Source organism: Capra hircus, chromosome 2 (assembly GCF_001704415.2).
Source record: "Capra hircus breed San Clemente chromosome 2, ASM170441v1, whole genome shotgun sequence".
In the NCBI taxonomy this organism is placed as follows: Eukaryota; Metazoa; Chordata; class Mammalia; order Artiodactyla; family Bovidae; genus Capra; species Capra hircus.
Genome location: NC_030809.1, coordinates 6,105,827 through 6,394,184, shown reverse-complemented (window position 1 = coordinate 6,394,184; position 288,358 = coordinate 6,105,827). Strand labels below are relative to the sequence as shown.

At 44.1% G+C, this 288,358-nt stretch overlaps 3 protein-coding genes, 2 long non-coding RNA genes and 1 pseudogene across 10 annotated transcripts in view; 5 read left to right on the top strand and 1 right to left on the bottom strand.

The window, feature by feature from the left end:
- The window catches only part of LOC108637154, a 4,230-nt gene extending 2,164 nt beyond the window's left edge, over positions 1–2,066 (top strand). The window contains exon 2 of the long non-coding RNA XR_001918828.1: positions 331–2,066. This is a non-coding gene — a long non-coding RNA (uncharacterized LOC108637154). The remainder of the gene's footprint in view (positions 1–330) is intronic.
- On the top strand, positions 86,323–89,070 carry HTR1D (5-hydroxytryptamine receptor 1D). The gene has a single exon (XM_018055516.1). The coding sequence runs from the start codon at positions 87,120–87,122 to the stop codon at positions 88,251–88,253; it is 1,134 nt and encodes a 377-aa protein (XP_017911005.1). The 5' UTR covers positions 86,323–87,119; the 3' UTR covers positions 88,254–89,070.
- On the top strand, positions 103,405–103,805 carry LOC102185130 (annotated as a pseudogene).
- LUZP1 lies at positions 107,728–208,809 on the top strand. 5 transcript variants are annotated; one of them, XR_001918824.1, is made up of 5 exons: positions 107,728–107,825; positions 175,835–176,017; positions 178,004–178,109; positions 200,041–203,219; positions 204,859–208,809. It is a non-coding gene; the product is annotated as a leucine zipper protein 1 (long non-coding RNA). The 5 variants fall into 5 exon arrangements; XR_001918826.1 differs by lacking the exon at positions 107,728–107,825 and adding an exon at positions 114,526–114,754 and having other exon boundaries at positions 204,862–208,809; XR_001918822.1 differs by lacking the exon at positions 107,728–107,825 and adding an exon at positions 114,527–114,754.
- Positions 210,203–272,929, bottom strand: KDM1A (lysine demethylase 1A). Of its 2 annotated transcripts, XM_005676879.3 has the most exons (20): positions 272,435–272,920; positions 262,346–262,511; positions 248,306–248,365; positions 242,980–243,113; positions 239,779–239,857; positions 239,046–239,138; positions 237,657–237,763; positions 236,045–236,126; positions 232,873–232,967; positions 223,509–223,651; positions 223,043–223,133; positions 221,883–222,017; positions 221,108–221,181; positions 220,206–220,317; positions 216,585–216,717; positions 214,505–214,692; positions 214,061–214,175; positions 212,339–212,466; positions 211,544–211,690; positions 210,203–210,707 (listed from the first exon to the last, which is right to left on the bottom strand). In XM_005676879.3, exons 1-20 carry the CDS (start codon positions 272,786–272,788, stop codon positions 210,522–210,524), a joined length of 2,622 nt encoding a protein of 873 aa, XP_005676936.3. In that variant the 5' UTR covers positions 272,789–272,920; the 3' UTR covers positions 210,203–210,521. The 2 variants fall into 2 exon arrangements, with proteins under 2 accessions (XP_005676936.3, XP_005676937.3); XM_005676880.3 differs by lacking the exon at positions 248,306–248,365 and having other exon boundaries at positions 272,435–272,929.
- Positions 277,729–280,122, top strand: C2H1orf234 (chromosome 2 C1orf234 homolog). The gene is made up of 2 exons (XM_013972035.1): positions 277,729–277,920; positions 279,925–280,122. Exons 1-2 carry the CDS (start codon positions 277,729–277,731, stop codon positions 280,120–280,122), a joined length of 390 nt encoding a protein of 129 aa, XP_013827489.1.

The window sequence follows — 288,358 nt, the reverse complement described above, 5'->3', positions numbered from 1 at the left end:
AGAATTATTTTTCCTTTACACATTTTATAGTGCAAAATAAATCAGTGGTGCAGACTCATACTAAGTTGATCAACTTGCATTTTGGTCTTCATGGGATTTACACATTTTTTCACTCAACATTTATTAAAGGAATAAACAGAATTTGGGGCTATACCAAACTGATACCTTTAGCTTGACTAAGGGCTGAATTTCATAAAGGAACAAAATATATAATTCATTTTCACATACTTTAAAAGTATGACTCATCCCTGTTAAACTTGTGAGACTCAAAGCTACGCCCATGTCACTTAATTTTATGTCCTTCCCTGTTTACTGTGTCTAACCTTCAAGATTTCGTGACTGATGCTGAAATGGAAGCCAACCATGCAGAAATTTGGGGGAAAATGAATCTGAAGAATGCACGGGGAAGTAGGAATTCATTTCTAGCATTCCCAAACCTGCTTTGTCACGTCAGCTTCACTGCAGTCAGAGGAAAAGAACTGAGTTCATGGAAATTACCAACTAAACCTTACGTCTGTCTGTAATGTTTTTAGGAAATGTACTGAAAGGTAAGTGAGATATCTGGTTTGAAGAAAGACTTTATTAGGTATTTTTAAACCAGCTACGAACATGTTAGTAGAAATGGATGGCTTCTTTATTCTGAGCGTCAGGAATCTTGCCCTCGTTTGGTGTGGTTCTCAGTGGTTGTGGAGACGGTGGAGTTGTTCCAGCCAGCGTGAAGCTTTTCCTCTACTTCCTGGCAGTCACGCTGGAACTGGCACTAAAGTGTAGCGTGCCAGTTTTTGTTGCTTTGTCCTCAACTCCTCTCAAAAAAAATATTTTCAGTTGAATTTTAATTTTACCCCTTAAACTATATGGAAAATTTTTCAAATGCTTCTAAGTTCCTACCAGAACTATATTTGCATTATATATAGTCAAACAAGAATAAAATAATGGGTTTTATAGGTCTCTGTTAACCTTACCTACATTGATTTTTATAGATAATTTTAAAATTACTGAGGTTACATTGTTCCACGTTTAGTAAATCTCTGTGTAATAGGCCTTGTGCCAGACCTGGAGTAAAACAATGGAATAGCACACAGTTCATGTACTCAATAAATTTTTTATTGATAAAATAGTTAGAATTTTAGTTTTGGGAATCCGAATCTGATAAAATTAGACTAATTCCATTTCCCAATCAAAAATCCTCTGTAGCTTGCTATTTAAATATGACATTGTATTTGAGAGATCCAGTGCTTGTGTTTGAGAGAGACATTTACTAAATACTTCCTATGTTCCAGGTACTGTTCTAAGCTCTTTACATATATGTTTTTTAATCCTTATAACTGTCCTGTAAGATGGGTGCTATTACTAAAACCGGTTTTAAGTCATTAAGGCAGAAAAGCTAATTACCTTATTCAGCTTTGTACAGCTATGATCTAAGACCAATATGTGAACCCAGACAGGCTGATTGTGCCTGGACTCTCAATTTGGGCGTGATATTTATATGCAGTACCTGGCTAGGAGTACCTGCAAGATATTCCAGATTCTGAATAAAACTTGAGTAGTTTTAAAAGGGAAAGTTTCAGTAGCATAGAAAGACCATAGATAATAGTTACCAAACTTTTCAGAGAGCCAAAAATTCCCTTTTTTTAACTCTCGGCTCCAGGACAGCCATTTAGCGTGATGACGTCACCGCTGCCCTTTTACCCTCCTGCCACTCCCTGAAGTAGTGCGCATGCGCACACAGCTTCGGGGGCTGCGGAGAAGCAGAGCTTAGCAACGGTTACCTGTTAGGTTCACGACCTATTGTTGCTTCCGTCCAATCCTCTTTCTTTTGGGAATGTGGACATTTTCTTTAGCTGCTAAATCGTGAGAAAATACGACTGCTGAGATTTTTCCATAGGATTCTTTTAAAAAATAGATTAGGCTCTGTACATAGTAAAAAAAAAAAAACTTGTGAGGACTCCAGGTAGGTAATTTACTTCCTATTGTATGTATAGTTTCTTTGAAGTCTCTGCACCTCTATCCTGTTTTATATTTCTGTAAATCTGATTTGACCTTTAATAAACTGTTTTCTGAAGTGAGTGGGTTCTTTTGGTCTCATTTCCCATTTGGAGGTTTATCTCTTTTGGTCACTTTTATGTTATTGCCACCCTTTTCAAAATTGGTGGTTTACTTAAAGTAGGAGTGCCTACTGTATACTGAGTATTGCAGGTTTTAAAAGTATATATGCCAAGGCTTTGCTCTTAGCTCAATAAAGCTGCCACTCAGTACTAAAACTTTGCAAATTTTCAAAGGAAAAACCAAATGTTATAAAAATCACTGTCAGTGGTGGTTGATTGTGTATCCCAAATAATTGTGACAAAAATCTGCCCTGGTGAAATCAAGTTAACTGTCCCATAATAGTTAATGATGAACTGGAGAAACAATTTTGACTGTATTTCTTCTGAATCAGTGCTTCTCAAGCTTGAATGCAGACGAGGATCACCTGGGGATCTTGTTAAAATGCAGATTCTGATTCAGTAGCCTGAGAACCTACAGTTCTTTTTTTTTAAATAACATTGACATACAATTGATATAAAATTATATCCTTAAAAGTGTACGATCCAGTGGGTTTTGTTTGTTTCTAGCATAACAGTTGTGCGTCTATCACCACTGTCTTTCATTCAGGACATTTTTCGTCATGCCAAAAAAGAAACCCTGTGTCCATTCACAGTTACTCCCATTCATCACCTCCACCACTACCCCAAGTCTCCAGCAACCACTAATCTGCTTTCTGTCTCTATGGTCGTGCCTTTTATGGATATTTCATATAAATGGATTCATACGTTATGTGGAATTCTGTAACTGGCTTCTTAGAATATTTTTAGGATTCATTCATGTTGCAAAATATCAAGTCCTTAATTTCTTTTTATGGCCAAATAATATTCCATAGTATGGACATACCACATTTTGTTTATGTATTCATCAGTTGATGGAACGTTTGGGTCATTTATACCTTATATGCCTTTTGGCTTATGAATAATGCTGTGAACATTTTGTGTGCAAGATTTTGTGGACACATTTTCATCTCGGTTAAGACGTGTCTTCATTTCTGTTAAAATAACTAGGAGTGGAATTTCTGGGTCATGATAGCTTTTTAAGAAATTAGAGCAACATGGCGACACCTAGCCTTGTAAATTTTCAAGTATACAGTACAGTATTGTTAACTGTGGGCACACTGTTGTACAGTAGATTTTGGTCATAAGGTCATATTGTGGTTAACTTCCATGTTTTGAGGGACTTCAAAACTTTCTAAAGTGGTTGTACCATTTGAGAGTCTACATTTCTGATAAGCTCCCAGGTGATGATGGGTAACAGGCTCTAGATTATGTTTGGACACCTACAAAATAAACAGGATATGAGCTTTAACTTGATTCAACTGGCAGTGTCCAATCAGCAGCAAACAAGGTGTTTTGCTTTCTCAAGGTCATAGTGCCTCATTTAACACTAGTCTTACTGTGCCTGAGCTTTTTCATCTAGTCTTTAAACTCTTCATGTAACGATGTCTAAAGGAGAAGAGAATATTCATTTTGAGTTGAAAGAGGCAGCTCTAAGTTGAGAATGCTTATGTAAATAGAATGCTAATAGCGATCATTCTTTGGTAGGGTTCTACAAAAATTCTGGGTGACTTTTCAATATGCTGATAATATTTACTGGGGAATAGATGAATGAACATCAGAATGAGAGGATGTAGATATTTTCTTCCAGTTGAGTTAAACATTTTGATCCTTTCTAGGTGTCTTCAGAGAATGAAGGGCATAGTGGTGGAAGTATCTGAGTAAATGATATAATACACCAGTGAACAGTAGGATATAGGATAGACTAAAAGAGAGCAGGCGCACAGGAGACTCGGGAGACTGGGACGCCCAGGCTCGAGTCTTTCATCATCCGATTATGGCCTAATTGTGGGAAACTCGGGTTCTGAGCTTTGGTTCATAGTTTGGTGGAGAGGACTGCCGCTGCCGCTGCAGTCGCTTTAGTCGTGTCCAACTCTGTGCGACCCCATAGATGGCAGCCCACCAGGCTCCCCCGTCCCTGGGATTCTCCAGGCAAGAACACTGGAGTGGGTTGCCATTGCCTTCTCCAATGCACGAAAGTGAAAAGTGAAAGTGAAGTCGCTCAGTCGTGTCCAACTCTTAGTGACCCCATAGACTGCAGCCTACCAGGCTCTTCCATCCGTGGGATTTTCCAGGCAAGAGTACTGGAGTAGGGTGCCATCGCCTTCTCCAGGGGAGGACTAGTTGGGCAGAAAGCAAATATGATATCCTAACATGAGAGGAATATAGCTTAATGATCTGTGAGGTTTCTAATGAATAGCAATTAACCTATCTTGTGTGAGGTCAGGTAACAATTTGCCAGTAGGAAATGGTAAAAAATTAGAAAGGATAGGAGATGATACTTGAAGTAAGCCAGAATTTTAGGAGTAGAGGTGTCTGAGAAGGGTGTATTCCAAAATGATAGAGCAGAAGGCACTAAAATATTTAGGTCGTAAATGGTAGCATGCTTTAGCATTTAAAGTTATCCTTTATGGAACAGCAACCATGTTGTGCTGTGAAAAGGAACAAAACTAGACCTTTACTCATAATTCGCAATCAACAGATTTTGTGTGTACCACACCGTGATCTATATAAAGACTGGTGGAGGTATAATGGCCAGCCCAAGAAGGTATAGTTTCTCTGGACTGGCTATTTTAGCTTCACTCCGTGGTACCTGAAGTGAAAGGAGTAGGAAATAACGAATGTAAAGATAAATTGGGATGTTATTGTTGCCTATTCCTTTGACCAAAGTGGTCTAGAAAACCAAATATGTGGCTAGTACTAGGGGAGAGAGAGACATCAGGAAGTCTGAGTTGGGGTCTTCAGTGCCTGGATGACTCCTCTACAGTCATAAGTTGATGCCTTCAGGGTGCTTGGTCTGGTCGCCAGTTTCTACACTGGAGGACTTCTAACCCCCATAGTTGGAAATCATCAGCTCTCCCACAGGGATTGATTTATGGAGTACTCCTCAAAATAACTTCTTAGGTATTTTCAACCTCTTGGCTGCTCACAACCAAGAGTCTGTTTTCCCTGTTCCAACAGGTAAAGTCGGAGGACAAAATTTTCATGCATAGTTGAGCAGGTTTCCACGTGTCTTGGGAACTCTGTGTGGTATTATCTATTGTGGCATAACAAATTACCCCCAAAGCTTAGTAGTTTGTTTAGTATTTTTTTAAGAATGTGATTTAAGGTTAATTTTAGAGGATAGCTGTAGACATCAAGGTTTGTCTAAAACAAAAAAGACAAATGGAATGAGCTAGTGGCCCAGACTAAGAATGGGATATTGATAAAGTTTATCCTGTACTTCAACAATATTTGTACATTTTGTTCTCAGTATATTTTGTGACCACTCACTGCAAAACTGAGGCTGAGACTTCATCACATTGATCGCATTCCTAGGGTCCCCTCCAGTATGAGTTCTCACGTGTCCGTGAAGACGGGAATCACTGACAGTTTTTCCAGTGCTGATACATTTAGAGATTTTGCATCCGGACAGGGTTTTTGTGTATTTTTTCTAATGTAGGAGACATCGGTAAAGGCTGTCCCTCATTCTTTATGTTCCTTTGCAGTGTGAGTTCTCAAGTTTTCTAAGGCATGTGGAAAAAATGGAAGACTTTCCGATACTGATATCATTCAGTAGAACTTTCTCTCCAGAATGAATTCTCATATCTGTAAAAGTTGAGAGAACTTTCCCATAGTCATTACATTCAGACTGTCTTCATTTGGTCAGTAATGTGAATGCTTGTGCTACAGGGCTTGCCACATTTCTTACATGAGGGTCCAAATGTAGCCATTTAAAGCAAACATTAATCTTCACACAGTTAAATGAGGTCAGGATCTGAAGAGTGGCTTAGTGGTCTGGTGTAAGTCTCAGAAGACTGTGGCCATGAGGACCCTGACTGAGGCTGGGGCATCTGCTTCTGTTACGGCTCACTCACACACCTGGGAGTTGGTGCTGGTGGTTGGCAGGAAGCCTCAGTCCCAGCCAAGTGGACTTCTTCGTTGGACTGACGGGATGTCCTCATGCAGCTAGCTCCCCACCCACCCAGGGTTAATGTAGCAAGACTCCATCATTTCCGTAATATGCCGTTGATTGCTAAAATCAGCCCCGTGCAGTGGGAAGAGACTGCGCAAGAGTAAGACTACCAGGAGGTGAGACAGAAGGGCCACCTTAGGAGCTGGCTGCCACAACTTGGGGTGAATTTGAGCTATTTGTTATCCTATTTTAAGCCAAATTTATAAAAAGCTGGCCCTTGTCAACTTAGAAATGCCTTTTTATGATTCCTGGTACATTTTTAGTATCTACAGTGATTTCTCCAAGTGTTTTGACCTATATGAATAAACTGGTAGGTGTTTAGCATTTTCTAAGATTTGTAGGCTACTTAATTTGTACACTGAGTTCTAATTCATTTTAAGTGCATATGAGGTGCTCAATATTTGCTTAACTGAACTGTCAAGAGAGAATTCTCTTCTCCTTTGAACTTGTTCGATGGGCTACCAGCAGGAAATTAGGAACTTGATTTGGAGGGAGGGGAAAGAAGGGTCAGGTGTGACCACTAGGTTTCTAGTTAGATTATTTGGTAGGTAGCAGAGATTTCCTGAGAATTTAGGAGCAGGCCTGGTATCAAAAGGAGAGACTAAGCAGTTTGAAGACAGACGGGTGTGTTTTTGGAGAAGCCAGAAACTTGAATTTGGAATATGCCTGCCTGCATGTAGTGTGAAGCTCAAGTGAGTGATCACGTCTGCAGAGAAACCTCCAAGAGAACTGGGAGACAGGAGCAGCAATAAGCCCAAGGGAGAGGAGCCTCGAGGAGGGGAATGGTTTGCAGCAAGCAGAGCGGAGTATGAGAAAGATGACCGAGACGTGTCCCCAGAGGTCGGCCGTCCCGTGCCAGAGGAGCGTGGGGATGGAAAGTTGCTAGTGCTTTGAGGATAACTAGGAGGTGAGAAAACGACGTGGGGTAGACGACTCTGAGGCTTCTGAAAAGGTAAAGAGGAACGTGGGTGACTAGAGGGAAAGAAGGGAGGAGGCCCTCCCTGCTTTTTGAAGGTTGGAAAAACGAAAGTTAAAACTGTGAAAGGGGGCCTTCCCTTGTGGTCCAGTGATTAAGAATCCACCTGCCAATACAGGGGACCTGGGTTTGATTCCTGTTTCCTGAAGATCCCACAGGCCAAGAGGCAGCCAAACCTGAGCATCACAGCTCCTGAAACCTGCACACCCTAGGGTCTGTGCTCCGCAACGAGAGAAGCCACCACAATGAGAAGCCCACGCCCTGCAGCTGGAAAGTAGTCCCCACTCTGACTAGAGAGAGCCCTTGTGCAGCCACAAAGACCCAGTGCAGCCAAAAATTAAAAATTTTTAAATGTTTTAAAAAATGTGAAAGGGGATGATGACTGAAACCAAGGCCCCAGAGAAGATGGGAGTGACTGAAATGGTCATCCCTGATGAAGCAGTGGACCTTGGACGAAAATAATCTCACCCCCCGAGGCTGGAAGCAAGAGCTTTGCAAGCTTGCAAAGTGGGAAGGGAGATGTGAGTCTACGTTATTTAACTTTGTTTGCTTCAAATATTGAATTTTTCAGAAATAACAGTTTCACATTGCTTTACAGGTCCGTGAGGAGTGCCGTGTTGATTGTTGGTATCTATCAGGAAGCTTGGTTATAGTTCAGCAGACTAAAGTGAATGCCTTCAGCTCTTCCGAGTGACTGGCTCTGAGGCCCTGGGTGTGCGCTTTGGCATCTCTGGACAGAGTCCTTGCCTCTGAAAAGAGTGTGTGCGCTCAGTGCCTCTGATTTGTGTTAGTGGGACTAATCCATCTAAATCTTGTTTCCCAGTGAGTGTGCTGCAGGCATTCAGTTTGGTTCACTAATATAACTACTTTAAAATAAGCTTTATTGATACCTTTAAATGACTGTAGTTATCGGTTATGCTTTAATGTACCATGTATGTGTTTTGTAAGATACACTAATTTCAATAAACACGAATCTCGACTCTGCTGTGTGAACTAGGCATATTAACCAGTCTGAGCCTCTGGTGTCTCCTGGGTAAAATAAGGTAAGTTTGTAACTTCCTTATCTAATCTTCCCAACAGGTCTATTATGTATGTAAGGCATCTACTTATCCATGGTGCTAGAAATATTGCAGGGATTCAATAAATGGCAGGTCCAGAATCCTATATTTGAGATGTTTGTGTCCAGATGTGTTCAAGAATTCAGAAATTTTCAGATTTTAGGAAGCTGTTCTGGAACATAAGTACTTAACATTATATGTTGTCTCACAGCAGAATATGGACAGCCACCATCAGTTCAGTTCCATAGCTAACTATGAATATTTCTGCAGGAAACGACGAGCAAAAGCTATAATTAGCCTTGTGTCAGTTCAGGTTTTGCCTCCAAATGAACAGTATGCTAAACTAGAAGCCTTGTTTGGTTTTCTTAAGTCTGTGTTTGGGGGCTGCCAGTAGGATCATGTGCTCACCAGTCAGCATGTCTCCTCAGCCCTGCCTGTGGCCAGCTCTGTGCAGCACTCTGAGCATCACAAAGAGTAAGCTCTGGTGCTTGTCTTGCCTCTGCGTGTTGCTGTTGGGACACACCTAGAACCTCTTAGGCACAGTGCGGAATGAGGAGCATGGCATAACTCTGGATGAGACTGGGCATGACGCAAATCACGAATCAACACATCTTAAAGGGCATATTTGGGGGACTTTTCTTATTTGTCCGGAGATTAAGAATCCACCTTGCAATGCAAGGGATGCCAGTTCAGTCCCTGGTTGGGGAACTAATATCCTACACGCTGTTTGGCAACTGAGCCCACGTGCACCGATGAAGATCTCGTGCACCACGACTTAAGACCCAGTGCGGCCAAATAAATAAAGAGGATATTTCTGTGATAGCATGAATAAGTGCTCAACCTCATTAGCAATCAGGGAAGTGTCTGCCAAGGGCAATTAAGGAGATGAAGCGATGAGAACTCTCATTCTGGTGGCGGCAGAGTCCATCAGAAGAACCACTTGATAAATGGTTAGGCTTTACCTAGTAAATCGGAAGATCCATACAGATATACTCGGTGATACAGTATTACCACTCTTTAAAGCTACACCTTAGAGAAACTGAGGTACCCGTGCACCAGGCTTCAGATACAAGAATGTTGTGGAAGAAACACAAGAGACTTCTATTTCTTGCTTTGCATGGGTGTTGGCTTTATAATTAGTCACTAATCTCATTTGTTTAATGCACTTGTCTGTTACTGGTGTCATGTTTCACAATCAAAAAGTTTTAAAAAAAGGTATGGGCTTTGGAGCCAGATCTGTATCTAAATTCATTAACTTTGTAATCTTGAGCAAAACAATTAGCATCCTTGCAGTATTGTTCCTGCCCCAACTCCCTGGTGCTAAAGCTGCTGCTGTACCCTAAAGGCAGTTGAAGCAAGGAAGCAGACACTCCCTCTATCCTCAGGGAAGAAGGGAGGAGAGTCATTCTAGGCCTTGGCTGCTAATCCCAGACATGGATGTTACAAAGAAGACATAGATTTAAGATCCATTAACTCTATGAAGTAGCGTGGGCAAAAGACATCTAAATAAAGCAGACTCGGCCTTCCCTGGTGGTCCACTGGTTAAGAATCCATGTTCTGAAGGCAAGGGGCCCACGTTTGATCCCTGGTCAAAGAACTAGGTACCACATGCTGCAAATAGAAGATCGCACCTGCTGCAGTGAAGAGTGAAGATCCCATGTGCCAGCCCAGTAAGTAAATCATAAGTATCTTTTTAAACAGTGGATTCAAAGGGAGTGATTTCCGCAAACCACACAACTAGTAACCTGACAGCAGATATCAGAACCCAGGCCTTTTCATTTGCAGTGTTATTCTACCCGTGGGCATTCTTAAAACGAGAAATTTCCAGACCCTCAGAAAGGAGTTGTTTAAAGACGGGGTTTTGCATGGCATGACCAAGGTGACGGCAGTCATCTTAAGTATATGAAGATGCATATGGGCTTCCCAGGTGGTGCAGTGGTAAAGAATCCGCCTACCAATGCAGGAGAGCCAGGCTACACCTCTGGGTTGGGAAGATCCCCTGGAGTAGAAAATGGCAATAGCTCATGGGATCGCAAAGAGTCGGACACGACTGAGCGAGCACACGCACCCAGAAGGCAGTCTGATCTCTGGGCTTCCCATTCCCCCACCCTCTGGCCACCAGCTGTTTTGAGATATAATTGATGTATAACATTGTGTAAACTTAAGGTATGCAGTGTCTTGATTGGATACACTAATATATTGTGAAAAGATTATCACCTAGCATTAGCTAATACCTCCATCTCATCATATAAATACCATTTTGTGGGCCTTTTGATAATGAGCAAATCCTTGTGAAATTATAGTCAAAACTAATGCTGGAAACAGCAATATAAGGAAATAGAAATATAGGAACAAGTCATTCTGGTTCCACGTCCTGTGTTCTTTCTAGTATTCCACAGGTTCTTTTTATACCAAATTATATGTGTAATTTGTTGAGCAATTAAGAATAATGGGGGAAAAAAAAGAACTAGTAGATAATCTTGGGCTTCCCTGGTGGCTCAGTGATAAAGAATCAACTTGCCAATGCAGGAGACACAGGTTCAATCCCTGGGTCAGGAAGATAACCTGGAGAAAATGGCAGCCCACTCCAATATTCTTGCTTGAAAAATCTCACGGGCAGAAGAGTCTGGCAGGCTACAATCCATGGGATCGCAAAGAATTGGAGATGACTTGGTGACTAAACAATCTTTCCCTAAAGAAGAAAACTAGTTGGTAAGGACCTAACCTGCCTCTTGAGAAATCTGTATGCAAGTCAGGAAGCAACAGTTAGAACTGGACATGGAACAACAGACTGGTTCCAAATAGGAAAAGGCGTATGTCAAGGCTGTATGTTGTCACCCTGCTTATTTAATTTATATGCAGAGTACATCATGAGAAACGGTGGACTGGAAGAAACAAGCTGGAGTCAAGATGGCCGGGAGAAATATCAATAACCTCAGATATGCAGATGACACCACCTTTATGGCAGAAAGTGAAGAGGAGCTAAAAAGCCTCTTGATGAAAGTGAAAGAGGAGAGCAAAAAAGTTGGCTTAAAGCTCAACATTCAGAAAATGAAGGTCATGGCATCTGGTCCCATCAGTTCATGGGAAATAGATGGGGAAACAGTAGAAACAGTGTCAGACTATTTTTGGGGGCTCCAAAATCACTGCAGATGGTGACTGCAGCCATGAAATTAAAAGACGCTTACTCCTTGGAAGAAAAGTTATGACCAACCTAGATAGTATATTCAAAAGCAGAGACATTACTTTGCTGACTAAGGTCCGCCTAGTCAAGGCTATGGTTTTTCCTGTGGTCATGTATGGATGTGAGAGTTGGACTGTGAAGAAGGCTGAGCGCCGAAGAATTGATGCTTCTGAACTGTGGTGTTGGAGAAGACTCTTGAAGGTCCCTTGGACTGCAAGGAGATCCAACCAGTCCATTTTGAAGGAGATCAACCCTGGGATTTCTTTGGAAGGAATGATGCTAAAGCTGAAGCTCCAGTACTTTGGACACCTCATGAAGTGTCGACTCATTGGAAAAGACTCTGATGCTGGGAGAGATTGGGGGCAGGAGGAGAAGGGGACGACCGAGGATGAGATGGCTGGATGGCATCACTGACTCGATGGACGTGAGTCTGAGTGAACTCCGGGAGATGGTGATAGACAGGGAGGCCTGGCGTGCTGTGATTCATGGGGTCGCAAAGAGTCGACACGACTGAGCTACTGAACTGAACTGAACTGAAGGACATGGTTACACTATTCTCAGTTCTGTCCACTAGGTGGCACTATTTTCACAGGTAATAGGTCTTCATCTACATCCTTTTATGAGTAGAGCATATTTATGAAACTGTCAGCTCACAGAAAAGATTTTTTTAAATGTCAAAGACTTTAAATTTGGTTTTTACCTTGACAGTCACTGTTTTGAGCTCTGTGTATAAAGGAATGAGCATAAGCCTTGAAGAAGTTTTTCCATTGTATATTCCGCTAGCCCTTAGGACTTGAGTGATAAACCCTACATTCAAAACCTGTCAGCTTTAGCTTCTGTTTTGGGGATATTGGACTTCCTGGCTTAAAAAAAAAAAAAACTCTTGTTAAATTCTACCCCACAATAGATTTATTTTATTTTATTTTATTTTGCATAAACATCTCAGAAAAATAGCAGCCAATTTTAAAACATCAAAAGGCAGTAGTGATTTTATGTTTTTCAAAAATTCGTTTGGGTTCCTAGAACTTCCCTGGCAATCCAGCGGTTAAGACTCTGTGCTTCTTACGAAGGGGGATGCAGGTTCAATCCATAGTCAGGGAACTAGGATCCCACATGCTGTGCAGTACACTAAAAAAAAAAAAAAAAAAAAAAAAATCCTTCGGTTTATTTTGACCCCAAAATATATTTCAATAATTTCAGCCCGATTTAACCAAAATCTGCCTCAATAAACTCTCAAGGACAGAAATGGGAAAGGGAATCAGCTTAGGAAGAACACTGAAGATTCTTTCCCTTTTTCTCTTTTCCCAACCATCTTTTCTCTCACACTTTTTTTTTTTTCTTTGCTGGTCTCATGATATACATTTTCATTCCAACGTTTTATTATGAAATTTTCAAACTTAGGGAAAAGTTGAAAGACTACAGTGACTATGCCTATACCAACCACCAGGCTTCTGCAGTTAATTTACTGTGCTCGCTTCTGTCCGTTCCTCCATCAGTCCATCTTATTTCTGTGATCCATTTCAAAGTAAGTTGCAGACATCAGTAAACAACCTCCCAAGTAATTCTGCGTGTGATAGACCTTTCAGTTCATCTGCCAACATGAATCTTCTGGGTTTGCAACAGCTTTTCTATGAAAAACGCTGTGTACTTTTAATGAAGTTTAGTGGAAGTTTTTTTTTTTTTTTACTTGATGGAGCTTAGGTTCTTAACTGTTTGCCTTGGTCGTGCCAAGCATTGTAACATTTCTTGCAATATGAAATAGACACTTTCTCGGCAGACCTCTCCCTGGGCCCCATGGAGAATGGTCAAGGACTGGGTAGTCATTCAGTGGTGACCATGTTAGCTTCATTGTCTTCCGCTGGGCAAAGTCATCAGTAACCGTCCCCACCCTTCACACCCCCATGGCGTGGCTTCTCCCACCTGCTGTGTTTTTTGGGAGAAGCTTTTTGTTCCTTCCCACATGGATTAGGGAACAATGTCAGTTTCCAGAGCAAGAGTGTGTTGCTATGGGAACCTAAAGTTATTTGGAGTTGCAAAATGGCAGCAAGCAATCAGTGACACAACCTGAAACGCTCCATAATTGTCCCTGGGGAATAACAGGGTGAACCGTTTTATTCTTAGAAGAGGGAGCTTCTGTGCTTTTGTCCTTGGGGCTGCTTCTGGAGAAGTGGTGGGTTGTGAGAAGGTCGCTCCAGGTAGCTTAGATAGACTCCCAGTTTCCCTGGTATGTGTCCCTTAGGTAGGATGTCTACTGTGAGCTGCAGTTTTCTGCAGTGTCAGTCTAGAGTTGGGAGGGAGCTTGGCAATAATCGGAAGTTGTTTGATTCTCTGAAACAGAGGATGCATGCACATTTGGGGGAAAACCCTATACTTAAGGGAACAACAGTGAGGGGGATGTCTGCACACACAGTTTTGGATTTCCTGTGCCTGCCTTTTATGTGACTCGCACATTCACATGTTACACGTGGACACACCTTAACATTTTAATCTACATGCAATGCTCAGGATAACCTGTGACTTGTGCTATTACAATGCAGTATAATTATTAACCTACAGTCCAAAAAAGGTGAGGCGTTTCAAAAGATAATGCATTTTCAAGAAGATAGTTTTATTCTAATGTATTAATAGTTTAAAACAAAAACGTTTTATGAACTCAGACCCTTTTTTGGTCCATACCCCGAAGTATACAGGATCTTAGTCCCTGACCAGGGACTGAACCCTCACCCCCTGCAATGAAAGGCAGCGTCTTAACCACTGGACTGCTAGGGAAGTCCCAAAGATGGTTGTGAACTTAGAGGTGGAGTAGGAGATGAAATCAGAAAGATAAGAAGTGTGAAGTCCATCGGCAATATAAGGGGGTTGCAAGAATGTTTGAGAGAAATGGAAAGTCAGGAGGATTTCCAGCAGAAATAGGATCTTACTCCACGGGTTTTCTGTTCCTTGAAAATGAGCAACTTGTGCCAAAAAACAAAATAGGAATTCCCTGGTGGTCAAGTGGAGAGGACTCTGCACTCACTGTTCCTTCCTGGCTTGCTCTTTGCACAGATGCCTGCAAACTGGTCTCTATCAAGCCTGTGCTTCTCCACAATAAGGCCGTTTCTAACCCTTGATGGGTTTCCCAGGTGGCGCTAGTGATAAAGAACCCGCCTTCCAATGCAGGAGACGTAAGAGACACGGGTTCCCTCCCTGGGTTGGGGAGATCCCCTGGAGGAGGGCATGGCAACCCACTTCAGTATTCTTGCCTGGAGGAGCCTATGGACAGAGGAGGCTGATGGAGTCCATAGGGTCACAAACAGTTGGACACAACTGAGCAACTAACATCAGTTCAGTTCAGTTGCTCAGTCATCTCTGACTCTGCCACCGCGTGGACTGCAGTACACCAGGCTTCCCTGTCCATCCCCAACTCCTGGAGCCGGCTGAAACTCTGACACAGGCAACGCTACTTAACACGGCAGCCTGGCCTGACTTGCCGTGCTTTTGTGCTTCTGCTCCCCGATGCCCTGTCTACTCTTTCTGCCTCACTTATCACCACTTAACGGATAAGATATTTACTTCGTAATTATGGACATTGTTTATTGTCTGTCTCCTTCTGCTAGAGCATAAGCTTCCTAAAGGCAGGGATCTTGGTCTCTTTGGCCCACTGAACATCTAGAATGTGTCTGGCACAAAGGTTCCCACATATTTGCTGATAAATATACATTTATTTATTTTTACCTGACTTGAATAAATTTTGATTACATGGAAAATTAGTTTTTTTCTCAGCAATGATGAATAAATGGCTACTGAAGATTTAGGATCTTGAAGAACCTCTGAATTATTTCAGAGTTTCAGTTATGTTCCTTAGAGGTGTTTACCAAGCCAAGAAAGTGGCGTTAGACCCTAGAGATATTTTTAGCACTGTGCAGTGAAATAAAAGGTTTCTGGTCAACTATGCTTGTTATAGTTTATTTTCATATAATTTTGAACTTACAGAAAAATTTCAAGTTAGTACAAGGAACTCCCTGTAGCCTTATCCAGATTTACCAATTTTTACATCTTATCTCATTTGCTTTATCTTTGCCTCTCTCTGAATGTGTGGTTTCTAAAACTTAAGAGTATATTGAATGTTATGCAACAGCCTGGACGGGAGGGTAGTTTGGGAGAGAAGGGATACATATATATGTATGGCTAAGTCCCTTTGCTGTCCACCTGAAACCATAACAACATTGTTAACCAGCTATATTCCAATATAAAATGAAAAGCTTTTTATTTTAAAGAGTTCAGTTTAGTCGCTCAGTTTTGTCCGACTCTTTGCAACCCCATGAACCTCAGCACGCCTGGCCTCCCTGTCCATTACCAACTCCTGGAGTCCACCCAAATCTATGTCCATTGAGTCATCCCCTTCTCCTCCTGCCCTCAATCTTTCCCAGCATCAGGGTCTTTTCCAATGAGTCAGCTCTCTGCATCAGGTGGCCAAAGTATTGGAGTTTCTGTTTCAACATCAGTCCTCCCAATGAACACCAAGGACTGATCTCCTTTAGGAGATTGTTGGCAATTTGATCTCTGGTTCCTCTGCCTTTTCTAAAACCAGCTTGAACATCTGGAAGTTCACAGATCACGTATTGCTGAAGCCTGGCTTGGAGAATTTTAAGCGTTACTTTACTAGCGTGTGAGATGAGTGCAATTGTGCAGTAGTTTGAGCATTCTTTGGCATTGCCTTTCTTTGGGATTGGAATGAAAACTGACCTTTTCCAGTCCTGTGGCCACTGCTGAGTTTTCCAAATTTGCTGGCATATTGCTGGCAATTTTAAAGAGTGAATTGTCACAATATTGTAAAGTAATTATCCTTCAATTAAAATGAATAAATTTTAGAAGAGTAAGTTGTAGGTGTTGTATCTGTATAACCATAACTATTTCATGTGTATCTTTTGAGAGCAGACATTTGCTTGCATAACCACAGCAAAACTGAGAAGTCAAGAAGTTGAACATTGGGACTTCCCTGGCAGTCTGGGTGGTTAAGACTCTGAGCTTCCAATGCTGGGAGTGCATGTTTGATCCCTGGCCAGGAAACTAGGGTCACACATGCCACGCAGTGCATCCCCCACCCCAGAAAAAGGTGAACATTGATAGAATACTATTATTAAATCCACAGCCCATTTTCAGTTTCATCAGCCACTCCAATAATGTCCTATAGCTATTTTCCCCCAATCTTGGATTCAAGCCACTGTCACGTGTTGCGTTATTAGACTGTTTTCATCTGAAATTGTCCCTCAACCTTTCTTTGTGGAGTTTTTGAAGAGTACAAGCCAGTTGTTTTTATAGTTTGTTCCTCAGTTTGAGATGGTCTTAATGTTTCCTTAGGATTGGGTTCGGGTCGTACGTGCCTGCCTTTTTAGCAGAAGTACCACATAAGTGAGCTCAGGTCCTTCATGCATCATATCAGGAGGCATATTTGTGGGTTTGTCTCAGCGTTGCTGTTAGCTTCAATAACTCAGTTAAGATGCTGTCTGCTGGATTCCTCCCTTGTAAAGTTACTATTTTCCACTTTGACATTAATAAGTCGTTTGTGGGGATATTCACTGAGACGAAGTTCCTCATTGACCTTTCATCCACTAGTTTTAGCATTATTGCTTTATATAGTCTGCTATAAGGAAGACTTAGAGGAAGGAAGGAAGTCGACTTCCTTATGGGAAGGACAGAAGTCGACTTCCTTATAGGAAGGAAGTCTGTAGGTAGGCTACTATAAGGAAGAAGTTTTCCATCTCCTCTATTCATTTATCAGTATGGACTCACGGATTCTTATTTTATTCTATGGTTTATAATCCATTACTACCATGCTTTATTTTACTGCTCAAACTATCCCAGACTTCCGACCAGCCATTTGCCTTGAAAACGATTTTACATGAACCATATAGTCTTCAAGCAGGATTTCTTAAGAGGAAATGGGTCCTAATTGAAAAGGTAGAATTTAGGTTACCGGAAGGTAGAAATAGTTAGGTAAGGAAAACCACTTTGGAAAATTTACAATGACAAGAACACCCTATACACTGAAATGTGTCAAAATAGCAAGGAAAATAGCAGTCACCAGCAGCGATCAGAGCAGTTTCAGTACAGCAGGTGAAGATGGGTGTATCTTTATTCTAAAGAAGAAAGAGAAAAATGTTGCTTGAACTAAAGAGTCGTTTCTGCCCTATAGCTGTGGGCAAGGGCAGCCTATGGAAGTGATGGGAGTAGTTCGATGGCTGACCATAAAATCAGAATGTCAATGTTGGAAAGAACCTTAAAGCCATTTAGTTTAGCTGTTCTTAATCTCTTTGAGGATACATCTCAGTATTTGATGAAAGCTGTGAACAATTTCTCTTTCAAAATGCACATACAATATTAGGTACAAATGTATTTACCTAAACATTCAGAAATTATTCTGTCGATTATAAAAAATAATCTTCAGAAAAGGGGGGTTCTGAAATTTATTCATGGATCCTAGGCCTACTCAATTAATTTCACTTTTCCATAAACTTGCAATTTAAAGAAGAAAGTGATTTTTTACACTCTTAGACCAAACAGAAGTGTGATCTCTTTCACTATGAGGGCACCTACAGCTAGATTTTGTTTTACTCTGATGCTTCTCTGAAGGTTCAACTATCAGTGATCAGCCATCAGCCAAGAGTTTATGTATTCAGCCAGGAAGGACCATCTCAGAGTCTTTCCTTTCCCCTCCCAGTGAAAAAGAACTGCGATGCCTACCTCAAATTGTTAACATATTAAAGAATCGTCTTGAACTGCAGGCTTTTGATGTCACTGCTCTCTTTCCCCTCCTCTTTGGCCATGCCACACAGTGTGGAATCTTAGTTCCCCACAACAAGGGATCTAACCTGCGCCTGCTGCATTGGAAACACGGAATCCTAACCACTGGACCACCAGGGAAGTCCCTAGTTACCGCTTTTGATATGACTAACACTTTTAAAGAAACAGAAGTTAATGCTTTCACAGCTCTCCCAGTAAACCCAACGAAGAGCGTTCCCCACCTTATAGGTACATTGGTAAGTTTACTTCCTGGCAAGTCCCAAATCCCAAAGACATTTGGAGGACTCAAGAAGAGAGGAATTTACCTAAACTTAAAGCCCAATCTGAGATTCCTTTTGAAAATTTGAAACAAATTGTAAAGATCTGGTAAATGAGCATTCTCACTGCACCTGTGTACATAATCAAGCCAAACTGAATGAGACCAATTTTATTCTGTGATCAAGAATAATCTTTCTTTTAAATTACATTTTTTAGTAAAGGAGGTATATAAGTTTCCTATTGCTGCTGTAGCAAACTATCACAAACTTGGTATCTTAAAACAACATAGATGTATTACCCTACAGGTCTGGAAGTCAGAAGCTCCAAAATGGGTTTCACGGGGCTAAAATCAGGTTGTCAGTAGAACTGTGTTCCTTCTGGAGGCTCTGGAGGAAAAGTCATTTCCTTGCCTGTTCCAGGTTCCAGAGTCTGCCTGCATTCCTTGGCTCGTGGTCCCCTTCCATCTTCAAAGCCAGCAACGGCTGTCGAGTCTTTCTCATGATGCCAGCTCTGTGTTCTGACTCTTTGGCCTCCTTCTTCCATGTTTAAGAACCCCTTATGGGGACGTCCGTAGTTGTCCAATAGCTCAGACTCGGAGCTCCCAATGCAGACGGCCCAAGTTTGATTCCTTGTCGGGGAACTGTTTTCCATAAACTGAAACTAAAGATTCCACATGCAGCAACTAAGACCTGGGGCAACCAAATAAATAAAAATGCTTTTTCAAAAGAAAAAAGAACACTTGGGATTACACGGGACTCACCCACACAATCCAGGGTAGCCTTCTCATCTCAGAATCATCTGATTAACAACTTTAATTCCCCTCTGCTGTTACACAATATACCTATTCACAGGTTCCAGGGATTAGAACATGCACATGTATGGAGCAGGGGGATTATTCTGCCTATCAAATTGAGAGACTATAGAGAAAAACTTATGCTTCAGTGGAAAACAGTATTGTCTAGAGCAAGCGTTGGCAAAATATTGTATATTGAGCAAATCTGATAACCACCTGCTTTCATATCCCTTGAGTGGATTTTACATTTTCAAAGGGTTGAAAAAAATTAAAAGAATATTTTGTGACATGTGAAAACTATATGCTATTCCAGTTTTACTGCCCTGAATTGGGTTTTATTGGATCACAGCAGGCTTACTGGGGTCTTATCTACAGCTATTTTCACACCTGAAGAACAGAATTGAATAGTTGAAACAAGACCATATGGCCCACAAAGTCTAAAATATTTACTACCTGGCCATTAACAGTAAAAGCTGACGCTGGTCTGGCACACAGCTTTCCATGCTGTCTAGCTGGAAATTCTAGCTTTTTATTGCCTTTGAACTACTTTATAGCTCTGTAAATTGTGGAGAACAGAGAGCAAAGTAAAATAGTTCTGGTCTATCAACATGCAAGTTCTGTCTGGCCAACACTCCGTGGACTTTATTCCTTCCCTGTGGAAGAGGCTGGTTTGTCTTCCATTTGGGCATTTATGTCAATATTCCTGATCAATAAATGTGTCCTTTGGATTCTCCTTTAAACTAGTTGTAACATCTTACCAGTTCCTTCACTGATAATGAGTTAAATGAAATCTCTAACGTTTTCATTTTATACCTAGATGCCCATTATGATTTTACCCTTTTTTGGAAATAACCCTTTAATAATAATCCTTTAACTCTTCAATGAGAGATGCAAAGATGCATGAGACCCAGTCTCAGCCCCTCCAAATCCAGGCTCTGCCTGGCCCCTGCTTTGGCCCTAGAGTTTTCAAAGTTTCCAGAGATTCCACAGAAATCATTCTGCTTTGGGCCTATTTCAGGATATAGCTGGGCTTCCCAGGTGGTGCTAGAGGTAAAGAATCCGTCTGCCCAGGTAGGAGACTTAAGAGATGTGGGTTCGATCCGTGGGTCAGGAAGATCCCCCAGAGAAGGGAATGGCTATCCACTTCAGTATTCTGGCTTGGAGAATCCCATGGACAGAGGAGACTTGTAGGCTATATTACATACAGTCCATGGGGTCTCAAAGAGTGGGATACAGCTGAGCATCTGAGCACGGTGATATAGCCGACACCAGGACTCGAGGGCCTACAGGGGAGGCACACAGGCACGGACAGAGACTATTAATCTTTTGGCTGAGCCGCACGGCACGTGGGATCCATCCTGGCTCCTCGACCATGGAACGAACCCGTGCCCCCGGCATTGGCAGTGCGGCATCTTAACCACCGGACCGTCCGCAAAGTCCCCCAGGAGAGGGTTATTTTGGACGATCTTGAAGATCCTTTTGGACCACTGCAGCCAAACCGGAGTGCTCTCAGACTATTGCCATTTGGGGAAGAAGTCTTCAGCTTGGCACAGCACACTGAGAAACCTCGTGTCTTGTTTAACACACTTCGGTGGTTTCCCATTGCTGCTTAAAACATGTTTGCCTTGACTTATGAAGCCTTGCCTGGCCTGGCTCCTACTTCCCCTTGCTCCAGCCTCTTCTCTTCTGAGCTCCAGTCACTCTGGTCTTTCTCAAGCCTGTGCTCCCCCAGACCCCAGAGTGTTTGCCAGTGCTATTCTTTCTGTCTGAATGATCTTTTTCTCACTCCCATTACAGCCTCCTGGCTCTTTACCTTGTTAATTTCTACTTCTCTTTCAAGCCTTAGCTCTTCCCTGACCTCTTGAGCCTGAGGTGACCATTTCCCCTGTGATATCCTGTGTAACACCTCACGTATGTGCGCTCATTCCGTCGTGTCGGACTCTGTGCGACTCTATGGACTGTAGCCCACCAGGCTCCTCTGTCCATGGGATTTCCCAGGCAAGAATACTGGAGCGGGTCGTCATTTCCTTCTCCAGGGACTCTTCCTGAGCCAGGGATCCAACCCGAGTTTCTTGCAGCTCCTGCACTGGCAGGCGGATTCCTTACCATTGTGCCACCTGGGAATCCCAGGGAAACCCTGGCCTAGCACGAAACTTGGCCCAAAGGAGGGGCTCTCTGGATGTTTGATGAGTGAGTGAATGAGAGCAGGCCATCCAGCTTTCTGAGTGTGTTCCTTTTGAATGCACCCCAAAACGATCCCAAAGATATTATTTGAGGCTTGAGTGTTGAAAAGCGGGGAGAACAAACCTGTAGGACTGGACCTAGATGATTGCCTGGTGTTTCTGGAATGTAAGTAGATGTATTGGGACATACTGGAGAGGGCCTCCCCTGCGTGAGGATTCTGGGGCATGTTCTGACATGTGAAAGCCAGGAAACCCTGTGCCAGCAACACCAGAAGAGAAATCAATCCTCACAGCAACTGTAAAAGTGCCTGGAAAAAGGCCAGAGCCCTGGGGAATTTGGGAAGGGAAGCAGCTGGGGGACACTGAGGGAGAAGAGGCTGGGGGGACTTTGCCTTCCATCCCAGCCCTCAGGAAAGCTCAGCGCCCCAAGGCTACGGCACCACCAAGGGCCCCTCACGCTAGCGCATCTTGACAGCTATCTTACCTTTACCCCCATCCCCTCAACATCTAATCTGCCTCCAGCTCAGATCCTTGCCCTGAAAAACCTTAAATTCCATGTGGTCGTCCCATACTGGGTCTCTTTGTCCCACATACGGTCCCCTCTTTCCCGTGTGACTGCCAAAGGGTGATGTCACATCTCTTTGGCTCAGACCACCCTCTCCCCCTTGCAAACAGAGCTCCACAGCAGACACTGAACGAGCCTCAGGATGATCATGATGGCGGCTCACATCTGTACTCACTTGCGAGTCACCCAGGACCTCATTTTAATTCTTTGAGCCCATTTGGCAGATAAAGGGACAGATTCAGAGAACGAGGGCTGTGGGAGGGTCAAGTAAGTGATAAGGACAGGACTTCATTCTGAATCAAAATTGTATACTCGTAGGACTTCCCCAGTAGCCCAGTGGCTAAGACTTTGCACTCTCAGTGCAGGGGGCCAGGGTTTGATCCCTGGTCAGGGAACTAGATCCTGCATACTGCAACTAAAGATCTTGCACGCCTCAAAAAAGATGGAAGATCCTGAGTGCTGCAACCTAGGCCTGGTGCAGCCAAATTAAAAAAAAAAAAAAGAGTTATGCTGCCTAGCACATAATGTGGACAAGGAGATGGCAACCCACTCCAGTATTCTTGCTTGGAAAATCCCATGGACAGAGGAGCCTTGGCAGGCTACACTCCATGGGGTCACAAAGAGTCAGACACAACTGAGCAACTTCACTAGCACATAATGGGTATGTGTATGGAATAAAATATGAGCACATGGATTAAGATACGATTACTTATACCATCACTCACTTCACAAGTGAGGAAACTGAGGCCTAGAAGGTTAAATTGCCTTGATAGCAAAACTAGGACTTGGATTTGGAACTTCTGGTTCTAGCTCAAAGCTAAGAAAGGCTACAAGACTTCGGATCCTTAAGTCGAAGCCTAAAGGTCTAGAGATTTCCTCTCCATACCAAACTTCTTTCTCGTATAGTAGAGCTGGGACACATGAACTTTTAAAGAGGTTTCTGTCTAAAACGGCAATTGTTTCAAAGAGTTTAATAAAGTTATGTTTGAGAAAGCAACCCAAGTGTCCACTGATAGATGAATGGATAAGCAATATGTAGTGTATACGTACAATGGGATAACGCAGCCCTCTTCTGTGGGAGGACAGAGGTTGGGGCTGGATATATCCTGGAAAGTGGCCTAGAATAGGTTTTCCCCAAATCGATTTTTTTGGGCTCCATACTTCATTCATTCTAAATGCAGCAAAGACTAAACAAAAGCCCCATCATAGTGTTGTGCTTGGGAGAGAAGGTAAGGAATAAAGCAGCATTAAAGGTGAATTCAAGGCTGTATATTGTTATCCTGCTTATTGAACTTCTATGCAGAGTACATCATGAGAAACGCTGGGCTGGAGGAAGCACAAGCTAGAATCAAGATTGCCAGGAGAAATATCAATAACCCCAGATATGCAGATGACACCACCCTTATGGCAGAAAGTGAAGAACTAAAGAGCCTCTTGATGAAAGTGAAAGAGGAGAGTGAAAAAGTTGGCTTAAAGCTCAACATTCAGAAAACTAAGCGAGACAGCAAAAGAGACACAGATGTCAAGAACAGACTTTTGGACTCTGCGGGAGAGGGAAAGGGTGGGATGATTTGGGAGAATGGCATTGAAACATGTATACTATCATGTAAGAAACGAATCGCTAGTCTAGGTTCGATACAGGATATAGGATGCTTGGGGCTGGTGCACTGGGATGACCCAGAGAGATGATATGGGGAGAGTGGTGGGAGGGGGGTTCAGGGTTGGGGACTCATGTAGACCTGTGGTGGATTCATGTCAATGTATGGCAAAACCAATACAGTATTGTAAAGTAAAAAAAAAAACAAAACACACACACACACACACAAAACTAAGATCGTGGCATCTGGTCCCATCACTTCATGGCAAATAAATGGGGAAACAGTGGAAACAATGACTGACTTTATTTTTCTGGGCTCCAAAATCACTGAAGATGGTGATTACAGCCATGAAATTAAAAGATGCTTGTTCCTTGGAAGGAAAGCTATGACCAAACTAGACAGCATATTAAAAAGCAGAGACATTACTTTGCCAATAAAAGTCTGTCTAGTCAAAGCTATGGTTTTTCCAGTAGTCATGTATGGATCTGAGAGTTGGAGTATAAAGAAAGCTGAGCACAGAAGAATTGATGCTTTTGAACTGTGGTGTTGGAGAAGACTCTTGCAAGTCCCTTGGACTGCAAGGAGATCCAACCAGTCCATCCGAAAGGAGATCAGTCCTGGGTGTTCATTGGAAGGACTGATGTTGAAACTGAAACTCCAATACTTTGGCCACCTGATGCAGAGAGCTGACTCATTGGAAAAGACCCTGATGCTAGGAAAGATTGAGGGCAGGAGGAGAAGGGGACGACAGAGGATTAGATGGTTGGATGGCATCACCAACTCAATGGACATGGGTTTGAGTGGACTCTGGGAGTTGGTGATGGACAGGGAGGCCTGGCATGCTGCAGTTCATGGGGTCGCAAAGAGTTGGACACGACTGAGCGACTGAACTGAACTGATACTCCATTTAAAGCTATTATGGGGGGGACTCCCTTGGTGGTCCACTGGCTAAGGCTGCACTCCCAATGCAGGGGCCCCAGGCTTGATCCCTGGTCAGGGAACTAGATCCCACACACCACAGCTAAGACTCAGTGCATTCAAATAAGTAAATAACTTTTTTTAAGTTATTACAGGGAGTTCCCTGGTGGTCCAGTGGTTAGGACTCTGAACTGTCACTGTAGAGGGCCCCGGTCCAATCCCTGATTGAGGGACTAAAATCTCACAAGCCATGTGGGGTGGCTATAAATAAAGAAATAAAGTTCTTATAAAATGTGGCTATATTTCCCTGTGCTACATATTTTTTAAAAATATATCCTTGTTGCTTATTTATTTCCTTTCCTTAAAAATGGTCCCGGGGTGGGGTTCAGGACATACTGCTCCCAACTATGGCACCTTGGCATACTGAATATTTTAAGCTGAAGGATTTGAGAAAATACCGGCAGCAGGAAGGTCATTCTGACCTCCTTCCCTAACCCTTCTTCCCTGAAAGATTCTCCCATAAAACCCTCAATAAGAGTTGCCCTCTCTCTACCCAGAGGAAAGGAGAATCCTTCTCTCTGAAGAAAAAGGGATGCAAAGAAGAATCCTAACAAACTGGCATTGCCAGATATCCCCGGCCGTATTTCTACGCAGGTTTTCCCTGGTGGCTAAGGGGTTAAAAAAAAAATCCCCCTGCTAATGCAGAAGACATGGGTTCGATCCCTAGGCCAGGAAGATCCCCTGGAAAAGGAAATGGCAACCCACTCAAGTATCCTTCCCTGGGAAGTCCCATGAACAGAGGAGCCTCGTGGGCTACAGTCCATGGGGTCGCAAAAAGAGTTGGGCACGACTGAGCGACTAACACACAACAGCAGCAGTTTCTACACAGCCGCCCACTATTTGTCAAGCCTCACATGAATAGACGTAGGTCTCTCCCTACACATATTGCCTCTGCCTCGGGCTCACCTGGTTCTGCTCCTCGGCCTCAGTTTCCACTCATGGAAAATGGGCCTCTCTAGGTTCCCTTCTGCTTTTAACAGTCCATATAAGTCTATGAAAGTCTTTGCCAAACTGAAAAGAACATTAAGAACTTGAGTCTGACAGCCCATCTGAACGCCTCCCCCCTCAGCAGCAAAATGTATTTCTGTCTTGGCATCTAAAATGGAAGCTTAATTGCTGATGAGCAGCTGACAACTGGTAAAGGGGTTGGGGTGGATTAGGAGAGCTCAATCTACAATGGCCATCAGATGTTGCTCTCAAAAGTTGAGAGTGAAGCCGGGGGCCTGCGGGCGGTGAGGAGAACGCCTGCCTGGCCGGGAACCTGCGGGCCCTGGGAACGGCAGCCCCGTCCTCCCCAGCTTCCCGGCAAGAAGTGACAGCAGAGACAACGTGTGCCCCTTAGAGGGCACTTGCTGTGCCCGCTCCCCCCGCACACATTATCTCATGTATTGCTCCTGAGGACCCTATGGTCATACCTAATGACGAATATCATTTATTGAGAAAATAATTGCACCAGCTCGATGCTGAGCTTTTCGTGTAAAATAGCTCATTTCATCTTCTTACCTCTGTGAGGTAGATACTATTATTATACCCAAATTACAGATGGGAAGGGGCTTCCCTGGTGGCTCAGCTGGTAAAGAATCCCCCTGCAATGTAGGAGACTCCGGTTGGATTCCTGGGTTGGGAAGATCCCCTGGAGAAGGGAAAGGCTACCCACTCCAGGATTCTGGCCTGGAGAATTCCACAGACGGTATAGTCCATGGGGTCGCAAAGGGTCAGAGATGACTGAGCGACTTTCACTTATAGATGGGAAACTAAGGCACAGTTGCCCAAGTCGAGTGTAAGTGGACCTGGGGCCTGTATCAATTAATCTGGCTCCAGCATCCATGCTTTTATCTTCTATACACTTAAAAGGTTTTTTTTTTTTGGTCTTGCAGTGAGGCTTGTGGGATCTTAGTTCCCAGACCAGGGATTGAACCTGTGCCCTCAGCAGTGAAAGCTCTGAGTCCTAACCACTGGACTGCCAGGGAATTCCCAACACAGATAGCTTCGATAACAATTATTACAGATTCACTTTATCTTAAAATAACTGATTCTAAAGAGACAGCAAATTCTTAGTTCACAAGAGGACACAGCAATGTAATTGCAAGGATAAATAGTGACAGCTAATATTTTTGAGCATTTCCATCCCACCCACCATTCTAAGCAGGGTATGTGCATTATCACTTTGAATCCTTACAATCACACTGTAAGGTAACTGGTATGATTAAACCCATTTTTCAGCTGAGTTCACTGCTATCCTCTTCACTTCTGTCCTCTGCTCTCTTTCAGGATTGTTCTGAAGGAGGTGCTATCATTATTATTTCCATTTCATGAATGATGAAACTGAGGTCCAGAGAGGTCAAGGACTGAAGGCTGCATAGCATTTAAGTGACTGAACCAGGATTCAGTCCCGGGTTGATGGGTTTTCAAAGCCCACGTGGTTCACCATCACCCGCATTACCTCTCTGGGGAGGTTACCAAGGGGACGTGGTGTTCCCAGCTCTGTGCTGGGAGCAGCTGGGAAAACACAAGCAGGAGAGAGAAGCTGTGGAAGTGCTGTCAGGCAGGACACACCTGTCTTTGCTCTGGAATCATCACTAATTCGCTGTGTGGCCTCAGGCAAGTCAGGGCCCCTCTCTGGGCCCCCAAGTCCCATCTGTAAACGAGAGGCCATGCGTTCTGAGCTGTGGCCAGGACATGTCTGGTGACGTGCGAGAAGGATATGAGGGCCTGACAAGGAGCAAAGGAAGAGATGATCCAGCTGCATCAGACTCCCAAGGAGGACAGAGGACCTCCAGGGTGGAGATGCCCCATGGCTTAAGTCAAGGAAGGCCCCTATCCCCGTCTCCTCACTTCTTCCCAGAGGAGAAAGACCAGGAAAAGGAATGGTGGGAAAGGAGGCATGTGTATTAATGTCCTGTGACCACTGTGAGAGCTCCTCAGGCGGTGCTAGTGGTAAAGAGCCCCCGCCAATGCCAGAGACGCGAAAGATGCAAGTCCAATCCCTGGGTCGGGCAGGTCCCCTGGAGGAGGGCACAGCAACCCATTCCAGCATTTCTGCCTGGAGAAGCCCATGGACAGAGGAACCTGGAAGGCTACAGTCCAAGGTCAAAAGGGTCAGACATAACTCAAGTAACTTAGCACACATCGCTGTAACAAACTCCCACAAATGTGATGAGAGAAATGTCTTTTCTCACAATTCTAGAGGCCAGAAATTTAAATCTTGGTGTGAGGAGTAGTACTGCTTCCTGAGGCTCTAGGGAAAAATATGTTCCCCGTCTGCTCCAGCTTGGGTGGCTGTCAGCATCCTTTGGCTTGTGGCCACATCCCTCTCTGCTGCACTTTCACATGGCCTTCCCTTCTGTGTATCTGTCTTCATCTCCCTCTACCTTCTGCTTCTCTATATAACTATATTTATATATTATATATATATATTTCAAACTGGTGATTTGTGACTTTACTATTAATTCTATTGTTTATGGATACATTTTCCCCATTTTTAATGTCTCTGTATTTTTTATCTTTTACCCACAATGCACAGCATGTGGGATCTTAGTTCCCTAACCAGGGATTGAACCAGCACCCCCTGCATTGGAAGAACAGAGTCTTAACAGCTGGGCCACCAGGGAAGCCCTCTTCCCCATTTTTTATTGTGATAAAATACACATAAAATAAAATTCACTTCCTTAACCATTTTAAGTGTACGATTCAGTACCGTTAAATATATTTATGATGCCCTAAAACCATTACCACCGTCCATCTCCATAACTCTTTTCATCTTGTAAAAAAATATTGTACCCATTAAACAATGACTCCCCAACCTGCCCTCCCTTCCAGCTCCTGGCAACCACTGTTGCCCTTTCTACCCAATGTATCCAACTACTCTAAGTATCTCATTTAAGTGGAACTTCATTTGTGACTGGTTTGTTTCACTTAACATAATAGCCTCAAGTTCTCTCCATGTTGTAGAATGTGTCAGAACTTCCTGCTTTTTTAAGGCTGAATAATACCCCGTTGCATGTTTATATCACATTTTGCTTAGCAATTCAATGCAAGGACACTTGCTTCCACACTTTATCTGTTGTGAGTAACGCTGCTATTCCACTACAAAGTCACTTGTGATTGTATTCAGGGCTCACTGAGACAATCCAGGATGGTCTTCTCAAATGCAAAATCCTTAAATTAATTGTATCTGTAACAACCCACTTTCAAAATCAGGTAACATTTAAGGGTTCTGGGAATTAGGAGATGAACCTATCTTTGTTGGGGACAGGGGGCATTTTCTTTTTCTATTACCTTTTATTATCTTCGTTTTTGGCTTCGCTGGGTCTTCGTCGCTACGCACGGGCTCTTCTCTAGTTGCTGCGATTGGGGGGCTAATCTTCGTTGTGCTTTGAGGGCTTCTCACTGTAGAGGCTTCTCTTGTTGCACAGCCCGGGCTCTAGGGTGCATGGGCTTCAGTAGTTGGAGTGAGCAGGCTCAGCTGCCCCCTGACATGTGGGATCTTCCCAGACCAGGGCAGGGATTAAACCCGTGCCTCCACTGGTGGGCAGATTCTTAACCTCTGGACCACAAGGGAAGTCCTGGAGGGCATTTTTCACATGAGATAAGAGGAACAAGAAAGAAGGACGAGGTAAGAGGAGCCAGAAAGAGGGATGAATGAAAGCGGGTGGGGGTAGTTTACATGAGTGGTGATTTTTCAAGCCCTCGTCTCTGCAGAAGGGCCTAGTAATTGCTCTCGTTGTCCTGTTCCCTTAGTTTGCCTGTGCGGATTTGTATGACCTTCTTGGGTTGTGGCTCAGCTGGTAAAGAATCCGCCTGCAATGTGGGACACCTGGGTTTGACCCCTGGGTTGGGATGATCCCCTGGAGAATGGAAAGGCAACCCACTCCAGTATTCTGGGCCTGGAGAGTTCCATGGACTGTATAGTCCACAATGTTGCAAAGAGTCGGACAAGACTGTGTGACTTTCACTTGGGTGAAGTGAGTAGATTCTGTCCTGAGGCCCAACAGAGCCCAGCAGCAGTGTTACAGCTCTTGCTGGTTTGTCCTGCTGCTGGGAAGCCTCCTGGACTGTGTGCTGAAGGTCTGAGGCCCCGGCCCCGGTTCCAGGTCAGCTGTGCTTGGACCCTCCGTAGGATCTCCAGAAAGATTGCTGCTCCTCTCTGAGCCTCGTTCCGCCTCAGCGCCTTTCTCACTTTATTCCCCCTGCTCGGACCTCCTTTCCACCCTCGCGTATCTCAAATCTCAGCTTACATATATATCTCTTCCAGGGACTTCCCTGGCGGTCCACTGGTTCGGACTTTGCCTTCTCATGCAGCAGGTGCAGGTCTGATTCCTGGCTGAGGAGCTAAGATTCCACATGCCTCATGGCCAAAAGACCAAAACATAAAACAGAAGCAATATGCTACAAATTCAAGGAAGACTTTAAAAATGGTCAGCATCAAAAAAAAAATCTTAAAAAATAGTATCTCTTGCTGAAGGCCTTTTCTTAGCTTGCAGAGTGGGGCTTCTCGGTGCCCCAGAAACAGCATGTTTCCTTGTCTGTTGTCTGCACACGCTCGCCAGACTGCGGCCAACGGCAAGGGCCACTATAGTGACCAAGAGCCTGGAGCCTGACTGCCTGGCGACCAATCCAGGCTCTGCCATTTACTATCTGGGTAGTTACCATTTCTCCAGCAAGTTTTCATTTCTGTGCCTCCACTTCCCTCCTTTGTAAATGGGAATAATAACAATAATATGATTGTGATCACTCAGTGAGCTAGTATCTGTCAAGAGCTTAGAGCAGCGCCTGGCGTGAGGTTGGCACAGGTGCTGATGACTGTCTTATCAGGCTCTGTATCCTGGGGCCGTACACAGAGGGCACTCCTGGAACACTGAGTGGACCCAGGTGTTTTCCAAGTCCTCTCCAGTTCTCCCTCCTTTCCAGTTTTGTGTCCGTGACAAGCATGGATGTGAGAGTTGGACTGTAAAGAAAGCTGAGCACCAAAGAATTGATGCTTTCGAACCGTGATGTTGGAGAAAAACTCTTGAGAGTCCCTTGGACTGCAAGGAGATCCAACTAGTCCGTCCTAAAGGAGATCAGTCCTGAGTGTTCATTGGAAGGACTGATGCTGAGGCTGAAACTCCAATACTTTGGCCACCTGATGCAAAGAGCTGACTCATTGGAAAAGACCCTGATGCTGGGAAAGATTGAGGGCAGGAGGAGAAGGGGACGACAGAGGATGAGATGGTTGGATGGCATCACTGGCTCAATGGAGATGAGTTTAAGTAAATTCTGGGAGTTGGTGATGGATAGGGAGGCCTGGCATGCTGTGGTCCATGGGGTCTCGAAGAGTTGGACACGACTGGGTGACTGAACTGAACTGAGCTGACAAGCTGGAGCAGGAGAGGCCAAGGAAGAGCAGCAGAGAAATGCTCAGTGACCTGAGAGCATCTAGGCTTGGAGTCTGCCTGGAGAATCCCAGGGATGGGGGAGCCTAGTGGGCTGCTGCCTATGAGGTCGCACAGAGTCGGACACGACTGAAGCTACTTAGCAGCAGCAGGCTTGGAGTCTGGGCGGCGCAGGGTGTAGCCATGCTTTTCATCTGTGATAACATTTTCCCCAGAAAGGATTCAGCCTCTCCTGTTTTTCTTTTCAGTCTCAGCTGCCCCGGTGGATGCTCTCCTAGGATCTGCTTGTCTGAAAGCTGTCATGAACTGAGCAGGTCATTGACTGACCAGCCCGAGACAGTCCCGGTCCTCAGTGTCCTCAGGGGACCACAGTGCTGAGTCACTCGGGAGGAGGAGCCTGGGCCAGAGGGGACCTACGGCTCTGCAGGGAGGCCTCGAGTCAGCTGCGAGGGAACAGGCCCCCACCTGCCCACCCGCCCCACACACGTTTGTACCCTGGCTATGCATGCTAAGTTGTGCGACTCTTTGTGGCCCTATGGACTGTAGCCCACCAGGCTCCTCTGTCCGTGGGATTCTCCAGGCAAGAATACGGGGTTGCCATTACATACTGGAGTGGGTTGCCATGCCCTCCTCCGGGGGATCTTCCCAACCTAGGCCATGAAGCCTTGTCTCTTAGTCTCCTGCATTGGCAGGTGGGTTCTTTACCACCAGTGCCACCTGGGAAGCCCACCTATGGGCTATGACCACCCCCCTTTTTTATCTCTTGTCTTGGTGGACCAGTTTTGGAACTTATGACATCAAGGGATGAGGAACTCGTGACTCGGGTGGCCTATAAGATTTATTTATTTTATATACTCTGTTTTCTCCCCAAAATAGATCTGAAGCACCAAGAGGTCTTTCAGGGTGACCTCGCCTGGGTTGGTGCTGAGCAAAGTTGTGATTCCCTCTTCCTGTCCCCAGGACATGCATCTTCCTGCTCCAGGCCCCAAGACTGTGGTCCTTCCCAGCTGCATGTCTCCCAAGCCCAGCTGAAGCTTGACTGGTCAATGACCTTTCCTCAGGATGTTTGCGTTTGAGAAGAACAGGAAGTCCCAGCATCTTACTTCTTCCAGGCCACAGTTAGCAGGAGCCCAGTGTTCTGGGAGATGGTCCTAGATAATTTTACACATTCAATCAACAAACATTCACTGGTGCCGGAGCTGGAGCTACAGTGGAGAAAATGAGGATCCTGCCCTAAGGCCTCACCAATAACTAGGGAGACATTCAAAATAAGATGATTGCAATATTGGAAATGGGAATGAGGTACTATGGGAGGCCAGTCGTCGGAGCTGACATTTACCCAGGGCTTCCTATTGTCAGGAGCTCTGCTACGTACTTCCGTTACACTTTATTACATTGGAACTTCATGCTGATCCTGTGAAATGCCCATTTTACAGATGAACAAATTGAGACTCAGAGAGGAAAAGCAATCTGAAAGGTCCCACAGCTCATGAGTGCTTGAGCCAGATTTACCAGACTCAAGTCTGCCTGAGAAGTCAGGGAGGCTCCACAGAGGAGGCAGGTCTGGGGGGCTTCTCTGGGTCTTTGTTGATATGTGCTGGCTTGTCTGTAGTTGTGGCAAGCAGGAGCTACGCTCCGTGGCAGTGTGCAGTCTCATTCCAGTGGCTTCTCTTACTGTGGAGCTCGAGCTCTAGAGCACAGACTTCTGTCTTTGTGGTCCTCAGGCTGACTTGCTTCGCAGCATGCAGGATCTTCCCTAACCAGGATCAAACCCATGTCACCTGTATTGGGAAGTAGAATCTTTTTTTTTTTTTTTTTAATGTATTTACTTATTTTTGGTTGTGCTGTTTGGTTGTGCTTGTTGCTGTGTGCTTTCTCTGGCTGTGGTGAGTGGAGGCTACTCTCCAGCTGCGGTGCGCGGGCTTCCCATTGCTGCGGCTTCTCCTGTTGCAGAGCCCGCGCTCTGGCAGGTTGCGGGCCTCAGTAGCTGTGGCATGCGGCCTCAGTGTTTGGGGCTCCTGGGCTCCAGAGCACGGGCTCAGTAGTTGCGGCACAGGGCTTAGTCGCTCTGCAGCATGTGGGATCCTCCTAGGTCAGGGAGCAAGCCCGCGTCTCCTGGATTGTCAGGTGGATGCTTAACCACTGGGCCACCAGGGATGTCCAGAGGAGGCAGCTTTTAAATTGAGCCTTGAAGAGGGAGTAGGAGATGGCCAGAAGGAGAAATTGAGGGGGATGGGAGAGGAAGACAGCCTGCCCGTTGGTGGGAACCAGCAAAAGCTCAGCAATTTCATAGAATGGGGAGGAGAGCTTCCTTTCCCTCCCTCCCCACCTCCCATGACCTAGAGTTAGCCACCCCAGTACAGGACTTGCCCAGGATATTCACACCCACCTGGAAGCCTGTGTCTTCCAAGCAGCAATTGTGGTCTCTCCCTTAGCTCTCTGGCTGGCAGCATTTCGAGGAGGGAAAGTGACAAGAGCAAGTGCCTTGGGACTAAACCCGCCTGGGTTCAAATTCCAGCTTGGTAACTTCCTAGCTGTGTGGGCAGGTAGCTTTCCATCCCTGACCCCCTGTTTCCCCACCTGTGATAGGGAGCTAACACCACCTCCGCAGCCTGTACTAATACTGAATAACTGGGAGGATGTGGCCAAACCTCCTGGCACCACCCTGGCACAGTAAGTGGCAGCTGTTATTCTTATTAGGAGGTCCATGGATGACTGCTTCAATTCCAACTAGTTAATTTCAGGGGCTGAGACATTTTCCATGGCAGCAGATGCCCACTGGCTCTAATGACAGTCTGTGGGCAAAAATCTCTGCAGGACGCAAAGAGGATTAAACTAAACGAAGCAATTCATGTGTGCAGAGTGCTCTGTCCAACGGCTAGCACATAGCGGGTGGTGCTCCAGAAATGAGAGCTCTCCCTGATATTTATAATTCAATAAGCTTTCTTATGTAGACTTAAAATGGCTCTAGTGCAAGGTAAATAACCATGACTTACAGAGGATTTTTTCAGGGATTCATCTCATGCCCTCTATCAAGGGACTCCTATCTTGTGCAACGACTTTATCTTTCTTTACAAACCTTGTTAGGTTCTGTCTGTGTACTTTAAGGAAAAATTACTTTCTGGCAAGCTGGAGTCTATAACCAGAAAAGGGATATGATTGCTTTAGAACCTGAGAACCCATGTGTGAGGTTGCCATGGAAACAATTTAATGTAAACTTTATTTCACAGTAAACCCAGCTAGGTAATTGGTCGGGAAGGGGAGGAAGGAGGCTAGAAGCAATTTTCTCCAACATAAAAAAGAGAGAGAGAAATAATAATTAGGGAAAGGCTGATGGGTGAAGAGTAGTGTTTTTCTGCTCAGGGAAAAAGTAGTTAAAATGTTCATGCTGCTGGTGAGGGTAGAGGCCACGTGAGGCAGACCTGGCTTTCTTTTCTTGTGTTTTCTTCTGTCTATGGATTAAGATACAGAGGCAGAAATAGGAGTAGAGAAAAAAGGGAAAACAGAAAAGTTAATTAGCACTGCCAGCTAAAAATATGTAGTCTTTATGGCTATGAGAACACTGCTAGCAAGTAAGAAAAGCCACGTGTACAGCCTTTTGTAGGAGAGGTGTTTTCAAGCCCCACAGAGATATTTAGACATACATCCCAGGAACTTTCAGACTGTTAAGAGATGAAGAATGAATTAAAGATACTTTCTGTTCTGGCCAGAGCCCTAAGTCAAGGTTAAAACTAGCAATAATAAATAATGGTTAAGAATTAGTGATACCTGGCTACTTGTATTAAACTAACTGTTATTCTGATTGCATACATATATATTAATATTTATTTTATTTGGCTACACAGGGTCTTAGTTGTGGCATGCAGGATCTTTAGTTGCACCATGTGGGATCTAGTTCTCTGGCCAAACTGCATGGGGAGCACAGAGTTCCAGCCACTGGATCACCGGGGAAGTCCCATAATAATATAATATATTATTATATAGAATTATTATTATTATTTTAATATAACATGTTATTATATTGGACAGTAACATTTTGCCAGTGCTTCTCTGGTCTTTTTAAAATGCAAAGTTGGGCTTCCCTGGTGGCTCAGTGGTAAAGAATCACCTGCCAATGCAGGAGACATGGGTTCGATCCCTGGCTCAGGAAGATCCCACGTGCCATGGAGTTGCTAAGCCCATGCACCGAAACTACTGAGCCGGTGCTTTAGAACCTGGGAGCCGCAACTACTAAAGCCCTAGAACCCTAGGGCCCATGCTCAGCACCAGGAGAGGCTACTGCAGTGAAAAGCCCCGTACCTCAACTACAGAGCAGCCCCAGAGTGCAGCCATTGCTGGCTGCAACTAAGAAAAGCCCGCCCGGGAGTGAAGATCCAGCACAACCAAAAATAAAAATACAGAAATAAGTACAAATTCGGAAAATAATTTTAAAACCTTAAAAAAAAAAATCAAGGTTCTCTTCACTAACCACCCCGTCTGCTAAGCATTTGAGTCATCAGCCAGTTGACAAATATTAATTGAGGGTCTACTGCTTGTCAGGGCTTCCCTTGTGGCTCAGCTGGTAAAGAATCTGCCCACAATGCAGGAGACCTGGGTTCAATTCCTGGGTTGGGAACATCCTCTGGAGAAGGGAAAGGCTGCCCACTCCAGTATTCTGGCCTGGAGAATTCCATGGACTGTATAGTCCAAGGGGTCACAAAGAGTTGGACACGACTGAGTGACTTTCACTTTCACTTCTCTTCACTACTGTTTGCCAGACCCTAAGCTGGACCTTGCTGATTACTTTGCTGACTAAGGTCCGTCTAGTCAAGGCTCTGGTTTTTCCTGTGGTCATATATGGATGTGAGAGTTGGACTGCGAAGAAGGCTGAGCGCCGAAGAATTGATGCTTTTGAACTGTGGTGTTGGAGAAGACTCTTGAGGGTCCCTTGGACTGCAAAGAGGTCCAACGAGTCCATTCTGAAGGAGATCAGCCCTGGGATTTCTTTGGAAGGAATGATGCTAAAGCTGAAACTCCAGTACTTTGGCCACCTCATGCAAAGAGTTGACTCATTGGAAAAGACTTTGATGCTGGGAGGGATTGGGGGCAGGTGGAGAAGGGGATGACAGAGGATGAGATGGCTGGATGGCATCACTGACTCGATGGTCGTGAGTCTGAGTGAACTCCGGGAGTTGGTGATGGACAGGGAGGCCTGGCGTGCTGCGATTCATGGGGTCGCAAAGAGTCGGACACGACTGAGCGACTGAACTGAACTGAACTGAAGCTGGACCTATGGGTACAGTCAGAGATAATCAAGGTAAGCTGGGTTCCTTCCTTCATGGATTTTATAGTCTAGGAAGGGAGGAAATTCAAGAAAAATTAGATGTCTTATAATTGCAGTAAAAAGGATACGTCTGGAGAAGCACAATTTTGTGCAAAGAGAATATGAGTAGTATGAGTCTAAAATTAAGTGCTAAAATATCACTCAAGTAGAACATGATCCCAGAACTCCAAAGCATGAATTCCAAGAACTAGACTCCTACTGGCCTGCTTTCTGAATTCAGCAAATTTAATTTTTTTTTTTAGTATCCATTATGTGCAAGGTATAAAACAGACGTGATCTTTTTGCTGTACTGGGTCTTCATTGCAACCAGCAGGCTTAGTTGCCCGGCGTGTGGAATCTCAGTTCCCCAACCAGGGATTGAACTCATGTCCTCTACATTGAGAGATAGATTCTTAACCACTGCACCACCAGGAAGTCCCGAAACAGATGTGAACCTTGCCCTCCAAAAGCTTGCACACCACGTCAGGAGGCAGATATGTGGAAATGACCTACTATAGTCCTGTTACTAGCTCACAGTCACTGAGCCCTTCTTATGGACCTGGCAATGAGGCTATGCACTGACGTGTGTTATCTCATTTAGCCTTTGTAACAACATTGCCATGTCGGTATAAGCCTCATTTTTCATATAGTGAAACTGAGTCATGGAGTGCTGAAGCAACTAGCTCAAGGTTGTACAACCAGGAAGCGGCGGAGTGGGAATTTTAACCCAGGCACTGGATTTCCAGGGCTTAGCTCTCTGTACTGTCTGCAGCTAATCAAGTGGCGTGAGCCACTTTTTTAACCTATTTTGGACAGAGACTATTGGTCAGGCATTTGGAAAAGTCATCCAGTAGAATTGGTGGGAATAGCCAGAAATCAGGTCAGAAATCCCCAGGGTTCAGGGGGGCTCCTGGGTAAAAGGAGAATCCCTTCCACTCCCCGGTGTAGGAGCGAATCTGGACCTCCCGCCTCACTCTTCGGGCAAGCCACCACCTGGACCTGCTCCAAAACCCTGAACAGCCAGGGATAGTTAGCAAGTCTAAAGAGCCAGAGAGGAAGGAGGCTACGGGACACCCGGGTTTGCTGGGTACACACCAGGCCTATTTCTAGCATCACCGCTGAAAGAGAGCAGCCATCAAGCACGTGAGGCTCCTAGAAACAGACCTGGAAAAGGAGCGAACCAGGGGAGGCCCCGGGAGACATGGAGGCGACAATCCAGAGGCGGGACCCCTGAGGAGCCCACTCGCCAATGACCACCGGGTGACCTCGGGCAGCCGGCGTACCTCCCTGGGCCTTGGTTTCTTCTTCACGCTATCCCTATTGCTTCCAATGTGATTTCTCCAAATTCCTGACCGATAGCCTAGAGGAAAGGTGTGTGACCTTGTTCAAGGTCATGGCTAAGAAGTGAGAAGCCTGGATACAGACCCTGGCTCTCCTCCCCACGTGTCTCCATCCTTTCCACACTCAAAGGCCGGGCTCCCAGACTGAGTCACCCAATGGAGCAAAGGATCCATTTGCTCTAAGGGGGTTTCCCTAAATTCAGCCCAATCGAACCCCACCTTCTCCCTACCTGTCCTGACCACCCCGGTGGCTCCCTGAGAGCCCAGCCAGGTATATTCCCTCATCCTGCCCAACCCATCCCTGAGCACTCGGTGGAATGGGTCTGTGATTAATGAATGCGACCATTGCCCTGAAAAAATAATTAAAACCCACAGGGCATTTGCAGCCTCAGCTGTTGGGGTGGCAAGTGCTGCCTCGGTTATTTCTGAAATAATTAATGACTGTGCTTGTCTCATCTCACTCGAGGTGTCAGGAGCAGGGAAAGCGAGGGGGGCAGGGGGGTCGCTGCTTCTGCTCACGAGGGACTGGGAGAGTTATTTTTATAAGTTGTGCCTCAGAGCCTTTGCAGAGTCAGTCCTCCTTCCCTGTTGGGTGGCTTGAAGATGGCAGACGGTTCTGTGTGAACCTCCCCTAAGGAGACAGTTCTAGACACGCTTTCCCCATACTCAGGCCACACGCAAGGAGTTGTGCACTGTCCCCATCAGCTATACCCCAGAAGTCACACCGAGGATCACAGCACCATTCAAGCCAGAGGCAGCCGGCACCCCCACAGCATGGCCTCCCCTGGCTGAAACCTCACTGTGCTGAAAGCCAGCGGCTCAGGCATCACCCCTACCATGTGCTAGGCTCACTAGCAGCATATTTCCTCTTGCAACATCTGCCTGGAGAGGAGTTTTATCACTTCACCCCTCATTTTTCAGATGGGGCAACGGGTTTAGAGAGAGTAAACCGCCTGACCAGAATTCTATGCATAGTATATGGCAGACGCGCACCGGAGACCAGATCTGTGGGCCTGGAGCCACGATGACGAATCTGGGAGAGCCAGCGGGCCAGTGGGAACCAAGCCAGGTGGAAATCTCAAACGGGACTGACCACTTGAGCAAAGCCTCTCAGGGGTGAACGAAGCCAGCAACTATCTCTCTGCAAAAATAATGAATCTGCAACTCTTAGGGGTCCAAGCCTGGTGGCTCAAATGGTAAAGAAGCCGCTTGCAATGCCGGAGACCAGGTTCAATCCCTGGGTTGGGAATATCCCCCGGAGAAGGAAGGAAATGGCAACCCACTCCAGTATTCTTGCCTGGAGAATTCCATGGACAGAGGACCTTGGCGGGCTACCATGCATGGGGTCACCAAGAGTCAGACACAACTGAATGACTAACAGTTTCCCTTTCACGGGGATCCAAGCAGCTCTCTGGGGACCATACACCCAGGAAGCCCTGGGCAGCGGGAAGAGCCTCTTCCTGCTCAGCCTGCTTGAGGACAGAGGCCGGCAGGGGGCCCCAGGAGCTCCTCACCCCGCTGGGTCTCCCTGTTCTGCTCCTGAAGCACGCCCCTCAGATCCCACTAAGATACTGGAGAGTCTGCATGGTTCTCTTGCGCAGGGCCAAGGAGGTGCTTGGAGGGCCAACCCGATTGGGTTAGAAACCCAGAACCTGAAACTTCTGAGGAGGAGGAAAACAGCATATGTTTTGCCAGAATAGGCTCAAGAAGCCAGCAGCTGTCTGCACCATGTCTGAAGCACCAAAGGTTTGCGTGAAGGTCTTCCTGACCAGGGTTCTCAGCTCAAAATTAATTAAGCATTGTGACCCAAAAAAACCCCCAGAAAACTCAAAGTAATGGCAGTTTATTTATTTTTTAATTAGAAATGTTATGTGTACATGCGTGCTAAGTTGTGTCCGACTCTTTGCAACCCTGGGGAATGCACCCCACCAGGCTCCTCTGTCCATGGGATTCTCCAGGCAAGAGTACTTGAGTAGGTTGCCATGCCCTCCTCCGGGGGATCTTCCCAACCCAGGGATCAAACCTATGTCTCTTACATCTCCCCTGCATTGGCAGGCAGATTCTTTACCACGAGCACCACCTGAAAAGCCCAAGTTATGCATGGTCATGTGTAAAGAAAAAATTTCTTTTTTTAATGCCTAAACAAGTATGTGTGTGTGTCTGTGTCTATAGTGTTAGGGCTTTTGTTTATTTCTTTTGCTTTCTTCCTCTACCTCCAAAAATCATTTGTATTGTTTTAGAACATACTGGTTTCATTTAATACTATACTGTGGACATCTTTCCAATATTTTTTAGATCTGTGTATTCTTTTAATTAATCTAAAGTTTTAATAAGGGACTTCCCCGGTGGTCCAGGGACTAAGACTTGCTGCTGCCAGTGCGGGGGCCCAGGTTCATTCAGTCTTGGGCAGGGAAATGGATCTCACCCGCCACAGCTAAGACCTGGTGCCGCCCAGTAAATAAATACTAAAAATATAACAGAGAGAGACCATTAATGCCTGGCACATGGTGAGTCCTCAAAAGATATTTTAAAAATAAAGTAAAAATAAATTTAATTTTAATAAGCGACACATTCACCTGGTTCAAAATTCCAAAGGTACACAAGAGTATTCAAAAGAGGAGCTTGCCCCCACCCCTCCCTTTCAGGTGCCTGGCTAGCTCCCAGGAAGCAATGAGGTTTACTTTTCTCGTATATCTTTCCAGGTCTGTTAAGCATGGACAAGCAAATGTGTACATACATTGTCCCTCTCAGCTTACATATCAGCGTACATCATATATATTGTACACATGATACATTCTGTTCTGCACCTTTCCTTCTTTCTTAATATCATGTCCAGAAGTCAGTCATATCCATATGCCACGTGTCATTCTATTTGGTCATTAATAACATTCCACAGGAGGTCTGTAGACTAATTTATTCAGCCCTTCCACGAATGGACCTTTAGGTTGCTTTCCATTTCTTTTGTTCTGCTATTACAAAGAGTGGACAGCAGAATCTATTTCAGTGAATCTCCTGTATGCCTACTCATGTGTGGCCAGGCTTTTATTTCAAACTGACAGATTGCTAGAAGTGGAATGGCTGAGTCAAAAGAGATGCAGGCAGGCTTTAAATTTTAACAAGTGGTGCCAGATTATTCTCCAAAAGGTTGCAGCAATTTGTGAGCTCTGTATTTTGCAAGTTGTTTACATTTTTTGCCAATCTGATGAGAGAAGAAGATAGGATCTCCTGGTTCAGAATGTGCGTTTCCCTGACCTCTCTGTGGGGATGAGCATCTTTTCATTAGCATTTGGCCATTTGCAGTCAATTTCTGCCATTGTCTGTCTTTAGCCCATTTATCACCGGTTCACTCACTAAAACTCTAGTGAGTTCTTTGTCCTCTTCCTATTTACTTCTTAGGACCTTTTTTTGCATTAACCCTTTGTTTTATGTGGAAGTATTTCCCCCTAATTTTTCCTGAGTTTGTGTATACCGTCATGTGCCAAAGAAAAAAGTTTATTTTTGTGTGTTGTCAAATCTGTTCGGGATGATACTATTTTAAGGAAAAGAGATTTATTTTTATCTTACAAGATAAACGTTTTTAATTTAGACAGTGAAATTTCAGCACAACTGTCGATTTTGCTTGATTGTCAGATGCTTTACTATTCTAGGAATTGTGAAAGAGAAAAGGACAGAGGTCATTGGATACAACAAATCTTTTTACCTGCTCTGTACCGGGTCATGCCCCAACCTTCAGATGATGGAGATGATAATGATGATGACGAAGACGACCACAAAAGCACCTGCTCTGCACGGCGTGCTGTGCCTCGCTCTTCATTACGCTCTACTCTACACGCTCTCATTTCACCTTACAACAGCTTTTGGAGGTAGGTAGGGTTTTGTTTTGCATTTTCTCCTTGAAATAGAATTCTCAGATCATAAAATTCACCCTTTTAAAATGTATACTTCACAAAAAGCAGAAAGCATAAAATGTATAATTCAGTGATTTTTGGTCTATTCACAAAGTTGGGTAACCATCACCACTATCTAAATCTAGAACATTTTCATCACCACCACCCCCCTCAAAATAACAAAATATCATGGTAAACTGTTCTCATCTCCAGATGAGGAAACAGACTCAGAGAGGTGATGTAACTTGGCCAAGACCGCACAGCTGGGTCTGGATTTGAACCGAAGCCCCATTGCCTGGGATGGCATCTTCCTAACCGAGATCCAGTATTCTAGACCAGGGATCACCAAACTTTTTCTTTAAAGAGCCAGATGGTAAATAGTTTAGACTCTGTGTCACTCAGTAGGTAAGTATCCTTTTCATTGAATTTAGGGCAAACCAAGAATAACTCTATATGAAGAAGAAATTTCTAAATGCCCAAAAGTGAGTCAAGATTCCAGGGAGATATTCAAGCAGAGAGCAGGAAAGTAAGAAACAGTTTTAAAGGGTTGGGTCCAGAATAGATCTATTGGAGCCAGAGACTGCAGTCGAGAGCACCAGGTCTGTGAGAAATCTCCCCTGTAAGCTCCCACGCCTAAGAGCACTCGTGGCATACAGCAGGCCATTCAGAGGGTGCATTGTAAGGTCCACAGCATCAACGTGCTGCCCTGGCATCTCTGAGTCTCACAGGGCACCAAAGTCTAGCTCCCCTGCTCCAGACTTACTATATTCCAAAATAATATATTCAAAAACAGAGACATTACTTTGCCGACCAAGGTCCGTCTAGTCAAGGCTATGGTTTTTCCAGTAGTCATGTATGGATGTGAGAGTTGGACTGTGAAGAAGGCTGAGCACCGAAGAATTGATGCTTTTGAAGTGTGGTGTTGGAGAAGACTCTTGAGAGTCCCTTGGACTGCAAGGAGATCCAACGAGTCCATTCTGAAGGAGATCAGCCCTGGGATTTCTTTGGAAGGAATGATGCTGAAGCTGAAACTCCAGTACTTTGGCCACCTCATGTGAAGAGTTGACTCATTGGAAAAGACTTTGATGCTGGGAGGGATTGGGGGCAGGAGGAGAAGGGGATCACAGAGGATGAGATGGCTGAATGGCATCACTGACTCAATGGACGCGAGTCTGAGTGAACTCTGGGAGTTGGTGATGGACAGGGAGGCCTGGTGTGCTGCGATTCATGGGGTCGCAAAGAGTTGGACACGACTGAGCGACTGAACTGAACTGAACCCGCAGGGAAAGGCTCCCCATCCTGCTAATCCCCCTACCAGCCAGATCAGCTGCCCAACCTGACCCTCAGCCTGAGAAATTATTCAGACAAGCCAATCACTTCCTCCCAAGGAAACCAGGGGTCATCTCACGCTCTCTTTTACTATAAAGCCCACCCCTCACAGCTCCTGCCGGCTCACTCTGTTCCTGAGTGTAACCCCCACGTGGCCCTCTGTGACCGGCCATATTCTTTACTGGGCTGTGTGTTTGGTTAACATTATCTTCTGTTTGAGCTCATCTGTTCACTGTTAGAAGTCTTGATTCAGCGATCTATACTATTTAGGGCGGAGTTCCTCTCTCAACAGCCTGGCAAACAGGGCAAGCAAAAGATATCCCCTGCCCTTCCCCAGCATCATTTTCTGGTGTTGAAGATCTGATTTTCCACTGGGAATGCCCATCCCCCAACTCAGATCTTGTGGTTCATTTAGGACTGGCTCTGGCCATATAACTCACACCTGGCTAGTTAGCACGTCATGTCCGTTTTGCCACAGTGATTGTTCAGAGACAGACATATGACCCAGCTTGATCCACTGAGAGTCAATTCCAGGACTTTTTTCCTGAAGCTATTCAGAAAAAAGCACTTTCTTTCTGCTAAGGTGGCTAAGCAAGTAAGAAAACCACCAGAATTTACTGGTGACTGCTTTATTGCACTCGTGGGGAGCCTCTTTGAGAATGAAGCTGATGTAGTGGAAAACAGAGCCTGGATCCAGCCACACCTGAAGTGGTGCCATTCTTAGACATTTAAAGTTCTGTGAGCGGATAAGTGGCCTCCCCCTTTCTTCCTTTTGCGTAGCTCAAAAGTGCTGGCTAACAATAAGCTTAGTGCACATAAACTGAATGTATAAATGCATTCTCAGTGCTTGCTGCATCTGGTAGTCATCCATTTAAGAGAGAAGAAACCTTATCTGCTGGAAGCAGATAGAAGAAATCTAAGATGTGTGTGAAATTTGCAGGGGGTCAGGGAGGGGGGGAGTTGTATGTTTTCATTACTCAAGCCACCCACTGAGGACACTGAGAACCAGAAAGGACTGCTCTACCCAGGAGGAGCCTCCCTGTGTCATATTACGTGTCTCCTGGTGGTCCTGTTCCCTTGGATGAATCATTCAAACCAAAGGCTTTTCCTCCCAGGTGTGTACAGTGTGGTTGGAGAGTATCACGTACTTGGCCAAATATTTGGTTTTCCATGAAACAAGCCGTTGACAAGTTACCAAAGCACAAATATGACTGATTCCTAGTATAACTCAATCCAGTGACTGTACTGACAGTCTTCGCAGGCGATGCTAACCTGGGTCTACAGACTCCTGAGTTCCATGGACAGAATTCAGGCAGGGCATGGACTTGAATAGGGGAAAAAATTATACCTTAGTTTTCACTATCTTCTATCCCAAAGTTAGAATGAATCGGGGCAATAGTCATACCTGTGCCTTTGGTTCCAATAAAAATCACAGATATTTTGGTACCATGTGGAGGAGAAGAAAGTGAAAAAGTTGGCTTAAAGCTCAGAAAACTAAGATCATGGCATCCGGTCCCATCACTTCATGGCAAATAGATGGGGAAGCAGTGGAAACAGTAGCTGAGTTTGGTTTTTTTGGCTCCAAATTCACTGCAGATGGTGACTGCAGCCATGAAATTAAAAGATGCTTACTCCTTGGAAGGAAAGTTATGATCAACCTAGACAGCATATTAAAAAGCAGAGACATTACTTTGCCAACAAAGGTCCATCTAGTCAAGGCTATGGTTTTTCCAGTGGTCATGTATGGATGTGAGGGTTGGACTATAAAGAAAGCTGAGCGCAGATGAATTGATGCTTTTGAACTGTGGTGTTGGAGAATACTCTTGAGAGTCCCTTGGACTGCAAGGAGATCCAACTAGTCCATCCTAAAGGAGATCTGTCCTGGGTGTTCATTGGAAGGACTGATGTTGAAGCTGAAACTGCAATACTTTGGCCACCTGATGTAGAGAGCTGACTTATTGGAAAAGACCCTGATGCTGGGAAAATTTAAAGACAGGAGGAGAAGGGGACAACAGAGGATTAGATGGTTGGATGGCATCACCAACTCAGTGGACATGGGTTTGGGTGGACTCCAGGAGTTGGTGATGGACATGGAGGCCTGGCGTGCTGCGGTTCATGGGGTCGCAAAGAGTTGGACACAACCGAGCGACTGAACTGAACTGAACTGATGGTTATTACAGATACCCTGAAATATTGTTTATGTCACTGAAGTGAAGTGAAAGTCGCTTAGTCGTGTCCGACTCTTTGTGACACTGTGGATTGTAGTCTATGGAATTCTCCAGGTCAGAATACTGGAATGGGTAGCCTTTCCTTTTTCGAGGGAATCTTCCCAACCCGGGGATCAAACCCAGGTCTCCCAAATTGCAGGCAGATTCTTTACCAGCTGAGCCACAAGGGAAGCCCAAGAATACTACAGTGGGTAGCCTATCCCCTGTCCAGCGGATCTTCCCGACCCAGAAATCAAACCAGGGTCTTCTGAATTGCAGGTGGGTTCTCTACCAACTGAGCTACCAGGGAAGACGCTTTATGTCACTACAACTTTGAAATAAGCATGCCAGGTCTTGTTATTTAGTGTGTTAATAAGGAAACACTCTTATGATATCACGGGGCTTTTAAAAAGTATTTTGACAACTGTATTTCATTATCATTTGTTTTCTTTGCAACCCTATGTGTTTTATTTTGGGCATTTAAAAACACATTCTGAGGAGGACTCTATAGGTTTCACTAGATTGTCAAAGGGGCCTGAAGCTCAAAAAGAGCCCTTTTGTCTTGTTATTCTCTGAATCCAGTTCTTAGCCTCAGAGAACTTCTGTACACCTACCTATCAACAAGAACAGGAATACCTATATTACAAGGTGATTGTGGGACTTCCCTAGTGGTCCATTGGCTAAGACTTCACATTCCCAATGCAGGGAGTCTGGGTTCAATCCCTAGTCAGAGGACTAGATCCCAAATTGCTCAACTAAGACCCAACACAGCCAAATAAATAAGTATATGTTTTTTAAAAAAATACAAGATAATTATAATGTTTAAATGACATAACAGTATCTAGCCTGCTGCTTTATACACATGAGGACATCTGGGCATGTTTATTCCCCTTTCTTCATTTCCAGCAGTTCCTAGCTGGTGATGCAGTATAAGGCACAGGGAATCAACCCTAGAACTTCCCAGGTTCAAATCCCAGTTTTTCTGTTTTATTAACTGTGTGATCTTAGTTCTCTAAGTCTTCTTCCTCTTTGTTGAACTGGGTCATTTCTTTCCAGTGGTGTTACAAGCATGAAAGATTTTATATATGTAAAATGCCCCACATAGTGCCTGGAGCAGAGGAGATTCTGAAAAATAGAAGCTACAGAGTTCCTTTGTAGTTACAGTGGCCAAGACCCCGTGTTCCCAATGCAGGGGGCCCAGGTTCCATCCCTGGTCAGGAAACTAGATCCCACATGCCAGAACTGAGAGCCAGCACAGCCAAATAAATAAATATTAAAAACAAAAAATAGAAGCTGCTCTCATCACCAACAGTCGCAACAGTTTCTATCCAAAAAAAAGGCCAGACACTGCCTAGCACCTGCCCAAGTTATCCTTGCTTCACCAGAGAACCAGCCTTATCCTTAGCTCACCTCTTAATGGTCTTAGTCAGCTCTTCTAAGTGTTGGGTAAGCATCTGGGGATTTCTCCTCCCTGATTTAGGTTTTCCCCTAGTCACTCCCTCAGGATAATTCTGGAGGCAGCCTGGTAGTGTCCTCATGTATAAAATACTAGGTAGTCAGAGCTGAAATGACCTTTGGACCTTGTGTTATACATGGGGAAACTGAGTTCTGTGAGAATAAAAAGATTTTTTTTTCAAGGTTGTGCAGATTTCCTTCAATAGCATAGATTAAGTTGCTATCCTTTCTAGAAATTGTTTCATCTTTTCTCTGCATCCTTCCTCCCCGAAAAAGAATGAAAGCGTAGGCATTTCAAGAAAGTGTAGGTGAATAATAATGAGAAATAAAATAATAAAATAATAAAAATAAATAATAAATAATAAAATAAAATAAAAGAGCTAACTGTCGCGCATTTAATCATGCCTGGCCTTGTGGTACAAAACGAAGCAGGTCAAAGGCTAGTAGAATTTTGCCAAGAGATTGCACTGGTCATAGCAAACACCCTCTTTCAACAACACAGGAGACAACCCTACACATGGACATCACCAGATGCTCAATACTGAAATCAGATTGATTATTCTTTGCAGCCAAAGATGGAGAAGCTCCATACAGTCAGCGAAAACCAGACTGGGAGCTGACTGGGACTCAGATCATGAACTCCTTATTGCCAAATTTAGACTTAAATTGAAGAAAGCAGGGAAAACCACTAGATCATTCAGGAATGACCTAAATCAAATCCCTTATAATTATACAGTAGAAGTGAAAAATAGATTCAAGGGATTAGATCTGATAGATAGAGTGCCTGAAGAACTATGGACGGAGGTTCATAAACCTGAACAGAAAAAGAAATGCAAAATATACAGAAAAAGAAATGCAAAAAGGCCAAATGGCTGTTTGAGGAGGCCTTACAAATAGCTGAGAAAAGAAGAGAAGAGAAAGGCAAAGGAGAAAAGGAAAGATATATCCATGTGCATGCAGAGTTCCAAAGAATAGCAAGGAGAGATAAGAAAGCCTTCCTCAGCAATCAATGCAAAGAAATAGAGGAAAAGAACAGAATGGGAAAGACTAGAGATCTCTTCGAGAAAATTAGAGATACCAAGGGAACATTTCATGCAAAGATGGGCTCAATAAAGGACAGAAATGGCATGGACCTAACAGAAGCAAAAGATATTAAAAAGAGGTGGCAATAATAGTCAGAAGAACTATACAAAAAAGATCTTCACGACCCAGATAATCACAATAGTGTGATCATTAACCTAGAACCAGACATCCTGGAGTGTGAGGTCAGGTGGGCCTTAGGAAGCATCACTATGAACAAAGCTAGTGGAGGTGATGGAATTCCAGTTGAGCTATTTCAAATCCTAAAAGATGATGCTGTGAAAGTGCTGCACTCAGTATGCCAGCAAATTTGAAAGACTCAGCAGTGGCCACAGGACTGCAAAAGGTCAGTTTTATTCCAATCCCAAAGAAAGGCAATGCCAAAGAAAGTTCAAACTATCACACAATTGCACTCATCTCACATGCTAACAAAGTAATGCTGAAAATTATCCAAGTTAAGCTTCAACAGTATGTGAACAGAGAATTCTAGATATTCAAGCTGGATTTGGAAAAGGCAGAGGAACCAGAGACCAAATTGCCGACATCCATTGGATTATCGGAAAAACAAGAGAATTCCAGAAAACTTCTGATTCACTGACTACATTAAAGCCTTTGACTGTGTGGATCACAACAAACTGGAAAATTCTTAAAGAGGTGGGAATACAAGACCACCTGACCTGCCTCTTGAGGAATCTGTAAGCAGGTCAAGAAGCAATAGTTAGAACTGGGCATGGAACAACGAACTGGTTCCAAATAGGGAAAGGAGTACGTCAAGGCTATATATTATCACCCTGTTTATTTAACTTATATGCAGAGTACACCATGTGAAATGCTGGGATAGATGATCACAAGCTGGAATCAAGATTGCTGGGAGAAATGTCAATAACCTCAGATATGCAGATGGCACCATCCTTATGGCAGAAAGCCAAGAGGAACTAAAGAGCCTTTTGAAGAAAGTGAATGAGAAGAGTGAAAAAGCTGGCTTAAAACTCAACATTAAAAAAATGAAGATCATGGTATCTGGTCCCATCACTTCATGGCAAATAGATGGAAAACAGTGGAAACCGTGACAGACTTTATTTTCTTGGGCTCAAAAATCACTGCAGATGGTGACTGCAGCCATGAAATTAAAAGACGTTTGCTCCTTGAAAGAAAAGTGATGACCAACCTAGACAGCATATTAAAAAGCAGAGATATTACTTTGCCAACAAAGGTCCATCTAGTCAAGGCTATGGTTTTTCCAGTAGTCATGTATGGATGTGAGAGTTGGACTATAAAGAAAGCTGAGTGCCAAAGAATTGATGCTTTTGAACTGTGATGTTGGAGAAGACTCTTGAGAGTTCCTTGGACTACAAGGAGATCCAGCTAGTCCATCCTAAAGGAGATCTGTCCTGAGTGTTCATCAGAAGGACTGATGCTGAAGCTGAAGCTCCTCTACTTTGGCCGCCTGATGTAAAGAACTGACTCATTTGAAAAGACCCTGATGTTGGGAAAGATTGAAGTCAGGAAGAGAAGGGGATGACAGAGGGTGAGATGGTTGGATGGCATCACTGACTGGATGGACATGAGTTTGTTCAAGCCCCAGGAGTTGGTGGTAGACAGAGAGGCCTGGCATGCTGCAGCCCATGGGGTCACAAAGAGTCGGACGTGACTGAGAGAGTGAACTGAACTGAGCCTTGTGTTAAGAGCTGGGCACAGCCCCTCACACCAGCTTGCTCCAACCTAGGAAGCAGGTATTACTGTCCCCATCTTACAGAAGAGGAAGCCCCAGAGAGGGATACCTATCTTGCCCTCAGTCATACAGCGAGTAGGCAAGGGCAGGGATTGAATCCTGAGCTGGCGCAGCACCTGTGCTCTTTCCTGGATGACATTCCAAAGCCTCTTCTGCTTCTCACGCTTACTGAGTTCCAGTGACACTGTGCTTTACACTCATGCTGTTGTCTGGGGTCAGCGCTGTGCCTGGGGGTGGGAGACTCTCACTCCTGAAGTCTCTCACGTGTGCAACCCTGTGCCCTCTACCCCGAACCCCAGAGTCAAGAGCTGGTGCCAGCTGTAGTCCGTGTCTGCTCCAACCGGAACCCAGTTTCAAGGGGAGCCTTGGAGCTGAGTTGACCAGTGGCCTGCCCCATGGGTACCGCTCTGCCTGTCTCTCAGACAGGGCTGCATGGACCTGCTAGGGCTTCCCTGGGGGCTAAGACCTTGAAGAACCTGCCCGCAGTGCAGGAGATCTGGCTCAATCCCTGGGTCAGGAAGAGCCCCTGGAGAAGGGAATGGCTGCCCGCTCCAGTGTTCTTGCCTAGAGAATTCCTTGGACAGAGGAGCCTGGCCGGCTACAGCCCATGGGCTTGTAAAGCGTCAGATGTGACTGAGTGACTGACACATGCTACAATACCTGCTACATGGACCTGTTAATCGTGTTTGCATTGTTGGGGTTGAGTTGTATGTGTGCTCAGCGTGCGTCCACAGCCCCCACCTTGAAAGCAGATGGGCACTCTGTGCCTTTGAAAGAAACATAATTAAGGCAATTTAGCATCTTTCTCAAGGGATGCTCTTTCTCCACATGGGAGGAAATAACTTTGGAGCTGCGTTAAGATGTTTGAAGTTTAATTCTGTGATGCTCACAGCTGGTCTAGTCTAGAGGGGTCGGGGGGAAGCATTTTCCCCCTGGGGCGGGATATGGGGGAGGGGACACAAGAAGACAGGCAGTGGGGCTTCCTCTGTGACTCCGAGAAGGTCTCTTTCCCTTTCTGAGGCTCAGGGACCACATTCGTTTTTTAGGTGATGTAAAAATAAAACAACCACTCAGCAAGAGTTTGAGGAGCAGCCTTACTGATTCAGAATCCCTGGAGACACTTAACAAGCTTCGCAAGAGATCCTGACTCAAGCCAGGCTGGGAACCCTCTGGTTTAGAATTACAGTATCCTGGGAGACTGGTTCTAGGACATCCTATCAATACCAAAATCCATGATGCTCAGTTCAGTTCAGTTCAGTTGCTCAGTTGTGTCCAACTCTTTGCAACCCCATTGACTGCAGCATGCCAGGCCTCCCTGTCCACCACCACCTCCCAGAGTTTGCTCAAACTTATGTCCATTGAGTCAGTGATGCCATCCAACCATCTCATCCTCTGTTGTCCCCTTCTCCTCCTGCCTTCAATCTCTCCCAGCATCAGGGTCTTTTCAAATGAGTCAGTTCTTCGCATCAGGTGGCCAAAGTATTGGAGTTTCAGCCTTAGCATCAGTCTTTCTAATGAATATTCAGGACTGATCTCCTTTAGGATGGACTGGTTGGATCTCCTTGCAGTCTAAGGGATTCTCAAGAGTCTTCTCCAACACCACAGTTCAAAAGCATCAATTCTTTGGCACTCAGCTTTCTTTATAGTCCAACTCTCACATCCGTATGTAACTACTGGAAAAAACATAGCTTTGACTAGACAGGCCTTTATTGGCAAAGTAACGTCTCTGGTTTTTAATATGCTGTCTCAGTTGTTCATAGCTTTTCTTCCAAGGAGTAAGTGTCTTTTAATTTCATGACTGCAATGAAACTCTGAGCCATGTCATGTAGGGCCACCCAAGACAGACGGGTCATTGGTGGAGAGTTCTGACAAAACATGGTCCACTGGAGAAGGGAATGGCAAACCACTTCAGTATTCTAGCCTTGAGAACCCCATGAACAGTATGAAAAGACAGAAAGATAGGACACTGAAAGACGAACTCTCCAGGTGGGTAGGTGCCCAATATGCTGCTAGAGATCAGTAGAGAAATAACTCCAGAAAGAATGAAGAGACAGAACCAAAGCAAAAACAACACCCAGGATGTGACTGGTGATGGAAGTAAAGTCTGATGCTGCAAAGAGCAATATTGCATAGGAATCTGGAATGTTAGGTCCATGAATCAAGGCAAATTGGAAGTAGTCAAACAGGAGATGGCAAGAGTGAACATCAACATTTTAGGAATCAGCGAACTAAAATGGACTGGAATGGGTGAATTTAACTCAGATGACCATTATATCTACTACTGTGGGCAATAATCCCTTAGAAGAAATGGAGTAGCTTATTATAGTCAACAAAAGAGCCCGAAATGCAGTACTTGGATGCAATCTCAAAAACGGCAGAATGATCCCTGTTCATTTCCAAGGCAAACCATTCAATATCACAGTAATCCAAGTCTATGCCCCGACCAGTAATGCTGAAGAAGGGGAAGTTGAACGGTTCTATGAAGACCTATGAGACCTTCTAGCACTAACACCAAAAAATGATGATGCTCAAGTCCCTTACAATTGGCCCTGCATATCCCTGGTGTGGAACCCATTGGATAAGGAGAGTCAACTGTATTCTTTGCTTTATTGAAAATGCTTTTATTTTTTGTGTTTGTAGAATTATAGAGCCAGAATTTTACGTAGCCTCTCTTAAATAGTGTGGAACATGAAGCTTGCTAATGTAATGCAGCTTGCTCAAAAGCCTCATAATTAATTTTTCTTATATATGCATATGTATCTTTTAAAGTTTATTGACAGTTTATTAAAACACACAAAGACATAACAAATCCAAAAAATCCCAAAGTGCAAGTAGTGTGAAACTTCAATTTTTTTTATCATTTTGTATATGTATTTCGAATACACATAAGTTATACACTTGTTAAAAGAAATGCCCGCAATAAGAGGAAAATGCCAGCATATAAGACAGTAAAAGATGAAATTCCTTTGCACTCACTCTGTTCCCCTCCCTCCTCAGCTGACTTTTTAAAAAAATATTTATTTTTATTTATTTTAGCTGTGCCAAGTCTTAGTTGCGGCACATGGGATATAGTTCCCTGTCTAGGAATCAAATTTGGGCCCCCTACATTGGGAGGAAGGGGGCTTAGCCACTGGACCACCAGGGAAGTCCCCAGCTGACTGTTGTTAATAACTTGGTGTGATTCCTTCCAGGTCACTTTGCTAGCAGTTATGTGCATTTTAAAAGTTTTACATATACACAAATGTAGTTTGGGTACATGAGCGGGATCACACCATACACTGTTCTGTAACTTACTTTTTTCACTTTAGCTTTTTTCACTCAGAGAGCTTATCACACCAATACACAGAGATCTGCCTATTTTTAACTGCTTAATGGTAACTCATAAGTAGACATAATTTATTTAGCTAAAGGAATACAAAGGCTTTGAAGTCATCTTCATTTTTTTACAGTGATTAAACATACATTTGTATACACATGGGAGAGTTTATTTTTAGGATGATGCTTAGCAATGGAATTGTCAAAAGCATGCTTACTCAAACTTTTGATAGTTGATGCCAAATTATCTTTCAAAAAGACTACCCTTATTTGCACTTCTCTCAGTAGTGAATAGGGCTTCCCTGAAGGTTCATAACAGTAAAGAATCTGCCTGCAATGCCAGAGACCCAGGTTCAATCCCTGGGTTGGGAAGATCCCCTGAAGAAGGGAATGGCTACCCACTTCAGTATTCTTGCCTGAAGAATTCCATGGAAGTTTGAGAAGCCTGGTGATCTACAGTCCACAGGGCTGGAAAGAGTCAGGTGTGACTGAGTACAGTAGTGAATGAGGGTCCTATTTCCCCACACCCTAGCCAACGTTGGGTATCACCAGTCTTTTAAAACTTCTTCTCTGATAGGTGAAAGTCAGTTCTAATTTTACAAATTGTGTTTCAAATGAAAGTTTATAGCTGCATGGAATTCAGAGGGTTTTTTTTTTTTTAAACATTTTGAAGGGAACACCTGAGATTTTAAAAGGATGCTTGGGAATCTCAGATGGATCTGTCAAGTCATTATCCATGTCAGAAAGTTCCCTTGAATTTCAGAAACTGTCAAACTTTCTCTTTTTTTTGGAGTAATTAGAGCTGATCTTTACCTTACGATTAAATTTGGAAGCATCCATGCATTTTTTTTTTTCTTCCAAACCACTTTGTAGAATTAAATTCTGCCTTTGAGCTTAGTCGAGGCCCAGTGGGTGTGGTATGATGGGGTTATAAAGCAATGAGACTGGTAGATGTGTGGGTTTACAGCATCAGCCCCATTTGTCTCCGCTCAGTCCAACTTTAAGAAAGAATCTGTGGGCTTCCCTGGTGGTCCAGAGGCTAAGCGTTAGAGTTCCTAAAGCAAGGGGCTGGGTTTCAGTCCTTGGTTGGGGAACTAGATCCCACATTAAAATTAAAAGATCCTGTGCAGCCAAATAAATAAATGTGGGCCCAGAGCCAGCTGCCTGCATTGGAATCCTGGCACCGTCATTTACTACCTGTGAGACCTCAGGAAAATTACCACCCTCTCTGCGTTGTTTCCTCATCTGTAGAACTGGAATAATCAAGTACAGACCTCACGATCTGTTGGGAGCTATTATGTGAAAGTGTGCCTCAAGGCGGTGGTTAGCATCCAATGGGCCCTTAGTGGGTGGCTCTTTTTTCCCAGCTCTCCTCAGGGAGCCCCAGAGAGTTATTTCAGCCCTCTGAGCCTCAGATAGTCCATCTGTAAAATGGGAATGACAGGGAGTTCCATGGTGGTCCAATGGCTAAGACTTTGAACTCCCAATGGATCTGAGGTTCAACCCCAGGTCAGGGAACTAGATCCCACATGCTGCAATTAAGACCGAGTGCAGCCAAATAAATAAAATAAATTTTTTAAAAAATGGGACTGAGAGTCCACCCCTCAAACACTGTTGTAAGATTAATTAAGGAATTATTTGAGTGCTGTGCCCAGCGCCTTGACACCCTCCTGGCCTCATCTGTTTCTCTGGCCTCAGCTCTTTCTCTCATCAATGGACACATTGAGAGGAGTAGCGTCCTGGAATTCTCTGGGAATACAAGACTGTGGAGGGTGGCAGGACTGACTGAGGATGCTCTCCGTGTCTCTCCCTGAGTCTAAAATTGGTCCTGTGAACCTACTGGGATTCTCAGAAATAGTCCTGATTTTTCTTCCCTCGTCTTCCCCACAACCACTGCCTGCAATCAGGCCCCGCACTTCCTCCGCCCGGTCTTCCCTTCTGCACATCCTCATCTTCACCCACGCTTTGCCCTAGTTCTGGAGGTTCCTCCACATCACACACCAAGTCTGTGTTACCAAACCAAACTTGGGCCACTCGCCTGGGCAGTAAACCCAGTGAACTGACACTGAGTTGCTGTGAAGGCAAGTGCAGCATTTATTGCAGAGCACCGAGCAAGGAGTCCAGGCAGCCAATGCTCAAAAGACCTGAGCCCCTGATGGTTTTCAGGGAAAGGGTTTTTTTTTTTTTTTTTCTCTATTTCTCTCTTTCTCTCTTCAATATTTATTAATTTATTTGGCTGTGCTGGGAACCCTTACTTGTAGCATGTGGGATGTTGTTCCCTGACCAGGGATTGAACCTGCGCCCCCTGCACTGTGAGTGCAGAGTCTTAGCCACTGGACCACCAGGGAAGTCCGAGGGAAAGGTTTTGAAATACAGAGTGAGGGAGGGAGGTTGTGGAGTGTGTGATCAGCTCATGGACAGTTATTCTGACTGATTGGTGGTGAGGTCATCAGGAGTCATCATCAACCTTCTGGGGTCTACAGGCTTATGGGTAGCACGCAGTTAATCTCTTCCATCTGGTGGAGGTTTTAGTCTCTGCAAGACAGCTCAAAGGATATGGGTCATAATATTATCTATAGCACTTGAGAAGGAACTGAAGGTCCTTGATTTGTTTAATGGCTAAACTGTTATTATTCTGTCTTGCTTGACAGTTTCCCTTTGTTCTGCATTTCCTCACTTCTCTGATTAAATATATTCTTTGGAAACTGGGGAAGGCCTAGGAAACTAAAGTGTCTCTACAAACAAGAGGCAAGTAGAGGGCATTTCTTGGGGGTGGGAGGGTTGAGCGGGTGGGGAGCCATCCCAGGAAGGCTCCATAGGGTCCTGCTTATTTACATTTGGAGTAAACCTTTCAATTCAACTACTACCTGTTCAAATAACTGATTTTTACTGAGCACATACTATGTACCCAACAATGCGTGACTTTATAGGCATCATTTCATGTGCCCCTCACAATAAAGGCAAATACTTTTATTATGCCCATTTAACACATGACCACGGATTTAACTCATCTACAGTCATACAGCTGGTGAGTGGAGGAATGAGGTGAAAACAGGAAAACATCTACCTCTGCTTCATTGACTAAAGCCTTTGACTATGTGGATCACAATAAACTGAAAAATTCTTAAAGAGATGGGAATACCAGACCACCTCACCTATCTCCTGAGAAACCTATATGCAGGCCAATAAGCAATGGTTATAACCGGACATGAAATAACGGAATGCTTCAAAATTGGGAAAGTAGTATGTCAAGACTATGTATTGTCACCCTGCTTATTTAACTTCTATGCAGAGTACACCATGCAAAATGCCAGGCTGGATGAAGCACAAGCTGGAATCAAGATTGCCAGGAGAAATATCAATAACCTCAGATATGCAAATGATACCACCCTTATGGCAGAAAGCACAGAGGAACTAAAGAGTCTCTTGATGAAAGTGAAAGAGGAGAGTGAAATACCTGGCTTATTCAACATTCAAAAAACATCTTACATGGCATCCAGTCCCATCACTTCATGGCAAATAGGTGGGGAAACAGTGGAAACAGTGACTGACTTTATTTTCTTGGGCTCAAAAATCACTGCAGATGGTGACTGCAGCCATAAATTAAAAGATGTTTGCTCCTTGGAAGTAAAGCTATGAACAACCTAGACAGCATATTAAAAAGCAGAGACATTACTTTGCCAACAAAGGTCCATCTAGTCAAAGCTATGGTTTTTCCAGTAGTCATGTATAGATGTGAGAGTTGGACTATAAAGAAAGCTGAGCACCGAAGAATTGATGCTTTTGAACTGTAGTGTTGGAGAAGACTCTTGCGAGTCCCTTGGACTGCAAGGAGATCCAACCTGTTCATCCTAAGGGAAATTAGTCCTGAATATTCATTGGAAGGACTGATGCTGAAGCTGAAACTCCAATACTTTGGCCACCTGATGCGAAGAACTGACTCATTTGAAAAGACCCTGATGCTGGGAAAGATTGAGGGCAGGAGGAGAAGGGGGCGACAGAGGATGAGATGATTGGATGGCATCACCGACTCGATGGACATGAGTTTGAGCAAGCTCTGGGAGTTGGTGATGGACAGGGAGGCCTGGCATGCTACAGTCCATGGGGTCGCAAAGACTTGGACACAACTGAGCGACTGAACTGAACTGAACCAGAAAATCAGCTCCTCTTGGGGGACATACTTCCATCCTTAAATAATTAAACAGTTAGAGCAAGTTGAATTTTGCCGTTTTTCTCCTTTCAACAGAACTGATCAGTAGATTTTGTTAAAATGACTAATCTGGCCCCAGCCCCAAGTCAGCCCTGCTGGAACTGAGGAAAATGCGCCCTCTTTTTTTTGCAAATGACTAACTCTCCAACCCAGGCTGTAGAAGGTTCAGAGAGGTAGGAAATTTCAGAGAGGTAGAAATTTCTTTCCTCCATGAAAAATCCTCAGAACCTGGTGATGATAGAAGGAGTGAAAGGTGTTCAAATTTAACAAACACTCAAGAAGTGCCTGCGGGGCCAGGCTCAGTGGGAGGTATTTCCATATCCATGTCTCATTTTATTTTCACAACAACACAGTGAAGCAGGCACTAACATCCCCAGTTTACAGATGAGAAAACTGTGGCCCAGAGAAGTACCCTACCTGCCCAAGTTCACACTGTAAAAGAATAGCAGCACTGGAATTTTCTCCTGGGCCGAATTCCCAAGTCCATTTTTCTGACACTTGTCTCCCTTCTATTTTCCAGTTTTTGTCTTATCTTTCCCTGTCCCCTAATGACAAGAAAGATGTTGTTATTCTCATTTTATAGGTAGATCAGGTGAATGCATGGGTGAAGTTATTCCCATTTTACAGATGAGGATACTGAGGCTCAGGAAGTTAAAGTATCAGAATTTGAACTCAGGCCCACTGGCTTTCCACTACAGCCCAGCAGCCCCAAGAAAGACAGCTGGAGTGATGTGAATGGGAACAATGAGAAATATCAAACTTTGCCAATTTCTGTGGCTGGTTTAAACTTCCTACAATTTGTATCACAGAATCTAAAACTTCCCAAGATCCTGTAGGAAAAGATTCTTGTCTTGGGCGGTCACACCAAATGTCCTCTGTGAGCTGAACTTCTCTGCTGCAGCTTAACCCCATCATGGGTTGGTCTGAGTCAAAAGAGGCCCTGCCTCCCTCCCTGGCCATCACCAGCCTCAGCGTTCCCTTCCCCTCTGATTTCTATTCCCTGGGCAAAGCAATCAAGCTCTTAATTAAATTCTCTGGTTAGAAGTCAAGCCGGAGGAAAACAAACAGAAAAACCTCTCCTGTGGGACCTGTCTCTTCCTTGCACGGACGTTTGAAGCTGGAGATACGATCTCAGCTGCACTCGGACAACCATCCCTCACTGCTCCCGGGGCATTTCCTGTTGGCTCCTTCCCCAGCGCGGCCCCACCCCGTCTGGCCCAGAGGAAATTGCAAAGGGAGGTGTGGGATATTATCAAGAGTCTCATGCGTGTTCCAGTGAGGAGGGAGTCTCTGGACTCCAGTCAAGCCGGGAGGGTGGGGGCGGGAAGATTTCAAAGGTGGCGAGGAGCAGCGGCAGGAAGTACTGTGACAGGGGCTCAGGGACCTCTGGGCATTTCTCCTCAAGGACAGCAGATACCTGGTCACAGACATCCTTTTTCCCAGGTGACTCCCACTCTCCTCTGACTACTCTCGAATGGACACAGGCAGCCCGGAGAGCTAGAAAGGGCACTGGACTGTGAATCAGGAAGCCCGGGGCCTAGATCAGCTCTGTCACTAACTCAACGCGTGACTGGTTACTCGTAATCAGAGCAAAATGTGTTATGGGGTTACCTGTTAAGTGTCATGCTAAATCCCACACGTGGATAATCTTACTTCATTCTTACAATTTTACCCCTAATTTCCCCCGCTCCAAAGAAACTGAAGCTCAGAGAGGTTAAGTGACCAACCCAAAGTCACACAGCTTGTATGTGGTTAGAGCAGAGAGATTCAAACCAGCCTGTCTCCAGAGCCCAAGCTCCTGACCATATCCTCTAGTTAGTTCCTCCGTCTAGGTCTCAGTTTCTCCATCTGTAAATGAACAGGATTGGTGTTCTTGCACTCCAAAGACCCTCCCAACTGTGACAATCTGTGCCATATTCAATATTCACAGGCAATTCCCTAGGCTGGGAATATAAAGAGAAGTGAGGCTTAACCTCTGTCATCAGGTTATAAACTCTTTGAGAGTAGAAATCACAGCGGAATTATCCTTATTGACCTGCACTTCTTCCGTCAGCCACCCTGCAGAGAAGTTGCTTAAAGTATTTGCTGACTAGACATATGGTTCATGGGGGAGTACGGGCATAGGGACTTAGATACAATTGAAGGACTTCCCTGGTGGTCCAGTGGTTAAGAATCTGCCTGCCAATGCAGGCGACAAGGGTCCCATCCCTGGTCCAGAAAGATCCCACATGCCATGGGGCAGCTAAGCCTTTGCACCACAACTATCAAAGGCCGAGTGCACCAGAGCCTGTGCTCCATGACAAAAGAAGCATTGCAGGAAGAAGCCCCTACGTGCCGAAGCTAGGGAAACCCGAGCTCAGCGATGAGCACCGAGCACAGCCAAAAAATAATAAATAGACAAAACCGAGGTCCCATTCGCTTACTACCCTTGCAAGAGAAAACCCCTAACTTCTGTGTCTGGTTGCTTATCCAGCAGCAATCCGCAATGGTACTTCGTTGCAGGGTTTTGGAGCGGGAATACACATCAGACACTTAGCCTAGTGCTTGGCACATAGGAAAGGAAAGTGAAGTCGCTCAGTCGTGTCCGACTCTTTGCGACACCATGGACTGTAGCCCACCAGGCTCCTCCACCCATGAGATTTTCCAGGCAAGAGTACTGGAGTGGGTTGCCATTTCCTTCTCCAGGAGATCTTCCAGACCCAGGAATCGAACCTGGGTCTCCCGCATTGCAGGCAGACGCTTTACCATCTGAGTCACCAGGGAAGTCCATAAGAACTGCTCAGTAAATATTGGTTCCTTCCCTTGGTGGATTCTCCATCCTTCCCCTGGCTCTTGACACCAGCTGATGAGGGGCCATGCTGTACCCCTCCCCAGGTCAAAGCTAAGAACTGATTTCCACCGCTGGGGACTAGTAGCCAATTTGCTTAGCCAGCTCCTGAGAGATTAGAAAGGAAGAAAACAGGGAGGAGGCTGGTCTTCCGGTTCCCTGAAATTCCCTGGATTCTGATTCCCAGACAGCGCCTGCTCCTCCCTGGTACAGCTGTCTCTGTCTAGACTGCTCTCCCCTGAAGAAATTACAAACCACAGACTGATGACAAAGCTTGCCCCAGACGCTAGTCCCCGGCACACAAATTCATTCAGCCCTCTTCAGAAAAGAGCAAGTCGGGGTGGATTCTAGGGGAGCAGGAGTGTCTGGGTGGCTTCTTTCATTAATTTACCCATCCACCCATCATCTATCCATTCATCCATCCATCTTTGGTTGAGTGCCTACAATGCCCAAAACTCAGTGCTGAACGTGGAGCATGGTTAGATGAACAACCTCTACCCTTGGGGAATTCCTGATATCGAGGGAGGTAGAGGCAACATAATTGTGAAAAGTATGGCATTCCAGTTACAATGACAGCGATAGTGAAAACTCATGGAGGGCTTACTGTGCGCCAGGCACTGGGCTATCATCTTAGCTACATGACTTTAAGTTGGCCCTCATCATAACCCCACAAAGCAGGGACTGTTATTTTGATCCTTTGACACATGAATAAACTGAGGCTCAGAGCATTTAGATGTGCCCCCCAGGTGGCTCAACAGTAAAGAATCCACCTGCCAAGCAGAAGATCTGGGTTCGATTCCTGGGTCAGGAAGCTCCCCTAGAGAAGGAAATGACAACCCACTCCAGTACTCTTGCCTGGGGAATCGCATGGATAGAGGAGCCTGGTGGGCTACAGTCCATGGGGTCACAGAGCCGGATTAAATAGCAGCAGCAGCACAGAATTGAGATAGCTTGTCCGGGGCTGCACAGCTATTGAGCAGTGAGATCAAGATTCACACACTCAATCTGATCACTGAGTCAACACTTTCAACTCCCCACTCGGCCCTTCAAGGAGAGAACCACCATTTCTGTTCAGAAGGAAGGAGAAGGACCTGGCAGACAAGGGGATTTTGGAGCTGGGCCTTGAGGGATGAGTCATGGTGAGCCAAGGAGGCGTGAAAAATTCTGGAATGAGGGGGGGCATTCTGAGCAATGGAAACGAGGGTCAGAACTTTCCACAAGAGAGGAAGAGCATGAGCCGGGTTTGAGAAGGCAGGATACGGAGGGGACAGACTGGGAAGAGTCTGGATGCCGGGACAAGGGAGTCAGGACCATTCAGGAGGGAGCGGGGAGGGACTGAGGCTGTCTGGGCAGCGGGTCCATGAGTTTTAGGAAACCTGCTCTCTTTAAGCACGGAGGATGGCTTGGAGTGGGGAAGAGCCCATCAGAAATTGCCCCGGGTTTTTCCATCATGGTAGCGGAAGTGGGGGTCTGGTCGGAGTTCAGGACACTGTGGGTCGCCAGCCATGCGTTTCCCTTGCTCAGAGCCCTTCCTGGCTCCCACAGCTCTCAGGATAAAACATGGGCACCTCTACCTGGCATTCGAGGCTCTCCGTAAACTGGTCCCTTCCTGCCTCTCCAGCTTCATCTTTTCATTGTTATTATTGTTAGTTTTCATTGGAATGTAGCTGCTTTACAATGTGGTGTTAGTCTCTGCTGCGCAGCAAAGGGAATCAGCTTCATGTTTACACACATCCTCTCTTTTTTGGATTTCCTTCCCATTTAGGTCACCGCACAGCACTGAGTAGAGTTCTCTGCTCTATACAGTAGGTTCTCAGTAGTTATCTATTTTATACATGGTGTCCATGTGTATATACGTCAATCCCAATCTCCCAGTTCACCCCCGACCCCCTTTCCCCTTTGGTATCCATATGTTTGTTCTCTACATCTGTGTCTCTATTTCTGCTTTGCAAATAAGATCATCTATACAATTTTTCAGTGTCAGACTTTATTTTTGGGGGCTCCAAAATCACTGCAGATGGTGACTGCAGCCGTGAAATTAAAAGATGCTTACTCCTTGGAAGAAAAGTTATGACCAACCTAGATAGCATGTTGAAAAGCAGAAACATTACTTTGCCAACGAAGGTCCCTCTAGTCAAGGCTATGGTTTTTCCAGTGGTCATGTATGGATGTGAGAGTTGGACTGTGAAGAAAGCTGAGTGCCGAAGAATTGATGCTTTTAAACTGTGGTGTTGGAGAAGACTCTTGAGAGTCCCTTGGACTGCAAGAAGATCCAACCAGTCCATTCTGAAGGAGATCAGCCCTGGGATTTCTTTGGAAGGAATGATGCTAAAGCTGAAAACTCCAGTACTTTGGCCACCTCATGTGAAGAGTTGACTCATTGGAAAAGACTGATGCTGGGAGGGATTGGGGGCAGGAGGAGAAGGGGACAACAGAGGATGAGATGGCTGAATGGCATCACTGACTCGATGGATGTGAGTCTGAGTGAACTCCAGGAGTTGGTGATGGACAGGGAGGCCTGGAGTGCTTCAATTCATGGGGTTGCAAAGAGTCGGACATGACTGAGCAACTGAATGAAATAAAACGAAACACCATTTTTCTAGATTCCACATATATGCATTTATATACGGTATTTGTTTTCCTCTGACTTACTTCACTCTATGACAGTCTCTGGGTCCATCCGCATCCTGCACATGACATAGTTTTGTTCTCTTTTATGTCCAGCCTCATCCTGACGACTTCTCTCCACTCTAGCAGTATCTGCAGACTTTCAATTTCTGTAACCAAATTCACTCTTTTCACCCCTTTGCACTCCTATGCTGTTCCTTCTACCAGGGAAGGAACAAAGGTCCATCTAGTCAAAGTTATGGATTTTCCAGTAGTCATGTATGGATGTGAGAGTTGGACTATAAAGATAGCTGAGCGCCAAAGAATTGATGCTTTTGAACTGTGGTGTTGGGGAAGATTCTTAAGAGTCCCTTGGACTGCAAAGAGATCCAACCAGTCCATCCTAAAGGAAACCAATCCTGAATATTCATTGGAAGGACTGATGCTGAAGCTGAAACTCCAATACTTTGGCCACCTGATGCGAAGAACTGACTCATTTGAAAAGACCCTGATGCTGGGGAAGACTGAAGGAGGGAGGAGAAGGAGACGACAGAGGATGAGATGGTTGGATGGCATCACCATCTCCATGGACATGAATTTGAGCAAACTCCGGGAGTTGATGATGGACAGGAAAACCTGACATGGTGCAATCCATGGGGCCGCAAAGAGACGGACACAACTGAGCATCTGAACTGAACTACCAGGGAACTTCTCTGCTCTCCTTCCCCCTTCTTTGCTCAGAAGCCTCCTACTCGCCCTTCAAGGCTCAGCACAGGGTTGGCCCTTGTTCACCTCCCAGGTGGGGCATGCAGTCCTCTGAGTTCCTTACCATGCCCTCCCACTTCTCTCCCTCCCCCCACACGGTGCTATGCTTAACTGCCTGTGGGTTTTCTCTCCTGGTCTGTGTGCTTCCTAAGAGCTGGGACTGGGCTTCATACATCCGCTGGCCCTGGGTGAGGGCTGAGAAGCTAAAGTGAACCCTCTCCTGCAGACCCAGCCTTTTGCCTAAACCATCTTTCCAACAGCACTGCGCATCATATTGTTAAATGATGTCAGCTGTCTGCTGAGAGGCTGCAGTCTCGCTCTCTTTGCCCTCTCTGCCGTCCCTTCTGTTTCTCATCCCTGGTCAGAGCCACTTCTAGGGCTGGCAGGGTCTTTTCAGTGAGGACACACACCCCGGGCATGTCTATATTTAGCCTGCTCTGTGATTTCCACCTGCCGATCTCAGGCTGATATTTTGGCAGTACCTACAAATGCTTGAGCTGTGTGGATAGGACCCCTTCCTCTACAAATCTTCAACTTGGGTAATCAGCAGTATACCCATTTTGGGCAATGCCTACATTTGGCATTCATTGGTCTGTCTTCCCACTTCCTTGCTGGGAGAAGAGGCCAGGGCCTGAAAAGAGTGGAGAAGGCTGAGGTGTGGCTGCCAGTAACTTCTATTTGCCGGTGATTTATCTGCCTGGGATTTGCACTAAGACAAAGAGAAGGTTTGCATTATTAATGCTCATCGATCGCAGCCTTCCAAAACAGAGAACGATGGAGAGAGCTGAAGGTTCCAGGCCAACCATTAGATGGTAAACCAGGAGGCTGAGGGGTGGAGGAAGGAGGGGAGGGCCAGGTGGGTAGAGAAAGTGTGGAGCAGAAGGGCGCAGAAGGACACTGGGAAGGAAGTCTGGAGGAGCTGCTGAGTTTGGGGTATACCAGATGTCAAACAGCTGGGGGCGCTGTAAACAAACCAGCCTCTCCTGACAGCCCCTTAAGGAGATGTTACCACAAGAGCTGTTTCCAGGGACAGAGGGTTACTTCACAATGCTAAAAGGATCAGTTCAAGAAGACATGACAATCCTAGCAGCGGGTGCACAGATTGGAAATAATCCAAATAACACAGCCTGGAAATACATAAGCAAGGAGACAGAAGGCTCATAAGGAGACAGAAGGCCAGCTCCCCCTGAAGGCGTGAAACCTGGCCCTAGCCAGGCCTGGACCTCCTCCTGAACCTTTCCCGTGGTTTCTCTTTGTGCTCAAGTCTTCTCTTGACCCTGTTCTCAGAACCAGGCACCCCCGACACCTGCTGGAACCTGAGGGTTGAGAATTTGCTGTTTGAAAGAGGGCGGCAGCTGCCCCTTCCCCTGCCACCCTGACCTCACCTCCTACTCCTTGCTGTCTTCCGGGGCTGCCCTCACGTGGAGTGTGGTGCCCCTTTATTTCTGCAGGGCTCACTCCCTCGCCTCCTGCGTGGATGTCACTTTCCCAGGGAGGCCTCCTCCGACCTCCCCGTTCGAAGCTGCTCTTCACTCTGTCTCCCTTCTCTGCTTCATCGTCCTCCACGCCATTTACCTCTAAAATCACTTCTAACCTTTTACTCACTACCTGCACGTCACCTCCTTTAGGTCAACATCCGTTTCATTCACTGGTCTGTCCTCACTGCCTAGAACGTGCCTGACACACACATCCATCAATATTTGTTAAATGAAGGAAAGGGGCTTCCCTGGTGGCTCAGATGCTAAAGGGTCTGCCTGCAATGCGGGAGACCCGGCTTCGATTCCTAACTAGAGAGAAAGACAGGGCGCAGGGACAGATGGGGGAGGCTAGGCTTTCTCCAAGGGTCTCTGGGCAAGGCCCACCTCTCAACACCCTCCTCTGGACCCAGTCCGCCCTCTTCCCTACAGGTGGGGGCCCCGGGGTACCGGGCTGGGGATTTCGTCAACCCCGCTTCCTTGGCGCCCACCTACCCCTGAAGCTAGGGCTGCGGCGAAGGCGGAGGCGGGGGCCCGGAGCTGGGGCCACGCGTCCGGGATCAGAAGCGGGCCGAGCCTCCCTCGGGCGGGCGACGGGCAGGGTGGGGAGGGAGCCTCGCGGGGGAGGAGCTGGGGGCAGGGAGCGAAGAGCGGCGGCGGGCGCGGGAAGGCGAGCCTAGAGCCGGAGCCGCAGGGCACCGGGAGGTGGGCATCGCGAGGGCGCGGGGCCAGGGGAGGGCCCCCTGGGCGGCGGGGCGGCCGGCGCGCCCCGAGGTCCACTGGGGAGGTCGCGGCGGAGGTGCGGCGGCCGCCGGCGGGGAGACGAAGCGCTGGCCGAAGACCAGGACCCGGGCCGGCGAGCCCGCGGTCCGCACCTGCGTGCCCGGGAGCGGGTAAGCGCTCGGAGCCCGGTGCCGCCCCGGGGAGGGGCGCCGGGGCCCCGGCGGCTCGCAGTCCGGCCACCCAGGTAGAGCTGGCGGGGAGGCGGCGCCCTCCTCGGCGCCCCGCGGGCCCGAGCGTCCCGCCTCCCGGTGACTTCGGACGCGGGGGGCTAGTGCCCGAAGGCCGGAAGGGGGTTCCCGGAGGACCTGCCCGCCCGGGGGGGGCGCGTCGCGGGGGGCGCCGTCCCGAGCCCCCGGAGAGAGGGTGGGTCGAGGCAGCGCCCGGGGCCGGCTGCGGGATGCCCGCCTGGCGCGCGTTCCCGGAGATCTGGCGGGGCGGGAGGCGTTCCCTCCATCCCCCGGGCCGGGGCTGCGACCCCCGACCAACTGGCCTGGGGCGGCGGAGGGTAGCCGAGCGCCGTCCCCTGTCCGCCAGGTCCGGGCGCCGCGGGCCGCTCCTTTCTGGAGTTGGAGGAACGTCTAGCGTGGACAGCGAAACCCGGCGGCCCTAACTTGCTTTGTGACCTTGGGCGGGTCACTCACTGAGTCTCCTCGAGCCTCAGTTTGCACATCTATCAAATGGAGAGGATAATTCTTTCACCCCACAGGGTGCGTGTTAATTACATAACATCAGACATGGAAGAGCACTAAGAAACCTGCTTTAATGCAGATGCAGAGAGCAGGGAATAGATCTCGCCCAAGGTCATACTGCGGAAGAGAAGAGAAGACTTAAGTCCCTTTTCCTCATTAGCTGCGGAAGGCCTAAGGTTAAGAGCAGGGGCTCTCAGTCAGACTGGCTGCCTTAGCACACCGGGCTTGGCTATTTACTAGCTGCGTGACCTTGGGAAAGCCTTTAATTTCTCTGAGCCTTGATTTCCTGCCATGTCAAAAGGGGATTCGAGCGGCCACCTCACAGCATTGCTGTGCAAATCAAATAGGCCATTACTGAGCGCAGCACCTGGCTGCAGACAGCAGCTCAGGCACTTGTGGCTGCCACTGCTCTGGTTGGTAGGAGCATCTTCTCACTGTCTCCCTGGAATCAGCTTCCAGTGCTTTTTAAAAAAATACTCATTGATTTTTATTATTTGGCTCTCCAGGTTTTAGCTGTGGCATGCCAACTCCTAGTTGCAGCATAGAATCTAGCTCCCTGAGCAGGGACTGAACCCGGAGCCCCTGCTTTGGGGGCATGGAGTCCAAGCCACTGGACCACCAAGGAAGCCCCTCCAGTGTTTTCTAATCCCGCGCAGTGTGGGTCTTTGCTCTCCTTCAGGTGGCTCTCCTCCACAGCCCAGGGTCTTGGCCTTCCTCACCAGGGCATCAGGATACTCTTTACCAACAGCCACCAGCAAAAGCCACTGGGGCAACTGGGCCTTTTGCAGTTTTCGGTCCTGTCCAGGTGGTAGGAAGAAGTGGGTGGCCTTTGGCATGAAGGCATTGGGAAGCCAGTACCTCGAGGACAGTATGGGAGGGAGGGGGTGGCCACCTGGATGTGACTGGCAGGGTCTGGGGCCTCTTCATCTCCTAGTGGTGCCCAGGACAGGCTGGGAAATATAGAGATGCTTCCTCAGTTTGTCAGTTGTATGATGGATAAATAATAAGGGTGACCACCCGCTGGTCATCCCTTCTCTCCTAGCCCACAGGCAGATAATTGTTTTTCTTTTCTTTTTTTTTTTTTGGTGAGGGTGATGTGAATGTGAGCAGAAATTCAGATTCTCGGAAATAGGAGTTCCTAGGACCGGAGAGATCCCACTTATTGCACAGATAGCCCTCATGAAGGGGGCATCAGCCTGTCAAGGTCACCCATGGTCTCCAGGAAGCTGAATTCAGCAGCCGCTGTTCAGTCTCTGACATCCTTCCTGATGACCCTCCTGCCTCTGGAAACACTCTCTTCTCCTGGCTCCTGTGGCTTGACCCTGTCATGTTTTCCCTTCATCTGTTCTTTCTGCAGGTTCAACCTCCTTTCTACAGCCATTAGCTGCTCTGCTGTCCCAGGCGCTCCTCTCTCCTCGTAGTAGACACCCTCCCTGGGTGATCTCACCCTTACCATTGGCTCTAGTTCCCACCTCTGTGCACGTGACTCATTAATGCATGTCTCCAGCCCAGATAGCTCTTCAGGCTGTAGATCCACCAATCTATTGCCGGCCTAGCACTGTTCGGGGCTTCCCTGGTGGCTCAGACGGTAAGGTGTCTGCCTACAGTGTGGGAGACCCAGGTTCGATCCCTGGGTCAGGAAGATCCCCTGGAGAAGGAAATGGCAACCCACTCCAGTACTCTTGCCTGGAAAATCCCACGGACGGAGGAGCCTGGTAGGCTACAGTCCATGGGGTGGCAAAGAGTAGGACACGACTGAGCGACTTCACTTTCACTTTCAGCACTGTTCTAGGCCCTGGGGAGAGAGTGGTGAGCTAGAAAGTGCATGGGGGGAGGAGGGGAGACAGGCCATAAACATGCAAGCAAAAAATATCAGATACAATTAACTGCTCAAATGAGCGTGAAGCAAGGTGATACGGTAAAGGATGGGCTACTTTATGCTTGGCTGGTCCAAAGCTTTGCCAAGAAGGTGATATTTAATGGGCCACAGGGAGCAGGGGATGGTAAGAGATGAAGTCAGAGAGGTGGCTGAGGGGGGCGGGGGAATTACCTAGGGCCCTGCAGGCCATGGTGAGGCTTTCAGATTTTATTCTGAGATGGAGGGTTTTAAACAGGAGAAAAAGGGATGCTGTTATTGTTCTTCAGCCCATTTGAGCCTTCCTTATGTGAAGTGTTCCTCTATGTTGATTGTAAGCCTGTTGTGCTCCAGTCGCTGGAGTGGGGAGGAAACAGGTAGATCTTCAAGGAGCTTCCAGCCAGAGGAATAAGGAGCACAAACAAACCTGGAGAGGGACTTCCCTGGTGGTCCAGTGGTTAAGAAACGACCTGGCAATGCAGGGGACTCGGGTTTGATCCCTGGTCAGGGAATGAAATCCCACATGCCGCAGGGCAACTAACCACCTGTGGGGGAGTGAGAGTCAGGCTAGATAGGTGGGGAGTCTAGACAGGCAAGGCCCTGGACCTGGCATTTATTTGCTGTGTGACCTTGAGCCAGTTGCATTACATTTCTGAGCCTCAGCTTCCTAATTCATAGACGGGAAATAACTAGCTAAATGCTGGGAAGAGGGAAGGAGGGAGGTTTCTTTCAAGTGTTGGGGATGGGTGAATAAGAACAGGATAATGCCCACAGAGGAAGAAGCAGGCAAGAGGGGCTGGGGTGGGTGAGGAATGTTGTGGCTCAGTTGAGTTTGGGTTCCCTGAGAGACATTCAGGGGGGATGAACACAAGGTATTTGTAACCAGTTGGCACAAAGCAAGGGGTTGGGGGACAGACATAACATTGTCAGTGTGCTTCTTTCATTCATTCTTTGGGTAAATCCTTCAGTTCAGTTCAGTTCAGTTCAGTTCAGTCGCTCAGTCGTGTCCGACTCTTTGTGACCCCATGAATCGCAGCACACCAGGCCTCCCTGTCCGTCACCAACTCCCAGAGTTCACTCAGACTCGCGTCCATTGAGTCAGTGATGCCATCCAGCCATCTCATCCTCTGTCGTCCCCTTCTCCTCCTGCACCCAATCCTTCCCAGCATCAGAATCTTTTCCAATGAGTCAACTCTTCACATGAGGTGGCCAAAGTATTGGAGTTTCAGCTTCAGCATCGTTCCCTCCAAAGAAATCCCAGGGTTGATCTCCTTCAGAATGGACTGGTTGGATCTTCTTGCAGTCCAAGGGACTCTCAAGAGTCTTCTCCAACACCACAGTTTAAAAGCATCAATTCTTCAGCGTTCAGCTTTCTTCACAGTCCAACTCTCACATCCATACATGACCACAGGAAAAACCATAGCCTTGACTAGACAGACCTTTGTTGGCAAAGTAATGTCTCTGCTTTTCAATATGCTATCTAGGTTGGTCATAACGTTTCTTCCAAGGAGTAAGCATCTTTTAATTTCATGGCTGCAGTCACCATCTGCAGTGATTTTGGAGCCCCCCAAAATAAAGTCTGACACTGTTTCCACATCTATTTCCCATGAAGTGATCTTTGTTTTCTGAATGTTGAGCTTTAAGCCAACTTTTTCGCTCTCCACTTTCACTTTCATCAAGAGGTTTTTTTAGCTCCTCTTCACTTTTTGCCGTAAGGGTGGTGTCATCTGCATATCTGAGGTTACCGATATTTCTCCCAGCAATCTTGATTCCAGCTTGTGCTTCTTCCAGCCCAGCATTTCTCATGGTGTACTCTGCATATAAGTTAAATAAGCAGGGTGACAATATACAGCCTTGACATACTCCTTTTCCTATTTGGAACCAGTCTTTTGTTCCATGTCTACTGAATCATTATTAAGCCCAAACATACAGCTGTGAACAAAACCTGACTCTGCTCCAGGAAGTGACCGTCTTGTGGGGAGAAAGACCCACAAGCATTGGAGGCAGGATGATGAGAATTGTACAGTGTGAATCCTGCCATGAGGCCTCAGCTGGCACCGCTGAGCAGAGACTGACTCCACTCGGGTGGAAGAGGTGAACACATTTCAGCAAAGAGGAGACAGTTGAATTCAGTCCTGAGGGGGACACTGGAGTTAGACAGGTGGGTGAGGGCGGAAGTGTACCCCACACAGAGGTCCCTGGGCTTCGTGTCCCCCATGTCCCCTTCCCTTCCAGACTCAAGTCCAACAGGGAGTCAGGCAGTCAGCATGTGAGCCCCAAGGGTAGGGGAGTCCAGTGTGATGAGTCATAAGAAGGCCAATGGGATGGGGGGAGGGGGGAGCAGTCCATCTAGAGAAACCTCCAGAGAGGGTGGAGGAGTTGGGAGGAGGGCATTCCAGGTAGAGGGACTCGCCATGCAAAGGCTCAGAGGAGAGAGAGAAGCACAGGGTTTTGTAGGAGGAGGTCTCAGCCAGGTTGCAGGTGGGCTCTCTTGCTGGGTGCAGGTCAACAGGAGGATGAGAGGAGAGGACTGGACTGTGCGGTCTCTGGATGGATAAGTAGCAGGAAGTGAAGAAAAAGGATCTGGGACTTCCCTGATGGTCAGGGGTTAAGATTCCACGCTTCCACTACCTGGAACAGGAGTTCGATCCCTGGTCAGGGAAACTAAGATCCCCCATGCCACCATGGTGCAGCGAAAAAAAAGAAAAAGGAAAAGAATTTGGGGTGCAAGGCAGGGAAGATTTTGCCTTCCCTGGAAGGGAAGTCTCAGGTAATAGATGTCATTGGCCCCGGGTCCTCTTCACTCGCTGATTCTATTTGTTGCCAGTGCTTAGCTTCAAAGCCGCCTTTTCTTTCTTATTTATATGTTTATTTATTTTTGGCTCCACTGAGTCTTCCTTGCTCTTTTTAAGGACTTTCTCTAGTTGGTGGCAAGCGGGGGCTACTCTCTGTTGCAATGTGTGGGCTCTAGGCTTCAAGAGCTTCAGTAGCTATGGCTCACGGGCTCAGTTGTTGTGGCGCACAGGCTTAGCTGCCTCACAGCATGTGGAATCTTCCCAGTCCGGGGATCGAACCCATGTCCCCTGCATTGGCAGGTGGATTCTTATCCACTGCACCGACCGCTAAGGAAGTCCCTTCAAAGCCGCTCTCAGCAAGGATCTTTGGGCTGCTGCAGGTGCTTGTCTTTCCCGCTCCATTGCCCTCCTCCATGGTGGCAGGTTCCAGGAGGGTTTCCCCACGGCCGCGGTGTCTTCCTAAGAGCAGGACCCACATCTGTATTGCTCTTGACAACATGTGATAGGCCGTTTTTTTTTTTTTTGGCCACACTGTACAGCTTGTGGAATCTTAGTTGCCCCACCAGGGATTGAACCTGTGCCCCTTGCAATGGGAGCACGGACTCTTAACCACTGGCCTGCCAGGGAATTCCTGTGATAGGCTTTAAGTCATTCACTATTGAAGGGACGATGAGTCAACAGCCTCAGACAGGTGCAGTAGTTTGCCCAAGGTCACAGAGCTAATAAATGGCTGAGCTGGGAAGCAAATTCCCCTAACTCCAAAGCCCTACCTGACTTTAAAGTTTATGTTCTCATCATGGCTTCTATTGTGCTTCCCAGCAGGGAAAGCAGATGGTGAATCCTATAAACACCAACAAATTCAGTGTTTAATTTCTAGGAAATGAATTCCTGTTGTAAGTACCCTGCTCATCCAGTCTGGAGAAGCCAGTCTCTCTCCTGTCCTGAATACAGTGTCACTCCATCTATCAGCTCAAGTGCTTCCTGGGGACCCAGATGTGTAGCATCTGGCGGGGAGGGGCAAGTGGAGCTCCAGGACCAGAGGCTGCGGCCCTGAAGGTTTCTTGCAGAGTGTGGTCTGCCCTGCCAGTCTGCTCCCAGGAGTACTTCCCTCGTGTGGAAGCTCAGATGGGAAGCGGGGAGAGCATGTGACAATGCCAAAAGCATGTGGTGTGGCTTGGCTGTGACGGCATCTGGATACACCTGTCCTAAGTGCTGCCGCCAACTGGGGACGGTGGATGGGACTCCGAAGATGCAGTCTCTGCCTGTAACTCACCGTGTGACCTTTGGCTAGTGTCTTGCCCTTTCTCTCCCTGTCAGCACCACCAGGGAGTTGGAGTGGGTCATTCCTAAGGGTCCTTCTTGCTCTGACACGCTGAGATCCCCCTTAAACCCCAGGGCTGACATTGCCGTTACCCTCACGCAAGTCAGTGGCATCAGCAGAGCTGCAGCATCGCCTGGCAGCCTGTCTGAAAGGCCGCGTCTCAGCTCCTGCTGATTCTCAGAATCAGAATCTGCATTTTTAAGAAGTATTTATTTATTGGGACTTCCCTGGTGACTCAGTGGTAAACAGTCTGCCTGCCAATGCAGGAGACGCGGGTTTGATCCCTGGCCTGGGAAGATCCCACTTGCTGCAGAGCAGCTAAGCCCCTGCACCACAGCTACTGAGCCTGGGCTCTGGAGCCCAGAAACGGCAACGACTGAGCCTGCGGGGCACAGCTTCTGAAGCTCACACGCCTGGAGCCCGTGCTCTGGAACGAGCGAAGCCACCACAATGAGAAGCCCTCACACCGTAACCAGAGAGTCACCCCTGCTCGCCGCAACTACAGAAAAAGCCCGCGCAGCAACAAAGACCCCGCACAGTGAAAAATAAATAAATATTTTTTTTAGAATTAAAAAAATGTTTAATTAATTTATTTGGCTACCTCAGGTCTTAGTTGCAGCAGGTGGGATCTCTTAGCTGCAGCATGTGGGATCTAGTTCCCTGACCAGGGTTCGAACCTGGGCCTCCAATGTTGGGAGTGCAGAGTCTTAGCCATTGGACCAGGAAAGTCCCAGAATCTGCACTTTTAAAAAGATGGTAGGTAACGCATATGTGCATTCAAGTGTGAGAAGCGCTGCTATAATCACCTTCCCGCCCTTCTCTCTGGGCTGTGGTGAAAAAGTAAGCAGAGAATTGTGTGCAGAGTGTGAAAGGAAGGTGTCTGCGCACCCTCCTCTGGACCCGAGTCTCTCCCGCTACCTGGCAGAGAGAGACGCCCTTCAGGCGAGAGTGATGGAGCCCAGAACATATCAGGGACCCAGCGGAGATTTTTTGAATGCGTGGCATCACACGTAGTTTAATAGTTGTGAATGAAGAAGGAAGTGGAACTGACTTGACTCAGTACCTTTTATGAGTGGTGGAGCTTGGAACAGACCAAGCCAGGTTCCAATTTTAGATCTATAATGTCCTAACTCTGGGGCCTTAGACAAAACGTTTCTTTGAACCTCAGCTTCCTTCCCTGGGAAATGGATATAATAATGGCACCAACTTCAGAGCGTTGTGGTCAGACTTCAGTGAGTTGATATAGGGGAAGTGCTTAGCACAGTGCCTGGCACATAGTAAGCTGTTAATAATGTTGCCCATTACTTGACTACTACTGCTATTCCAGCCCCTGCCCACAAGCTCCAGGTACTGTCCTAAACCCCTTCCTGGGACTGCATTGAATTTCCTGAGAGTTGTTATTCACTTGCTAAGTTGTGTCTGACTTTTTGTGACCCCATGAACCGCAGCACACCAGATTTCCGTGTACTTCACTATCTCCCAGAGTCTGCTCACGTAGTAATGCCATCCAACCATCTCATCTTCTGTCGCCCCCTTTTCCTCTTGCCCTCAGTCTTTCTCTGCATCAAGGTCTTTTGCAGTGAGTCGGCTCTTCACACCAGGCCAAAGTATTGGAGCTTCAGCTTCAGTATCAGTCCTTCCATTGAATTTTCAGGGTTGATTTTATTTAGGATCGACTGATTTGATCTCCTTGCTGTCCAAGGGACTCTCAAGAGTCTTCTCCAGCACCATAGTTCAAAAGCAGTAATTCTTTGGTGTTCAGCCTTCTTTATGGTCCAACTCTCACATCTGTACATGACTGCGGGAAAAACCATAGCTTTGACTATAGACCTTTGTTGGCAAAGTGATATCCCTGGTTTTTAATATACTGTCTAGGTTTTTCATAGCATTTCTTCCAAGGAGCAAGGGTCTCTTAATTTCACGGCTACAGTCATTGTCCACAGTGATTTTGAAGCCCAAGAAAATAAAGTCTGTCACTGTTTCCATTGTTTTCCCATCTATTTGCCATGAAGTGCTGAGACTGGATGCCATGATCTTTGTTCTCTGAATGTTGAGTTTTAAGCCAGCTTTTTCACTCTCCTCTTTCACCTTCATCAAGAGGCTCTTTAGATCCCTTTTGCTTTCTGCCATAAGGGTGCTGTCATCTGCATAGCTGAGGTTATTGATATTCCTCCCGGCAATCTTCATTCCAGCTTGTGCTTCATCCAGCCTGGCATTTTGCATGATGTACTCTTCATATAAGTTAAATAATCAGGGTGACAATATATATACAGCCTTGACGTACACCTTTTCCAATTTTGAGCCAGTCCATTGTTCCATATCTGGTTATAGCTGTTGCTTATTGGCCTGCATACAGGTTTCTCAGGAGACAGGTAAGGTGGTCTGGTATTCCTATCTCTTTCAGAATTTTCCACACTGTGTTGTGATCCACACAGTCAAAGGCTTTAGTGCAGTCAATGAAGCAGAAGTAGATGTTTTTTGAAATTCCTTTGCTTTTTCTGTGATCCAAAGGATGTTGGCAATTTGATCTCTGGTTCCTCGGCTTTTTCTAAATCCTGCTTGAACATCTGGAAGCTCTCGGTTCACATACTGTTGAAGCCTAGCTTGAAGGATTTTCAACATTACCTTACTAGCATGTGAAATGAGCACAATTGTATGGTAGTTGAAACATTCTTTGGCATTGCCTTTATTTGGAATTGGAATGAAAACTGACCTTTTTCCAGTTCTGTGGCTACTGTTGAGTTTTCCAAATTGGCTGTCATATTGAGTGCAGCACTTTAACAGCATCGTCTTTTAAGATCTGAAATAGCTCAACTGGAATTCCATCACCTTCACTAGCTTTGTTCGTAGTAATGCTTCCTAAGGTCCTCTTGACTCACCTTCCAGGATGTCTGGCTCTAGGCGAGTGACCACGCCTTGGTGGTTATTTGGATCATTAAATCCTTTTTTGTATAATTCTTCTCTGTATTCTTGCCACCTCTTCTTAATCTCTTCTGCTTCTGTTAGGTCCTTCCTTGCCATTTCTGTCCTTTTTTGTGCTCATCTATGCATGAAATATTCCCACCCCTCCAATTTTCTTGAAGAGATCTCTAATCTTTCCCTTTCTATTGTTTTTCTCTATTTCTTTACATTGTTCACTTAAGAAGGCTTTCTTATCTCTCCTTCCTATTCTTTGGAACTCTGCATTCAGTTGGGTCTATCTTTCCCTTTCATCTTTGCCTTTCACTTCTCTTCTTTTCTCAGCTGTTTAAGGCTTCCTCGGCTGCTGCTGCTGCTGCTGCTAAGTGGCTTCAGTCGTGTCCAACTCTGTGCGACCCCACAGACGGCTGCTCATCAGGCTCCCTGTCCCTGGGATTCTCCAGGCAAGAACACTGGAGTGGGTTGCCATTTCCTTCTCCGATAAATGCATGAAAGTGAAAAGAGAAAGTGAAGTCGCTCAGTCGTGTCTGACTCTTAGCGACCCCATGGACTGCAGCCTACCAGGCTCCTCGCTTGGTCCATGGGATTTTCCAGGCAAGAGTGCTGGAGCAGGGTGCCATTGCCACTTTGCCTACTTGCATTTCTTTTTCGAGACTACAGTCCCAAAATGATCCCTAGGGGGCGATATCACCCCTGTGACATTGCTTTTGTTTTTATGTTTTGGTTTTTTTGGCATATCCCAGACCAGGGATTGAGCCAATTTACCCTGCATTGGAAAGCGAAGTCTTAACCACTGGGCGACCAGGGAAGACCCCACAGATGTGATTGTAGATCTAGAAAATTTAGAGGCAGCCACTTTAAAATAAAAGTGAAATTGATTTTGATTTATATTTTACTTATTCAACATATCCAAAATGTTGTCATGTGACTGATAGAAATAATTATTCTATTAATGGGGTATTTTACATTTGTTTTTGAAGTAAGTCTGAAACCCAGTGTGTTTCACACTTTCAGGCTCTCAGGAGCGACTGCTCCACAGTTTCTCAGGACTGGCTGTGACTTCCAGCTGTTTTACATAGTGCCTGTGTGGCCTTGGGCTAGGCGTTTTACCTCTCTGAACTTCAGCTTCTTCATCTGTACTATGGGGGAATTTCTACCCCAAGAGGTAGTGTGAGAGGTTAATGGCGAGAGTTTAAAACCTTTCTGCCCTCTTTCTCACAAGCATGAGAGCACCCAGTGGGAGTCTTTGTGCAATTTAGTCATTCAAAGTGGTCCCTTCCCTGATGAAGGCTGGCAATTGACAGCGCAAGGCTGAGAGTAAGACAGGTTTGGATTCTCATGCTTCCCTGTAATAAAGGCCTTGGAAACAACCTTTACCTCGTTTCAAGATAACCAGATGGCCAGTGATGAAGATCACCAGAGGTCATCCAGGCCGTGGTTTCCAAACCTGGTCGCACCTTAGAAACACATGAGGGGCTCTGAACAATTACAGCGCCTGGGCTCTAGCCCTCGGAGGTTTAAGCCTGGACATCTGTATTTTCTTGTTGTTTGTAACAGCGTTTGTATTTTTTTTAAAGCTCCCCCAGGTGATTCTGATGCACAGCAAGAGAATCTCTGATCTGACCCAACCCTCTCATTTTCAAGATAAAGACACTGAGGCCCTGAGGAGGAGGAACTGTCTTTTGTAAGGTCGCAGAGAATTCATGGCAGAACCAAGCTAAAGCCCAGGGCCACTGTCTCTCAGTCCAGTACCCTGTTCTCAGGGCCCATCCCTCGGCTCATGGAGCCTTTCATAAACATTTATTGACCTCATGCTGTGGGCCAGGGGTCACGGTTATAGGAGCGAAATAAGATATGATCCCTGCACTCAATGTTCAGTGGTGGAGAGTTTGGTGTGGTAAGAGCCTTGGTGGTGGGCATCCAGAAGAGGGGGACCCAACCCAAGCTGATGGAGGGAGAGCCTTTAGGAAAGGCTTCCCGGGGAGATGCCAGAGTTTAGTCCCGAAGGCTGACTTAGGCAGGGGACACAGCAAAGACAAAGGTGTGGAGCAGGACCCAGCACTGGGACATGGGTATGGCAGGAGGGCGCTGGCAGGAACTCAAGCAGGTCTGTGACGCTAGACGGGGAAGGTCACAGCCTGCGAGGTTCAGAGGCGATGCTGCAGATGTAACTAAAGGTTCATGAAGGTTCTCTTCAAAGAAATGATGGAGCTGAGACTTAATCCCAGGTGCAGGGGGAGCCACTGGAGGATTTAAGAGTGACATGGTCAGACTTTTAGTTAAAAGGAAGATCCCAGGTGTTATGCGGTAAGAGAATGGAAGGAATTGGAGGCAGGGAGACCATTTAAGCCAGAGAGGGACTTCCCTGGTGGTCCAGTGGCTATGACTCCATCCTTCCAGTGCAGGGGGCTCGAGTTCGATCCCTGGTCAGAGAACTAGATCCCACATGCCACAGATAAGAGTTTGCATACCTCAACGAAAGATCTTGCATGCTCCGAAGAAGATTGAAGATCCTGTGTGCTGCAACTAAGACCTGGTACAGCTAAATCAACAGATCGACAAAATAAATTAATAAATAAATGTTGTATTAAGCCAGAGAAAATTTTGGCCCAAAACAGGAAGTGGCAACAGGGGTAGAGAAGAATGAAGACAGCCAAGGCAGAGTTAGGTTTAGACAGTGAAGCTGGTAGGATTCAGTAGTTCAGTACTACTACACTATACTTACTATACCAAGAGGGGACTATACCAGTCAGCTAGAGCTGTGTAACAAGCCACCCCCAAACTCCGTGGATTAAAACAGCAACATTTACTACTGAAATTCATGCTTCTGGAGACTGGCTGATTTAATCTGCAGTGGGCTGGGCATTTTTGCTATTTTAGCTGGGCTCACACGTGTGTCTGCCGGTCAGCTGAGGCACTCTATTCTCCATGGGGATTTGCTGGGGCCGTTGGTATAAGCAGCTCTGTTCCGCACGTCTTTGTCCCCTCCTCCTGGGACCAGTGGTAAGCCCATACACGGTCTTCTCATGGAGATGATGGACCACAGGCAGAAATATGCACAGCATCTTGAGAACTAGCTGTAGAACAAGTTCCCTGCCAGCTTTGCCTGGCCCTGTTGGCCATGGCTGATCCATGCTGAGCCCAGGTCCAGGAAATACATGCCTTCTCTTGACAGGGGAAGATGGGGGCAGCATGGGGTAGTGGAAACACTGAGCTGAGCTGGGAGGGAGGTGGAACTTTCCTCTGTAATCTTGGGCAAGACATCTGTAATCTTTGAGTCTTAGCATCTCAGCTCATTATATTGGTTTATATAATTTTAAAAGTTCCTTCAAGGGACTTCCCTGATGGTCCAGTGGCTAAGAGACCATAATCTTAGTGCAAGGGACCCTGGTTCGATCCTAGTTTTAATAGGAGCGTGTGTCCATCTATCCATCAATCAGTATATCTGTAAACGAATGCAAGTTTTGAAATCTAGTCAGTCAGAAAACTATCTATCTATCTATCCGGTCAGAAAACTAGGTCCCACATGCTGCAAATAAAGATCCCCTGCAACTAGGACCCAATGCAGTCAAATAAATAAATGGTTTTAAAAATAAACCAAAAAAAAAATAAAAGTTCCTTCAAGATCATGTTTGCTAGGGAGGGACTGTTAATTACAACTAACTAAAATGCCCAGAGCATCAGCTGCATGGCGGGTGCTCTTCAGTCAGCTCATTCAAACAAAATAGCCCTGTAGGGTTGGCACTGCTACCATACCCATTTGCCACATGGAGAAACTGAACTCAAGAGGTTAAACGACGAGTTCAAGGTCCCCGCTGAGCACAGAACCGGTACCCCAGGTTCTTAGGCACTCAACCACTAATTTTGGGGGGTAAACATTTTTACAAAAACGAAAGTGCCCCAAACACAAACGCACAGCCCAATGAATATCCACAAAGTGAACACACCTAGTTGAAAAAACAGAATACAGGAAGTTCCCTCCATACAAATGAATTCTGTTCTGAGAGCGCAAGTCCAATTCGTTCGCAAGTCCAATCCCATTAGCCTAGGTACCCAACTAACGCAATCAGGTATGTAATACTGTGTGATAGGTCTCTAATACTTTTCACACAAATAATACATTTTCAAAAACAGAAAATAAAGCATGTTACATGTTATAGTGCAGTACCTAGAGAAGCACAGTAGTAGAGCATAACAGCTGGCATCTCCAAGGGCTGGCATCGAGGGAACAGGCAAGAAGGGTCACTGATGGCAGGCGGGAGGAGAGGCAGGAGATGGTAGACCTGCAGGATCCGTCAGCAACAGGAGACGGAGGGCAAGCTGCAGTTTCACTCACCCCTGAGGTTGATGGCCCAGGTTCTGGTTCCTTGCTGGAACCAGATGCAAGCATCTTTGAAAGTTCTCCACTTGAAAGTTCACATGTAGCGGGCAGACCATATGACCTTCACCCAGCAGCCCCTCTCATATTCCCTCCCCAGCACACTAACATGACTCCCATCACAGCAGATCAGGTTTGCCCCTTCATGAACTTTATGAAGCTTGACTCACACGTGGGGTCATAGCATTGAGTGTCTTCTGTTCCGCGAAGTTCATCCACATGGCTGAGTGGGGCAGGGAGGTGGGGTTCACTCTCACTGACCTGTAGTATTCCGCTGTAGGAATATGCCACAGTGGATTTATCCTTTCGACTGTTGACCTTTGGGCGGCTTCCGGTTTGGGGTTGCTCAATAGTGCTGTTATGAATAATTCTTGCACATGCCTTTTGGTGAACTTTTGTCCATGTTTTTATTGTGTTCATATCTGGGAGCAGAAGTTCTAGCTCAGAGGTTCGGCTGCTTTTGATTTTTCGACATTTGCCAGATTTTTTAAGAGGTCATTTTATTTTGTTATTACTTTATTATGACTCTGCTGAGTCTTTGTTGTGGCACACAAGCTTCTCCAGTTGCAGCAGCTGAGCTTAGCTTCCCGGCAGCATGTGGGATCTTAGTTCCCTGGCCAGGGATCGAACCCATGTCCCCTGCATTGGAAGGAGGATTCTTAGCTACTGGATCACCAAGGAAGTCCCCTTTCTCCAGATTTTATAATTGAGGTGAAATGTTGACTTGCTCAAGAAACGGACTAGATTTCAAAACTTGCATTCGTTTACAGATATACTGATTGATGCATAGATGGACACACGCTCCTATTAAAAATTTTTAATCTTCCTCTCATATTTGTTTCACCCGTGGGAGACAGACTTGATACCCTGATTTTACAGAGATTGAGACTGTGGGAGGTCCCATGCAGTAGAGAGAATAGATGAAATAACAGCTGTGGATGTGCTTTGTAAAATATAAAGCAGTGTTCAGATTTGAGGAGAATGGTTTCCCCGTTCAGGGCTCACTCATCCGTACCGCACAGCTTCCAGAGAAAAAACAGACACGAATTCCTCTGTGGGGCATTGATTCTGCTGCATCAAACCTTTATCACAGCTTGTTGGTGGTTTTTTTTCTCCCCTCCTCCAAAAGGATGGGACAGACTTCTGAGGATACATTAAACCCATACATCCTCTTTGTTTCTGGCAAGGTTTTATGACTCACTAGGTTAAAATAAAGCTCCTTCTGAAAGGGGAGGTGACGATTCTTCTGCAGGCTGGAGGAGTTGAGCCCTGGGTGGGAAGCCTTAGTTAAGAGGGATTAAAAAGGACACCTGCGGTGACTGTGCCTTCCCGGAATTCACATAGCAGTTCTGGGCAAAAGGCGTTAGGACCCCAATTTACAGATGAGAAAGAAAAGCACAGGAGGTGAAGTGACTTGCCTCTGTCCCCAGCAGGGATTGTTTGGTGGGAAGGAGCTGAAAATCTTCTGTCTGATTTCTCTTTCTCCCGGCCTGTTGTGTCCATTTGAACTGGCTCAACAGGAAAAGTGTAAGTTGCTACAAATGAGGTTTCCTTGGTCCAGAGGCTGCTCATAGACATCTAAGGGTAAGGAGAATTCACTGGGCTTGGAAGGCTCCTTCCTTCTCCTCTCCTGGGGCAGGTGGGTCTCCCGTCTCCCTGCTCCCTTCTCCGTGTGCCCTGTCCTCCCGCCTCTCTCTGCGGACCTGTTGGTTGGTTGTTTACTGATGGCTTTTCCCACCCCACCCCCCACCACCACGTGCCCCTTGGTCGCGGCTGTGGCCGAGTTCCTGCCCCAGAATCCTTAGCATTCGAGCTGCTCCCCCTGCATCAGCTCTCCCTCCATCCAGCTGCTCACAGTCTCCAATTTAAATTCCCAAGAGAGCACCTGCTGGCTTGTTTTGGCTCACAAGTCCACCCTGGTCCAGCTAGCTGTGGTCAGAGGTAGCCTGTGACCCAGGCGTTGCTGCTTTTTCCTCTCTACCCCTCTGCAGAGGTGTTGGCGCTGGGAGGCGTATGATATGGCTAGAGTCTGTGTGATGTGGACTCCAGGGAAGATGCTGCTGGGCTCAGGAGAGGCTGCAAGTGAAAGTGAAGTCACTCAGTCATGTCCGACTCTTTGCAGCCCCATGGACTGTAGCCTGCCGTGGGAGGTTCCAGGCAAGAATACTGGAGTGGGTTGTCGTTTCCTTCTCCCAGGAGAGGCTGAGGAAGGTCCTAACTTCTGCTTTGATGGCTGCCAGGACTGTGGTGGGCAGGGGAGAAGCTCCCGGGTACAGCTGGTAGTTCTGACAATGGTGACATCACTCGCTAAAACGGACAAGTGATGCCTTATTCCTAGTGAAGGAAGAGACCTAGCTGCCTGGAGACCTGAACATGGTTGGATCCATCCTGGAGAAACCAGAGAAGTCATCATTTACTATGCTGAACATTAAGATCCATGCTCTAATCAGTTCTCCCTAAATTCCGGTAAGGTGTGAATTATCACATCATCACTGGAACTCGGAGAGTTTAAGTAACTTACCCAATGCTCACAGCAAGAAAGTGGAGCGACGGGGATTGGGACTTGAGCCTGCCTGACCCAAAATGTATGCTTAGAGCCATTCCCCTCCAGCTCTGTTATTATGGTTACATTTGTCCAGGATGCAACAGTTACATCTTATCAGGTATATGATTTTATTGAAACACCCCTTTGGGGCAGCATAGCCATGCTAATGTTCCCATTTTTCACAAGCAAAGAAACTGCGGGTCAAAGAGAAATCATGTCTTGCCCATGGTTACCCTGCTGATCAGTGGCAGAGCTGGGATCAGAACTCAGAAATTTGGGACTAGGATGTATGGATAGATATTAACGTGTCAAAATCAAGGTATCAATGCTGGTTCCAGTACTACCAGTGCTGGTTATATGCTTTTCTTTTTTATAATGTACAAAATTGATTAAGAAAAAATATGAAAATATCAATTCCCTACAAAAGAATATGTGTGTGTGAATGTATTTATAAAACATACTTACAGATTGAAGACTAACAATTAACAACCATGTACTCACTACTGCCTTAAAAAACATCACTGATACCTTTAAAACCCTTCTGTGATGATTACATCCCTGTTTCCTTTCCCCTCTAGTGTTAACCACTAGCTTGAATTTTATTGCTATTTTAATTTTTTTATTTACTACTCCACTTGTGGGATTTTAATTCCCTGACTGGGGATCAAACCCACTCCCCCTCTAATGAGAGCTCTGGACTGCCAGGGAATTCCCCTGAGTTTTATGTTGAATGTTTCCTTGCTTTTCCTTATGGCTTTGCCACATATATTTATATCCTTAAACAGTTTGTTTCTTCTGGCATGTTTTTGTCGTTGGCCCTGTTCTGCACGCGCTTTGATTTACCCAGTCTTGCTGCTCTAGCAGCCAGCACAGGAATATACCACGTTCTGCCATCCTGCTCCTGATGGATGCTTGGGTGGCTTCCAGTTGTTAGCTGTTACTCATTACTGCTGTGATTATTCTTGTTGCTGTCTGCCGGGGAACACACTGAAAAGTTTCTCTGTCTTGTATACCTGGGAGTGGAATTACTGGGTCATGAGGTGGTTATTACATTTTTAGATTTATGACATAAGGCCAAATTGTTTGCTAACAAGTGTCCTCCAAAGTATACCTAACCAGTGGGAGGTGATCATTTCTGTTGCTCCCACCTTTACCAAATGACACGACACAACTAGATTAAAATTTTTTACCTACCTGCTGACTGAAGGCAGGAGCTCTTTGTTTGAATTTCTGTTTTTTTACCTTATAATTTGAAATTACATAAGATTTCTGTTTTTTATCTTATTATTTGATGGGAGGGTTGACTATGGACCTAGAGTCTATATCTCCAAAGGTAGCTGGATTGTGGGAAATTCCCCCAACTTTGTTCAAGTTGGGGAAGAATGGTAGGCAGGAGACAGCCTCTGAATCACGTGACTCCCAAGTGGCAGATATAAACAGTGGAATATTACTCAGCTGTAAAAGGAACAAAATAGTGTTATTTGCAGAGACATGGATAGACCTAGAAGCTGTCATACAGAGTGAAGTAGATCAGAAAGAGAAAAACAGATATTGTATATTAATGCTTCTATATGGAATTTACAAAGATCTGGACAGATGTACCAAATCTTCTGCAAAGCAGAAATAGAGACACAGATGTAGGGAACAAACTTATGGATACCAAAGGGTGAATGGGGAAGGGATGAGCTGGGAGATGGGGATCGACATACATACACTAATATGTATCAAATAGATAGCTAATGAGAACCTACTGTACAGCACAGGGAACTCTGCTCAGTGCCCTGTGGTGAGCTAAATGGGAAGGAAATCCAAAAAAGAGAAGACAGATGTATTCATATACCTGATTCCCTTTGCTGTACAGCAGAAACTAACACAACATTGTAAAGCAGCTATACGCCAATAAAAATTAATTAAAAAAAAAAAAAGGAATCATGTGGCTTCCTACAAAGGTCCAGCCTGGCATTCCTGACCAAGGCAATCCGCACTGTCCTTCTTCCCAAGATGTCACCCACCAGCCTCCGGGCCTTTCTGAGCCCACGCCTTTCACTGGAATGAGGTCATTGGAATGCCTGGAACCCAAGGAGTGACCGCCTGGGTTTGTGGGGCAAGCACACCAGCCTTCCGTGGGAAATGACGCCACCTCGCTCACCCAGACCGTCTGGAGGGAAGAAAACTCCGAACAGTCCAACCTGACTTCACATTTTCCCGTGAACCAAAGGAGAGCTTCAGCCAGAGGCCTTTGGGGGTGGAGGATGGGACAAGGAGTGGGGTGGGGTAGCGTGAAGGAATCACCATTTTCCTTTATCTCCAGGAGATCCCAAACCAGCTTCATGCCTAGAAGCAAACATGCCAGAAGGCTTTTCTTCCTGAACTGAGGCAGTGTGGAGAGTAGAAATGTCAGAGTTGACCCTGGACCCGGTTTTTCCACTTCCACCTGGTGACCTTGGGGCAGATGACATCACCTTTCTGAGCGCTGATTGGTTCATTTGTCAGTTGGGGGCCATGGGTGGAGTGGGTCCCACCCTGGAACATGCCAAGAGCTCCATCAAAGGTGCGATGCTAATATTCCTCAAATTCGGGGAATGTTTCAGAACAAGCAGCTTAAGAAGGGTTTTCTTAACTCAGGCTGTTTTCCCTCCTCTAAGCAGATTTTTTTTTTAAAGACAAAGCACACTTTTGGGGCATGAGGGGGAAACTACCATCTTGTACGTTTAGCTTCTTATTGATTTAAAATCAATCGGTAGGGACTTCCCTGGTGGCTCAACCGTTAAGAATCTGCCTTCCAATGCAAGGAATGTGGGTTCGATCCTGGTCCAGGAACTCAGATCCCACATGTCATGAGGAATAAGTAGGCCTGCGTACTACAGCTACTGTGTGCAGGGGCCACATCAGGAGAATTTCGCGCTGCAACAAAAGAGCCCACACAACACAACCAAGCCCCTGTGTCCCACAGCTATGACCCAACACAGCCAAGTTAGTAATCAAATCAAAAATAAACAGCTCAACAGCCAGAGACTGAACTTCTCCAACAAAGCCCTGAGCCGAGCAGAAGGAGGAAAGTAGGATGACCATGATTCTTGACATCTCGGGCTTTTAGTGGGTTTCAAAGGCTGACCTTGCCAGGAGCAATGAAAGCCCCGCAGCAGTTCTGGTTGGCAGGTGGGGTGGCTCCTGTTTTGGGAAAGAAATCTGAGGCATAAGGACTTGCCCAAGGTCATACAGGACGGCTGGGGTAGAACAAGGATTAGAGCCTAGATTGCCCCAGTCCAAGCGAGACTCTTACCCCGTGCCCTGCTGCCCCTCCAACCCCTGCCGCCCCCCACCCCACCCCGCACGCCTGATCCTCTAATCTCTGCACTCCAGCCTCCAGGCCTCTATTCTTATCTTTCCAGCCACCAGGAATGCCATCCCTCTCGACTTTGACTACTGAGACCCTTCTCCTTAATGTAGTCAACCAACGGAACAATATGCAGTCCTTAAGACTGAAATTGTGAAGACTTCGCTGGGGGTCCAGGGGTTAAGAATCTGCCTTGCAAAACACAGGGGACTCGGGTTTCGAACCCTGGTAGGGGAACTAAGATCCCACCAGCTGCTGATACCACGTTTTTTAGAAAAGCTTGTATATATAATATATATTCTCCCTCGCCAGCTCCATCCCAGGGTCCTTGACACTACATGTCTGCCTCCCTTCCTGGGCTGTGAATGCTCTCAGGGCAAGACCTGTTTGCTAAGTTGAGCTGGGAGAGATAATGATAAATGAATCATAGGGATTCCTAGTGGAGTCGTAGCACTCCACACAAGATGAGGGGAGACACAGTAGGGTTATTGATGGGGCTAAGGGATCTTAGCATTCTTATTGCTGACCCCATACACCCAGGGGCTTCCTGCCAGACCCTGTAGACTTCAGATACCAGGACTTGCCCGTGTCCCAAATACTGAAACCCAGATTCAAGTCCACAGACACAGAAAAGAAAAGAAAATGATTCTTCAAGATTGTTTTGTGACTTAATTTCCAATTCTCATTTGCAAAGCCAATTTTATTTTTGTATTTCAAATTTCACCATGAAAAAAGGCACAGGATTTTTATTTTTGCAGTTAATTTTTTCTTTTTTTGGCCACATGGCTCGTGGAATCTTAGTTCCCCAACCAAGGATCAAACCCAGGCCCACGGTCATGAAAGTGAGGAGTCTTTATCATTGGACCACCAGGGAGTTCCCTGCAGTTCAATTTCTTTGCTTAACGAAAAGGTATTGTATGCACTTTTGATTTTAAGAGTCATACATGCTCACTCTAGGAAATTTGGAAAACTCATATGATATGAAAAAGGTCACCACCCCCTCCCCAATTCCTAGAGAAGTACATGGTAACAATTTGGTATCTTTCCCAATGGCCTCTGTGTGTGTGTGTGTGTGTGTGTGTGTGTGTGTGTACAGTTATTTTTGTTTAGGTTCCATTGTTGCTGAATAAACAGGATGATTTCTGATTCACAATGCACAGAGCTAGTTTCATGTACTTGTAAGAAACCTGTGATACGTCCAACAGCTGTGATACTGTGCCCCCTCTGAGAATTGTGGGGGTGGGGCTCCTTGCCCTCCCCTGTCTTCTCCAGACCTGTGTGAAAATGCCAGTTTGGCTGCACGACTGCCAGCACTAAACAGTATCCTTTTAATCTTACAGTTAATCTCAAACATCTAAACTGTCCTTCTAGAACCTAACTCTGCTTTTTGTCTTTCCTTAACCCCCAGAACTTCTGAACACATGCCCTTCGGGATGAACCCACAGTGATCTCTTTGTTTTGCCTTCTCCCAGCTTAGGCATTCTTCGAGTCTTGGTAACTGGAATGTTTTGTCTGTTCAGGCTCCAGACGTTTAGTGGGACAGGAACCAAAGTTAACTACCTCATGACACATGCAGACGAACCTGGGAAAACTGAGCTGGTGACTGCACTGTCTCTCTGAATCAGCTGGCACTTCTTTTTGTCTCTGGTTAAAAAAAAAAAAAAAAACCCAGGGGTGACCTGAAATCCAGAATCTTCTCAGAATAGAATGGAGGAAATTCTTAAGCTCTCATTAAACACATTTATCTCTCAAGCTTTGGAAGGAGCCAAAATGCCAAAAGCAAGAATTTCAGAGCATTGCTGAGACTGTTTTGATATCCTGGTAAATGTCTAACAAATCCAGCATGTGTCCTCAACGCCTGATCAGTTGCTGGGCAAAGTTCCAGAACAGTGAGACATCTTGGGATTCATCTGATTTAGGAAAGACCTTTAACTACCAGGTGGTAGTCACCTCAGTGTTCTTTTAAGCGGTCCAGTTTTGAGGGCTTTTCGCTGGGTTCTGTTCTGACGGCTGCCTCCCACCAGCGTGAAACAGAAGGATGACCTTATTCTGTGAGCAGGACAAGTGTGAAAGAAGGAGCTGTGTATGTGAAAGTCTGCGGAAAGACACAGCCACCGAGAATGTCCCCCCCAAACCAGTCAGGAGAAGGTCTTCTGCAGGGGGCTCCCAACAGATCCCTGAATGCCACAGAAACTCCAGGCGCTTGGGACCCAGGGACGCTCCAAGCCCTCAAGATTGCTCTCGCGGTGGTCCTTTCCATCGTCACCCTGGCCACAGTCCTTTCCAATGCCTTTGTGCTCACCACCATCTTCCTGACCAGGAAGCTCCGCAGCCCAGCCAACTGCCTCGTTGGCTCCCTGGCGATGATGGACCTGTTGGTTTCCATCTTGGTCATGCCCATCAGCGTCGCCTACACCACCACCCACACCTGGAGCTTCGGCCAACTCCTGTGTGACATCTGGCTGTCTTCTGACGTCACGTGCTGCACGGCCTCCATCCTGCATCTCTGTGTCATTGCTCTGGACAGGTACTGGGCCATCACGGATGCCCTGGAGTACAGTAAACGCCGGACCGTGCGCCACGCGGCCGCCATGATCGCCACGGTCTGGGCCATCTCGATCTGCATCTCCATCCCACCCCTCTTTTGGCGGCAGGCCAAAACTCACGAAGAGATGTCGGACTGCCTGGTGAACACGTCTCAGATCTCCTACACCATCTACTCCACCTGTGGGGCCTTCTACATCCCGTCCGTGTTGCTCATCATCCTCTATGGCCGTATCTACATGGCTGCCCGGAACCGCATCCTGAATCCGCCGTCCCTCTACGGGAAGCGCTTCACCACCGCGCATCTCATCGCAGGCTCTGCAGGGTCCTCGCTGTGCTCCCTCAACCCCAGCCTTCACGAGGGGCATTCTCATTCAGCCGGCTCCCCTCTCTTTTTTAACCACGTGAAAATCAAGCTTGCTGATAGTGTCCTGGAACGCAAGAGGATTTCTGCTGCCCGGGAGAGGAAAGCCACAAAAACCCTGGGCATCATTCTGGGGGCCTTTATCGTCTGCTGGCTGCCCTTCTTTGTAGCGTCTTTGGTCCTTCCCATCTGCAGAGACTCCTGCTGGATCCCCCCAGCACTTTTTGACTTTTTCACCTGGCTAGGCTATCTGAACTCCCTCATCAATCCAATAATCTATACTGTGTTTAACGAAGAGTTTCGGCAAGCGTTTCAGAAAGTTGTCCGTTTCAGGAAAACCTCTTAGTCTTATTTGATGGTGACTCTTGATACCTTTTATGTCCTGAAAACCAACTGGAAGTTATCTTTTTTATTTTTCCTGATAGTTGGGTTAGTTCCGATATCTTGGGGTTTGGTCCAGTTGATAGAATTGTCCAGTGTTCTTTTTTGCTGTTTTGTCTTGACTTCTGAGCCATCAAAAGCTGGGCAGCTGTGTGAAAGAGGGCAAGACTTTACTTAGTGTAATATATTTTCATGGTTCATCCATGTTGGAAAGAATGTGACCTACAGGTTTCCCCATGATGTAATTTGGGCAGAAAGCTGGCTGACTCTGTAGAAAGACCCCAAGTTCAAAACGGGAGGCTTTCTGATCTACCTAAGTTTTGTATGGAGGTCTAAATCACAAGAGTCAGACATGACTTAGCAACTAAACCATCCACCACCACTAAAGAGAGTCAGTGAGATGAATGACCTGAGTTGGAACAGAATTGGAGTTGGATGGAGGGTTTCCATTCCATGCGGTGCCTTAGTTGGAAAATAACACCCAAGTATTTCTTCCACTGAGTCCTTCTTAGATTGAATCTCCTTTAGTTGTTCATGAGGAAGGAGTCAGCATTTGAGGTGCCAGTGATATAGAGTGATGGATACAGAGTGACAGAGAGAGATTCAGAAGCCAGGGGCAGGAGAGTGGATGGCTGGGACCAGATCAGTTACCCATCCTCCTTCTGCACCATCTGAATGTTCTGAAGTTAAAACCCACAATTTACCCCCATGGAAGTGGACTGACAGAATTTGCACCTACCAGGCTTTCAGTGGAACACCATTCTGAACTTTTTTCCTGAATTATTTTTTTACATCCCATTCTCATTAGAGATCTTAAGGTGTTGAGTCTTGTCAAATAAAAAGCATGAGACATCGTTATCAGTAAAGTCTTTGAGTAGTTTTTACTCCCTCCCTGGATGCAGGGACTTTTCAATTCAGTTTAGTCTCTAGTATTTATTGAGCACCTACCACACGCCAGGCCCTGTGCCAGAATCCTGGTATTTACTGTTTGATTGGAGTCTGATAACAACGGTGCATGCTTAGTCACTTCAGTTGTGACCAACTCTGTGAGACCCTATGGACTGTAGCCTGCCAGGCTCCTCTGTCCAAGGGATTCTCCAGGCAAGAATACTGGAGTGGGTTGCCATGCCCTCCTCCAGGGGATCTTCCCAACCGAGGCATCGAACTCCCGTCTCTTTATATCTCCTGCATCGCAGGTGGATTCTTTATCACTAGCACCACCTGGGAAGTCCCATAACAATGGAAGTCAATATAACATGATGATTAGAGCTGAGGACCTGATGCCTCAGTTCAAATCCAAGTACTACCAATTTCTACCTGGATGAATGACCTTGGACAAGTTTCTTGATCTCTCTTTACCTCACATTCCTCAAATGTAAAATGAGGAAAATAATGGGTGGTTATTGTATATTTTAACACAGTGGTTGGCACAAGAGCTCTTATCATTTCAGGGATGCAGAAACTCACCTGCCCGAGATTAAGCAACATAAAAATAATAGCTGTTATGTACTGAGTGCCTGCAACACTCCTCATATACAATTCCTGACTTGCTTTCCGTCCTCGTTTCACAGATGCAATAAAGAAACTTGCCTGTGATTTGGGAAACGGAGAAAGGGGAGGTGTGACGAAGCTTCAGCGGAAGTTGGTTCAGAGCAAAATGAAGGTAGGGAAGGTCATGCCAGGTGGAGAAAAGAGCAAGGACAGGGCCTAGGAGGCCTGTAAGGCTCCATGGGATCCCTGGGAACATGGAGGAGAGTCAGGAATATGGACTATCAGAAAGGGAGAGATGAGCAGGGAGGCCAAGATTGGTGTAGGGGGCGCACCCAGGGAAGTCTTGTGCTGACCCTTAAGTTTCTGCTGGGCATCTCACAATGTGTTTGCTCACCATCTGCATCAGAATCTCCCAGGGATATTCTGTCAACCCTGAATTTCTTGTTCCCAATTCAGACCCACTACATCAGAATCTCTGATAGTTAAACCCAGGAATTGGGTTTTAAATAAACCTCTCTTCACTTCTTGCATTAGGTGAATTCTATCCACTAGGTTGTTCCCAATTTTCTAAAGTTTCTAAACTGATTGCATCCTTGTCTAGGTCACCCCATGGGAGTGCTCCCTGAGCCCAGAGACATGTCTCTGCACCTTCACTCCTCTCCTCTGCTCCCTCATGCCCTTCCTGACTTTCCTTTAAGGCTGCACTCTTCCTCACCAGCTCTGTGTCACCTAGGGCCATCTTTCTGATCTGGGAAAGATTAGGAAACCAAAGACTGGACAGGGATCTATGTAGACACAGTATGTATCAGTGGCTAAGGGCACAGGCTGTGAGGTCAGAAATACCTGGAGTCGGAGCCCAGTTCTGCCATTTATCAGCTCTGTGACCTGGGGGCAAGTCCCTAATCTCTCCATGCTCCTGTTTCTTCATTGGTTAATGGAGTTGTCCGTATCTAAATCATAGGATCTCTGTGAAGATTAGATGAGGCAGTGATTTGCAAAATGCTTCTCACACTGAGCACTATAGCCTGACACTAAGTGCTCAGTGAAATGCTACCTGTTACTATTTGAGAACTCTGAGCCAGCTCCGAAAGAGGCTCAGCCTTCTTCAACTGTCTACGACAAAAGTTTTTATTAATTTCAGTTCAGTTGCTCAGTCATGTCTGACTCTGTGACCCCATGGACTGCAGCACTCCAGGCCTCCCTGTCCATCACCAACTCCTGGAGTTCACTCAGACTCATGTCCATTGAGTCGGTGATGCCACCCAACCATCTCATCCCCTGTTGTCCCCTTCTCCTCCTGCCTTCAATCTTTCCCAGCATCAGGGTCTTTTCAAATGAGTCAACTCTTCCCATCAGGTGGCCAAAGTATTGGAGTTTCAGCCTCAACATCAGTCCTTCCAATGAACACCCAGGACTGATCTCCTTTAGGATGGACTGGTTGGATCTCCTTCCAGTCCAAGGACTCTCAAGAATCTTCTCCAACACCACAGCTCAAAAGCATCAATTCTTTGGCGTTCAGCTTTCTTCACAGTCCAACTCTCACATCCATACATGACCACTGGAAAAACCATAGCCTTGACTAGATGGACGTTTGTTGGCAAAGTAATAGCTCTGCTTTTTTAATATGCTGTCTAGGTTGGTCATAACTTTCCTTCCAAGGAGCAAGCGTCTTTTAATTTCATGGCTGCAGTCACCATCTGCAGTGATTTTGGAGCCCCAAAAAATAAAGTCAGCCACTGTTTCCATTGTTTCCCTATCTATTTGCCATGAAGTGATGGAACCAGATGCCATGATCTAAGTTTTCTGAATGTTGAGCTTTAAGCCAACTTTTCCACTCTCCTCTTTCACTTTCATCAAGAGGCTCTTTAGTTCTTCTTCACTTTCTGCCATAAGGGTGGTGTCATCTGCATATCTGAGGTTATTGATATTTCTCCCGGCAATCTTGATTCCACCTTGTGCTTCATCCAGTCCAGCATTTCTCATGATGTACTCTGCATAGAAGTTAAATAAGCAGGGTGACAATAGACAGCCTTGATGTACTCCTTTTCCTATTTGGAACCGGTCTGTTGTTCCACGTCCAGTCTAACCGTTGCTTCCTCACCTGCATACAGATTTCTCAAGAGGCAGATCAGGTGGTCTGGTATTCCCATCTCTTTCAGAATTTTCCACAGTTTATTGTGATCCACACAGTCAAAGGCTTTGGCATTAGGCTGCAACATATGGGATCTTAGTTCTCTGACCAGAGATCCAACCTGTGCTCCCTGCAGTGGAAGTCCATTCTTAACCACTGGACCACCAGGGAATTTTGGTAAACCTTTTAAAAACAGCCTTATTGAGATATAATTAATATCCCACACAACTCATTCATTTGAAGTGCACGATTCCAGGCCTTTTAGTATTTTCACAGAGTTGTGGAACTATCACACATTCAGTTTTCATCTCCCCAAAAAGAAACCCTTCGCCCTTTAGCCATTGCTGCCCAGTCTCTCCAGTCCTAAGCAATCAGTAGCTTGTTTTTGCTGTAGACGGACTCTTCTGGGTATTTCATAAATGGAATCATACACTATGTCGTTTTGTGACTGGCTGCTTTTACTTAGCATAATGTTTTCACATTTGCCCATATTATAGCCTATATCACTAGTACATTTCTTTTTATCCATTGTATAGCTATACTACTTTTTGCTTATTCATTCATTCATCATTGTCTACTAGGAATAACGCTGCTCTGAAATTTATGGTAAGTTTTTGTGTGGACATATACTTTCATTTCTCTTAGGTATATACGGAGGAGTCGAGCTGCTGGCTCACGTGGTTACTCTGTGTCTCCCCTTTGAGGGACTGCCAGACTGTTTTCAAAGTGGCTGCAGCATTTTGCATTCTCTTTAGGGTGTGAGAGTTCCAGTTTGCTCACATCCTCATCTGTACTCGTCACTGTGTGTCTTTTATGATAGCCATTCTAGTGGGTGTGAAATGGTATCTCCTTGTGATGGCTAACTTTAAGAGCCAGATAGTGAATATTTTCAGCTTCACAGGTCATATAACCTCTGTTGTAATAATTCAACTCTGCCACTGTAGCATGAAAACAGTCATAAACAATACGTAAATCGATGAGCTTGGTTGTATTCCAATAAAATGTTGTTTACTAAAATAGGTAAGAAGACCTCTGATCCAGAAAAGCAGGCACCCCTTTCCTTCATCTACCTGACCATCTCTACCCCGTTCTCTGGTTTTCTCTAGTATATTTATTACTGATGATGATACGTATCAGTTCTTGCTTATTGTCTGTCTGCCATCTCTAGAATGTCGGCTTCGTAAGGGTGAGGATCTTTATGTATCATAATTTGATCTCCAACACACTGCAGTGCCTAAACATAGTAGGTATTCAATAAACGTTTGTTTGTTTGAATGAATAAAATGTCGTTTCCAGGTTTACAAATGACTTATTCTCAAAGTCTTTGTCTTTAAAGTTTTAAGAGGCGGTGACTGGTTCCTGTGGCTGGAACCTCACAAATCATGAGCTTTCGTGTCAGGTAAACATCAGTCAGACTCAGGGTGGTTCTATCCTGAGTGTAGCTAAGGTAAGAGGTGAGGGAGGAGGCTAGGTGACCCCAGTATCCCGCTGGAGCTGGAGCTGGGGCTGACGCCTTAGCTTGCACTCAGCCCAGCCCCTCTGTCCTGCTCAGATGTCCCCTCCTCCACAGTCTCTACCCAGGGACAGTCAAAGGGAAGTCCAGCTTAGGAGAAAAATCAACTGTTTTCTGGGTTTGTTAGTATTACCTGAAAGTTGCCCATTTAGCAATCATGCCTGGAGAATTGCACACTAATTAGGTCAGATTAAAAATAAACTTGTTTTCCATGACCGCAGAGGAAGCCTGTATTTGGGGGCCTTTCTCTTCTCCCCTCCCCCGACATCCTTGTCATGCTCCTAATTCTTTCACACTTAGTCACAAACGCACACACACAGCATGGCGGTGGTGATGCCGGGGAGAGCAGAGCCTAGTCTAGGGCAGGAATTTGCTGGTTTCTGAGGCACACAGTGCGGCAGATACTGCAGATGCCCGTCTAGCAGCCAGTCCCGTGTCCCTGCCCACAGAACCTCCCAGCAGGTCAACTGGCAACATGCCATTTCCCCCAGGAGGTAAATCCTGATTGGTTTAAACCAGTTGGAATACTTCCATTCTCTTTACTAGTGATTGGTCAAGGGATGGACATTGACCCAGTTCTGGCCAATGGGATATATAAGTAGGGACACCCCACTGGTCAGATCTGCTAGGGAGGAGGGGGTTCCCATGAGCTGTGAATTTAGGTAAAAAATGGAAAAGTACCTGGCAAACTGGGACAAACTGGTTATGCAAGGTGTAAGGCGAAACTAACAACACTGTAAATCAACTCTACTTCAATTTTTAGAATTCATAAATAAAAAGACATAAGGGGAAGTTGTTAGTGGCTTTGGGAAAGATACTCCTTACAGGAAAAGAGAGACATGCAAGGGAAAAAGGTTCTTCCTGCTTGAACGCTGTCTGGTGAGGATGGGAAGCTTAGGCCGTCATCCTGCGATCCTGCAGGAAAACGCTGTGGATGCCCTGAACGTGACAGAGGAGAAAGAGCAACACCCTTGACTGAATCACTGCGGTACCAAAGCATCCCTGGGACCCCCTGTCTCAGAGTACTTGTTAAGTGAGTAGTAACCATCCTGTAACAGGAACACTGTTCGCTGGATTTTTCTGTTACTTGCTTCTGATCACATCCAGACAGACGCCAGGAGGACACACGTCTTTCTTGCTATTCGGCCCTCCAGAGGTTGGATGGCAGCAAGGTTGGGCAGCACTCTCAGGTTGGCACGGGGTTGGTGTCTTGAGGAGGGATCTGGGGACAGCCAGAGGATGTTTCTCAGTGTGAGCCAGTCCGTGGGGTAAACAGCTAATGTTCACTAGCTGCTTTGAGAGGCGACCCAGGGATTTCCAGGGCATCACGAGTACTCTCTGAGGTCTACGGGCTCAGAGAGGATGACTCATCTGAGGTCACACTCACATTAACTAGTTTGAATCTAGGTCCGTCCCATCCAAAGTGCATACTCTTTTCTTTCTCTTCACAACACTGTCTTGGTTACATCTCGAAGAAGGGACACCTCCTAGAACATTCTCGGTGACAGGGAGATCAGTGCCCATGAGACGCCCAGGCCGTCTTGGTCAGCACTGACTGTTCTTCCCTCTGGCCCAATTTCTGGTAACTTTCACTTTCCTGTGCCTTTAAAAAATAATAATAATAATTTTATTTATTTATTTTTGGTTGTGCTGGGTTTTCGTTGCTGCTTGAGCAGTTTTCTCTAGTTTTGGCGATGGGGGCTACTTTCTAGTTGAGGTCCATGGGTGTCTCATTGCAGTATTATCTGTTTCAAGCTCTAGGTGTTCGGGCTTCAGCAGTTATGGCACACGGGTTCAGTAGTTTTGGCTCCCAGGCTCTAGAGCAAGGCCTCAACAGATGTGGTACATAGGGTTGGTTGCTCCACAGCATGTGGGATCTTCCTGGACCAGGGATTGAACCCATGTCCCTTGTATTGGCAGTCGGGTTCTTTACCACTGATTCACCAGGGAGGCCCTGCTTGTCCTTATCTTGACTTTCTGAAACCTGGAGGCCAGAAATGTGTCTCCTCAGGCTGATCAGCCTCATATCTCATCATGACTTAACCCAGGGAGGAATCGAAGTTTGACTTCTAGTCAAACTAAAAGTGCCGACTCTTTTAAAAAAATATTTGTGTATTTGACTGCGTTGCATCTTAGTTGTGGCATGCACAAGGGCTTCTCTCTAGCTGTGCACACAGGCTCCATAGTGTGGGCTCAGCAGTCGTGGTGCCCAGGCTCAGGTGCCCTGTGGCATACAGGATCTTAGTTCCTGGACCAGGATTTGAATCTATGTGCCCTACATTGCAAGGTGGATTCTGAACCACTGGGTCACCAGGGAAGTTCCTGAAAGTGCCAAGTGTTATACACACCTAGAGTTTTTCGCCTGCCCGCACTCTCCCACCTCTGACCCCTGACTCTATCTCGGCATATTAGAGCCCAAGGGGAGGACTTTTCGCTGATCCATGTTACATTTCTTCTTGTAGATTCCTACACATTGTTCTGAAGATTAAGTGGGCTTTGAATCCTCATTATTTCAGCCTCTATATTTGCTCTCTCTCCCAGCTTTGTGTGATCCTTGTAGCAAATGCGTCCCAAATCTTAACAAACTGTTACATCTACTGGGGACAGGGTCAAGGCCCTTGGATGACCTTCTTCAGGCTAGGATCGCTAAACATAAGAAGGATCACTCTTCTGACAAAGGTATTGGTACTACCCTTCCTCTTTCAGAATTCTCCAGAGAAATGGAACAAACAGGACATGCAACAAATAGGACATGCATTTATATACAAGGAGGTTTATTTCAGGGAATCGACTTACATAATTGCGGAGGGTTGATGAATCCAAAATCTGATGGGGAGGCCAACAGGCTGGAGATTCAGACAAAAGAGTTCTACCTTGGGGACTTCCCAGATGGTCCAGTGGCTAAGACTCTGTGCTCCCAATGCAGGGGGCTCACGATCAGTCCCTGGTCAGGGAACTAGATCCCACATGCTTCAGCTGAAAGATCTCATGTGCTACAGTGAAAATCGAAGATCCTGTGGGCCACAACTAAACCAATGCAGACAACTAAGTAAATAAATACACATGTTTTTTAATAGAAAGTTCCACCTTGAATTTAAAGGCAGTCTGCTGTAGAAGAGCCAACATTGCTGATGAAGTCCAAGGGCCATCTTCTTGGGACGTCGCTCTTGCTTTTGTTTTATTTGGGCTTTCAACTGATTGGATAAGGTCCACCCGCATTTGGAGGACCGTCTGCTTTACTCAAAGTCCACTGGCTTAAATGTCCATCTCATCTAAAAAGAGCCTCACAGAAACATCCAGAGCAATATTTGACTGAATATCTGAGCACTGTGGTCCTGCCAAGCTGGCATGTAGAGTTAACCACCACCCGCCTTGCTTCCACAGCCAGGCTCCCTGACAGCAGTCACTCTGACCTCTGTTCTCTCATCAGACCTTGAGCCCTACAGGGACTCTCATTGATCTTTGTACTCTCAGTACCTGGCACACAGCCAGTGCTCAACTGATGATAACAATAGCTAGCATTTATTGAGCTCTTACTGTGTACCCAGGTACAGCCCTAAGAGTTTTATGAGCTTTAACTCATTTAACCTGCATGCAGATGGTCCTTTTATTATCCTCCGGATAAAACACCAGAAGTCCCTAGAGGTTAGATAATTTGCCCAGTGTCACACTGCTGGTTAGTGCCAACTGAAGTGCCCGTGTGCTCAGGCGTGTCGACTCTTTGTGACCCCATGGGCTGTAGCCCACCAGGCTCCTCTGTCCATGGAATTTTCCAACAAGAATACTGGAGCGGATTGCCGTTTCCTACTCTAGGGGATCTTCCCAACGCAGGGATCGAACCCACATCTCTTGTATCTCCTGAACTGGCAGGCAGATTCTTTACCAACAGCATCACCTGGGAAGCTGGTTAGTGCTGGAGCCTGAATTCTAGTTCTACAGTTATAACTTAAGAGTTCACACTCAAGCCCAGTGGATGTGTCCAGGGCCAAAATGGCACGTGGTTGTCAGGGGAAAGCACAGGCTTGAGAATCAGACAGACGGGGCTACATAAGCCAGCTCTTCCACGTACTTCTTTAATATCTTTCTGTACCTCAGTTTGCTCTTCTGTATAGCACAGATAACGATAATGCTGGCCTCATAGGGGGGTTGAGACCTGACACGGTGTCCAGGACTGTGGCACTCAAAACCAGGCAGACTATTGGGACTTCCTGGTGGCCCAGTGGCTAAAACTCTCCCAATGCAGGTGGCCCAGGTTGCATCCCTCATCAGGAAAGTAACCCATATTCCACAATAAAGAGTTTGTATACCACAACTAAAGATTACACGTGCCACAACTTAAAAGATTCTGCATGCTGCAACTAAGACCCAGCACAGCCAAATAAATACATATTTAAAACAAAGCAGCAGCAGGGAGAATACTGAATGAGGCTGGGCCATGGTTTACTCATGAGGAATTTTTGTTGAGCACCTGCTATGTTCCAGATGCTTTACATACCTTTTCGTATTTAATCTTCACATCAGCTCTGGGAGGAGTCTGTGTCTTTATCCCCCTTCTTGCAGATGAGGAAATGGAGTTCAGAGCACTCGTGAGTCACATACCAGGCTGGGATTTGTCCCATTGTCTTGAGATATTACAAAGCCAATGCTCTTCCCCAGGGTCCCCTGCAGTCTGCTCCCAGGGTCACAAAGAATCTCAAGGATCATAAACTCAAGGGAATAAGGCTCAAAATGGTTAAGTAATTTGCACAGTCATTACTGAGTGAAGCTGACCGGTGTGATACAACTAGGAGGTATGGGGATTCTAGTGACTGGAGCTCACGTGCCCTGACTAAATGTGGCAGCCACTACTCATCTCCTACGAACTCTCCCAGGCAGAGATATACCAGCTCTATTGACTTTGAAGACAGTAGGGAACTGGGATTTTCTATGCAATTCCCTTATTTTTAAATGTTGACAACTAGTTTAAAAACAAACCACTGTGCAACTATCTAGACCACAAATCAAACCTGAGAGCCCGATCTGGCCCCTGGGCGACCATTTGGCAACCTCCAATCCTTCCCCGGCTGTTGGTTAATTTGTGTACCCTGGACAGCAGTTGGATCACTCACGGGGCTCATGGTTTATCTGGGGACCAAAGTGCATGAGCAGATTAGAAAGCCAGACAGCCTGTTCACCACTGTACTGTCCCATAACCCATCCTGTGTCTGCCCCCTCAGCTTCCTCAGATGCCAAACTCAAACACAGGAAGGGCTGGCTTATGGAGGAGGGGAAGGGACAGTGCCCTGTTTACGTGCCCCTGGCAAGGAGCAGATGCAAGCACTCCTCTGGGAGTCTTCAGTTCAGTTCAGTCACTCACTCAGTCGTGTCCGATTCTCTGCGACCCCATGAACCACAGCACGCCAGGCCTCCCTGTCCATCACCAACTCCCGGAGTCCATCCAAACCCATGTCCATTGAGTCGGTGATGCCATCCAGCCATCTCATCCTCTGTCATCCCCTTCTCCCCCTGCCCTCGATCTTGCCCAGCATCAGGGTCTTTTCAAATGAGTCAACTCTTCCCATCAGGTGGCCAAAGTATTAGAGTTTCAGCCTCAACATCAGTCCTTCCAATGAACACTCAGGACTGATCTCCTTTAGAATGGACTGGTTGGATCTCCTTGCAGTCCAAGGGACTCTCAAGAGTCTTCTGCAACCATAGTTCAAAAGCGTCAGTTCTTCAGCGCTCAGCTTTCTTTATAGTCCAACTCTCGCATCCATACATGACTACTGGAAAACCATAGCCTTGACTAGACGGACCTTTGTTGACAAAGTAATGCCTGTGGAGTCTTAAGATTACATTTACCTCGTTCCCCAGGGTCCCCTGCGTTCTGCTCCCAGGGGCAAGGGCAGAGAATCCAGACCTGGAGAATACCAGATGGGCAGGGACCTTCACGGTCATCCAGGACAACCCGAATCAGACCACTAACATCAAAGCAGCAGTGCACATTTTGATTGCTTTACCTTCTTCATCCCCCAACACCTTGGTGAGGCAGGAACTACTTATCCCCATTCTGTAGCTGGGGAGACTGAGACTCAGAATGGTGATGTGATTTACACAGCAATTCAATGGCAAAGCCAGGATAAACATCTAGTCGGTGTGACCAAGAACCAGTACTACTAACCACCAGCCTACACTGCCTCCCCGAGCCACAGTACTGCTAGGTGCTCGGCTCCTTCCCATTCCTACCAAGTTGTCCTTGAGCCTCTGCTTACACATTCAGTGACAGGGTGCTCACTCCCTCTCTGTGTTTTTAACCACAGCTATACTCACCCAGCACCAACTAGGTACTTGGCCTTGCACTAGCCATTTAAAAACTATTTTGTATTGTTCTCTCCTTGCAACAGTCTTGTACACTCCACATTATACCCATTTTACAGATGAGAGAACCAAGGCTTAACATGATGAACAAGCTTGTCCCAGGTTACAGACAGCTAGTGGGAACCTACTGCATAGCACAGAGAGCTCATCCCGGTGCTCTGCAGTGACCTAGATGGATGAGGAAGGGGCGGCTGGGAGGGAGAAACAACAGCGAGGGGATATAAGTATGCATGTGACTAATTCACCTTGTTGTACAGCAGAGGCTGCCACAACCTTGTAGAGCAACTATACTCTCTTTTTAAAAAATAGCTAGTTAGGGACAGACTGGGACTCAAATTGAGGTCTGTTCATTTTTTTCTAGCTCAGACTGAAAACTTCGTTTGTTTAGGGGAGAGAAATATCTGTCCCCTTGAAATAGCAGCCCTTGTCCCTAGGTCTCCCAGTTCCTTTCCCCAGATGCCCTCTCCAGATATTTGAAGGAAAACACATGTACCCCTTAAGTCTTTTTTAGACCAGAGTCAATATTCTGGTCCCTTCTACTGCTCCCCCATATAATGTGTTTTTTTGGGATCCCTCTTTCAGCTATTATGTTGCTCGTCCTCCCATGAATGAGTTACATTTTCTCCACGTCATTTTCAAAGTTCTGATCCCAAATGGGACCTCAGACATGGGCAGAATGACTTCACCTCCTTCACTGCATATCGTTGTTGCTTAGTTGCTAAGTCCTACCTGACTCTTTCATGTCCCTCTCTTTCATGACCCCATGAACTGAGGGGGTCACCATTTCCTTCTCCAGGGGATCGTCCCGACCCAGGCATCAAACCTGCGTCTCCTGTGGCTCCTGCACTGGTAGGTGGGTTCTTTACCACCGAGCCACCAGGGAGGCCCCACGTCGTATATGCAGTGCTTCTATGAACGCAGCCGCAAACCCAGTAACGCATCTACGTATGAAGCACTGACCGGTGCGCTTGTGATAGAGAGGGAACAAGCCAGCAACTCCCCTGACTTCCTGGAATTTACGTTCTTCCCACTGAGCTAAGGAAGGAGGCAGAGTCACAGGTCACTTAGCGAACTTCAGACATAATCCTAGACCATCAGAGCTGGTAGGGCCCAATCTCTTCAGGCCCATTTTTATAAATGAGGATCCTGAACCCAGAGAGTGGAAGTGACAGGCCCAAGATTCCACAGTGCGATGGAATCAACGTCTGCCTCTCTCCAAATTTCAGGTGCAGGTGAGCCCTGGGTTCTTAGAGGGGAATGTAGACTGAGATGAAAATGCTTTTACCCTGGAGAATTTGTTTAACGCCCTTCCATCCTCAGAGCAGAAATCCCTCTATTCCAGGTATGACCACCAGGGGGCGGAAGGGCACCAGAGAAACGCACAGAAATCGAAGGCGAGTGGGTGCCTTCCTCACTCAGGGCAATTCTCTGGCAGGAGGGGATAATGAGGTGGGAAGACTGCGTGCTCTGGGACAGCGTCAGGCGGCTGTGTACATTAAAGACATACACAGGGGTGAATTCTGCCTCCTCCAAGGAGACCACATAAGGGAGTTGTTAAAAGCTTGGGCACAGGCATCATGGAGAACTTGGAAGGAAATCGCGCTTCCCTTCGCCACTTTATCATGTCACCTCCCAGACAACTAGCCTCAGGCACGGAGCATGGATGCAAGATGATGTCCTCGCTTCCCAGGGCTCTACACAGCGCCTGAGTTGCCGGTGCTGTCTTCCCGACTGGTCCCTTTTCCAGGTCGGTGGTTAGCAATTCCTCCTGGCAAAGATGTCTCGGTCAGAGGGCAGGCAGAAGGTGAGACTGCCAGAACCTGACAGATGCCCAGCTCAGGCTGGCAGCTCGTTCACCGCGCGTCACACAGAACCGCAGGCGCAAAGGCCCCAGGGCTGGAAACCATGAATATTTGGGTCCATGGGGGCCAAGGATGCCTGAGAGCAAAGAGAGGGTTGGAGAGGTAGGCTGGACCTTGAGGACCACAGCAAATAACTGACTTCAAACTTTATCCTGGGAGCAACAGGGAGCTACTGGAGGTTATTTATCAGGGGAATGACTTGCTTAGCTAAGTGTTGAAAACAGTCACCTGAGCTGTGAAAGGAGGAAGGGAGCTGGGGGCGCCTTGAGACTGAAAAGGAGCCCAACCAGGAGGTTGAGAAGATGAGACCAGACATGGTGATGATGTCGGTGGCTGGCTTTCCACCCACTCAGAACTGATGACCAGCTTGAGTCACTCCACTGACACTGTGTGTCTTACCCAAGAGATGGTTCTCACAGGGGAAGGGACTGCCCCGACAGGAGGAATAAGTTGGTTCCTACAGCATATGTTTCCTAGAAGATCCTTGAGAGAAATAAACAGCTTAGGTTCATGAGAGAGAGGGGATCCTGGCCCAGGGTGGAGGGGAGGGGCCGTGTTGCCTCGAGGTTAGAAATACATGCTAGTGTCAGACACATCTGTCTTATGTCCCAGCCTTGCCACTTCTCAGCTGTGTGACCCTGGACAGATCACTCTGCTTCTCTGATCCTCAGTTTGAAAAGAAAGTGAAAAGTGAAAGTGAAGTCGCTCAGTCGTGTCTGACTCTTCGAGACCCCATGGACTGTAGTCTACCAGGCTCCTCCGTCCATGGGATTTTCCAGGCAAGAGTACTGGAGTGGGGTGCCATTTCCTTCTCCAGGAGATCTTCCCGACCCAAGGAGTAAACCCGGATCTCCTGCTTTGTAGGCAGACGCTTTACTGTCTGAGCCCCCAGGGAAGTCCTTCAGTTTACTCATCCATAAAATGTGATTGCCAACACGGCTTACCCTTTGAAGCTGTTGTGGTGGTTAGGCAAGGTAATATGTGAAGCGCCCAACACGTGGAAGCCCAAGGGGGAGCTTTCCGTTCTCGTTTCCCCTCAAAGACAGTCTTTTGCTGTAGCATAGTAGTCATTCTGGGCTTTCCAGGTGACCCAGTGGTAAAGAATCCACCTGCAATGCAGAAGACGTGAGTTCGATCCCTGGGTTGGGAAGACCCCCTGGAGGAGGGCATGGTAACCCACTCCAGTATTCTTGCCTGGAGAATCCCATGGACAGAGGAGCCTGGTGGGCCACAGTCCATGGGGTCACCTGTCCGACCCCATGGGGGTGGGCTACAGTCCATGGGGTCACAAAGAGTCAGATGCAACTGAGCAACTGAGCACACAGTGGTCATTCTGGCTCTGCAGAACCTCACCGGGCAGAGGTGGCTCCAAAAACAGACCAGCCTGTGCTGCACAACAGACTGAATCAGGCCGAGGGAACCCCAGCCAGAAGCAAAAACGAAGTGCTTTGGTCCGCCCCAGGGACATATCCTGGGGGAAATGTACCAATTCTGTTTCAACTTTTTAAAATTTTATATTTATTTATTTATTTTCATCACATGGCATGTGGGATCTTAGTTCCCTGACCAGGGATAGAACCTGAGCCCCCTGTAGTGAAAACTCAGAGTCTTACCTGTTCCCCTTTTTGAAGCATTAAAAACGATTCTCAGGCTTCCTTCGTGGTCCAGTGTTTAAGAAGCTCCTTGAGGCGGTGAGTGCTTAATCTCTGGCCTTGTGGCTTAGTTTTTCTCTTGGTTTGGACGCGATGCCTCTGTTGCAGCCATGCTCCGCCAGATCATCGGTCAGGCCAAGAAGCATGCTAGCTTTATCCCCTTCTTCATATTTATTGGAGGGACTGGAGCAGCACTGTGCCTGGTGTTGTTCAATCCCAGTGTCAGCTGGGACAGAAAGAAGAACCCAGAACCCTGGAACAAACTAGGTCCTAATGATCAGTACCAGTTCTACTCTGTGAATGTAGATTACCGCAAACTGAAGAAAGAAGGTCCAGACTTCTAAGTGAAATATTTCCCTATAAAGCTGTTTAGAATGAAGGTCTTCCAGAAGCCATCTGCACAATTTTCCACTTAACCAGGAAATATTTCCCCTCTAAATGCACGAAATCGTGTTGGTGTATTGTGTTGGGGTTTACACTGATGAATAAATAGTCTGAAACTTGAAAAAAAAAAAAAAAAAAAGAAGCGCCTTGAAATGCAAGGGACACCTGTTTGACCCCTGGTCCGGGAAGATCCCACATGCTGCAGAGCAACTAAACCATGTGTCACAACTACTGAGCCAGCGCTGTGGAGCCCGAGAGCCAAAACTACTGAGCCCACACACCGCAGCTGCTGAAGCCTGTGTGCCTGGAGCCCGTGCTCTGCTACAAGAGCCGTTGCCAGGAGAAGCCTGCGCATAGCAACAGAGAGTGGCCCCTACTCCTCGCAGTCTGAGTGCAGCAACAAAGACCTCCCATAGCCAAAAATAAATAAATAAACCTTAAAAAAAAAAAGATTCTCCTTACTCTAGGGGTCTCAGGTGCGGTTCCCTATTTTAAATTTGGTAGTTTCTTCCCTATTTTGTGAGTTTCAGTGTAGCACAGTCTTCCCATAGTCAGTCATTGTGGCAATGATTTTGTATCTATCCTTTCCCATAGTCTTTGCAGCTCTCTCTTGGGTAGATACTATTTCTTGTTGTCTCCACTCTATAGATAAGAAACTGAGGCTTGAAAAGGTTAACCAACATACCTGAGTCTGTCTGACACCAGCCCTTTTGCTTGTCACCACAACACTTACCTGCCTTGGGGGTGGGTTATCCATAAGACACCTAGGGCACCCCGACAATCTGCCCAGATTACCTAGTGAAGAGAATGCTAAGGCTTGTCTGGACCAAAAGCCAATAAGAGAAATGACCGTGTGATACAGGGCCCAGCTGCTGCTGCTAAGTCGCTTCAGTTGTGTCCGACTCTGTGCGACCCCATAGACGGCAGCCCACCAGGCTCCCCCGTCCCTGGGATTCTCCAGGCAAGAACACTGGAGTGGGTTGCCATTTCCTTCTCCAATGCATGAAAGTGAAAAGTGAAAGTGAAGTCGCTCAGTTGTGTCTGACTCTTCGCGACCCCATGGACTGCGGCCTACCAGGCTCCTCCGTCCATGGGATTTTGGGGTGCCAATGCCTTCTCCGACAGGGCCCAGCAGTTGTTATAAATCTGATTAAGACATAGTTCATTGTATTAGTTGGGGTCCCTTATAGAATATATTCCTCTGAGAGTTTAGTAAAGGGAAAAAAATTGTCTTTTGCAAATCACTGACCTGACTCTTCCAATCAGACTGTAGCAATAGCTAATTCTTATACAGAATTCACCACATGTGATAGGCCTGTTATGAGATCTGAATATGCCTTGGCTCATTTATCATAAGAGCATGGTTTTATTTTATATCATCCCCATTTTTTTAATTAAAAAAAAAAAAGAAGCACAGAGAAGTTAAATAACTGCCTAAGTAAGTGGTAGAGCTGGGCTTCAAAGCAACACAATCTGGTTCTGGGGTTTGTGTGGCTAATCAAACATTTACTGCTTCCTATATAATTTGTAACATCCTTTTTCCCTCTTTGCTTTGACTGCCAGGAAACTTGGAGCTGTGGTTTCTTTTTTTGCTCTGTCACAGTTGCTATTCTTAGAAAACTTGACCTAGCATTTCTGCTATAATTAGTCAATTTTTCATTTTTCTTGCCTCCTTCTCCACTGGCCTTTGGTCCAGGCTTTCATTGCTCCTTGATTCTTGCTCTTTAATTAAGCATCACGTAGGCTTGTGGCTACAATGGAAACCATCTCAAAACCCTTTTGGGAATAGAAAGGATGAAGTGAATCAGTGAGATGAACAGAGACTATTTCTTGCCCGACTGAACCAGCTGGACACAGTCAGTACCAATTGGACGTCTTTAAGCAGCTTTTCTATGACCAACACCTTGCTTTGTGAAGTGGAGGTCATAACAATGAACCCAAGTTGGTCCCAGTGTTTGTTAAAGTGATGCCAACTGCTAAAATAGAGAAATCCTGAAGAGACCAACATCTGACACCAGGTAGAAGTTGGTTCAGGGTGGTACCATCCAGTCAAACGACCTGAGTGAAACCCGGGCTGACCAACGTTCTCCCGTGTTCAACATGTGATTTCCTGAGTTCATCTGTGTTGGCATGCAGTTGGCGTGCAAGTGTGCTAAGTCAGTCGTGTCCAGCTCTTTGAGACCCTTGGACTGTAGCTCATCAGGCTCCTCTGTCCACGAGATTCTCCAGGCAAGAATACTGGAGTGGGTTGCCACACCCTCCTCCGGGGGATCTTCCTGACTCAGGGACCGAACCTGTGTCTCCTGCATTGCAGGCAGTTTCTTTACCAGTAGCGCCACCTGGGAAGCCCATGCCGTTGGCAGACAGAGAGAAAAGACAGAGCTTTGAGACAGCATACATAGTTTTTAACTTGGATTGGGCCTGGACATGGCACACATCGTCCTGCCCATAGCCCATTGTCACATACTTAGTTGCAAGGGGTGCTGGAATATGTAGTCTGGGCTGCTTTTCTCTGAAACAACTCTACACACGGAAGAGGAACGTCTTTGGTGAATAGCTGGTGTTATTTCAGTTCACAAAGACTTACAATTATTGAACCTTTGTAAAATGGCTAAGCATACCATGCGGTGTATACTATGGTTATGAGAAGGGCAATGGTCTTCCTCTGTTTATAAGGAACCATGAGCAAAATGAAGTATTTACATTTTAGACCAAACATATTTGTTCAACAGAGGAAAGGATTACGGTGGGAGAGAGAGAGTTTGTCATGGTAGGAACTATTGAAGCAGAGGCTGAATTTTCCCTATGATGAAGGCTCCAGAAGGAGTCAGATAAGATGCCTCCTACTAGTCCTGATAACTTTGACCTTCTCTACTAGGCTCCAGGGGGCTTCCTGGGTGGTGCAGTGGTAAAGAATGTGCCTGCCAATGCAGGAGAGGCAAGAGATGCAGGTTTGGTCCCTAGGTAGGGAAGATGGCAACCCATTCCAGTATTCTTGCCTGGAAAAATCCCAGGGACAGAAGAGTCTGGCGGGCTCTATAGTCCGTGGGGTTGCAAAGAGTTGGACATGACTGAGCATGTAGGCAACGCACTAGGCCCCAGAGTCACCTCCGAGCACTTATTTTGTGTCAAGTTCCAAGTGGCGTTTGGGGGACCCAGAAAACAAAGGAGACGGGGTTCTGACTCTCAGGTTACTCACTGTCATGAGTTGAAATAGGACATCTGGGAAGCAGGACAGTGGAGTGGCCTGAGCTCCAGAAACACAAGGCTGGCATTTAACTCCTAGCTGTGCGAAATTGCAGAAACCACTTGACCTCTCTGGTTCTCAGTTTCTTCATTTATAACATAGGGACAATAGTTACCTTCATAGATTCTGAGGGCTCAGAGACAGTTACTTTAGCGCATTTGTAGCACAGCACCTGGTAGGTAGTGAGCACTTCTTTTTATCAGCAGCAGTGTTTTTACGATGTCACTTCACTTTTTCAGCCTTCGATTTCTCATCTGTAGAATGAAATTAACCAACTTCCATCACGGGATTGGAGTCTCGCTGGGCTGTGGGGTCTGGGGTCTGCCGTTTCTTCTTGCATCCTACTCATGATGTCAGGACGAGAAGATTATGGACCACAACCGGCATCGTCCTGGGACACAGCAGGAACCTGGGCGAACCAGGACGCGATTTCCTGGCTGCGCTCCCGGGAAGGACGTTTGTGCTGGGTCCCATCCCCCGGCCAGTCCGGCTCAGGAAACGCGGAGAGAAAGCCAGGAACCAGGCCTGCCGGCCCCGCGGCCCCTCCGCGCCTCCCCCACTCGGCTGCCCCCGACTGCAGGAAGCCGGCCGGCGGGAACGCCCTGCCCAGCGGGTGGGAACGGCCTCGCCGGCTTCCCAGGCCCGCGGCGGCGCGGAGCTGTCACTGCGGCAGGCGCGCCGCCTCCCCCGCCGCTCGCGCTCCCGCTGCAGCCGGTCCATCAGGATCGCAGGCAAGCGCCGCAGCCCCGGTCCCGGGCGCCCGAGCCGAGTGGCCTGGGTCCCGCGGACGGCAGCGCCCACCCGGCACGGAGCCCACGCCGCGGGGGGCCGGACTGGGGAGGGAGAGGTGGCCGAGCCTCTCTTTGCGGAGGTGAGACGCTGAGGCCCGAGGGTTTGTAGGTGAGTGGTCCAAGGTCATGGCTAGTAAACTATAGGGCCGGAATTCGACCCATGGGCTGCTTGACTCTAAAGTTTGTGTCTTGAGTCTGTGGACCTTGTCCCGGTTCGTGAGGGGCTCGGGAGGGTCCAGGTTGTATGGAGGCCCGAGAACAGGAGGCCTGATTCTGGGGGTAATTGATGACCTCCTAGAGGTCTGTGAACGCCTGGATTTTGTGCAAAGCCTGTTGTAGGTTGCATTTTTCCCCCCTCAGTTTCAAAGTGTCAGTGACTCCAAAACAGTCTTAGCTTTCCAAGGAGCAGGAGTTGATGCTGGCTTTTTTAGGGCCTGAGCCGCCTCTATAGTCTATAGCATTTAAGAATGTCTCTGCAGGGGAGGGGCTTGGGATCCTTACAGGTTCCCAGGATCTTTCTCCTGGATCTTGAGAATCTTTTTATGGAGTTCCGGGGTCTGTCTCTGAATGTGAGGTCCTCATAGGGCCCTGGTGTCTTGTCTGAGGTTCTGAGAATCTCACTGTAAGGTTCCCGTGGTGTGAGTTCTAAACCTGGGCCTCATGATCCCTATGAACCCCTTGAAACTGCAGGCAAGATTCTGTGGGTCTGTCTGTGTCCATGTAGTTCCTAGGAGAGGTTTCATGGATTTCACCAGATTCTCAAAGAGGGCTCTGACCCCTCAATCTGGGGAAAATATTGCTTTGGAGCATCCTACGTTAGACAGGCCTTGCTCCCTCTCCCTAGTAAGAGTCAGGAAAAAATAGGAGAGAGGAGATAAAAGGTGGTGTTGTCTAGTAGCGGAATATGTGTTTGGGAGTGAGGCCTTCTGGGTTAAAATCCCAGCTTTACCACTTACCAGCTGTGTGACCTTGAGCAAATTTCTTAACCTCTCTGAGCCTCAAGGCCACCTCCTCTAGGAAACCTTCCCTGTGTCCAGAATTCAATTAGGTCCCCACTCCACATTCCCCAAGCTCTCATTGCACCTGGCCTGATACTCTGGGGGATTTAATGCAGTTGTTATGAAGTAATTGATTGTGCTTAATATTTTCTTGTCCCTCCACCCACCAGTCTTTTTTGTTTGTTTTGGTTTTTGAAACTTTTTTTCTTTGAGCACTGCTTTAAAAAAAAACCACAAAAACTTTTTATTTACTTATTTGGCTGCCCTGGGTCTTAGTTGCCATATGGGAGATGTCTGTTGGATCATGCAGGATCTTTCGTTGTGGCTCGTGAATTCTCTAGCTGTGGCCCATGGGCCTCTGTAGTGGTGGCATGGGCCTAGTTGTTCTGTAGCATGTGAGATTGTCGTTCCCAGACCAGGGATTGAACCTGCAGCCCCTGCACTGCAAGGCGGATTCTTAACCACTGCACCACCAGGGAAGTCCCTTCATCAGTCTTAAGGTCCAAGAAGGCAGGGACCTTTGCTGTCTTACACGTTAGGCTCTCAACCATTTGTTATGAAATAAAGAAAAGAATGAAGGAACCAAGGAAACACCAGACCCTGTCCTGGAGGCAGAAAGGGATCAGAAATGAATAAGCATTGTTCCCCTCCTTGAGAAGGTCCCAGGCTAGTGGGGGGACTAATCCATGTTTGTGTGAGGAAGACTGTCCTAAATGTGTTAATGGGGAGTAAAACATTCATGGGGATACACACAAACAGGAATGTGCCAAGCAGAATCATTCCCAGAAGAGCTGATGTAACAACTTCTCTTTGTGATACAACTTCAGTTCAGTTCAGTTGAGTCGCTCTGTCGTGTCCAACTCTTTGCGACTCCATGAATCATAGCGCGCCAGGCCTCCCTGCCCATCCCCAATTCCTGGAGTTCACCCAAAGCCATGTCCATCGAGTCGGTGATGCCATCCAGCCATCTCACCCTCTGTCATCCCCTTCTTCTCCTGCCCTCAATCTTTCCCAGCATCAGGGTCTTTTCCAGTGAGTCAGCTCTTCGCATCAGGTGGCCAAAGTATTGGAGTTTCAGCCTCAGTGTCAGTCCTTACAATGATCACCCAGGGCTGATCTGCTTTAGAATGGACTGGTTGGATCTCCTTGCAGTCCAAGGGAAGCTCAAGAGTCTTCTCCAACACCACAGTTAAAAAGCATCAATTCTTCAGCGCTCAGCTTTCTTTATAGTCCAACTCTCACATCCATACATGACCACTGGAAAAACCATAGCCTTGACTAGACAGACCTTTGTTGGCAAAGTAATGTCTCTGCTTTTTAATATGCTGTCTAGGTTGGTCATAACTTACCTTCCAAGGAGTAAGCATCTTTTAATTTCATGGCTGCAGTCTCCATCTGCACTGATTTTGGAGCCCAGAAAAATAAAGTCAGCCACTGTTTCCACTGTTTCCCCATCTATCTGCCATGAAGTGATGATGGGACCAGATGCCATGATCTTAGTTTCCTGAATGTTGAGCTTTAAGCCAATTTTTTCACTCTCCTCTTTCACTTTCATCAAGAAGCTCTTTAATTCTTCTTCACTTTCTGCCATAAGGGTGGTGTCATCTGCATATCTGAGGTTATTGATATTTCTCCCGGCAATCTTGATTCCAGCTTGTGCTTCCTCTAGCCCAGCGTTTCTCATGATGTACTCTGCATAGAAGTTAAATAAGCAGGGTGACAATATGCAGCCTTGACGTACTCCTTTTCCTATTTGGAACCAGTCTGCTGTTCCATGTCCAGTTCTAATTGTTGCTTCCTGACCTGCATACAGGTTTCTCAAGAGGTAGGTCAGGTGGTCTGATATTCCCATCTCTTTCAGAATTTTCCATGGTTTATTGTGATCCACACAGTCAAAGGCTTTGGCATAGTCAATAAAGCAGAAATAGATGTTTTTCTGGAACTCTTTTGCTTTTTCGATGATCCATTGGGTGTTGGCAAAAGCATTTAACTTACGTAAAATATCCAGGTATGTCCTAACTCCCGAGAGATGGGCAAACTGCTCCTGGAAGAGTTCAGTGACTTGCCTGAAGCCACGCAGGCAGTCACAGTGGCCTGAGTGCACAGCTCACTCACTTTGGAACTCAGTCCTCATACTTTAGGAATTGGGTTTTAATGTTGTGAAGGTCTTCCTTTAGATTCCTCTAGATGTGAGACTTTGGGCAAGTTACTTTACTTTCTTAAGCCTTGTTTTTCTAATCTGCAAGGTGGGAATAATGACTTTCATAACCTGTGTGGTGCTTGGTTTATAGTGAAGGATCTATAGGCGTTTGTTGAGTGAATGTGTTCACTCACCAAATGCGTGTGCGATGCGTGGTCTGAAATGTGAGGAGACTTAAAAGCATGCCATTTGAGGGTTGGAGGAGAAACTGAGGGTGATTTTATCCCTTCCCACTCTCACTTTCTATGATCCTGTGAGACTTAAGCACTGGCCTCAACCACATTGTTCGAATGTATTGTTTGCACACCAACTAAAGTGAACCAACTTGGGCTTGGTTAGCTTTCTATTTACATGTATCTTTACTGCTACTTTTCTGATGACCAAGTGATACATCCTCCTTGTAAAAAATTTAAATTACAGAAAGATATAATGAGAGAAATTAGAATGCAGACAGGTTTAGGCACGGTGGGTATAAGATGCTGACAGATTGTTATTCCTTGGGAGGTGGGAATGGGGCACAGGACAGGGAGCAAAAAAAAAAAATTCTTCCTGCGTAAAGGTCTCTCCTACTGGCCTTGCCATGGTTCCTGGGAATGCTGTTCAGAGTCCTGCTTCTGACTACAGCATTGAAAAGTTCAACTGCAGCTAAGGGCTGGGGAGAAGGAGAAGGTGAGAGTTGTCTAGGTGGGGCTTTCCTTGGAATGCCATGAAGAATGAGATGGAACCTGTAGAATTTTCTATGGCTTATGAAGAGTTGGCCCAGATGTCCATTGCTGGAAACACCTTGTAGCTATGTCTTCATCCTTTTTTCTCTCTCTTAGCATTCAGTAGAGTCTTTTTTGAAAATTCCTGCTATATATATATATATATAGGCACAGAAGAAAGCAAAGCAAAAAGCAAGGAGAAAAGGTGAAGATTTCTTATTTAGTTTTTTATATTCTCCATTAAAAAATTTATTTTTTTCTTCTTTGGCTGTGTCAGGGCTCAGCTGTGGTACCCCAGATCTTCTTTGCCACACAGATTCTCTAGCTGTGGCACACAGACTTCAGTAGTTGTGATGCGTGGGCTTAGTTGCTACTTAGCATGCAAGATCTTAGTTCCGACCAGGGTTCGAACCTGCATCACCTGCATCGGAGGGCAGATTCTTAACCATTGGACCACCAAAGCAGTCCTCAGTACTCTCCATTTTTAATTCAGGTACTAAGTATATAATTATAATTATGAGATCCTGCTACACCTGTAATTCTGCAGCTTTTGTTTGTTTAACAATATCTGGTAGACACGTTTTATTGGTTATTCATGAAAATCTCCTCCATTCCTTTTACCAAATGAGCTTCTCGTGGTCAGGACTGTTACTTCCAGTCCACATGCCAGCACATGAGAGGCCTTCCCGGGAGGTCCTGCTGGAATAGTAATAGCAGCCTCCGTATCCTGCCATGAACTAGATGCCAGGCTCTGAACTCAGCTCTTTCACACGTTATGCCATTTGATCCTCACAGCCCTTGTGCCACTGTATGAAATAGGTACTGTTATTATTCACATTTTTCAGACGAGAAACTGAGATGCAGACACTTGAAAGCCCAAGGTCACACAACTGGTAAGTGGTGGAACTGAGATTTGAATCCTGATCTGTCCTGTGCCAAGGCTCAAATGAATGAATAAGTGGCTGATGGGGTCATGGGTCCCGGAGAGAAAGTTCTATCTTCAGAACCTCCCCTGTATGTCCCGGGTTCTCTCTTCCAAGTGTCTGCAATGCTTGGAATCAGCACATAGGAGGCACTCAGTCAAGGCCCTTTCTTTGCTGGCAGCAATCCTGTGGCTGTGCCTTCCTTTCATGGGAAGTGGCATTTTTGAATCTCTTATTCTAAAAATAAGCTGCAATTTGTTAGGAGCCCTTGAGGACCAGCCCAGGCAATTCAGAACAGCCATTTGCCTGTCAGTCTCACAGGAAATTAATCAGAACCCCAAAGCCTTTTCCCTCTTCCCACAGGCCAGCACTCTGGAAACGCCCAGTGCCTTGCTACAGTTCTGCTAGAAGACTGTCGGGGGTGTCAAGGGCAGTTTAGCACAGATCCATCTCTCTGTAAGGAAAATGAGAGGAGAGAGGCCTGAGGGAGGACCGGGTCAGCTCTGCTGCCAAAGATGAGAACTCGGAGTCCACAACCTGGATGGGTGCTGAGTGACAGAGACACCCCTTGGTATCAGCTGTGACTGTGCAGAATCCACGTGGGGTCTAGAAACTGGAGTTCCTATCCCAATGGCCATGCTGGGCAAGGCCCCTCTCAGAGAGTCTATTTCTTTCTCAGCTCCTTAAAGTCTCCCACTATGAAATGATTGGGTGTATCATTACTAGGGATGCTATCTGGTGTTAGGAACTAGAAACAGTATTGCTGATAATAATAATAAATACAAATGGCAGCTACATCATTTGTGGAGCACCGTGATTGGCGCTTCCCACACAGTGTCTTCTATGATTTTAAAACAAACGCCACAGTGACTGTCTTAATGTGCCCATTTGACAGATGAGGAGAATGGGTTTCAAAGAGTGGTAGTACGGACCAGAACATGGATATATCATCCCAAGGTTTTCTGACATCAGAACCTGAGCTCCACAAACTTATGTGTGGGTTCTGACCTCAAGGAAGTGAGGAAGTGCTAAGAAACAAAGGGGAGGTCAGTTTGACACAAGTTAAAATGTGTTTGTGCCCACGTGAGAGTTAACACAATGCCGTGGGTATTCAGGGAAGGGAGAGTCAGCTTCTGGCTGGGGGAAACTAGGAGGAGTTGTAAACTGAGATGAGACAGTAAGGGCAGAGCATGAGCAATGGGCAGATGTGGGAAAGCAGTGGGTGTGCTAGGGGAAGTTTGGATAAACTCTGTGTGTGTGTGTGTGTGTGTGTGTGTGTATGTGTGTGTGTAAAGGTAGGAAGAGATCAGACCAGGCCAGGCATTTGGCCTTTTTTCCATAGGCAATAAGGAGCTTACACAAGCAATGTCTCAAGAGACCAGCTATGCTGCTGCAGTCGGAGAGGAAGCGGGCCTCCGTGCATCTGTGTCCCGGCTTGTGAATGCAACTCTGTGCCAGTACGTGGGAGGGCACCAGCCAGGAGAGCCTCTAGTGCTGTGTCCTGTACCATGCTGGGGCTGGGTTTTGAACTCCCTTCAAAGGCCCCCCTCCCCACTTCTCTGGGCCCCCAAGGTGCTTTGCACATAGTATAGTTCCACAGGAAAATGTCACAGTATTATTGGAGGGCCCTTTGAGACCATCTGGTCATGGCCCCCTCCCATTTTAAAGACAACAGGAGGGAATGTAGACCGTAAAGGACTTCCCCAGGATCACGCAAGGAATTAATAGCGGAGGTGGGGACTGGAACCCACCATGCCTTCTGAGTTCAAGCTGAGTTCCTTTTCTACATTTTGCTGAGTAATAGAAATAGTATTTGTTGAGAGATTACTCCATACCAGGCTCTGGGCTAAATACCTTTACATGGATTATCTCATTTAATCCCACAATCCTCTGAGAATGCCCCTCTTGAAAACAAGTCTTGTCTTCCATTTCGATTTGCCACCGCGCCTAGCACAGGCGCTGGGCACTCTAGCTAGACCGGCAGTAAAAACTTGGAATAGTTCAAGTCCTAGAGAGGGGGGAAAAGGCAAGACAAAGGGGGCGGGACCGTCGATCAACCCCGCCCCTCAACGAAGACACGCCTCCCAGGACTCGGACGTCACCAGATAGCCCCGCCCCTCATTGTCAGTCCCGGGAGCCGGAGGAGGCGCCGGCCGCCGGGAGCTGAGCGCCGGAGTCCGTGGCGGGCGGGATCGCGGGCTGGAGCCGCTGAGGTGAGGAGTCCGCGGGGAAGTGGCGGGAGGGCGGCGCGGGAGGCCGGGCGGCCGGGCTGTCGGGAGGAGAGAGGAGAGCGCTCAGAGGGGGCGGCCTGCCACGCCGAAGGGGGTCGGGGCACCCAGGGGTGACCGGGCAGAACCGGCGGGCGCACCCCGGCGAGGGCGGGCGGGAGTGAGGTGTGTGAAGTTGAAGGGGGTAGAGTTTGAGCGGCATTTCGGAGAAAGAGCTCCGAAGGGGACATCTCTGGAGCCAGACCTTGAGAATTCTTTTGGAGTTGAGAGATTCTTTTTCTCCTTTGGAGGGTGGGTGGTGGTGGGGGGAGGGAAGGTTCTGAGAGACTTCTTGGTGGGAGAGCGAGAATCTGAGGTTAAAAAAAATGTTCGGGGCCAAGAGCTGAGGGGAACGTGTTTGAGGGGGCAGAGGAGGAGTTTTGGGGTCGAGTTTGGGAGTTGTGTGTGGGGGGGTGGTGGGGGGGGAGACGCGCGGGGCGCAGGGGCCCGGTGGGGGGCGGGGAGCGGCTCGGCCGGGAGGGGTGGTTGGGGGAGCCGGGACCGCCGGGGAGGGGGGCTGCGCGGGGCCCGCGGGCACCCGGAGAGGAAGGAAGTGATCTTACAGGAAGAGCCCGGGAGCTCCCGAGGAGGAGGAGGAGGAGAGGAGGAGGAGGAGGAGAGATTTGGGAGCGCGCGGGCCGGCTTGCGGGCAGGGCTGCTGGGCCCGGCGGCGGGGGCGGGGGCGCGGGCCGGGCGGGGGAAGGGCTCCGCCGCAGCCGTCGGTCGGCCGGCAGCTCCGGCCCCGCGCGCCCCGGCCCGATGCTGCTCTCGCGGCCAGACCGCTGGGCCGGGAAGGAATTCGAGGCATTCGCTTTGTTTAAGTTGCCAGTAGACAGTCCTCAGGACTAATTAATGGTGGAATCTGCTGGGGGACGCGGGCTAGCCGGGCCGGGGCCGCCCCTCGCCCGCCCGCCCGCCGGCCGGCCGCCGCGGTGAACTTTCCGCAGCGCGCGCGGCCCGCCTCTCCGCGCACTGCACCCCCAGCTCCGCGCGGGGCGGGGAAGGAGCCATGGTTTCCCGGAGCGCAGGAATGAAGTGCGGTTTCTGGGGCCGGTGGCCTCGGGCGGCGAAGGCTGCTGAAGGAAGCTCGGCGTCCCCGGGGCGGCCGGGCTGGGGGTGTTCGGAGCCGGGAGTAGAGAGCTCCCTGGGATGCCTGCGGTTTCTGTTAATAACCTTGGAGGAGGCTCTGCAAGCGAGAAAGACCATTTTGCTTTGGAGCATCTGTTTCTTCATCGCGTCAGCCCCTTTCCTTACGCTGCAGAGCTTGTTGTGGCTTGTTTCGGAAATGCCGAGACCAGTGCTCACACTTGAAGGGTGGGAGAGGGGAAGAGAATAGGCAGCGCCCCCCCACCCTCTTCCAAAAAAAAAAAAGGAAAAAAAAATTCCCTGCAGTGTGATCTCCAGAAAGCCAGAGAGACTGCAGATACCCCGTCGCACCTCCACTGACTTGAATGACCTTGAATGAAAGGAATTGTGCCTCTAGTGCGTTATCTGTCGAAGAAGGAGAAAATACTCTCTGGACCTCCCTGCCTTTTAGGGAATATTTCGAGAGGTGGGGTTTGTTCAGGGCATTTTACAGACTGCTGCACTTATGGCCTAAGGAGTTGGACTGGCGTCAGAGCCGGGGGAATTCAGATCGCCTGTTAAGATTTTACTACCTAAGATTAGGGAGGGAGGCGTTTGGTTTTTAGGGGGGTGTTTCCCTTCGGAGGATCTGTACAGTATGTTCCAGACGGTTTTCTGTTACTTTGTGTGCAGCCTTGGTGGCATTCATGTGGTTAAAATGAATAACCCCCATTGAAAAAATTCTTTTCTTGTTAGAAATAATTATTTTGCTCAGAATTCCCCTTGGGGCAGATGAAGGTTTTGCTCAATTTACTCAGAAGAATTTTCCAGGTTTCTAAAATTAAATCACTTCTAAACATAGTAACTGAAGTTTGAAGAACTGGAAATGGTGGGATGGGAAGGAAGTTGATGTGGAGTATGAACAAGGCAGAAAATAGGAATTGTAAATTAACTTTGATTAATAGATATTTTCTTATTCTTAAATAATTGAAGACCAAGAAAAGGAACTAATCATGTCGTGCCCAGTAATTGTACTGGGTGGTATTGGTCTCCTGTAGTCTTCAGAGCAATGCTGTGAGATGGTAGTTGGCATCCCTGTTTCACAGATGAGCAAACTGAAGCTGACTTTGCTAAGTGTATGCATGTAACTAGTAAGAAGTGAGGCTGGAATTCAAACCCAAGTTTGTTTCTAAGGTCCACTGTGCATATTGAGTTGGGAGCCAGGAGGCCTAGTTTCTAGGCCTTTGAGTCAGCTACTGGGTCACCATGGATCCTAGAATGAGTCAATTAAGTCTGTTCCCTGATAATACTGTCTTCTGGTAATGTTGTCAATAAGTTTTGAGATACTTCTTTTTTTTTTTTTTTTTGATAGATAAACATAAGGCTGTGGTGGTGATCTATGCAGTAGGTGCTTAATTTTTTTCTTGTGATCAAAGGGTTTATATTAAAATAAATAGCATAGATTTCACTGATGTGATGGAAGATGATGGATAGCTAATGGTCCCGCTGTAGAGGCCATCATTAAGGTGACATTCATAATAAAAAATGGAACCATTTTTCATGGAACATGACTTTTGAGGACAGTATTAGTTTATGAGTAGAGCATACACATTACATACAGGTAGGACCCAGATAGTCAAGCTGAAAGATGTGATATAAACTCTGATGCACTTAGTAGATGCTCAGTAAATATTTGCTGGATGAGTGAATGCATGCATTCTCTTGTAAAAAAAAATCAGCTTTATTGAGGTATAATTTACATACAATAAGATTCACCAGTTTGAAATGTACAGTTTAATGAGCTTTGATAAACACATGCAGTTGCGTAGTCACCACAACTGCCTTTGTTTGTTTAAACGGTGTGTTATCTCTTAGCTATTGGTTAGCAGAGTGATCATTTGGGAATGCTGTGAAGTTTCTATGTTTAGAATCAATACTGGTGAGATCAGAGTGAATACTAGAGAGTCAGTGTGCCAACTTTGTAGGAAACAGCAGGAACTATAAGTGTTCAATGGTGAGGTGCATGAGAAGAGTGAGGGGTAGACATGGGGACCCTTGTCAGATCAGCAGAAAGATAAATTCATGAGGAACCAGGTTTTCATTACTTTTTAGGACAGGGATACACTGTGGGGAAAATAAAAATTACCTGAAAATTTGTTAATGACATGAACATTTATTTTTGGATCTTTTTGGAAATGGTAGCTCTTGAAATATGAAACTTAGCATCTTTGGCTATACTTCAGGAGTACCTTACACATTATGGTTGTTCAAATAATTCTGAAGGGTGGGGATGCCATAAAATGATTAAAGGCCTTGCCCTTCCACCTGCGATAGAATATCCTTAGTGTTAATCTCTAACTTGCTTTAGCTAATATTCCACAGAGGGAATACATTAGGTAGGAACTGCATCTTGCTGGGGAAACATAGATTGTCTTTTCTTCTCTTAATTTCTCAAGTCACTGCACCTGTCCCAGTCTGCTTTAGGACAAGTCGCTGTCTTAGAAAATGCTTGAAACCACTTTATCTGAACTGCTAGAAGACACATGTTTGTCTTTGACCCCTCATATTATTATTTTTTTTTCCCACTGCACGGCATGGGAATGCAGGGTGTTAGTTCCCCAGCCAGGGATTGAACCTGTGCCCCCTGCAGTGGTAGAGCAGAGTCTTAACCACTGCACTGCCAGGGAAGTTCCTTTCTTGTTTTTCCTTATCCATGCTGTTTCTGTATGTTGACTGTTATATAATTCTCTTCTCCCACCTTTGAATCTTGATAGTGGAAACCGACTTGACCCTCCATATACCAGTACTGCTGCTGCTTAGCCACTCAGCCATATACCATTAGGAGATGATAAATTAAAATACCAGTCTACCAACTCAACATTTTAGGTGGTGATAGAAAATAATAACTATGAGGTAGCCATTATCCTCTTTGTCCATGAGGGAGGTGAGCTCAGAGCAGTTACTGCCAGAGCTGGTGAGGGGCAGACTTGATTTCAGCTCAGATATGATTGATGCTCAAGTTTAGAATCTTTCTGTTTCATCACACTGTTGTTTTGGAGTTGGGACAGCAAGAGAAGAGCTTGAAAATGCCATATAAAAATATAAGTTAAAAGATAACAAGCATTGCTAAACTTTTTAGGCATTGCTATTTTCATCTATTCTTTTTTTAATTTCTAGAGGTACCTCCTTACATTCTAAGGAATTTATAGCTTATCTTTTATTGTATAACTCCCTTTCTAGACCTAACTTATTCTTTATGAACATGGTACTTTGTATTCACTGGTTGCTTGACTCACCCTTTCCTCTATATTCTATGTTTCTGGAAACTTCCACCAGGTTAATTTGTCAGTCAAGTCCTCCCTATTTGCATGTGCTCCTCTGTTGCCATTTTATCTGGACAGAGTAATATTTTTAAAACATGTTACTAAAAACTTGCCAAAAAAATTGAAACATTATTACAAGTTTTTATTGAAGTATGTAGTATTTATATGCAGGAAAGTACATATAAGAGTACAACTTGATATTTTTCACAAACTGAATATTCTCATGTAACCAGCACCCAGATCAAGAAACAATGTTACCGGGACCTGGACCTAGAAGAAGCCCCTGTTGAGTTTCCTTCAGGTTCTTGCAGCCCTTCCACCCACCAAGGGTAATCACCATCCTGACTTCTATTAGATGCATTTTTGTACTTCTGTGAAAATGGAATCATACAGCATATATACCCTTTTGAGTCTGCCTCCTTTTATTCAGCAGTGTGTGAGTATGTAGAAACTTTTATTTATTTGGCTGTTCTGGGTCTTCATTGTTGCTCAAGGGCTTTCTGTAGTTGGGGTGAGCGGGGGTTACTCTCTAGTTGTGGTGTGTGGGTTTCTCATTGCAGTGGTTTCTCTTGTTGCAGACCACAGGCGTTTGAGCACATGGGCTTCAGTAGTTGTGGCACGTGGGCTCAGTAGTTGTGGGGAACAGGCTTAGTTGCCCCTCAGCATGTGAAATCTTCCTGGACTAGGGATCGAACCCATGTCCCCTGTGTTGGCCAGCGGATTCTTAACCACTGGCACACAAGAGAAGTCCTGCAGAAACTTTTAATGGTTTTAACTTTCTTTGAGACTTAAATAAAATCCAAATTCGAACTCTGTCTTGGCCTGTAATGCTTTGTGTAACCTGGCCCCTGAGTACCACTTCATCTTATGTTAGTTTCATGATCCGTTATGCTTCTCTCACACTAACTGCTTATTTATTTTTAAACACAAGTTCTTTTCCTGTCTCAGGGCCTTTGTACATGTGGTTCTTTCTTGAACACTCTCTCCTCTGCACTTTGCCTGGCTGCCTCCTTCCAGCCTCAGCTTATGATTCAGAGATGCTTTTCCTTTATCATCTTATCTTGCTAGTCCTTTCCCGTTATTCCCTGTTACTGGCGTCTGTTGCCTCCCTTTATAACACCTGTTACAATTATAATGATATATCTGCTTGCCTGATTATTATCTGTCTTTCCCAGTAGACTTCACAGGGGCAGGAAACTCATCTGCTTTGATCATCTAGTACGTAACACAGTGACTGACATGTAGTAGGTATTTAATAAATATTTAATGACCATATTCACAATTTAGCACATTTATTTCCACTATCTTTTGTCCTTTTCTCTCTTTTGCTGTTTAATTATTTCATTTTTTCCATCCTTCAGGGCTCAGCTCAGTTCCTCATCTTTGAAGTCTGTCCTGACTTTGCAGTAGTGTTTCTTCTCTAAAATTTTGATGTTTATTGCTGATACTCCTCAAGTTCTTGGTTAAGTCACACTAGCTTGTATCTCCTTAGTCAGGTCAGAAGCTTCTCACTTTCTCAAAAATCTTGTGGCTTGTAATGTTCATACCTTTCGTGTTCTTGGTTAATTTGATTAGTTCGTATCTTAATTAATTAATTTGATCAGAAGGTTCTTGATCAGAAGCTGGGTTTGTCTTAACTGGTACTCACCTCAATTCCTTTCACTGAGTTTTGCACATACTAGACCCTCAGTAGAGTTTTAGATGATTGATCATAGTGATGCTTATGTATAGGTAACAGTTTAATTTCTTAGGCTTATTAACATTTTAATGAGAATTCTGCTTAGTGTTTTCTCTAATCGAAAGGCTGAGATGCCCCAGTTGCTTCAGGTGAGAAGGTACAGGAGTCTGTTCGTGGTGCAGCTACTTCTTTGGAATCTCACTGGCAAAGAACTGTACAGTTTCTTCCTGGAATGACCCTTAATCAAGTGTTTGTCTAATGCTCAGATTAAGCTCTTAACTGAAATGAGATACTGGGTATACACCTCATTTGAATTACTTTGTTGAATAACATTTTATTTTGATATCAACAAAGAAAAATTTAAGTCACTTAAATCTGTTTAAAGCCACCTTCTCTGACTTGCCAATAAGCTCTCTCAGTAGTTATTCTTTTTTATTAAAGGTAGAAAAATGTGGGACTTCCTTGTTGGTCCGGTGGTTAAGATGCTTCCAATTCAAGGGGATCCCACATGCTTCCCAGTGTGGCCAAAAAAAGAAAAGAAAAAAGGTAGAAGAATGTATGTATGCATTTCCTATGTGTTTAAGCCAATTTAAGTGCAAATTTGAATTAGTAGTAACTGGGAGAATTTAACTTAATATAAGTGTAACGCAATTGTGTGATAAATATAAATCTGTTTTAAGAGATACCTACTATGTATTCTGAGTTTCTTTTCTTCTATTTTGGCTGGCTGTGCGGCTTTGGGGATTGACTAGGGATTGAGCTCGGGCCCTCAGCAGTGAAAGCACAGTCCTAAACCTGCTGGACTGCTTGGGAATTCCTGATACTATGTGTTTTAAAGCAGAGAACATTTGACTTTTCTCATGGAACTATATCAGAAGATTATAGGGTAGCTTAATAATTGTTTTTATGGAGTTATTGGACAGAGGTGTTTATGAAGTTTCTGAGGCAATGCAGTAATTTTTTTAGCTTTCATAATCTTCTCACTGTTACATTATTCTTTAGCAATTTAGGAATTTTTTATGAAATCAGTCTATTGGTTTTTAGCTTTTATTCCAATTAGGTCAAGATAATAAGTATAGGTGAAATGCATTTACATTTATCCATACTTCAAAACAGTAGTAAACTTCAGAAGTTTCTTTTGAAGTGTGAAGAAGCAAATGATAAGCTGTGGTGAATTCATGAAAAAAAATTTTTTTTCAGAATATATTACAAAGTTAGTATATATTCAACCTAATCTCCTACACTTTACACATTTACTGTAGAATTGTTTGTAACATTGGCTTCTAAGCATCATGAGATCTTGAAGTACATTTCTGAATCATTAGACTTTATTCAAATAAAGCTTTATTAATGTGGTTTATTGTTTTCTGATTCTTTGACAGATTATTCATTTGTGTCTTATTTTCATACTTTGACTGTTTTGGTTAAATAGCACCTTACCCTATAATAAGATTATGTAAAGCTCTTATGATTCCAGTTCTGTAGCCTCAGAAAGCCTTCATTTCCCCATTTTTAAGATAGAGTGGTTGTGAGGATTAAATAATTTAATGTATAAAAGTCTTTCCTGGTGGCTCAGTGGTAAGGAATCCTCCTGCCAATGCAGGAGACATGGGTTTGATCCAGACCTGTGGGTTGGAAATATCCCTGGAGAAGGAGATAGCAACCCACTCCAGAATTCTTGCCTGGAAAATCCCATGGATAGAGGCTCCTGGTGGGCTGCAGTCCATGGGGTTGCAAAAGAGTTGAACACAGACTTAGTGACTAAACAAAACAAATGGATAAAAACACTTAGATCATAATGTTAGGGTGGGTCCCTGGTGGCTAAGATGGTAAAGAATCTGCCTGCAGTACAGGAGACCTGAGTTTGATCCCTGGGTTGGGAAGATCCCCTGAAGAACGGAATGGCAACCCACTCCAGTATTCTTGCCTGGAGAATTCCGTGGACAGAGGAGCCTGGTGGACTACAGTCCATGGAGTCACAAAGAGTCAGACACCACTGAGGCAACTTAACACGCATGCAGTTTACCCAAACTGGTGTGAACCAAATAAAATTTTCAAGAGAAATGGATGTTAATAACCTTATTAAATGCTGTTCCCTCAGAGGCACTCAAGGGAGCAAATATGGAAGCATGATAGTTTAATGGTTCAAATTGAAAGCCTTTAGTCATTATCCACAGTACTATTTTCCTGCTTTACATAGATTCAGTACTAATTCAGATTTCTAGTTTTGTTACTATGTAGTTTTTTTTTAAATGTTAATTTTTATTTATTTGTTTGGCTGCACTGGGTCTTAGCTGTGGCATGTGGGATCTAGTTCCCTGATCAGAGATTGAACCTGGACTCCCTGCATTGGGAGCATGGAGTCTTAGCCACTGGACCATCAGGAAGTCCGTCTGAAGGGTATGTGTAAGGGAATATGACTGCTTTTTAAAAAACAGCTTCCAAAATGAATATTTTAATGAGATTTCCAAACTGAAATATTTGGTATACTTCTTTTGAACGTATCTATAGAACATATTTCATGTTCTTAATCCTATTAAGTCTTCGTTTGGGGGAATTATACTTAATTTTTGGAGATAAGTCTGGTGAATGAAGTGAGTAATCAACATTATGTTGGTCATAAATGAGATGTAATTCTCAAGGTGGAGACTAGGATTTTTTTGTGTGTATGAGGCTTGTCTTTAAGAATCTTAGAAATGAAGTTTCAAAAAGGTTTTGAGCCTTGGTGGCATTGTTGAAAGCAAAACTTGCTTCCCAAGATAACTTGTATAACACTATTCATTTTTACCCTCTAAAAATAAAAATAATTACATGAACTTATTTAACTTGTATTATGATTGAGTGGAAACTCTCTCTAATGAAAGCATTATCTTGTATTAATATTAACATGGTTTTATTTGTAGCCTTTTAAAAATTAATCTTTTTTTTTTTTTACTAAAAAAGAAAGTTTTTGAAAAGGGGGAAAAGGAACATTTTTTAGTGTGCTGAGAGTCAAATCTATATGGGAACAGATTTGAAATTACTTACAATAAAAAATGAAAGAGATGGGAATACCAGACCACCTGACCTGCCTCTTGAGAAACCTATATGCAGGTCAGGAAGCAACAGTTAGAACTGGACATGGAACAGCAGACTGGTTTCAAATAGGAAAAGGAGTATGTCGAGGCTGTATATTGTCACCCTGCTTATTTAACTTATATGCAGAGTACATCATGAGAAATGCTGGGCTGGAAGAAGCACAAGCTGGAATCAATATTACCATGGGAAATATCAGTAACCTCAGATATGCAGATGACACCACCCTTATGGCAGAAAGTGAAGAGGAACTAAAAAGCCTCTTGATGAATGTGAAAAAGGAGGGTGAAAAAGTTGGCTTAAAGCTCACTATTCAGAAAACGAAGATCATGACATCTGGTCCCATCACTTCATGGGAAATAGATGGGGAAACAGTGGAAACAGTGTCAGACTTTAATTTTTTGGGCTCCAAATCACTGCAGATGGTGATTGCAGCCATGAAATTAAAAGACGCTTACTCTTTGGAAGGAAAGTTATGACCAACCTAGATATCATATTCAAAAGCAGGGACATTACTTTGCCAACAAAGGTCCGTCTAGTCAAGGCTATGGTTTTTCCTGTGGTCATGTATGGATGTGAGAGTTGGACTGTGAAGAAAGCTGAGCGCTGAAGAATTGATGCTTTTGAACTGTGGTGTTGGAGAAGGCTCTTGAGAGTCCCTTGGACTGCAGGGAGATCCAACCAGTCCATTCTGAAGGAGATCAGTCCTGGGTGTTCTTTGGAAGGACTGATGCTGAAGCTGAAACTCCAGTACTTTGGCCACCTCAGGTAAGGAGTTGACTCATTAGAAAAGACTCTGATGCTGGGAGGGATTGGGGTCAGGAGGAGAAGGGGACAACAGAGGATGAGATGGCTGGATGGCATCACCAACTGGATGGACATGAGTTTGGGTGAACTCCGGGAGTTGGTGATGGACAGGGAGGCCTGGCGTGCTGATATTCATGGGGTCGCAAAGAGTCGGACACGACTGAGTGACTGAACTGAAACAATAAAGAGAAAGGTATTTTCCCACTTACCAAGGCATTATTTGTATAGACTTTCTGCAGAGGCTAAAGAGTTCAGATAGAAAAATGACAGCATTTTCCTGTTTTTAAACATGAAATCTCTACTTTCATCCAGTTTCAAGCATTTAACTGGAAAAGTTTAATGCTGAACAAGATAATAGAAGCAGTTTTGGCTCTTTAAACCTTGAAACAGATTTATCACAAATACACTGTCTATTTCTAATTATGTGGGATAATTTATCTGGTGTAGGCAATCTGAGTGATTTATATCTAATATCAATGAATCAGCAGCTATTTAAGTCTTATACTTGAAAATTTTTCTAGGGATTTTTTCTTACTGAGGACTAATAATAAAACCTTGCATTTACTGACTGTGTTCCAGCCACTGTACTTAAGTGCTTTTTATATCTTTATTTAATCTTCCTCTTAACCCTTTGGGGGTAGATACTGTTAATTATCCCCATTTAATAGATGAAAAAGCCTTAAGATATGGGCTCAGTTTGCCCAAAGTCAACACAACTGGTAAATGCCAAGCTAGGTTTTGACTCTGTCTTTGCTCTTGAAAATTACATTACTCAAACGAGAAGACGAGATGATTTTATGAACTGTGTGTATTTAAGATCTTTATTACCTGAGTAAATGAGGTCAGCTTTGGCTTATGTTCCTTAGGATAGGAAGAATACCATTTTTAGGTCTTGATAAACTTAAAGATTACAGTAAGTGTCTTTAACTGTCATAACTTACAGTAAATGTCTTTAACATGAAAGACTGTTACGGAATATATATAAGCTAATTGAAGACAGAAGATATAACAAATGTAGTCGGGCTGTTTGTGTAACAAAGTAATGAACCCTGGTAAGTTTATGTCAGGAATACCAATTTTTAATACTTTCTACCACAGCTATCCTGGAGTGCAGTATGGGATGGTTTTAATATAATTTGATAAAATTATGTACTTCTTAACATTTGCTAAATTTCTTTTGGAGTAGGAACTTGAGGACTGGTGATTATGTTAGACTTTTGTTTTTAAGTCTCCATCCCAAGGATCTTATAGTAGTATGTTGGAAAACTAGATGGGTGGGTAGTGAGGCAGTTAATGGAACAAGGGGAAATAAGAAGGAAACAGGGATAAAATTTCAGATTGTAAAGAGAGGTGAGAGGGGTGGGATCTGAGCAGAAATATTGGAGGATAGTAGTTGTTCACTAAGTAGGTACAATCCCCAGGGATGCAGAGAACCTTTAGAGAAGAGGAATGGAGAGGAGACAAGGAACACAGGTTTCAGTTACATTTTTGGTCAGTTTCACATTAAATTTTAAAGTCAGGAATTTTGTGAATTTTATTCATTTTATAGTTCTGGTGTTATATTTGATCCAGGCCTAATTAATGTGGAGAAAACAAAAAGACAAAGGAAGTGCAGTATATAGCCTGTGTTCTTAAGGAATTTAAAATTCTCATTGGGCAGACAGTACGTAGTTTTTAAAAAATGGTTCTGCAAGTCTTGGAGCATATATAAATGCCAAAATGGGGGTTGTAGACTTGTGGTTCCAAAGCTTGGGTTTCATAAAACCAGTCATATTTCAAAAGAGGTTTTTGTTTTCCAAGTAAGGACATGAAAATGGAAAACAGTTTTCTCATCTAATACCACCATTTTGTATTAGATGAGTTTTTTGTATTGAATAATTTAGCCTCATGAAAAGTTTACTTTGGTGGGTTTTGTGTGTGTGTGTGTCTGTGTGTGAAAATGCCGTTGGATCTGTTGTACAACAGCACTGCTCTAGGAGGTCTGTTATGCTACTAACATATCAAAATGATAGGTCTTAGTTTACTGAGATGAGTCTGGGCTGAAGTGGTCAGTGAGCTTCATGGAAGCAGTTAGACTGGAGTTTACAGTGATGGAAGGGCTTTCCTGATAGCTCAGTTGGTAAAGAATCCTCCTGCAATGCAGGAGACCCTGGTTCCATCCCTTGGTCGTTAAGATCCCCTGAGAAGGGATAGGCTACCCACTCCAGTATTCTGGCCTGGAGAATTCCAGATTGCAGAGTCAGACACGACTGAATGACTTTCACTTACAGTGATGGGTGGATAGGATTTGAATAGGCAGAAAGGAAGGGGATAGGTTTCCAGGCCTCAGCAAAGCAAGAGCAAAGATACTGAGATTGGAACAAACTTGTAATATTTATTGTTTGATCCTGTAATAGAGTTTAGATTATGGACTGGGAGGAGATAAGATTAGTGAGGTAATGCTAAGTCAGATTATAAACAGTCTTGAGAATTATACTGAGTAATGTGGACTTGATCTTGCCAACATTTGGGAATCATTGAAAGTTTTGAGTAGGACCATGACTTGATAAGCTTGGAATTATAGGCTGATTAATCAGGAGTGGCTTCCCTTGTGGCCCAGCTGGTAAAGAATCCGCCTGCAATGCGGGAGACCTGGGTTCAGTCCCTGGGTTGGGAAGATCTCCTGGAGAAGGGAAGGGCTACCCACTCCAGTATTCTGTCCTGGAGATTTCCATGGACCGTACAGTCTTTGGGGTGGAAAAGAGTCAGACACAATTGAGCGACTTTCACTTTCATTATGTAGATTGTTAGAAGGGAGGCCAGTTAAGAATTGTTTTAGAAATTCATCTGTGAACACTATTGAGACCTGAATTTTGGGAGTGAAAACTGAAAGAGGGGGATATGTTGGAGAGAAGTTTTGAAGAAGGAAGAGATAGGACTTACTGATGATGTAGAGAAAGAAATAACTCGAAGATTATAGGACTGGTAAAACTGAGGAACATTTGTGATATTAGTTAACTCTTGATGTTGGGGAAAGGGGCAGTATGTAGCCTTTTGCCTCGAATTCTCTGCGGGCTACTTTACATCTCTGTGATTTTACAACTCCATTTATTTGAGATATGTTGAGAATCTCTGATTCTGCCCTGGGGTTGAATTGGAAGGTTTTCTCTATTATGGAAGTAATAATTACTGAGGCTTGGGGGGAAGGTACGTTTCAAAACACTAAGTTCTTAGTTATGGACATTATACCACAAAAATAATATCATCATTAGATTATCAAGTGTGACAGAATTTTTGGAACACATTTTTCCTTTAGAATTTTTTAAAACAGAATTTGTCCTGTGTACATTAGCAGTGTAGCAATAAACTTGTTCACCTTGGATGGCTTAATTTATAATATTAGTTGAAATAGTCTTCCAGTTTCTGTTGTTGCAACAAGTTTTAGTAGAATGTATTACCTGATATTTCTTTAGCATCTGCTGTGTAACAGATACTTGCTGTCTAATTCTTTACAACTACCTCATGAAATATAGGTACTGTTATTCTACTTTATAGAGGGGGAAGCTGAAACTCATAAGGGCTTGAGAAGTATCCCTGGGAGACTGGTAGTGTTAGGACTCTAGATCACCATGACAAAAAACACGTGTTTGTTCAGTTCAGTTCACTGAACTGTTCACTCAGTTGTGTCCGACTCTTTGTGACCCCATGGGCTGCAGCACACCAGGCCTCCCTGTCCATCACCAACTTCCGGAGTTCACTCAGACTCATGTCCATTTGAGTCAGTGATGCCATCCAGCCATCTCATCTTCTGTCGTCTCCTACTCTCGCTTTCAACCTTTCCCAGCATCAGGGTCTTTTCAGATGAGTCAGTTCTTCGCATCAGGTGGCCAAAGTATTGGAGTTTCAGCATCAGCATCAGTCCTTCCAGTGAATATTCAGGACTGATTTCCTTTAGGATGGACTGGTTGGATCTCTTTGCAGTCCAAGGAACTCTAAGGAGTCTTCTCCAACACCACAGTTCAAAACCATCAATTCTTCAGCACTCAGCTTTCTTCACAGTCCAGCTCTCACATCCATACATGACCGCTGGAAAAACCATAGCTTTGACTTGATGGACCTTTGTTGACAAAGTAATGTCTCTGCTTTTTAATATGCTGTTTGGGTTGGAACTTTTCTTCCAAGGAGCAAGTGTCTTTTAATTTCATGGCTGAAGTCACCGTCTACAGTGATTTTGGAGCCCCCCAAAATAAAGTCTGTCACTGTTTCCACTGTTTCCCCGTCTATTTGCCATGAAGTGATGGGATCAAATGCCAGGATCTTAGTTTTCTGAATGTTGAGCTTTAAGCCAACTTTTTCACTCTCCTCTTTCACTTTCATCAAGAGGCTCTTTAGCTGTTCTTCACTTTCTGCCATAAGTGTGGTGTCATCTGTATATGTGAGGTTATTGATGTTTCTCCTGGCAATCTTAATTCTAGCTTGTGCTTCATCCATTCCAACATCTCTAATGATGTGCTCTGCATATTAGTTAAATAAGCAGGGTGACAGTATACAGCCTTGACATACTCCTTTCCCGATTTGGAACCAGTCTGTTGTTCCATGTCCAGTTCTAGATGTTGCTTCTTGACCTGCATACAGATTTCTCAGGAGGCAGGTCAGGTGGTCTGGTATTCACATCTCTTGAAGAGTTTTCCAGAGTTTGTTGTGGTCCACATAGTGAAAGGCTTTGGCTTAGTCAATAAAGCAGAAGTAGATGTTTTCCTGGAACTCTCTTGCTTTTTCGATGATCCAGTGGATGTTGGCAATTTGATGTCTGGTTCCTCTGCCTTTTCTAAATCCAGCTTGAACATCTGGAAGTTAACGGTTCATATACTGTTGAAGCCTGGCTTGGAGAATTTCGAGCATTACTTTACCAGCATGTGAGATGAGTGCAATTGTACGGTAGTTTGAGCAGTGCCTTTCTTTGGGATTGGAGTGAAAACTAACCTTTTCTAGGCCTGTGGCCACTGCTGAGTTTTCCAAATTTGCTGGCATATTGAGCACAGCAATTTCACAGCATCATCTTTTAGGATTTGAAACGGCTCAACTGGAATTCCATCACCTCCACTAGCTTTGTTCATAGTGATGCTTCCTAAGGCCCACTTGATTTTGCATTTCAGGATGTCTGGCTCTAGGTGAGTGATCATACCATTGTGGGTTGTGAAGATCTTGTTTGTATAGTTTTTCTGACTATTTTTGCCACCTCTTCTTAATATCTTTTGCTTCTGTTAGGTCTTTACCATTTCTGTCCTTTATTGTGCCCATCTTTGCATGAAAAGTTCCGTTGGTGTATCTCATTTTCTTGAAGAGATCTCTAGTCTTTCCCATTCTATTGTTTTCCTCTACATCTTTGCATTGATCACTGAGGAAGGCTTTCTTATTTCTCCTTGCTATTCTTTGGAACTCTGCATTCAGATTCTTCTATTCACAGCTATTTGTAAGGCCTCCGCAGACAACCATTTTGCCTTTTTGCATTTCTTTGTCTTGGGGATGGTCTTGATCCCTGCCTCCTGTACAATGTCACGAACCTCCATCCATAGTTCTTCAGGCACTCTATTAGATCTAATCCCTTGAATCTATTTGTCACTTCCACTCTGTAATCATAAGGGATTTGATTTTTAGGTCATACCTGAATGGTTTAGTGGTTTTCCCTACTTTCTTCAGTTTAAGTCTGAATTTGACAATAAGGAGTTCATGATCTGAGCCACAGTCAGCTCCCCGTCTCGGTTTTGCTGACAGTATAGAGCTTCTCCGTCTTTGGCTATGAGGAATATAATCAATCTGATTTCGGTATTTTGTGTTCTTTATACTGTTCTGTTCTTGAATTAGACCTCTTAAGAATAAAAATAAAGTGTGGGTTGGTTGAGATAATTGATTAGGTGGTAGTTCAGATTAGTGAAGTGCTCCCCAGATTTAACTGTTGTTATCTACCCTTTTCCATCCTGTCTGTGCAGGTGGGGTGGGGTGGAGTCAGCTTAAAAGACCAAATAGGGTCTGTAGCTCTAGTTCTGGTCAATCATACTCACTTATATTTTGGATGATGTTCCTCAGATCCTTTTGTAGAGTGCTTAGCAAATCCTTATTAAGAACAAATGTTCAATTCAGAAAACAAAAAAACCCCAAACTTTTGAGACCGTTCAGCAAATTGCTAATCTTGGCAAATGAAATAAAAGGAAGTTTCAGGGTCCAGCTTCTGGGAAATTGGGGCTGAAGATCATTCTACTTGGAAGTGTAGTTAGTGCCGGAGACACACTGTTGGTGATCCTCAGCTCTTTTTTGGTCTGTTCCTCTCTTCATTCCTCTATCAGCTGCAGCCATAAAATTCTTTAGCTTGCTCTTCTTCATGTTTGCCATTGATAATTACTTCAGAATTCTATTTTTACTGTCTCCTCAACATTATACGTCTAAGTGCTATCCATTTCCACCTCATTTCTGGTGTTCCTTTACGGGCTGCTGCTTCTGGGTCTGGTAAAACCTGTGCACAAATGTGAGCTGAGTCCTAGGCTCTTAATCTTTTCTCCCAGTGTTTCTCCATCTCCTAACCCATAACTGAAAACTCTTCTCTCTGATGAGAAGAGTTACTCCTATTTTTGCTGACTGAATACGGGGATAGGTTAATAGACGTATTTCTGGTTCTTCACTGTCACTTCCAGACCATTGTTTGCCCGTTACTTGTGGCTTTTGAGTTTTCAAAGCCCCTACTGGCTGCCCTCTCCATTTTCGCTGCATCTGTCTGGTAACTTTTAGGGTTGGCATGAGTCGCTTGTCCCCTCCATTCCAGTCCCTAGGGTCCACTTTGTTCAGTACCTCCCTCTTAGCACTTACTCTCTTTTGTATTTTTAGCTTCCCTATTTAAAAACAAACAAACAAACACATGTTTTTTCTGAGTCTTTGCTGCCCTTGGGCTTCCTCTAGCTGTTCGTGGGTGCTCCTCTTCATTGTGGTGTGTGGCCTTCCCACGGCAGAGGCTTCTCCTGTGGAGCATGGGCTCCCGGGCAGGTGTGGGCTCAGTAGTTGTGGCCCATGGTGTACTTGCCCTGTGGCATGTGGAATCTTCCCAGACCAGGGATCAATCCCGTGTCCTCGGCATTGGCAGTTGGATTCTTAACCTCTGGACCACCAGGGAAGTCTGGCTCCACTCTTTATTGAGTCTTTCCTTTCAGATTATAAATACACTGAGGTCTTTGCTATCCTAAAACAAAGAAAAATCTCTTTGCCTGTCTGTCTCTTAGAGTTATTGGGATTTTTTTTCTTTCACTCTGAAACATCTTTAAAAAGGGGGCATTTTGTATGCAGCTTTTTCTTTTATGCTCATTGGCTTATTCTTTAACATCTTTCCTGTCTTGTTTCTGTCCCTAACATTTTATTGTAAAGACCCTTTCAGAAGATCCATGTCCTTGTATTCAGGCATTTTCATAACCTTAATCTCTTGATCCTTAATCTCTCTGCAGTATTTAAGATACTGATCATCTTCCTCCTTGAACCTCTGTTACTTGATTCGGAGTTAAAAAACTGTGTTTGACCCCATCGAGCCTGGTAGGGCAGTTTTACTCAAAACTTGGCCGGTTGTTGAGGACTCTGTTGTTCATCTTGTAGCCTCTACTGACTAGAAGAGAAGAGGTGGAGCAGATTGGCACTGTGCAGCTTACAGAGCTCTGTGCCTCGTGGACTTTTAAATAAATAATTGATTTGACTTGCCAGTCATCCTGTCTCTTTCTCTTTCCCTGATTCTGCTTGCATGTAAAATGGATTCTAGTCTTAACTCTGGTTATACTATAATGCCAGAACAAACATATCTCTTTTAGAGCAGACTTTTTGAAAGAGTGGTATGAATTGAGTTCTCTGGTAAACTCATGTGAGATTTGAAATGCTCCAGAAAATTTGGGAAAATTGAATGAAAATTAATGGAATGAATGAGAAAAATTTTGTCTTCTTTCTTTCTTGAGAATGATTTTCATGAAAAGGTATTTCTAGAAAAACAGATTGGCTTCTATCACAGCAAAAATAACTATACTGAGAATGTCAGTAGAGTTTCTAAGCCCTGCTTACTAAAATTTCCAGGAGCATTTGCTATAGTAACACTGTGCTGTTCTCCGGAGCTTATTAGGATTTTGACCTGACTTTGCCAAGACAGTTTCAGAAAGTTGCAGAAACAGCTGGGAAGGACTAACCTGAGTACCTATGGGTTAGCCTAACACAGTTAGAACTGGACATGGAACAACAGACTGGTTCCAAATAGGAAAAGGAGTACGTCAAGGCTGTATATTGTCACCTTGCTTATTTAACTTCTATGCAGAGTACATCATGAGAAATGCTGGGCTGGAGGAAGCACAAGCTGGAATCAAGATTGCCGGGAGGAAATATCCATAACCTCAGATATGCAGATGACACCACCCTTATGGCAGAAAGTGAAGAGGAACTAAAAAGCCTCTTGATGAAAGTGAAAGAGAAGAGTGATAAAGTTGGCTTAAAGCTCACCATTCAGAAAACGAAGATCATGGCATCTGGTCCCATCACTTCATGGCAAATAGATGGGGAAACAGTGGAAACAGTGTCAGACTTTAATTTTTTGGGATCCAAAATCACTGTAGATGATTGCAGCCATGAAATTAAAAGACGCTTACTCCGTGGAAGGAAAGTTATGATCAACCTAGATAGCATATTCAAAAGCAGGGACATTACTTTGCCAACAAAGGTCCGTCTAGTCAAGGCTATGGTTTTTCCAGTGGTCATGTATGGATATGAGAGTTGGACTGTGAAGAAAGCTGAATGCTGAAGAATTGATGTTTTGAACTGTGGTGTTGGAAAAGACTCTTGAGAGTCCCTTGGACTGCAAGGAGATCCAACCAGTCCATTCTAAAGGAGATCAGTCCTGGGTGTTATTGGAAGGACTGATGCTAAAGCTGAAATTCCAGTACTTTGGCCACCTCATGCGAAGAGTTGACTCGTTGGAAAAGACTCTGATGCTGGGAGGGATTGGGAGGAGGAGGAGAAGGGGGCAACAGAGGATGAGATGGCTGGATGGCATCACCAACTCGATGGACATGAGTTTGGACACATCTGGGAGTTGGTGATGGACAGGGAGGCCTGGCATGCTACAGTTCATGGGGTCACAAAGAGTCAGACACGACTGAGTTACTGAACTGAACTGAACACAAATAGAGTAAATTTTTTGAGATAATATGATTTTTTTTGGGAAGGAAACAGTACTGAGTAATGCCACTTTTTTTTTTTGTTTGTTTTTGCTATATTAAATGAACATTGAAGCCTTGCATCCTGTTTGTTTGTGTTTTTTTACCCTTAGAGGTTTTGAGTCATTCTCTGTTCTCTGATGTTTATCACCTTTTCCTGACAGGAAATGGAATTATTTAGCCCAGAGAGATGATAAAGAACTTTGGACTGGGTCTGGAGGTTTTGGCTGAGTCTTTGTCGTAATCTAGCTCTACAAACTTGAGCAAGTTATAGTTTGGACTTCAGATTTGTCAAATGAGAAGCTGAAGTAATTAATATCTAAGAAGATACTACCATTTAATTTGGGGAGTTTTGCAATATGTTGTTTGACATGTAAGAAATACAGTGTAGCATGAATTGCTTGTGGTAGGTATTACAGCTGTCTTATACGCGAGGACCTTGAGGCACAGTTAAGTAACTTGTCTGTGCTCTTCTTCAGAGTGACATGTTATCTGTGACCAGCTCCTGTGTCCTGCATAGCTGTCTCTGTTACATGTTAATTTTATAATGCTACAGACGATGGCATATGGTGCTGGGAACAAGGTAGAATTGAGATATTTGTTGCATATTTGACTAGGTCATTGAGTTGCTTCCTTAAGCCATGTGTTATAATATTCTAACATATTTTCCATTACATATTACATTAGTATAGAAATATATACTCACAGTTGTTAACCAGTACACCTCGGTTTGTAGTTCTGCCATATTATATTTGCATAAACTTGGAAAAGAACTCCATCTCCTTGTGCCTCAGTTTACTCATCTAAAAAATGAGGTTAATGTTATCTGCCTTGTGACATTGTTGTGAGAAATAAAGGAAGTCTAAGCCCTTCACGTGAAGGGCTTAGACTGACACTAAGTAGACATACAATAAATGCTAGTTATTGTTATTATATTATGCTTTTAACTTTTCCAAGTACTTTAAATAATGTTTCCTTCACACATTCCTATGAAAGGGGTAAACATACAGAGTCAAGCATATTTAGTCCTGTTTTACAAATAAATGCATGAAGAAACTTTTGTAAGAATATGATAACAAAATTAAATGGAATAAAATTTAAAAGTATATTTGACCAAAAAATTGGTTTGAAATGAGTGTCCTAATAGTCGCCTCTTTTATGTAGGTAGGACAAACCTGAGGTGTTCGGAATGGGAAAGAAAGCCATTCCCAGCTACCCTTTCTTCTTCTGGGCCTTGGTTCTCTTCCTGCTGTTAGCAGGGAGCTGAGGGGGATGTTGCTGCGTCATTCCTCTGTCCTAGGCTAGCCATCTAGCAAGCTGAGAACTGCATCCGATTTGCTGCAAGCTGAGGAAACAGCCTACCTTTTCTGTGGGAAAGCAAGGTGGAATGAGTGGGAGTCGCCAGCAGGAGCCCTCGGCTGTGGTGAGCTGCTGTCACGGGCTTAACTCTTGCACTGCTTCGGCTTGGTACCGCGTCGCGCTCTTCCGTCTGTGTCAGTCTCCTGCTCTGGTCTAACTCTTCAGTGCGTCTCTGTTTCCCTCCCCGCCCCTTACACAGCTTTGTTATCTCTCAGCTGTCAGCCCCTGATTTTGCGGCAGTGTGTACCACATCCTCTCTGCATTGCTGTAACCAGATCATGGTCAGGCTTGCCCTTTCCATCTTTTTGATGAAAAGATTTCTTTGCATCTCTCACTCAGGGGTCTGCTGTAGTCTGCTGTAGCTTTGGAGGCTCTTTCCTACCTCTTGGAAAAATCTGAAGAGAAAAGAATTTTCGAGACGTCACCTTGTTTGGTGGTGTCTCCTGGCTAGGATTTCTCCTGTTAACCTTTACTTAGGTATAATACAAAAATTGGAGGCGGGAGGAGAAGGGGATGACAGAGGATCAGATGGCTGGATGGCATCACCGACTCGATGGGCATGAGTTTGAGTGAACTCTGGGAGTTGGTGATGGACAGGGAGGCCTGGCGTGCTGCGATTCATGGGGTCTCAAAGAGTCGGACACGACTGAGCGACTGAACTGAACTGAATACAGAGAAACAGTGCCTTCAGCAGATGTATGTTGTGCTTGTTCATATAAGAGACCACTACTCCTAGTCACTGGAAATAGAGTATAAACGTTGAAGCATATTGAATTAGACGGAATAATGATTAAGGATAGATGAAGCAGATGATCTGTGTATTGGGAAGATCCCCTTGGAGAAGGGCATGGCAACCCACTCCAGTGTTCTTGCCTGGAGAACTCCGTGGACAGAGGAGCCTGGCAGGCTGCAGTCCATAGGGTTGCAAAGAGTTAGACATGACTGAAGTGACTTGGCATGCATACATGCATAGATGAAGCAATATATCTAGAAAAAAAAAAAGCTTCAGGATCAAGCAGGCCTGGACTTAATCCCCAGTCCTGCCTTTCTATTACCAGTGCTACTCCAGGCAAATTGCTTTAACTCCTCGAATCTTAGTTTTCTTATATACAAAACAGAAGTACTGGTAATACGTGGTCCTGGGGGTTTTTTTTGGCTGCACGGGGTCTTAGTTGCGGCACATGGTGTCTTCCATGTTTATTGCGGCGTGCAAGATCTTTAGAGTTGCAGCAGCTGGGATCGAATTCCCTGACCAGAGATCAGACCTGGCTCCCCTGCATTGGAGTGTGGAGTCTTAACCACTGGACCACCACGGAAGTCCCCTTAGGGTTGTTTTCAGGATTAATTGAGAGAATGAATTTATGACACTGAACAGAATGCATAGGTATAGTATTGTGAGCTGTTACTAACTTTCTGAAGTTGAGTTCCTCTTTGAAATCATTAAGACTTAGTTCAAGTTTGTTGTAAAGATTAAATGAGGACAGAAAGATAGATAGCTGACATAGATTTTACATGTGCAAGAAACAACTGAAATACTTACTATAGGCAGTATTTCTTTGGAAGAAACAAATTAAAATGCCCAGGCCATACCAACATGAGCACCTAGTTGTATTTTGCCCTTGATTCATTGTTTCCTCGGTTTGTCTCAAAGTCCAGTCCCTTCTCTTTTATACATAATCATATTCTACTCATTTTCAGAGACCATTAAATTTCACCATGAAACTCTTTTGAATCACTCCAGAGAAATGATTTGCCCCGCTTTTAAATGCCTTTATGACACAGCTTGGACTGATATATATATAAAATTTTTGCTTCCATTATCTGTCTGGAGATAATCTAGTTATCTAGTTTAGTCTTCTATGAAATCTTTCTTGACTCCATAATCATCTTCTGTACTTTTTTCACCTTTTGTTGTGGTTGTATCCTGTTGTGTTGTAATTATTTGCTTACCTTTGTATACTTACAGTCTTACGAATATCCTGAGAACAGAATATTTCTGAATTCCCACCTTTAAAAAAAATGATTTAAAAAATGTATTTATTTTTGGCTGTGCTGGGTCTTTGTTGTTGCCGTGAGTGGGGCTGGTCTTCCTTGTGTTGCTCAGGCTTCCCGTTGCAACGGCTTCTTCTGTTGCGGAGCACAGGCTTGAGGTCACCGAGCTTCAGTAGTTGTGACAAGTAGGCTCAAGAGCTGTGGTTCTTGGGCTCTAGTGCAGAGGCTCAGTAGTTGTGGCCAGTGGGCTGAGTTGCTCTGTGGCATCTGGAATCTTTCTGGATCAGGGATCGAACTCCAGTCTCTGCATTGGTGGGCAGATTCTTTACCACTGACCCACCAGGGAAACCCCTGAATTCCCACTTTTACAACACATGCCTTGCTCAATAACTGCTGAGGCTGATGCGTTAACTTTGTGTTGGTATTCTTCTTTTCACAACCCGAGAGGGGATGAGTGGAGATTTCACTTTGATGTCTCTCTGTGTGTTTTAAAACAAAACAAATAAAAACATATATTGATTTGATTCACATACCATAAAATTCACCATTTGAAGGCATGCAATTCACTTTTCTAAAAAAAGTATATTTACAGAGTTTGTGCAGTCATCATCACTATCTAATTTCAGAATATTTCCATCACTGCAAAAAGAAGCCCCATGCCCATTAGCAGTCACTGTCCACTCTTTTCTGCCTCCAGTCTCTGGCAGCCATAATGTACTTTATAATATCTTTATGGATTTACCTATTCTGGACATGCCACACAAATGAAAACATGCAGTCTGTAGGCTTTGTTTGTCAGGCTTCTTTTCACAGTGTTTTCAAGGCTCATCTGCATTACAGCTCGTATCAGCACTTCCTTCATTTTTAGGGCTGAGTGGTATCCTGTTGTATCATGTACCACATTTTGTTGATCTGTTCATCGGCTAGTAGACATTTGGATTGCTGTAACTCTCGGCTCTGAGAGTTAAGTAAGTTGTCTTTTCTCTTCAGTGGGCGCCTAGTGTAGAATTGCTGGATCGTACGGTGCCAGCAGTCGACTTTCTGCAGGGCTCCGCGTCTGTTTCCACGGCACCTGCACCATTTTGCATTCCCACCGGTAATGCACGAGGCTTCCAGTGTCTCCACGTTCTCGCCAGACTTGTTCTTGTCCTCCTTGTCGATTGCTTATGGCCGTATCAGTGGGTGTGAAGTGGCGTCCGTCGTGACTGTGATTTGCGTTTCCCTGGTGACTGGAGCTGTGGAGCATCTTTTCATGGTTTGTTGGCCATTGGTGTGTCTGCTTTGGAGGCACGCCTGTGCCCATCCTGTGCCTGTTTGAGTTTGTCGCCTTTTAATTGTTGAATTATAAGAGTTCTCTCTAAACTTTGGGTACTAGTGTCGTATCATATTTGCAAGTATCCTCTGGGAGTTTTTGGATTTATTTGCCTAGAATTCTTTGCCCATCTCATACTACATATGATCTAGTGGAACTAGAGGTCCTGGAAGAGCACGTGTTGGTTGAAGTGGTTGCTACTGCAGGTAGCCCTGCAGTTAGGTAGTTCCAGGAGCCTTGGGTTACAGGAAGGATGGCATTTGACTGGGAACTGGGGAAACAGGGTTTCAGTCTTGGCATTACCACACCCAGATAATATCTGTAAAGTGGTTTGGATTAGATGGTAGTTATTAATCAGTCCTGAATACTCATTGGAAGGACTGATGCTGAAGCTGAAACTTCCAATACTTTGGCCACCTGATGCGAAAAGCTGACTCATTTGAAGAGACCCTGATGTTGGGAAAGATTGAGGGCAGGAGGAGAAGGGGATGACAGAGGATGAGATGGTTGGATGGCATCACCGACTCAATGGACATGGGTTTCAGTGAACTCTGGGAGTTGGTTATGGGCAGGGAGGCCTGGCGTGCTGTGGTTTATGGGGTCACGAAGAGTCAGACACAACTGAGCACCTGAACTGAACTGGATTAAGGTCACCATTAAAGTTGTTTGAGTTGATAAGGTCCTTGGGGGCACATGCATTGTAAGTCAAACTATATTCCATCTCACTTGTTCTTAAAAAGATGTACAGGTTTGTACATCCCTTTCCTGTGTTTTATGTTTTTAATGTCATATTTTATATCTTCATGTTTATCGCTTCGCTCTTTATTGTGGTAATAGTTGCTTTCTGCCAGTTAACCAGTGTGTTTTCAGTGAGGCTTGCTCCACAGGTGTATTCTTCATGTTTTCATGGGGGGAGGTGAGCCCCACGTTGCCCTCTCCCACTGTCTCGATCTCCCTCTCTCTCATTTGTTAACACATAACTCTTCTTCATGTTGTTACTTTTGCTGGAAAACATTTTTTCTCTTTGATCAAGGACCCTCTCTTTAAAATTAGTCATAATTAATTCTGACAACCTCCAGTCGTATTAATAAACCTAGGTTTTGTTAAAGAATTTATAGCTTAAAAGAGACCTTCAGAGATTTTTTAATCCAGTGTTCTCTATTACAAATGAATTAGAGGTTCAAAAAAGTTAGGTTTATGGATTTAACATCCCATTTGCTGGGTGTTTACTATGCTCCTGGCTCAGGATGTTTGACTAATTAGTGGCAGAATTGAGATGAGAATTGAGGTGTCCTGGACTCCAGTTCACTACTGTTTCTAGTATACTACTTTGTCATGGATAATTAAATTGGAATTTAGTTGAGATGTAGTATCAGAAATTTGTTAGTATTTCAGCTAAGGGCTACAATAATTTGCCTTCGAATTCTGATTCCTAATTAATTTGGATCTTTCTGACCCAGGGATTGAAACCTGGTCTCCTGCAATGCAGGCCAATTCTTTACCGTCTGAGACACCAGGGGAACCCAAATAATTTGTAGTATCAAATAGAACTGGCATATTTGTTACCTTTCAGATGTACATTGAAGCATAGTTCTGATCTTTAATCATGACTGCTGGAAAAACCATAGCTTTGAATATACAGACCTTTGTCAGTAAAGTGATGTCTCTGCTTTTTAATACACTGTGTAGGTTTGCCATGGCTTTTCTTCCAGGGGGCAAGGGTCTTTTCATTTTATGGCTGCAGTCACCCTCTGCAGTGATTTTGAAGCCCAAGACAATAAAATCTGCCCCTGCTGCCTCTTTCCGCCCTTCTGTTTGCCATGAGTTGATGGGACCAGATGCCATGATCTTCATTTTGTTTCTGTTTTTTGCATTTCGCTCATTCATTTTGGCTGTGCTGGGTCATCCTGTTGCTGCACGGACTTTTCTCTAGTTGTAGTGAGTGGGCTTCCATTGCAGTGCCTTCTCTTGTAGTTTCGGCTCCCGGGCTCTAGAGCACAGGCGTAATGGTTGTGGCATATGGGATCTTCCCAGATCAGGGGTTGGACCTGTGTCTCCTGCGTTAGCAGACAGATTCTTTACCACTGAGCCATCAGGGAAGCCCCATCTTCGTTTTGAATGTTGAGTTTTAAGCCAGTTTTTTCACTCTCTTCTTTCACCCTCGTCAAGAGACTTTTTAGTTCCTCTTTGCTTTCTGGCATTAGAGTGGTATCATCTGCATATCTGAGGTTCTCCTGGCATTCTTGATTCCAGCTTGTGATTTGTCCAGCCTGGCATTTCATATGATATGCTCTGCCTTTAAGTTAAATAAGCAGGATGATAGTATACAGCCTTGACATGCTGCTTTCCCAATTTTGACCCAGTCTCTTGTGACTTTTACATAAGATTATTCCTTATCTGGTTCTAACTGTTGCTTCTTGACCTGCATACAGGTTTCTCAGGAGACAGGTAAGGTGGTCTGGTATTCCCATCACTTTAAGAATTTTCTAATGTAATCCACACAGTCAAAGGCTTTAGTGTAATCCATGAAGCAGAAGTAGATATTTTTCTGGAATTCCCTTGCTCTCTCTGTGATCCGGTGAATGTTGGCAATATGATCTCTGATTCTTTCCTCTGCGTTTTCTGAATCCTTCTTTCACATCTGTAAAGTTCTCGGTTCATGTACTGTTGAAGTCTAGCTTAAAGGATTTTGAGCATTACCTTGCTAGCATGTGAAATAAGTATACAATTGTATGGTAGTTTGAACATTCTTTGGCATTACCCTTCTTTGGGATTGGTATGAAAACTGATCTTTTCAAGGGTTGTGGCCAATCCTGAGTTTTCCAAATTTGCCAACATAATGAGTGCAGCAACAGGATCATCTTTTAGGATTTGAAATAGCTCAGCTGCAATTCATCACCTCCACTAGCTTTGTTCATAGTAATGCTTCCTAAGGCCCACTTGAGTTCACACTCCAGGATGTCTGGCTCTAGGTTAGTGACCACACCATCATGGTTATCCAGGTCATTAAGACCATTTTTTTTTTAATGTTCTTTATATTCTTGCAACCTCTTAATCTCTTCTGTTAGGTCCTTAGTGTTTCTGTTTTTAATCATGCCCATCCTTGCATGAAATATTTCCTTGATATCTCTAATTTTCTTGAGGAGATCTCTAGTCTTTCCCATTCTATTGTTTTCCTCTGTATTGTTCACTTAAGAAGGTTTTCTTATCTCTTCTTGCTATTGTCTGGAACTCTGCATTCAGCTGGGTAGTTAGTATTATGAGTACTCATATATCTTTCCACCTACATTGGTGGTTCTGGAAGGGTTATTCACAGGTTGTCAGGAGGTACCCAAGACCCTTTAAGGGGATTTGCAAAATCAAACTATTTTCATAATACTAAGATATAATTTGCATTTTTCACTGTGGTGACATTTGTGCTGATGATGCAGAAGCAGTCAGTGGTGGATAAAGCTGCTTGTGTATCAGCACAAATCAATGTAGTGGTATCAAATTGTAACAGTAATAATTGTGTTTGTAACATACTTGCTGTAAAACAAAAATGCTGATTTCACTTAAGAATATCCTTGATGAAGCAGTAAAAATGATTAATCTTGAACTTTGAGTAAACATCTTTTTAATATTCTATGTGATGAAATGAGAAGTACTTCCTTGCATATCAAGATAGTGTGATTATTTGAGAAAAAATACTAGTATGAGTGTTTGAGTTGCAAGCTAAACTAACCTCTTTTTTCATGAAACATCGTTTTTACTTGAAATAATGATTGACAGATTAACTGGTTATTCAGATTTGGGTATGTGGCAGACATTTTCTTGGGAATGAATGAAATGATGCTTGTTACTTCAAGGAAAATAACTGACAGTATCTGTTGTCAATGATAAGATTAGAACTTTGAAGGAAAAATTAGAATTGGGGTAACTTATTTGCCATGGTGAGCTTGGCAGCTCCCCAGCACTTAGTCCTTTCTTTCCTTCGGCCCTCTGTCGCTGTGAGTGGGCTTTCTCCAGTTGCACTGAGTGTGGGCTACTCTCTAGGAGCAGTGTGCAGGCTTCTCAGGGAGGTGGCTTCTCTCGTTGCGGGACACAGGCTCTCGGGTGCATGGGCTTCAGCAGTTGTGGCATGCGGCCTCAGTTGTGGCACATGGGCTTAGCTGCCCTGCAGGATGTGGAATCTTCCCAGACCAGGGATGGGGCCTGTGTCCCCTGCACTAGAAGGTGGGTTTGCAACTATTGGACCACCAGAGGAGTCCAGTGTTCAAGTCTTTTCTGATGAGATTGATGGTGATAATAACAAAAGTGGTTTTTTTTTTGATGTTGTACGATGAAATGTGTCAAGAGATCTGCATATCTGTCAACTTAGTGAACCAGTATTTTCCAAATGATCAGTGCATGGCTTTTTAAGATCATGCCTGGGTAAAAGATCCATTCAAACTGCAAGATAGGCCAATGGATTTTAATGTAACACAGTATGAATAGTGGATACATTTGGCTTCAGATTCCACACTGCAACTAATGTGTAAGAAACTACCACTTGTGAAGTCGTGTTATCAAAGAAGAATTATCTCTAATCATCTTAAAAGACTTAAAATACTCAATTTTCGGGTACATATTTTGTGAAATTGGATTTTCTTCATATACTTAAAATACTTTAAGGCTTGAATGCAGAAGCAGATGAGAATGGAACAGACAGTCAAAGAAATTTGCAAAAGTATAAAAGCCAATGTAACCTTTACTAAGTTTTTTGTTTTTGAAAAGTGTAGCTACTTTTCATAAAAATATCTTATTTGTGTTTCGATAGAATGAATGAGCTTGTTGTTACTTTAAAATTGACACATGTTTAAACACTGTCTCTGTTTTCATTTCTTAGACAGCAAGTGTATGTAGATATAACTCATATGAACAAAAGTCTTTTGGGGACTTTGGCAGTCTTTAAGAGTAAATGAGTCCTGAGATAATCAAGTTTGAGAACTACTAACTCAGACTCACAGTTAATATTTTGTTAACATTTGCTTTATTTGCTTTTTTCTGAAACACTTGAAAACAAGTACATCATGACTTACAACACCAAGATACTTCTGCATTCAACATTCAGCAATGTCTGATAATAATTAGTTCATGATCAGATCTCTCCTTTGGTCCATAAATGTTCTTTGTAGCTTTCCCTCCCCTTCAGAATTCACTTTAAGAATTTCTTGTTACATTTATTGTTGTGTCTCTTAGTCTAGAGCAGATTAGCAAACTTCTGTAAAGGACCAGATGGTAAGATATTTTTTTTAATTTGTTTAAAATTTTAAATTTTTTAGTGATTAAGTATTTTTTACTTTGGGGATCATATTGTCTTTTGCAAGAGAAAAACAGCCATAGACAAACGTGTAAATCAATGGGTATGCTCGTTCTCCAATAAAACTTTGGTTTGAAGACCCTTTATTTAGAACAGCCCCACTCTTTTTTTTTTTTCCCCTGTATATGGCTTTAACAATAGTTTTCTTTTTAAGAGTCAGGGCTGGTTATAGTGTCCTGTAAATTGGATTTTTCTTATTGTTTTCTCATGCTTAAATTCAGGGTAAACATTTTTGGTGAGAAATATTACATGGATGATGCTGTCCACTTCCGCTTGTGTCATATTGGGAGGCACATGATATTAGTCTGTCCCACTATTGTTGACGATAAGTGTGATCTCATCATTGTAAAGGGACCTACTTAATCCCCTTTGTAAGTAATCTGTGGGGTGACTTTGAGACAATGTGAATATCTTTTCTTCTACCAAATAGTTTTAGGATCCACTGCTGAGGATTGCCTGAATCAGTGTTTTTGTTTTCATTGTTGTCATTTGTCTGTGCCGTTTGGCTGTGCTATCTTATTTTAGTTCCTTGAACAGGGATTGAACCTGGGTCACAACAGTGAAAGCACTGAGTCCTAACCACTGAACTACCAGGGAATTCCCTGAATCAGTTATTACTATGGTGGTTGTGATTATAGTTCTTAATATCTGCTTAATTAACAACAGCGATAAAGATCAAATTGTATTTTCAAAATTCTCATGAGCTTATTTAGAAAGCCCTATTTGTATATATTGTTCTTGTGGTTCTGTGGTTTAATTTCCCATCATAGACTATGTCTGGGAGAGTGAGGCTGAAAGATTGGGTTTGCATGCATTGTGCTGAACAACTGCCTTCTAGAAACAGGATTTCAAAATACCTTTTTTCTTCCACGGCTGCTTAAGAAGAAGGGACTGGTCTAGTCTAGACTAGAAATTGCCTTTGCTTAGGGTAGTTTTTCCTTTCCCTGACCTCTTTTGTCATCACTTCTTGTATTTTAATGGTCGTGAATCCTGTGGTACTCTCTGGACCAATTATATGTTAAAGCTTGTATTGAAAACCAGCCAGTAGTTATAGCTTAGAGAAATGCACATATTAATATTTTAAGAGAAACATTTTTTTCCCCATCAATTTCTTAGGAAAAAATCTCAAACTTATAGAAAAGCTAGGCTTCTCCGGTGGCTCAGTAGTGAAGAGTCGGCCTGCTAATGCAGGAGACGTGGGTTCCATCCCTGGTCCGGGAAGATCCTACATGCTGCGGAGCAACTAAGCCCGTGCCCCACAGCCGCTGAGCCTGTGCTCTGGAGCCTGGGAGCTGCGGCTGCTGAAGCCCAAGCGCCCTGGAGCCCACGCTTTGCAGCAAGAGAAGCCACCGCCCTGAGAAGCCCTGCGCACCGCAGCGAGGAGTGGCCCTTGCTCGCTGCAGCTGGGGAACAACCCACACAGCAGCGACGACCCAGCACAGCCAAAAAGAGAGAGACAAGTAAAACGACATACATGCAAAAGAAAAGCTAATACGGTAGTCTAAGTAATGCTCGTATGTTTTACTTGGATTCATTAATTAGCTGTTGGCTTTATTATACCTAAGTAGCTGCAAATCTGTATATATATCCATTTTTTGCTTAATTATCTGATAACTGCAGATGTGTAACTCCCTAAAATAAGGACACTTCACTCCATAGTCACCATACCATTATTACACCTAAAAAAATTATGTTTCTAATGTGTAATATCAGTCCAAGTTCAATTATCTCCACATTTCTCAAGGATGTCTCATAGTTTTTTTTAAAATTGAAGTATAGTTGATTTATAATATTGTGTTAATTTCAGGTGTATAGCATAGTGATTCAGTAGTTTTGCAGGTTATATTCCATTATAGATTGTTACAAAATAATGGATATAATTTCCTGTAGTATCCAGTGTATCTTTGTTGCTTATCTTTTTATATACAGTAGTTTGTATTTGTTAATTCCTTACCCCGAATTTGTTCCGCTCTTTCCCTTTCCCCTTTGGTGACCATAAATTTATTTTCTATATCTGTGAGTCTTTTTTCTGTTGTATTATTTTTTAGATTCTACATAGAAATGATATATTATTTGTCTTTATTTGACTGACTTCACTAAGCATAATATCCATGTTGTTGGAAATGGCATTGTTTCATTCTTTTTATGGCCAAGTAATGTTCCATTGGATATATACACACCATATTTTCTTAAACCAGTCGTCTGTTGATGGGTACTTGGGTTGCTTCCATTCTTGCCTGTGGAGTTGCTGGATCATGTGGTCATTTAGTTTTGAAAGGAACCTCCATACTGCTTTCCACAGTGGTCGCACCAGTTTGCATCTCCACCAACACTGTATAAGGATTCCCTTTTCTCTGCATTCTCTCCAACAGTACAGTTGTGTTTTGAGAGAGATTCTCTTGAAGAACAATGAGAGATGAGAGATTGACATATCATTGAACAGTATGTGGTCTCTGATATAGAAAATAACTGCAATTGGCCTTCTGTATCTGTGGATTCAACCTACCACAGTGGAAACTATTTGGGGGGAAAATTTCCTGAGAGTTTTAGAAAGCAAAACTTGAATTTGCTGTGCATGAGACAACTACCTACCTAGCCTTTGCATTGTATTTACATAGCATTTATGCTGTATTAGGGATTATAAGTGGCCTGGAATTGATATGGGAGGATGTGTCTAGGTTATATGAAAATGCTACACCTTTTTATATGAGACTTAGGCATTGACAAATTTTGGTATCCATAGGGTGGGTGGTGATTTTAAGATGACTGTACTAAGTTTTTATGGTGTCTTGCAGGTAGCTGCAATAAGTTACATTTCATTGATCAAAAAAATGAGGTCATCTGAGTGTCAGGGAGGGGATGCATGTCATCTTTAGCTTATGACCAAGTATTGGATCATTCAGAATATCAGTCATGAACATGATAAATTAGGAAAGTAAGAAATTAGGATGATACCTCACCCTAATGCTGGTGCCTGGCTCATAGTCAGTACTTAAGATCTGTGACTTAAAGATATAAATGGAAGGGCGTGTGCGCTCAGTCACTTGTTGAGTGACTCTAGCGCATTCAGTCTGCTAGGTGCTCTGGGAGATAAAGGTGTAGAAAACAGTGTTCACATTCTTGAGAACTACAGTGTTAGCTGAGGGGGCACTCTGGGTTTTTTTTTTTTCCGGTTAATGTTTATTGACTGTTTTCTATGTGCTGGGTAGCTTCTTAGGCACTGGGATACAGTGGTGAACAAGACTGGCAAAGTTCTTGCCCTCATGGAGTTTATATACTAGTTGGGAGAGATAAGCAGCAGACCTGTGTCATCGAGATAATTCAGATAGATATAGAGGAAAAGAAAATAGCCTGATACAATAGGAAGTAATGGGAGGAAGGGAGTATACCTTTAACTAGGGTTGTCAGGAAAGCGTCCGGAGGAAGTGACATTGGAACTGTGACTAGGATTACCAGGAGGCAGCAGCCATGGGGATTTCTGGTAGAAGCAGAGGAAGCTGAGGGTACAAAGAGCCTGAGGTTGTGATGGAGCCACCTTGGTGAGGAGCCAGGGAAGCCAGTGTGTAGGGAGCAGAGGGATCAGAGAGAGTGCTGGAAGAATATGATGGGAGATGAAGGTGATGACCACATTGTGGAGGGTTTTTATTTTAAGTGATAGGAAACCATTGAGAAATACAAATTGTACTGTATAAAATAACTGAAGGATTTAGGTCATTGATAATGGCCTGATTTTAATATTAACGATATATCCTGAGGATACTGCCCTCTACTTTCCTTTATTGAAAACCTCTTACATTTATAACATGGTACCGGTCGAAATGCAAAGAAACAATAAGTCCATACTACATCTTAGTTGGACATTGTACTTACATTGTAGTTGGAGTAATAGGGTGTACATGCAAAAATTATGCCTGTGTGGTGTATCAGAGAACAGTGCGTCCACCATATATAAGCATGTGTGCTAAACGGCAGAAGGCGCTCAGGAAGGGAGGGTTTAAGGTGCAGTGGGTGTGGGAGGGCTGCACTGAAGAGGTGGTATTGGATTGTTTCTTGAATAGTTTTGACCGAGATGGAGGTAATTCCATGCAGGGGAAGTGTCTGAGTAAAGATGTAATGTGAGCAATTGGTCCTTAGGAAATAATGAGTAGGTCACTCTGTCTGGAGAAGGAGAAAGCTAATGGCCAGCATGCTTAGGGCCTGGCATAACAGACTAAGGAATTCAGACTGTGATCTGCTGTTGCAGTGGGCGCTCCTCACAGACCTGACTTGCGCATCAGTCACTCGTATGCTGTTTAGTCAGCTAACATTTATGGTCTTCTGTTTGCACTTGTATTCTGTGAAATTGTAAGAGCCTCGATCACTTGGAGACATAAAATTGAGTTATGATTCTGGTACATAGAGAAACGTGCAGAAAATGAATGAACCAGGAAAAAAATACTTTTAAGAGATCTTATTCCCTTAGGCAGGATTGATGGAGTGGGATTTGTATCACTGGTAGGTGCTGAATAGTTAGTTATAGGATTTTATTGACTGATGGATTGGGGGAAACGTTGAAACTATAAGAAGGCTATGCTGATGTAAAAATATGTTGCAGATTCCAGCTCTCATTGTTATCGTTATGTTCTGGATCTTGATAAGCAATGGTTGTTAACATTTAAGGGGCTGAAAATAAGAGAATGGTGAGCCTAATGATGAGACTTTCTTATCTTGTTTGTTATTTAAAATACAGCCACAGGGGCTTCTCCGGTGGTCCAGTGGTTAAGAATCTGCCTTGCCATCAATGCAAGGGACACAGGCTCAAATCCTGGTTGGGAATTAAGAACCCACATGCAACTAAGTCTACATGACACAACCAGAGAGACAACCAGAGAGTCTGTGCGCCACAATGGAAGATGCCGAATGACACAACGAAGATCCCACAGCCAAATAAATAAACATTTAAAAAAATACAACATGTGTAACAAACATGCGGTCCCAGTAGCTCCTTAACTAATTGATTCCTTCCCTCTCCCTCCCCTTTTCCTTCTCCCTCTCCCCATATCTCCTACCCAAGCCCCACGGGCTTTAAAAAGGCATTTATCATTCCTTACCAATTGCAATGATGTCACTGATAAATGCACTTTATGGCATTAATTAGGACCATTGCTATAAATCTCTTATTTAACATTATTGAGAGTCTTGTGTATTTGCTGTTTAGCTTATGGAGCACTGAGCCAGTATAGGCATATGCTGGTAGTGTTTATTGGCTTTCCTAAGAATTACAGCTTTCATAGCTGGAAGAAATCATTTGGACTCTTTTTTTCACCCCATTTTATAGATCTGACAACTGTTGTTCCTTATCCGGAAGGAGGGGATTATTATTTGGATATAGAGGAGCCTGCCTTTCCCATACCCTCCGTGCATTGTAATGAAGTCGTTGGTTCTTCTCAAAACATAGCAAGATATTGATGTTCACATCCTAATTTTCTGTTATTAAAATGGCAGTTGAAGAGATAAGACTTAGACATAAAAAGATTAATAATGGGTAAGCCATGAAAGAGTTAGTTGCTCAGTCATGTCCTACTCTTTGCAACCCCATGGGCTGTAGCCCACGAGGCTCTTCTGTCCATGGAATTCTGCAGGCAAGAATGCTGGAATGGATAGACATTCCCTTCTCCAGAGGATCTGCCCAACCCAGGGATCAAACCCGGTCTCCTACATTGCAGGCAGATTCTTTACTGTCTGAGCCACCACGGAAGTCCAAGACTTAGACATAAAAAGATTAATAATGGGTAAGCCATATCCTTTTTTTTATTAAGGATAAACTAGTTGGGGTTTAGGACATTTACCTCTTTCCACACTCCAGCTAAAGTGGGACTTTTAATAATGCTGTCCTTATTGGTTAATAGTCTTATTTATATCAGGTGTTTATCCTGTCATCAGGTTCAAATTATACTAGTAATTATCTTTGTATAACACGTTATATACATATATGTATAACATAATATGAAGCAGGGTGAAGGCTAAGAGAGTTTTGCCAAGAGAACGAACTGGTTATTGTAAACACCCTCTTCGAACAACACAAGAGAAGACTCTACACATGGACATCACCAGATGGTCAATACGGAAATCAGATTAATTTTATTCTTTACAGCCAAAGATGGAGAAGTTGTATACAGTCAGCAAAAACAAGACTGGGAGCTGACTGTGTCTCAGACCATGAACTCCTTATTGCTAAATTCAGACTTAAACTGAAGAAAGTAGGGAAAGCCACTAGACCATTCAGGTATGACCTAAATCAAATTCCTTACAATTATACGGTGGAAATGATGAATAGATTCAAGGGATTAGATCTGATCGACAGAGTGCCTGAAGAACTATGGATGGAGGTTCCTGACATTGTACAGGAGGCAGGGATCAAGACCATCCCAAGGAAAAGAAATGCAAAAAGGCCAAATGGTTGTCTGAGGAGGCCTTAGAAATAACTGTGAATAGAAGAGAAGTGAAAGGCAAAGTAGAAAAGGAAAGATATACCCAATTGAATGCAGAGTTCCAAAGAAGAGCAAGGAGAGATAAGAAAGCCTCTCTTAGTAATTAATGCAAAGAAGTAGAGGAAAACATTAGAATGGGAAAGACTAGAGAACTCTTCAAGAAAATTAGAGATACCAAGGGAACTTTTCATGCAACGATGGGTACAGTAAAGGACAGAAATGGTCTGGACCTAACAGAAGCAGAAGATATTAAAAAGAGGTGGCAAGAATAGTCAGAAGAATTATACAAAAAAGATCTTCACGATCCAGATAATCACAATGGTGTGATCACTCACCTAGAGCCAGACATCCTGGAATGTAGTCAAGTGGGCCTTAGGAAGCATCACTATGAACAAAGCTAGTGGAGGTGATGGAATTCCAGTTTTGAGTTATTTCAAATCCTAAAAGATGATGCTGTGAAAGTGCTGCACTCAATATGCTAGCAAATTTGGAAAACTCATTAGTGGCCACTGGACTGGAAAAGGTCAGTTTTCATTCCAATCCCAAAGAAGGGCAATGCCAAAGAATTTTCAAACTACTGCACAATTGCACTCATCTCACACACTAGCAAAATAATGCTCAAAATTCTCTAAGCCAGGCTTCAGCAGTATGTGAACTTCTAGATGTTCAAGCCGAATTTAGAAAAGGCAGAGGAACCAGAGATCAAATTGCCAACATCCACTAGATCATCAAAAAAGCAAGAGAGTTTCAGGAAAACATCTACTTCTGCTTTATTGACTACGCCAAAGCATTTGACTGTGTGGTTCACAACAAACTGTGGTAAATTCTTCAAGAGATGTGAATACCAGACCACCTGACCTGCCTCCTGAGAAATCTGTATTCAGGTCAGGAAGCAACAGAACTGGACATGGAACAACAGACTGGTTCCAAATAGGAAAAGGAGTATATCAAGGCTGTATATTGTCACCCTGCTTATTTAACTTCTATGCAGAGTACGTCATGAGAAACGCTGGGCTGAATGAAGCACAAGCTGGAATTAAGATTGCCAGGAGAAATATCAATAACCTCAGATATGTAGATGACACCACACTTAAGGCAGAAAGCGAAAAAGAACTAAAGAGCCTCTTGATGAAAGTGAAAGAGGAGAGTGAAAAAGTGAAAAAGCTGGCTTAAAACTCAACATTCAGAAAACAAAGGTCATGTATCTGGTCCCATCACTTCATGGCAAATAGATGGGAAAACAGTGACAGACTTTATTTTTGGGGGCTCCAAAATCACTGCAGATGGTGACTGCAGCCATGAAATTAAAAGATGCTTACTCCTTGGAAGAAAAGTTATGACAGACAGCACATTAAAAAGCAGAGACATTACTTTGCTGATAAAAGTCCATCTAGTCAAAACTATGGTTTTTCCAGTGGTCATGTATGGTTGTGAGAGTTGGGCTGTAAAAAATGCTGAGTGCTGAAGAATTGATGCTTTTGAACAGTGGTGTTGGAGAAGACTCTTGAGTCCCTTGGACTGCAAGGAGATCCAACCAGTCCATCCTAAAGGAAATCAGTCCTGAATATTCATTGGAAGGACTGATGCTAAAGCTCCATTACTTTGGCCACCTAACGCGAAGAGCTGACTCATTTGAAAAGACCCTGATGCTGGGAAAGACTGAAGGCAGGAGGAGAAGGGGACGACAGAAGATGAGATGGTTGGATAGCATCACCGACTCAGTGCACATGAGTTTGAGTAAACTCCCGGAGTTGTTGATGAACAGGGAGGCCTGGTGGGCTGCAGTCCATGGGGTCACAAAGAGTCGGACTCGACTGAGCAACTGAGCTGAACGTGTTAGTTACAGTTTTTGAAGTGTTCTATAGGCATTACCATGTTTGCATTTTAGGGCACTATTGTTAGTTGGAGGGGCAAGAGAATTTGGAAAGTGCACTGCTTCTGTGGTTTCATTTGCTTTATATACATTTCTCCATAGTAATGAATCATGTTTTGATAGTTTCCATTTGGGAGTAAATCCAGTATTTCTATTTATTTAAGGTATTTGCTGCATTGGGTCTTACTTGCTGCGCTCGGGATCTCTGATTTTTGTTCCGCATGTTGGCTCTTTTAGCTGTGGTATGCAGAATCTTTAGTAATGGTGTGTGGGATCTAGTTCCTTGACCAAGAATCAAACCGAGGCCCCCTACATTAGGAACCTGAAGTCTTAGCCACTTGGCCACCAGGGAAGCCCCAACGCAATATTTTTTAAACTGAAAAAGCTGTGTTTTCCGTTCCATTTTTAAAAATTATTCAAAGGGAATTGAATGAACTTGATTAATTTGATTTTTAAAAGGTGAAGGACTGAAGAATTTGATCTTAGGTGATTTCTTGAGTTTGAATTAAAATATCCTGTTTAACACTCGTGGATTCAGCAAATGTGTATCGCATGTCTTTTATGTGCCAGGCTTAGTACAGGGCGAGGGAGATAGTGTGTGGGGGGTGTGGGGAGGGGTGTGGTGGGGCTTAAGAGTCAAAGTGTTAGAATGGAAAAAGCAAGAATTTAAAGTCAAGTAGAGGGACTTCCCTTTTTGGTTATGGGTTTCATCCATGGTTCCAAAAGATCCCACATGCCTTTGGGTGGCTAAGCCGGTGGGCCACAACTACTGAGCCTGCGCTCTAGAGCCTGTGAGCCATAACTGGAGAAGCCAGCTCCTTGAGAAGCGCTTGCATGGCAGCGCAGAAGCTACGCTGCCACTTGCTGCAGCTAGAGAAGGCCCACACACAGCAGCAAAGACCCCGCGCAGCCAAAAATAATAAATACAATAAAAAGTTGGGTAGACCTGCATTCAAATCCCAGCCTGCTACTTATTAGTTGCAAGTTGCTTAACTTTTTAGTTGCAAATTTTTTGTAGGGTTTTCTGGATTGGGGCGATGTTTATAGAGCATATAAAGTATGTGCTCTATAGGATATCGTTGCACAGAATGGACGAACGTGTGGTGAGAGCTGAGTTTTGACAGAAAGTGTTTGGCTGACTTAACGTAGAATAGAGTAAGGTGGTTCTGGCTGCCAGCATACTATGTTTTGCTTTGTCAAAACTTGCAGCTTTCACGTTGGTGTTTGCCAGCAGTGTGTTTGACTTCTCGCATGGTAGGAGTCACGTCATTCTCATGGAGTGTAAGTCATTTGGAAATGTCTGTAGCCTAGACCTTTGAAAACTCTATTGTAGTTTAGTTGGAAAAAAATCTCACATTACTATTGGGTAGTGAAAGTCACATGGTGGGGAGCCTCCCTGGGCTGACACCTAGATTCAATTTTCTGAATGATGTCACCATCGAAAGGAAGAATTATCATCACCCAGGCTGTAAAGTCCTGTGACAGTGAGTAAATCGAATAGGACAAAAGACCAAGAACCTGCTTTGTTTTCCGAAATGGTGCTTTATTTATAAACATTTATTGAGTACCTACTATATGCTAGGCACTGTTTTGGTGCAGGGAATACAGTGGAGGAGGGGGACCCCCTTTTCTAATAGAGCTTACCTTCCAATGAGGGAGAGTGTAAATAAATGTTAAATATAAAGTACAATGAATCTTAGGTGATGCTAAGTACTGTCAAGAGAAATAAAGCAGGAGAAACAGGTTGCAGGTTAGAGAAGGGGTGCCTATTTTCAGATAGGATCTCTATTTTTTTTTTTAACTTAGAGACTTTTAAAATTGATTTGTTTATTATTTATTTATTTTGCTAGATCTTAGTTGTGACATGTGGGATATAGTTCCCTGACCAGGGATTGAACCAAGGCCCCCTGCAATGGGATTTCAGAGCCTGGACCGACAGGGAAGTCCCAGGTTTAGATAGGGTGTCATGGAAGACTTCCTGGAGAGGTCTCAGAATGAAGCCAGTGAGTGACCCTCCAAGATGAGGAGCGAGGCTCTTTGATATAAGGAGTGGAAGTAGCACTGACTTGAGAAGTTGGTTTAGGAGGTTGAAGGTAGAATGACCTTAAGTGATTGAAATCAACCCGTATTTATTCTTAAGAACCTATTGAAGGGAAGGAGCAGGTTCAGTTCTATTGAAAATCAGCCTGCATGCTGTCTTTGGAATATATATTGCAGGTTGCACCACTCGAGAAAGTGTGCACTTTGGTGTCTAGGAGACCTAACAATCCCCCCCCCCCCAACCCCTGCAATAGTATTTTTACAAGTATAGTATTTTTATCATCTGAATCAGGATACGAATGGGAACTGACAAATAGAAATTGGACCTCCACAACAGGTCCAGTTAACCAAAATTTATGTGGATGGTCCTTGGGAATTTGCAATTTTCTCAAGTAATTCCATATCCATACTGAAATTTGAAAATTACTGTTCATTACCTCGTTGATAGGAATCAACTTTATTTCTGGCTTAGTGGGTGGGTAGGCAAGTCCTTGCTTAGTTAAGATTCATTACTTTTTATAATTTATGCTGAAGTTTCCGTTTCCTTTTATATTGATTTAATTTTTGTCTTAAATCTCTGATAGACTGTAACTTCCATATGACGATATGTTGATGAGAGAGCAGAAAATGAGACTCTTTTCCTCTTCGCTTACATTTTTTTGCGTTTTCCCCATCAGCCACATCCCTGGGAAGGAGCACCCACTGAGCAAGGAGAACACTGAGTTGGCTATGTAGACTGATATGGTTTAGAACAGAGCTTGCTTACACTCAGTAGTGTTTTCATTTTCTATTAATTGAACATTAGAGTTTTTAACTTGTATTTGGTTGCACTGGGGCTTAGTTGCATCATGTAGGATCCTTCGTTGTGGTGCGTGGACTCTCTAGTTGTGGTACGTGGGCTTAGTTGCTGTGAGGCATGTGGGATCTTAGTTCCCTGTGCAGGGATCAAACCCATGTCCCCTGCGTCACAAAGATTACTCTTAGCCGCTGAACCAGGGGAAGTCCCTCTAGTTATTTATTTGTGATTAAAGTTTTTTTTAAAATTTCTTTCATAGGTCTTTAAATCTCTAATATGCAAAATGCTGAATGAAAGAGAAAAACAAAATGAGGATATTGAGAAAGTGTTTAATATGTCTAATGGTAGACACTCAATAAATAGGGTTTTGCTGGTAGTTCAAACAGTAAGGAATCTGCCTGTGATGTGAGAGACCCAGTTTCTTTCCCTGGGTTAGGAAGATTCCCTGGAGAAGGGAATGGCAACCCACTTCAGTATTTTTTCCTGGAGAATCCCTTGGACAGAGGACCCTGGCTGGCTACAGGCTTTTAGAAGTTGTCTTTTAAAAATGTGCCCTCTTCCCCCAGAGGATTTTATTTTTCTGTTTAAGGGTTCTTGTAGTGTTTCATCCCTGTATTTGGTTGATTTTTAAAAACGTTCGTTTGTTTACTCGGCTGAGCCGGGTCTTGGTTGTGGCGTGTGGAGTCGTCAGTCTCACTGCAGCAGGCACACTCTTTAGCTGTGGCACATGGGATCTAGGTCCCTGACCAGGGGTCGAACCCGGCTCCTCTGCATTGGAGTGTTTAGCCACTGGACCACCAGGGAAGTCCCTTGGTTGACTTTTGGCTTTGCCCATCCAGTGATGAGGAGGCCCTATTAGTGTGTGAATGGCAGTGCGTATCTTGCTTTTAGTAAAAATTCCCCAGTGGCTCAGGGGTAAAGAATCCACCTGATGCTGCAGGAGGTGCAGGAGACGCAGGTTTGATCCCTGGATTGGGAAGATCCCTTGAAAGAGGAAATGGCAATCCACTCCAGGATTCTTGCCTGGGAAATCCCATAGACAGGAGCTTGGTGGGCTACAGTCCAAAGGGTCGCAAAGAGCCGGCTGTGACTGAGCACAGAGCATGGAAATTTAATATTTAAGAGACAAGCTCTTAAAATTAAGGCATTTGGAGGAGCAGTAACTGGCCCTGCGAATTGTCCTGCTCCAGCAGCAGAGGAGAATTCTCAGAGTTGGTCTCTTTGTTTGGCACCTCTTTTTTTTTTTTTCTTTCCTTTCCCATAGCCACTTGACTCCCATAAACTCAGTCTTCAGCGGAGGTATGGTGTGGCGTTAAGAGTCCTGAATTGGAGTCTGGACACCTAGGTCTTAGGTTCAGCTTTGCGCCAAGCCTCCATTTCCTTTCCTCTGGCCTTATTTTTCCTATTTTTAAAATGAAAATCAGGGAATTCCCTGGCAGTCCAGGAGTTAGGACTCTGCAATTCCACTGCAGGGGTCCAGGTTCCATTCCTGGTTGGGGAGCTAAGATCCTGCAAGCCACATAGCCTGGCCAAAAAATAAATAAATAAAGTGAAAATCAGGACTGGATAATTGACCCCCAGAGATCTTTCCAGCTCTGATAATTCTTTGATTTCATGAATCCCAGAAGGGCCACAACTTGTACTTTGTTCTCACAGCATAGGATTCTGCGTTGGAACTTTACCACAGTGAAGGCTTTTTCTTTTTTCAGGAATAATGTTTCTGAGAGTATACATTTTATAGATAAGCCAGTTTTTGTTTTGTTTTAAAGAGATGCGTGCGTGCCAAGTCGCTTAGGTCGTGTTCGATTCTCTTCGACCCCATAGACTTTAGCCCACCAGGCTCGTCTGTCCATGGGATTCTCCAGGCAAGAATACAGGAGTGGGTTGCTGTGCCCTCCTCCAAGGGATCTTGCCAACCCAGGGATCGAACTTGCATCTCTTTAATGTTTATGCCCATTGGCAGGTGGGTTCTTCACCACTAGTGCCACCTGGGAAGAGATAGTAAAAGGTTAAAAATAGGAGTTAGAGGACATCCCTGGTGGTCCAGTGGTTAGGGATCCGCCTGCCAGCGCAGGGGACTTGGGTTCCATCCTTGATCCAGGAGGATCCCACGTGCCGTGGAGCAACTAAGCCCACACGCCACAACTGCTGAGCTTGTGCTCTAGGCCTAGCTACTAAGCCCGTGTGCTGCACCTGCTGAGGCCCACGGGCCTAGAGCAGAGCTCCGCAAGAGAAGCCCCGCAGTGAGAGGCCTGAGCCCTGCGGTGAGGAGCAGCCCCACTTACTACCGCTAGAGAGGGCCCTCTCGCAGCGACAGAGGCCCATCACAACCACAAACAAATGAGTGAAGTAAGAATGGAGAAGACTTGAAAGTTGGGTCTTTGGAAAGGAGCTGTTCTGCAACAGCAGGTGCTTTGTTAGGTCCATAGAGGGTGGCCGAGTATTGTGGCATTCTCTTGATGTTGTTGCAGGGAAAATGGGGCCATGAGGAAGTTCAAAGTCCATGTTAGTTTCCACCTCTGGAAAAGGCTTCCCTGATAGAAGGGCTTCACTGATAGCTCAGTTGGTAAAGAATCCTCCTGCAATGCAGGAGACCCCGGTTTGATTCCTGGGTCAGGAAGATCTGCTGGAGAGGGATAGGCTACCCACTGTAATATTCTTGGGCTCCCCTTGTAGCTCAGCTGGTAAAGAATCTGCCTGCAATGTGGGAGACCTGGGTTTGATCCCTGGTTTGGAAAGATCCCCTGGAGAAGGGAAAGGCAACCCACTCCAGTATTCTGGCCTGGAAAATTCCATGGACTGTATGGCCATGGGGTCACAAAGAGTCTGACACGACTGAGCAACTTTGATTTGGAAAAGGAATGCTGGTTTATCTCCAGGACACGAGAGGAAGAGAGCTCCTGATGATTCGGGCCCCTCTCTCCGCACTCTGTAGTTCCCTGGTCACTCAGTTGGTAAAGATTCTCCCTGCAGTACAGGTGACCCAGGTTTGATTTCTGGGTCGGAAAGCTCCCCTGGAGAAGGAAATGGCAATCCATTCTAGTATTCTTGCCTGGGAAATTCCACGGACAGAGGAGCCTGGTGGGCTACAGCCAGATGTGACTTAGCAACTAAACCACCACCACTCAGCACTTGATGACTAGAAAGTCTGCAATTTAACCCTGACTTGTTTGATTTAGGTTATGGAAGTTTGCTTCCTCTAAAAATGTCATTTCAACCTAGAACAGACTAATGGTTCTTGTGGGATACTCAGGGCTCTTTGGGTATGCATTTGTCCCCAGAGGAGGCTTGATGGCTGTATTGTCAGATGATAAGGTACAGTCTTACTCTGTGCTGGAAACCATTCACCCTTAAGCTTTATTTTTCTAAGCGGGTGGAGTTCCTTCCATTTCTGCCTGAATGAAAAGCATGTACCAACTTCCTGATCATGCCCTGTCTTGTCCTTCATTTTTCCTTTGCTTTTCATTATTAGCTGCAGCTCAGCCCATCGTCCATTTGTGGCTCAACACAGGGCAGGGGCCACAAAGCTTTGTACATGCTTGTTGTTTAAAAGCTTGAGTTGGAAAAAGGGTTTATGTCTCTTGCTGCAGTCACAAGGTTAGGATGAAGAGAGAAGCTGGAGGACATGGGGAGACTTGGATCCAGTAAAACACTCTGGATGAAGGATTTGAGGACATGGAATTTTGGGTTGCTGACAGGGCAGAAATAGTTGAGGAATGCTCCCGATTTGATAAATAGGTTATTTTTAGCTTGCTGAAAAAGAGTAATTTCATCAGTGTAGTGGAATCTTGCAGTTGTGTTTATAATCTAAACTAATCAGCTTAGGTTGTGCCAGAAAAGTGTCAGGTGGCAGGCTCGTTTCCTCCTCACCTTGAGTGCAGCCGGGTTTAACTCCTGCAGCCCTGTGTCTGGACTTCAGGACAGTGGCTGTGGGGTGGAACCGGGGGGAGGGACAGCTACTGCTGTTCTGGCTGCTGGTAGAGGAGAGAGAATTGTGAGGTAGCTTCCTGCCCTAATGCAAGCTCTTGGGCTCTGGAGTCTCTGCTGTGGGTGGTGTGCAGTGCTTAAAACCAGCGATTCCTTGTGAGACCCCCAGCTATGACTTTGGGTGGGACTGACTTAGAATCAGACTTGTTCTTTTTCCAGTTAATTTGGCATTCTGTTTCCATTTCTCCTGGTTCTTGGTGACTTTATCCCGCTTTAATGATTCTTAGTGAATTTTGGGCTCTCAGTTGTCATTCAGTCAGCTCAGTATTACTGAGTTCCCGCTCAGATGTCTGCTTTGTTTTTTAGAGACTCTAGATTTTATATGTTATTATGTTTAGAATGCCAACTTGCTAATTACTTAAAACTGTTTAATATCTTAAGTAATTTTAAAAAGTGTTTACCTTTTTAATTTTGGGAAAGGCCGTTTATGTAAATTACAAGGTCAGAAAAACATGGTCCACTTTTGGTTTGGCTACTGTGTGCTCATTTATAGGAGACAGACCTGCCCAACTGGAATAGGTGACCTTTGCTCTTGAAGAATTTGCTGTGGTGAGGAGAAAACGTAGACAGTGCAAATTGTTGAAGAAAATATAAAAACAAGTACAGCCTAAATCCGCTATGCATAACTGCTTGCCTGCTGCAGGCGTGTTTGGTTAGTAGGCTCACACCTCCATGCTGGAACAAGTCTTGCTCTTACCTCTAGCTTTACACACAAGGACATTAGCAAGAAGCTGTTGAGTATGGATGTTTGTAGACATGAGATTTTTCTCCTTAGACTCAATTTATTTTTTCTTAAAACGTAAAAATAATCCATATGACTGATTCTTATAGGGACAAGGAAAATTTACAAGGTAGTCAGCTCTGTAATCTTGCCTGGAAAATCCCATGGACGGAGGAGCCTGGTAGGCTGCAGTCCGTGGGGTCGCTAAGAGTCGGACACAACTGAGATTCTGAGCTATGTAAGTACATGTATACTTACAAGAACAAAAGTATAGGCACTCATAATTTGCAGCTATTTAACTATTGAACATTTAATGAATTATTATTGTGTGCCAGATTCTATGCATATGCTTTGATTCAGAAACAAAATATATAATCCTGGCCTTTCAAGAGCTCTAGGTTTGGTGGGAGGAGATAAACCCACCAGTAGGTAATTACAGTACAGAATGATAAGTGCTATGCTAGAGATAAACCTAGGGTCCTTCAAAAAGGCTTGTTCTTACTTGATCCCTCTCACCTTCCTCTCCAAACTGTTTAAAAATTTAAGAGATCTTAGCGGGGCCTCGGAGAAGGCAGTGGCAGTCCACTCCCGTACTCTTGCCTGGAAACTCCCATGGATGGAGGAGCCTGGTAGGCTGCTGTCTGTGGGGTCTTGAAGAGTCAGACATGACTGAGTGACTTCGCTTTCACTTTTCATTTTCATGCATTGGAGAAGGAAATGGCAACCCACTGCAGTGTTCTTGTCTGGAGAATCCCAGGGACGGAGGAGCCTGGTGGGCTGCCGTCTATGGGATCTCACAGAGTCGGACACGACTGAAGCAACTCAGCGGCAGCAGCAGCAGCAACGGAGCCTAGAGAAAGGAAGCAGTTTGTGGAAGGCCACGGCCATAGCTAGTCAGAAGTGAAGCTGGAACTAGAATCTGAGTTGTCATGCCCACTGTCTCTTTCAGCTGTATTCCTTTTTTTAGCTCTGTCAGCACTGACTTCGGTTTTTCCCCCCTTGTTCTGAATTCTTACTTTTAAATTTCAAAAAGTACCCCTTGCCCACTCCCTGTACCACCATCTTTCCAAGCTTCAGTTGTATTTTTTAATTGCCTTGTCTCACAGTTACTATTGAAGTAGAATTAGGAAGACCTGGGAGTCTTAAGTTTGAGCCTGTTGAGGTAGATCATGTAGTTGGGGATGGACAGGGAGGCCTGGCGTGCTGCAGTCCATGGAGTCGCAAAGAGCTGGGCATGGCTGAGTGACTGAACTGAACTGTGGAGGCAGACGGATGTTTCTTAGCATTGGTTGCACATTAGGATTGCTTCTAGAGCTTTTATAAAAATACAATACCTAAGATTCTGATTTTTACTCCAATATTTGTTTGTTATTGAACATATCTACGCTGAACTACACAAAAATACTCAATGATTTTTATATGTGTAAGCAGTCATGTGAGGACTGCTCACATCAAGATATGCACTGGATCAAAATACATAAGATTTCAAAACTCCAGAAGGCTCCCCCATGCTTGTTCTTATCAATTACTGGCTGCCTAAGTAATCACTTGGACTTCCCTGGTGGTTCAGATGGTAAAGAATCTGCAACGCAGGAGACCTGGGTTTGATCCTTGGGTCAGGAAGATTCCCTTGAGAAGGAAATGGCTACTCACCTCAGTATTCTTGCCTGGAGAATGCCATGGACAGAGAAGCTTGGTGGGCTACAGTCCATGGGGTTGCAAAACGTAGGACATGACTGAGTGACTAACAGACTTTCAAATAGTCACGTAGTCTGACTTCTGTCATCATTGATTCTTTGCGACCCCATGAACCGCAGCATGCCAGGCCTCCCTGCCCATCACCAACTCCCTGAGCCCACCCAAACCCATGTCCATTGTGTTGGTGATGCCATCCAACTATCTCATCCTCTGTTGTCCCCTTCTCCTCCTGCTCCCAATCTTTCCCAGCATCAGAGTCTTTTCAAATGAGTCAGCTCTTCGTATCAGGTGGCCAGTGGAGTTGGAGTTTCAAGCTTTAGCATCAGTCCTTCCAATGAATATTCAGGACTGATTTCCTTTAGGATGGACTGGTTGGATCTCCTTGCAGTCCAAGGGACTCTCAAGAGTCTTCTCCAACACCACAGTTCAAAAGCATCAATTCTTCAACCCTCAGCTTTCTTCACAGTCCAACTTTCACATCCATACATGACCACTGGAAAAACCGTAGCCTTGGCTAGATGGACCTTTGTTGGCAAAGTAATGTCTCTGCTTTTGAATATGCTGTCTAGGTTGGTCATAACTTTCCTTCCAGGGAGTAAGCGTCTTTTAATTTCATGGCTGCAGTCACCATCTGCAGTGATTTTGGAGCCTAAAGAAATAAAGTCAGCCACTGTTTCAACTGTTTCCCCATCTATTTGCCATGAAGTGATGGGACCAGATGCCATGATCTTAGTTTTCTGAATGTTGAGCTTTAAGCCAACTTTTTCACTGTCCCCTTTCACTTTCATCAAGAGACTCTTTAGTTCTTCACTTTCTGCCATAAGGGTGGTGTCATCTGCATATCTGAGGTTATTGGTATTTCTCCTGGCAATCTTGATTCCAGCTTGTGCTTCTTCCAGCCCAGCGTTTCTCATGATGTACTCTGCATATAAGTTAAATAAGCAGGGTGACAATATACAGCCTTGACGTACTCCTTTTCCTATTTGGAACCAGTCTGTTGTTCCATGTCCAGTTCTAACTGTTGCTTCCTGACCTGCATATAGGTTTCTCAAGAGGCAGGTCATGTGGTCTGGTATTCCCATCTCCTTCAGAATTTTCCAGTTTGTCAAAGGCTTTGGCATAGTCAATAAAGCAGAAATAGATGTTTTTCTGGAACTCTCTTGCTTTTTCAGTGATCCAGCAGATGTTGGCAGTTTGATCTCTGGTTCCTCTGCCTTTTCTACAACCAGCTTGAACATCTGGAAGTTCATGCTTTACGTATTGCTGAAGCCTGGCTTGGAGAATTTTGAGCATTACTTTACTAGCGTCAATATGAACTTCAAAGATTGATTCTCCAACCTAAAAATCAGAGAGACTGACACGAAAAAGCAGATATGATCTCTTCCTTGTTGAAGTTTTTTTCGTGGGGAACTGTCGACCTGAGATTTTCTTTTTTAATTAGCTGAACAAAATTGAAGATTAGAAAATAGGTCATACCAGTTGAGATACTTGAGGTGTAATGAAAGAAAACTGTAAGGGGTTAAAAAATTAAATTTGCACACAGCATAGGGAGCAAACGTTAAAATACTTATACTGGCCAGAGACTGGTGTGCCCTAAGGGTGGCCAAAATAAAGCACAGCAGGTAATGGTTTCCTACATGAGGGAGCCCTAGGGCGGTTCCTCCTAGTTTTGGCCAGGTGGTTCAGTCGCTAAGTTGTGTCTGACTCTCTGTGACCCCATGGACTTGCAGCACACCAGGCATCCCTGTCCGTTCTTTGAGTCAGGGATGCCATCCAACCATCTTATTCTCTCTTGCTCCCTTCTTCTCCAGCCCTTGGTCTTTCATAGCATCAGAGTCTTTTCTGGTGAGTCAGGTCTTTCTCTCAGGTGGCCAAATTATTGGAGCATCAGCTCCAGCATCTGTCCTTCTCATGAATATTCAGGGTTGATTTCCTTTAGTATTGAGTGGTTTGATCTCCTTGTAGTCCAAGGGGCCAAGAGGCTTCTCCAGCACCACAGTTCGAACAATTGTCTCAAGGATCTTCTAGCAATTAGCCATCACATCCCTCCACCCACCAGGGCTGCATTGTTTAAATTATCTTATTTTAACTAACTCATCGGCTGTAGGTGCTCAGTGGAGTTTTTGTGGGAAAATGATAATGTAGGTCACTGGCATGGACTGAAATGTTAAATCCAGTTCACGAAACCTGGGGAAGGTTAGAGCATAGGGTGTGAGGTGCTGTGGGCTCAGATTATTGGAACTAGGAGGACCCTTGGGTCTTGGATTTTACCCATCCCTCCCTTTTTCTTAGGCTTTTTGTTACAGAGAGTTTGAAACTTAAACAAAAGGAAACTTCATAACAAATTCCCATGTACCCACACAGCTGAAGAGTTATAAACTTATGGCCATCTTGTTTCATTTTTATAATTTATACCCTCATCCACTTGACCCCATCCTGTATTATTTTGAAACCCCATCCTGTATTATTTTGAAGCAAATTCCAGACATCATATAATTTCATCTGTAACCATTTCATTGTGTATCTTTAAATAAAAGTTAACTTAAAAAAAAAAAAAGTAATCTGGGAATTCCCTGGCGGTCCAATGGTTAGGACGCCATGCTCTCATTGACAAGGGCCTAATTTCAGTCCCTGGTCCGGGAACTGAGACAACCCCCACCACCCCGCACCCTGCTCCCGCCCCAAACTGCACGGTGCAATCACAAAAGCAAACAAAAAAACCAACCAAGCAAACCCACAATTTTAATTTCATATCAAAAAGTTAATAAGAATTCTTTAATATCATCAGATATCTAGCCATTCAACTTCTAATTACTTCATCAGTGTAATGATTCTGTTTTTTTACAGTTTTAATGTGGTCCATACTTTGTGATTGATATGCCATTTAAGAATCTTTTAATCCATAGCTTCTCTCCATCCACCCACCCTGTTTTGTTTTGTTTTGTTTTTTAATACCAGAGTGTCTCTGTTATATGTTGCCACATAACACAATTTAACAGCATAAAACAATATGCATTTATTATATCACAACTTCTGTGGGTTAGGAGCCTGGGCAGGGCTTAGCTGGGTCCCCTGCTTCAGGATCTCATACCGGGCTGCAGTCACCTCATCATGTGCCAGCTTCAAAGTTCTCTCAGTGGTCATTGGCAGGATTCAATTCTTCTGGGGTGTGGGACTGAGAACCTCAGTTGTTTGTTGGGTGGTGGGTGGTTGTGAGCAATCTGAGTCGCTTCAATTGTGTCTGACTCTTTGTGAGCCTATGAACCATTCTCCACGTGATCTTCCTGACCCAAGAATCAAATCTGGGTCTCTTATATTGCAGGCAGACATTCAGTTCCTTTCCACATGGGCCTCTCCAGGGTAGCAGCTAGCTTCATCAGACAAGAGGTGGAGAGAGAGTGAGTGAAGAGCGAGAAGGAGCGAGAGACAGGCAGCAAGAAAGAATTCAGTCCTTTGTGCCTAACCTCAGAAATGACTCTCATAACTCTTGCCGTTTTCTGTTACTGGAAGCAAATCATTCGGTCCAGCCCACACTCAAGGGGAGGAGCCCCCATGGAACATGGAGAGCAGGAGGTGGAGACCGCTGGGAGCTGATTTGGAAGATCGCTTCCCTTCTAGAGATGAGCTTAGAGTCCAGGCCTGCTGCCTCTGCCTTTTGACCATGTTATTGATGCCACTGGGGAGAAAAAGTGCCTCTAAGCCCTGCATTCCACTTGCTTCTATCCATGTAATAACTCTGTTATATAATTTCCTTCTATGAAGTCTGATAAATGTCATGTTTATTTATGTCAGTAACCATTGGCAGTTGTTAAAAATCACAAGTAGGATAGGTTGATTGGCTCAGAGGTTGATCAATATAAAAAAATCTTAAGAAATGAACTAATCACCAGTTCTTAAGAAAATACTGTGTTTCACATTCTACCAGGCTTAGGGAGCTACAAAAGGAATATGAAAGGATAAGATAGTATATACGTATTGTGTGGAATCGACAGTAAGTGCAGAAAATGAGAAATCAGCATTGAGTCAATTCAGCCAGTACTTTTTGAGTGCTTTCTGTGTGCAGACCTCCATGTTAAGTGCTGTGGGGAATGTTAAACTCAGTAAGACAACCTTCTGCTCTCTCCTTAGGAGATGATATGAGATAAAGCTTCAATGCAGGGTAGACTGGGAATTACTCGAGTAGAGAGAGGAAGTGCTTTGAAAGGTAGGATGGAGAGGCTTAGAATATCCAAACCCAAAGGGCCCTTTAAGATCAAGTCTAACGTCTTTTACTTTTTTGGGGACATGGAGCAATTTAGTCAGAGAAGTTCAAGAAACCTTGCTAAGATAAGGGAATCATGTGGAATTAGAAAGAATATAGATTTTTCAGGTGCCAGGAACAGAGGGACGTGGGTTGGAGATAGGTAGCCTTGGGTCATAGAACAGAGTGCACCAGAACTAGGGACGTTTTCAGTCAAACTTACACCTAAACTGGGGTAAACTCTGTAACTGCTTTGTGGACCTATCATATAACAATAACCGCATGTCATAGTGTGCAAAGTACTTTCACATTATTTCACTTGATACTGTCACTCTTGTAGTCATGGCAGATGGTTATTTCTGTCTTAACAAATGAGGAAACTTTGAGTAAAGTTTTTCTGAGTAAGAGAATTAGAATAATTCTCTTCAAGGGTCCAGAACTAATAAATGGGAGAAAGGCTAGGACCTAGGATCCCTCTGTACATCCCAGTATGTCTGTATGAGTGTTTTGTTTGTTTTTAATACTGAAGACATTGGCTTGACGCTTGTTGGCAGGCATGACTTACTAAAAGAGCATGATACAGAGACACAGCCTCAACTGCAAGAAGGAGCTTGGAGGGGGTCATGGGAGACCCTGGCAGGGAGCCTGACCTGTTTCTTCTCACTCAGGAATCCTCCCTGCCCTTTGAGATGTTGCTTGGTTACACCTCCGGCCCCACCCATCCGCCTTTTTTTTAGCACTGCTTTAAAACTCTATAGGTTGGAACTGGGCAAGTAAATTTCTCAAGCTTCTTCCCTTTTTCCTGGTGTACATAGAGGAAAAGAGAGACTAAATGAACTTGGGCAGGGGATGTAAGGTTTAATCAGAATGGTAATGAGAAAAAAATTGAATTAACATTTGTAGCATGTATTTGATGCTAGGCCTGTGTGCTTAGGCACTTATATAACTCTTAAACACTCCCATGAAGTTTGGATATTATCATTTCTATATCCACTTGGAAACAACTGAGATCGTGAGATTTAGCCCCTGACCTGATAGGAGACTGAATTATAGCGGGAACCCAGATTCCCAACTCCTAAGACTACGTGTGCTCTTTCCATTATAGTGTGTTGCCCGGGGAGCAGGCAGGGTGGAGAGGGAGTGTGGAAGAAAGACAAAGGGAAGTGCACTCGGGGCTATAAAATGGAAAGAGCCTTCTTGGTGGGGTAGAAATAATGCCCCCCCCCACCCCCACCCCCGTTGTGCCTTGAAGTTAAAATGGCAGCAGAAAGCCTTTAAAACGCAGGCCTTTTGGTAAGAAAGCCCAGTATTCTGTTCCTGACAACACTTAGTGAAAGAATATAGAAGGGCGTTTTTATCTTCCACTGTGGCGAGGGAGATGAGATGTACATGTGAACAAAAACTTCTGTCGACTCTAGGCATTTCAGAACCAGTCTGAGGCAGGCGGTGTCCTGAGCTGGGTGCGAGGGCGTGAAACTTCTGGGTGGCTTGCAGCGTGTGAATGCCACAGTGCTGCTTGGATGAGTGACCCAAGAAACAAAGCGGTTCTTTAAACAGAAACAGAACAACTCTTCTTCCTCAGCCCCACATTCTCTCTAATCCATCACCTTTGCTTCCAAGCAGCCAAGCTTTTCAAGAAAAAAGCTGTCTATACTCACTGCCTCACTCCGCGCACTCAGCCTGCCCCCGTCTGGCTTCTGCTCTTAGCGTTTCAGTGCAATGCCTCTTACTCAGGTCACTAGTGTTCTCCACGAAGCTGAATTCAACAGACACTTTCCGTCTTTAATTTTCTCGGTGAAGATGACACTGTTGACCACCCAGTTTTTCCGGAAACAAGCCCTCTCTTCTCTTGGCTCCTGTTCTTCCTCGTTGTTTTTGCAGGCGCATCCTCCAGTCTTCAGCTGTTAAGTGCTCTGCTCTCCCAGGCCCTCCTCTCTCCTTGTAGTGGATGCTCTCCCTCGGTGATATCATCCGCCCCATTGACTTTAGTAGCCACACCCCTTACACATGACTCATAAATGCATGTCTGCAGCCTAGATCACTTCCCTGTGCTGAAGATTCATCTCTTTATTGTCAGACCTTGGGGATACCGTGAAGGGCTAACCGAAGGTGATGGTAGGGGTGGGGAGGAAGAGACAAGCAATAAACAAATAGACGAAGTGTCAGATAGGGTGGAGTGTTAAGCTGAGCATAAACTAGGGTGATAGGTTAGAGGGTGATAGCTGCTTTAAATCGGCTGGTCAAGTCTTCACAGAGGTGGTGAAATTTAAGCTGATTCTTTAGTGACCAAAAGGAGCCAGCTGTACAAAGGGAAAAGGGAATGGTGCAGGGACCCTAAGATGAGAATGAACAATGTGTGTGCAAGGAGCAGGAAGTGAGGAGGGAACCTGGTGGAAGATGAGGTCTGAGAGGTAGGGGCCAGATCATGTAGGGTCTTGTAGGCCCTGATGAGGACTTTGGATTATACTAAGTGAAAGGGAAAGCCATTAGCGATTAGAGTCTTGATCTGATTAAATTTTTAGAAATTTAATTCACCATTATGTGGTGAATGAGGACAGCTAGGAGGGAGACTTAAGGAAAGGCTATTGTAGTTGGTAGGGTGAGAGTCTAGGTGTTTGGACCAGAGTGCTTATTTGGAGTGTAGAGGGCAGAGGGACAGAGGCCAGAAAACCTGAAAGTAGAGTTGATGGGACTTGCTGGTGGATTTGCATGTGGCATGTGAGGGAAAGAAGAATCCAGGATGATTCCAGGTGTTTGGCCTGGACAGTTGGGTGGATGGTGTGGCTGTGAACTGAGATGGGGAAAGAGGAATGGCGCTGGGGAGAGAAGAGTGGACAGTGAAGACCAACAAGAGTATAAGAAGCTTTTTCACAAAAGTGGCACCGAAGGTGAAGGAGGAAGCCCCTGCCCCTTCCAAAGCCAAAGCAAAGGCTTTTAAGGCCAAGGAAACAGTGTTGAAAGGCGTCCACAACCACAAAAAATAGAAGATCCAGACGTTGCCCACCTTCTGGTGGCCCAAAACATTGCAGCTAAGGAGGCAGCCCAACTATCCTTGGAAGAGCCGGCCCTTGGAGAAACAAACTTGACCACTCACTACGCCATCATCAAATCCCGCCCCCCCCCAACCCCACCCCCAATCAGCCATGAAGAAAGTAGAGGACAGCAGCACCCTGGTGTTCACTGGGGATGTCGGGACCAGCAAGCACCAAATTAAACAGGCTGTGAGAAGCTCTAGGACACTGATGAGACTAAGGTCAACACCCTGATCAGGCCCACAGAGGGAAGGCATTTGATTGGCTTCTGACTGGGATGCTTTGGCTGTTGCCAACAAGATTGGGATCATCTAAACTGAGTTCAGCTGGCTAATTCCAAATATAAAAGTTTTCAGTAAATTTAAAAAATATATGAGACTGCATGGCTTTGATGTTGACTAGATGTCTGGGTAGGGATGTCAGGTAGCTTGTTGGATATGCTACTGGAGTTTGGGCGGGGTGGTCACTGCTGAGGAAAGCTTCTGCAGCCATTGTGCTTCAAAAGTGCTGGGACTGGATGAGGTTACCCAGAGAAATGAGGTTCCAGATAAAGCGGCTCAGGACTGGCCCTTGTCGAGTAGAGGAGGAGCCAACAAAAATGAATAACGGAGCCAGTGGAGTAGGAAGAAGCTCAGGAAAGTATGATATCCTGGAATTAAGGAAGAAAGTGTTTTTTGATGGAGAAAGAGTGGTTATTTGTGTTAATGCTATTTAGAGGTCAAAGAGATGGTCTAGAATTTGGCAACACGGAGGCCTTTGACCCTTATGGACAGTTCTGGGGTGCTGAGGGTAGAGGACTGGTTGGAGTGAACTGAGAGGAGGACAGAGGAGGAACAGAGAGTGTAGACAGCCTTTCAAGAGAAGAGACATTGGAGCTGGAGTGGTGGAGGAAGTGAGCTCGAGAGAGTTTATTCTTTTTCTTTTTTGGTCTTGTTTTTTAAGATGAGAAATCCTAGAATCTTGCTTCTCAAATGTGGCCTTGGATCTGAAAGTGTGAGGTAAAAGTGCTAGTCGCTTGGTCGTGTCTGACTCTTTGCGCCCCATGGACTGTAGCCCACCAGGCTCCTCTGTCCAGGGGATTCTCCAGGCAAGAATACTGGGAGTGGGTTGCTATTCCCTTCTTCAGGGGATCTTCCCAACCTAGGGATCAAACCCAGGTCTCCTGCATTTCGGGTGGACTCTACCATCTGAGGCTCCAGGGAAGCCCATGTATGGTAGTACTATGTATGATCTGTACATAGCTCACTTCACGCATGACTCACTATTTGAGTTCACCAGTACCCTTACTGGTCTACCATTTGAGAAGTCCACTGATCATGTGCTTGGATGTCACAGCAGTGTCACGTTGCCGCACAAATGTCTACCTACTTCCTCTCAATTGCTGTACCTATAGTGGTACAGAAATAGTCAAATGGTTATTCCAGTAGTCATGTATGGATGTGAGAGTTGGACCATAAAGAAGGCTGAGTGCCAAAGAATCAGTGTTTTTCAACTGTGGTATTGGAGAGTCCGTCCCTTGGACTGCAAGGAGGTCAAAGTTGTCAATCCTAAAGGAAATCAATCCTGAATATTTATTAGAGGGACTGATGTTGAAGCTGAAACTCCAGTACTTTGGCCACCTGATGGCAGAGAGCCGACTCATTGGGAAAGACCCTGATGCTGGGAAAGACTGGCGGCAGGAGGAGAAGGGGACGACAGAGGACAGGATGGTTGGATGGCATCACCGACTCAGTGGGCATGAGTCTGAGCAAGCTCTGGAGATGGCGGTGCTTGGTCTGCTGCAGTCCATGGGGTCGCGAAGAGGTGGACATAACTGAACGACTGAACAATGTCGTGCTGATAGCAGTTCGTGAGCAAGTGCCTAATTTGTGGATCAAACTTCAAGTGGCTGATTTCTTGAGCATGTTTGTATGCTGCTGGACGTGAATCTTTAAAGAGAGCAAGCAATGATGTAAGAGGGAGTGGGGATAACTGTATATGAAGCTAGGAGGAAACTAGAGCCATAGTAGGTATGAAAGGTACTTTATATACCAGTGGAGACTCTTCATTTTCGCAGTAGGGGAAGCAGAATGCCGGTGTGTGGTTAGATTTGAAGTTAGGGAAATGATGGTCTGACTGTTGCTTCTTGGTTTTGATACTGTTTCAGATTTGACTGGGGAGCCACCTTGATGTCAACTTGTTATTTAACAAAAGTTCCATTTCAGCAAGGATACATGCATATCAGATAAAGAACACAGTAAACTGGATACTACTGGATGTTGCCTCTTGGGGACAGGGTTATTAGCTGCTGGGGGCTGGAGGTTTATCGGGAGGGAAAAAAGATGTGAATCATTTTGGGGAGTAGAAAAGTGACCCTACTAAGGGAAATGTAGCAGGATTGCTGACAGCATTGAGAGAAAATTGTTGGAAATTTGTGGCGATCAATTTAAAATCTTATCAGTCAATATGGTTATGTTTTCTCTAGAGATACACGTTAGTTTATAATTTAGATGCCTTGGTGTGGGCCTGGAGAGGCGGTTAGTTTGGTTTAACAAGGACTGAAGTTTTACTGGTTGAATATGAAGAGGGGAATGCACAGGACTAACCGGGAGGGATGTAATCCCGTTAAGTTTCTTAACGTTATATCTATTTAGTACTGATAATAGTGTCTGTTTCACAGAGTTGCTGTGAGGATTAAGTCAGGTCATATAATGGCCCCGGACAGGGCCTGGTGCATCGTGTGTGCGGGGGGATCATGCCATGCGCCCTGTTCCTGCTGCTTCTGGACCCCGGGACCCGCCTCCTTTCTGATCTCTTGGCACCATCTTTACCTCCTTCATCTGTTGTTCATACTGAAGGCAAAGTGATCTTGAAATGTGTATACATTTCAAAAGTTATCTCTTTTTAACACTTAGTTGACTTAAATTATTTGGATAAAGCCGCAAACCCGTAATTTGGGCTCCAGGGGCTTACATGGTATGCCTCTCTCCAAATGTCTCCCGCCTCATCGCGTCTCTTGTATTTAATGTCTCTCCCGTCTTTGGTTTCATAGATTTACTTTAGTTCCGCTAGCTCACTGTGCTCCTGCTTCTACTTGGAACGTTCTCACCCTGGTTGGAGCTTTCATAGACCTACGCCAGCGGGTCACTTTCTATTAATGGCATTTCATGTATTTTGTATTTTATATGATTCTTTAGTCCTCTCCCACATGGTCTAGCAGTTAGGATTCCTGGTTTTCACCCAGGCGGCCCGGGTTTGACTCCCAGTGTGGAAAGGAGGAACTTTCTGGGCTTCCCAGGTGGCGCTAGGGGCAGGTATGGCAGGAGTCATAAGAGACGCGAGTTTGATCCCTGGGTTGAGAAGATCCTCTGGAGGAGGGCATGGAAACCCGTTCTAGTGTTCTTGTCTGAAGAACCCCATGGACAGAGGAGCCTGGAGAGCTGCAGTCCACGGGGTTGCAGAGAGCAGTCAGTGCTTAGAAAAGTATCGTATTAAACAGTAAATGCCTTGAAGACCATCTGTTTCTACTCACTGTTTTATTCCCAGTGCCTGCCCCAGAGCCTAATGCATTGTCAGTCAATATTTGAATGAATGAACAAACTACCCATCAACCTCATGAAGGTTTGTGATGTTTGGACTGTGGATCAGGACTGACTTTTCTTTGGGTGAGATCTGAGAGCTGATTGCTTAGAGAGTTATAATGGAGAGGAGAAAGCAAATTTTGGGACAGAAATAGCTAGGTGAGACTCCACTTATCAGTTACCACTTATTAGCTCCATGACTTTGAACCTTTAATTTCCTCTCATTTACAAAATCAGCGTGATGGTCTTTTCCTGATAGGGTGACCGTGAAGATTAGGTTACAGAAGCGCTTCGGTTCCTGTCTTCTTGGGGTAATTTCTGCCACTCGCTGTTTAAGTGCATCCACCATTGTTGTTGTTTAGGTGCTCGGTCACGTCCAACTCTTTGTGACCCCATGGACTGTAGTCCGTCAGGTTCCTTCAGTCCGTGGGGTTTCTCAGGCGAAAATACTGGTGCGGGTTGCCATTTCCTTCTCCAGGGGATCTTCCCGACCAGGGATCAAACCTGCATCTCCTGCATTGGCAGGCAGGCTCTTTACCCTTGAGCCACCAGGGAAGCCCATTTGCCATTACTTGATACAATCCTTGTGGCTCCTTGATGCCCTAATGATAGGCTTCTAGAGGTTAAAGGCAGCCAGCATGTTCTTCTGAAGCAGCCAACTTTGTTAAAGCAGGTGACTAACCAACAATTTCAGGCATGTGGTTCGGTTGCTAAACCCCACAAACATGGGCTAATTGCAAGGAGGCCTAGTCTCAGTTATAACCTAACAGTTAGGAAAGGAAGCAGAAGAGCCAGGTGGCATCCTCGAGGGCCTGCATTTAAACAGAAATGCTAATCGCAAGCTAGGCTGCCCAGTTGTTCGTTAGTAATAAGTTCTTAAGAGCCTAAGCCCTTTCTTTTCAATTCCAGTCTGTGTTTTTGACCCTTTGTTGGGCAAAGCTTCTTTAGTGAAGTGAAGAAAAACCCTGTAGCTTAGAGGTGGAATTACTAGATACCAGTCCTGTCTCTGTTTCCTAAAAGGTTTCCTAAAAGGGTCACATGGCTCTCAGTCTGTTTGCTCATCTGTCATAGAGTATCTTCTTCTCATCTTAAGAGTTTCAGGAGTAATAAGTTATCCTGGGAGGAGCAGAAAAGGAAAGACATTATTTGAGCAGAGATAATTTGAGCAGACATTATCCTCCATCAGAGATAAGTGTTGAAATCTCTGTTATTAACACAATTTAAGAATTAATCACAGCTCTTGAGGACAGAGCTCTTGCACTGGATTCTCTTGCCTGCGGGCAGGTGGCCTAGGTAGAAAGGCGGGGCTTACGGAAACGGACAAGTCTTGCAGCTGAACTCCAACACGATGACCTACGCGCGGGGTGCTGGCCGCTGGTGGCACGAGGTTGGCTGTCACCAAGTTGCTCTCTTCAGCTCCAGACCACCGTCTGGTTGGTCCCACCCCATCCTGCTAGTAGCCTGTTTCCTAGGTTGGATTTTTGTTGAAGAGACCGCACAGGGCAGAGAAAGGTTAAAATCCCTCCTAACTTTTTTCACTAATAATCCTGAGAATGCCACCTCAGCAGTTATAGGGGAAAACATGACTATCTCCTGGCTTCTCAGTACAGACAGTGGAGCATTAGATTTGAATCTTAGGACTTTGAATAGTATGGTTGTCTCAGGTTTGCATTTTTCCCCTGCCTTCTCATTTTTCACCTTTATACTTTCTTCTTCGCTTATGTTTGAAAGGCCACAAGAGGTTAATTAGTAGATGGGGGTAACCTGGTCCAGAAGAATTGCAGGTGATGGTTTCTCCGTGATCCTTAGTCATTCTGGTTCTCTCTGATACCTGCTTGTCTGATAACAGAAAGTAATCACGGCATATCCTTAGGTGAAAGGCCTGAGGATGAATTTTCTAGAGACTGTGGATGACCCAGTTATTTCAGTTTGAATAATTTCTCTTGATCTACAAGTTTCATTGAGTCTTCTGTGTGATCTCCATTCTCTTCTTTAGCCCACTCATTCAGAGAACTTTAAAATTTCAGAACCTGCATTTCTGCTCTAAAATTTCCACCCCCCTCCCTGGCCCCCCTCCCCTACCACTGTCAATTTCTCTGCTTTTCATAGCTGTTACAATAGCTGCTTTAATATCCTTGTCTGATAATCCCAACATCTGGGGCATCTTCGTGTTGCCCTCTGTGGGTTTGTTGTTGTTGTTTCCCTCCTGCAAAGGGGCTTACTTCTTTTAGTTCTTCATGTAATATGGGATTGTGTCCTTGACATGGATGCGTGTGAATGTAACGTTACAGAGGCTGGTTTCTGTTGCTGTGTCTATTTCAGCGGGCAGGTGCCTTGCTCAGACTTCAGTTGCACTTTCTGTCTCAGTGTGGCGGGTGGCAGGCCACATCTCAGTCCGGTCCTTTTGTCCTTGGCTGAGGTCCTTGGCTTCTACCCGGTGAAGTTGTGGTTCAGGGGTCGGCTGGAGGCGGGGCAGAGCATCACGCAGAGCCTGGGCTCTCCGCCTCTGGCTGTCTTCTTCTTACTGTCTGCGGCTGCCCTGGCCTCCCTGTCCTCTGGTTCCAGTGAGCAGAAAGCCTTGGGTTGATTTTTAATTGGAACTTCAGCTGGACAACCCTCAAGTCAAAGCTCCAAAAACGGAGAATTCGTACCCTGCCAGTCCTTTCTTCCAGTTTTCAACTCTCTAAATTCTGCTGCTAGCCATGATGCACTTCAGATAGTCATTTCTTTTTATATTTTATTCAGAGCGTTTGGTTGTTTGTCCATGACAGGAGTGTACTGGAGGCAGAACTCCCCACTAGCATTTTTAGCCATTATTAAAGTGTTTTGGGAACAGAGGTGATACACATTTAAGAGAGTTTTGCTGTTACGTGAATTAACTCATGTATTCTAGGTTAGCACCATTTCAAATGGTGGTGCTCCTCCTGGTCCTTCAGCCCCTCAGTCTTCTGATGCTGGCTTTACTGTGACAGCAGAAAGAGCGCTGCAGGTCCGCGCACCACAGCGCCAGCTACATTCTCACGCAGAAGCGCAGGGCGAGTGGCCCGCAGACCAGCTCTGCATCTTGGTTTTGCCACAGAAGGAGCAAGCGTGCTTGGCGCGCTGGCTGATGCCAGCTTCGCCGGTCTCCTGACGGGGTTATTAATACTGTAATGGGTCCTGTGCTTACCCGCGATTCTGACCTTGCTGCCTTTAGTCATGTCACCGCAACCTAGGTCTGAGCCCAAAGAGTAAGAGAACTTTTACATTCAGCAATCAAATGAGGATGGACTGATGAATTTCCTTCCTGTGTCTTATTAATTATCTCAGGTGGACTCAATGTGTTCACTTCAGCCAGCTTTGCTGCCTTGGGCCAGTTTCTTCTCCTTTGCTGGGACTCTGTTTCGTCTCTGGAAGATGAGGCAGTTGGACTCCCCGTGATCTGTAAGGGTCCTTTTATCTCTTTTCCTAGACAAATAGCACATGCACGCAGAACCGCCACCGCTAGCACCAGAAGAAATGCCTCAGGGAAGCAGCGTGGCGAGATCTGTCAGGGCGGAAAGGCTCTGAAGAGGCAGCACTGAAGAGTTGGAGGATGTTTACAGTTATCCTTTGTTTCTGGGGACAGAGGACCAGTACACCGAGGATGCGAGAAGTAAGTGGCATTCAGGAGCAAAGGAAAGAAATCATTTGCCCTTAGAAGTATGGAGAGACCCTGTGTCAGTGGGAAACGAATGAGGATCATCTGGAGTTCCTGTTCGTTTGATTTTTGGCAGGGTGCTCTTTCCTGTTTGGAAGAGACGGGCCCCTGGGCTTCACCAGCCCTCCAGCAGGTTTGCCTGGAGGTGGGGGCAGCAGCTTCAGTAGAGGCGCTGCTGTCGCTGTCAGGGCTGCAGAGGCCTTGGTCGTGGCAGACCAGAGTGATGTGGCCGTTTCTTGGAGTTCAGAATTTTTATGTAGGAAAGGTTCTAGCCTATGCAAAGGAAGGGATGTGTATGTGTGTAAAAGGGGCTGGAGGGGGCAGGACAGAAGGTCTGTGGGCCAGTGCTGCTGTTGGAATAGCAACCACACTTAATCTGCTTTGACTGATTTCTTTTTTTGAAGCCCGCCCACCCAAGCCATCCCTCAGGTGCTTAGTACAGGTCCTTTTTCTATTTCTTTTCTAGCTGTGTTCATTGCTTATCAGTAATTCTCTCTTAGGTCTTACTGGCTTGAGGCTTCAACCCCCACCTTTTTAAAGGTCATTTGGGAAAAGCTATCATTTTATTACTTCTCCATCTTGATTCTAGCCTTTCTCCCCAGGAGGATGGAGGTACAGGCAGATTCTGTATATGTGAATGTGTTATGGGGTTGGTAGTGGAGGTGTGGAAATTGGATTAAAGGGGACTGGGCAACCTTGCAGGGAGGTCACAGGGTGGTCTGCGGGGTATGCAAGGGAGGGATGGGAGCTGTGATGGAAAGGGGTGCCATGGGTGCAGGACCAGGTCAGGAAGCCTCTAAGCTTGCCACTAGCTTGGAAGCCATCTTCCCATTCTTCCTTAAGACCGGGAGAGACAGATGTTTAACCCAGGTCTTCCACCTTCATTTACTCTTCTCTAGAGCTGGGGTGAGATTGAGTGGGTTAGGAGGCTTTTCAGCTCTCTTATAGAAGGTTTGTTACAAAACTGGGGAGGCTCTATTTTTTAAATTCTGTTTTCTTTTCTATTTGGCTGCCCTGAGTCTTGGCTGCTGCATGGAGTTCCTCTAGTTGTGAGCAGGGGCTGCTCGCTAGTTTTGGTGCCCAGCCTTCTCCTTGCAGTGGCTCCTCTTTGTGGAGCATGGGCCCGAGGACACATGGGCATCAGTGGTTCAGTGCGCAGGCTCAGTAGTTGCTGCATATGGGCTTACTGGCCCCGAGGCATGTGGGATCTTCCCAGACCAGGGATCAAACCCGTGTCCCCCGCATTGGCAGGCAGATTCTTAACCACTGAGCCACCAGGAAAGTTCAAGAGGCTCTGTTTTTGTTCTAATTGATATTGGCTGGTTCAGGGCTGGTTTTGAGAACCAAAGTCTAGAAGGTACCCCAGTGAGAGTCAGCATGGTGACATGACTTTTGTAATTGGACAGTCTTGGATTTAAAGTCTCTGTCACTCACAGCTAAGATGCTGGACAAGTCACTTGTCTTGTTGGAATTTAGATTCTTTGTCTATAAGGGGGTGGCGTTATTGTGGTATTGTCTGGTGTAAAACATAAAACATACTATCCAGGGTGTGGTGGATACTCCACAGATGTTTGGGTTTTTTTCCTTGCCCATATTCCAGAACGTCTGATTTTTAGTGGAATCCCAGCTTCAGCCCTAAGCGGTTGTGTGACTCACCCTTTCCAAGTTTAGTTTCCTTCCTTAAAATGAGGGCATTGAACTAGATTTCTGAGATCCCTTCTGGATGTAAGCTGTCATATGAATGTTTAGACCATTGGGGAATGTATAGGTCTGTTAATTTCAGGAATGACAGTGTAGTCTTGGGACCATGCCATCTGATAAGAAAGGGGAAGTTTCCAGAGCCGGATGCCCCCTCTTCCCTGAGGAGGGAGACAGGCTCAGCCCAGTCTTGTGTAATTCACATTTTACCTATCTCTACCCTTCTATTTATATTCTCTCCAGGTCAAGAGGCAGCTGCCACTGCAATATAGTGCGTGACCGTGTCCACGACAGCAAGCATCAGGGGAGCAGCCAGAAGCATTGACAGGACCCTTCAGTCCCCTAAATGGTAAGTGTGCTCAGCCGCCCTGGGGCGAGAGGGAGGTTTCTGCAGTCTCTGCAGTTCCTCCTCCATTGCAAGAGGGGGAGGTGTTCGTCGATGCTCTGTTCTGAACCAGGTGCTGTGCTAAGCACCTCACATGCTTTCTCATTCAGTCTATCAGCCAGTCTACCATTTACTGAACACTTACTATAAGCCAGGCATTATCTCCCTTCATATTTACACCAACCCTGTGAGGTAAGTGTTGTTATTTACACCACAAACAAGTGAGCTTTCAGAGGTTAAATAACTTCTCTAAGTTCATACACGTAGCAGATGGCCGAACTAGATTTTAAACCTGGTTATTTTCATTTCACTAAGTTTCTCTTTCAAGGAAGCCACTTTTTGGTTGAGGGAGTGACTGACAGCTAGTTCCTTTTCCTAGCCTTTCTGGATTCTGTGTGCCAGTGTTTTATTGGTGGTGCTGAATAAGGAAGTGGAGGGCACTAATGAAACAGAAGATGCTTGAGCAGGCCAGAGGACCTCATGGTCTTGGGCCCTAGTTGGTAGCTGTGGACTCGTTAGAGTAGGGTTCTCTGGAAGGTGGGGCAATGGGGCAACCAGAGGGTGAGTCTGGGAAATGGGTTCTATGCATGGGAGTGACTGGACGTAGGAAAGGAATCTTAGTGAGAGTTCTCAGTCTCATGGGAGCTCCTGGAAGCAGGCACAGTTAGGGACAGGACAGGCTCTTCTTGAGAGAGTGGAGAACTTCAAGACAAATTCTTGATCTGTTAATTGGTTCAGGATTCTTGTTCTGTTCCTTTCCCTGGAGCATTTTTCCTACCTCAGGGAACTGGGTAGGTAATGAAATTCATTTTTGGTTGGGTGGAGTGGCAGTCAGTATTCATTTGTTCATTGATCTTTCTGCGGGTGCTTTAGTCTCTTTTTATTGGAGCACCCCTCTTTTTTTTTTAATATACTTGGTGAATTTGGGAGGAGGGAGTAATCATTTTCATCAATAAAATTTATTACATGTACCTCTCATACATATTTTGCCATGTACCGTGCTTATGTCCTGAGGGTACCACATGCCTAGCATGGTTCTTAGAGCTAAGTATTCAGCATTGAACAAAACAGAAAAAAATTCTTGTTCTCAGGGAATATACTCTAACGGGTCGAAACATTAAAAAAGTGAATAGTTAGATACAGTAAATAAGTAACACCTATATGTCGTAGGTGCGCAGAAGAACAAAAGCGGGGTAAGGTGGTAATTGGAACTGATGAGGAGCTGAGAGACTGCTACTTTATGTCAGGTCATCTGGAAAGGTCTCTGATGAGGTGATACTTTAAGCCAAGATCTGAAAGAAGTGAGAAACACACTCAAGAAATTACGTGGGAGAAGAGCATTCCAGGCAGAGGGAAGAGCAGATGGAGAAGCCCTGAGACACAAGCGTGAGTGTTCCTGTCGCAGGACCGGCAGGTACGCTGGAGAGGAGTAGCTGGAGAGGAGTAGCTGGAGAGGAGTAGCTGGAGAGGAGTAGCTGGAGAGGAGTAGCTGGAGACGAGTAGCTGGAGACGAGTAGCTGGAGAGGAGTAGCTGGAGAGGAGTAGCTGGAGAGGAGTAGCTGGAGAGGAGTAGCTGGAGAGGAGTAGCTGGAGAGGAGTAGCTGGAGACGAGTAGCTGGAGAGGAGTAGCTGGAGAGGAGTAGCTGGAGAGGAGTAGCTGGAGAGGAGTAGCGGGGAAAGCGCGGAGGGGACCGGAGCAGAGCAGAGCCGGCCGCCGCTCACCCCGGGCCCAAGAGCGGGGGAGGGACCTTTGCAGTCAGTGCATTTTATTCTGAGATAGGAGCCACTGGGGAGTGAACAGCAGAAGAGAGACACGACTTGACTTGTTTGTTTTTGTTTTTCTTTTTAATAAATGCTTATCTGTTTGGCTGTGCCAGGTCTTAGTTGTAGCATTCAGGGTCTTTTTTGATTGTGAATGTAGGATCTTCAGTGGCGGCATGTGAGCTCTAGTTCCTGGATCAAACCTGGGCCCTCTGCAGTGGGAGTGCAGAATCTTAGCCACTGGACAAGCATGGAAGTCCTGACTTAGGTTTTAAAAGGCTTACTCTGTTTCACGCTGGGGAATAGACTGTGGAGGATGGGGGAAGTGGGCGATGGCGGAAGCCAGGAGACCAGGCAGGAAGCTTCTGCCTCTGTCAGTGGTCAGGACAGAGATGAGGATGGCAGTGCTGGGTAGCCAGAAAGGAATGGATTCTGGACATCGCTTGAAGGCAGCGTCAAATTCTGATCGTCCCTGTAGAGATGTTTGATTTATCTGGAGTTAACCTTTAGGTCACATGGGCTTGAGAGTATCATTAGAAACTTGACAGTGATCCCTGGTAGAATTCTAAAACGGATTAAGCAAAGGATAAGAGCACAGAGAGATGACCCTGCAAGTCACTAACTCATACAAGCTGATAATGTTTTTTTCCATTAGGTTTTGCCATGATTTTGTGTAAATTGTAAAATCAGTACAAGTTTTTTATTGAAATACTAGGGGGTGGAAATCACACCATCCAGGGATAATTAACCATATATCTAGCACTTTGATTATATCAGGGCAGTTCATTTTTTGGAAAAGGCTCCTAGGCTGGACTGGGGGGTTCAGAAATGTCCTAAAAAAGTAATAGGTCTCAAGTGCTGAAATTAGGGATTTAACATTTTCTCATGTGACCCCAAGACAGAATTTGGGGCCGGCTTGCATGTAGGTAATGTGCAAGTACTGGTTAACAGATTGATGTTTATCTAGAGGGGTTGTTTTTAATGGCATTCTGGAGGGCTTTTCTTGGTTATATTTTATTTAACAATTTGAAAATCAATTTGGATGAAGATACAGAAAAGATGTACTTGTTAGATATACAAACAGTGAATGCTTATAAATTGGAAGGTGTAGAAAATATTTAAACAGTTGAAACTATTGATCGAAACTAACTTTCAGGTTGAAATGAAAAAAAAAAAAAAGGTAAATAATGTAACTGTAAGATGGATCAGGTCAACCAGAAATATTAAATGGATAACTCCAGAAATAAACGGAGGCTTTCCTGATGGCTCAGCAGGTAAAGAATCTGCCTGCAGTGCAGGAGATGCCAGAGAAGCGGGTTTGATCCCTGGGTCAGGAAGATCCTCTGAAGGAAGTAATGGCAACCCATTCCAGTATTCTTGCCTGAAAAATTCCATGGACAGAGAGCCTGGCAGGCTATAGTCCAAAAGGTCACAAAGAGTTGGACATAACTAAGAACACGTACACAGAAATAAAGAATTTATAACTTTGAGTTGCCTGCTGTTCTCAGTAATATGAATGGATTCTTGACCCAGCCTTTATCCAGTTGACTCTTGAACAGTGCAGGTTTGAACTGTGTGGGTCCATTTTTACGTGGATGCTTTTCAGTAGTAAGTACTACAGTACAGCATGGTCTGCAGTTGGTTGAATCCACAGACCCAGAACCCAGGATGCGGAGGAACTGAATATTTGGAGGGCCACCTGTAAGGTATACACAGATTTCTGAGTTCTTAGAAGGTCGTTGCCCCTAACCCACGTTCTTCCAGGGTCAAGTGTATAGGAAAAAACAGTACATAGGGAGTTTGGTACTGTGTGTGGTTTCAGGCGTCCACCAGGGGTCTTGAAACATATCACGTGTGCCTAAGAGGGGAGTTTTGTATCTACAAGTTTTAGGGCTGTGTGCTTTTGTTGGAGGAGGGGCTGTTTGAACAGAGTTCAGAAAACTGCAGTGAGAGATGACCAACCATCAGAATGGGGCAGCGGAGGCTTGGAAGAAAGAGGCAAAGGGAAAGGGCAGAATTCTAAGCGTGCTCCTCAAACATGACCACTTCAGCCTCTGCACTTGCTGTGAGGTTTCAGGGGCTTCCGTGTGGCGCCAGCCGTGCCAGCTTACCTGCCCTGCCGCCCCCCTGTGCCTGCCATGCCGGTACTGCCGAGTCGCTTAAAGTCCCCCAAACGCATCATTGTTTTACTTGCCTGCCCTCCCTTCCTTCCTCTCTGTAAATGATTACTTTATACCATTTTTGTACTGCTATTCAAACTGCTAGAAAGGCAGCAGTTAAAAAGAGGTACCCCCACAAAAAACCCCCCAAACCATGTTCCTGACCTCGTAGATGATATGATCTAGTAAAGAGACAGTAAGCAAATACACAAAGAATTAAGTGGTAAAATGTACTGAGAAGAAACAAGTAGAGTATCTTGCCTTAGAGCTGTCTGAAGATGAAATGAGTTGCCTTGGGAGGAAATGAGTATCCTTCCTGTCATTAGAATTGTTTGAATAGGAGCTGAATGACTACTTGCTAGATAATTTCTTCATTGAGTGGGAGGTTGGATCAGATGATCTCTAGATCCTGTCCAACCCGGAGAATCTCTACATGCTAGTTGGGCTCCCAACCCTAAGGTTTGCATATATAAAATATGAATATCTAAATCTGAAATCCAAAAATGCATATCTAAAATGAATTTATGATTCTAGGAAAAATAATTTAAAAGCTCAGTAATTAAATAGAAACACTCAAGAAGTGATGGTGAGATGTGGATAGCCAAAGGTTTTAAGACAGGTAACCAGGAATTGTCAGGAGGAAGCTACTTTAAAATAGTTCTCCTGTTTTCCTTTAGATCAGGGACTTGCAAACTGGTCCACAGGCCCACTGCCTGTTTTTGTAAATAAAGTTTAGTTGAAACACAGACACATCATTTGCTTACGTACTGTGTATGGCTGCTTCACACCGCAATGACAGAGTTGAGTAGTTGGACAGAGGCCTTAGGGCTTGCGAAGCCTAAAATACTTGCTGTCAAGCTAAGTCATATACTTATATGGCTACCATCAAACTTGAAAGAAAAAATTTGCAGATCCTCTACTTTAAATGACTGTTGAGAACAGGAAGTGAATCATGGCAGCTATGTTGGGGGAAAGGGCAGGCCAAGTTTGACGATGTACTATTTCAGACCTTCCTGGCCCACCAGGACAGGAAAGAGAGCCAGCTTCCAGAATGCTGGACAGGGCCACTAGGAGTTAGGTTCTAAACCTTTGGCAGAAAGGGGCTCATGAGAGACAGTTGGTGGAGCATCTTGCTGCTATGAGTTGGAGCTGAGGAAGACACCGGCGGGGAGGGGGAAGTTGGCATTAAAGAATGGTCTCCCGGTCCTGTTCCTCACTTTCCCATGATTTCTGAGGCTTAATATACATAATTTCCTTCCCAGACACACCCTTGGGCACAATTAATTGCTGCTTCTAAGCTCCCAGCACATTTATCAGGTGGTGAAATGTATTAAGTGGGAAAAAAAAAAAAAAAAAACAGGACAAGAGAACAAGGAGCCAGAAGAGTGGGTGCTGTGTTTTGTGAGATGGTCAGAGAGGCCTCTTTATTCTTGATTTATAGTTAGGTCTAGTTTTCTGATTCATTAAAGGCAGGGGTTGAGTTTTAACCATCTCTCTCTAGCACTTGGCTAGATGGTGGGTTCATCATGGATGTTCCATAGATGTCTCCAAAATAAGTGAGTTAACTGGAGACACATACTTGATGGGGAATGCAGTAGAACTGGAAGGAAAGGCATCTGTCTCTTCCCTTTGTGGATGGTCCTGGAAGAGCAAAGCACCTCTTTCTCTGGCTATATGTTGGGCCGGAAGGGCAGAGATAAGTGACACTAACCGCATTTTCAATCCATTTCCTTGTTTTCCCAGGGTGGAGGGCTGATGTTAGTGAGTCGTTCTTTTTAGGAGGATTCTGCCTAGTGAAATTTACCTTAGGTATGCATAGGACTTTCCAAAGGGCTTTTGCTGACCTTAACTTTTGCTGTGAAGTAGGTGGGGTTGATAAGGCATGGAGAAGATCAATGTGTTGGTCAAACAGGGTAGCATTCTAACAGGAGTATGGTCTTTGGAACTTGGGTTCACCATCTGGCTGTCCTGCTTACTGGCTGTGTGACCTCAGGCAAGTTTGAGGGTCTCTATTCCAAAAGGTTATTGCATAAGCTGAGTAGTTAATGTTAGCTGCTAAGCTGTGTCCAACTCTTTGCAACCCCATAGACTGTAGCGGGCCAGGCTCTTTGTCCGTGGTATTCTTCAGAGAAGAATACTGGAGTGGGTTGCCATTCCCTTCTCCAGGGGATCTTCCAGACCCAGGGATTGACCCGGAGCTTCCAGCATTGCACGTAGATTCTTTACCGTCTGAGCCACAAGTAATAGTAATAGCTGCTATTTGTTGTACTTGTGTGGGAGGCATTCTGCTAAGTGCTAAGTGCATTCCATGCCAGGGGATTACCATATTGTCTTTGGATGGATGAAAAAACATTCAGAGAACTAATTTATTCAAGTAGATTGATTAGGGATTCTTAGAGAAAGCCTGTATGTGAAGCTCGCTCAGTCGTGTCCATCTCTTTGCGACCCCATGGACTGTAGCCTACCATGCTCCTCCGTCCGTGGGATTCTCCAGGCAAGAATACCGGAGTGGGTTGCCATTTCCTTCTTCAGGAGATCTTCCCAACCCAGGGATTGAACCCGGGTCTCCCACATTGTAGGCAGACACTTTACCATCTGAGCCACCAGGGAAGCTCCTGTATAGTAACTACTTAATATATTCTCTGTAGTATAGTCGTGCTCAGTTTGGGACTGTCCTGTACTTGTTCCCTTTATACCTGTTACTGGTCTGTATATAATCAGAACTCCTCACTTTGTAAAAATGCTGAAGAATTTGTAGGGAAGTGATTTAACCCAGTGTGAAGAGTTCTGGGTAGTCAGGAGACCAAAGTCCTTGATTTTGCTAAGTTGCTGGAGAGATCTCAAGTCTCAGTTCTTTCATTTTTAAAATTAGAGGATTAGGCCAAACAAGCAGTTTTATTTTAAATAAAAGCGGTAGAACTCTTCCGTTAGTCATATGGGGGAAGCCCAGTATGTTAGGACCTTCCCTGATAGCTCAGTTGGTAAAGAGGAGTCTTACCAACTCCCACCATTGCAGGAGTCCCCGGTTCGATTCCTGGGTCTGGAAGATCTGCTGGAGAAGGGATAGGCTACCCACTCCAGTATTCTTGGGCTTCCCTGGTGGCTCAGCTGGTAAAGAATCCGCCTGCAATATGGGAGACCTGGGTTCAATCGCTGGGTTGGGAAGCTCCCCTGGAGAAGAAAAAGGCTACCCACTCCAGTATTCTGCCCTGGAGAATTGCATGGACTGTGTAGTCTATGGGGTCGCAAAGAGTCAGGCACAACCAGGGACTTTCACTTTCACTATGTTAAGAAACTAAAATCAGCTTCTTTGGTTGACAAGAGAGAGGGTCCCTGACAGCCTGCTCAGACCTTTGCCCCTCTCTTTTCCCTGAGGTGGACCCCAGGGTGCAAGTTGCTGAGTCCAGTTTGAAAGTCAGTGGACTGAATGATATTTTAGCCGTATTTTGGCTCTGAAATCACTTTTGAAGGAGAGGAAGAAGATCCAGAATTTTTTTTTTGCTTCAACACTTTCTCCAGTAGTGAGAGTCTGTGTGAATGGTGTGGTTTTCTGGTATTTATGTCGTAGTTCCATGGCATAGACCTGAAAGCCAGATGGGTCATTGTCCAGCAGAGAGAAGCACTGTGCAGGCGGCTTGGGGCTTGGGAGGAGACCTTTCAGAGGATCACCGCTGGGCCTGGTGTCTGTGCCGGCCGTTCTTGTCAGTTGTTTTCTGCATTGTAATTCATGAGTAACTGACTCCTTGACATCATTTATTATTATTATTTTCTGTTAATGGTTAGTGCCAAAGGACTGACCAGCTTTTTAATAATTAGGGGGCACATTCAGCCTTTCATTCATCAAATTTTAAGCCTTAATTATGTGCTAGGCTTCCTGCTGGGTGCTGAGAATACAGTGATGAATAGGGAACAGGCTGGGGAGATAAGATGAGCGAATAAAACCTGAATGCATTGTGGTCAGTGCTGTGGTGGGCCCAATACAGCACAGTAAAGTGCGTGGAAGTGGCGCCCGATCGCGTTCAGGGTTTCAGGAAGGACATGCTCCAGGAGGAGGCGCCTACGGTGGGATTTGAAGCAAATGAGGAGGGATGATTACCAACCTAGAGAAGGCCTGGAGGTGAGAGAGAGCGCACGGTTTGTGGAACTTGGAGAATGCAGAGCCTGTGTGGAGGTTGAAGATGAGGCTGAAGAGATAGGCAAGGTGGATTGTGAAGGACCTCACGTGCCATTTGGAGAAGGAAATGGCAACCCACTTCAGTATTCTCGCCTGGAGAATTCCATGGACAGAGCAGCCTGTCAGGCTGCAGTCCATGGGGTTGCAAAGAGTTGGACGCAACTGAGCAATTCACTCACATGCCATGCTGGGGGGTTTGGGTTTGGGCTTTGCCCTGAGAGTAATAAGGCTGTTTAAAAGGACTTTGAGTAGTGGTGTGTGATAACTGTTTATATTTGCTGTCTAATCAGTGCCTGCTGCAGTCCATGGGGCTGCAAAGAGCTGGCCACGACTGAGTGACTGAAGACAGCCACAGCAGTGTGTGCTCAGCTGCTTGGTTGTGCCTGACTCTTTGCGGCCCCATGGACTGTAATCAACCAGGTTCCTCTGTCCTTGGGATTTTCCAGGCAGGAATACTGAAGCAGGTTGCCATTTCTGTTCCAGAGGATCTTCCCAACCCTGAGATCAAACCCACAAGTCTTGGCAGATTCTTGACCACTAGTGCCACCTGGGAAGCCCGATATATTCCACGGGTTTGGTTTTTTCATTCTTTGATTCATATCAGAGTCTTGAACAAAACATGTAGGTGCAATTAACACTAAATCCAAATGAATTTAGGAAAGCAGTTAACCCTGGACTCTACTAATTCCAAATTCTAATTTATAGATGGGACTATACTTAAGTTTAACATTTCCCTCTTCTAAGGGATTTGTTTATGAAAAATGTAGTATAAATTAGTATAAATAAGACATATTGAGGAGGATGTTTCAGTTTGGCATAAGCTGAACAGTTCCTCTCATGAAGTTCCTGTCTTTAAAGTATACAGTTTTATCATATTTATGAGGGTAAGTTGTTTTAAAGCATTTTGTTGAAGCATCATACATCATTTGTCCTCCAATAACTGCTGTGCCAATATAGATCCTTTGTATCTAGTCACTTAAAAGTGATTTATGGCCCATACTTAGTTCAGTCCCCCGTCCCCTCCACCCTTTGTATAAAATTGGTAGTTAAAAAATTCATAAAGCAATTATCTTTCTATTAAAAAATAAATTTTAAAAATTGTAATTTTCTTTCTTTTCTTTTTTTTTTTTTTACTGTCGTTCAGTCTCTAAGTTGTGTTCAGCTCTGTTTCACTCCGTGGACTGCAGCATGCCACGCTCTGCTGTTCTCCACCACCTCCCGGAGCTTGCTCAGATTCGTGTCCATTGAGTTGGTGATGCCATCCAACTATCTTATCCTCTGCTGCCTCCCTTCTCTTTTTGTCTTCAATCTTTCCCAGTATCAGGGTCTTTTCTAATGAGTCAGTTCTTTGCATCAGGTGGCCAAAGTATTGGAGCTTCAGCATCAGTCCTTCCCGTGAATATTCAGGATTGATTTCCTTTAGGATTGACTGGTTGGATCTCCTTGCAGTCCAAGGGACTCTCAAGAGTCTTCTCCAGCACCACAGTTCAAAAGCATCAGTTCTTTGGTGTTCACCCTTCTTTATGGTCCAACTCTCACATCCATACAGGACTACTGGAAAAACCATAGCTTTGACTATGCAGACCTTTGTCAGCAAAGTGATGTCTCTGCTTTTTAATACACTGTTTGGGTTTGTTAAAGCTTTCCTTCTAAGGAGCAAGCATCTTTTAATTTCATGGCTGCAGTCACCGCCTGCAGTGATTTTGGAGCCCAAGAAAATAAAATCTGTCACTGCTTTTACTTTGTCCTCTTCTGTCTGCCCTGAAGTTTTGGAACTGGATGCCATGATCTTGGTGTTTTTAATGTTGAGTTTCAAGCCAGCTTTTCTACTCTCTTCTTTTACCCTTATTAAGGGGCTTTGTGGTTTGTTTTTTTTTTTTTTTAAACTGCTGTTGTTTAGTCTTTTCAGTCATGTCTGAGTCTTTGAGGCTTCAGGGCCTGTGGCCTGCCGGCCTTCTCTGTCCATGGGATTTCCCAGTGAAGAATACTGAAGTGGCCTAAAGATAATTTATAGGGTCCTGTAAGGCAGTCAGCCCCCTGCCTGCCTTTCTGTTCATTCACAGCCTGCCACTCTTCCCACGCACACGTTGGATTTCTTCCCTCCCTTCCTCCACGGCAGTTTAAAAAAATAAAATACTGGAGTGGGTTGTCAATTCCTTCTCTAGATCTTCTGACCCAAGGATCGAACCTGCATCTCCTGCATTGGCAAGTGGCTTTACTGCTGAGCCACCAGGGAAGTATGAAGACGATGTGTGTGTGTTTGTTTACATTAATGTACTTTGTTGTGCTGGGCCTTGGTTGCAGCGTGTGGGATCTCCCATCTTCATTGCTGTATGGGAGCTCTTTTGTCATAGTACATGGGGTCTGGTTCCCCCATCAGGGATTGAATCTGGGCCTCCTGCACTGGGAGCTTGGAATCTCAGCCACTGGACCACCAGGGAGGTCCCAAAACAAGTGCTTTTGTATGTGGAAATGTAGATGGGAATAAGGAAAGAGGTTTCTTTCTCATAAAAATACCACTGAAGGGGTATTTTACTCTCCATTCTTGAGAATGAGGAAGCCTGTGAGCTTGGGGAAAGGAGAAGGGGAGACCAAAAGAACCGAAAGTGAGAAGACAGAGATAATACACAGGGGAGCCAAGTGGTGGAGAGGGAAGAATAATCCTGGAGTGGCCATGAGCTGAGAGGCCGAGGGAGGGAGACCATTTCCAACACCTCTGAGCTTAGTGTTTCTCAAAAGCTAAACATGGGCTCCACCTGGTGGCTGTAGGCTTTAAGTATAATTAATGGGGGAGATCTTGGGGTTGGAGAGAGGTAAGTAGCATTTGTCATCTCCTCAAATCCCTCTTGGGCTTCCCTGGTGGCTCAGATGGTAAAGAATCCACCTGCAAAGTGGGAGACCTGGGTTCAGTCCTTTGTTTGGGAAGATCCCCTAGAGGGGGGCATGGCAACCCTCTTCAGTATCCTCGCCTGGAGAATCCCATGGACAGAGTCTGGCGGGCTGCATGTCCAGGAGTCAGACATGACTGAAGTGACCATCATGCATTTTGTGGTTGTTGTTCAGTTGCTCAGTCATGTCCAACTCTTGGCGACCCCATGGACTGCAGCACGCCAGGCCTCCCTGTCCATCACCATCTCCCAGAGCTTGCTCAAACTCGTGTCCATTGCGTTGGTAATGCCATCCAACCATCTCATCCTCTGTCCCCTTCTCCTCCTGCCTTCAATATTTTCCAGCATCAGGGTCTTTTCAAATGAGTCAGTTCTTCACATAAGGTGGCCAAAGTATTGGAGCTTCTAGCTTCAGCATCAGTCCTTGCAGTGAATATTCAGGACTGATTTCCTTTAGGATGGACTGGTTGGATCTCCTTGCAGTCCAAGGGACTCTCAAGAGTCTTCTCCAACACCACAGTTCAAAAATATCAATTCTTCGGTGCTCAGCCTTCTTTATGGTCCAGCTCTCACATCCATACATGACCACAGGAAAAACCATAGCTTTGACTAGACGGACCTTTGTTGGCAAAGTAATGTCTGTGCTTTTTAATATGCTGTCTAGGTTGGTCATAGCTTTTTTCCCAAGGAGCAAGCATCCTTTAATTTCATGGCTGTAGTCACCATCTGCAAGCTTCCCTGGTGGCTCAGAAGGTAAAGCATCTGCCTGCAATGTGGGAGATCTGGGTTCAATCCCTGGGTCGGGAAGATCCCCTGGACAAGGAAATGGCAACCCACTCCAGTTCTCTCGCCTGGAAAACTCTATTGATGGAGGAGCCTGGTAGGTTATAGTCCATGGCGTTGCAAAGAGTTGAACATGACTAAGGGACTTCACTTTCAGTCACCATCTGCAGTGATTTCGGAGCCCAAGAAAATAAAGTCAGTCACAGTTTCCATGCAATGCAGGAGACCCCGGTTCAACTCCTAGGTTGGGAATATCTGCTGGAGAAGGGATAGGCTACCCACTCCAGTGAATTCTTGAACTTCCCTTATGGCTCAGCTGGTAAAGAATCCACCTGCATTGTGGGAGATCTGGGTTTGATCCTTGGGTTGGGAAGATCCCCTGGAGAAGGGAAAGGCTACCCACTCTAGTCTTATGGCCTGGAGAATTCCATGGATTGTATAGTCCATGGGGTCGCAAAGAGTCAGACATGACTGAGCAATTCTCACTTTCACTGTTTCCACTGTTTCCCCATCTATTTGCCATGAAGTGATGGGACCGGATGCCATGATGTTAGTTTTTTGAATGTTGACTTTTAAACCAGCTTTTCACTCTCCTCTTTCACCTTCATCAAAAGGCTCTTTAGTTCCTCTTTGCTTTCTGCCAAAAGGGTGGTGTCATCTTCATATCTGAGGTTATTGACATTTCTCCTGGCAATCTTGATTCCAGATTGTGCTTAATCCAGCCTGGCATTTCGCATGATGTGCTTTACATATAAGTTAAATAAGCAGGGTGACAATATGTAGTCTTGACATACTCCTTTCCCAATTTTGAAACACTCCATTATTTCATGTCCAGTTATAACCATTATTTCCTGGCCTGCATATTGGTTTCTCAAGAGTCAAGTGAGGTGGTCTGGTATTCCCATCTCTTTAAGAATTTTCCACAATTTGTTGTGGAAAACAAATTGTCAGTGAAGCAGAAGTAGATGTTTTCTGGAATTCTCTTGCTTTTTCTTTGATCCAGTGGATGTTGGAAATTTGACCTCTGCCTTTTCTAAATCCAGCTTGAATACCTGGAAGTTCTCTGCTCAAGAGAGAACTGTTGAAGCCTGGCTTAGAGAATTTTGAGCATTACTTTACTAGTCTGTGAGATGAGTGCAATTGTGCGGTAGTTTGAGCATTCTTTGGTATTGCCTTTCTTTGGTATTGGAATGAAAACTGACCTTTTCCAGTCCTGTGGCCACTGTTGAGTTTTCCAAATTTGCTAGCTTACTGAGTGCAGCACCTTCACAGTGTCATCTTGCAGGATTTGAAATAGCTCAATTGGAATTCCATCACCTCCACTAGCTTTGTTCATAGTAATGGTTCCTAAGGCCCACTTGACTTTAACATTCCGGGATGTCTGGCTCTAGGTGAGTGATTACAGGATCGTGATTGTCTGGGTGGTGAAGATCTTTCTTGTACAGTTCTTCTGTGTATTCTTGCCACCTCTTCTTAATATCTTCTGCTTCTGTTAGGTCCATACCATTTCTGTCCTTTACTGAGCCCATCTTTGCATGAAATGTTCCCTTGGTATCTCTGATTTTTTTGAAGAGATCTCTCGTCTTTCCCATTCTGTTGTTTTCCTCTATTTCTTTGCACTGATCACTGAGGAAGGCTTTCTTATCTCTCCTTGCTATTCTTTGGAACTCTGCACTCAGATGGGTGTATCTTTCCTTTTCTCCTTGCCTTTAGCTTCTCTTAAGGTCCCCTGTTGAAGGAAAAGGCTACCCACTGCAGTATTCTGGCCTGGAGAATTCCATGGACTGTGTATAGTCCATGGGGGTCACAAAGAGTCTGACACAACTAAACGACTTTCACTTCACTTCACTTCTTTTCTCAGCTATTTGTAAGGCTTCATCAGACAACCGTTTTGCCTCTCTGCGTTTCTTTTTCATGGCGATGGTTTTGATCACCGCCTCCTGTACAATATTATGAACCTTTGCCTGTAGTTCTTCAGGCACTCTATCAGATCTAATCTGTTGAATCTATTTGTCACTTCCACTGTATAATTGTAAGAGATTTGCAAATCCCGTTTAAGGTTCTGTGAGTTTGATAGCTTGTGTTTCTGAAGAAATTGATCTGTTTCATGTATAGTTATCAAACGTATATATAGAGTTATTCATAATATTCCTTTATTATCAGTGAGATCTGTAGTGATGTCCTTTTATTTCTGATAGGAGTAATTTGTGTTTTCTCTCTCTTTCATTTTCATTCAATTCCCACACTTGAAATTTTCCGTGTTTGTTGGATTTCCAGCTATCTTTGTGGTATTGATTTCTAGTTTCCTTCCATCATGGTCTGCGAGCAGACACTGTATGATGTGTATTCTTTTAAATTTGTTCGGGTATTTATGACCCAGAATGTAGTCTGTCTTGGTGAATGTTTCCTGTAAACTTGAGAAGGTTGTTTTTTCTGTTGTATGAAATAGTCTATAGATGTCCACTATATCCCATTGATTGATGGTACTGCTGAGTTCAGCTGTGTCCTTTATACTAATTGTCTGCCTGCTGGATCTGCCACTTAAGATAGAGAGCTGTTGAATTCTCCAGCTATAGTAATTGATTTATCTCTTTCTCCTCGCAGTTCCATCAGTTTTTTGCCTCACGTATTTTGATGCACACACACATTTAAGGACTATTATGTCTTCTTGGAGAATTGACCCTTTGTGATCATGTGATATTCTCCCTTTGCCCTTGATAACATTCCTTGTTTTGAAATCTGTCATCTGATATTAATGTAGGTACTATCTTTTGATTAGTGTTAGATAGTGTATCTTTCTCTATCTCTTCACTTTTAAACTATATCTTTATTAAAATTTAAAGTGGGTTTTTGTAGACAGCGTATGTTTGACTCTTAGTTTTTGACCCACACAGATAGTCTGTCTTTTAATTGGTGGATGTAGATTCAGTCGCACAGTTGTGTCTGACTCTCTGTGACCCCATGAATCACAGTACTCCAGGCCTTCCTGTCCATCACCAACTCCCGGAGTTCACTCAAACTCATGTCCATCGAGTCCGTGATGCCATCCAACCATCTCATCCTCTCTTGTCCCCTTCTCCTCCTGACCCCAATCCCTCCCAGCATCAGGGTCTTTTCCAATGAGTCAACTCTTCACATGAGGTGGCCAAAGGATTGGAGTTTCAGCTTCAGCATCAGTCCTTCCAGTGAACACCCAGGGCTGATCTCCTTTAGGATGGACTAGTTTGATCTTGCAGTCCAAGGAGCTCTCAAGAGTCTTCTCCAACACCACAGTTCAAAAGCATCAATTCTTCGGTGCTCAGCTTTCTTCACAGTCCAACTCTCACATCCATACATGACCACTGGAAAAACCATAGCCTTGACTAGACGGACCTTGTTGCTAAAGTAATGTCTCTGCTTTTGAATATGCTATCTAGTTTGGTCATAATTTTCCTTCCATCGCATAAGCGTCTTTTAATTTCATGGCTGCAGTCACCATCTGCAGCAATCTTAGAGCCCAGAAAAATTAAGTCAGCCACTGTTTCCACTGTTTCCCCATCTATTTGCCATGAAGTGATGGGACTGGATGCCACGATCTTAGTTTTCTGAATGTTGAGCTTTAAGCCAACTTTTTCACTCTCTTCTCTCACTTTCATAAAGAGGCTCTTTAGTTCTTCTTCACTTTCTGCCATAATGGTGGTGTCATCTGCATATCTGAGGTTACTGATATTTCTCCCGGCAATCCTGATTCCAGCTTGTGCCTGCTCCAGCCCAGAGTTTCTCATGATGTACTCTGCATATAAGTTAAATAAACAGGGTGACAATATACAGCCTTGATGTACTCCTTTTCCTATTTGGAACCGGTCTGTTGTTCCATGTCCAGTTATGACTGTTGCTTCCTGACCTGCATACGGGTTTCTCAAGAGGCAGGTCAGGTGGTCTGGTATTCCCGTCTCTTTCAGAGTTTTCCACACAAGAGAAGAGTCTACACATGGACATCACCAGATGGTGTATACCAAAATCAGATTGATTATATTCTTTGCAGCCAAAGATGGAGAAGCTCTATACAGTCAGTAAAAACAAGACTGGGAGCTGACTGTGGCTCAGATCATGAACTCCTTATTGCCAAATTCAGACTGAAATTGAAGAAGAAAGTGGGGAAAACCACTAGACCATTCAGGTATGACCTAAATCCAATCCCTTATGACTATACAGTGGAAGTGAGAAATAGATTTAAGGGACTAGATGTGATAGACAGAGTGCCCGATGAACTATGGATGGAGGTACGTGACATTGTACAGGAAACAGGAATCAAGACCATCTCCAAGAAAAAGAAATGCAAAAAAGCAAAATGGCTGTCTGGGGAGGCCTTACAAATAGTTGTGAAAAGAAGGAAAGTGAAAAGCAAAGGAGGAAAGAAAAGATATACCCATTTGAATGCAGAGTTCCAAAGAATTGCAAGGAGAGATAAGAAAGCTTTCCTCAGCGATCAATGCAAAGAAATAGAGGAAAACAATAGAATTGGAAAGACTAGAGATCTCTTCAAGAAAATTAGAGATACCAAGGGAACATTTCATGCAAAGATGGGCTCAGTAAAGGACAGAAATGGTATGGACCTAACAGAAGCAGAATATATTAAGAAGAGGTGGCAAGAATACACAGAAGAACTGTACAAGAAAGATCTTCACCACCCAGATAATCACGATCCTGTAATCACTCACCTAGAGCCAGACATCCCGGAATGTTAAGTCAAGTGGGCCTTAGGAACCATTACTATGAACAAAGCTAGTGGAGGTGATGGAATTCCAGTTGAGCTATTTCAAATCCTGCAAGATGACACTGTGAAGGTGCTGCACTCAGTAAGCTAGCAAATTTGGAAAACTCAGCAGTGGCCACAGGACTTGAAAAGGTCAATTTTAATTCCAGTTCCAAAGAAAGGCAATGCCAAAGAATGCTCAAACTACCGCACAATTGCACTCATCTCACAGGCTAGTAAAGTAATGCTCAAAATGATCCAAGCCAGGCTTCAGCAATACGTGAACCGTGAACTTCCAGATGTTCAGGCTGGTTTTAGAAAAGGCAGAGGAACCAGAGATCAAATTGCCAACATCCGCTGGGTCATCAGAAAAAAGCACTCATCTCACATGCTAGTAAAGTGATGTTTAAAATTCTCCAAGCCAGGCTTCAGCAATACATGAACCGTGAGCTTCCAGATGTTCAAGCTGGTTTTAGAAAAGGCAGAGGAAGCAGAGATCAAATTGCCAACATCTGCTGGATCATCGAAAAAGCAAGAGAGTTCCAGAAAAACATCTATTTCTGCTTTATTGACTACGCCAAAGCCTTTGACTGTATGGTTCATGATAAACTGGAAAATTCTGAAAGAGATGGCTGTACCAGACCACAAGACCTGCCTCTTAGGAAACCTGTATGCAGGTCAGGAAGCAACAGTTATAACTGGATATGGAAAAACAGACTGGTTCCAAATAGGAAAAGGAGTACGTCAAGGCTGAATATTCTCACCCTGCCTATTTAACTTCTATGCAGAGTACATGATGAGAAATTCTGGGCTGGAGGAAGCACAAGCTGGAATCAAGATTGCTGGGAGAAATATCAATAACCTCAGATATGAAGATGACACCACCCTTCTGGCAGAAAGTGAAGAACTAAAGAGCCTCTTGATGAAAGTGAAAGAGGAGAGTGAAAAAGTTGGCTTAAAACTCAACATTCAGAAAACTAAGATCATCTGGTCCCATCACTTCATGGCAAATAGATGGGGAAACAGTGGAAACAGAGGCTGACTTTTATTTTTCTGGGCTCCAAGATTGCTGCAGATGGTGATTGCTGCCATAAAATTAAAAGACGCTTATTCCTTGGAAGGAAGCTTATGAGCAACCTAGACAACATATTCAAAAGCAGAGACATTACTTTGCCAACAAAGGTCCATCTTGTCAAGGCTATGGTTTTTCCAGTAGTCATGTATGGCTGTGAGAGTTGGACTATAAAGAAAGCTGAGCACCGAAGAATTGATGCTTTTGAACTGTGGTGTTGGAGAAGACTCTTGAGAGTCTCTTGGACTGCAAGGAGATCCAACCAGTCCATCCTAAAGATCAGTCCTGGGTGTTCACTGGAAGGACTGATGCTGACGCTGAAACTCCCAATACTTTGGCCACCTGATGTGAAGAACTTACTCATTGGAAAAGGCCCTGATGCTGGGAAAGATTGAAGGCAGGAGGAGAAGGGGACGACAGAGGATGAGATGGTTGGATGGCATCACTGACACAATGGACATGAGTTTGGGTGGACTCCGGGAGCTGGAGATGGACGGGAGCCTGGCGTGCTGCGGTTCATGGGGTTGCAAAGAGTTGGACACGACTGAGCGACTGAACTGAACTGAACTGAAGAATTTCTTTAACATTTCTTGTAAAGTGGATATACTGGCAACAGATCCCCTCAATTTTTATTTCTCCTCCAGAATGTTTATTTCATCTTCATTGCTGAAGGACAGTTTTGTAGGGTACAAAAATCTAGATTGGTGGTGTTTTTCTCTCAACATTTAAAATATTTCACTCTATACTTTTCTCATGGGCTTGATTTCTGAGAAGTCAGATGTTACTTCTTAACTTTGTTTTTCTATAGGTTAGGTATTTTTTCCTCTGAGTTCTTTCAGGATTTTTTCCATCTATCTTTGATTTTCTGCAGTGTGAATATGATATGCCTTGGTGTTTTTGTTTTAGTATTTATCCTGGTTTTGGTGTTCTGAGCTTCCTAATCTGGTGTGCTTTCTGACAATTTTGGGAAGTTATGTCATTATTGCTTCAGATTTTTCTTCTCTTCTTCTTCGTCTGATAGTCCCATTACATTTGTGTTAAACTTCTTGTAGCTATCCCACACTTCTTGGATATTCTGTTCTGTTCCCCCCCATCGCCTTTTTTTCCCCTCTGCCTTTCAGATTTAGAAGTTTCTACTGACATATCCTCAAGTGCAGACACTCTACCAGCTGTGTCTGGTCTACTAGTGAGACAGTCAAAGACATTCTTCATTCATTAGTGATTTTCACCTCTAACATTTCCTTTTGATGCTTTACTATAATTTCCATTTCTTTGCTTACCTTACACATATGTTCTTGGATGTTGTCTACTTTTTCCATTAGAGTCTTTAGCACATTATAGTTTTGAATTTCTGTCTAATAATTCCAACAGCTCTGCCATGTCTGAGTCTGGTTTTGATTGTTGCTCTGTTTCACAAATTACATACATGCTTTGTAATTTTTGTTGAAAGCTGAGCATGATGGGTGAAAAGCACTTAGGTGAGCAGGCCTCTGATGATGTGGTGCTCAGGTGCAGGGGAAGCGCTCTCCTCTTCCACGGTTAGGTCTCAGTCTTCAGTGAGCCTAAGCCCCCGGGCTGTGAATTTCACAAGTGCTTCTCATTGTCAGGTCCGCATGCCACCCCTCTCCCTACCCGACTCCCTAGGTAATACGTGGTGGCTGGTGTTGGGCATATTCCCTCCTCCATGCGGAAGGTTAGAGAGAGCTGCAGTTGGGTATTTTCCTTCCCCCAGGTCAGTTAGGTTTGGATAAGACTCCAGTAGCTGTGACACTGGTTTCATAATGGTTAATTTTACCCTCTTCCAGCTGGCAGCACGAGGGGATTTTTCTCCCATGTTCACTGTGGGAACCTGGTACAGTTCCTGGAGGTACAGCTCACAAAGTGTGGCGCATCCCTCCCAACTGCCCCCCTCCCCCCAAAAAAAAACTGAGACAAACTGCCTGTTGGTTGACTCCCAAAGTTGTCCACACTGAGCCTCCAGCAGATTGTCAGTGCAGTTTAGGTTTTTCTACTCTAGTACTAGTTCCCATGGAGGTTTCTACCTATGCATTTATGCTCCGGTAAACTGTGATTCTCTGTATCAGCTTGTCTGTCTAACTTGGGGGAAGCAGTTTTCTCTGAGACCTCAGTTCTCTGATGGATCTGAGAAGAGTTGTTGATGTTGTTTGTTCAGCTTTTTATTGTCAGGAAGAAGTGATGGTTTTAGAAGCTCCTTACATGCTGGGCCCAAAACTAAAAGTCTACCCTACTTCTCTATGCTTTTTACTTCTCTTGTGCCTTAACATTTAAAAAAAATTTTTTTATTTTGGCAAAAATGCATAAAATGTGTCATCTTGACCATTTCTAAATGTACGCGTTATTAGTGTTACATATATATCCACATTGTTGCTCAGCCAGTATCTGGAGCACTTTTTATCTTGCAGACTGAAACTTTATACCCATTGAACAAGCCCCTTTCCTCTTTGCCTCAGCCTCTGGCAATCACCATTCTGTTTTATTCCTATGAATTTGACTATTCCGGTGAAGTGAAAGTGTTAGTTGCTTAGTCGTGTCCTGCTCTTTGCGACCCCACTAGGCTTTGCTGTCCATGGAATTCTCCACCAAGAATACTGGAGCAGGCTGCCATTTCCTTCTCCAGAGACTCTCCTTGACCCAGGGATTGAACCTGGGTCTCCCGCATTGCAGGTAGATTCTCTGCTGTCTGAGCAACCAGGGAAGCCTTGTCCCAGGTACCTCGTATGCGTGAAATCGCACGCAGCAGTGTTTCACGTAGCTCAGTGTCCTCAAGGTGCATGCATGTCGCTTCATTCTTAAGACTGAGTAACGTTCCGTGGTATGTGTGTGCATTTGGTGTATGCCTTCATCCACTGGTGCACACTTAGGTGGCTTCCACCTTTTGGCTTTTGTGAAAAATGCTGCTATGATCACAGGTGTGGGGAATTCCCTTGTGGTCCAGTGGTTAGAACTCTGCACCTCTGTGCTTCCACTGGTGGGGTTCGATCCCTGGTTGGGGAATCGAGATCCTGCAAGCTATGTGGTATGGTGCCACCAGGAGGGGGGGGAAAGCCAAAAAACACGTGTGCAAATATCTGAGATCATTCTTTTATTTTTTTGAATATATACCCAGAAGTGGAATTGCTAGATCATATGGTAATTCTCCTTCTAAGTTTCTGAGGAACCATCATGTTTTTTCGTATAACAGTTTCCCAGCAATAGTGTATAAGGGTTCCAGTTCTTCACATCTGTATACTTCTTGTTTTTTGATAGTAGCTATCTTTGGATATCATCTTTGGAGAAATGTCTGTGCAAATCCTCTGCCCATTTTAAAATCAGGTTCTTTTTTGTTGTTAAGTTGTAGGAGTTCTTAATATATTCTTCTTATTAATGCCTTATCAGATACGTGATTACTATCTATTCTTAATAAGGTTCTAAGGTTAGTTGTAACAGCGCTGTCCTCTTCCCCAAGAACAGAACATTTTAAGACACCTGAATTCTGATTGCTGTCTTTATGACTGACATGTTATTGTTTAGTGTTTAGTTCCCCTTTGGTTTTATCCTGTTACTTCTCCCCAGTCCTCAGGTGATCTTTAGTGTTTTACTGAATCAGTGCTTGTTCAGGTTAATTTTTCTGTCTTGCGTCTCATGCCTTCTTTAAGAGATCAGTTTCTATATTTTGAAGTATATCCATAAATTGATCTTTCAGTGACCATCTGTTAATAATAAACACTTAAGGCTTTAGTTTCCTCTTAGTCTCAAAACCTGTCTGTAATTGTATCTTTTTTTCATAGTTCCTCTGGGTGTTTACTTCTAGGTTACAGTTATTTTCTCATAACTTTTTAAAGATATTATTATCATGTCTTATTATCTTCTACTTGACACCCACTTAAAAGTCTCTGCTGAGAATCCGGTTCAGTTGTTCTTTCTTTCTTCATAGAATATTTTCCCTTTTCTCCCCCCAACTTAGGCTTTTAAAAAGATCTTGTGGTGCTTTGCTGAATCCTTATGATGCATAAGTGCAGATTTTATTTTTATCCTTCTTAGGTTGGGAGTTTGCTTCCTGAACATGGAACAATCGGTCATGTGAGTGAGGCATTCTTCTGTCTTTTTGCAGTGCTGCCACTGGTGGCATTCTTCATTAGGGTGAAACTAGGCATCAACCATAAAGAACCTTCCTGCAGGTTTAGTCAGATTTACTCATTCAGTAAATTTGAATATTTACCATGTTCTAGGCTCAAGAATTACATATGGGAACTCTTGCAACTGGGAGCTGAGGTGGAGACTTCAGATTTGCCGCCTAACATGCTTTCTGCTTTTCTTCTGTAGACTGAGAATGGTCTCCAACTGCCAAAGAAGATTGTGGGTGCCAAGAGAAAGGTAACCGTTTCTTATCACCACGAGTGGAATTGGTCGCCTCTGGGAGCCCACTTTGGCTGGCAGTAGACATGGCTGAGTTTACAAGCTACAAAGACACTGCTTCCAGCCGCCACCTGCGGTTCAAGTTACAGAGTCTAAGCCGCCGCCTTGATGAGTTGGAGGAAGCCACAAAAAACCTCCAGAAAGCAGAGGATGAGCTCCTGGACCTCCAGGACAAGGTGATTCAGGCAGAAGGCAGCAACTCCAGCATGTTAGCCGAGATTGAAGTGCTGCGCCAGCGAGTGCTGAGAATCGAAGGCAAAGATGAGGAAATTAAGAAAGCAGAGGACCTTTGTCAGCTGATGAAGGAGAAGCTTGAAGAGGAGGAAAACCTCACCCGGGAGCTGAAATCTGAGATTGAGCGGCTCCAGAAACGGATGGCAGAACTGGAGAAGCTAGAGGAGGCCTTTAGCAGGAGTAAGAATGACTGTACCCAGCTCTGTCTGAGCCTGAACGAGGAGAGAAACCTGACGAAGAAAATCTCCTCTGAGCTGGAAATGCTCCGGATCAAAGTGAAAGAACTGGAATCTTCTGAGGACCGGCTGGATAAAACTGAGCAGAGTTTAGTGTCAGAGTTAGAAAAGCTGAAATCACTAACTCTGAGCTTTGTAAGTGAGCGAAAGTACTTGAATGAAAAGGAGAAAGAAAACGAGAAACTGATAAAAGAGCTTACTCAAAAATTGGAGCAGAACAAAAAAATGAACCGCGATTACACCAGGAATGCTTCTAATCTTCTGGAAAGGAATGACCTGCGGATTGAGGATGGTATCTCTTCCCCACTGCCGTCCAAAGAAGCAAGAAGGAAGGGCGCGCTGGACTATCTAAAGCAGGCAGAGAATGAAGCCAGAAACAAGTCAGAAAACGAAAAGAACCGCAATCAGGAAGACAACAAAGTAAAAGACCTCAACCAAGAGATTGAGAAACTCAAGACACAGATCAAACATTTTGAATCCTTGGAGGAAGAGCTTAAGAAAATGAGGGCCAAAAACAATGATCTTCAGGATAATTACCTAAGTGAACAAAATAAAAACAAACTCTTAGCCAGCCAGCTGGAGGAGATAAAGCTACAAATCAAGAAACAGAAAGAATTAGAGAATGGGGAGGTGGAAGGGGAAGACGCTTTCCTGTCCAGCAGAGGCAGGCACGAGAGGACTAAGCTTAGAGGCCATGGGAATGAGGCGTCCGTGAAGCACACGGCCCGGGAACTGTCCCCCCAGCATAAGCGGGAAAGGCACCGGAACAGGGAACTGGCCCTCAGCAATGAAAACCCTCTGAACAGCAGGCAGGTCTCCTCTCCCAGCTTTACCAACAGGAGGACAGCCAAAGCTTCCCACGCAGGGGCAGGCGCCGACAGTGGGGCTCAGGAGGCGAGGAGAACCGAAGACCGGTTCACAGCTGGCTTCTCGCAGAGCGAAGGGAAGAAGTCCCGGGAGCAGCCGCCGGTGCTCAGCCGCTACCCGCCCGCCGCTCAGGAGCACAGTAAGGTCTGGAAGGGCGCTCCCAGGCCAGGCACCGAGAGTGCGCTGAAGGGAAGAGTAGAGAAGGCGACGCGAACGTTTAGCGACAGCACCCATGGATCTATTTCCAATGACGCGTCGGGGAGAGGCGACAAGGCTTCTGACACCTCTGCTGAGGCCCCCTTTGGCAAGAGGGGGCAGGTGCCTGGCAGTGGAAGTCAAATCACTCCGGCTGCAGATGCTGGCAGTTCTAAAGCCACTGGAGCCCTGGCCACATCTCGACGCTCTTCCTCAGAAGGGCTCTCTAAGGGGAAAAAGGCCGCCGGTGGCCCGGAGCCTGACATCAGTTTCCCCGGCTCCAAGACGCCATCTCTATCCAAGTATCCTTATAGCTCCAGAAGCCAAGAGAACATCCTCCAGGGATTTTCAACCCCAAGTAAAGAGGGAGCTGAGCAACCTGTGGCAGTTGTGATGGAAGACAGTGGCCAGCACGAGGCCCTGAGGTGTCGAGTCACCAAGTCCAGCGGCAGGGAGAAGCTGGACTCGGACGACGACGTGGACATGGTGTCTCTTGTTACTGCCAAACTGGTGAACACGACCATCACTCCAGAGCCAGAGCCCCCGCAGCAGCCCCAGTCGAGAGAAAAGGCCAAATCCCGAGGAGCGGTTAGAGCCTCCCTGTTTGAGAACGATAAGGATGTAGGAACAGAAAATGAATCTGGGAAAGCCATCAGAGCCTCCACCAATGCCACGGAGCTCCCAGAGGCCAACGGCCCCGGGGCAAAAAGCCAGCGGCCCTTCAGCCCCAGAGAGGCCTTGCGGTCTAGAGCCATCATCAAGCCTGTCATCATTGATAAGGATGTGAAAAAAATCATGGGAGGATCTGGAACCGAGGCCGCATTGGAAAAACAGAAATCTGCTTCCAAACCGGGGCCAAACAAAGTGACCAGCAGCATAACTATCTACCCCTCGGACAGCGGCAGCCCGCGAGCCGCTCCGGGCGAGGCCGCGCGGGAGAGGCACACGTCCACCAGCAACATCCAGGTCGGGCTGCCAGAGCTCGCCTCGGTGAGCAACCACGTCAGCTCCCCCTTTGAGCTCTCCATTCACAAACATGACATCACCCTGCAGCTCAGCGAAGCGGAGAGAACGGGAGATGGGTCCCTGAAGAACAGGCCGGAAACGGTGGTCTCTCGGAGCAGCATTGTAATCAAGCCGTCGGACCCGGTGGAGAGGAACAGCCATGCACCCCCAGCGGAGACAATCAGGTGGAAAAGCCATAGTGCGCCTTTAGAAGCGGGCTCTTCAGACGCCAGACACGTCACCGTGCGCAACGCCTGGAAGAGCAGGCGCGACTTGAACTCTGCAGAAGACTCCCCAGGTCGTGTAGGTAGACACGTGGAGTCTCCCAACCCCCACGCCCAGAGATCGTCCACAGACTGTCCAGACCCTGAACAGCCCGGCTCATACCTTTCTGAGCAGGGCACTCGAAGGGGCGGAACCTCAGGGGATGTCCCTGAGCTCGCCTCCAGAAGGACCCAGAGCAGCCTCACCGTGTCGGAGGTGTTCACGCGGCGGAGTCGGGCAGGGGACGCCGTCCCGGCCGAGGCCTGGAACCACTCGGCAGGCACGGTAGGTCCCACTTCTCCCCCTTGCCCCCTCTCCTCCCACCTTCCCCCTTTCCTTCTGCGCTTTCTTCTTGATTCTCCTCTGCCCCGGCCTGTGTGACTCGGGATGCTGGAGACTTTGGGGTTAGGAAACACTGAGCCAGACCTGAGTGGTCCAGAGGGCTGCTGAACATAGGGTGGATTGGGCTGGAAAGAAGAGGGAAGTACCTTGAAGAAGGTATTTGGCAGAGAGCAGCGTGAATTTCCAAAATCCTCTTTCCCAATTTCCTCCATACATGAAGGGTACAGGAAAGGAGAGATGTGGCCTGTTCTTGCAGTTTGCCGGAGCAGCCAGAGGCGCCGGGTTCCTGGCCCCGCAGAGGAGCACGCGGGCTGCCGGGAGGCGCTGGTGAAATGGGGAAACCCTGCGCCCTCTCTGTAGGCAGAGGCGGGCCGAGGCAGGGAGCTGTTTGGCTGCCTCCTCAGTTTAGACCGCAGAGTTTTGCCTGCCCCTGGCATGTGGGGGCTGAGGAGAGCTAGGGCTGCCACCGGGCCTACAGTGATAAGCTTTATGCCCGAGCATCACTGTCCCCCGCATCTATCTAGCCCATTACACCACCAGTTTGAGGGCAGGGCTGGTCGGCTCCGTGTGGCCTGTTACTGAACAGACAGACCCAGAATCTCCCCTTACCCGAGGGTCAGAGCGCCAGATCAGCATGTGGTGGGAAGCCCCTGGGAGTCTCAGATGTGAGTCCTGTGATGAAGAAAGACATCTTCGAATAAGATATTGTTCCTTCTTTTAAAAGGCAGGGGGTGACTATATTGAGTTAAAAGGCCCTGGCAGGCTTTACAGGGTACTCAATACCGGACAAAGCACTTCTCCACCCAGCGTATCCTTCATTCTGTCCAGCAGCCCTGGGGGGTGTGTGGGGGCTATATTATTCCTCTGTTTTAAGACACGGAAGCTGAGGGTCAGAGACACAATGTGCCTCCCCCAAGGCCACCCAGGTGAGTTACTGGAAGAGCTGAGATCTGAATCCACGGTTCTGACCTCTAAACCCAGCGCTCGTTTACCTTGCCAATGGGAACTTCTCACTCAGACTTGCATGCTCTGATCTGCATTCGCTTGGGTGGGTAGACCAACAAGAACATTCCAAAGGCAGAATTCTGCAAGGAGTGGAAAAAGTTGGATGAAGCTGAAGCTGTGGTTGTCTGAAAAGTGTAGGGTGAAGGGCACGTACGGGATACGGTAGGAAAGGCATGTGAGCCTTTGGTAGTCTGTGGGCGGGAAGTCGGATAGAGCTGGCCGTCTTCTTTCTCACACCTCCCTGCCTGTCCGCCGAGCACTTGTCTCTGACCCGAGAGGCACATGCAGCCCTCCGGGACTGCTGGCCCCTGTTGGGGGCACTGCCCCAGTGCCCCTGCTTCTGGCACTGTCCATCTTGGGGTTCCCCTTCAGCCGTGGGCCTCCAGTCTACCTCGGGAGCCCTGAGCATCTCGGAGCTGGCACGGGAGCTTGTCTGCTGGCCTCCCCTTTCCAGCTCTGTCACGGGCTCTCTCTACCCCATCTCCCCCCGCAGGGAAGGACCACGGGGCTGGGCGTGCGGGTGCTCGATCCTCACTTGGGTTGTTCTGCGCGGCTGACTTTTGTCCTGTTGGCACAGGAGGAAGGGGACGACTGCACCCTCAGCGTCTACAGACGACTGCACAACTCCCTCGAGAGGTCTGAACTGTCCATGATGCAGGGGCTGCCGGAGCCCGGGCGCGTGCGGGCTGAGCAGCGGCTGCGGCCCACCAGGCCCTGTGCCGAGGACAACTGAGCCAGCCGGGCGACGCCTGCCGTCTCCTCTGCCCCTGCTTCTCAGCTCATCCACCTTCCCGCCCTGAGGAGGAGCCAGGCCAGCCCCCAGGCCTTGCCTGGGAGACTGTGGCAGAGAGCCCGGCTGTGGCCCATTGCTTGCCAGTTGGCCAGAGGGGATCAGAAACTACAAGCTGTGCGTGCTCACCCGGGCTCCACCTTCACTGATGCATGAGTTTTCTCTCCTTATCCCCGTCCCCCAGGTAGGATGGGCCAGTCCGGCTCCGAAATGAGGAAAGACCTAGAAAATATATTGGCTCCCCACCACACAACAGCAGCCAAATCTCTTCCCAGCTCCTCTGTGGGTTCTGTGTTTGTAGGGCAACCCCTTCTGTGTGGTTAAGATTCTGATTCCTTAGTATCCTCACTGTATCCAACTCACTCATTTGCCCAAGGGGCCTGCGCACCCACCAGCCATCAGCTCCATCTGCGGGGCCTCTGTTTCTTCCCCTGTGGAGTTCCTCAGACTTCTACAGCGAGAGAGATCTGTGTAGCCTCTAAGGGTTTACGGAACTACCCTTTAGGTTGATGTTTCTCTGACTTGTCCCCCTGGCTGACCGTTTTCTGGGGGCAGAGCACACGGGTACCCTACCTACTGGAATGGCATCGTCCCTCGTCACCAACCCCGGCTCTCTGCTCACCTTCCCTGGGCACCCACCATGCTGCTGGCCCGGCCTGCTCCTCTTCTGAGGCTGGAGACCTCAGGCTGACTGCATCATCTCCTCCTCTGGAATATTCCCAGACTCCACTGGGCCAGACCCAGCATCCTCTGCCTTCTAGGAAGTGCCAGCATCGGGCAGAGTGGACAGGAAGAAGCAATTTCCCTTTAGTCACTCCATAAAGCAATAGCTCCATGAAAAACGCGTGGACTTTGTTCCTCCTCCTGGTCCCCCGAGGAGGAGGTATCGCACTTTACCAGGCTGATGCATCCTACCCGAAGCTGGCCCATGAGCGCTGCAAGGCAGCGATCGTCGTGACGACTTTGGAGGATAGGTGAACATGCCCATCGAGAGCCCCAGGCTTAATGGTTCAGAAATCAGCAAGCCTTTCAGGAAGCCATGGAAAGAAAAACCGATTACAGTTTCCTTACACCAGTCCCCTGGGGAAGAACCATATATTCTTCGCACTGCTTTTTCTATAGCATTCTCTCAGTTCAAAGGGATCCCTTTTCAAAGGCTACCTTTATGAAGCCGACACTGTTCCTTCATAATGAAAGACGGCACTGGAGTAGAAGTTGAGAAAGCTGTTTTCTTCATGGCTTTATACTTCCCTCCTGTGTGACCTTAGGCAAATCATTGTCCTCTTGGGGGCTCAGTTTCCCTATCTATAAAATTAGTTCTTTAAAATGGATGGTCTCCAAGGGTCCTAAACATGGCATTTTAAGTTCGGTTTCCACCCTGTAGGGGGGTGATTCTCACTGTTGGAAGGTGTTGTCCAAATGGGTTTACATGTGTCCTTCCCACTGCCTTTGTTTTTCTGGGCCTTATTCTTTCCAGTTTCCTGTGTTTTAATGTCGAGAGGATAAACTCAAGAGAAGTTACCTTAGCCCTGTTTTTCTAGTCTGTAAAATGGAAGGGTTAGATTAGATGGTCTCTGTGGCCCTTCTCAATACCAACCTTGCCCAGTGCTGCACAGCAGGCCGTGTGCTTTCCATGACACGATTTGGTATATCTCCAGTTCCATTGCTTCTTGAATCTTCTCTGCCTCCACTCAGGGTGGGAACCAGCATTCACCCCTCCCTTGTCTGCATCAGTTTTGGTGGTCTTGGAGGAGGCTTCGGGAGCACCTACCTGACTTTGACGGACAGGCGTGTTTTGCTCATACTTCCATTTCCCGGAGGTTTGCCGATCCAAGGGTTGTAATGTGGTTTGCCTTTTCTCCTCATCGCTGCCTCAGATGCTCAGGACGCTGTCTTCAGAATCTCTTCCTGCTGCTTTTCCTGGCTCAAGGCTGCAGCCCCTCACTGTAGCCTCCCTGCCACTCTGCACTGGTCAGCAACCCTGAGAGTCCAGAGGAAACAGACCTCTATGGTAGTCAGCTGAGACTATACGAAGTTAGGTCTGTGGCTCTTTGCGGGTGGAAACAGGCGCCAGACCATGCATGCCTGCAAAGGTCTCGCCAATAATTCTTGTCTCTTTGGGCGTTTGGAGCCCTGGATTCTGGTGCTGTAGCTCCTGGTGCCAAAGTCTGGATCTTTCCACAGTTCAGCAGCACCAGCATCTGCCACCGCCCAGAATGCTCTGTGGGAGAGGGACAGCTGTGGTGCCCTCTTGCTGGGGCTGCTGACTTAAACTCTGAGTGCAATAGGGTTTGATTGTACAATTATTTCAGGATAGATATTGTTTCCTTATTCTGCACACTTTCTAGAGCCCGCTGTAAAATAGATTTTATTTTTAAACATCCTCAACATTGCAGAAAATACTATTTGTAATAGCAAGTGAAGGCTAGAGGCGCAGTTCCTCTGGGCTTCGAATGGCTGGCAAGGCTGGCTCTCAAATTCCAAAGTTAGAAGGCCCATTTCCGAAAAGCAATCTAGGCGTGACTGGCCCCAGACCTCACCATCAGAGGTCCTGGAGGAAACTTCCAAATGGGAGACCTAGGAGTTGAATAATTGTCTTATCAAGCCAAATATTCCCACTGTCCCAGCCAACACACCCACTTTGTATGACCAGCCTCTTCCACAGCCTGGCTCTGACTTTTCCTGGCAGATGTGTGGTTGTGGGAGGGCTCCTAGGAGGGTCGGGGAACCTGGCACTCCAAGAGCTGCTCAGCTGGAGGAAGGGGCGCTGGAGGCAGAGCTGGCCACACGCGAGGAGCTGGTCTCCGCCACCTGCTGCCACCTGTCTCACCACTCGTGATACTCGGAACCACCAGAGAAAGAAAAGATGGGATGGTGGACAAGGAAGCCATGGCTGTTCTGCTTTTGTGTGGCAAGGAAACAGTTACAGGGTGGGTTGAAGGGCTCTGCAGTGGGGTCAAGGACTCCAACAGCCACAGGCGAGCTTGCACATAACTCATCATCCTCTCCTGTGGGGTGGGGGCGTCTGTACTGATCTTGGACTTGTCATCTCGGGGCAGTTTTACTTATTTACATTCAGTGGGTTAGTGCCAAGTGCTCCCACTCCCCAGGAAAGGACTGGGGACCCCGTGTCTGGGTCCCCAGCTGCCTTTGTTGGTGTGGGCTTATTGTTACTCTGACAAGACTGCTTTGGAAGAGCTGCTTTTAGGGATTCCCTTTTAAGTACCCCAGGTTGGGAACAGGGTTCTCACAGCCTCACAGACAAGAGCATAGGAAAGGGGCCCGATTTTCCTGCTGCTTCACAGCTCAGAACATGTACTGAATGGAATGTATTTTTAAGAGAATAAAGTCTATTTTTTTTTTTTTTTTTTTGTATTTTAAAGATTGGGAGGGCTAGGGAAGTAGCCCTCAAATAAACAGTTATTACCTTATAGGCCCCTTCGCTGGGGACACATCAGTGTGTTGGTCTACACCTACTCGCTCAGGCAGGTCCTCTGGCCGCTCCCTTGCCCCTTGGAGGCTGGGTGCAGCAGCTTCTTACATTCCTGCTCCAAGCACGGGACCAAGGAGGCCAGACCCTGTTGCTGGAAACCAGGGCAAAGCCATGGGCAATGACTCAGGGCTCCTGGGTGCATGTGAATAGTTGAAGCTGCCTGTCTGCATGTATCCTCTGGCTCTAATGCGGTCTGCTGGCTCTGCAGTACAGTATGTAACCAATAAAGCTCCCCAGTTTCCACATGCTCTGTGTGAGTGTGGGTCAGTGATGCCATTTTCCTTGATGTCATCTCTGTGTACAGCTGTTGCTATGCATTGGTGCAGCTAGTATATTTCACTGTTTTACTGAAAATACTCAGCCAATTACAGATGTCATTAAGGACTGGAAACATAGCTGAGGCTATGGACATTTCCTCAGACTCATATAAGTGGAGTTAGAATCATAAAGCAGTTATTTCATTACTTTTAGGCTTATCTGTCATCAGATACACACAGAACCACCATCTGTTATCTCCCAGGCTGCCTATGTCATTAAATAACAAACTCTTTAAAAAGCATGTATCACTACATCAGACAGCTAAGCCCCTGAGGTAACAGATGTTCATGGCAAAGCTAGGGTTCAAATATAGGTTGTATTCCAAAGTCAGTATACTTTCTACTCCATGTTCTCACCTTTACATTATGGTTACACCACTTGTCCTAATCCTGGTGTGCAAATTTTCCCACGGTTGTCATTCATTCCAACTAGGGAAAATGCCCTCTCCATCTCCACCTTCCAGTCGGACTATAATGTCCTTAAATCTTACTAAGGATAAAACCTCATTTAAATTATTTTTAGGAAAGAATTGACTAACAGGAGTAAAATCCAACTTACTGAAGCAGATTATGTACCTACACTTACATAGTTTGTTAGGAGCCCTTTGGAAGAAACAGGTGCAGTTCCTTTTTTGTAAAAACATTTTAACCTTACATGGTGAGGACGACTTTGCAAATGTGACTAAGCATTCTGACACAGGAGAGGTGATCTGGGTGGGCCTTAAATGAAAGCAGAAGGATCCTTATAAGAGGGAGACCAGAACAAGACAGGGTGATGACGGAAGCAGAGATTACGGTAATGTGTTTTTAAAATGAAGAAGGGGCCACAAGCCAAGGAATAGTCACTAGAAGCTGAAGGAGCAAGGAAATGGAATATTCCACAGTCTGTGTAGCTGTTATGTAAACCCTTGATCTTAAACTTTTATATCAGTACCTTGGAGAGACGTGGAAAGTGAGCATATACCCATGGGAGGGAATCTAGGAGAATAAAGCCTGAACAGTCTACCAGAGGCCTAGCCAAACTTTGTGTCAAGGCCTGTGTTTTATCTTGAAAATTCATTCAGCTTCCTAACACCCATACGCATGACCTGCAGCTTCATGCCCCTGGCACATGGTCCCCCCACAGTGCCAGTGGTGGGCGAGTCTAGCCCCATAGACAAGCATCTTGCTTCCATGTGAAACCCTCGGTCCTGTCTTCTGATCATACCAAACCATTTTCTCCTTTATCTCATTTAAACATGGATAAAGTTGGCATTTTCAAAGGAGTAACACTCCTGCTTTATATAGAACTCTAACCCCAAGGGGAAACAAAAATCAGTCCTGATTTTCTATGAAGTTTTATTCTCAAAATATAAAAAACCACCACAGACAAAGAGACTTAAGACGTTCTCTCTCAGTACTTGCTTCCCTCAGTCCTAAGAACACAGACTCTCATACTAATGGAACAAATGCCTCCCTAGCTCTAAGTCACTTAGAGGAGGCAACCTCCTCGGCCACCTGACCATCACGGGCTTCGCTTCAGCAGCTGAGCTGGAGCCCAGATGCAGGGTGAGTTTCTCAGTGGAATCTATATTGCTAGAAGAGCTTTGCTTATGCAGCCAAAGACACGCGCACCGGCTTCTTCCCTTCACACGCCTGTCTCACATGCTCGGGGACTGCTGTGCAGGGACGCCGGGTGTGGCCTGGCGAGGAAGGGTGTACATGGCCCCCAAGAACTGGTCTGCAATTCTTCCTGCTTCTCGCAGCCCACTCAGCAGAGCACCGTGGACCGTGGCTGGGTAGTTACGGATTGTATGTTCTCCAGCAAAGAAGAGTCGTGGAATAGGCTATTTCAGGAAAAAAATTAGAGAAAATCAGCAGGCTGCAAATATGTCTTATTATATTTGAACTCCCGAACTCCTGTTGGCCTTTGAAGGCTCACAACCTCCGTTCCATTACTGGTCCATCATCCTAGCAAAAAGGGTCTCTCCCTCATTAGCAGGCAACGCCCTAAAGCACAGAGAAGCAGAAACAGGGCACTGAAGCTCAGTGCTGCCTTCTAGGGGGACGCACCTGGACTTAGTTATCAGTTTAATTCTGGGGAACACCCAGTTCTAGACCTTCCTTTGCCTGATGTAGCATGTACTGGGGGCGTGGTGTCCTGCCTACTCTGAACCACAGAAAACACAGTACTTGTTTTTATTCTGGGACACTTCCCTCAGTTTAGAGCAGACCTCACTCGCCACAGGGTTCTGGGAAACCATGACTGTTCATAAAGACCTCAGGTCACTCCTCAGGGGCATTTCCTGGAGGCCCCTAAGTAACTGGGATGCTGCAACAATCCTGTGAGCCAGTATAAAATGGGGCACAATTAAAACACACAATCTGAATAAGGAAAAAGTAACTGGTCTATACTTTGGACTCTTCCATTCTGAACAAAGACTAGACAAAGCCAATAAGTAACAAATCAGACACACACAATATTTCTCCTCCCTTTCCCTCTGCTCTTGAAAGGTTCGAGAACAGATTAAAAATCTGAAGAAAATAAATATTTTTTTAAAAAATTAAAGAAAAAAAACACAAAAAACAAAACAACCAAACCAGTAGCACTATTTTTACCCCGAAATCCTGGGATACTGGCCTATTTCCAAATAAGCTCAGGTAGAGTTTGCCAGTTTCTCACCTGTGGGGCACCTGGAATTGAGGGGCCAGGAGTGATTGGCTGAGCCATTAAGTCATAGTCATTTCCAGATGATCCTGCGGCTACATAGGAATAGGAGCCTCGGGCCCAGGGATCAGCACGCCAGCGAGACACCACAGTTTCCTTGGGCTAAAGAAAAAAATATGAGTGGAAGTTGTTGCTGGAAACCAAGGACAAATCATGCATTTCTGAAAGGTGGGAAAGCTGTGGTGGGTTGGGATACAGTGAGACACTAGTGCTGGCCAAGTGATGAACACTGCCGCTCTGAAACAAGACACAAATGCCTTCTTAGGCTGCGAGGAGGGTCCAGGTGCCTTCGCTATGAATCCAGAGACCTACCTGGGACTTGACCTGTATTCCCTTTTGATTTTAAAATTCACATGAAGCATTAATATGCCTTATCTCAAAGGAATCATAAGAGTGTTTCAATGGACTTAAATAATAATAGAAAAGAAGTATCAAGATAATCTCTTCAAACTTCCTTAAGGGAGTTTGGCCAGTTTATCTAAAAGGTGGTTGGGGAAGTTGGGGGGCAGGTGAGGAGTGTGATTTCTCAAGTAGAGACAATCAGAAAACACACGTGAACAAAGGGCAGCGAGCAGGCTTCTCAGTCCCCCAGCCCATGCACTGGGGCTGTTCTCACAACTAACCCAGCACACACTTGATTCTGGCTGAAACTGCCCTGACCAAGAATCTATGCTGTGACTGGAGATCCATCAAACTCTGCTGTAGTCTTATGGCCCCAGATCCCTGACTGCCCCCGCCCCGCTAACTCACCTGGGGCACCGCACTGCTGCCAAAAATCCCCTTGAGGATGGCCAGGCATCGGCCAACAATCACATCATCGCTTATGTTTTCCATGATGCCAGCAGCTTCTCCCGCCACGAGTGCCAACAGTATTGGAGCTGAAGAAACAAAGGACAATTCTAGAGTCCTACAGACTTTCTCCAAGTACTTCCTTATCAGGTCCCACATTACTCGTGGCTGTTTGAAATCCAACAGCCTAGATGTGCAGCACCCATGCTAGATGTGTCTCTGAACTAGCAACTTGCGTCCTGTCCCCTGAAGAGCTGGCAAACCACGAGTGAAATGTGACTCCTGTACGTCACTGCAGATAACCTGGCAGAATACCGAAGTCCTGAAGACACACTTCAGACCCTGCTAACAAGTGTCCCTTTATTTAGGTACAGAATCCTTCAAGACATCTCCATGACCAGGGCTGCAGCCTCCTAGCTGTTATCCGAGGCCCTTCCATACGCACCATTGCCTTTCCTCATCCATTTCATGGCCCTGTGTGCAACAGGCTACGTGACAGGCACAGTGTTAGATGCTGGGGACATAAAAACTATAGACCCCAAAGAGCAACAAAAAAATCAGATACATAATTACGAACTATCATAAAAGCTACGAAAACAGAGACTAGATAGAAAATAACACAGGAAATAATTTACATTTGAGGCAGTGGGGACAGATGTGTCCTGGAAGGTCTCTTTGAAAGAGTCATTTAGGTCAAGACTGAAGGCTGGGTAGAGTATGCCAGGCTGGCAAGAAAGAAAAGGAGAAAACAAAAGCACCTCAGGCCCAGGCCCCAGTACAATGCAGAGGCCCCAGTACAGTGCAGAAGTAGTAGATAGGATGGTGCATTTCAGGGTTCCAGGGGGAGCAGACAAGTGTGCCTGGAGGCTGGGGAGGGGATGGACAATGAGGAAGCTGACAGAAAAGAAGCATTAGATTAATTACCCTTTATGCTGGCCATGAAAATGAAAACCATCAAAAGAAAGAAGTGGGGATAGCAGTCAGTGGTTACTGGTGACTGGACAGGTATGCACAGGTAAGAGTGGCTCGGACTGGGAGGTGGGCAGTGGCAAAGAGAGAGCATTCAGCGGTCGCTGGAAGCGCCGTGCCCAGGGAGCAAATAAAGGATGAACGATGGCCACGTGCAGGATGCTTCGGTGTCAGGCAGTAAGGAGTGATGGCAAGAACCAGGGTGCCAGTCAAACTGGTTAATCCATGTGTCTGCACCGTCAAGGCCAGGCCTCCTGAAACTGCTGCATAGAGTGTCTTACACCTTCTTCTTAGAATGAGGTAGCATCTAAATATACTTTTCTTTTTCTTTTTTCTTTTCTTTCTTTTTTAAAAAAAAAGTTCTATATAAAGCTAAGAGCAACCCAATTACATAAGAATATAAAACAAGAAGTGATCAAAGATTCAGGGGTAGGTCAGATACAAGAGTCTGAGAATGAGGAATTCAAGTTCTCCTTTCCCAGAAGCTTTCCTGGGGCTGGCCCCTGGCTGAGCGGAGTCCTCCACCTATGTTTTCTTCTGCAGCGCCTGGGCTCGCACTCTGCCCTGCCTCTACTTACCGCCCCATTCTGAGGCTGCCTGCCTCCTTGCTATATAGACTTCCCACTAAGTTGTGCCCTCCTTGAAGGCAAGTATAGTATTACTAATTCTCTCTTCCTAGAAGGATGAGAAACATGAAAACTAGAAAGCAGTTACCTTTATAGAGGTTCCAGAAGAGGAAGAGCTCACCCCTGCTTGCAGTTGTGCTGCCAACATGGCCGAACAAATTGACACTCGGGTCCCAGAACACCCGGTCAAAACATAACACAACCTGTCGTGAGAGAGAAGCACATGAGCTGGTGATGGAAGCCAGAGAACAGGGCTTTGAGCACAGCTGTGTCTCAACAGGGAAGTACTTCTTCCTCAGAAAGTTTCCTCTAATCTATTCTCCATATAAGTTTTGAAATCCCTATTATTAATAACTACTCAGGCCTGCAGCGCTCTCTTTTTCTAGGCCTGGGTTTGAGAAGTGACCTCAGTAGACAGTCCTCGTGGATACTTCCATATGCAATTAGGAGGTAAAGGGAATGAACGGACAGCCCTCCCCCTGACGTCAGGGTGGTGCCTGTGCACTGGGAATGTAGAGAGGTGCCCAGCTACCTTGTTGAGGTTGCCGAATCCCATCCTTTGGACTGCAGATGTTTTCCACTCAGGAAGAGGCGGCACAAACTGAACAGCTGGTGGCTGCTGCTTCAAGACGCCCAAGGGAAGGGTACAGAGGACCGCATCACACTTATAAATGAAGGTCTGGCTTGTGGAGCGGGTATTCACAGCTATCACTTCACAGCCTAGAGAGGGTGGAGGGAAAAGGCTTTCTTGGTGATAGGATGAGACTGACAAGGGCACTGACCACTTCGTGTGCAGCAGACTCCACATGCCGACTCAGGCGGCTCTGACTACCTGTCTATGAAGTCAGTTCTACTTGTTTTTCACAAAAGAAAATTGAGGCAGAAGTGAAGTAACTTGTCTGAAGCCATATAGGTAACAAGTGCCAGGATTCAAACCCAACAGTCAACTTCAGAGTCCTCGAACTTCACCACAATACCACCCCACACCTTCCTGACTGACCCTAGTGCTCTTCTGTACTAACAAGACCTTATCATTTACCAAGTTTTGTAAATTTAGACCAAAATTAAGAGTAAAATGCCTGTTCCGGGAGAAGCAATGCCTCTCCACTGCAGTTATGGAGCGCCTGAGGACCGAGAGGCGAGTGGCGCCAGCAGACAGAGGACTGTTGTGCAGGTCTAGGGGATGCGGCCTGCAGCCAGAGCGTGCTGTTCTTGAGGTGCACCAGGACGTGATGCTTAGCTTGCCAGGATGTGAGTGAGCTCAAAGCTGACCACAGAAAAGGTACTGTAAGTCAGTTAATGTAATTTTGTCTCAACTGTGTTCAATTTTTCCCTCAATGAATGCCACTTCACATAATTTCCAAAAAATACACAAACAGCTCAAAATAAGAATGAGTGCTCCATACACGCCCATTTTCTGTGGCTGCAGAATTAAGAAAAATGACACAAAACACTAGTTTCACTGTTCTCCACCAGCCTGCAAGTGGCTATCTAAAGGCCGCAGATCTTAACACCATCAGCTAGAAGCTGCCTCTGAAGAGAAAACTAAATGGAAAACTGTTTCATTTGTTGTAAGAAAAAATAATAATAATCTGTGGTGATCTTAGCAACTCTAGAAAAGAGGCCATGGAGGGCAAGATTGGCGGCCACATCTCCACTTGTCATGAGAGTCCATACAGAGGGGTATCCACAAGCTTTTCTAAGGTATTCAAGCAAATTCCAAAAGTGGTTGGAATGACGGGTTCTCTGCACTCCAAATGCAATGTATCCTGAAAGCAGCAACAATGAGCAGAGAGACCACTGCCATAGGAATCAAAGGGCAGTTCAGGCTCTGAGGTCAACCTATCAGCAAAACTGCTCCCAAAACGAGAAACCAGCCTAAGCAGTTAGCCCACCCGAACAGGAAAAGCCAAAGACGAAGGTGCAGATGGTGAAAACACAAGGGGTGGCTCTCAATGGAGCCTGGGGCCCACTTCCTGGTATTTAGGAATCTACTTAGCAAAATTAGATCCAAACTCACTGGATCTGAACACCAAACTAATTTCAGTAAATCTTAAACGAAATCAACCCTAAATATTCATTAGAAGGACTGATGCTAAAGGTTCTGAAGCTCTAATACTTTGGCCAACTGATGCAAAGAGCTGACTCACTGGAAAAGACCCTGATGGGAAAGACTGAGGGCAAAAGGAGCAGAGGGCAGCAGAGGATGAGATGGTTAGGTAGCATCGTTGACTCAATGGCCAAGACCTTGAGCAGACTCCAGGAGATAGTGGATAAGGAAGCCTGGAATGCCACAGTCCATGGCGTCGCGAACAGACGTGACTTAGCAACTGAACAACAATAACAAACAGATCCATGCTAACTGCTAATCCATTCACCTGGAGACTCTGAAAACTGCCCCATTTTCTGGTCTGTACTACGATGGGGTCAGAACCTCTAAAGGCTCTATTGGCTCAATACTTTTGTAAATGAAAAAATTTAAATTCAGGAATCATAGCTTATAAAACATTCTATCAGGAAAAGTAACTACCATTTTTTCAGTAGGTCAAACTCAACAGAAAATCAGTACTGTATTTCAGAGTAAGAGATTTATCTTACTAGTAAAGACATACCTGAAGCTGTGTAGCGAACCTGCCGAACCGCAGTATTCAGTTTAATGTCCAGGCCTTCTGCTAAAGCCACAGGCACACATGAGTAGCCATTCCTCACTGTCAGGTGGCTGCCAGTAAACTCAAAGTCATCATCCTAAAGAGGACAGAAAAGGGCATTCTTTCACACTTTCTTAGTCTAACTGATGTCATTTGTACTGAGTCCTATAAAACAACACTGAAAAAACACGAGCTTGTGAAAAGTCAGTATTCTAAGACAGAAATTAAAGGACAATCCCTCAGTCTTCAACTACGGCTTCCCCAGGAAATTGAAGGGAACAGGGAAAAAAAAGCCAAAATGTCGCGTATGGCTAACTCTGGGCAGTGAAATTAGGGCAGTTTCTTTTTTCCTGAGACAGACTTTCTAACATCAAAGCCCTACACCACCAAGCTCAGACTGCCTCTAGAGGGCAGGAGAGGGAAGAAAGCTGATTCAGTAAGTTCAGATGATTAGCTACCACAATAGTTTATCGCTTTTGCCTGCACTACAGATTTGGCAGGACATCAGGATCACCATCCTAATTACATTTTCTGCTACATAACAGCAAAATCAGTTTTCATGCCCTAAACGTGCAAGTTTTAAAGTCGAGGAAAACTTCCAAAACTAAAGTTGGTCAAACTAGACGAAGGCAATATAAGATTACAAAGACTCGCCCAAGATAATCCATAGAGTCAAGATTTGGCCTGGAAGAATTCCCAAAATGATTTCATGTCTCTGAACGTACTGAAAAATCTTCCAAACAGAAAACCTTTTGAAGGTTATTTGATATTTCTAATTTCACTAAACTTCTGGGAAAAACATACCACAATTCTTAGGAATTAGATAAAAATATATTGGGTTGGCAGCAGAACACTCACTACTTAAGTGACTCATCTGCTCTCCATATGGATCATCACCTACATTCAAACTTGAATATACAGCGAAACGTCAAATGATAGATCAGTGACTAGGACAGGAGTGATTCAGTATTTACATGAAAAAACGTAAGGAAACTGGCAATTCTGCAAGATATGTACCACTAACAAGTCCAATCCTTACCATAACTCAAATTCTAAAGAATACGAGGACATGCTCTAAAGATGAGGAAGTCAAAATAATTTTACTAGGAAAATGCATAATAAAAATGAAAATATGTAGGTAAGATATAATATTTACTCCTATACAATCTTAAAGTCTCAGATTTAGAGATTGGTCCATTAACATCTAAGAAATGCTGTGATTTGTCACAAGTTCAAGAGTAAATCACACTGAAAACACCTAAAAATAACAAAAGATGTGTAAGACTGGTACACTGAGAACTATAAAATATTGCTGAGATAAATTAAAGAAAACCTAAATAAATGGGGAGACAGACCATGTTCAAGGATTTGAAGACCCACTATTGTTAAGATGACAATCATAGAAGGTAGTTTTTGTAGAAACTGATAAGCTGGTTCTAAAATTTTATAGAGGTGTCAACTTAAAAAATGCACAAGTTGCAAGTTTTATCTGAAGAAAAATGAGGATTATAGTCAGGGAGGCAGCATTTCAGACAGCTCTGAGAAACTGCTCCGGAGAGGCAGGGAGGAAAGCCGGCACATACTGATTCTGGTAATTGGGGAGCACAGGCAATCAAAGCACACATTTTTTGCAGGTTACTGCTGGTCTCGTTACTGTGAGTCCCGAGAAGCAGACATCACCATGAAGCACTTCAGTGCTCTTCCAGATACGAACAGATGCACGTGTACGTACGTGCTCAGTTGTGTCTGACTCTCTAGGACCCCACAGACTGTGGCCCGCCAGGCTCCTCTGTCCATGAGATTTTCCTGGCAAGAATACTGGAGCGGGCTGCCATTTCCTCCTCCAGGGGACCTTCCCGACCCAGGGATCAAACCCGCATCCACTGTGTCACCTGCATTGGCAGGCAGACTCTTTAGCTCTGAGCCATCTGGGAACCCCTGAGATACAAGAGGCAGGCTAATCAGCTCCGGAAAATATCTATCTGAAGACCTGTTCTGCCAGCTTTTCCCAGAGCACAGAGTGCCTCACTTCTGCTCTCTGCCCTAAACTCCTTTCAGAGAGTGTTGAAACTTAGCTGCAGCAGCACAAGATTTAGTCCTTGTAGAGGCAGGTGGCAAGTGCCGACTTGCAGTTGAGAGATCTGAGCCAGTCAAAACACTTTCAAAAAAGAACGAAGGTGAAGAACTTATTCTACGTGATTTCAAAATGTCCTATAAAGCAACTGTCGTCAGGACAGTGAGACAGCGGCACGTCGAGAGGCAGCTGCTGAATGGAAGAACTGATTTTCCACAAACGTGACAAGACAAATGAAGAAAGAAGATGGTGCGAGATTAGTAAGACAGCCACACAGAAAACTATGAACTACCCTCACCTCTCACTGTATACAAAAATTAACTGAAAATGAGTCATAGACCTAACATAAGAGCTAAATTCATAAAACTTTAGGAAGAAAATAGAAAATCTTTGCAGTCCTGGTTTAGACAAAGATTTTTCAGGATACAAAAAGCACCTAGCCTAAAAGAAAGAGTTGACAAATAGGACTTTATAAAATTAAAAATATTCCTCTTTGAAAGATATCATTTAGAAAAGGAAAATGCAAGCTGCAGACTGGAAGAAAGAATTTTCAAACCATAAATCTGACAAAAGAATTATATCCAGGATTTGAAGAACATAATGAACTCTTACAAGAGAAGAAACATTAAGATTTTTTAAAAGTAGGCAAGAGATCTAACAGCCTTTTCACCAAATAACTGACATATGAATGGCCAATAAGCACATGCAAAGATGCTTCACTTTATTGGTCATCAAAGAAGTGCAAATTAAAACCACAATGAAAAATTACTAACCAACCATTAAAACAGTTAAAAATTTAAAGCTGGCAGAGTATCCAGTACTGGTGAGGGTGCGGAGCAACAGAACTTACGCACACTACTGATGAGAATGTGGTTTGGAAACACTTTAAACATCTGCTGCCCACAGTGAAAGTTCTACTTCTAGATATTCACCCAAGAGAAAGACATGAACATTCATAGTAGCTTCAATTATTTACAGCCAAAAACGAAACAACCTAAATGTCCAACAATGTACCAGTGACTGGATACATTCTGAGGCATATCCATTCAGTGGATATGAATATTACTAAACAACAAAAGGAACAAACTACCGAAACATCCAACAACAATGAATCCAAATGAAAAGCCACACACAAAAGGCTACGGACGGTGCAATCATGTACTGTGTGGTTCATGTTACATGTAATTCTAGGAAAAGCCAAACTATAACCACAGAAAGCAAATCAGTGGCTGTGCAGGGCCAGGAGCTGAAGGGCCGGGGACTGACTGCAAAGGGGCAAGAGAGAACTTTTCAAGATGACAGAAACATTCTACATCTTAAATGTGGTGGTGGTTCATAATTATTTAAGTTTGGCAAAATATCAAACTGCTCACTTAAAATAGGTTTTATTGTATATACATTATAACTAACTAAAGCTGTTTAAAAACATACATACAGATAAATTAACAGTTTCTCTTATGAGCCCTCTCAGAGACATGTGCAACAAAATACAAGACAAAGGAATTTTTTACCTGATCCCAGTGCTTAAGGGAGAGTGTAGAGAGAGGTGTGGCATTAGCGAATTCAAGATTTGCAAAATGCCAATCAAGTATCTGTCTGTCTCTTGATGAGAGATATACATCACTGCAAAATGAGAACGAAGGAGCTCAAGGTTACTAAAGGGCATTACTACCATTCTCAATGGGCTGATGATGATTTCAGTGGGACTACGCCTTATGTGAAGAAATTCTATGTCAAAAAACAAGATCTCATCTGTCTTATTAAACCCTTTATTGCCAGTGCCTAGCAGGAGTGCCAAGCTTCCTACATAAAGCAAAGGCCTAACTAATTTGGATAAAAAAATTAGTTTGGGAAAAAAAGTCTTCTTTATACTATTTACCTTGCATTATAAAAGCTTACTTGTATCCTTTTTTTTGTTGTTTTATACTTTGAATAAAGCATTTTTTTAAAAAGCAAGACGGGTGGCATCCTTGACTAGAGAAAAGAGCAGATGTATGTGGATGCCAGATGCCACACAGAGCACTTGTCACCATGTAAGGGTACATTGTCAAAAATCCAACAGAAATTAAGGGTAACACTTTTCTGATCCCCAGAATTTTGAAATTTAAAGCAATACCACTTTCTACCCCACTCAAAGACAATGTTCATTCAGATATCAAATCTTATGGGAAAAAGCTATCGTTTTAAAAAAGATACCTTGATTTAAGTATCTAGGACACTCTTACATATTACCATATAAGAACAGAGTATTAAGGACCCTGACAAGTAGCCCTATGTGCACAGACACTTTCCATTCATGAAATAATCTACAATGCATTCACTGAACATACATAGAAGGCCAAGGTCTTTGTAATCTTCCTTCTAAATTTAATGGAGAGAAGAGTAAAAGCTATCTGTTGGAGCATTTATTTACCTTGGGGGATTGGCTTCCAACTCTTGAAGTTTTTCTTCTAGTTTTCCTTGTGTCTCAGCTAATTCATCATATTCCTGATGGAATTAAGAGAACCGGGTTGGTCGGGATGAGTCAGAGAGGCACCTAGTTATTTGCGCCACAGAGGGTTAGGCCTGCACCACGCCCGTTTAGGTCAATTACAAGCGTGCCTTCGCCCAAGGCTGGGTCAGGGTGCAGGGATAGTTGTTCTTGGAGACAAGTTGCAACATAACAGGGGGTGTGGAGGGGGAAGAGGATGAAGAAGAAACACACTAGTATGCTACACAGTAAGGATTAAAAAGAAAGAGTGACTACCTCTTCTCATGCATTTACTGCGTCCCTAGTATGAACAAGCCCTTCAGATCCCTCTACAAGTAAGGCAGTACTTAACACCACGTCACTAAGGAGTCTAAGGTCACATGGCTAGGAGATAATAAGTTGATTTCAACCAGATGGTCTGACTCCAATATCTCTGAAGTCCACCTTCACTGACATTACTCTACACTGTCACGGATAAACTATCACAGAGGGCTAAACTGAGATGTACGTAAGCTAAAGGATGATACTGTGAAAACAAGGCAGGAATTCTGCAGAAAAAGCAGACGAAACTAACCCATGATGTCCCCAGGGCTCCTGTGTACCAAACCCCTTCTTACTATTCTAGCATCTGTGACTGGCTAATGGCCAAAATCTCCCAGATCTATACTATCACTTAGGATTCCAAATAAAATCAGCGAGGCATGTATGTATATCATACCTTACACAGGGCGGTTAGATCCCTGTGTTTGCTTTTCACTAAGAACTCAGCAGTGATATCTCTGGGTGGTTTGACTTCAGATGCTTCTTTGTATTGCTGATGGAGTTCTTTAATTTTCTCTTTTAAATTTACCATCTAAGAGAGAAAAATACAAATTTGACATTGCAGACAGTGACATAATTCATCACCAAAGCATGTACTTTGGCTCCTCCCCTAAACTGTTATTATACCAAAACAGGGTTACACTGCCACATCTGTGGAATTAAGTACCTCTTCCAAATGATGATATTTAAAACAGGAAAAAATCCTACATGGCTCAACACAGAGGCATCACATCACTATCAGATAGGCAGGATTGACTCTGTCTTCCAAAACAAATGGAAGAACCAGGAGTATCCCATTAATAAAAACAATGTCCCCCAAATAAAAATTAATTCAAAATTTAACTACCAGGCAAAAGAAACTGTGACCAATAAAACAGTTTGGGAAACAAATTATCATGATTTGTTTTTTAAAAACGTAAATGGTCAAACCATCACATCAAGAACGTTAAGGAACCATTCCCAATGTCAGTTCTTCCAGGTTTCGGAGGGAAGGTTAAAGCCTGAAACTAGGAGCGCCACATCAGCTCGGCCGTCGGCTCTCTGCCATGCTTCTCGCGTCCTCCACACCACAGCTCGTGAAGGTGGTGTGCCAGAGACCTCTTCATTTGACAAGATGAAGACATGAAGCACAGTCAAAGAGGGAGGCCAAGAGCCTAGCCAAAAGATGCCCCCAGATTCTGTAATTATAAAGCCCCCAAGTTTGCAGCTGGCAGGATGGGGAGAAACAAACAGTTTCCCAGTCTGGAGCTGGGGCTCTGGAAGGTGAAATACACAAGGGCCCCCTATTCGTACCACTGAGGAATATCCTCATACTGGTACCTCAAGTGAAATCCTTAGGCCAGAGAACTATGATCCTGGCTACTGACATGTTGTCTTCATCATTGGGAACTTGACCCCAGCACAGCTGATCTCCCTTCCATCCTAGACTCCAGCAGACGGCACCAGACCAGCTTTGCAACAGTCAAAGGCAATCTGTCACAGGAAAGATCTATTTCTCCCAGCAACAATTACCAATGTCATACTGAAAGACTGACAGATAAAAATACAGAATTTTACCTTATTAAGAAGTTCCTTCAGTTCCTCCTGAGTTTTCACTATCTTCTTCCAATGTTCAATCTGCTCATCTTTGACATGCTTTTCTTGTAACCTGAAGAGACAATATATGTGCTCTGCTCGCACAGCTACCAGTGCTGTGTAAGACAGGTGCCCATCCAAAACATTTGATGGTATCAAGGCCCACTAAAATTTCTAACACTTTGGAATAAGAAAGTTGGCTCGTGGCAAATTATTTTGTAGGTTATATTAAATACAATCAATTCAATACCATAAAAGATATGAATTTTACAATTGAGAGAGCCTTAAGGATCATGTATGGACTTATTTTAAAAAGCTTTATTTTTAGATTTAACTATCTCATAATAAGTGAGAACTAGCTCAAATAAGACTTGATGGAAACTTAAAACACTACCCAGCAATCTATAAACGAAATCCACAATACAATAAGCAGTATCAAAGTACTTACTGAATGACAACTTCCAATGCCTGGCCAAGGGACACAGGCTTATTATTGAGGACGTTGAAGTCCAGTTGATGACTAAGGTAAGATGTAGCTTCTAGCAACCGGTTAAACTCTTGCTCTACCATTTCATCTTTCTCTTTAGGAACCTGAAAATTCGAAGTAGGGCAGAGTTGGTCCTTACAAGACTAAACATAACCATCCATGAAAACACAAATGCTCTACAGTTTAAAAGGTCAAAATATGTATCTCAAAGGAGAAACCTTTGAGGACAATGATTCAAACTATCTTTTCTATGAAGTGGTCAATTCCATTAAATGAGATATGAAATGTTTCAGCCCGGATATTCCCTATTCTCATGATTTTGCCCTCAGAGCTGGAACTCCACCTCTATGAACAGCCACAGGATTCACACTGGCGGTGAGTGAAGTCATGTGGAGCATAAGGTGCCCTGGAGCTGACATGCACTGAGATACGGGGGCTGACATGCAGACAACACACGGGAAAGGTCCTGGAGAACAAAGACTGTCAACACACCCAAGCACCTTGTAAATAAGGGCAGGATGAAAAAAATAAGAGCAACAAGGTATCTGCTTCCCCTCTAAGATAACAATTTCAGGTAGGAGTAGTGAAGAGAGAAGTGAAATTCAAGGCTATTAATAAGAACACAACAGCATCTTAATTCTCAGAGTACTAGTGTTTTAAATTCAAGGATGAATGTCCAATCTCTTAAGACTACGAGTAACTGAGGTACCAAGGCTGGCTCACTACTGTGGGGGAAGAGAACAGATTGCAAAGCAGATCATTAAGCTGCAAGATCATGCTCCTAAATCCCTGCTGTGGCCCTGCCTAGCGATGCCATCAGTTAGCTGACACAAATCCCTCTGCTAATGCTCAATTCAGCCCCAAAGTAAACTGTATCTTCAGTTCCACTGCTGAATTCATGGGGACAGCGAGAAGAAAAAAGTATGTCTAAGGAAAGCATCTCTTGCCATAATAAGTTAGGGATGGGAAATGGGTTTCAAAATTTGGAATTTCACTTTACAATCAACCTAAAATTGGTAATAAGGAACAAAACATGAAAGTTCTAATAATCACTAGGGTGAGGGAGAACAGAGGTAACTATTATGGACCAGACCATCACAGTGAAACGCTTGCTTCTCATCTGAAACACCTTCACTTTTGCCCTTCACAATTAAACAGATGATTTCAAAGCACTAGCCTCTGCCCTCTCAATGATGAGCCAACACAAGTAACTCTATCAGATGAGCCATGGTATGGCAAAAAGAATATGGTGAGAAGTATAATCTGCACCAAAACAAAGGGAAAAGGATGGCAATTCTCCTTTCAAACTGCAAATATGAAAGACACTATAACTGACTCAATCAAAATATTTTAAAGCATCAAGTTCTAAAAGATCACACATGGAAAACATCAGGAAATCTTTATGAATTAGAGAATCCCCCTGAGCCTAAGAATTAGATACCTGAGAGAATCTTCTGGTTTATGTTGAGAAACAAGGCTGTGAATCAGGCTCTGGAGTTTGGTACCATTTATGTATCAGGGTGGTACCTGGGACTTGGGTGGATCAAAGACATCTGACCTACCCATTCAATCCCACAGCCAAAGAGAGGAGCTCTTGGTGACATCCCTACTTGCTCTGTTTCCACAGCTATCAGAGCTGATGGAAGTGATCTTCTTGTCAGGAATTTCATTTACTTTCCCATCAGTTACTTTTCCTCATTGACGTGATACAGTGAAGGTCAATTCAGTTCAGTTCAGTCGCTCAGTCGTGTCCGACTCTTTGCGACCCCATGAATCGCAGCACGCCAGGCCTCCCTGTCCAACTCCTGGAGTTCACCCAAACTCATGTCCATCGAGTCGGTGATGCCATCCAGCCATCTCATCCTCTCTTGCCCCGTTCTCCTCCTGCCCCCAATCCCTCCCAGCATCAGAGTCTTTATCAATGAGTCAACTCTTTGCATCAGGTGGCCAAAGTATTGGAGTTTCAGCTTTAGCATCAGTGCTTCCAAAGAACACCCAGGACTGATCTCCTTTAGGATGGACTGGTTGGATCTCCTTGCAGTCCAAGGGACTCTCAAGAGTCTTCTCCAACAGCACAGTTCAAAAGCATCAATTCTTCGGCGCTCAGCTTTCTTCACAGTCCAACTCTCACATCCATACATGACCACTGAAAAACCCATAGCCTTGACTAGACGGATCTTTCTTTGCTGGCGAAGTAATGTCTCTGCTTTTGAATATGCTGTCTAGGTTGGTCATAACTTTCCTTCCAAGGAATAAGCGTCTTTTAATTTCATGGCTGCAGTCACCATCTCCAGTGATTTTGGAGCCCCCAGAAATAAAGTCTGCCACAGTTTCCACTGTTTCCCCATCTGTTTGCCATGAAGTGATGGGACTGGATACCATGATTTTATTTTTCTGAATGTTGAGCTTTAAGCCAACTTTTTCAGTCTCCTCTTTCACATTCATCAAGAGGCTCTTTAGTTCCTCTTCACTTTCTGCCATAAGGGTCATATACAGAGAAGCTCAAAGCAGGGCTGAAATTTTGCTTGGTGTTAATTCCCTCAATGATGTTACAAAAGATGATTCTAAAAACTCTAAATCTGGTGCTCCTTTAAAAAGGAAACAATTACGTTTTCAATATGAAACCTCCGTATTTATGAAATCTTAACTGATCACAGATGCAATGTGAAGGACTGCTTTTCCTGGAGTACAAATGGTGATATTTCTATACATGGCTTCTAAAATGCCTAGTAAGAGGATGCTATAGCAGAGGGGGGCCAGATCACATATGCCACTACGACAGGGCAGAATGTGCCAATACATATGTGTGCAAATGGTACTGATTAAAGCTCTTCCAGTGCCAACTGTATGGCTTGCTTTAGACAAGCTTTAATCTTTGCAGCTAGAGTGACAGTCACATAGGGAAGTTCATACTGAAAAAGTACGCAGCACTTCAAGGCTCAGTAACTGGGGTCCAGGGTGTGTGGTAGAGAAATATTTAAAGGGACACTGTCAAGGTTAGAGGGACCAAATTTGACCTTTTACTTCCCTCTGTTTGCTGAGCAGCCCACTTGATTCATTACACCTTCCCCTTTAGCCCACCCACATCACCACAAAAAACTTGACTTTTTACATGCGCTTTCAATGACAAAAACTCAAATGGCACCAGTCCAACATATAGGCGCAACTCTACAACAACAAACCAGTGTGAATGTATGATGGAGAGGATCTTTGGAAGCGAAAGATTTAGGTTTCAAGCTTTTAATGGGTTATTGTAAACAGTGAGGAAAATGACTTGAAAAATTATGAAAAAAAATACCTTGACAGTGTCCTTTTAACCAGTGCAGCAGAGAGAGAAATAAACTGTAAATAACAGCCCAACAGCCACGTCAAGTTTAGTTTTGTAAGACAGCTGTAAAATCAAGGCTTTAAACACACAGCATGACAGAAGCATTGTTAGCTCAGAAGCTGCAACCACCAGAGAAATAAGGAACAGACTGTACAGAGACTAAAACGGGAAAGTCAAGGCATAGAAATGGGCAAAAGAAAGGCACTTTTGGTGGTGGTTGAGGGTAGGGAGGTCAAGGGAGATGGTGTCATAAAGCAGAGAATAAAGCAAAATTCAATAAAAGAGAAAAAGAAAAACACTGGACAGAAACAAGAACAACACAGAATCAAACAAACAAACACCAAACCAAAAGCTCACCGCCACATCTGATCGACACTAGAATGGCATGACGACAGCCCTAGTGCACCTCTCTAACTCAGGGCTCCCGTTAACAGTGAGGCCCCACCCAGCATCTGCTAGCTAAGCAGTTATAGGAATGTTGGCAGTGAGACCAGGGATACCTTTGATACCTGGATTGTCTTCCCAATTAATTTAAAAATTCCACTTTGAAATTAAAGAAATTATTTGGAAAACAGTAAATAAAATATTTGTCCATTAGGAAATTAACATTGACTGGGAGAAAACCAAAATGTGTTTTTGATGTATTTAAACCTTGAATTTGTGTCTAAAATTAAGTTAATTACATATGTTCCAGTTGATTCAGACAATGAAAAGAATTTTAGCAACTGACTACCTTAAGCACTCCTTAAATACTGTTTCATGTCATTTCTTTCCTTTCGGTGAGAACCCTTGAACTCTGTTAGTTTCACAAATAATTATGAAAGGATGTTGACATATTGGCGGTCTTTAAATACAAGTCTCAATAATTTTAATTTGACCATTCTATTCTAGATTCTTAGTCACATTCTGAGAAAGGAACTTAGCAAATGACTACCAGCGTTATTAGCACCATGTCTGATGGCAGCTGGATTTCTGTATTACACCCCAGTGAGAACACGAAACAACAAACTATGTATTCTTTTGGGAAAGAATCACTGATACAGTTTTCTAGCAAAGAATCAAACAAAAAGGCTATCACTTGAAACAGATTTTACGATTCTTCAAAACCATTTATTTCTCTACAAAAGTCTCCAAATAAACGGTTCCTTTAAGATGAAAAATTTGGTGAGTCTCACTCCTGTAAATGGATTATAATCCTGACTGTTTTGGTCCTGTAGATTATATGGAACATCCCTGAACATGGTCATGGGTTGGGGAAACCATGTGACTGGCCCATGCAGAATAAATTTTGGGAAAGCCAAGCAACTTTTTGGACAGGGTCCCTGATTCTGCAAGAAGTCATCGCAAAGAAAAGACAGCTCTTAGTTCTATCTCTGGTTGCATTCTATCATCACAAGCTTGATAGGTCTTCAAAAACACTGCCCATCTGTCACACTTCTAGTCTGCATAAGTTCTCTAGCAGCAGAGCAAAAATGGAGTTAAGGTACACCTAGGTTCAGGTACTTAAAAGTTCTGACATTTAGCAAGAGAAATCCTCAGGAAAAAGTAACACCCTGAAAAAAGTTGTAATGGCCAAATCTGGCCGACAGAGGTTACAGTCAATCTCCACCTCTCCCATTTCCATGTACTTCTGTAATTACAATAAAACGAAACACTGGTTCCTTTGGTAAATTGTGGAAGAACAAATTTACATCTGAGGGGTTTCCAACTCAGATTCTGAAATAGCTAAGGGAAATGAAAGATAGCTGTTGACCCTAAAGGGAGAATAAGGCAAGGGGAATATCCTTAATCTAAATATTGGGTAGGCCAAAAAGTTCATTCAGGTTTTTCTGTAACACCGTACAAAAACCCAAATGAACTTTTTGGCCAACTCAATAAAATTCAATGTGATTCTATAAATGGAGATTGCTGCCTCCCTCCCCCTTTAACTCATAAGGTATTAGGGGATGTAAATAACTGACTTTCCTAGAGCAGGGACTAAGCCATATGGAGACGGAACATATAATAACCTAGACACCACTCTATATGAACACAACTGGATACCTGGTAACTTACAGTAGGTACTGAGTGTACCCAATCAATGGTATTTATAAGAAGCCTGGTATGCATTACCTTTCAAGAGTTATCTTTCTTCCTCTGAGCTATTCCCAAGCAGAAAATCAGGATCTGTTTCTCCAAGTGGTTACTGAGCCTTTGGCTCTCACTTGATAGTAACAACACATACACACATACACACCCCTCTCTCTTACACTCATGACTCAAAAAAAGCTGAAAACAAAACTAGAATCTAAAGCCCTTGAGTTACTAGCTGGTGTATAGGAGATGCAGAAAACACTCAGCCACTTCTCTAGCATACCCCACAATCCAGCTTTTCAGACCTCCCACTGGTGACTCCCAAAATGCTACTGAAAACATGAATTACCCTATTTTCCAACCTTATCCATTCAAAACTAATTACAGCATAATTCAGAGTATGACTCCATCATCAATTAACGATGACAATGAGCAGGGCAGCTGCTTCATTAGCTCTGACTGTTTTTATAGGCTTGGAAGATACTTCTATTAGTTCAATATCCTAGCTGCCAGTGCAAGACCAGAGAGAACGGAGAGGCAAGCTCTTTCAGGGATTCTTGTGACTGTGATTAAAACAATAACAAGGTAATGTAACAAAAACTACTTACTACATGATTTTTTTCCTATAGCAGCAAAATGCCTGGATATGGTAATATGTTCCTAAGACAACACTGTTGTTTAGTCACTAAGTCATGTCTGAGTCTTGGCAATCCCGTGGACTATAGCCTGCCAGGTCCTTCTGTCCATGGGACTTCTCAGTCAAGAATACTGGAGTAGGTTCCCATTTCCTTCTCCAGGAGATCTTCACAACTCAAGAGACTGAGCTTACATCTCCTGCACTGTCAGGTGGGTTCTTTACCACTGAGTCACCAGGGAGGCCCTTAAGACAATATTACAAGTGGTTTATATAACTGAGTTTGCTGCTGCCCTTGTACAGGATGAAATAATTAACTTCTGTATACTAACAAAAGAACCATCTAACTACCCTCTTTTCCACTGACACTACACAGAAAGAATGGAGCAACACATCCCGTTTTGTACAATAGTTTACTAAAGAAAAAGCAATGGCTGAGTATCATCATTCTAGGTGGGCCTCCTTCGAGTAACAATTAAAATAAGTTCTTTTAATAAAAGAAGGAGACTCAGCTGATGCAGTCACACTGACAGAACTGCACACCTCTCCTGCCCCAGCCTTCCCTGGACTCTCAGCCAGGCAGAACAGAATTAAACACCCGGGGAAGTGGGATGGATTGGGACACTGGAATTGACATATATACACGACTATGTATAAAGTAGATAACTAGTCAGAACCAACTGTATAGCAAAGGGAACTCTACTCGGTGCTCTGCGGTGACCTAAATGGGAAGGAAATCCAAAAGAGGAGATATATGCACACTTGTGGCTGATTCACCCTGCCGCACAGCAGAAACTAACACAGCACTGTAAAGCGACTATAGACCATTTTTAAAGTTAAAAAAAAAAAAGCTAGAACACCAGACAAGAGACCTGACTCTACAATTTATTGACTATGGTGATGTCAGGCAAACGTGCATGCTTTAGATTCTTCCCCTGCAAAATGAGGAAACGAAGCAACTGAGTGAGATTCCTTAGATTTCTAAAGCCATGAAACATATCTGAATATAAGTTAATCTGGCTATAAGCCAAAACCCAGTCTGTATTCCTCTTCTGAGCTAGATTACTGGGAACAGCAAGATACAGAAACATTAATAGGGCAAGCAGAACTCAAAGCTACAAAGAAATTCTTTCCCCAAATTTAACAATGCCTAAAGAATCCTCCTTACTATTTAGCTGCATTACCAAATACAAACCAACCAAGAAAAATTCTATAAAGATCAGAGTTGAACGACAACAAAATGCTGAAAACCACACACCAGCTTAACAACTGTTTACCAGAATGCTACTCAAAGAGCTGGTCCTGGTGAGATCAGGAGCTTATGCCAGAACATAAACTAAAGCAACATTTCTTTCACTGAGAAAAGTCCTGCTACCAAAGCCATCTGAACTAACACTGTGGTTAAAAGGATGCAGTTTATTTACATTCTGGCACAAGATATCTCTCTCATCCCATATTAGTAACCGACAGCTCACGAACCGGCAGCTGGCTGTAGGCCACACCTGAGTGAATGCTGCTGTTCTATGGGATTCCCTGGTGGCTCAGATGGTAAAGACTCTGCCTCTAATGCAGGAGACCTGGGCTTCATCCCTGGATTGGGACGATTCCCCTGGAGAAGGGCATTTATTTGGAAACAAATGTTTTTTAAAATGTTTTACAGCTTATCTAATACCACAAAATCAGACCATTCCTCTGGATATCTCTACTAGGGGAAAAAAACTCACATTTTACTGTTAGAAAGACTAAATGAACCTGTTCTACATTCAGGAAAGTCAAAAGAAAAAGATAGTGTCTCAAAGATCAGTGATAATCTTTGGCTTGGATTCCATTACTTCTTGAGGATATAATATCAACTTCAAAGACCTTGCTTCCATAATTCAATTCTCTGAATTATTGTCTATCTACATAAAACATCTATCTGGTCATGTTACTTCCCCCGCTCTCAACAAGCCTGGATAGATGGAACTAGACTGGAAAAATGGGAGCCTATTATAAGACTCTTTCTACATTTGTATATGTGTGAAAATTTGTGTACAAGTCCCATCAGACTGTAGTGGCTTATATGGCAGGGACTGTCTTATTCATCTCTGCATTTGTTTTTAAACAGGTCTTTGCAAGTAATAGAAGTTTACAGAATTGCTGAATTAATGTCTACTTCATCTTTTTCTATTTTATTGTTAGAAGGCTGCTTGCCCTTTTCCCTCACCCCCAGAAAAGCCCTGGAAGTAAATTTGGATCCAGAATGGTAGGGATGGGAACCAAAGCATTCCTTGAAAGTCTGTACTTCTCTGATATGAACCCTATAAAAAAGTCTTTCCCTAAAGGTAGACAGTAAAAGGCGAGGATGTCCCATAGGACCTATGACAAAAAATTCTAGAGTTGGAATATTACCACCTTCAATAACAGTAGCTACACTGCCATACACATAGCAAATCTTCTCTTCCTTGAAATATAAAGGTGATAATGTGTTTATATCCTGAGAACTAGAGTCTCTTTTACTCCTAACAGGGGAGCTGGCAAAACTGCCATTGAAAACAAACTTTTGAGTTTCACAGGCCCCTAAAAATTAGAACTGACATATAACCTACCAAGCAGTTGTTAAAACACTCCTACTCTCCCACATTAGACATCACTTTCAGGTTACTGCCACGCTGACTATAGGACGCTCCTATCTGGGCTTCCCTGGTGCGCAGTGTATTCGATCCCTGAGTTGGGAAGATCTCTTGGAGAAGGAAATGGCAACCCACTCCAGTATTCCTGCCTAGGAAATCCCACGGACTGGCAGGCTACAGTCTATCGGGTTGCAAAAAGTTGGATGTGACTTAGTGACTAAACAACAACAACAAATGCCTCTGATAAACAAATACTTTAACCTACCTAAGCATCAATTTAGTACTACCATTCACTATTAGCCCATCAAAAACCTGACCCTAGGAACATAAAACTGAAATCATGAAGAGCACACAAAGCTAAAGCACATGATGGGAGGCACAATACAAAGAAATGAAGAATCAGGTGGTCAATTCTACAGGTCTCTTAGGGTATAGGTGGCCACAGCCAAATAAAAAAATTAATCACTTGACTAGCCTAACTTTCATTAAGTATTGAGGCACCTAAGCAGCTATTATAACTCCTCCCTATATAGCTCAGAGTTAAGGATCTGAATAAAGCCACATTACTTCTACCCTCAGTTCATATTTGTATGTGTGTATATTCACCCACATTATTTCCCCAAAATTGCTTTCAACTGAACCAAAGAAATTGTATGAAGTTGTTTGCTGTCAACTTACAGCTTGTCCGTTCGCTTCATAAAGTGGGCATTTTTGCTTGATCTTGGCCAGTTCCATATTTACTTGTTTGCTGACCACAGCCATGGGATTCCCTCCTAAAAAAAACTCCAGCAATTAAATTCACATACCTTATGAAAAGGGAACAAAAACTTCAAAGCAAAAATATTTTTACTCAAATTTTAAAATATCAAAGCTTAGGGTATGTGAATTAATACCAAAAAAATGCCCAAAGTAAAAGAAATACATAAGTAAGCGTGAAGAAGGAAGCAAACCACAGTGTGTGTGTGCTCAGTCACTCAACCTGGTACCAAAAATCAGTAACATCACAGACCAGGCACGCCTGATGCCAATGCAGGCTGGAATGTGAGAAAGTGGGGAAGACCACCAGACCACTCGGGTGTGGCCTAGATCCAATCCCTTATGACTATACAGTGGAAGTGAGAAATAGATTTAAGGGACGAGATCTGATAGACAGAGTGCCCGATGAACTATGGACGGAGGTTCATGACATTGTACAGGAGACAGGGATCAAGACCATCCCCATGGAAAAGAAATGCAAAAAAGCAAAATTGCTGTCTGGGGAGGCCTTACAAATAGCTGTGAAAAGAGAAGCGAAAAGCAAAGGAGAAAAGGAAAGATATAAGCATCTGAATGCAGAGTTCCAAAGAATAGCAAGAAGAGTTAAGAAAGCCTTCCTCAGCGATCAATGCAAAGAAATACAGGAAAACAACAGAATGGGAAAGACTAGAGATTTCTTCAAGAAAATTAGAGATACCAAGGGAACATTTCAGGCAAAGATGGGCTCGATAAAGGACAGAAATGGTATGGACCTAACAGAAGCAGAAGATATTAAGAAGACGTGGCAAGAATACACAGAAGAACTGTACAAAAAAGATCTTCACGACCCAGATGATCACGATGGTGTGATCACTCACCTAGAGCCAGACATCCTAGAATGAGAAGTCAAGTGAGTCTTAGGAAGCATCACTACGAACAAAGCTAGTGGAGGTGATGGAATTCCAGTTGAGCTATTTCAAATCCTAAAAGGTGATGCTGTGAAAGTGCTGCACTTAATATGCCAGCAAATTTGGAAAACTCAGCAGTGGCCACAGGACTGGAAAAAGTCAGTTTCCATTCCAATCCCAAAGAAAGGCAATGCCAAAGAATGCTCAAACTACCGCACAATTGCACTCATCTCACACTCTAGTATAGTAATGCTCACAATTCTCCAAGCCAGGCTTCAGCAGTACATGAACCGTGAACTTCCAGATGTTCAAGCTGGTTTTAGAAAAGGCAGAGGAAGCAGAGATCAAATTGCCAACATCCGCTGGATCATCGAAAAAGCAAGAGAGTTCCAGAAAAATATCTATTTCTGCTTCATTGACTATGCCAAAGCCTTAGACTGTGTGGATCACAATAAACTGTGGAAAATTCTTCAAGAGATGGGAATACCAGACCACCTGACCTGCCTCTTGAGAAATCTGTATGCAGGTCAGGAAGCAACAGTTAAAACTGGAGATGGAACAATAGACTGGTTCCAAATAGGAAAAGGAGTACGTCAAGGCTGCATATTGTCACCCTGCTTATTTAACTTCTATGCAGAGTACATCATGAGAAACGCTGGGCTGGAAGAAGCACAAGCTGGAATCAAGATTGCTGGGAGAAGTATCAATAACCTCAGATATGGAGATGACACCACCCTTATGGCAGAAAGTGAAGAGGAACTAAAGAGCCTCTTGATGAACGTGAAAGAGGAGACTGAAAAAGTTGGCTTGAAGCTCAACATTCAGAAAAATAAAATCATGGTATCCAGTCCCATCACTTCATGGCAAACAGATGGGGAAACAGCGGAAACTGTGGCAGACTTTATTTCTGGGGGCTCCAAAATCACTGGAGATGGTGACTGCAGCCATGAAATTAAAAGACGCATACTCCTTGGAAGGAAAGTTATGACCAACCTAGATAGCATATTCAAAAGCAGAGACATTACTTCGCCAACAAAGAAAGATCCGTCTAGTCAAGGCTATGGGTTTTTCAGTGGTCATGTATGGATGTGAGAGTTGGACTGTGAAGAAAGCTGAGCGCCGAAGAATTGATGCTTTTGAACTGTGCTGTTGGAGAAGACTCTTGAGAGTCCCTTGGACTGCAAGGAGATCTAACCAGTCCATTCTAAAGGAGATCAGTTCTGGGTGTTCTTTGGAAGCACTGATGCTGAAGCTGTAACTCCAATACTTTGGCCACCTGATGCGAAGAGTTGACTCATTGGTAAAGACTCTGATGCTGGGAGGGATTGGGGGCAGGAGGAGAAGGGGACAAGAGAGGATGAGATGGCTGGATGGTATCACCGACTCGATGGACATGAGTTTGGGTGAACTCCGGAGTTGGTGATGGACAGGGAGGCCTGGCTTGCTGCAATTCATGGGGTCACAGAGTCGGACACGACTCAGCGACTGAACTGACAGATCCTTCTAGACTTTACATGTGTAAAATTAGACACTACATACAAAAGGATCATAACACAAGCACTGTTTTATAATCACTTTTCAGCTTAGCAATAAATTGTGGACATAATTTCATGTTAATATGGAGCTACAGATTTTTAGCAGGTGGACAGCTCTCACTGAATAACAATTTAATCTTCTAATCTGCGGTTTCTAACATTCTGTTACAAAACTGAAAATGTTTTGAACACAATATGGTTCACTCATCTATTTTCTTTAGGTTAATTTCCTAGAACTAGATCTGCCAGGGCAAAATCTACACACATTTTAAATTATGCACATACTGATACATCTTTTCAGAAAACTGTTTGCCAATTTACCTTTCAGTAACTCTGAAAACAGGCTTCCCAGCTGGTGTAGTGGTAAAGAATCCACCTGCCAATGCAGGAGACATGAGAGACACAAGTTTGATGTCTGGGTGGGGAAGATCCCCTGGAGAAGGAAATGGCAACCCACGCCACTATTCTTGCCTGGAAAACTCCACAGACAGAAGAACCTTCCAGGTTGTCACAAACAGCTGGACATGACTGAGCGATTGAGCACATACATCTAAGACTAAGAACAGAATCCTAACCAATATATTTAAAACCTTAATCTATGACTTTATAAGGTCAAACCACTTTGTGAGTCTCAGACCCTGAAATCATAACACAAAACTAAGAACTACTTACCAAGACCTGTTACCACCATGGCTCCAAGGTCAGCTACATAGTTTCCTTTGCGAAACGTAGCAACTCGTCCACCCACACGATCCTGTTTTTAAAAATTAAATGGCTAAAATTAATTCTAGTTTAATCATAATCTGGCAAAGTACCATCTCAGCCCTCTTTGATAACTTAAAAAGAAAAAGCTGTAGAGTTTACATGAAGTATGACATTAGCGCAAAGAGCAAATGAAGTTTAACTATTTGAGGGAATGGGAGATAATGAATGACACATCAAAGGAACAGAATTAAGTGCTATGAGATAGGAAAAAATTTAATAGCCAGAAGACATCAGTTATAGGTACTATTAGTTCTCAACCCCAATGTCTCTAATACCACTTATTGTACAGGCTGAGCAAGGGCCACCCACATAGAAAATACCTGCACACAAATTTCAACACTTAAGGTCATTTTTCTACCACCATGTTCTGACTCTTGTCCTCAGTGTCAAAGTCAGGTGTGACTGACTTGATAGACAACTTCTCTGAGAAATGCCTCTTCCATGCAGCCTCATGCCCAAGGGCAGTGTCTACTGAACATGAATGGTTGACAATACCTCTCATTTCTAAACAGGCCCAAGTATGATCTTTGCTGACAGGAGATTTTCAAGTATAGGGAAATCTTTCTGAGCTGCAGTGAAACCTCAGTCATAAGTTACATGAGTACTCTGTAAACTCCAGACCAACACATGAAAAAAAGCAAAACAAGACAAACCTATACACATGGGTAGGAATCATAATGATCCTCCATTATTCTTTACTGTATTCTCAGTACATAGGATACACAGGCACACAGATATTTTCCAATTAAGGAATAAAATGTTATTTTTAGTAAGACTATCACAAATTATTTATTTTGACTTCCCCATACTATCTGAAAAGAACATTTTAAAAAATTAAATTTAGATTGTACTGCACAAAACATTTTGAAAGCTTTTATTAAATTTTAGATGGTTTAGGTTATGTGAGAAGTGTGTTTTTGTTGTTGCTATTTTAAGTGGCAGGAGCCCACAGAGGTCTTTAAGCCACTGAAAGATAATTAAATCTCATTACTCATGAAAATGAGCTGAACAGTCCTAATGGGATGCTCTTTTTTTCTACTCTGTGCCATCATCCTCGTCCTCCTTCAGCTTCCATTCCTCTCTCTGGACTAATGGTAGGGAGCCAGTATCTTGGATTTACCAAGGCTGTAAAAGACAGCTGCTGCCTGAGAAGCAACTCCTCTCCTATTACTATCAAACAGAATACAGCCACCACTAAAAGTAACTGCACTCTATAAAGGGTATTTCAACAAAGCCCCAAATTGAAAGTTGCTAATTGTAAGAAACAATGACCTGAAAATACATAGCAAAGGGCTATACAGATTATTTACAAACTCTAAATACTCACTGAGCCCTTTTCAAAGTCTCACTGTCAAAAATGCTTTATTCGATGTAGTTATTAATACTATCAAAATACTCTGAGTATTATTTAAATCAATTTGGTTTAGTTCAATTTGTATGATTCCTTAATTTACCACAGATAATTTCCTTACCATATTTTCATCAGTTTGGGCTTCTAAACCCAAACTAAAACTCTTACCCTGGCTTCCAGAAGTGTGACATCCATTCCAAAACTTTGTAACTGACGAGCTGCTGCCAAGCCTGAGACCCCAGAGCCTATGATGATGACCTTTCCTGTCTTCTTAGCTGAAATTTAAAAATGAACAAAAATTAAAACACTGTTACAGTTTGAATAGTTTTTATCATGAAAATTTCTAAATTCCTTATGTTATGATGTCTCACAAAGTAAAAAATTCAGTTATTTTCAAAATAGGAAAACTATATGAATCCAAATTAACAAATATCTGAGACTTATACTTTAACTCAATGTTTAAAATTCATAAATGGAATTCTTTACCTTAAAATTTACTTTCTCATTACTTCACTCACATGCTTCAGTGTCTGTGACCCTTGGTAAACTTATTATGCATAATCTCCCATATTAACATCACAATTATACTAGGACAATTTGAGCAGTCAACCAACTGATTCTTAAAGCTATTTTCTATAAGCTGTACTTCTGCAGTCTTTCCTTTTCTTAAAAATTACTGAAGCAGAGGGGGCTTCTCTGGTGGTCCAGTGGTTGGAACTCTGTGCTCTCAATGCAGGGGACCCGAGTTTGATCCCTGGTCAGGGAACTAGAACCTACATGCCACAACTAAGAGTTCGAATGCTGCAGCTAAAGATCCTGCATGCTGCAACTAAAAAATCCCATATGCCACAACTAAGCCTAGGCATAGCCAGATAAATATATAAATTTTAAGAAATTATTAAAGCAAAAATATACATGTATTATAAACAGATATGTGTGCTTAGTTGCTCAGTTGTGTCCGACTCTTTGCAACCCCATGGACTGTGCTGCCAGGCTCCTCTGTCTATAGGGATTCTCCAGGCAAGAATAACTGAAGTGGGTTGCCAGGCCCTCCTCCAAAGGATCGTCCCAACCCAGGGATCAAACCCAGGTGTCCCACATTGCAGGCAGATTCTTTACCGTCTGAGTCACCAGAGAGTGCAAATAGACAGATAGATGTATCAATTCTCAGATTATCCCTATCTTCTGATTCCTGGCAGACATTATCCAGACACCATTAAAGGGGTAAACAGCATTGAAAAAAATAAAAATGCAACCCTTAGCACTGCATTAAAGAACTGCTCAATGAGAGAAAACAAACTTCCTACTTTCATAACTGATTTTTCATTTTTAGTAAACTATTTTAAATTGGAAATTCATCTCTTTTACCAAGTATTTATCAAACCAGAAAGTATAAGAAATTCGTATTTATAAGGAGATTTTACTTTAAATCTGACTTATAAGAAGATAAACTTGGGAATATTCTGGCTCTAAATATGGATTCAGAAATCAAAACAAAACGCTAAAAGCCTCCTGAAATCTAATCTAAAACGATGAAATTCATTGGCCAGTCCTTACTTGGGAGGGGCTTTATCCTCTTGTAGATGCCGAAGTTGATAAGACCATGACGCTCTAAATAACTGTGAACTCGGTGGACAAGCACAGTATCACCTACAGAAAAAAGAATTTAAATACACGTTTATCTTTTTAGCACTTTAAATAGAAAACTCTGATTCTCCTTTATTTCTGCATCATGAAGTCATTCTATTCATCTTTTCCATAAGCTTCAAGTCATATGACTCCTTTAGAAAAGTGATTTTGAGAACTGTTAGTCTGTGTGGTAGTCCAAAATGCCTATCACATAATCTTGAATTTTTAAGAATGACATCCTAATACAGATGAAACAAAGGACAAAACCAACCCTTTAAATAGTAGTATTATGCTCATTTACTTTGGGAAAGTCTTTACAAGACCACTGGTGGCAAGTGGCAAATGAGAAAGCCAAATATACAGCCAAATGAATGCCACCAAAGTGCTCTGTGGATTAAAGCTGGAACACAGGTCTGGAGAGATTATTAGCAATTTCTTCAACTCATTCACCTGTCAACACAAATAAAAATTTAGAAGAACAATTACAAACACACAAAACAGTTTTGTTAAAAGGCTCACTTTGCACAGCACAAGTGTGAAATAAAATGAATATATGAAAATTAATTAACAAATTCATTATCAAGGAGCCATGAGCTTCTGGAAGAAAATATCAATTTTCACAATCTGGTTCAAGACCAGTCCTATGGAACATACTACTTACTGTTGTAAGGCGCTTCTAATTGTTGGAGAGTAGCCTCAAATGTCAGCTGAATCTTTGGATTATCCAACCACAACTGCAACTGTAATTGAATGATGGAAAATTGTATTACATACAAATAGACATATACTATTTGATTGCCTCAAATATGGGTTTTCCTTTCAATGAAACAGTAAGGGTTTTATTTCTGACAAAGAAACTAATAAAACACAAAACCATGGCAAATGAGTGACTAATTAAAGAAGCTGGGAAATATTTGGCCTACCAAGTAACTTGCCAAGATCATTCAGCTGGGGAGCAACAAGGATTTAAATCTGGATTAGATATGTCCAGAGATACTGAGTTGATACAAAATTAAATGATCAATTAGATATGTGGTCACAAGTGTGTACAAAAGATAACTCCTCAGTTATTAGCCTGCACAGCTAAATGAATTGGTATACCATTTACTGAATGAGGGACACTGAAATAAGAGATCATGAGTTGAGTTTAAAGACAAAAGAGGAGCTGAAAGACTGGCATCTAGATATGTAGCTGGGGTTCAGAGTTGAGGTTTAGAGCCTCTTGCTTATGGGTATAACTGAAGTCAAGTGTGCAGAAAAAGGGCTCCTAGCAGGAAAGAACAGGGGAGAGAGGAGAGGACCTTAAGGACCTCCAACCAGTTCACATAGTTGGCCTGTTGTTAAGGACAACCCTACAAATCATTCAGAGAAGACAACAACCAGGGAAGCAAGAGAAAAACTAGAATACTGTGTTAAGCTAAGGAAGCTGTGTATTTAAGAAAAGAGTCAATTATTTCTAATACTGATGGAAAAGCAGTAAAATGAGGAATGACAAATATTACAGTACAATCAATAGCCTCTAACATGAATTCTCTTCAAACTGAATACATACCTACAAAAGGCAAGACCAGTGGAATATTATCATATTTAAATCTTAAATACTGCTCCATCAAATTTCAAAGGAGTTAATGTGTAAATAAATTCAGTTACAAAGAGATATGACCAAATTCATATGGACCCTCTGTTTTTCTCTGTGGCCACTGTCAAAAGGAAAATGGAATTCCTCAATCATGCCATGGGCCCAAGCCCATCAAACCTCAACATAAGCCTTCTTCCTCCTTCCATCTTATAATACAAAACTCACATCACATGTTCTAGTTGAATAATTCTAAAATTGTGGTTTTAAAATCTGGATGCAAAGGATGCAATTTAACATGAGACAATTGACACAGTTCTTATAGGAAAGAATGACTTAAATTCTGTTTTATAGCCAGAGACCACAACTCTAAATCTGTGCTAGTCCTTCCCTGGACTTCTGTCACAGGGAATGAATCAGAGGAAACAGAGATCGCTATAAATCTACCACTGAAATGCAAGTAAAAAGTGAAAACTTCCCTCAGATGAAACAACAAAATGACAATTTTGTCTGAAATCTACTTAGAACAAGTGTTAACAAGCTATGCACAGAAGCTGATTCAATTGTAAGACAAATCAGCCTTAAAAATGCACATTAAGACAGTTCCACTCACTCACTTTTTAAAAAAAACACCCAATTTTTCTTCACAGAAAAGAACCTTTATTCACTACTACACAAACCTACCAATCACTCTAGCTAAATGGCATCTAACAACCCAAATTTAGCAGTAGTTTTACAATCTAATGGTCAAAATAAAGATGTTAGTGGTGAATAAAAAGACATCTCTGAGTATCTATTTAGCTATATCCAAAATAGTTGAAATTCAACATGAATTTCTTCTACTCTGTTTCACCAGAGTAGCTTCCCGGGTGGCTCGGCAGGTAAAGAATCTGCCTGCAATGCAGCAGACCCTGGTTCAATCCCTGAGTTGGGAAGATTCCCTGGAGAAGAGAATGGCTCTTATCTTGAGAATTCCAGTATTCTTGCCTTGAGAATTCCATGGACAGAGGAGCCTGGCAGGCTACGTCCATGGGGTCGCAAAGAGCTGGACACGACTGAAGTGACTAACACTTTTACTTTCAGAGTGTAACAAATATGTTCTGAACAGTATACAGTTAAAGAATTTCTGATGGGATTTCCCTGGTGGTCCAGCGGCTAAGACTGGGTTCCCAAAGCAGGGTACCTGGGTTTGATTCCTAGTCAGGGAACTAGATCCCACAGGCCAACTAAGACCCCAGAGCAGCCAAATTAAAAAAAAAAAAAGAAAAAAAAAAAGAACTTCAGATGAATAAAGAACATGAAAGAAAAATTCACAGAAGAAATGCAAATGACTAACAAATATGATTGAAAGCAATCAGTCTAAGTAATCAAAGAAATGGAAGATAAATGATCTTGGCCTACTACAGCAGCACAGATTATCATCAATCACACCATAAAATCTGCCTGCAATGCAGGAGACCTGAGTTCAGATCCCTGTGTTGAAAAGATCCCCTGAAAAAGGCAATGGCTACCCACTCCAGTATTCTTGCCTGGAAAATCCCATGGACAGAGGAGCCTGGTGGGTTACGGTCCACAGGGTCGCAAAGCGTTAGACAGGACTGAACAACTAACACTTTCACTTTTACTCAATGAGGGCATTAACTGGGTCAGGCTCTCTGGGAAGTAATCTGACAACATGTATCAAATCTTAAAAAGTATTCATACTTTTTGAGAAGGTAGTTTTCCTTCTAGAAATCTATCTAGAATTCTATCGTAAGGAAATAATCAGAGATGAGAGTCAACAATGTATAAAGCTGTTCAGAGCTTCACTTTAGTAAGTAAAATGGACATTTAACTGCCCAACAGTTAAAAGTATGACCCACTTGTCAAATAAATATTACACAGATATTAAAATCAATCATTTAGCCAAAGGAGGATGATGAACCAGATGAGCATAACAGAATAAGGGTTTCTCTTATGCTGAGAAGGAAAGACAAAGTGATTATTTTTAAAGTATATTTTTAAAAAGTTTATAAAGATTCTTATCGTGTGTTTATAAGGTTATTGAAGAATGAAAAGAATCCAAAGAATGCACAGAAGGAGAATCTCAATTTTGTAAGAAAAATTATGTACATTTAAAAAAATACCTAGAGGAAAAAAACTAATTTTTAACAGTGGTTATCTCTGGATAATAGTATTATAGGTAACTTAAAAATTCTTTGCTCTCTACTTTTCCCCCCATATTCTATATAAAATAATATGTACCTTTTAGAATTCATGTGGAAAAAAACTAACAAGGAAACTTACTGTGCGATTTCTAATGAACAGAAAAACCTTCTGGGTCTGCTGTGGTCCACTGATGATATCTGGAAAACATGCTGCTTCTTGAGAAGTCATCCGGTCATGAGGAAGTCTACTCTGGAAAGCTGCACCCTCCACGCCTAGCAAAAAAAAGCAAAGGGTTTCTGGGAAACGTGCAAGTGAATATAGAACTAGGGATAATGATTATGCCTCGAACTCCTTTTCTGCCTTAAGAACTTCTGTAGAGCTTTGCCTTGTTCACAGACTGATCTCACTTCTTTAAAATAAAAACTTTCAATTTGCTCAAAAGCTGAAACACCCTTAAAAATTAGTCATTCATTTGAGCTTAACATTCCTAAAATCAGTTTACTAATGAGAGAAACAATATATGTTAAAAAACGTAACATGGCATTTAGAATCTTTTCTTCATCCACAAAAAACTTTAAAATACTTGAGGATACTCCTTAACTAAACTTAGCACTATTAACCGTATACAATAAAATTTAAAACTAAAGAACAAGAGTAAAGGAGAAAAGACTAACAAGAAAGCAAAAGAGGCTATGGAATGAAAACCACAATCACATACTTTTTTTAGGACAACAACAGGGAACATGAAGAGGATCTAACGTTTAATAACGAACATACTGTCTCATCAACGGCACCGTCCACTAGTTCTCATAATTCAACGTCTGGCAAGCAGTGAGAGAAACTAAGCCGACTACAATGAAGAGACAAAAGAAAGCAAGAAATCCATCTTTTCTGATAGAAACATTAGAAATGCTTTACTACTAACTGCAAGTAAAATATGTTACTGCATATACTATATAGTACTACATATACATATATATAATTTATTTAACAAGTATAAGTCTTAAATTGGGATTAAATTGAAATTTTTATAAGCTGGTGGTTAAGTACATCTTTATAAGATGTTCTAAGAAATACATTTACATATATTTTACTTTTATTTCTAAGATGATCTTCCCCTGGTAGTCCAGGGGTTAGGATTTTGGTGCTCTCTATCTAGGATGATCTTATAAATATATACTTAACCATCAGCTTCTGCACATATCAAGACATAATTTAAAGAGTTTAAAAATTCAATACCATTAAAGTAATTATGTAAGTAATAAAACAGGTACCAGATATCCATGTTTAATCATTTAAAAGCACAAAAAAACGAAGTTGGAAGCACTGATGATGGAAGCAACACTAAAGAAAAGGCATTAGTGAGATCAGGAGAACAAAAAGAACGAGGCAGGTCAGGTGGGGCTCAGAGAATCACAGTTAAGCTACTGAGGCACTGTTTCCGTAAAGACGTCCAAACACGATTTAGGAAAAAACAATGATTAACAAGAGGATAAGCAAAAATGCCCAGTGCTACTGTACATTAGGGAATGCTGTTCTTGGAGACAAGCATTAAAACCCATTCATCCACAGTAAGTAATGAGGGCATAAATAAAGTATTTACAACACTATATCAAATTAATAATCCTCACATTCAATGAATCACAACCTAAAATTAAAAGACTCTCAGGGAAATTATTCTATAAGGAAAAAAAGGAACAGCCATACTGTGGAGGGTAGAGCAGGAAATCAAGGAATGAAAAGAAGAAATGCTGACTATCCGAAGTATAGGTTATTTCGGTAAACTGAAAGTTTCCAATACTTTACAGCTTCAAAGTTCCCAGTCCCGTATTCCCAAATCATAATAAACAAAAAATAAAGCCAAGTCCAAAAACATGTCACATTTGTAAGAAATATTATCTACTCAATAACCCTGAGTATTTGAACCAAATATAGGTTATATCTTGGTATATTTCATGAGTGTATACTATTAACAAGAAAACCAATGAACTCTATAAACTTTACTTCTTCCCCAAAACAGGGTAGCTTTCTTTCTTAGTTATATTATCTTCTACGTACTTGTTTAATAAGTGTTCCCTAACTATCAATGCCATTGCAAAATACTACTGTCATGACAGCCAGAAAAACCATGTGTGTGTGTGTGTGGGGGGGGATCCCACTAAATCTTACATTAAAGGTTTCTCATTCCAAGTGTTATCAACGGAAATCACTTTAATATACTTGTCTAATTTGAGAAAACTGGAGAAAATGTAACAATTAAGAAATTTTATATCAGTCATGAGTTTTAAATTATCTTTTGATCAAATATCAAGTTTAACAAAAGGAATTAAAGAAGCCCAAAGTTGTAACATTAATGTACATGTGGAATAACAATATTCTCCATCTCTAACTTCTGCATAATAGCTAAAAAAACCCAATTATTCTTAAAATTAAATTTTAAAAATGAAAAATGGACCCTAAAAATTCTCAGTAATTATTGCCTTCCTTCTAGCTTTTAAGGATGAGACTAGTATTTAAAAGAAGGAAACCATTATCAAAACCAAGATGAAAAGTACAAGATTTAAAAATCTAACTTTTCCCCAAAGAAACAAAAAATTTGGAAATTAAACTGCTCAGAAGCTAAATCAAAACATTCTTTCTTTTAAAAATAGTACAAAATGAACAGACCACTATCTCCTTTAAAGGGAAGAATCTTACAGAATACAACTGTCTTTAACAATATCCTTATTAAAAGTATCAGTAGTACATACAATTCACAAGTAACTTACACTTGGCTCTGGAATAGTTTTATACTTTGGTGTCTGTATGTACTTAATAGAGCCTGGTATTCTGGAAATTCAGAATGCTTCAAAGACACTGCATTTTTTTAAAAGCCCCAAGGTTGCCTACATACCAATCTTACCCTTTGTCTTTCTTACCACTTCAACACAGGATATTTCCAGCATTACCTTTCAAAGTGCAGTCATGCTAAAGCTTAACTGCCCTAAGGGTCTGACTGCCTCATACTTTCTCTGAAAACAAAGTAAAAGTAGTTACATATTTAAGGGGCCTTTCTCGATCTATTAATTAGACAGAAAAAGGGAGGGGGAAAGTGAGGCTCTAGGACCTCTCTATTCCAAGAAACCATTTCCCTCCAATTCTGTTAGAACACAGGCAGCATCTTGAATAAAGTAACAGGGATATGACAACACAAAAGAAAAGACCTTCATGAGGGTTTCTTGGCTTCCCGCCTCCCTTCATTAAAGTAGATAAAATTTAACTATAACTAGATTTCTAGCTGCATAGTCCAGTCTATGGGGTTGCATAGAGTCGGACACGACTGAAGCGACTTAGCAGCTGCAGCAGCAGATTTCTAGCTAAAGGACAGAACCAAGAGCCTGATAAGATGTACATATAAACTTCTTAAAATTAGTAACTATAGATGCACCATGTGTCAGTCACTCAGTCATGTTTGACTCTTCAACCCCATGGACCGTAGCCTGCCAGGCTCCTGTGTCCATGGAATTCTCCAGGCAAGAATAATGGAGTGGATAGCCATGCCCTTCTCCAGGGGACTTTTCCAACACAGGGATCAAACCTGGGTCCCCTGCACTGCAGGTGGACTCTTTACCATCTGAGCCACCAGGGAAGCCCTGATGCACTACATCCAGTCTAATAATAGCTTTAAAATAAAAGAAGAAAAAGAGAGAAAAAGGAAGAAACAGGAGAGCATCTCTTATGCTTTCGATTTTTAATTTTTAGGGTAAATGCGCACTTTAAATGATTCTATGAGGGAGAGTATAAGGAACAGTATATGCATAAGAAACAAGACCTCTGGGTTCTCACTGCTCCACTGCTGGTATATCCCTGGCCCAGTCATTTAACTTTGTGTTTTAGGACCTAACTGACAAAACAGGGGTGATACAAATACCACATGTTTGAAGGCAGAAAACTAGGTAAGATGACCTCAAGTTCCCCACTAACTTTTAAGGTTGAGGATGTAAATACCAACTTGATGTGATCTTTTAAGGTCAAGATATGATCCTGTTCCCAAGATACTCTTGAGGGTCACATGGTTTTGTTAAGAGAAGAACACTGATTACTTATAAGCATACTTTTCTAACTCAGACTGATCATATCACAAATGCATGCTTCTGAACAAGCTGAACAAGATGAAGATCTAAAGAGACCTTGATGGGTTCAGAGTAGTCACCACCATTCCTGGAAACACCTAAGCTCAGGTTCTACTATTAAATTAGTAGCACCAGTTTTGTATGGAAGTCTGCTTTACTCTCAGCAGTACAACATACTGTTTTCTTAAGCGAAAGAGTAAATTTATTAATTATTCACGTAAAAACAAAAAGCAACAAGAAAACTCTATTTCTTCAAGATTAAAAGTTCTAAAAGCTACCCCTGCTCCTTGGCAGTTCCATGGAAGATCTAATCATGCATCATTTGATGAAAAGCACTGTTGAAGATTTATCTGCCAGATAAATGAGAATTTTAACTCCTCTAAGACAACCATGTACTGATTATCAAACTTCAATCCTTTGGACAGCATTTAAAGAAGTCTACTTCTAACATTCTGGATCCCCTAGATACTACCACTGAAGTATCTCTGATCCAAGAGAGTAAAATACAAATATTCCCTGGACCTGCTGTACACAATTGTAATCAATAACTTTGAAGTAGATTTAAGAGTTGAAAAGTGACAAACTCCAAAAGTGATACCTATTCCAAGTCTATCAAAATGTATATGCAAAATAGTTTTGAGCACTGGCATATACAATAACATCCTTTAAGAGGTTAAGGATGAAATCCAGACAACTCTACTTTGGATTCCTGGAACAAACTTTACCTGTTCCAGATGGGCTCCTATAAATCATTTAACCCTTTATTTTTTCCTAGAAGTTAAAAATCTTATAGTTTGGTCTGAAAATAAAAAGCACTTTCAGCAGACATTTTTAAAATTAATTTTCATGTGAGAAACAAAATGTTTAAAGCTAAAAAATTCACTATGTAATAATGTTAGTTGAAAAAACTGTATCCAATACCACTTAACAATCATTTCTAAAGAGTCACTTGCCCACATAATTCCTTTGACTAATCTTAGAATGCCTTTCCATCCTATTTTTCAGCCTATGGCTTCCCCTCTCTGTGTATTATATTTAGTCATAGTTTTGTGTAAAGGTCCCATGATTCCTAAGCCTATGTTTTATATCATGTTTGTTGTTACTATAAAGTCTGCCGGGGAGAAAAGTACCCACCATCTCCTGGAGGGCTGAGATCGGCCTGAGGACTTCAAAAGATTTTGCTTGCCTTTGTTCTGGCTACACTTTCTATCATACTACTCTATCCTGTGGCTTATAGTTCTTCCCTTGCGCTTCTGGCTAAAATGTGGGTACCACAGCCAAAGACACTTGCAAGCATCAATCCCTGACTTGGCGGCTCTTGCTAAGTGGCAAGCATCTAATGCCACCCTCACCTGATGCTTGGCCGTCTCCATACCCTCCAGAACTGTCGTCTTGAAGTCCTCCTGCTTGCCCTGTGGAAGGAAAGAGGAGAACTCAGGGACCTTACTCCATAAATTGAGATAATATCTGGACATATAGTTGGGATAATATCTGGCCTAACAGTTGGTGACTCATGACTTCACCACCAACTAGTAAACCCATATTCAGAGAGCTCTTTCTTCTGGAATCAAGGCCCAGGGAATCACATTATAGTCTTCCAAATTCTGGTCAGGAAATGTCAACTTTGCATGCTGATTCTTGTTGAAAGGTAGCAGAACAAAGTACGTAGTATTTCTAATTGCTAAATCTTTGCTGTCAGTCTCAACAGTCAAGACTGGATGGGGAAAAGGGATTCCAAATGTCTTACTACTTATTGCTAGACTGAGAGTGGGTGTGGTATGGGCTCTAGGATCTGGAGTTGCAACAATTCAGCATTTGCTCAATGTCTCTTAAACTTTACCTTTCTACCTAAAAAGTATATACACACACATATATATATATAAGAAAACAAGCAAAAGATGTAATTTTAATGAGAAACTCTCCCCTTGACTTCAAAGAAGGGTAGTAACTACAAGATTCAGTTCCAAAAGAAGTTTCATTCGCTATACAAACTACACAGTGCCAGATCGGAACATGCCAGAGCTTCCTTAGAAAACTTTAAAACACAACATAAGACAGCTGTAGTTATATGCCAAGTACTGTAGAAAGACACAAAGGGAAAGGCTGAAACAGGGAAGATTGTGGGGGAGCGTCTACCTCAAGCTACACAATAAGCCTGCTAAGAAATTTTCTTTATTGATTAATGCACAGAAATAGCTTCAAGAAAAGTATCACAGCTTGAAAGTTCAATCTGAGAAAGTTAGATCATCTTCAAGACTCTTCCAGAGTCAATCACCAAGACAGATGTAATGGTCATCTTAAGCTTCCAGGCACCTGATACACTATGGGAAAACCACAGTGTGATCTTTGGAAGATATGAGACACCATCCCCTTTTAAAAGATCTAAAACTTGACAAGCTTCATTAAACAGTTTAAAAGAATCTCAGCTAGAAAGCAGACTGATTATTCCATCATTTGAGTTGAGAGCAGACTAACATTACCCCCTTACTGTAAGAACGATCCTATGACTGTGATACTTAAAACAACACTTTCATCTTTAAGTGTATGAAGGTATTCAGACAAAAATGATTTTTTACATATGTTATAATATGCTGCTAGATGGTATATGATCTGCTTTGAAAGGAGAATAGAATCTCATTCTAAAATTATTTCACATTGCTCTTGCATGAAGGGTCCTTTAGGTTCCAGAGGATTATGCTTCTCAGACAAGTTACAAGGTGTGTGATCTGTTGTTTACAGCCTTTGAAAAAGGGCTTATACATATGAAGAGATAACTCCAATTATGAAATCCAATCTGTAAACCTATCTTGAAATTCCAAGCTCTACATTTTATATTTTATTTATAAAGTTTAAGTAAAACAATGTTCATTCTTAATAAACACAGATTAATTAATTTAAAAAACTTTCAGAGTTGAAAAGTTTCTGAGTAAAAATTATTGTCATAATTTTGTTTGGTTCCAAAATAGAACCAAACTAGATCAGAAGATTAAACTATATTTTAGAAGATGGGAAAGGGGCTCCAACAATGAAATCATTTCCAAGAAGAACATTTAGGCATTAGAAATAATAATATAGTTCTTCTTTTGCAAATTATGTTCCTGGCTTAACAAAGAATGAAAATAACCATCTCCTGTCATGATGGCATCTAATCACTTCTTAATAAGTAAAATCAAAAAACACTTTCAAGCCTGCCATTAAGTATTAATTATTTTAATCCTATTTCTATGATTTTCCTTCTTCTCCCACTACATGTCACACAACATGCTATGTACTTTATTGACTGATCTTTTCTATCAATGGTACTTCACAGAAATACAGAGTTCTTACCCCTTCCTGACTTACGTACTCAGAAGGTCAACAAGGTAAGGCAATCTTTTTCGTCTTCTGCTTTTGAAGAGGAACTAACAAAATTCTTATAAAGACACTGTTTTCTTTCTTTTTTTTTTTTTGAGACTGTTCTTTGATTAAAAGAAAAAAGAACTGTAGGAGAAACAAGGAAAATATTCAATACCCTGGAAAGATTTTTAAAAGGTATCTCTTATAGCAGCAGTCCAAAAAAAAAAAAAAAAAAAAAAGTGAAACTCTGGGGTATTACTTAAGCAGAAACACAGGAGAAAACCAAGCAGAAGGTGATATAAACACCTTCTTTTTAAGAAATGATGAAAAACAAAAAGTGCTTTAAATTAGGTAAATGAACAATATATCTCTTGACAAACACTGATAACCTGTTTGAAAGTAAAGATAAGGTGGTTGCTTTCTCTCTAATCACAGTATACTCATAAGTACTGTGATGGTGAATACTTCTCCAAGACAGTGGAAAACAGCACCATCTTTATTAGTGGTATTCTAGGCCAATTCTTCACCTTTTTTTTTTTTTTTTGCACTTTATTAGCTCTCAGATTCATTTTGCCAGAATGCTATAATGTTTAAAGCACAGAATCATGCAATACAATGGGCATAAGAAATAGTTTTATAATTACATATTAATTTCCTTTATTTTTTAACAGAATATTAATCATTTCATTAAGAAAATGTACATAAAAATGGGGCTTCCCTGGTGACTCAGATGGTAAAAAAAAAAAAAATCTGCCTGCAAAGTTAGGACTCAGGTTCAATCCCTGGGTCAGGAAGCTCCCCTAGAGAAGAAAATGGCAACCCACTACAGTATTCTTGCCTGGAAAATTCCATGGACAGAGGAGCCTGGTGGTCTATAATCCATGGGGTCGCAAAGAGTTGGACATGAGTGACTAACACTTTCACTTTCACACAGAAAAATGTTTGCAGCTAACTTTCCATCCAGGTAGTGTCTCTGACTAGAACACATAAAATGCTGTATTCATTTGTTCTTTGGGTCTTTCCGGCCTAGAACTTTTCTTCTTACAGTGGTACAAAGACATGGAACATCAGGCAAACATGGTTTTTGTTTTCCATGAGCTCAAATCCAAAACAGAAGAAAAATTATACAAAGCAACTTTTTAATATTAACTTAATTTGGCATTCCTGTGTGAGAATACTTCCTGTTGTTTTTACCCCACTCCCCTCCACCACACACACACAAAATCCTCAAGTCTGAAGCACAGACCCTTAATACAGTTTATTTGTGCATATTTTCTCCAAGTTGAAAATCATTTTGGTTTATTTTACATAGCAGTCTTTCAGTCATCCTCTAATAAATCTGCAAATATGTTAAGTTATTCTTGAAGAACAGTGAAGTATTTTAGTTATAGTCACACTACTGAATATTTTTTCATCTTAATTCAAACTCTCATCTTAATTCAAAACTCTTAATTCAAAATTCATACTCTTCCAACATCTTCAGAGCAAGTCTGTTGCTTCCAAATATTTTCATTTAGCCAGGCATGGAAGTGAGTTACTGGTTTACTGTTCCCATTAACATACTAAACAACATAGTCATCATATTTTGACTAATTTCTTGGAAACACATGGATAATTTTTATAAACATTTTGACGAACTTCTAAATCTTAGAGGAAGCAATCGTTTTTTAACAGAAAATCAATTAATCAAAATCTTACAAAATTTACAGAATAAAAATGACTGCCAAGGATTGACTTCAATCAAACTAGCAAAGGAAAAAAAAATCTCAAAAAACCATCTTTGAATATACAAGTGTCTACTACATTAACACTCTAGTTGAATTTCTTAATAACCTCACAAATTTAATGTTTACTGAAAACCCAAACAAAAACTGCCATGCACAAAATCAAAGGTAGAATTGTGTGTGTGTGTGTGTGTGTGTGTGTGCATGCACGCGTGCGCACACTCAGTTGCATCCAACTCTTTGTGACCCCATGAACTATAGCCTCCCAGGCTGCTCTGACCATGGAATTTTCTAGGCAAGAATACTGGAGTTGGTTGCCATTTCCAACTCCAGGGGATATCCCTGACCCAGGGATCTAACCTGAGTCTCTTCTGCCTCTGCACTGGCAGGCAGATCCTTTACAGCTACACTACTGGGGAAGACCTGAGTGCCTACTTTCAAAGGGTTTGTGACCTACTTGGGGAAAGACGAAAAAATACCCAGAAACTTTTCTTTATTTTTAAGAGAAAACAAGTACAGACTTGGGGGAATCACTGAAGCTTTTCTGAACAAATCCAGAGAGATTTGGAGAGACTGGGAGTGGGAGGAGCAGTGAACACACTGGCATGGGCCAAAACATTTACAAAAGCAAGGAGAAAAGCACAGATATGGTATGTGCAAGAACTGCACACAGCATGCTGCTAAATGAAGGAGATGATCTCAAAGAGCAGTGGGAAACACAGGATAGGCAAACATGTACCCCCTTCAGGGCCAAAACTTAAACTTGGTCTTGTTAGTAATGCAGGAGAACAGTATGATTTTTACCAAGAAAACAGTAAAACAAGTGACATTTTAATTAAACTAATCCTGTCACTTTGTACCAGATAGATCAGAGGGGAAAGGTGATCTAGATGAAGGAGATTCAATAGAAAGACTACTGAAATAATCTGGATATGAAGCAAAATCCACTAAAATTAAAAAGGAGACAGTAAAAATGGATGAGGCATATAACAAGTCGAAGAGGCTGTACACAGGAAGACACGACTTTTCAAGAGACTTGATGAAAGAGATGAGGGAATTTCAAGATGACTGCAAGCCTCCAAAGTTCAGGAGAATGGACTTCAGTAATAAAATGTATAAACAGTAAATCTGAGAGACAGGTTAGTAAAATAAAATGGGCTCTGATAGTAAATAAAGCGTCTACCTACAATGCGGAAGAGACCCAGGTTCAATCCCTGGGTGGGGAAGATCTCCTGGAGAAGGAAATGGCAACCCACTCGAGAACACTTGACTGGAAAATCCCATGGATGGAGGAGCCTGGTAGGCTACAGTCCATGGGGTCGCAAAGAGTCAGATACAACTGAGCGACTTCACTTCACTCTACAGATGGTGGGAAATTAAAGACTGGAACTCACAAGTGAGAATGGGACTAAAAAGTTTTAAATTAGCATGGAGGTTAGAGAGTCTGAAGCAGCTATATGTTAATCTCATAAGGAAAGACACAGTTTCAAAGAGGAACTGGTCCATGTAAATGACAAAAAAAAAAGTTAAAAAAAAATAAAATTGAGAAAAACTGAGTTATTGGTGACCATCACCAACCACTTCATGCTGCTTTTCTGTCCTTGCTTTAGTGAGAGGTGGCTTAAAAATGGTATATACTCTTTCCTGCCTTTTTTACTATGATTTTCAGCAGAAGAATAAATGATCTATAGCAGCTGAAAGAAATGTAAGGGCTCAGAAAGGTAGATCTGAATTAGCCTCAAGAAGCCTCAGGGGTTCCTCTGAAGTACATCAGAGGCATTTAAAAACACCTAACACTGACCAATGGAGGAGGGCATGGCAACCCACTCCAGTATTCTTGCCTGGAGAATCCCATGGCCAGAGAAGCCTGGTGGGCTACAGTCCGTGGGGTTGGACATGACTGAGCGACTAACACACACAGACACACACAAACACAAAACACTGATCAATACTCTCCAACAAAATTAACCAAAATGAAATCTCCAATTAGAGCAGCAATTCTAGGGTTACACTGTTATTTAAAACAATGAACTAAGAATAGATAACCTTAAAGTCTCAAAAGCAGGAAAACTGCTGCCTGAGGTAGGAGCCTGCCTGGAATTTTTTCACTGTACCACTGGAAAAGGTGTAGCACAGATTTGCTCCAGAACTTAACATGGGACAGAACTGAGAAGTTCAGCAGCAGGGATCTTATATAAAAGAAAGTAAAAGCCCTACAAGCTAGGGACGAAAGCAAAGCTTTTAGAAACCAACTGGAAGAACTGACTTCTTCACATGTTATTTCCTTCCACATTGCATAGAGCATATTTTCCTTATTTTATTGCAAAATCTTGGTCTGTAGTTCACTTTTCAAAATGTTGCAAGGAAAATCTACAATTCGGATGCTATGCTATGTTGCTCAACCACCAAGCTTAATCTGAGTAGTTAAAAACAAAGCTTATTTTTTGTAGTTATTTACCTGCTTTTAAAAAGGCCAATATGGAACTTTATTCTGGATCTGCTATTAAAAGAACCATTATACCTTTTCACAACTGATAACCATGAGTGTATTTCCCAATAGGAGAATCCCCTTTTCCTGCTCAGGTAGGTTTTTCAGAATTCTGGCTATCTGCACCTTCCTAGGTTATGATTAGAGGCTCCCTCCATCTGAAGTATAATTTGAGTCTACGATACTATGAAAAACATACAAATTCTTAGAAATAAATTAATCATATGTACTCTTCTATCTTCAAATATCAGAAGATGCTAAAAAATAGCAAAAGTAAAAACACTTCTACTTTCAAATGTTTAAAACCTTTGTGATCAGCAAATATGGCAAAATTTAACATGTTATATCTCAATAGTTGACACATGGATTTACATTGTCAAGATTTGCCATTCTTCTGATGATTTAACATATGAAAGCTTAAAGAATGATCTATCTTGCAAAGAAAGATCTATTCACATTACTGAAAATGGGCTTAAACACTTTCCAGTTTCCAAAAGTGACAGAATATATGTCAACCTTGTCAAAACCTGATTTTTTCCTGATTAAAATGCCAATCTAATGCAACTCTAGATTATCATACTAAGTGAAGCAAATCAGAAAGACAAATACCGTATGATATCAAGAATCACAGACACTGAGAACAGTGTGGTTTTTGGTGGCAACCTTAGTGGATGCCAAGGGAATAGGGTTTCAGGGCAGGATGGATTGAGAGGTTGGGGTTAGCAGATCTAAGCTGTTATATACAGAATGGATAAACAATAAGGTCCTACCGTATAGCGTACAGAACTATATTCAATATCCTGTGATAAACCATAATGGAAAAGAATACTAAATAAAGCATATACATATAACTAAACATATATATATATGTATATGTAACTGAATCACTTTGCTGTGCAGCAGTAATTAACACATTGTAAATCACCTATACTTCAATAAAAATACCCCCAGCAATCCACTTTATTCCTGGTTCAACTCTGTGTTTAATAAATACAAGATGTTTGTACACAAAAGAGGAGTGCATATGTTCTCATTTGATCCTCATATCAGGACCCATTTTGCAGATGACAAAATCCTCACAAAGTATCCTGCTCCTCTATTATCCATGATCACACCAAATAAACCATGGCAGCAAAAAGAATACAAGGAGATTATAAAAATACAGTTGTTCAACTAAACAGATCACTGTTTTGCATTAATAGAAAATAAAGCAAAATAATAAAATAAAATCAGTCATTAAGAAAAGCAGCACAGGGCTTCCCTGGTGGTCCAGGGGCTAAGACTCTGCACTCCCAGTGCAGAGTGCCCAGGTTTGAGCCCTGCTCAGGGAAATAGATCCCACGTGCTGCAACTGAGACCTAGAATAGCCAAATAAATAAACAAACATCTAAAAAAACAAAGAAGAAGAAAAGCAGCACAATCTCTAAAAGACCAAACATAACTTGGTAGCATCTCATTCAAAGGTTCTTATCAACCAAAAGCAGTAAACAGTTAAAAATCAAGGCTGTCAAATTGCTTCATAAAAGCCTAATTTCATTCTTTTATGTTTAAAGTACAACTTCCAAAATCCAATTTTGGGAAAAACATCTGAAAACAATTTCTGAGATCTCATCAAACTTTGAATATACTTTTGCTGTATTGTTTCTTTATTACTGTCAATTAATATATCTATAAAGCTAAACTGGACTGTGAATTTTTTGTAGGACTTAGTCTTCAGCCTTGAACCCTCAGAATCTAGCACCATGCCTGGAATAAAACATTATAGTTTTACAATTAATGTATGTAAAATACAGAGAATGAGCAGCTGCACATTTGAGAGAATCTTATTTTGTGTAGAAAATTTTTCTCCTCTATACTACCACTCCCCTTCCTTGTTGGGTTTCTTTTTTTGTTTGTTTTTTAATTCTTCCAGTAAGTAAAGAAGAATCTGAAGGCTTCCTTCCTTTCCACCCTTTCTGTCTCTACGTCTCTCCAAATTCTTATTCTATAATGTAACACTTAAGGGTATTTTGCCATTGACAATACAGTTATCTCATATCAAGCTACAAATTATCAGAGTGGGGACCATGTATTGGATAGTAATATACATTTTGGTCCATTTTTAGTAATCTCTCAAAATATAAAAATTTTGTTGAATTGATCTAGATTACCTTTTCAGGCTGTGACATTTTCCCCCAGATCTCTAGTAAGTTATTCTGGAGCATAGTTCCAAATCAGAACATTGAAATGATGCTATACAAAAAAAAAAAAAAAAAAAAGGGGCAAGAAAATTAATCCTAGGTCTGTTTTCTAAATGTATGCATCACACTTCATATGATAAGAAAAATCAAATGATTTCAGGCACTTAGTTGACACTACAGGCCAAAATGGCAACATAAATAACTCTTCAGGAATGAATTTCCTAGCACCTTCTACTAAATCTATAAAAGAGGGTCTGTTGCTGGGTATGGGGGCTGTGCACTTGTAGGCATGGAGAGAGAAAAAAGCCTGGGATAAGCCACTAGAGAGCACTTAGAGCACGAAAAACAAAAATATTCACCTGAACTCTGACCGTAACTACCCATGCTGCTGAATCCGGCACTTTAACTGATTGTAATCAGTGTGACTGCCTCACAGGGAAGATGACCAGGGCATGTTGTAAACAAAGAAGTATGAAAATATAAGGACCACTTACAAATATTGGGACTGACCACTGATTTTTCCGTTTGAACTAAGATCCATCTTCAGCTCTTCTCTGGTCAAATTTAACTGTATCAAGTTCTAAAGCATTATCCAAAAGATTCTTTTGGATTTTTGCTGAACCAAATAAAACAATTCACCACATTTTTTGTCATCAATCTTTTGTCATATGGATATTTTCATTATATTATTACTTGTGATCAAATTTCACTCAGTTTTAAGCTAAGTTCTTTGACCCATAAAGATACATTTGGTATATTCTCTATAAATTTAGTGGGGTTTGGGGGGTATTTTTACTACTTAAGGTTACATCTCCTTTTGTGTGATTTTTAAAATATACTTTCAAGCTACAGCATGATTATTACAAGATCAAGGTCCTCAAATTATTAAAACTACACAAAATTGTTACACCAGTCTCTTGTGTCTCAATGTTTTGTAATTTGCTTAATACCTTACATCTCTTTCAAACACATACACCACACACATCCAAAATTACCAGGTACAATAAAGAGAAATACTTTCCTTTCTGTTCTTACCAGAATCCTTAAACAAGGAGATAAAGTGATTCTTCCCAGTCATTTAATAAAACAGAGTATTATAGAGTAGTCACTGACCAGCAAACAATATCTAACAAAACTGATTTAAGAGTTAATCAATGGTTAATGAAAGCCTTCGAGTTTCATTACAGAGTATTAGTATAGCACTGAGTCTGGAAAATGGTACACAAAAGACACAGGCACATACATGCTGTACATACATATATTTTAAACATACTTCTGATGTTTCTATTGAGAAATTCATTACTGTGAAGAAATCTTAAGACAGGCAACTTAATAACATATTTAAATCTCATTTTATTTTAGAGTAAGTTTCCATAAAAGTCTTAAGCTATATACAACTAAGCTACTTCTAACCTCAAGAGTTAGAGTTCCTAAACAGTAATCTCAAACCCGAGTTCCTAAACAGTAATCCAACACAAAATTTAAATCCAGGAACTACTAGTGAGATTTTCCTGGAAAATTTCAATTGCTGAAAAGCAGTGAAGGGGAAAAAAATTATGTTTTTGTATGAAAATAAAAAACAAAGTGCTAGCAAATTAGTTAACACAGTAAAACCTCACTGAGGAATAATCTAAGGTACAGAGAGTAACAATTGACTCAAGAGGGGAAGAAATCTTTTCTCCAACAGAAAGCTACTTTAACTGAGGGGCAATTATTTTAAATCAGTATTATCTCCAACTGAGATTTCACTCTATTTTATCAGAGCTCTACTATTATGTGACACCACTAATACCCAAACATGCAATGCCAAAGGCAATCTGTTCAGGCTGAGTTGCCATGACCCCCCCAAAAAAACAAACCACTTTTATCTTGATAGAAAAGGTACTAGAAAACCAAATAAAACCATCATTTGTTAAAATATATTCAGAAGTGTACAGCAAATGTAAAAATAGATGGGAAATGTTTAAGAAAATAAATTAGGTGAATTTTAAATATAAGCAGCAATATTTAGTATGAAAAATACATTTGCCCAAGTAACTACAAGGAACTACATGCCGCATTAAGTTATAATGTTTATTAAGTTTAATTAAGTTAGAATTAAAAACTGACAAATCTACAAACAATGTTTAACCCAGAACAGAAAGCTTTTTTCCCAACTAAGTTCAAACAAAAGAACCCCAAACTTTTTTTTTTTTGGTTGGGGGGAAGGGGCACATCACGCATGCTTGCTGAATCTTAGTTCCCTGGCCAGGGATCGAACACAGGCCTGGCAGTGAAAGTGTGGGGTCCTAACCACTGGACTGCCAGGAAATTCCCAAAACCCAAACCTCTTGTTTCCACAGAAATTCAACTTTGATACTGACAGCATTTTTCTTCTCATCTAGAGCCAGTAAACTCAATAACCAAAAAGTCTAAAAATCATCTCTCCAATCCCAGTCTCTTTACTCCTTTACTTTCCCTTCAAATAGCAGATAGGTTGATTTTTCCAAAACATGTTTTTTTGGTAAACACCCTTTACTCAAAAGACCTCAGTGCTACTACCTCTGACCACACCTTCCCCGAGTTCAAAAGACATTAAGTTCAAATTCCTTATCCTGGTAACCAAGGCTCCAACCTCCCTTTCTGGCCTCCTCTTAAAACTCTCCTAGAGGAATCTTCTCCAATCAAATCATTTGACCTACTGACTTCAGAATATCACATTGTGATTTGATAATTAACAAAATAGCTTATTCTAAAGATTAACACTATGGAAAGCAAAGCAAATTTTCTAAACATGTTTAAAAATTGGTAAGAATGAAATGTATTCAAACCTTATATATTTTAAGAGACTAAGTTAACGCCTTGTTGTTCAGCCGCTAAGCTGTGTCCGACACTTGCAACCCCATGGACTATAGCCCACCGGGCTCTTCTGTCCATGGGATTTCCCAGGCAAGAATACTGGAGTGGGTTGCCATTTCCTCCTCCAAGTTAATGTCTAGTTATCACCTAAAATGACTGAAAAGATTTGGCACAGAACCAGACCTAGGGCTTCTCTGGGTAGCACAGTGGTTAAGAATCCACCTGCTAATGCAGGAGACACAAGTTTGGTCCCTGCTCTGGGGAGATCCCACATGCTGCATGGTAACTAAGCAGGCACACCACAACTACTCAGCCAGCACTCCAGAGCCACAGACCCCATGGGCCACAACTACTCAAGTATGCCCTAGAGCCCGTGCTCTGCAACAGAGAAGCCACTTTAATGAGAAGCCCACGCGTCACAATGAAGAGCAGTCCCCGCTTATCACAACCAGAAAAGATGGCACTCAGCAACAAAGACCCAGCACAGCTAAAGATAAATATTAAATCTTCATATATAGATACATATATATATACACACAAAGAACCAAACCCACATCATCTCTCAAGACTTTAAGATACCCTTACGGCAAAGCCACCATTCATTCCTGAATGAAAACTTAGGTAACAGAACTAGTTCAGATAGGACAAGAAATTTGGAAAACCTGGACAGTTTCTACATACTTGAACTCCCCTGATAATATTTAATTATTCACCATGAGGACCCAAACTATTTCTAAATTCTGCAGGCCAGTAAGTTACCACTACTTTCCCAGGGAAAGTACTTCGCTAATTCACCCTACAGTGCTTTAAAAAATTTAAGTTGTTTTAGAGGAAAGATAACTATTTTCATAAGCACAAATGGTTAGGAAGTTTTGGCTGTAATCAACAAGCTTCTGAGCACTGAAGATACCCTAAACTTGAGAAGATAAACTTTAACTTTCTCCAAATTATTAAACAGTTTAAAACCTATTAAAACTAAACCGCTGGATTAAAATGAACTAGAATGTAAAGGCATAACAACAGTTCCACAGACCCCAAATCCCTTTGCTAAGATATTTACTTTTTGTAGAAACAGTACCTGACATTTATGGAAAAAGAAAGCAAAATAAAAAACCTCTTTTACAAGAAAGAAAACACTAAGACTTGGTTTAAAATTTTCGGAGGACAAAGTGTGTATCAACTTAACCAGTAAATCAGCTTCTTCCTGGAGACACTGACAACCACACAAAAAAGAGAGGGAGGCAGTATTTGAGATATCAGATTATCTGATTATTCCCAAGTGTCGCATAAGCAAATCTACAGCAAAGGCAAGCAATTATCAAAGTTATAGAAGAAAGGAGCAGAGAGTCAAAGGGAGAGTTGGGAGTAAGGATAGAAGAGGAGAGCACTAAATGTAAAAGACTAGAAAGAAGAGGAAAAATAAAGCAACAAAAAGGGAGGCAGTGTTGCTGAGGTACATCTGCCACAGGGACATTACTCCCAAAGATAATAAAGAAAGTTTTAGGAAAACCATTCTTAGAAAATTTGATTCTTAAGAAGAATTAAACCCAGAATCTTTTTCTAAATGCACTCAAGTTGTATACTTTCATTACACTTACTCATAATTATTGTAAATTATAAATTTTTATTTTTGAATTTTAACCTCAGAATCTGTTTGATAAGTTCTAAGTTTAAATTAACACCTGATTTGTTATACTCTCAAGTGATACATCAGTATTAATCCCTTTAAAAAAAATACAGTAACTTCTGGGTATTTATATAACATAATAGAGGAGAGAAACAAACACCAACAACCACAAATAAAACTAAAAAAATGATAAAATTTCTTAAAGATAGTATGTGTTAATCAGCGTACCTATGAGAGTGATGCAACATACAGCAGATGGGATCTGAAACAAGTACTTTATTTTTAAAAGGTGCAGAACTAAAAGAATTGGTGAGGTGAATGGGCCTGGAGCTGGTACTGCAAATACAGAAAATATTTTAAAGAGAAGAACTAGTAAAAATCCAAAGTCAAGAGGAGTTAATGAAATGCCTTTAAAGGCAGAAGATATGAAATATTAACTAAGTTTCTACTTTTGTCTGGTCTTGCAAAACAAAAGGGTATTCCTGATTGGTCTGGGTATCTTCAGCAGGACTCATGAAGGGATGTTAGTGAGAATTTTTAAAGATGTTTGAAGCTCTGAGAACAGTACCATAGACTCCAGCAATCTTTCCAGGTCACAGGGACAATTGTATTACCTTAGAATCTCTTCATAGCCTTTTCTCACAACATTCTTTTGAGTACAGGGCTCAATAACTAAACAACAGGCATTTAGGCCTTTTCTTTTTGACTTTAGACTACATTTTACATTTGTTCACCAGAAAGACCCTCTTCAACACCGATACACACCATGACAGTTTTATCAGAATGTATCTAACCACAAAGTAAGTGGCACAATTTAGCTAGAATAATTTCTGAACCATTCTACCTCTAAATTCTGAATCAGAGTTACCAGTGAGAGGTTTGGTTCTTTGGGTTTGACTTTTGTATGTTTTCTCCAATTGTTCATTTTCTCCAACTTTCCAACTGCCTTACATAGCCATTATCCTTTTACCCTCCTTCTTTACTTTCCTCCTATATGTACAGATGCACACAAGAAGAAAGTCAGTACCATTATGTATGTGTATGTCTGTGTGTAAACGTGTATATGCACATATACACAATACTAAAATACATAAGGCCAATAGCAGAGTATAAACCAAAGACATCAAAAACATTGCAGAACGGAGTAAATTCATTTATTCTAAGATAAAACAAAACTGTGGTTAGTTACTACAACTCACCAGATGGTTCCTCGGGCTCACTTTCATTTTCTTCCTCAGGTGGGGCTTGAGGGGGTGGTGGAGGAAGCTTCTTTTCCTTCTCTGCTTTAGCATTTCTCTCTTCTTCTGAATAATACTCATCTTCTGAGAGGTTGGCCAAACTTTCATCCATCTCTCTGTACTCTACCTAGATGGAGATTATACCAGGGAAAGCTAAATACAGTGGATGTCTAAAGTCAGAAACTCAATTTGGAACTGTAAATAAATGTGAATTACTTTCTATCTTCAATTTTAAAAGGAAATAATCAAATAACAAAGAACAGGTGAGCTCCTAACAGGTAACCGTTAAAACAAAATCTCTCATGAAACAATCTTTTGTCAGTTCAGATTTAGCCCAAACTAACTTTCACATCATAGTATTGAAATTCAAATTAATGACTCTGAGGCTCTCTACAACTAACAACTGTGTTTGTGAGTGCATTTGTATGTACATATATGTTACGTTCACATACTGGAAGTTTCAACAAAAGACTAAAATAGTCCTCAGTCAGACAAAAATATAGTCAACTAGAATAACAAGCCCATCCAATGCCAATCTGTATTTTTAACTACTGTTCCATAGGAAACAGGAAAAAAATAGGAAAACAGCAAAAGAATTTCAGAAACCAAATCGGAGGTGTGGATGGTGGGCAGGGAATAAAAGCTGCAAATGGCAATAGTCAAAAACAATAAAAAGGTACATTTGCTTAAAGAAACAAAACACTGGTGACTGAAGAGAGTTGAATGATTAGAGCAAAGAATCCTTATGGACACAAACTAAGAAGCAAGTCATGGGGAAATGGAGACTACAAGCCTTACTACTAATTTATACTGGTTATAAAGAGGAAACCCAGTCATAAGTAGGAAGAGGAAGCAGTCCTACTGAATGTTTTATTGTGGGGTAGAGCAACTTAGGATAGCAAGGATTATTATGGATCTCTGTTAAAATGTGTAATGTGGTATTACAAACCACATTCAGTTTGAACCAAACTTGTTCAGTTCAGTCGCATCCAACTCTTTGCGACCCCATGGACTGCAGCAAAACAGGCCTCCCTGTCCATCACCAACTCCTGGAGCTTGCTCAAACTCATGTCCATCAAGTCGGTGATGCCATCCAACCATCTCATCCTCTGTTGTTCCCTTCTGTTTCTGCTTTCAATCTTTCCCAGCACCAGGGTCTTTTCAGATCAGTCATCTCTTTGCATAAGGTGGCCAAAGTACTGGAGTTTCAGCTTCAGCATCAGTCCTTCCCATGAATATTCAGGACTGATTTCCTTTAGGATGGACTGGTTTGATTTCCCTGCAGTCCAAGGGACTCTCAAGAGTCTTCTCCTACACCACAGTTCAAAAGCACCAAATCTTTGGCGCTCAGCTTTCTTTATAGTTCAACTCTCACATCCATACATGACTACTGGAAAACCATAGCTTTAAAAAAAGACTAAAATAGTCCTCAGTCAAACAAAAATATAGTCAACTAGAACAACAAGTCTGTCTAATGTCAATCTGTACTTCTAATTACTATTCCATAGGAAATAGGAAAAAACCTTGGAACACTGTCAAACCATCATTTTGACTCCCATCCCAATAAAGATTTCAAGAAGCCACAGAAACAATAGCTCTCTATCCTGGACTCAATGAAAAGACAAAATGAATAAAATAAACAATTTATTGGCTGTAGAGACACGGCAAGGACAACGTGGCTTCCACATAAAACACAGCTAACTTATTAGGCTTCTGAAATGCAAAATCTGGTGGATCAGAGAAGGTATAATCTATCTTAATTTTTAAATATCTCTGAAATAGCTCCAGATGGCTGGCTGCTATTATCTTTTTTTTTAAATGACATGACCACAGATTTTGGGAGTCAGTAGCTAGGGGGGTAGAGATAAAAGTTTTACTGAAAACATGGATTGGATTAGAAAATGGAAACAATTATGGATAAATTGAACAGTTTTGATGTGCTCTAAGAATCTTATTTAACACATGAATCTACCTATCAAACACTAAACATCGAGAACACAGCATAGTGGAGAAAGTGATTGTAAATGAGTCTCTCTGTCCTTAATAAGCTGAAACTCTAGTGGCAAACAAAAACTAAGATCATGGCATCCAGTCCCATTGCTTCATGGCAAATACATGGGGAAACGATGGAACAGTGGCTATTTTTTTGGGTTCCAAAATCACTGCAGATGGTGACTGCAGCCATGAAATTAAAAGACGCATATTCCTTGAAGTTATAACCAACCTAGACAGCATATTAAAAAGCAGAGACATTACTTTGCCAACAAAGGTCCATCTAGTCAAGGCTATGGTTTTTCCAGTAGTCATGTATGGATGTGAGAGTTGGACTATGAAGAAAGCTGAGTGCCGAAGAATTGAGGTTTTTGAACTGTGGTGTTGAATTCTCGAGAGTCCCTTGGATAGCAAAGAGGTCCAACCAGTCCATCCTAAAGGAAATCAGTCCTGAGTGTTCATTGGAAGGACTGATGTTGAAGCTGAAACTCCAATACTCTGGCCACCTGATGCGAAGAGCTGACTCATTTGAAAAGACCGTAAAGCTGGGAAAGATTGAGGGCAGGAGGAGGAGGGGATGACAGAGGATGAGATAGTATGATGGCATCACCTACTCGATGGACATGGGTTTGGGTGGGCTCTGGGAATTGGTGATGGATAGGGAGGCCTGGCATGCTGCGATTCATGGGGTCGCAAAGAGCTGGACACGACTGAGTGACTGAACTGAACTGAAACTTTATCCTATTTGACTGAGGATGTGAGAGTTGGACTATAAAGAAAGCTGAGTGCCGAAGAATTGATGTTTTTGAACTGTGGTGTTGGATTCTTGAGAGTCCCTTGGAGAGTCCCTTATTTCTGACTCTGCGACTCCATGGAGTATAGCCTGCCAGGCTCCTCTGTTCATGGGATTCTCCAGACAAGATTACTGGGGTGGGTTGCCATGCCCTCCTCCAGGGAATCTTCCCAATCCAGGGATCAAACCCACATTTCTTAAGTCTTCTGCACTGGCAGGTTGGTTCTTTACCAGTGGCACCAACTCTGAAGACTGAATGCTCTGAACACAAAGGATTGGGAATCTTTTATCCCTAAGTAAAATTCTCTGCTTATTTAACTTGTATGTAGAGTACATTACGTGAAATGCCGGGCTGAAGAACAAGCTGGAAACAAGGTTATTGGAAGAAATATCAATAACCTCAGATATGCAGATGACATCACCCTTATAGCAGAAAGCAAAAAGGAACTAAAGAGCCTCTCGATGAAGGTGAAAGAGGAGAGTGAAAATGATGGCTTAAAACTCAACATTCAAAAAACTAAGATCATGGAATCTGATCCCATCACTTCATGGCAAATAGATGGGAAAAAACAGGAAACAGTGAAAGACTTTATTTTCTACGGCTCCAAAATCACTGCAGATGGTGAATGCACCCATGAAATTAAAAGACCCTTGCTCCTTGAAAGAGAAGCTATGACAAAACCTAAACAGCGTATTAAAAAGCAGAGACATTACTTTGGGGACAAAGGTCCATCTAGTCAAAGCTATGGTTTTTCCAGTAGTCATGTACGGATGTGAGAGCTGGACCATAAAGAAGGCTGGGCCCTGAAGAATCAATGCTTCTGAACTGTGGTGTTAGAGAAGACTCCTGAGAGTCCCTTGGACAGCAAGGAGATCAAACCAGTCAATCCTAAAGGAAATCAGTCCTGTATATCCACTGGAGGGACTGATGCTGAGGATGATACTCTAAAACTTTAGCCACTTGATGCGAAGAGCCAACTCACTGGAAAACACAGATGCTGGGAAAGATCGAAGGCAGGAGGAGAAGGGGCTGACAGAAAAGGACAAGATGGTTGGATGACATCACCGACTCAGTGGACATGAGTCTGCACAAGCTCTGGGAATGGTGAAGGACAGGGAAGCCTGGTGTGCTGCAGTCCATGGGATCACAAAGAGCTGGACACAACCGAGAGAATGAGCAACAACAGAGGTTGTTCTATTGTTGTTCTATTGTAGTCATGTATGGATGTGAGAGTTGGACCATAAAGAAGGCTGAGCAACAACAGAACAACCTATATTGTTGTTCAGAGGTTCTACAACTACTTATAATCAAGGACAAAAGATGTCCCAAGAGGCAGATATGAGTCAGCAGGGTACTTGTTCTTACCTGTACACCCATGACTCTCGAATTTACATCTCTAGTCTCTCCTCTCCTCCACACCCTCGCTAGAGTGATTCATTCACTTCCTAATCACCTTAAAGCTCATCTTTTGTTTTAACAGTTTTTCCTTGTAATTCACCTAGGACACAACTGCCAGATTAATTTTTCTAAATATGTTATTTCACATAGTTAAACAGATGAATGCCCAAACTGTCTTAGCAGCATAAGAACTCTCTGGCTCTAGCTAGTCAAACTTACCTCTAATCATTTTCTAACATACTAGTCAAAATCATCCCTAAATTCCCTAAAAGCTACCCTCACCTTTTTCTGTAAATCCAATACCTAAAATCCAAAGGACACCTCCTCTGCAAATCACTCCCTAAGTCTTCCACACTCACAGGTATATCTTTCCCTTCTTTAAATTCTCATAGTACTTATCCTTCCTAATCTAGCAAAATCGTCTGGTAGAATCTTCTGTGGTAATGGTAAAGTTGTGCATCTGTGCTTCCAATAAGGTAGCACTAACTGTGGCTACTGAGCACTTGTTACTGTTTTTAGTTGCTTAGTAGTGTCTGACTTTCATGACCCCATAGAGTGTAGCGACCAGGCTCCTCTATCCATGGGATTTCCCAGGCAAGAATACTGGAGTAAGTTGCCATTTTCTTCTCCAGGGGATCTTTCTGACCCAGGGATCAAACCTGCATCTCCTGCACTGGCAGGTAGGTTCTTTACCACTGAGCCACCAGGGAAGCCCCTCACCATGTGGCTACATAGGATTAAATTAAAATTAAAAATTCAGTTTCCTCAATCTACTAGCTGGAGAAGGCAATGGTAACCCACCCCAGTGTTCTTGCCTGGAGAATCCCAGGGACGGGGGAGCCTAGTGGGCTGCCATGTATGGGGTCACAGAGAGTTGGACACGACTGAAGCAACTCAGCAGCAGCAGCAATCTACTAGCCACATGTTAAGTGCTCAATAGCCACAAGTGCCCAGTGGCTACTATACTGCACAGTACAGATCTCTACAACCTAGACACAACTCCATACAACACTCTGACTACAATCCCTCCAACTTATCTTGCTCCTAGAAAAATCTCACTTGCAATTAAATTCTTTTGCCCATTGTTCCCAACATTCAGTTGTCCACTCTGGATTTCCTGTCTGCTTTTCAGACCACCTTCTATTATATTCCAAGCATTTCTCACCTCCTTTTCTCAGCTGGTAGCACTTAATCACTGGGTACCTACTTACTTATGCCAGACACTGAAATAAGCATTTTGTTTACATTATATATAAACCTCATAATGTTATAGATAGGATTTATTTTCCTGAGGAAAGGGAACCAATCACAGGAGGATGAGTTAATTCCAGAAGTTCACCTTTTCCAGACTACTATAAAAAATTCTGTCCTTTCTCAAGGCTCAGCTCAAGGACGCCATTCCTTAAGCTGTGTGTTGTTCCCAAAGCCTCAGTCCAACCCAACAGTTTCAAACCTTAGTTTGCCACGTTAGCATACACATTCAGAGGTAAATTTACTCTGAAACTAATGAAACCTGAGCATTAGGGAACTTCAATTGCCTGGATTCCTTCCAATACAATACCCTAAACTTAATTTCAGTTACATAATTATATGTACATTTAATTCTTTATATAATTATATATTATGTATATATAATTTTAAAATCCCCCCAGAAAAACTAAATAAAGTCCCAAGCAAAAAAATACAGATATATATCCCCTGGATAAATCTCAGAACTCTTGAAGCAAGGCCTATTTACACTGAACTCGGCTTACATTTTACCCCTTTATGGACACTCTACCCCTTGAGGTCTGTTTTCTCTGGCTCCCAAGACTAGCTATGAATACATAGGTCAGCTTCCCCAGTTCTTTACTTTCTAGGTGCTCTCCAAATACACACACAACCCATTTTTCTTTTGGGAGCTTCAGAGCTAATCACAAAGGAAAATTAAAACAAACACAGGAGAATTACAAAGACAGAAGTCTTATAGCATGACCCAAATTAATCTACAGATTCAACATGATACCAATCAGAATTTCAGCTGCCTTTTTTGCAGAAATGACAAATTGATCCTAAAATTTGTATGGAAATGCAAGAGATACATGGCCAAAACAATCTTGGAAAAGAATAGAGTTGGAGAACTCACACTTCCTGATTTCAAAACATATTGTCAACCTACAGTAATCAGGTCAGTGTGTTGCTTGCACAAGAACAGAAATATAGAACAATGGGATAGAACTGAGAGTCCAAAAATAAACTCACACTTATAGTCAATCAACAAGAGTGTCAACCATTCCCAAGGAGACAGAATAGCTTCAACAAATTGTGTTGGGACAAGTAGATATACACAGGCAAAAGAATGAAGCTGAACTTCTACCTAATGCCATCTACAAAAATTAACTCCAAAATTATCATTGACCTAAAAGAGTTAAAACTATAAAACTATTAGAAGAAAACACAGGAGTAAATCTTTATGACATTGAATTAGGCAACAGTTCCTTAGATGGAACACTAGAAGCAAAAGGGACAAAAGAAAAAATATTAATAAATTGGAAACCAAAATTAAAACTTCTGTAATCACCATAAATATAGAACTTGAACTACTCAACAATAAAAATACAACACAATTTAAAGTTGAGCCAAGGAGGGATTCCCTGGTGGCTCAGTGATAAAGAAGTGTTAGTCACTCAGTCATATCCAACTGTTAGTGACCCCATGGACTATAGTCCTGCCCAGGCTCCTCTGTCCATGGAACTCTACAGGCAACAAAACTGGAGTAGGTTGCCTTTTCCTTCTCCAGGAGATCTTCCTGACCCAGCGATCAAACCTGGGTCTCCTGCACTGCAGACAGATTCTTTATTGTCTGAGCCACCAGGGAAGCTCTCAGTGATATTAAAAAAAAAAAAAAAATTCCACCTGTCAACACAGAATGCATGGGTTCAATCCCTAATCCTGGAGATCCCACATGCCCTGGAGCAACTAGGCCATGGGCCACAACTACTGACCTGCGCTCTAGAGCCTGGGGGCCACAATTACTGAGCCCATGTGCTGCAACTAATGAAGCCTGTGTGCCCTAGAGGCCATGCTCTGCAACAAGAGATGCCGCTGCAATGAGAAGCATGTGCACCACAACTAGAGAGTAGTCCCTGCTCGGTTCAGTTCAGTTGCTCAGTCGTATCCGACTGCGCATCCCCATGGACTGCACGACAGGTCTCCCTGTCCATCACCAATTCCTGGAGTTTACTCAAACTCATGTCCATTGAGTTGGTGATGCCATCCAACCATCTCATCCTCTGTCGTTCCCTTCTTCTCCTGCTTTCAATATTCCCCAGCATCAGGGTCTTTTAAAATGAGTCAGTTCTTTGCATCAGGTAGCCCCCGCTAGCTGCAACTAGAGAAGAGCCCTTCCAGCAATGAAGACCCAACACAGCCAAAAATAAAGAAACAAACAGAAAAAGAGCCAATTATAGAAAGACAACTTTCACCGAAAAAGATATACAAATGGCCAATAAGTATACGGGAAAATACTCAAGACAACATTTTTAGCTTACATATTAAAAAACCACAACGAGATACCACTTCACACCCACTAGAACGGCTATAAATAAAAAGACAACATCAAGTGTAAACAGGATTGGAGAAATTAGGACTCTCAAATATCGATAGCGGGAAAGTAAAATGATGAGGCTGCTATGGAAAACTGTTTGGCAGCTCCTCAAAAAGTTAAATAGTCCATGCTTGCTAAGTCACATCCCCTACAACCCAGTAATTCCACTCCTAGGTATCAAATTCAAGAGAACCAAAAACATTCACACAGGGCTTCCCTGGTGGTCCAGAAGTTAAGAATCTGTCTGCCAATGCAGAGCACACAGGCTCGATCCCTGGTTCAGAAGATCCCACATTCCTCGGAGCAACTAAGCCTGGCACCACACTGCTGAGGCTGTGCACCTAGAGACCATGATCCAAGAGAGGAGCCACCACAATAAGCAGCCCAGGCGCTGCAACTAGAGAAAGCCCATGTGTGGCAACGAAGACCCAGCAGAGTCAAACATAAATTAAAAAAAAAAATTCACAGAAAAAACTTCACACACGTTCACAGCAGCAATACTCATAACAGTCAAAAAGTGGAAACACCCCAAATGTCTATAAAATGATGAATGGATAAACAAAACATGCTAAAAAAAAAAAAAAAACATGCTATATGCTATATTCGTACACTGGAATATTATTTGGCCAGTCAACTATTAAGTTCTGAATGGAAGTACAACAAGGATGAACTCTGAAAACATGCTAAAGCCAGACACAAAAGGCCAAATATTATATGGCTCCATTTACATAAGCCATCCTTTTTCTAGGCAAATCCACAGTGACAGAAATGAGTTATTGCCAGGCGGCTGGGGTTAAGGAGGGATGGGAAATGCCTGCTAATGTTACAAGTGTCTTTAACGGATGATGAAACATCCTAAAATTGACTGTTGTGCTGGTTGCCAACTTTGTGAATATGATAAAAATCACTGAATAGACTCAAAAATGGTAAATTTACTGTTTGTGAATTCCCTCAATAAAATTTTTAAAAATCTCATCTTCTGGTTTTCTGGCCACATTATCTATTGAAATAGTAAAATCAAAACCCAGTTGGGCTTCTGCCCTCGATTTCATTTCAGAGTTGGAAGTTGCCAACGTGTGTTTTGGTTACACCTCAAGGCAACCCTAGGGCAGGGTATTCTTGGTGAGAGAGCTCTCACACCTGGGCAATTTATTCTGAGGGCTCTCAGTATGGGCAATACTCAAGAAGCTCCTCATACACACTGAACTGGTACACCCATTTAAATTGTAGATATAATATGCATAAGTTACATGATTTACATATTTACTTAGGACTATATTTTCAGTTTTTTCAACTGTACGGTGAAATCCCAGAAAAGGCCCACGTCTGAAGTCTGCGCTCTAGCACTGCCCCAGTGCTCTGCTCACTGCTGGTGTCCCATGTGGTCCTTTGTTTCAGAGGCTGATGATACCCTACCCTGTTCTAAGTGTGGGGTTCATATTCCAGTTCCACCACTAACTTAGCTTTCTGACTCCGGACAAGTTGCTTAAACTGGGAGCTTCAGCTTACTCATTCATGAAATGAAGCTAGCAACACCTGCCAGTTACTATTACTTTAACAAACATAAAAATGCTGGTCATGCTTTGAACACAGCATCTGGCACCCAGAATTGTGAGCCAAATATTGTCTGTATATACTGTCCTTGTAACCGTGCCTTGACTAATTGATATTAATCAGCTTCCTCATCTGTAAAAATCCACATCAAAAGATCGCTGATAGAATAAAAAGGGGAAAACTCGCTAGCACAGAGCAAAGTGCTCAAAAAAAAAAAAAAGAAAAAGTTCCTTCCCCCACCCTCCCGATCTCTCCGGCTAAGACAATTTCTATACCATCATCCTACAGCCTCAATGTGCTACCAGCTGAAACACATAAATATCGCCGAGCAGCTTCCAGACACATCGGTGAATGTCCCAGACAAGGCCAACCACGACACCACGTCAGGGAGCCTTTTTTTTTTTCCCCCCAGTCAAGAAAACGAAAAGGTGGACGAGAAATATATGAGTGAAAAGACTCCCCTCCGGGATCCCCCTTTCCCTGGGACGGCCAGGTCCCTGCACAAAGCCGCGTTCACCTCAGGCAAACACCTTCCCTTCTCTCACCCCACCCAGTCAGTCAGCCGGGAGGTGGGTGGAGGTCGGCGACCAGAGGTCGGGGTGGGCGTGGGGCTCAAGGCCCAAGCCCCGGCTCGCGGAGGTGGGGTGGGGGTAATGCGGCCTGGACAACCTCAGGGGAGCTAGACACCGGGATTCTGTGGTTCGAGGGTGGGGGGTCGGGCCTCACCTTCGCCCGCTTGCGCCGGCTGGTCCGTCGCCCCTCCGGTGTCTCTGCGATTCCCGTTTCCATGGGGGTCGCAGACCCAGGGACGGCGGTAGGCCCGGCTTGAGGCCCGGCGGACCCCGGCGGCTCGGCCAGGCCGCCGGGGGGCGAGGCCCGCGGGGGCTCCTTCTTGCGGGGAGTGCGCTCTCCAGCCGCCCCCGGCCCCGCCTCGCCAGGGCCGGACAGGCCCGCGGGCGGTGCGGCCACCTCAGAGCCGTTCTCCGCGCCACCCGCTACCCCCGCACCGGCCTCCGACCCGGCGGCCGCCGCCGCCGCCGCCGCCGCCGCGGCCGCCGCCGCCTTCTTCCCAGACAACATGTCGGGCCGCCTGGCCGCTGACGGCCGTAGGGGCCGCCCGGTCTGTCGGTCCGTGGGTCCCGAAGCCTCCTCGCCTCACGTCACACAGTCCGCGCGCTGCCAACCGCCGCCGCGTACGCACGAGCTGCGCGCGCTCCCGCCGCGCCCGGACAATAAGGCCCCGGACGCCCCCGGCCCCGCCCTCCCCGCTGCCATAGAGTGCCGTCCTCGAGGCTAGAGCGGCGCCACGGCAAAGTGCGCGAAGCTTTCCTAGAGCGTCTCCTTAGCTTTCGGGATCTGTCCCGGGACGGTTCTCATTCTAGGGCTTCTGGGCCAGACCGTACATCCGAGGGCGACCATTTCCTCCAGAGACTTGCATGTGTTTATAAATTCATTCGTTCATTTACTCATTCATTAGTTCAACTAGTATTAATATGCTTACTACGTGACAAGAGTTTAATTATGAAGTTCTTGCTTTCAAAGAGTTTACAGTCCAGTGAGGGGAAGACACTGAAATGTAGCTGGTATATCATCTTATTTACTAGTCATAATTGTCCTGCTTGGATGGACTGGCAAAATCTTGGAAAGCAAATGAATTTCATGGTAATAAAATGAACAAAAGTTAGGAAATCCACAATGAGTCCAAATGGAATTGTCATTCCTTACTGGACTTCGTACATACTCTTCCTTCTATGTGGACCCCTCCACACACATGTGCACTTTCGCACTTGCACCTCCTCACACTCATATGCTCCCCATCCCCATTGCACATGACAGCTTTCCACTCCAGGTTAATTCTAATGTCGGCCCAGATTGTTAGTCAGTCAGTTCAGTGGCTCAGTCGTGTCCAACTCTTTTCGACCCCATGGACTGCATGCAGCACGCCAGGCTTCCCTGTCCATCACCAACTCCAGAAGCTTGCTCAAACTCATGTCCATTGGGTCAGTGGTGCCATCCAACCATCTCATCCTCTGTCGTCCCCTTCTCCTCCTGCCTTCAATCTTTCCCAGCTTCAAGATCTTTTCCAATGAGTCAGTTCTTCCCATCAGATGGCCAAAGTATTGGAGCTTCAGCGTCAGTCCTTCAATGAATATTCAGGACTGATTTCTTTTAGGATGGACTGGTTGGATCTCCTTGCAATCCAGGAGACTCTCAAGAGTCTTCTCCAAAACCACAGTTCAAAAGCACCAGTTCTTCGCCACTCAACTGTCTTTGTGGTCCAACTCTCACATCCATACATAACTGGATGGAAAAACCATAGCTTTGACTATATAGACCTTTATTGGTAAAGTAGTGTCTCTGCTTTTTAATATGCTGTCTGGTGGAGATGGTGTATTCTTTTAATTATTCCAGGAATACTTCATTGACCTAACAATGAAACAGGCCTTGTGTTCTTCAAGCTTATTTCCATCAGTACACAGAGTTATCATTGCTTTTCTTATAAGCTTGTGTCTTCAAAGTGTAATTTTCAAAAAATGATTCTATTTGCATGATGTTCAAGAACTAGTGCAAATGACCTCTAGTGATAGAATCTAATCAGTGGTTGCCTGGGATGAGGGTGGGGTTTGACTTCAAAAGAGCTGTAGAGAACTTGCTGGCAGTGATGGAAATGGTTTATATTTTGACTGGAGTGTGTACGCATAAGTCAAAACTCATTGAACTATACATGTAAAATAGGTATATTTTATTTTATGTTGATTGTTAAAGAAGTTGATTTTTTTTTACTAAGTACATAGAAAAAAATCAAGTTCAGAAAAATTAAGTTCAGGGAAACTAAAGCTATGCCAGAAAGAAAATCATAGTACAGCATCTGGTCCCATGAAATGCTGGGACCAGATGCCATGATCTTAGTTTTCTGAATGTTGAGCTTTAAGTCCGCTTTCTCACTCTCCTCTTTCACTTTCATCAAGAGGCTCTTTAGTTCTTCTTCACTTTCTGCCATGAGGGTGGTGTCATCTGCATATCTGAGGTTATTGATCTTTCCCCCCTAGAATCTTGATTCCAGCTTGTGATTCATCCAGCCCATCGTTTCTCATGATGTACTCTGCATATGGTAACCCACTCCAGTACTCTTGCCTGGAAAATCCCATGGTTGGAGGAGCCTGGTAGGCTGCAGTCCATGGGATCGCTGAGTCGGACACAACTGAGGGGCTTCACTTTCACTCTTCACTTTCATGCATTGGAGAAGGACATGGCAACCCACTCTAGTGTTCTTGCCTGGAGAATCCCAGGGACGGAGGAGCCTGATGGGCTGCCGTCTATATGGTCACACAGAGTCGGACACGACTGAGGCGACTTAGCAGCAGCAGCAACTCTGCATATAAGTTACTATTTAGATAAGGTATAAGGTGAAGTCGCTCAGTCGTGTCCGACTCTTTGAGACCCCACTGACTGTAGCCTACCAGGCTCTTCCAACCATGGGATTTTCCAGGCAAGAGTACTGGAGTGGGTTGCCATTTCCTTCTCCAGGGGATTTCCCAACCCAGGATCGAACCCAGGTCTCCCACATTGTAAACAGATGCTTTACCATCTTGAGCCACCAAGGAAGTCTACTATTTAGATATATCAAGATAAATACCACAAGAAACAGCTAAAAGAATTGGAATTGGTTGTTTGAGTTGTGGAATGTGAGGATGGGAAGGAGTCAGATAGGAGATGGAAACTTGTTTGTTTTAAACCCTATAGTTTCATCTGACTAGCTTGCAAGTTTAGTAACTTAGTACCTATAAACATTTATTTTTTTGGCCAGGCCGAGCGGCTTATAGAGATCTTAGTTTCTCCACTAAGGATCAAACCTATGCCCCCTGCAGTGGAAGCACAGACCCCTAATCACTGGACCACTAGGGAATCCCAGTCATTTGATAAAATTTAAAATAGATTTTGCTGAAGTATCCACTTGCAATACAGGAGACCTGGGTTTGATCCCTGGGTGGGGAAGATTCCCCTGGGGAAGGGAATGATAACCCTCTTCAGTATTCTTGCCTGGAGAATTCCATGGACAGAGGAACCTGGAAGACTACAGTCCATGGGGTTGCAGAGTCAGACACAACTGACTGACTAACACACACACAAAATTAGATTTTAAAATACGCATAGCCTTGGACCCAGCAACTCTACTTTATGAAAAATATTCTAGGAAAATGTTTAAGTATATGTACAAAGATTTAACTTCAATGTGTTTATCGCAGGTTCCTACAGGCCCAACAAGTGGCAACTAACTGAATATACTATTAGAATAATATAGTCATTAAAATTTGCATTTGAACATAAAGAACTCTCATACAAAATAGCGAGCATATGTCAAAGATGCATTTAACCAATTATTGAGAGGACCAGCAGGTTGATAAAGCTGGTTCAAAGGAAAATATAAGAAAATGATAAACAGTCACCGGTCATTAGAACACAGAATGCTGGAATAAGTCTGTAAAGTTTAATAAAAAAAAAAAAGAGTTCTACAAGTCTGTAAAACTGTAAACATTGAGGTTACTTTTTCTATCAGAATTTATTTGCATCTATTTACCAAAAAAATCATTTGGAAATTAGCCATTTTTTCCAGAATAACTAACTCATTTTGAAATTGTAATTCATTTTAAATTAACTTTTAAAAATTGGAGTAAATTACACATAGTATAAAATCTTCCATCTTAAGCGTTTTAAACCATACAGTTCATGAGTTCTAAGTGTGTTCACATGATTCTGCAAACAGTCTCAAGAATGCTTTTCATCTTATAAAACTTTGGACCCATTCAACAACAATTCATCATTCCCCTCTGTCTGCAACCCCTGCCAACCACCAAACTTCTACCTCTGTCTCTATAAATTTTTTTTAAAAAATTTGGCCATGCTGGGTCTTTGTTGCTGCTCACCGTCTTTCTCAAGTCTCAGAGAGCAGGAGCTACTTCCTAGTTGCAATGCACGGGCTTCTCATTGGGTGGCTTCTTTTGTTGTGGAGAACAGGCTTAGGTGTGCAGCCTTCAGTAGCCGTGGTTCACAGGCTTAGCTTCCCTGCAACATGTAGAATCTTCTCAGGCCAATGATCGAACCCATGTCCTCTGCACTGGCAGGCAAATTCTTAACAACTGCCCCACCAGGGAAGTCCTATCTCTATAAATCTGATCACACTATTTAGCTCATAAGTGGAGTAAAACACCCTTTACATTTTGCTGATTTCACTTAGCATGATGTTCTCAAAGTTCATCCATGTGGTAGCATGTGTCAGAATTTCCTTCCTTTTTATCTAATCCTACTATAGTTATATACGACTTTTTTTTTATTATTATGCCATAAATAAGTTTTATTTATCCATTTGTCTGTTGATGGATTTGGGGGTTGCTTCCACCTTTTAGCTATTATGAGTAATACTGGTATGAATGTATGCATACAAGTATCTCTGCCAGACCCTGGTTTCGATTCTTTGGGATATATCCAAGTGAAATTGCTGGAGCAACTTTTCCATGTGACTTTAGAGAGTCAGGACCCTAATCAATATTAAATCCAATAAAGCAGCAAGTGACCAACAAGTGGGCCAGTTAGACAATATCCTGGTATGACTGTGAACAAGCCCGCGGAAATCTTTTTGCCTCATTTCCAAGGTTTGGATGATTTTTCTTTGCGGTCTTGCTCTCTGTGAGGGGAGGGGCTCTGTGCTGCTCACCACTTTATCCCCAGCAACTAGGAGGCCTGGAAGTACGGCTGAATGGCTGAGGTATCACAGAGGCCCCCATCACTTGGCTGGTGTGCGGATGTCATGAGATGATGCTTGTGAACTGCCTGTGAAAGTCTGGCACATTGCGGCTGCTTAAGACATAAGAGGAGTTAATATTATTGTTACGCGACAGCTGGGGATAGGGGCCAGTTATGACTCGGCGGGGGGAGCAGCCATGACTCCTGTCATGGAGGGCAACTGTCCTTGATGGGGGGACTGAGGCAGGACCTCAGGGCCTGGGTGCTCTCAAGCCATAATGCTGGGGGACCTCATGTCTCTTTTTTGGAGTCTCCATGGGATACTTGCTTCCTCAGGCACCATAGGAGCATTGATGGCTTGGCTGATCAGCTATAAGCCAGCCTTGTTTGGCTTTCTATTCCTTCTGCTGTTGCTTAGCAACTGGCTGGTCAAGCATGAACTCAAACCTACTCCTCAAGAGCCCCAGCAGGTGAGCAAGAGGGACCTTAGCTTTCACTGAGGGTGATGGGAGAGTCACAGCTAGATTGTGTGGTGAGGAGACAGGGAAGGTGTCAGGAGAACTGGGCAAGATGGAGAAACCCGACTCTGGTCTAAGAGTCTTGCTCTGTAGCTCCCTCTTGGGTGATGGGGGACAAAGCATTTTCTTCATGAAGCTTCAGTTGCCTCGACTAAAAACTAGGGCCCATCCAGACTCCCCTACTTCATGTTTAATGACAACAGGCTTTGACAACAGTAACAGCTACTTTATGTATTTAAAAATTATTTTCATTTGATTTGATTGTACCGGGTCTTAGTTCTGGCACATGGGATCCTTCGTTGTGGCATGCGATCTCTTAGTTTCAGCATGTGGGATCTAGTTCCCTGACCAGGGATGGAATTTGGGCCCCCTGCATTGGAAGCAAGGAGTCTTAGCCACTGGACTACCAGGGAAGTCTCTAAGAACTACTTTAAAGGGGGGAAATTAAGATGGGTAAAGTTAAAAACATGTGTAACATAGATACATCACTCAAACTGAATAATGAAGACAGCAGGAATATATCTAGATTATGACAGCTTTTATATAAAGTTAAAAAAACATACAAAACAATATCCTGCCTTGGGTATGGATGCCTGTGTACAGTGAAAGTGCATTAAGGCAGGGTTTCTCAACCTCTGCATGACTGACATTTGGGGCTGGATAATTCTCCGTGATGAGGGGACTGTCTTGCACAATGCTGGAATTTGTCAGTATCCCTCTACCCACAAGGAGCCAACAGCACCCCTCACCTCTTTTGTGGCAGCTAAAACTCTCTAGACGTAGCCAACTGTTCCCAGGAGAGGGCAGAGGAGCCTCCTATTGAGAACTGGTATCAAATGGAGTAAAGAAATTCCTGGAAAAAATAAATACCAAATTCGGGATTACGGTTGAGATAAGGTTCAGGGATGGACAGGAACACTGCAGCAGACTCCACAGAGGACATCTGTCACCTCTGTGATATTGTGTTTCTTAAGCTGGTGTAGGAACACGGGTATTTGTTGTGATATTTACTTTTTCTGCATGTCTGAAGTACTTGATTCTTAAATGGTTTTAAAGACCAGGAATTTGTAGTTGAATACTAAAAGAAAAAAAGAAGTATTCTTATCAACTGCATGCAGAGAGGGGTGGGACAGATAAAGATGACAGAGATCAGAGCATTACTGAGGCTTGAAGGTTTTACGAGGCTCGACTAAATTCTCAGAGAGGCATGCTGGGACTTAAGAGAATGAACTTAAAGTGGCTGTGGGGAGGAAGGGTCGGGGAAGGGATGGTTATGGAGTTTGGGATGGACGAGTACCCATTGCTATGCTTAAAATGGATAACCAATTAGGAACTAGTACGTAGCACAGGGAACTCCACGTATTCCTCTGGCAGCCTGGATGGGAGAGGAGTTTGAGGGGAAATGGGTATGTATATATGTATGGCTGAGTCCCTTTGCTGTCCACCTGAAACTATCACAACATTGTTAATTGGCTATACTCCAATACAAAATAAAAAGTTTTTTTTTTTTTTTTTAAAGAGGCATGTTGGGAAAAGCACAGCTCTAGAGACAGACATGTTTGGGTTAAGGATTTTACGTCCTCTGTGAATACAGCTTAGCGGGCCATTTCACTTATTCTTATGCACCAAAGGCAGCCCTAGATCCTGGGAGTTTGGGGGCTCTCATGCAGGCTGGGTGATGCTGAGAAAGGGCCATTTCCTCCCTCCATTCTCTCACTCACGAGATGAGGCAAAGAGGCAGGTCCTTAGATGCTGGTCATGAAATTGACCAAGATCATGTTTGTAACTCACCTGGCATGGGAAAGGATGACTGTTATTAACCAACTTTTCCTCTGTTTGTGGCCATGGGGAGTTTAGGAAGAGGCCGAGCAATCCAAGACTTGCGAAGCCAAAACCAACGGCAATTGCCTAAACACGAAAGAAGTGGAGAGACTGCACGCCTGCTTTGCCCTCCAGGACAAGATCCTTGAGCGACTTATGTTCAGTGAAATGAAGCTGAAGGTCTTAGAAAATCAGATGTTCATCGTATGGAATAGAATGAATCACCACAAGCAGTCAAGCCGTCGGCGGACTTTTCCAGCAGGAAAGCACAGAATGCGGAGGCGGGAGTCTCTTTTCTCCATCCTCTCTGACTGCACTTCTAATTCCCCCTGATGAGGCGGCAGAGACTGCGGTGGGCTGGCCTCTTCTGACATTATCTTTCCTCAGTAAAGCCCGATCAGAGACTATTGAATGTTCTTAGTGAATCACAGCAGACAGGACAATTGGAGGCAGAGAGATCGGTCGCCTCTAGAAAAGAAATCTGTACTCACCAGGGCAGCCACATGGTACCTTATGACACAGCCTGCTGGGGGCTCTCAGATCCAGTCCTTCCTCTCTTTCCACCTTCACCCTGGTCCAGGCCCCTCTCTTCCTGTTCACCTTGAATCTTAATTACCGCCTCCCCAGTGCGGTCCCAGCCCCTGGTCACCCCTCCCGCTGGGCTCAGAGGCCACAGCCAGCCCTGCCAAGCACAGCTCTGAGACCATTCACTACCTTTCCTTGGGCCAATGCCTGGCCACAGTTGACAGAACTCCTCACCATGGTGTTCAGGCCCCCCATGATCTGACCCCCTTCCCAGCCTTCTTTCCCAGTTTCTCCCTTTTGCCTGCTTTTTCCCCTATACCAGAGTATCCTAAGCATCAATCACTAGTATGTTACCTTTGTATTTTTGCTAGAGCTGTGAACCACCTGAATGTTTACCTCAATATTGCCCCTTTCAATCGACTCTTTTTTCCTTAATAAATTCACCTGTAAAGGACAATAATAATACAAATAAATAATTTATCTGTAAATTAAAAAACAGTACCATTTGCTTAAAATAGAACCTATCAAAATAAACACAATAAAAAGAGAACGATGTTATGAAGTTCCATCCAGAGAGCTTAGTTGTCCACTTGGAAGGCCTGAATCAGTAAAATTTGGGTTAAAAAGGGAGTTTAGCGAGTGTTAGCGCTTGAAAGACATGCAGCCCTCAGCTGAGACGTTTCTCCACAAAGGAGAATTGGGAAGGAAGTCTCTACCTTGCTGTGGGATCCAGGGTGACTTAATGCCCTGTGGGTACCCCACTTAAAATCATCTCTCTGGAACTTCCCTGGTGGTCCAGTGGCTAAGACTCCATGCTCCCAATGCAGGGGACCCGGGTTCAATCCCTGGTCAGGGAACTAGACCCCACCTGTTACAACTAAGAGATCACATGCTGCAGCGAAAATCAAAGATCCTGCGTGTCACAGCCAAGACCTGGCACAGCCAAATAAATTAATATTAAAAACATTGTTGGTAAAAATAAATCAATGCAATAAGTCATCCCTCTCCCCAAAAGTTTTTTGTACTCGCCCCAGTTGCGGTTGGCCAGCCATCCCCCAAATGCAGTCACATCTTTGCTCTGGTGGTTTCTTCCCCTGGAATCCCTTATATTCCCCTTTCTGCTATTACAATTCCATACTTCTTCCACAGTCGCCACCTGCAGAAAGCTTCCCTCAGCCGAGCTGTAATGAATCTCTTTCCTTAGTTTTCTTATGGCACTTAAAAAATTTTCTTAAAACATTCATCTTTGGCTGTGCTGGGTCTTCGTTGCTTTCTCTAGTTGCGGCAGGCGGGGGCAGCAGTGGGCAGGCTTCTCATCGTGGAGGCTTCTCTTGTCGCTGAGCACAGGCTCTCGGGGCGCAGGCTTTAGCAGCTGTGGGTCATGGGCTCAGTCGTGGCCGCTCAGGAGTTGTGGCACACAGGCCCAGTTGCTCTGCAGGACGTGGGATCCTCCCAGGCCAGGGATTGGACCTGCGTCACCTACATTGGCAGGCAGGATTCTTTACCACTTAGCCACCAGGGAAGCCCCTCTTACAGCATTTTATCTGTAACCATTCAGTTCAGTTCAGTTCAGTTCAGTCGCTCAGTCATGTTGGACTTTTTGCTACCCCATAGACTGAAGCACGCCAGGCCTCCCTGTCCATCACCTGCTCCCGGAGTTTACCCAAACTCATGTCCATTGAGTCGGTGATGCCATCCAACAATCTCATCCTCCGTTGTCCCCTTCTCCTCCTGCCTTCAATCTTTCCCAGCATCAGGGTCTTTTCAAATGAGTCAGTTCTTCAAATCAGGTAGCCAAAGTATTGGAATTTCAGCTTCAACATCAGTCCTTCCAATGAACACTCAGGACTGATCTCCTTTAGAATGGACTGGTTGGATCTCCTCGCAGTCCAAGGGACTCTCAAGACTCTTCTCCAACACCACAGCACAAAACCATCAATTCTTCGGCACTCAGCTTTCTTCATAGTCCAGCTCTCACATCCATACATGACCACTGGAAAAACCATAGCCTTGACTAGATGGACCTTTGTTGGCAAAATAATGTCTCTGCTCTTTAATATGCTGTCTAGGTTGGTCGTAACTTTCCTTCCAAGGAGCAAGTGTCTTTTAATTTCATGGCTGCAGTCACCATCTCCAGTGATTTTGCAGCCCCCTAAAATTAGGTCTGCCACTGTTTCTCCATCTATTTGCCATGGAGTGATGGGACCAGATGCCATGGTCTTAGTTTTCTGAATGTTGAGCTTTAAGCCAACTTTTTCACTCTCCTCTTTCACTTTTATCAAGAGGCTCTTTAGTTCTTCTTCATTTTCTGCCATAAGGGTGGTATCATCTGCATATCTGAGGTTATTGATACTTCTCCCGGCAATCTTGATTCCAGCTTGTGCTTCTTCTAGCCCAGCGTTTCTCATGATGTACTCTGCATATAAGTTAAATCAGCAGGGTGACAATATACAGCCTTGACGTACTCCTTTTCTTATTTGGAACCAGTCTGTTGTTCCATGTCCAGTTCTAACTCTTGCTTCCTGACCTGCATTCAGATTTCTCAAGAAGCAGAACAGGTGGTCTGGTATTCCCATCTCTTTCAGAATTTTTCACAGTTTGTTGTGATCCACACAGTCAAAGGCTTTGGCACAGTCAACAAAGCAGAGATGAATGTTTTCCTGGAACTCTCTTGCTTTTTCCATGATCCAGCTGATGTTGGCAATTTGATCTCTGGTTCCTCTGCCTTTTCTAAAACCAGCTTGAACATCTGGAAGTTCACACTTCACGTACTACTGAAGCCTGGCTTGGAGAATTTTGAGCATTACTTTACTAGCATGTGAGATGAGTGCAATTGTGCAGTAGTTTGAGCATTCTTTGGCATTGCCTTTCTTTGGGCTTGGAATGAAAACTGTCCTTTTCCAGTCCTGTGGCCACTGCTGAGTTTTCCAAATTTGCTGGCATATTAAGTGCAGCACTTTCACACCATCACCTTTTAGGATTTGAAATAGCTCAACTGGAATTCCATCACCTCCACTAGCTTTGTTCGTAGTGATGCTTTCTAAGGCTCACTTGACTTCACATTCCAGGATGTCTGGCTCTAGGTGAGTGATCACACCATCGTGATCATCTGGGTCATGAACATCTTTTTTGTACAGTTCTTCTGTGTATTCTTGCCACCTCTTGTTAATATCTTCTGCTTCTTTTAGGTACATACCATTTCTGTCCTTTATTGAGCCCATCTTTGCATGAAAAGTTCCCTTGGTATCTCTAATTTTCTTGAAGGGATCTCTACCACAGAATGTATCACAACCTTCTCATACAGATGGCTGTACTTCCCCAGCACTCTTCAACTAGATTATGGACTCCGTGAAGGCAAGCACAGCGCTTGTATATCTTGTATACCCACCCATAGCACCTAACACCATGGCTAGCATACAGTCAGTGCTCAGTATATAACAAATATGACTGTTGAACACAGTCGCGCATGTCCTGACATTTTCTTTGCCCTTTCATTTTATGATGACTTTCCTATATCCTGTTTTGTTTAAGAGCAGGATCCCTGGAGCTAAACTCCCTGGTGTCAGATCCCAACTCAGGCAACTCTTCGCTGTGTGATTCTGGACAACGAGTAAGTTAAGTGCCGTACTTCAGTTTCCTCCGCTGCAAGACGGCCTCATCAATTGTCATGAGGATTAGATACATTATCACAGGTCTTTGCTCAAATGACCCCTTCCTAGTGAGGACTAAGCCACCTTGTCTAAACTCGCACCCTCCCTTGTGTGTCGGCGTCTTGCACTTGCTCCTCCAGGCCCACTCTCCATCCTTCTGCCTTTTTGCCAGGGAGCCAGCCTGCAGCGTCAGGTTCCTTTGCTCCTTGTCTTCCAGTTGAGTTTGGCTTTTAGAGGGAAGCCTGGCAGAGGATGCGAGGGAAGGAGGGGGTTGGGGTGCTTATTGCCTCATCTGGGGTTGCCTCGGACTGGTTTAGGGCTGGCTGGGTAATCGCAGAGGAGGCTCTCTCGACAAGGCCTTCTTTCCATTCCCTTCTGGTCCAAGGGCAATAGTACCCCCTAGCTACTGCCCAGGGGTACTGCACTGCCTTATAGGTTCTCTATAGCCTGTTCACGTCTTTGTAAATAGTCCATTTTACACAGCTTCATGGGCCATTGCTGATGGTCTTGCTGTAGGGCCAAGTCTTTGAGCCACCCAGAACTGGACCATTAGGAGAATGTCCATATGATAACCCTTGTTGTGGAGATCGATTCAACAATGCAACAACAAATTCAATCTAATATTACCATATGAATGAACCTACTGTAAGGCCCTGCGTCTTAAAGAGAGCATCTGGAATGGAAAAGCTGATTAAAAGACTGTGGCCATGGGGACTTCCCTGGTGGTTCAGAGATTGAGAATCCGCCTTTTATCCAGGGGATGCAGGTTCTATCCCTGGTCTGGGAATCAAGATCTCACTTGCCTTGGAGCAACGAAGTGCATGTCCTGCACGTGAAACAGAGCAACACCCGACAGTCCTTGCCTCTCCCACCGTGTGCTCTGCCTGCCTTTTGTCTGTGGAAAACTCTAGTCAAAGAAAAAGTCTAATCAGAAAAGTGAGAAATGTGGAAAGAAAGAAAAACAGTCAAAGGAGACTAAATAATAATAATAATGTAGTCATTAAGTATAGTCAAGAACCTTTAGTTCTTTCTCAAAGGCTGTAGATACTATTCTGAGCCATATCCTGTGAGCCGTCTTATCGATACTAAAACACGAGGTGAAGAAGTTAACTGCATGATGACCACCAGGACATAAGCTACCATAATTCTGAGAAGTGACCACAAAGAAATGGGAACAAATGGCCCCTGGAACCGAAGATTGACTGTACTTAAAGCAACCAAGATGAGGCTGGTCAGACCAGCGATGACCAGTTCGAAGATGACGGTCAGCTGACTGTACTGTTTCTCCCCCTCACTCTGTCTATGAAAGCTCTCACTCCCTGCTTGTCGGGGCAGTTGGGGGTGGTGGGGGGTGGCGGAGGCCCTTGGACAGATATCCAGCCCCCTCTCCCCTCCCCCCTCAGTTGCTGGCATCTGAAATAAGGCAAGCTTTCCTTTCCACCAGCCTGGCCTATTTATTGGCTTTTGAGCAGCCGGACTCATGCACTTCTTTCAGTAACACAGAGTCCGTGTGCCGCCACAGAAGATCCTGAATGATGAAACAAAATTCCACGTGCTGCAACTAAGATCCAACAGCCAAATAAATAAATAAATTTTAAAAAAAGAAAAAAAGATTGTGTGGCTATCACATCCACTTTGGTGGACTAGACCCACACTTGGACCTGCCATAATGGTGAAACCACTATTATAGGTCTCGGAGGGCCCATCGAGGATCTGTTTGACTTACGAAGTCGCTCGTGCTCAGGGAATATGCATTACTTGCCAGGAACGTTGACCTGTGGCTCCAGGGGGCACAATGGCCTCCGGATCTGACCAACTGGCAAAGCGGTTATCTTGGGTTCTGACCGCTGTGAGCGTGGTTTAGGTGTATGGAGTGGCTGTTCTCTTCCACCAAGCCGGCAACAGCGAGAGTCTCGGGACCCTGATGATACCTTAGTCACGTGCAGGACTTCCCTGCTGTGACACAGTCTGCTGATAAAATGATCTCGATGGCACTCCTTCCAGCTGTCCACATGCAATTCACCTGCTCTTCCGCACTTGCTGCCTGCAGGTGGGGGGTACAAATGAGGCTTGGCAAGGCTGGTTTGGGGAGCAATGACATTAGCCATCCCCTCAATATTCTCCGTGGGCACTGAGGAGGTGGACAAGCGCCCCCTCATGGCTCAGGCAGGTGTGGCAACTCCTGGTGCTTACGGAAATAAATGTTCCAGGAAAGGACACATCGGCTACCTCATCCCAGGCACACGACAGACTCCAGCAAATCTTGGAAGAATATACACAGCGAGCTCAGGAAATAGACCGGGGTGGAGGCCTAAATACCCTCTCTCCTCTTCTTCCAGACCTGAACAGGCATTGCTAAACAGCCTCAATCAGCTGCCCATGCCAGGGCCAGGGCATGAATCTGTCACAGTAATAGACCATTCCTACCTGCTCTCACCGTGCTCAATTATGGGAAACCTTATTGGTGTCTCACTCTCTGACAATGGCAAGGGACCTTGCTCCCAGCAGGCCACAGCCAGTACCTGCTGTGCCTGTGGCCTTTACAACCATGTTCTCATCCTCCTCATGGATGATTTTTTAAAAAATTATTTATTGGGCTGCTGCTGCTGCTAAGTTGCTTTAGTCATGTCCAACTCTGTGCGACCCCAGAGACGGCAGCCCACCAGGCTCCCCAGTCCTTGGGATTCTCCAGGCAAGAACACTGGAGTGGGTTGCCATTTCCTTCTCCAATGCATGAAAGTGAAAAGTGAAAGTGAATTCGCTCAGTCGTGTCCAACTCTTAGCGACCCCATGGACTGCAGACTACCAGGCTCCTCCGTCCATGGGATTTTCCAGGCAAGAGTATTTGGCTGCACCAGATCTTATTTGCAGCATGCAGGATCTTTGGCTGAGGCATGTGGGATCTAGTTTCCTGACCAGGGATCAAACCCAGGCCCCCTGCATTGGGAGCTTGGAGACTTAGCCACTGGGCCACCCGGGAAGTCCCTTATGGCTGATGCTGAGGCCTGCTGCAAGAATATTGAGCCACGGTGCCCTTTGTAACCCCTAAACTGCCCTGCATTCTGGATATCGGTCCTTCCTTGCTTTCTCCTTGGACCTAATGGCACCTTCATACAAACCTTCATGATCACGCAAGGCCTGTGGGCAAGGCAACATTTCCCAGCACCAGCCTCAGGTGCCACCGATACAACATGCTCCCATGTTAAGTGCATGGCTTTCATGCAGGTCTCCCTCCCATAGGCAGGTAGAATCATGATCCACAACTGCTCTGGAAGGAAATCACCCTGGGGACAGCCGGCGCACTCACTATCAAGGTTATCATCACTCCATAGCTCAGGATCAAACCACACAGTTTTGGACGATTTGCTGGCCAGCTAGGGGAGTAACCACACCGGCCAACATCTCCTGCTGTTTCTGGGTTAACACTTTGAGCCAAGTCAAGAAGCCCATCCAGTGACTGTGGCAGCAAGCCCAGTGTCCCCAGGCTACTTCTCCATCTGAACCTGGGGCTTTCTCTCTAGACTTGGCGTGGACTCCATGGCCAGATGGCTCAGGCCTCCGTGATGGGCTTTGTATGATTACTACTCCAGGCCTCCCTCCAGCATTAATCCATCATTGCCTGTTTGGAAGTGACTTATCAGCTCAGTTGAATCTACTCTTGTTTTTTTTTTTTTGGTAATATTTATTTCCGTGTCTGGCTGCACTGGGTCCCAGTTACGTTATGGCAACCAGAATCTTCAGTTTCAGCTTAAATTGCAGCATGGACACTCTCATTTATGGCATGTGGGATCTAGTTCCCTGACAGAGGATTGAGCCTGGGCTCCCTGCATTGGGAGAGCAAACACTCAGCTACTGGTTCATCAGTGAAGTCCCTGTACTTACTGATTTCTACTCCCATTTGGTGGGAAACAGCCTCAATCAGCCCTCCTCTTTGGTGGGCTTATGTTTCATGAGCCCCTAGGCCAGAGGATGTACTGGAAGATCCTAGAGGCACACTCCAAGTTTCTAGCAGCAGGTGGGCTCCAGAGAGGCCTCCCTTCCCAAAGCAAAAATGATTCCACACAGTCTCTACTTCCCATGGGGCGGCTCCTGCCCTCAGCACTGCAAACAATTCCCCTGGGGTCTGAGCTCAGATCATGTTTTCTTTACTTGCAAGACTAATCTTACACTTGCCAAAAATGATGTAGAGTAGGGGATGGGGGTGAGGGGTCCATCTCCTGCAGCACCCTCTAGGAGGTCTCCAGCTATACCCTGACCCCCATGTCTCTCTCCACATGAAGACAAGAGGTTGGACTGATGACCCAATGCCTCCAAGTTTCCCCAGTAAAGCTGGATTTGCACCTGTGCTGTGTGACTTTGTGAATTCACCTTCACTACTCACATCTCCTGGACCT

Bases quoted from the DNA above. Each gene is read 5' to 3' on its own strand.
- C2H1orf234 (XM_013972035.1), top strand. From the start codon at position 277,729: ATGCTGGGGGACCTCATGTCTCTTTTTTGGAGTCTCCATGGGATACTT. The intron at 277,921-279,924 runs GTGAGCAAGAGG...TTTGCCCTCCAG, and splicing joins CTCCTCAAGAGCCCCAGCAG to GACAAGATCCTTGAGCGACT.
- HTR1D (XM_018055516.1), top strand. From the start codon at position 87,120: ATGTCCCCCCCAAACCAGTCAGGAGAAGGTCTTCTGCAGGGGGCTCCC.
- KDM1A (XM_005676879.3), bottom strand. From the start codon at position 272,788: ATGTTGTCTGGGAAGAAGGCGGCGGCGGCCGCGGCGGCGGCGGCGGCG. The intron at 262,512-272,434 runs GTGAGGCCCGAC...ATCTCCATCTAG, and splicing joins GCCGGCGCAAGCGGGCGAAG to GTAGAGTACAGAGAGATGGA. The intron at 237,764-239,045 runs GTAAGGACTGGC...TTTAAATTTCAG, and splicing joins GAGGATAAAGCCCCTCCCAA to CTAAGAAGACAGGAAAGGTC.